This window comes from Danio rerio, chromosome 5 (assembly GCF_049306965.1).
Source record: "Danio rerio strain Tuebingen ecotype United States chromosome 5, GRCz12tu, whole genome shotgun sequence".
Lineage (NCBI taxonomy): Eukaryota > Metazoa > Chordata > Actinopteri > Cypriniformes > Danionidae > Danio > Danio rerio.
The window spans coordinates 35,010,608-35,298,965 of NC_133180.1; the positions used below are offsets into that span (position 1 = coordinate 35,010,608).

Here is a 288,358-nt window from a genome sequence, read left to right on the forward strand (position 1 = left end):
GATTAGTTCCCATTTCCAATTATCATAATAGAGATCCTAATTATTAGAGCCATTTAATCTAAATGTCACTGTGGTTTGTAAGATTTTTTAAGCATGTTTTGAGCAAACATCACAAAACATGTCAATTCTTTAGGCATTTTCCTGAATGTCAGTGACAAGAAATTGACATACATTTGCCCTTCAATAGGACGTCAGTAGTAAACTCCAAAAAAAAGAATAAATAAATAAATAAAAAAAACTCTAAATGATTTGCTTACTAAATCATTTAATAAACTATTAACTAATTAATTTGTGAAACAGACATCACAGCTCACACTTTGCATCGCCTCTGCTAAAATAAATGCAGACAATTTATTCTATTTAGTCAGGAAACCTCAATGTACCATATTTTCCAAAATATAAGTGTATGTTGTTGTTGTTATCTGAAATATGATGCTTCTTTTATTCCAAAATGACCTACACTGCCCAAAACCTTTAAAGTCTTGATTAAAGTCATTTCTGGAGTGTGCTTCACACAGGTGTGTGGCTTGACAAACCACCTGTTAGACGCTCTACATTCTATATCAGGGGTGTCAAACTCAATTCCTGGAGGGCCGAAGCCCTGCACAGTTTAGTTCCAACCCTGCTCCAACACACTTACCTGTAGGTTTCAAACAAGCCTGAAAGACTCAATTAGTTTGATCAGGTGTGTTTAGGTTGGAACTGAACTGTGCAGATCTGCGGCCCTTTTGGAACTGAGTTTGACACCTGTGTTCTATATGCAACATTCACTTTACTTGTGAATTTTAACATTAGAAAATTGCTTGTTTTTGCATTTTTTTTTCTTATAGCTGCGAGACATGACATTTCCTTCTACTTTATATCCACATATGTAATGGAATGGCAAAAAAGCTCAACTTGACTTGACATTAAAAATTTTTTTATTAAAATATAGCTCTCCCCCTTTTTAGCACTTAAGTCTCTGAGAACTAACTGTTTCTTTGTAAAGTTAGCACTTCTTGTTTCTATTGCCATTTTTTTGTTGAATCATTAAAGCATTGTCTCCTCAATTGTAAGTCACTTTGGACAAAAGCATTGGCTAAATGACTAAATGTAAAGTCAAGCATGCAGTTAACACACTTATCCAAAACATTGCCCTATATACACTTCTGGAGATTGTGGATTATGTAGTCAGAAGAACGTATGGCTGCATTTTATCCTTAAAACGAAAACTATGGTGGTATGGCACCATTCCTACTCTCGCTTAACGGCTGACCACTTACCTCCATACGGATGACTTTCCAGCTGTTACCAGTTTGTCCAGTAGCTCGACATGTAAGTCAGCGGATTTGTGACACAGAATGGAGTTACTGTGACAGTGAGGTTCAAGTCCTGTGAAGAATGGTTCCAGAAAGCAAGTAAGACAAAAACAAAAGCTAAAAAAATAAACTAAATGTGTAAATAACAGGGTGTGTGGTAAAATCTGAAAACGTGGTAAAAATCAAAAGGCTCTTCTTTTTCTGGATTGCTTTTTAAAACATCGCTATTGGGTTTGGAGAAGTGGTGGGCTGGTGAATCTTTGCTTTTTAAAACACTATTGGTTGGGTTTAGAGAAGAGGGAGGGTGGGAGTCATTGGTCGGTTGGTCAGTCAGTCAGTCGCCATCAGCCTCTGTGGGATTTTCTGTGAGAATAGCAGGCGTGAATAGCACTTGTGAGAAAAGTTTTGAGATCTCAAAAAGTGTATACAGTGGTCTCTGGCGGATTCCCGAAAACAAAAATTGCTAAAAAAAAAAAAAAAGTAACTCCTGGGACATGTTTTAATGTCTCCAGAAATCAGAGTCTGGGTTGAAAACATCTGGTTGTTTAAGTTTTAATATGTTGTTTAAAGATTGATTGATTGATTGATTGATTGATTGATTTTTTGATTGATTGATTTTTTGATTGATTGATTGATTGATTACTGTTAATTTACATAATTTGTGTTAGGGGAACTATATGTGTGATTGATATATATATATATATATATATATATATATATATATATATATATATATATATATATATATATATATATATTAGTGCTGTCAAAATTAGTGCGTTAACGCATGCAATTAATTTGAAATAATTAACATGTTAAAAAAAATTAACGCAGTTGCAGTTTTTTTTTCTTCTTGTTTTGGGCAGGGGCGGACTCGCCATCTAGCAGACCGGGCAGTTTCCCGCTGGCCCGACGTACTTTTTGGGCTGGGCTGATCATCTACTTATGATCTGATTGGTCTATAAAACACGCTTTGAAAGTAAGATGTTTCTTTTCCGGACAGAGCGGCCCATGTGACAATCTGTGACATGTGACAAAATCTGCAGCCCATTGGTTCTTTTATTTATTGGCATTGGGCTAACCCAATCACAAACTTCTATGTTGGGCTCTGTGTAACGTAGGTGTGTATTTGTCAAAATAGTCGAGAGTCATGCCTGTTTCTCACGCGTGGGAGAGCAGAAACGGCGAGCAGACATTTGCCTTTTGCGTCTGCACTCTGCAGCGTGCAGCGGAGCACAGATCAATATATTCCTGTCTATTCTAGTTACATATCTGTCCATATAAATATACTTTTTTTTTTTTTTACTTTTAATCTGCATCATGGCCCGCGGCAACTTCATCCTATGCTGTTTTCCTAACCTGCAAGTCTTTGTTTTACAAGAATGTCTGCTTCTCAAGCTGTATGAGGAGTGTCATTCATGTATTTTAAGATACACTCGCATGAGATATCATGACATTGTGCTTTTGATCGTCAGCATGATGTAGGCTTATAGTGACAATAATATTTATACAATATGGTTATAATGATATTTATACATGACAAAACTAGTGTGCAACTTAAGCAACTTTTTTTTTTTTTAAATTAGTTGTGTAGTTCAGGCCCAAACAAATATTTGTTGCATTTTTCAATTGTTTAAGTTCATTTGATTGACAATGTAAAATCTTTTAGCTACGTTTGATGTTTCATTGTTGAGTTAAACATTTATTTAAGGGTCTCTAATACATGCTTTTATTATTCATCTTTATTTTATTGATCAACATTAACTGTGTGCGTCAGCAGGTTGTTTTTATGTTTATTATTTATTAGGCTCCCTCAAAACACACAAGCACACACAAGATGGACTTCCAGTGTGGATTATAATTTTATTATTACAATAAATAAAAAAGTTTAAGTTTTTAATTTGTCAACTCTCGTTATTTCCTATATATTGCTTTTGTGCTTTTAAAGAATGGGAGTTGGTAAACATTTTCAAGGGCGTGCACAGATGGGGAGCATTTTGATTGATGTAGTGGGCCGCTCTAGCCCAAAGTGCCAGGGCCGATTTTTTTTGTCCCAGTCCAGCCCTGCAATGAGTACAATTCTTTGTATTCAATACTTTATTATTTTTGTTATAATTTTCCATATTTGCAATGCCTGTTTTTTGGCATTTTTTTACAGTCCACTTAGAATCCAACATGGAAATCAATGTTTTCTTTATTGGCATTGATTGTTTTAAAATTCAAATGGCCCGTGTTTTAATTTCTGTAATAAATATGGCTGTCAAGCAGGATCTTGATGGTTTATTGTGTGTATGTTGTTTACATGAAGAAATCTGTGTTACAAGTTAAACAAAAATTCTAATAAACAATTATATTTTGAATTATAATAGTTTTTGTCTTGCGTTTACATTTATTTTACATTCGAATAGCCAAAATTTCAAGTTTTTAAAATGTGATTAATCGCGATTAATTAAAAAAAGTGAATAATTTGTTATTTTTTTTAGCAATTGACAGCACTTTTCATTTTAATGGACTTTCAGTGTAACTGTTCCTTGCTGGTGGAATTGCTTTTTTCCTAAATATGCCCAAGCAGCTAAATCTTTAAGCATTTTCCAAAAAAAAAGCTAAATAAAAGACTAAATCTCTACCTTAATTGTGGATGGTTAGACAATGATTCATGTTTTATGTATAAAACAAGAACATTTTTGACCCCAGAAACAATTGCCCTGCTTCACTTAAAGCCCCCACTTCAAGGTCTGTGTGTTTTGGAATGATTTTTACATGAGAATGTCCACTTCTCTTGACTTTGAGGAATTTATCCTCAAAGTCAAGAGTGACTAGTTTTTCCCAAAACTAAAAAATAAGTAACTGTCTACAGAAAGTGTGAGCATGTCTTGAGACGTGTCATTTTTGGTGGCTGGTGACTTGCTAAAGTTAATTGTCTCATTAGGCTATGAAGGACTTTTGTGATGACTGTGTAAATGTATACATTTAGACTCTGCTGCATCCTCGTGCAAGTGGTTACTGGACTTAGTCTCAGGGGTGGCCCAGCAAAGCATGAAAAATGCACATTGCTGTGGTGATTTAAATATTTGAAATAGTCAGACATTTCATTAGCATGTATTGTGCATAACCACTGAACTGCATGCCAAAATATGGGACAGGGCCCAGTTTGGTCTCTTGAGGAATGTGAAAAATCAGATTGAGAATTAAGGATGACGGCTAGAGCAAGTTTTGCTGGAGTTGTGCATGTTTGTAATATTAGAAAAATCAAATCAGTGAAATTCAAGTCTCTTTTAACCTCTCACTAACTTTGTAGTCCAGATCTGTCATTCATTGTGTGTGTTATTTTTTGGCCTGTGATTCCACACCCTTTACCATTTTTTCTTCTTTTTTTTCACTCTTTCATCTGTGGGGTACAGGGTTGATGCTGTGGCTTCCTGCTGGGCCTTTCACTTTGTTTGAAAAAACAGACCTTTACAGAAAAAAGAAAGATGAAGAGAAAGAGGTGGATGATGGTCCACACCTCTCACTCCACTTCTCTTAAGTTTAGTTTACACCCTACTGAGACTGGCTGGTCAAGAAGAACAATAATGAACTTTTGGATCTTGTAAAGGTCACATGCACACACTCTAGGTCCCACAGACTGTAGCATGGATGTATACATAAAAGTAAGGAAACAAGAACAGAGTTATATATTCTGGCTGTACTTGCATTATACCAAATATGTAAAGGAATGCTAAAATTGAGAGTAATAAGCCATTTTAAATGGTAACACAGCCTGTTACCATGCTAAGAATCCCATACACCCTCCAATTCCAGTTGGGTATTATATACACCAGTTACACATGCTTTAATACACTAGAAAAAATCATTTTTGCCGCTTGTTCACTTATTTAAAATTATTTTTTTGGGACAACTTAATCGTTTTATGCTCAATCCAGTTAAATTTGTAAAAATAATTAAGTTAACTTAATTGATCTGTGTTTGGACAACATGAAGGAATTGAGTGGCCCTCAGCATTTTTTTAAGTTGATGTTGTGTGTTTTCTTTATTAGACTGCACAGAGCAGCATTATAACAGAAAATGCATTTCGTATAATAAAACAGCACTGTCTCTTCTCCACAGGATGACCAGAAGCAGTCAATTGTGGCATGATAAAATCTTCATGCTGTGTCGCACTTGTGTCTCATCAGCAACTGTTTCAACAGTCTTGTTTCCCTTCAACACCTTTCAACCTTACCCTGTTCGTACTGTACTACCATGACAGTAGGTTTTGAATACTTTAGCTTATGAACATGCATTTGTCCAGGTGTCTTGTAGGATTTAATGAAGAGCACAACTTCCATGATTCCACACTTAGTCACTGCATCATCAGATCATGCCGATATTTGTTGTGAAGGTGCAAATTGGTTATCAAATGGTTTATTTTGATTGGCTGAAGAACATTCACAGGTGTATAGTTATTTTCGAATAAATGGATCTGGCCATATCCTGAGTTGACGCTGTGGCGGTCATGGAGGATCAGAGAGCTTAAGACAGATTCCTAAAAGACCACAGGGACAGACAAGTCTTCACATTGATCCTGTGGGCTGGCACTTATCAGCCGCCGGTTACCTAATAACATCTGGTGTTTTATGAGATGGTGCGTTCTCCAGCCTCCGGCACCTAGACTGCAGGTTTGAACAAGAAGTTTGGCCAGAGGAGAAATGGTCGTGGCCAAATGAGCCTGGTTTCTCTTAAGGCTTTTTTTTTCCTTCACTTTTGTCAATTGGTGAAGTTTGTTCCCCGCTACTATCGCTACTGGCTTGCTTGGTTTGGGACTTGTGAAGCTGCACATCGATGAATTAGCTCTTCAGTGTTTGGACTTTGAGTGAAATTTAAACCACACTAAACTGAACTAAACTGAACTTCAACACTGATTCTCTATGAGCAATCAGTTCGAGATGTAGCCATTAAAATATTAGCAGACACCTTGGACAGCTTATTTTTTGAGTATGAGTTACTGCCTTCTCGTCGACGAGACAGGTTGCCCGTGTGCAGATCGTTTTAAGAAATCTTTTTTATTTACATGAAGATTTTTAAATATGTAATATTTGTGTTCATTGATTGAATGTTTGTGTTGATTCCTATTTTTTTTTTCACTGTATGCAAATGTGGATCTAGAGTCCAAGACAGATTCCCTATTGAGGACAATTAAGTGTAAACAAACAAACAAAACAAATATTAGTTATTTCACAAATGCAAGCAAAAAGGTTTGAAAGCGTTGCGTCAGAAACTACTACACACTATTAGTTTGTCTGTCTGTGTGTGATTACATAATTTACCATTTATTGGTCAGGACACATCCAATGAGAACATAGACATTGGATATCTTCGCTTACACTCACCCAAATCCCCCTCACGTGCAGGCGTTCATGCAAATGTTTGTCTTTGAGATTTTTGAAAGAGACATGAACATTTTTCCCACTGAGAGCAGACACTCAGCTCAGCAAGCCTTTTTTGAAAGCCTGTGAACTGAAAACCCAGCTGTGAAATCCCACCTCACAGAAAGAAAAATAAAAAATAAAACAGAAATTAGTGTGAATGTTTAATGTGTATGAGCGTCTGTCTTAAGGATTCATTAAATATATGGTTAGTTTAGGACAAGTTCATTAATTAACTGAATGAATCATCTTTTAGATGATTTATGGCAACTGGTGCCTCGAGCCAGAGTCAGTTTTTTTTTTTTTTTTTTTTTTTTTTAATTGGTCTGTGAGGACAGAAGAGAGAACAAGACAGTAATGTTACTAGGAAGCCATGAGCTTCTCCATGAAAAAAATATTCAAATAAATATATAATGAATGAATGGGTTAAATGGCGTATATTTGACATTTATTTGACTAGTTCCCTGTTTGCATCATTGGCCATACATATGTATTGTACACATGTATGAATATCTTTTATGTCTTCAACAGAAAAAAAAAACTTTGAATCAAGAAAAAAAAAAGTTTGAATCAAGTGAGGAGAAAGTATTTAATGAAGAAATGATAAAGCATGCGATTGTGTGCTTTTTAAGAGAGTTTAAAGGGGTGGTCCATTCTGATTTCATAGTTTAAAATTTTGATTTTGTGTGTAATGTAACTGGACGACACAGTGGTGCAGTAGGTAGTGCTGTCACCTCACAGCAAGAAGGTTGCTGGTTCGAGCCTCGGCTGGGTCAGTTGGCATTTCTGTGTTCTCCCCGCATTTGTGTGGGTTTCCTCCGGGTGCTTCAGTTTCCCCCACAGTTCAAAGACATGTGATACAGGTGAATTGAGTAAGCTAAATTGTCTGTAGTGTATGATCGTGAATGAGTGTGTATGGATGTTTCCAAGAGATGGGTTGCAGATGGAAGGGCATCCGCTGCATAAAACATATGCTGGATAAGTCGATGGTTCATTCTGCTGTGGCGACCCCAGATTAATAAAGGGACTAGGCCGAAAAGAAAATGAATGAATGAATGTAATGTAGCTGTGTGAACATAAACAATATCTCTGAATGTAATTCTCTCAAAGTTCAATGCAAAGGGAGACATTAGCTTGTAGAGAGTTAGCTAAGCAAAGCCTACAGCGAACAAAGTTTTGGGACTACAAAAAAATACATCTAGGTTAGTAAGATCACAAATGCTTCAAGTTGTGCTCATTCGCCACGCGCATACAGCTTCCAGAATCTCTCCCAGTTTAGTGCTCTAAAAACTGCAACCATAATAGACAATTATAAATAGATCATAATTGATCACATAATCAAAATAAAATATATATTTAAAAAAAAATAAAAAAAAAATTGCATCTTTAAAACACAACCAAACCTTAAAAATACACTCTGGAACACCCCTTTAAAGCATTTAGCAACAAGACATTGTACCCTTTGTAACTTTAATAAAGATACATTTTATTGCATAACGTATATAATAGAGACTATTGGCCCTATCATACACCTAGTGCAATAAGACATTGTTTAAATAGCAAATCCATTTGCTTTGTATACTCATGGGTGTTCCGGTTTAGAATGAAGGTGTGTTAAGGCGCATTGTTTTAGGAACTAAAACAGACTGCGCAATTGACCAGCTGAAAGCAGGTCTAAAGTTCAGTGCAGAGCGAGTTAGTTGTGTACCTTAAATGCGTACACATTGCTTAATACACATAGGATGTGCAGCAATACTGAAATATTTTAACAAATGAAAAAGAATTAAAGGATTAAAATATTACAAAAAATATTATTTTCAACATAATAATAATAAAAACCACTGCCTCCTACTATATGCCTTCTTGACCTCGGGGCTTTTTTCCGTTTATTCATGATAACTTGCATTTGTATAATGTTATTATTAGTAGCAGTGTTATTTATTACATCCATATTTATATTTGTTTTAATAAAAACAAGTTTAGATTTGTCCTCCTGTCAGGGTTTGGAGACGTATGCATCACCATATAGTGATAGATGGTCTGTCCTACTGTTTTCTTGCTAGTGAAGCATTTAGTTCCGTGGCGCGATACAATGTGATAAGACTCTGATTGGTTTAATGCACATTATGCTCAAAACACACCCATAACTCATTAGGAGAATAAGCACAACCCTGTTAGGCTATGCGCCACTGCGCAAACCATATTTTCAGTCCTTAAAATTGTAAAAGTGGATTTGGAATCACCCTTAATGCTTTTGCACCATGCGCTTTAGACTTTGCACCTAGATCATTAAAGTCGAGCCCTATACAGTGTTATTTTACAATTGCTCATTCAATTTCTGTACCTGAATACTCTCAGAAAACTTCAAAGCACAATTTTTTTTTACTTTTATTGTATTTATCTGCTTTTAATTTGTTTATTATTTTATACAGAATCACCCTAAATTATAAATGAATTAATACTTCCCTAATAGAGCTATTTAAGCCATCTGACAAAATTGTGTTATCACAATAGATATTGCTTTAAAAAATTTATATTTCAATGACCTATCACATAAAAATATATATTTTCCATTCATTCATTAAACATACATATCGTTTCATGCACCTGAAAGGATTAACTGCTTTAAGGGCCTGTGGTGATAGTTATTTATTAATGTATTTAAATATATACTGTACACACACTCATACTACAATATGTCACCTAAATATTAAATTTATGAAGATGAGCTGCATGAAAGTTCAATCTTTTTCCTTCAAGGTACTGGAATTTGTTTTGCACCAGACATGAAATAAGTTCCTTCTCTGGAGTGAATAGATAGTTTTGAAAATGAATTTGCAAGTCATTCTCGTGTGTATTATCCTTTGAATGACTCCATAGTATTGAGTATGCATTTTAAGATAATGAAGTCATTGGTCTTTGAAGAGGCTGGCTAAAATGGGAATCCTACAACATGCCAAACAGCCCTTTTTCCCAGGCGCTGTGAAGATAAGCCAGAGGGAAAGTAAAAGCACTCCTGTTTTATTGGTGCCACTGCTCTTAATTCTGGGTCTAATGGCGAAGCAGCCATGCCATTTATTTCCAACAGCATTCTCAATTTGACCTTTACAGATGCTTATCACTGACCGCAATCGGTTCTGCTCCCTCTGTCTTCCCAAGTCTCTTCGCTGCCTCTGTTTCTCTTAATCGGTTTCTCTTTCTCTGTTGGCTCTATTTTTCTTTCTTTCTCTCTTACCTTTTTAGTTCAGTTTTGCTCTGCTTTATTGGTATGACAGATGTACAGTAGTCAACACACTATATTTATCTCTTTATAAGTGTGTTTATCTGCTATCATATCTTGTCTTTTATCATTTTAGCATTAAGTATTTATATAAATTGACTGATAATGATTGATAGACAGACTTGCTATTTATCTATGTATCTGTTCTCATCTATCTGTCTGTCTTTCTCTGTTTTTGCATATCTTTCTATCTGCTATCATTTGTCTGTGTCTATTTATCTATCTGTCTTTCTGGTTTCATCTATCTGTCTGTTTACCCATCTGTCTGTCTGCAGACAAACAGAAAACAGACTCACTTTAAATTTATCTGTCTCTCTGCTATCATCTGTTGTCTCTCTATCTATTGTTTTGCTGGCTGCGTTTGTCTATATGTCTAAATGACAAACTCACTATTAATCTATCTGTACCTCTGCCCTCATCTGTCTGTCTCTCTCTATTTGCATTCTCATATTTTATCTGCTATTGTTTGCCTGCCTGTCTATTTATTTATCTATAATTTATTAACTATTTATCTCCTCTCTCCTCTCATCTGTCTCTATATTTATCTTTATTTATATCTCTTTATTTATCTACACTGATTTTTTTTTTTTTTTTTTTTTTACAAAACTGTTGCTAACAATTTATATGGGCTGAATCAAAAAAAGAAACGTATTATTGTTCACTTTAATTTGTTTGTTTAAATTCAGCCCATATCATTTTTTGCAACAATATTCCCATAAAAAAGAAGGGGGGGTGGGGGTTGTGGACAAAAGATTGGGGGTTGGGGGTGGCGGTGTGTCGCGGATGACAGTAAAGATAAAGTGTGTTCCGGCACAAATTAAGCCCTGTATTTAACCCTTCTGATGTTTCTTTAAGGTTACATTTCGTTTACACCAGTTCAGTGGTAATCTGGAGGTGTTACTTGCCATCCTTTTGTGATGTGAAGAACTCCCTCTGTTGAGCGTTGGTTCCCACGTGGTTAGCTGGTAATCGGCCTTTGTCCTGTGAGGCTTGGAGTTGTGTGGAGTCTGTTGTTTCAAGTTTTTGAGGCTGAAAAAGGACTAGTCATGTTGACTTCTGGTTTCGCGGCGTTTTAAACTCAACTAGACTCTAAGGAAAAGTATTGGAGATGGGAATGTCTGAGCTGTGCGGTTAACTAATTTTTGCCAGAGTCCAAGTCTCTTCACTGGACCTGAAGAAAAGCTGTCCAGAGCTGGAACGAAACAACTTGCTCTCACGTTCATGGTATCTGGGTGTTCTCTGTGGTTCTCGTGGGGTGCAGCCTTAGTCAAAAGCTTTTATAATGATAGTCTTCTTCCCACCCTCTGGAGCAGAGTTGACCAATGAGAAGTTAACTCTCCCGAGGCACTTTCTATACTCTTTTGTTCTGTAGCATGGTGATTTGCATATGCATTCTGAGTGTAAGCTGATGCAAAAATGTTTAAAGTTTCTTAAAATGTTAATATTGTCACATCATGTCTTCCTTGTGTGTTTGTTTTCATTATGTGACCTTTCCTTATGTGCTCCTTTGCTCCAGTTCCCGCCATGTGTTAATGTTCATCACCTTCACCTGTGTTCATCCCTGTGTGTAATCAGTTCAATCATCCCCTGTGTATTAATAGTCCCTGTATGTCATTCAGTCTTCGTCTGGCATTCTTCTTGATCTCTCAGTTGATGTCTGTTTTCAACCCATGTCCTTCCTGTCTTCATCCATGTAAGTGTTGGTAATTAAACCTATGTTTTTGATAATCCTGTGATCCTGTGCCTTCCTGTAGTTAACCGAGGTGTGACAAATATGTTGCATGCATATTGACATAAAATGTAAACAATCGTTTAGTACACCAAATTAGTTTTGCAAGGACATCAAACATGAACCATCTATGATCTGGTTTGGCTGTGATTGAGTTAAAACACTGATTGCAGGAGTATTAAAACCATAATTTTAATATATGAGCAAGAGACTTGTTGCAAAACACCTGATTACACATAAAGAGAGAATAACGGTTTACATTAAAAGCATCAGTCTTAAGCAGGGAGCTTATAAAAGCTTGACCATATCTGTGTGTCCATTTCTTCATGTTGTAAATACCTTGGAATCATATTACACACTGACCATCCAATCTTTCTGGCTAGGAGAGGTTGAAGGTGTATTATTTGTTATGGTGCATTATATTGTTGATGGTGTTTTATTTAAAGCAAAATAATGATGTGTTTGATCGGCCACCTTCGTTACACAGTACCAACTATTGTTTGGTAACTGTTGCAATAATCGTCACAAATGCAATGCATGCACTTTGTTTCTGATTTAAAAACCATGTCAGTTAAATCTAATCTCATTTAATTGCTGTTTGTTTTAGCTGAAAACACACATTTTGCTCTTCATCTGTGTGTAAATGCATTTTAATGTGTGTCCATTTGTGAGCTGGGCCTCATTTGAGTTGATTCTCTTTTCTCTCTGCTGATTGAAGGCCACAGTTCATTTACTCTTTGAAATGTGCTCAAAACACAGGTGAGAATAAAACCATCTTTGGGTTTAAATAGAGCTGCGCAATGGAGTGGGTTTTAATGGAGTGTTGCAGGATCCTTCAGGTGGTCTATTGCAAGCTGTCTCTATCTGAATTCTCATCAAGCTTTCAGCCGACTCGCCGTACACTCAAGATTCATTGGGGTTCTTGAAGTCTTTTTCTGTCTTAGCGTCTAAATGCACAGCTTGATGGATTGGATTCATCTTGTCTGAATCTGTTCCTCTCAACCACCCCCATACTTCCATTTATTGTCTTTTTTTTCAGCTTCATGTAACATTAGCTCACCTTCTATGCATCCACCCACCTTTCCTTCTTCCAGCACCTAATTGTCCTCCTCTCATCATCTCTTCGCACTCTTTTCTTCTCATGTCAAATGTCTCTTTGCTCTCGTTATCAATCTCATTTGCCAGAAACTTCCTTTATAGCCTTGTTTGAACCTGTCTTTACAGTATGTGACAGTCCACTGTACAATTAAAGTCCCCTACTGCTCTGTCACACACGTCCTTCATCTAGATTAGGTCTTTTTCTGTTCACCCTCTGTAATTCTCAAATTGGCAGAAAAAAATCATTCATAAATCACAGACTTTGGATCTTGATCTCATTGTGTGTCTAACTGAGCGCCATGTTGAGGTGCTCATGGCTCATTTCCTCTTAATAATGGCAATTCATTTTTAAAACTCACACATTTAGGTTGGTCATTCATCTAAAAGCAAATTACCTCCAAGAAGATCAGATATACTTGTCCTTTTTCAACTATAGGCGTTGCAACTATAGGGTTGCATATACTGTATGAGCATCTTTGTGTGTTGATTTGCATGCATTGTGAATGTGTGTGCAAAATGTGTGGCCATTATACATTAATTAGGTGTGACAGAAAGGAAGGACTGGTGAGGACATATTCATGTTTTAATTTAATTTGAACCGGAAAACAACAGATGTAGAGTTGTGCTTTCTAAATACACTCACCGGCCACTTTATTAGGTACACCTTACTGGTACTGGGTTGCACCTCCTTTTGCCTTCAGACAGCCTTAATTCTTCTTGGCATAGATTCAACAAAGTACTGGTAATATTCCTCAGAGATTTTGGTCCATACTAACATGAAAGCATCGCGCAGTTGCTGCAGCTTTGTCGACTGCCCATCCATGATGCGAATCTCCCATTCCACCACATGCCAAAGGTGCTCTATTGGATTGAGCTCTGGTGACTGTGGAGGCCATTTGAGTACATTGATCTCAATGTCATGTTAAAAAAACAAGTGTTATCCTGCTAGAAGTTGCCATCAGAACATGGGTTCTCTGTGGTCATAAAGGGATGAATGTGGTGGTCAGCAACAATACTGTGCAATAGCCTGTGGTGTCAACACAATGCTCAATTTTTATTAATGGGCCCAAAGTATGCCAAGAAAATATCCCTCCCACCATTACACCACCAGCCTAATCCATTGATAAAAGGCAGGATGGATCCATGCTTTTATGTTGTAGACATCAAATTCAGACTTGCTGTCGCAGTACAAATCGAGGCTCATCAGATCAGGCAACGTTTTTCCAATCTTCTATTGCCAGTTTTGGTTAGCCTGTACAAATTGTAGGCTCAGTTTCTTGTTCTTAGCTTACAGGAGTGGCACCCGGTGTGGTTTTCTGCTGCTGTAGCCCATCCGCCTCACGGTTCGACGTGTTGTGCATTCAGAGATGCTCTTCTGCATATCTTGGTTGTAATAAATGGTAGTTACTGTTGGCCTCAACAAAACATTTGCGTTCACAGAACTGCCACTCACTGGATATTCTCTCTTTTTCAGGCCATTCTCTGTAAATCCTAGAGATGGTTGTGCATGAAAAACCCAGTAGATCAGCAGTTTCTGAAGTACTCAGACCAACCCGTCTTGCACCAACATCCATGCCATGTTCAAAGTTACTTAAATCACCTTTTCTCCCCATTCTGATGCTCTGTTTAAACTCCAGCAGGTTTTCTCTACCATGTCAACATGCCCAAATGCATTGAGTTGCTGCCATGTGATTGGCTGATCTTGCTTTAACAAGAGGTTGGACAGGTTTACCTAATAAAGTGTCTGATGAGTGTAGATTGTTATACTGAAGTTTATCTGTTAGAATGTGATATTATATTGATTGATTGATTGATTGAATATTGACTTGAACATAGACAAAGGTAAGAATTAAACCATGTATATTTTGTCAGTGTACAATTTTGCTTGACTATTTGATTGACGTTAACAAGAACGCCAGTCTGTTTTAATCATATCTTAACTGAAAACAATCAAATACTACTAACTGGTAATTATCTTAAATGTAATATCTTGAGAGAAGCAATTAAATTTCACAAAATTACATTGAAACAGAAATCAAGTGAAAAATATACTGTGACACAAATGTCACATCAATGTGCCTAATTTATTGAACATTCAACGCATCACAAGCAAGCACTCAGCTCTCTGAAGCACTTTAGACTGACTAATCAAAGCCACTGCGGAGCAGCTCAGTGAAAATGTGAAAACTGCAGTGCTAGTCCAGCACAGAGCATTGAAAGAGAGGAACATCCTAATGAAGGTTTATATAATGACTGTTCCTGACTTCTTTAACCATCAGCTAATTAGATGGAGACAACACAGGCTGTAGAGACAAAGAATAGAGAAAGAGGAAAGGTGCAGGTCTAGTATCCTGGACAGTCTTACCTAATCAATTCTCAAGCCTCACAAGTGTCTTCTTAATGAATAAATGTGAATGTAGGTACAAGCCTGCATTCAATACAGGTTTGACCATTACAATAGCTTGTAAGGTTTTGGTTTGCTTACAAAGGTAGGACGGCATTTTGTGCAGCAAATGATAAATGAATATCTGGTCCCCTACCCCTGCACTTTACTTTCCCCTGAATGTTTAGTGGGTCCTCCGAGTGAAGTGTGCTCATTCATCTTGATAAAATAATGATGGGCCATTTTTACAGCAGTTGTGGCTCTAAGGAGCTGCCCGGTGGCACAATGCTATAAAGCCACTAGATTGCACCCTGCATACCCAGAAACAAAGCTGATTAGATGCGAGCTTACCAGTGCAACTTCAAACGTAGACATACATTTATGGGGGAGTTTTTCTGAATTATGCCGGCTTGGACCAACATAGTAATCTATTATGATCTGCATCTTCATGTCAAATGTCTTTTGAGAGCATTAAAGCTTCAGAGTGATTATCAAGCTGAACTGAATATATTATATAGTATATTTGCTACATATTTTAACTGCTTATATTTCAATTTTTCATGAAACAGATTATCACAACTATGACAATCTTGTAGACTTTCACTGAGACTGTCAAAACTCATTAAATTTGCTACCTAAAATATCTTCCAAAGCATAAATCCACCTAGCTCATGATTTTCAGAGCTGCATCACTAGCATATACAGTATGCTAGCAACATTTTAAAACATGATAGGAACATATTGGAACATTTATCATCCATGAAACATTTTAGAGCAACACGGTGGCGCAGTGGGTAGCGCTGAAGCCTCACAGCAAGATGGTCACAAGAAGAGCCCCGGCTGGGTCAGTTGGCATTTTGTGTGGGGATTTTGCATGTTCTCCCCATGTTCGCAGGTTTCCTCCTGGCAGGGGCATTACTAGACCCAATTTACTGGGGCACGTCCTCCAGTAAAAATCACCAGTGCCCCAGTAAATGCTTTGAGATTTGATTTACTTCATATGCAAGTTTATTTATTAAGAGTGGTAATCCCTCAATAAAGATGTTATTGTCTGTGTGCAACCGAACCTATGCTGATGAAAGCAATGTGGTTTAATCAAAAAGCAAATTGACGCATCTCTGCATGTGCGCAGAAAAAAACATTGGTAATTCGTCTAGTTCAATCAAATTAAATCTTATTTAAAGTTTTGGTTTTTAAACTAGTTTTGCAGAACTAATCTGCAGAATGTACCTTGCAGATCTTGGTTCATGCAACACCGTCATTAAAGAGAATCAAACTCGATACAATCATGACACTTGTTAGTTTTCTGTTGTAACCTGCCTATTGTGCCACAGTGAGAAGCAAAACTCATGATGTATCTTTACTGCTGCTCATCTCTTCATTAAAATGTATGGTGATTTGCTTATTAAAAAGTAAACTGTAGAAATGTCTTTCTTGTTAATATGAAATGAAAAGCATTCACAGCCTGAAATATAATCCACTTATCCAACTATATCGCAAATGTGACGCTTTACATTTTGCAGATTAAATATGAGACACGTTATTGCATATGCCTGAATAATGTTGTCTTTGGCATTGCAGTCTAAACAGAGAGGAAATTGTGCCGCGGCGAAATTGAATTACTGTCCAATCACAGTCCTGTCAATGAAAAGCAATGCCATGAGTGTGTTGCGTTTATTCCTCATGTTCCTCTGTAATGATTGCATTTCCGTGTGGCTCGAATTCTCTTTCATATAAAAGGTTTCCAGAAAGGAAAATCAATCACTCCGTTCTCTTTACTCTTTACCGCGTCTGTTAAACAAATGATTATGTTGTTGCTTGAGATTACCTTGTCTTAATGAGTGCACACAATCAAATTACACTCAACTCAACTGAAATGAATAGTTACACTGTCATTTACCACAAACACTGTAAGACTGTCAATTTGTTTGCTGAAGGAAAAAGTCAAGCGCCAGTGATTGCCTCAAATATTTATGTGTACATAGAAAACTTCAGGTTATTTGCGTGTGTAAATATTAATTTACTGTTGTGTGAAAAAAAGTGCTCCCACAATTTTTGCCATCACTGGTTATGTCCAAATATATTTGTAATCGCTTTTACTCAGTTGGCACAAGATCTTCTGAAAGTTTTGCAAAAGAGGTTGCAAATTACTTGACTATAAGAAGTTGGGAAATTGTGCCTCCAAGTTTAAATATGACTTTAGCATGTACATGATATGTGATAATGAATAACCATCCAGTATTAGGCCAAAAAACACTGGCAGACTCTTGTATATCACAAAATTCAACTTTATTAAAAGGGTCCAAGTATTTTTGGGCTTTTTGACTGTCAAATGTATTAATGATTATATTTTGGAATATAAAAAGTACTTTATAAAAACCGAAAATTAATTCAATGTAAATTAAGGATTTTTTACCATTTTAATTTGTTGATTGGTTATTCACTTCAGTAACTGAAATGACTGATGTATGTGGACATTATTTACATACAGGCCTAGATTTTGAGCTCAACTTCTAATAGTACTTTTAGTACTACTATGTAATATTACTTAAGTATAGTACTACTCATGTATAATTACATAACATTTAGTATATTGTGACAGGTAAATCATTAAAAAAATTACTTTTTGTTGATGTTATTTAAATAGTTTTATTTGTCTAGTTTAATATGGACACAGTATATTTAAAATAGTCTGTTTTCAATGGTTTTCTCAACGATTCGATGTTCTTGAATGAACTGGTAGCTTGACTGATTTCTTTACTCATTTGTTAACAAAATGTTGAAACCTCGTTCTATCTAGGCCATATGAAGAAGAAGTAATTGCTTTGCAACCATTAAATAAATGTTATCAAATGAATGTTTGTAGAATGGATGAAATTTGACTATATTTACCATGTTAATCATATGATTTAACGTGATCAGTGGCTAAATTTTGCTGCCATTCACAGATTCTCTCATGTGGCCTTCAGTGGTGTAATGTAACTAATTATAATTAGGCTGATTAGCTGATTTTAGCTGGTTGACCAGGCTGGTTTTAGAGGGGTTTTGGCCATTTCCAGGCTGGTTTCCAGCCATTTCCAGCCTGGAAAATGACCAGCTAAATTCAACTAAAACCAGCTTGACCAGCCTGGTTTAAGCTGGACATGGCTGGTTTGGGCTGGGCTCCCAGCCTGGCTAGGCTGGTCAAGCTGGTGTTAGCTGGTCATTTCCCAGCCTGACCAGCTAAGACCAGGCTGGAAATGTGTACTTTTACTTTCCCTTGAGTACATTTTTAGTGCAGTATCGGTATTTTTACTCCACTACTTTCCTTAAATCTGCAATCACTACTTTATTTTTTCATGTCTATGGGGATTTACAGACTTTTAGGAGATTTTGAGATATTGAAGTTTTTGCATTCCACACAGCAACAGTTTGTGTGTAACAGTTGCTTTTTAAATAAAAATTATTGGTGTAAACAACTTATAAAAACATCACATAATGTAAATAAGTTGTCATTTAATAAGAATATGTCAATAACTTAATGTTGACAAAAATGCCAGATAGAACCTTATAATTCTAAGATGACGATTTGCTACAATTTTATAGATATCAATGTGTCTTATGGGTCAGACAGACTTCAACTAATACGTATGCAAATGTCAGACAGCCATAATACAAGTTTTTATTTTATACATTCATTTTACTGTACTTTTGTGTTGAATTTCTGTTTTTAAGATCAATTCATTCATCTTGTCAAGGACTATTCATTTATTTTAAGCAACCCTATAATTTATGCAATTGTTACTAGAGTGTAATTGCGTTATTGTAATCTCTGAGCAGCATTAAATAGCCTGTTTGAATACCTCCTCAAGTACATCGGTGTAGATGACACATTTGATGTAAATTGTGCCAAAGTTTGTTTTTCCCATTTAGTCTTATTTATTTATTCTAATTTGCATGTATTGATTGAATATTAGACATTATGTGATTGACCCATACACTCAATAAAGTTAGAAAATCTACCCTTTTAAATGTGTGTGTGTGTGGGGTGTGTGTGGGGTGTGTGTGTGTGTGGAGGGGGGGGGGGGGGGGGGGAGGGGTAATTTACTGCATAGTTCATGATGTCTTGCTTTTCAGCTAATCCATACCTCTCACTGAAGAACATATCAGTGATTCCTATCTCCCGCCTTAAAATAGAGGGCACCACTATAGCCCCCTTTTTCAAAATCATTTCCTCATGTAGTGCCTCCCTCTATTTATCTAATTATTGGTCAACTCCAGTGACTCCCCTCCACCCTTTTCTCCTCCCTCTGCTCTGTCTGTCTGTAAATCTGTATGAGAGAGCAAGAGACTTGGTGTCCCAGTTACAGAGGAAACACATGCTGTTAGAAAGAAAAATGCACTGAGGGAAAAGACTGAAGATGAAGGAATATTCCAGTTTCTGTAAACCTCTCCTGCTTATCTGAGCTGCATCTCTTCCACATTTTGTGAAACTTTACTGCTGCATGCAAACTCAGAGAATTGTTTTTTTCCTACACAAAATGTGTGTATCTGCATGTGTGTTCGCTGTATCACATACTTTATTATGCTTGCCTTTGAACACTGAACTACTGAACTTCCCTTGAAGTTTTTTCCCTGTAGCATGTGGCTCTGATTTGGATTATTTGCTAGACTTGTTTTCGAGCACTCGGCTCTTTTGAAGTTGTTTCTGTTGTAGGCCATTGTGGAAGGATGGATTCCTCTGCACTTCACTCTCTTTTACTTCTGCTTTTTGCCAGCGTCTACTTTGTTTTTGCTGGAATGGACTCTTGTTATGATGAAAATGGTGTCCCGAGCTTGTGTTTACCTAAATTTGAAAATGCGGCCTTCAATCATTCCGTGATGGTTTCAAATATGTGCGGGATCCCACCTGAGGACTACTGCATGCAGACTGGGTCCACGCGCTCTTGTCATCACTGTGACGCCTTCGACTCTGAGCTAAATCGTAACGCCACTTACCTGACAGACTTCCACACGGATGAAGAGCCCACCTGGTGGCAGAGCCAGTCCATGTTCTATGGAGTTCAGTACCCGAATTCAGTCAACATCACTCTGCATCTTGGTAAGACTCCCTACTGGGCTTTGATATTGATGAAATGGAGAGAAAATACAGCACTGAATGTGCTAAAATCTAAAATATTTATAGCATGCCTGATTTTATTTCTTGTTTACATTGTGTTTATATGTGCAGAAGAAATGTGAACTAGAATTTGTAGAGCAGTGCTGGTATTGCTTACGAGAACTATTCAGAAATGTTCTTATCAATTAAAATTAAGCTAATTATTAAAAATGTAAAAATAATATTAAAATAATTTAGAAATAATTTTAAAATGTAACAATAATAAAAAATAAATACCTGGCATTTATGTGAAACAAATACATTTCAGAAGAAATGAAAAAGTGAAGTTGAAGTCAATTTAATTTACATAGAATATATTTTAAAAAATGATTAAAAAAAGCAAATAACAAGGACACTAGTAAAATACTGAAAATACAGAAATAAAAACTATTATTATATTATCTTATTTAAAACTGCTGTTTTCAGATATGTTTCTTCAAGTGACTTATTTGAGACGTACTGTCCAGATGTAAATGGGTCAGAGAAATTTAACAGTCCTAAAAATATTATTTTGTATATATAAAGATGTAAAAAAAAAATAATAATTGTAAATAAGCAAACTGGCTAAAAATATTAGTATATTTAGATTTATATCATAATTAATATTTATAATATTTAACATTGATGCAATTCAGTGTTAGCTGTATACTTATTTAGCCCAAATTTGAACAGTTGTTACCGTGTTGTAAAGCATCTAGGCTTATCTGCATATCGTGAGCCATCTAAGTGAACTCAGTACATGTAGCGTTTTGTTTTTAAAGTCATCTGCTTGTTAAGTGTTAAGTCACGTGAAGCGGCTTCCGGTTCCAAGCGCTTAATTAAACTGTATGGGGAGACTCATCAAATGGTAATAATAAACATTTACAAAGGGCTGTAATACTTCCGAAAAACACAATCACAATGTATATATCCATGTCTAATATCCAATGGCCAGAAAGTGATTAATGTTTTATAAAAAATTAGAAATAAAAAAGTTAAAATTTGGCTTTTTGTGATGCAGCAAGTCCAGAGATGTGTACACCATGATTTCATGAAAAATTAACTTTAATGTGTGATATGACAAAAAAGTGGCCATAAACAAACATTTTCTCAATTTAAATAAGTAGCGGCTTGGACCCGGAAACAGCATTCTATACGTCACAAATTACCAAGCGGATAGTTCACCCAAAAGTAGTAATTCTGTCATCATTTTCTCTCCCTCAAATTGTTCCAAACATACATGACTTTATATATATTTTTTTACAAATGTAACTACACTGTTAATGGTCCCCATTGACTTCTACTGTATGAAAAAAATGCAGTGGAAGTCAGTGGGGGACCTGCAACTATTTGTGTATTCATATTCTTGAAAATATCAGATTTTATGTTCAACAGAGAAAATTTCCTGAAAAAAAAATACATCTGAATTTTCAATATACTTTCAGACATTTTTAATGTATTTTATATATATTTTTAAATATGGCAATGCGGTGGCGCAGTGGGTAGCACCTTCGCCTCACAGCAAGAAGGTCGCTGGTTCGAGCCTTGGCTGGGTCAGTTGACATTTCTGTGCAGAGTTTGCATGTTCTCCCTGTGTTGGTGTGGATTTCCTCCGGGTGCTCCGGTTTCCCCCACAAGTCCAAAGGCATGTGATACAGGTGAATTGAGTATGCTAAAATTGACCATAATGTATGAGTGTGTATGGATGTTTCCCAGTAATGGGTTGCGGCTGGAAAGGCATCTGCGGCGTAAAACATATGCTGTATGAGCTGGCGGTTCATCCCGCTGTGGTGACCCCAGATTAATAAAGGGACTAAGCCAAAAAGAAAATGGATGAATGAATATTTTTATATATAAAATATATTTTAATATATTTTTTAATTTTAATAAAATGCTAATTAATTTTAAAATTATTTACTAAACATTCAACCCAGCATTCTTTTCTTAGTAAATCGAATGCAAACTAAACTACAACTACTGTAATAAACTGCAGTCTTGTCCCAGTCCCAGTTGTGAATTGGATGCTGTATGTAAATGTGACAGAAATCTGTTGGCCTATCATTTTAGATGACTGAAATCTCAGCTGTATTCTAGTTCTATTACATTATTGCCCTTCAGGCTTTATGCTACATTGTTTTCAATCATAAGCACTCCCAATTGTCTTATATAATATTTTTGAAATAAAAAAAAAACTTATTTGTATTCTGTGAGATTTCGCTCTTATTTTTCATCTTTAATCCTCAGAGAGACAGAGTAACAGAACAACACAGTTAGTATGAAGCAATTTAAAAAAAAAAAAATTTTTACTAAACTTGTGTTAAAGCTACACTTCGACGTAGGCGACAGTCAGGTGACACAACCGTAGTTTTGGTTATTAGCACATTACTGCAACAGCCTGCTGAAGTCAAACAACACCAACAAATTGATACAATCTTTAACACTCTTGCTAAAAATTGAATTAGAGTGTCTGACATGTAGGCCTTTTTTGTCCATTAATGTGGAAAGGCATACACTCACTGATATGTGATATGTTATACTTCAAAAGTTTTTTTTTTATATGTATAAAAATTAAATACAGTTTATCTTTATGTCCAAAACTTTTAGTTTCTTATATAAAGGGCACCTATGGTAAGAATCAACTTTTGTAAGCTGTTTGCACAGAACTGTGTATATGTATAGTGTGTCCACTGTCGTATTGGGGTGATTTAAACCCAACAAGTCTTAAAAATTTCCTGAGGTTAAAATAGGGCCAAAACATAGAGATTTTGAGGCCCACCACGTGACAGGGGTGCAGTTTTCCTCACCCACCAAATTGATTGACAGGTGCCATGTTTCTATAATAACATGTATACACATGTCCACAGACATGTGTATACATGTTTTAAAACAGAGCATGTTTGTAATGAAGAGAGTAAAATTGCTATCTAATTCTTAACCACTATAATCACTACAGTCGCATGGTGTCAGTAAATCCAAACGTGTGTGTGTGTGTGTGTGTGTGTGTGTGTGTGTGTGTGTGTGTGTGTGTGTGTGTGTGTGTGTGTGTGCACTGCAAAAGGCATTTATGTGAGACTCATCATTTCAGAAAGGCTTGGATAACTCCACCACAAAAACATGAAATAAACTTACTTGGTATGTTTGAGTAAAACTGGTCTATGTCACCGACTGCTGTCTATTTGATGTGGGCGGTGGGAAGCAACTCGTTTGCATTTAAAGCTACAGGCTACAAAAACAGATAAGATGTATTTAGACACCAAAACGGGCAAAATCTGAGGGCTATAATAAATTATCTGATGGGTATGTGAGCTGAAACTTTACAGACACATTTTTGAGACACCAAATGCTTATCTTACATCTTATAAATGGGGTAAAATCGGTGCTATTTAATGTAAAATTTGTGAAAACTATTTTAAAATACTATATTTGTTGTATTATAAAGTAATGCAGTGACATTTTTGCTTAAATCCTTCACTTACTACAGTACATCAAGTAATAGTGATGACATTTTGGAACAATAAGTGCCAGGAATTAGTATACACTGATGAAAATCTTGCCTAAACCATTATTATTATTTGTAATAAATAATAGCCTTTGAAAGCATGTTTAAGAATGAAATTAGAGGGTTATGGGTTCAATCCTCTGGTAATGCGACAACTGAAAAAACATATAAAGTTATAAAATCAGTGTGGAAAAAACAGCTCAAACTGTGAAGGTGTCTTTAGGCTATAGATTTTTTTGCTTTCCTGTCTCGGTGGGCACCTCCAAGCTCAAATGTGAACCAGACTTAGTTTTTACAGTCAAAAAGAGCAAAACTATTGATTCATAGTGTAAATAACTATGTGTCACTCTGATTTTCTTCTCATTAAACTAGCTGCTAGCTGAGGTTAATGTATTTGGTGCTTCTTCTTAAAGCTTTTAGTTTCTCCACATCAAAACTGTAGAAGTGACTTAGTGATTCTGTTGGAAGCACATTTTGTGAAAGTAAGAGAACAGAAAACAAAGCGAGATGAAAGGGCTGTAAAATTGTTTCTTGAGAGGCTAATCAGGCTAAAAACAAAGTTAAAATGGTGTACGCTCTCTGATTCAAAGATGCCTTGCAGTTGGGTGTCTATGAAAGGCCTTCTCAAATTTCCAAACCAAACAGAATACATCCTAGGGAGGCCTATACAGACAGACAGACACACACACACAGACACACACACACACACACACACACACACACACACACACACACACACACACACATAGTGATGGGGGTGGTACAAAAACACTACAAAGAATAAGACAAACACAGAAAACAGCAGAGGTCCAGTTGCAGGTCAGGTATTTCCCATACACACATGTAAATATACACAAACACACACATGCAGACTTCTAAGGAATGTTTCCACATCTGGTTTCTATTGTGGGTTTCATTCAGTGAAGTTCAAAGGGCCAATATGAGATACAGATGTTTGCTGCAAAATACTTGTATGGAACATTAAAAATAAACGTGTGCAAATCTACAGTTTTAGCAAAGTGTTTAGACTGAGTACAAAAAAAAATTGCAGATGCCGAACAACTTAACACCAAGTCATCTACAAAGTGCCCTGCAAATAGCAAATGTTAACAGGATTTTGTTGTGCATTCCCTTGTAGTGTGTACTTTCTTATTTTACTCCCAAATCATTAAAAGCTAAAAGTCATTCCTGTTTTTACCATACACAGACATGATTACGCACAGCTTTAAAGTTTATGTGTAAATATTGAGTCTGGTCAGGTTCAGTCGAGTTCAGACACAAACACACCCACTTATATATACAGATAAGTTTAGTCTGCTCTTTCTTCAAGGAGAACAGCTGTGGCACTACATCCCGGTGGCTTTCTATATGACACAGTGGTTGACATGTACATGTACATATTCCAATTCAAGTCCAGCTGAGTTTTGTGTAATCATCATGATTAGAGACGGAGACCAACCTTTGTCCTCTTTTTTTTATTTTTCCCCCGCATGTTTTTTCTCCATTTCTTTCCTTCTTATCTCCAGCCAAGATAATCTTCTCACATGCTGAGATTAAATTATGCCTAAATGATTTCAACATGGCAACGCCATGCTGTGGGTGAGCATGTCGGTGTACATGACAGAAAGTCATGAAAAAAAACAAGAGTGAGATTTTTTTTTTTTTATTATTTTGAATTTAGCCTCTGATTTATCTAAAGAACAAATTTTGTTCAAAATGGATTCATTCAACCAAAATAATTAAGTTACTTCAATCTTTCACTTTCACACTTGTACTTAGTAATTCTAATGAAAACCTCAGATACTGTTGGTTTGGTAATGGGTAAAACAAAGATCATGGGGGTCAGGTAGCTCAAACGCTAGGCTACAAATTATTAATTTGTTATAAATTATTTATTCATAAATAATCAATTCAACCCTGATTGACATACTATTTGGTTTGATTCTGAAGTGTGCTTACAACACCTATTACTGCCCATAAGGCTACAGCAGAGGATGTATTATTACTGTTGCACTAAGACATCCTAACAGACACTATATTTTAGGTTTTGTTGCAGTAAAAATTGCTAACTTTTACTATGTCCGCCTGGCTACATTCATGTTGCACATATTCATACTACAGTATATAGAACAAACAGTTTTGGGTGACAGAAAATACTTATTTAAAATAAGAACCCATTCAAGTTCATATGCATTTTTTTTTAAAGCAAAGTCTTTCATTCAGCCAGTTTTTTTTTTTTTTAAATAAATACAATTGTTGTGTAATAATGCTTGTAGGGATACAAAAATATCCTCACATGGCCTTCGAGCATGCAAATATTACTATGCTACAAGAATTGTTAAATTAATGTCCACACATTTATTCCTGTGGATAAATGTTTGCATGTTCTTCCCGTGTTGGCGTGTGTTTCCTCCGGGTGCTCCGGTTTCCCTCAAAAGTCCAAAGACATGCACTATAGGTGAATTGGGTAAACTAAAAGTGTCCGTAGTGTATGTGTGTGAATGAGTGTGTATGGATGTTTCCCAGTGATGGATTGCAGCTGGAAGGGCATCCGCTGCGTAAAACATATGCTGGATAAGTTGGTGGTTCATTCCACTGTGGCAGCCCCTGAATAATAAGGGACTAAGCAAAAAGAAAATGAATGAATGAAGTCATTCCAATTTTACCTGTGCAAGAAGTAGGATTTTTAACTCAGATATTTCCACCTCTAACTCGGTACGGAACACTGATTGACTGAAGATGAGTTTAATGCTTATGACAATTTTAGTCTTCAATTAGCAGAAGGACTGTACAAGGAAGGAAATGCCCTTATTAGGATGCAGCCTTCTGTTTGAAAAGCACCCATCATCCTAACATGTCAGAAATTGTAAGAGTTTGTTAAAATGATATTCAAAACACAGATTCAGATGCCTTAAAATGATAGTTCACCCAAAATGAAAATGCTACCTTCCATTTGTTCCAAACCTGTTCTGGTTTCTTTCTTCTTCAAACACACACCACACACACACGCACAAAACAGCCATATTGACTTTATCTTATGCTCTGTTTCTACTATCAATAACTGTTTTTTTCCCCCAACATTCTTCAGAATATTTTATTTTCAGATCAACAGAAAAAACAAAAGTTTAGAATCACTTGAGTGTGAGCAAATGGGATGGATAGTTTAATTATTGGGTGAACTATCCCTTTAGGTTTCAGTGATTATCAGAGAGACAGTTGTTCAAATGACTTGGACTTCACCTGAGCATATATTAATTCTTGGAACAAAAGTAGACAATATAACTGATAATGCTGTGTCTGAAAAGCAAAAGTTGCTCAATGTTAACTTTGTGCTGATTGGATTGTTGTGTACAAGTAATATCCTGCTGGCAGTGGAGCTTTTTGTTTGTGTATAAGTACGGTCATGTGATTATTGCTTACTTAGACCTCACACAGACAGTTGCCAGCTGTGGGCTTTATTGGTGGATGACGAAGCAGTCATCCGGCAGAAACACTGGCAATAAGTAGCTTATATTAATTTTACAGGGATGATACTGTAGCAAATCTCAAAACACAGCAGTATAACAAGTTGCTGGCTAAATATAAATGGATTTAAACAAAGAAACTGTGAGTCATTTGTCACAGTTCTATCTGTTCCAGTGCTCTGGCTGCCGGAACAGTCCCTCTGGAGAAACCTAAGGTTAAAGACTTCTCAGCAACTCTCCGGTTCATTTGGACAATTAGATTCAAGCGGCAATTAAACTGACAAAGTACCACCAAGTATGCCAATTTCTCAAGACACAAACACCACGTATTCTCTACAGAGCCACAAGAAAACTGCTTTCCGCTCTAAATTGGATGAAGTGTTTTCATCTTCTTTTATTTTTTTTCTCTTTTTCATCCTTAATTTTCTTCTAGCTTGATCTTCTACCTTCTTTGCCTCATCATAATTGAAGAGATGGATTTGTAAATCTTACATGAGCTCAATTCATATTTCACTTTAATAATGACTTGGATTTTTATTACCTAATTACCTCCATTCGTTTTATTGACGTGGGTTTCCTCCGGGTGCTCCGGTATCCCCACAAGTCCAAAAACCTGCGGTACAAGTGAATTGGGTTAGCTAAAATTGTCCGTAGCGTATGTGTGAATGAGTGTCTATGGATGTTTCCCAGTGATGAGTTGCAGCTGGAAGGGCATCCGCTGCATAAAACAAATGCTGGATAAGTTAGCGGTTCATTCCGCTGTGGCGACCCCTGATTAATAAAGGGACTTAGCTGAAAAGAAAATGAATGAATTATATTGACATTAACTGTTTTTGTCTCATTTTTTTCCGCAGGGAAGGCTTTTGAGATCACCTATGTCCGTTTAAAGTTCTACACCAGTCGACCAGAGAGCTTCGCCATCTACAAGCGTACAGATGAGAATGGACCGTGGCAGCCGTACCAATATTACAGCGCTTCCTGTCGTAAGACGTACGGAAGAGACAACAAGGGCTTCATACGTCCAGGTGATAACGAAAGGACGCCACTTTGCACGGATGAGTTTAGTGACATCTCTCCGCTGACAGGCGGAAATGTGGCCTTCTCCACATTAGAGGGACGACCAAGTGCCTACAACTTTGACCAGAGTCTTGTGTTGCAGGTATGTCCGGTTATGGCCTGAGAGTTTGGTTGTGTGTGTTGATGTTTATGTGCCATGCTTTTATATTCATCCCATCTGGATATGTCTAGTAGCATCCCAGATCTAAACACTAGCACATTCTAATGTAAACCTGAGGCATTTACAGTGTGTATACGCATGCAGACTATTTATTTTCATGGTTTGTTGACAATAACTTGCAGTTTTTGTTAGCCTCTCATGTCCTTGGCCTTTAGATATGTAGATATGTGAACTTTGTTGTTTCTACAGAATAGCTTTAAGGGAAATATACAGTACCTCACTGTCAAGCTTCTCCAACTTTCAGACTTTCACTGCAGAATCTTGCGGCTAAACATGAGTGTGCTCAGCATGCCGTGCTACTAAATAAAGCCCACAACATCCTCTAAAGATTTCTTGTGAGCTTCTTGTACAATGAGATACAGTCACAGCCGCCAGATGAAGTTCAGAGAATTATAGGTGACAGGCATCTGCTAGAGTTCACACAGTTGTTTCATACAGTGTATGAATCCACACATACTGTATATGGCTGTTTCTGCAACTTTGGGCATTTTAATGTTGCAGAACTTGGAAAACATCACAATCTGGTTAGTTTTTTGTATACTAACAGGTTTAAATGGTAAATATAAATGTCTCAACATTTTAGATGGGTAATTGTTGCAAATTTGCATTTTATATTTGGTGCATGAAATCATCAAAAAAGTGCATGAAATTATCAAAGATTAGAAGATATATTATTTTTTAAAAATATGAATTTTAAAATATTTTTCACCCCTTGTTAGCTAATCATTTCTATAAATTATGACATGCTTTTTTAGTCTTATTAAATCAATACAAAGTATACATCATTTTTTTCAAAATCCTATAAATTTAAACATTAAAGGAATGTCAACAGCATAGTTCTCCAAAAATGAAAATTCTGTCATTGTTTACACACCCTGATCATCCTCTCATTCGGTATTCACCTGCTTTCTTTTGCTTGCGCGAACACAGTTATTTTTGGCAGTTGTGCTGCTTCTCGATTCTAATATCACATTTGCATGCATATAGGCCGATCTTTATTGTCGAACCCTGCTTTTAAGAAAGCTACAATTTTAAAATGATTTACTGTCTTTGGACTGTGGGGGAAACCAGAGCACCTGGAGGAAACCCACGCGAACACGGGGAGAACATGTAAACTCCACACAGAAATGCCAACTGACCCAGCCAAGGCTCAAACCAGCGACCGTCTTGCTGTAAAGCGAGCGTGCTTCCCACTGCGCCACCGCGTCGCCCTAGATCTGCCATTTTTAACCTAAACAAAATCATGGCTTTACATTGTACAAAGTTGAGGAAGTGTTCACATATTGTTGTAGGAACTGCATATTTTAAACCACATTTGACATGATATTAGATGATCAGCACTTGCTAAAAGAGCACTCAGAATGGGAGCTCACCACCTCCACATCTATTTTTGCTTCAAGAAAATGAATGTAAGGCAAAGAAAAGCATTTTAGCTAACAGAAGGCAAGTAAAATGTGCAAGTGCCCTCTCAGGTTCTTGAGCCAAGTGGAGTTTGAATGCAGCTCAGAGTATCTTTAATAATTCATCTGCATGATTTTTGTTGGTAACACTGAAAACAAAACACACTGCAGGAAAGCAGGAAGGAAAGTAAATAAAAATGACAATAAATGGATGACACTAAGTATGTTTACATGGACACCAATAATCTGATTTTAATATGATTAAAACAATACTCTGATTTTGAGTCTACCATGTAAACAGCGATTTTTGATTAATTCAATCAGATTAAGGTCATAATCGAACTAAACAAAGTTGAATTAAGACATGTGGCGTATGCCAATTTTATTAGCATTATTGAAGTGCTGTAAAGACATGTAAACATCTTAATTAAACTATTGCCGTCATGTAGGACTTTTGCTGCATTTTGTGAGAGAATATTTCACACACATGGCTGTTTGACACTATTCTCTGCACTTACCGAGTCAGTGAAAGACCACAGACACCTGCATCACGAAATATTGAGTTTTTTTTTCCCCATAAAAACAACACTCTTGCAGTGGTTTACACTCACATCCAATACTTATCATTTGTCACGGAGGCATGCATGAAATGTTCCTGAATGAAAGTGAAAATGCCAAACTGCAGTTTTAAAAATGAAACACCTGAAATTACATGAAACTCTGGTGAAAACGTGGTTAGCGAGGTGACGCAATGACGTTAATCGAATTTAGTGCTATAACATGTAAAACGGGATCATGAAAAGAACATTCAAAAAGCAACTTGTGTAAACACCTTAACCATATTATTGTCTTATTCAGATTAAGGAAAATAATTCACTTACTGATATCCATGTAAACATAGACAGTAAAATGATAATAAATGATAGGATGAGGACAAATTTGTCCTTAAAATGTGTGTTTTTATAATACAGCATTATTCAAATCATGGGCAGTTAATATCTGATCACAAATATGGGTTTGAGGTCCCATTTACACTTGCATTTATCACACAAACACGATAGGAATATTTCATAATTAAATTGATATGTATACTGTACAAACTCAATATTTTGTCCTCCTACCTCTAAACCTAACTCTCAAAGAAAGCAATGGGCTCTGTGCACAGTTAGAGTTTTAAAACCAACAATAAATGTCCGGTGAAAGCTTAATTTGACTATTTTCAATTTCACAAGGTTGTTTTTACAGCATCGTTGTTGTAATGTAATTACAATGCGTTCAGTTAAATAGACTTAAGCGTTCATTTAGTTTTTCAAGCGTAAAACAAGATGAAAGACCGTTGTAACCACTAGCGCCGTAAGTAGCAACAGGCTAGCGCAGAAATTCCATTGAAAATACTGGGGGGAAAAAATTGTCATATTTTAAAGACATGGCGGGGGGAAATGGAATTTAATGCAGTGTTTCTTGTCCGATCTGACTCACTTCTTGACCCACTTCATATCGTATATCTATCAGGCAATGAAGATTGCTGATTTAAAAAAAACTCAGATGTAAAATTGCTTAAACATGACAATTTTGCAATGGAAAGACCCTTGGGCTGCCTGGCTGAAAATTAAAGGTCTGTGTGCATAAAGCCCATTTGCATTTTTACATGTTCAAAATAATTAATTCATTGTGATTTAAGAGCCTATTTCTTCATGGAGATCAAAAAATGTCTTCACAAGATCAAAATTTACTGGTATTGCTATACATGAGGGGACATTTTGTTGCCCACAATGTAAGAAATACAAGGTGTAAACAGACAAACACACAAAACTGCATGTTATTTGCTAAACAGGTTGTTTGACATGCATGACTTGAACAGGAATAAATTTGTTTCCACCAACTGCATTTTTATTTTTTGGTGTGTGTGTGTGTGTGTGTGTGTGTGTGTGTGTGTGTGTGTGTGTGTGTGGGGAGATGTAACAGGCCCATTTTTGGTAAAAGCTTTTTCACTTTCAATATTTTCATCATCCTCTTTTCTCTCACTGTTTGAAAGAAAAACAGCTAACCCATCTGTTTACAAAGGTGAGAGCCACTAGAGGAGAACGAGAGAGCGAGCGACAGAAAAGAAGAGATGTCATTTTATTTAAGAGCAGAGATAACAGTTTGGCTTCTTGTGATTGAGGCTTGTGGCCGGATGTGTGAAATAGAATCTCCCTATCAGACAGGTGGGAGATGAATTGGGGGGTTTAAAATGGCTATGTAAGGGGACTCTAGTGACCCTGCAGAAAAGAGAGGGAACTGGAAAAGAGTGCTTGAGATGTAGTCCAGCTGCTGGGAGCATAGTAATCAACATGTGTGTTGTGGACCAAATCAACACAACAGCATGTCTTCAACTAGTGGCCTGGATACTGATGGCTGAAAAAATAAGCACTTTATTCAGAGATGCTTGTTTTTATTTGACCTCTTTATCATGACTTATAGCTCAGAGTTCATTTTTCACACATGTATCTGGATAGCTTATCATAATGGGCTCTCTGCACGCGGAAATGAATCCTGTTTAGATAGCAGGAGAACTATGGTTCTGCAATTACCCAAATGTCACCCTGTTGCTAGCCTATTTATTTGAATTAACTTACTTGATTTCCTGTAATTGGTACTAGGGTGTGCAGAGAACATGAAATATGAGACTAAATGAGATGAGTGCTAAAAATAAAGACATCAGAATGTTTTATGGTTTTATTAAAGCAGCCATACTGGTCTATGTCAAGTACATACCATTACCAAATGCATTAAGCAAATCCTAAACAATGTTGTTTTAGTAGCATTGTGATACTAATATTTATTTTTTGTTATTGTTTACTTATTTATTTATTTTTATGTTGTTTGTCTGTTAATGCTGTTAAATTGTAGTCTTTTTGTCAGGTCATTTGTATAAATTTTTATGTCTACAGTATATATTTCTTATTCATTTAATTTCACTTTAATTTTATTAGCGCAAATATATATTTATATGGTTTACAGTCATTTTAACTAAATACCTCATAACAATGTAAAATTACTTTACTTTCTGTGCATGTAATTGCAGCTCAAAATTTAAAGGTGAATGGATGTTGATCGGCTGCCAGTGTTTTTTTTTTTTTTTTTATAATTCTGCTGATGGTCCAGAAATACATAAAATACACTGTTAGCCGATCAACAGGCAATCAAAATATATATATTTACACAACAATTCTGTCTGGTGGGTTGGTTCGGTGGCACAGTGTGTAGCGGTGTCGCCTCACAGCAAGAAGGTCACTGGTTTAAACCTCGGCTGGGTCAGTTGCCGTTTCAGTGTGGAGTTTGCATGTGTTCTTCAGGTGGATTCCTCCTGGTGCTCCGGTTTTATCCATCGTCTAAAGACATGTGCTATAGGTGAATTGGGTAAGCTTAAAATGGCCGTATGCGAGAATGAGAGTGTATGGGTTTTTCCCAGTAATGGGTTGGAAGGGCATCCGCTGTATAAAACATATACTGGATAAGTTGGTGGTTTATTGTGGCGACCCGAGATTAATAAAGGGACTAAGCCGAAAAGAAAATGAATGAATGAAGGAATGAGTTCTGTCTGGTTCTCGAATCTGATTGGCTGATAGCCGTGCGATATTCTGTAATATAGAACTTGTAGAGCCTCCTCACCCTTTTGTATTACTCCGCCCATATAAAGTACTTTTCAAGCTATTTTAGGCGAGATTGCATCTATGCAGTTTATTACATCCATCAGCATGTAATCGAGCTGAGCAAAGACTGCATAATAAGCCCTTAGAGGAAAAAAGATTGGCGTATTTTCAAACTACAGCTGTGTGACATTCTAAGTCACTTGCTTTTGTATGTTGCAGTGCTGTATTTATACCATGGTAATTGTAGTGTATTGAGTGTGAGATGAAGCTCACATATATCAGGTATGTATTTTGTGTTGGCCACTCTTTGTATAACTCTTGAGTAACCTTTGAGTAACCTTGAGTAACCTTTTGGTTGACCATCTGTTTGTATCTAATGAGTCTCCTATTTTCATTACTGCAGACTAGTTTAGTAAAAAGAAAGTAAGGATGAAGAAATGCCCGCATGTGTTTTAGTGTTTTTCCTTATCGAAAACACAACAGTAATTTGGTAGTGTTTGCGCTGCTTTGGCTTTTTTTGATCTCCCGGTTCCAACAGAGAAATACCGGGAAATGTCTCCAGACTGATGGCGATGGGGAATGGGTAGCGATGTGTAAGGGGTGTGTGTGTGTGTTTGTGTGTGGTGGGTGGGGGGGGGGGTTGGAGGGGGGGGGGGGGGGGGGGAGTATGGTGTTAGGAGAGTTGGGGTGGGAGCGACAACGCAGGGCCCCCTAATGACGCGGGTCCGCTATGCCACTGGCTGTTTTGACGGCATCTACAGATGCGAGTGATTGGTGGAAGAAAGTAGATCCTCATACAAATGAATTTTTAGACTCTTGTGTTTGATTTTCTTTTTTATGTACACGATTATGCCCATCGAACTGTTGTATAAATGCAATGTCACATTCCAACACACGCCTCCCAGCAGTGCTAATATACAGCAATATCGCAGTGCTACTCGTGTGATATTGCATTTTAAAACCAGTGTCTTTTATGTCAACATATGGAATTCGAGTGGAATTGGTATCAGTCATTAATAAGTTGAAATGGAATTATAGGAAGTAGAGGTTACCAAAGACTATATAGTACAGGGACTTTGAAGTTACTGAGTTAGTATTGAGAGAGATTTCGCTAACAATGCTTTCAGTGCAGTGTGTTCTTCTATTCTGGTCCACAATTTTTAAAAGATATATATGTTGAAGTCAGATGTATGAGCCCCCCTGAATTATTAGCCCCCATTTATTTTTTCCCCCAATTTCTGTTTAACAGAGAGATTTTTTTCAACACATTTCTAAACAAAATAGTTTTAATAACTAATTTCTAGCAACTTATTGATTTTATATTTGTCATGATGACAGTAAATAATATTTGACAAAATTTTTTTCAAGACACTTCTATACAGCTTAAAGTGACTTAACCAGGTTAATAAGATTAACAAGGCAGGTTCGGGTGATTAGGCAAGTTATTGTAACGATGGTTTGTTCTGTAGACTATCAAAAAATATAGCTTAAAGAGGCTAACAATTTTGACCTTAAAATGGCTTTTAAAAATTTTAAAACTGCTTTTTTTCTAGGCAAAATAAAACAAATCAAACTTTCTCCAGAAGAAAAAATATTTTTAGATATACTGTGAAAATTCCCTTGCTCTGTAAACTTCATTAGGGAAATACTTAAAAAATAAAAAAAATAAAAATAAAAGGGGTGCTAATAGTTCTGACTTCTGACTTCATTCAAGACATTTTCTGGTTAGAAATGACAGTTATTGCATTGTCTTTGAATTTAAGTTTTAATTTACCTACAGTATGTTCATTAACTTTGCACAATTTAAAAGTAAAATGGTTTGATTCTAAAAACTCATAAGCATGTCATACATTATAACAATGCTTAATAAATAACAAATACTTTATAGTATTCGTCTGTAAATGTGACGTAATTTACATGCTACTTTGAAATATTGGATGAAAAGTTTGCATATGTTGACACTTGCATAGTATTTATATTATTTACCATTTATTTTCTGCCTTGCACAAACACACACACATGAACTCCTGCACCATTTGTCTCCTTTTGCACTCATTACTTTAATCACTAATTCCTTCACTCTGTAATTAGAGAAAGGAAGTAGTGATTTAGCCACTCAGTAAAACAGAAGAGAAGTCAAGTGCCTTTCATTATCTTTTCTCCCCTCTTTTTTAATGCCTGAACCCCTGAACCTTTCTCTGCCACCAGGTTTCTTTTACAGTACTGTTTTATTTATAGCAGCACCATTCTGCCAAGATGCTTCTTAGAGAATAATCTCCTGCATCCCCACATGAAAGCCTCAGCTTACCTTGATCCAAAAACTTGCCACATTTTTCGCTGTTGATATTTAGGAAGTATCTCAGTCACTATTTACTTTGTGTTGGGGGAGAGGTTGACGTGTGGTTTGTAGAAAGGTTGTGTAAATGAGATAACTAATTTAAATATTTTGGAAAGGGGAGAACGGGAATTTCCTAATCAAATGCACATGGAAAAGGTTAAGTATTTCAGCTGACTGAGCTCTATTGTTATTTCTTTGGGCCATATCATAAAGCTGGTGCAATGGGGAATGTTTTTTTTTTTTTTTTTTTTTTGCTAGTTTCAGCCCAGCACAGAAATCATTTTCATGTTCTTTGCCATGTTCAAATATTAAATACATTCATGCCTATTTGTGCATCCATGAGCTTGATCTGAAGGTATGTTAGGTAGGAAGGTATGAACAATGTTCATTGTTGGCGCATCTCTATATTGAAGCAACTGAATTAAACTGCACCATTGATCAACTGAGACAAGGTGTAAATAAGTCAAAGGTACGGGGTTATTTATTTATTTATTTGCTTGCTTATTTAAAGAGCATGTTGGTGATAGGTGGATCCAAAATGTGCATACACATTGCTTATTACACACAAAGAAATTTGAAGCAGCACAGAAATATCTTTAAACATAAAAAATGTAAAAGATTATTATTTTCAGGAATAGTATAGTAATAGTAAATATATTAATCACTACCTCCACTCTGCCTTCTTCACCTCAGGAGGCTTTTGTAGAACTCGGCTCATTTTGTAGATCGTCTGCTCACTTGCTTTAACCTTTTATATGAGCTGATCCTGACTATAGACCATTTTAATGTGGCTGGTTAATTTACAGAAATTTACTGTAAAATAACAGCCGTTAAATTACAGAAATTTACTGTAAAATAATGGTCATTAAATTAAAGAAATTTATTGTAAAATAATGGTCGTTAATTTAAAGACATTTATCGTAAAATAATGTTTGTTAAATTACAGAAATTTCCTTAAATTTTAATTTCTCGTAAATTTCTGTAATTTAATGTCTGTTATTTTATGGCAAATTTCTGTAGTTAAATGACTAATTTTTTTCCATTTTATTTTTTACGGCGAATTACTGTAATTTGACGTCTATAATTTTATGGCAAATATCTGTAATTTAGCGTCTGTTATTTTCTGGCAAATTTCAGTAATTTAACGACTGTTATTGTACGGCAAATTTCAGTAATTTAACGTCTGTTATTTTATGGCAAATTTCAGTAATTTAACGGCTGTTATTGTACGGCAAATTTCTGTAATTTGACGTCCATTATTTTACCGCAAATTTCAGTAATTTAACGTCTGTTATTTTATGGCAAATTTCAGTAATTTAACACCTGTTATTGTATGGCAAATTTCTGTAATATAATGTCTGTTATTTTATGGCAAATTTCTGTAATTTAACACCTGTTATTTTACGGCAAATTTCTGTAATTCAACGTCTGTTATTTTACGGCAAATTTCTGTAATTCAACGTCTGTTATTTTACAGCAATTTCTGTAATTTAACGTCTGTTATTTTTCAGTAAATGTGTGTAATTTAACGGCCATTATTTTATGGTAAATTTCTGTAATTTAACATTTGTTATTTTACTGCAGATTTCTGTGCTTCAACGTCTATTATTTTATGGCAAATTTCTGTAATTTAATGTTCGTTATTTTTCAGTAAATGTCTGTAATTTAACGGCCATTATTTTATGGTAAATTTATGTAATTTAACGGCTGTTATTTTATGACAAATTTCTGCAATTTAACGTCTGTTATTTTTCAGTAAATGTCTGTAATTTAACGGCCATTATTTTACGGTAAATTTCTGTAATTTAACAGCCGTTATTTTACATTTTTTCCAGCACCCCAGCTGCTAGAAAAAAGAACGTGAAATTACGGATCTTTTCATGGTGTACTGTAGATATTATAATTAAAGGAAAGGTTTGTGTTAGGACTACATTGCTGAATAAGAATGTTAAAAAGATGTTGAGCCAGCAACATGTCTTACTTGGCAAATATAAAGATGTTTTCATAAATAAGTCTCATCACACCATGGGATATTAGTTTTCATTACTGCATGACAGTCAAGACCCACTAGAAAAATCGGCTGGGGTTTTTACATCATTTGATCTATGACATGCTCCGCGAAGGTCAATAAAGCCACGTTGACATGCTGGATTAAAATGCCAGTTAGCAAAAAAAAAAAAAAAAAAAACCTTGTGAGCATTGATTGTACTGAAATGAAAAGTAAAAAAAAATTATTAGGACGAATTTAAGTTTGTTGTAATTTCATCATTAAGTTATGGGTTCTTTGTTGTTATTAATCTGAAATTCATTGTAGAAGAAGCATCAATGCAGGAATGTGCTTCAAAACTGATGACTCGATTGTGGCCAGAATTGTGTAGTTGTGTACTGTACAATGCTTAAATCATCCGCCACTGACACAGATATTACCTGCAATCATATCCTGGAAAGCATCTGAGAAGTAAATGTAAATATGTTTTGGCTGTCTCTCCAGATTCAGATTCAACTATTATGTTCTGTTACCACCCAAGCTTTTATAACTCCTCTGAAGGTTTTGTGGCTCTGTAGTTCTGCATTTCTTTTATCGTTAGCAAGAATGATGGCACAGCACGCTTCCCATTTCCCCCTCTGTCACTTTGATGATTGATCGTTTTTAGCTTTCAAAACCTCTGTCAGATTTTTTTAATAGCTGAGCTTTCTCTAATGGCCCAGTTGCCCATAGATTTCTGCTCGGTGAGGCATTCATCGACGTGCTGATTATAAAGCAACCCCTGATCAATACACAAGCCAGTTTACATAGAGGTGGTGACAAATCTTAGAGAGAAAACAGAATGTTTTTTTGTTTGTTTCTTTCACTCAATCTTCTTGAGGTGCTCTGTCTTTTTTCTCATTCTCTCATTCTTTGTATTTCTCCTCTGCTTATTTTAACGAGAAAATGAGTGCACATTCACTTCTAATCTGAATAAAAGGAAAATCAATGCAGTCAAATCCTTAACCGCACGCACACAAATACGCACACACACACCTCCCTCACTGACATATTGTTAAATTAAAATGTGAAAGGGAAAATGACTCATTTGATTGCTCGTTTACGACTCCTTGAATTTTCAAGGAGATGAGCTGAATTCTGTGGATGTTATGAAGATGAGCTGACCTTTGTAAATGTGGCAGACATGACTTATGAAGCATGTTCTTCATTATGGCAACTTGCCTTTTTCAGTCTAGACAGATACTATTTAAAAGGCCCTTCAGGTCAACTCCTCAGGCCAAGGAAAAGCTACCACTGTGAGCCTGCAAATACATCAGACAGTGCACCAGTTTTATTAATTCCCAAGTAGTTTAAACTTTAGCCTGAAAAAAAAGAATTACTTTTGATTTATTAAATTTTTTCTGCATAGAAATTGTTAAGATTGATTTATGATTTGCAGTAACCCTGTGGCTTAGCAAACTGTGACATTCAGCATGTCTTCTTTTATTTTGTTTAAATTCTTAGGTGTCTGTTGAAGTTTTTACATTTAGTCCTTTAGCAGGTGCTTCTATCCAAAACAGCATACAAAAGAAGAATATCGAGAGTGTTTTATCACAAAAGAGACGACAATGGTTAAATAGTGCTATTTTAAGTTTCAAGTGTAAACTGGGGTAGCATAGAAGTTAGAGCAGAATATAAAAAGTAGAAGAATATATAGGGAAAGAAGAAAGGTATGGAGTGAGCTAGACCCACATGCAGATTTTTAGCTCATCGTCATGTCTATTTATTTACTTGTGTAAATATGTGTAAAATTAAATTTATTCAGTTTTAAAATTAATTTCACTAAAATTATTGTGATTATAATAATTGTATTATTAAAATGTTCATATGATTTATTAACAATACTGTTTGTAAAGTAATATGTCTTTCTGTCTGATATATTATACAAGAGATGTGCTTTGTTTACCAAATAAGTTGATCTAATTGTATTTGTACTGTATATTATTGAATAAAAGGTAAAAATTATGATTTTATTTATTTCATATATTAAGTTTTTAGCTATGATATTTCTCAAAATCATTCCGCATAAATCCGCAATTTTTTTTTTACAAAATTGTCTGCAGAAATAGCAAAAAAAAATATCTGCAGATTCTGTCTGGCCCTAGCTCTAACAAAACCTATTTCTTTCGACTATTGTGTTGATTAGGTTTCGGCTATGCCAAAAGAATGATAAACACTTTCAGATATTACTGTATGTCTTAAAAATATTTATTTTTAAAAATGCATCAGTAAAAAGTATATGGTAGATCCGCATACTCTCATCTCTCTGACTCTTGCACCAGGTTACACGTTTGTCACTATAGACACTTACTAAATCACTGCATGTCTCTTGGAAACATTGTGCATTTCAAATTGTGCTTCATGCAAGTGAGTGGGCTTGACAAACCACCTGTAGAAACACTCTTCTCTCTTACGCACCTCACACTTTATCTAAACTCTATCATGAACTCAATGAGGAAAACAATGTTTACTATAAATGTACCAAGATCATGTTGCACTGCTTGCTTCAGCCTTAAATATCTCTTGCACAATATTAAACCTTAAATACCTCTTTTGCACAGTATTCACCTTTAATACCTCTCTCGCACAATATCCTTCACAACATTGTTCAGTCTCACTTAAAAGTACTTGTATAGCCTGTCTTATGTGTATAGTAAAGTATCTTATAGTATATGTCATGCATAGGTTTAATAGCTCTTATGTTTAGTGTTGTGTTTGTATTTATGATTAATTTATGTAGCACCGTTGTCCTGCGATACACAACATTTCAATCCTCGGTATGTCCACTTGACTTGACTTGATACTATGTACAAATGTATTAGTATGTGCATTATGTTTTCCATATATAGTAGAGACTGGAGCATAAAAATACATCATTATTACTATTTTATTTATTTATTTATTTTATTCATTTATTTTATAAATTTAACATAAAAGTAAAGTTTAAAAATTAATCATTAATATATGTTCATAGTACAATCTAAAATGACTTTAGTAAACATTTGCTGTATATTTATCTATTTTCTACTCATTGTTTGGTTTTGTTTGGTTTGCTGTTGGTGTTTTTTTCGTGTTATTATTGTGCTGGGGTGGATATTTTAGAGTTAATCAGTGTTTCTTCCCGCACTGAAAATATTTTGGCCACTTCCAAAATGAATCTTTGTCTCTTCAAAGCTACATTTTATGATTTAATGTGCTGTCTGGGGATGTAGATGACTGCTGCTGTCCTTGTGATGGCGGTATGGTGCATATGATGACTGTGAAAGAGCATATCCTTTCTATTCACACTTTTTAAAAAGGACCTATTATGTCTAGAAGTCTCAGGTGTTGCCAAATTGTGTCTGTGAAGTTTCAGCTTAAAATATCCCAGGGAGCATTATTATACCATGCCGTATATGGTCCTTGGATTGATTTTATTTTTGCTTTAATGTTCTGTTTCAAAATGCAAATGAGCTGCTTCTCCCACTGCATTCTCTGAAAAGGGAAGGGCATATACAGTAGGTGCGTCTGTTACTCCAGTAACAACAAACAACATATCTGTATGGATTTTTAAGCCTTGTCAGTTTAAACTCATATACCTTGTGGTCTTCTGAGGGCATAGACACATACACACAAACATAAAGAAACACACAATACACAACATTTCCAGGTAACACAACACATGATTATTAATGTTCTCTGTCCACTTACTCATAAGATTACAAATGCACATCAAATACACGTAAAGCTATAACAGTCCAATTACATGCACACAAAAATTACTTAATGTTGGTTAATATGCCTATTGATGTCAACTGAATTACCAGGTTTATTATTAGTTTGTTTGATTTGTGAAACTATTAACAATAACTAGTAAAACTGTTATCAAAATTAACACAATCAGTCCTCGTCCCCTTGGGCAGGACTTATTAAAATTTAAAGTTGACTTGTACATTTTTGGAAGAAATCTCTTCTTGTGTGTGAGCTAGAAACCGCTTATGCAGGGAATAGCTCACTTTGGAGTGGATTTTGTGCTTTATAAGTTGCAGCTGTTTAAACAGCAATGTTGCACACAAAAAAATCAAAAGTGCAAAGAGCATAAAAAGTATCAATTTAAAACTTCATTTCTGGGATTGAACACATTTTACTTTCTCTTTTTAAAAAATATTTTTTGTTTTATGTAATTTTTAATAACATTCTGTTTCTTTAATTCGTTTCAGAACTGAATATTAAAGGGGACCAAGTAGGCAAAAATCACTCTTATAAGGGGTTTAAATTTAATTTTCAAGGTGTGGCAGCAGTCTGTGAATATAACCAGCTTCTGGTGGTAAAAATGTATCAATCATTTATTCATTCTTTTTCCTGTCGGCTTAGTCTTTTTATTAGTCCGGGGTCGCCACAGTGGAATGAACTGCCAAATTATCCAGCAGGTTTTTACACAGCAGATGCCCTTCCAGCCGCAACCCATCTCTAGGAAACATTCACTCACACTCATACACGATGGACAATTTAGCCTACCCAATTCACCTGTACCGCATGTCTTTGGACTGTGGGGGAAACCGGAGCACCCGGAGGAAACCCACGTGAATGCAGGAAGAACATGCAAACTCCACACAGAAACGCCAACTGAGCCAAGGTTCAACCAGCGACCCAGTGACCTTCTTGCTGTGAGGCGACAGCACTACCAAATGCACAACTACATTGCCAAAAATGTATTAATTTATTTTTTTATAATCACATTTCATGAACATAAAACACTGCAGAACCACTTTGATTGACATTCTCCCTTTGTACATGTCATCAGAATAGAAAAGTCCTGCCCATTAGGGACAATCTCTCCCTCATTGTCATAGGACATTAACCTTGTTTTGAATCTGCTGCTGTGCTGACACATAGGCATTTGTAGCCCCGTCCTCTTTTGAAAATAACACAATCTCATTTGAATTTATAGCGACTGAGTTATTTTTATTATTAGGGTATTTTGAGCTAAAACATCTCATACATACTCTAGGGATGCATCAGAGTACACATTGTAAAAAGAGGCCTAATAGGTCCTCTTTAAAAATTGTTAAATAATCTGTATAAAAGTTTGAGCATTTTAATTACTTGCACTTGCCTCCTTTGCCATAGTAAGCTACCGCAATATAGCATTAAATGACATCAGTGCTTAATAACAGCACTCAAAAAAATGATATGTTGGCGTTAATTAACTTTTTTTTGTCCACTGGTTCCACGTAACTGAGTTAAGTTACCTTTAAGAAAGAATATTAATTTTAGTGAACTTAAGTTAGTTACATAAAGGTAATGTAATGTTGTTTAGTTCAATCAACGTAACATTTATAATTTAGCTTTAATCAATGTAGTTATTAAAGTTCAATTATTCTAAAATTGATATTGTTATGTTTAACCAAATAAAAAAACAGTTTTCGTTTCATTGAGTTTATTCAAAAGCATTTTTACAGTTTTACACATTTTCCAGCAATAAAATGATTATCAAAATCCAAATACTGTCTTTATCTGTATCTTCACTTATTACAATAAGTTAAAATATTAATACTAGTAAAAATAATAGTAATACAAGTATGAAGCAAATTGAAAACAATAAATGATTTAAAAAATATGCTTACAAAAACATCATAAAATACACTTTTCATAATAATACTTTTCATATATTACAAAAAACATTCAAAAATAATATTCTGCCTTCAAATGATATATCAAAAATATACATAGAAAAATTAAGTCTTCTTTTGTAAACTATACTGTACCTTCTTTACACTGAAAAAGCAGATAACACTTCAGTTGTTCAAAGAAAGATTAACATTTTAAAGCAAAGTAACACGAAAAGCACTAAACCATAAATTAGACCAACCATCACAGAACATGCATTAGCTACACACATTCATCTCTCTGACACTTGCACCATTTATGCACATTTGCACCAGACACTTTCTTACAAGCACTCCCTATATCTAAAAAACAAAACATTGTGCATGAAGTCTGCTTCACACAGGTGTGTGGGCTTGACAAACCACATGTAGAAGCATTCTTAATTCTTAAAAGTTTTTGTATAATTAGCACATCTTGGGTGTATCGCCTCTTCCTGTTGATTTGCTGAATGTCTCCTCAATTGTAAGTCACTTTAGATAAAAAAAAGTCTGCTAAATGTTAATGTAACTACTGTAGATTCATAAGGTGGTGTTGCACATCAAGGTTTGCGCTTCATCATGCCCAGCATCCTAAAAAAAAGTCAGGTAAAAAAAATAAAACATTTACCAACAGATCAAAGGTGAAAGGAGGAATTGGTTTAAGAGGAAAATACAAAATGTTTAAAAAAAATAAATAAATAGCTTACCATGTACTCCCTCACTTAGGGGCTTTGAGGATGCATTCACACCTTTTTTCCACTGGTGATGTTGAAATGACATGAAATGACAATTAGTAATTTACTAAATAATTAGTAGTTAAAATTACTAGTAATTTTTACTGTACATCATTTTAATGTGTGTATAGGCATCTAAAGACATAGTACCTGGATGATCCACAGTCTCCTCAGCCAGATATGGGACTTTAGAGGTTGAGCTGTAAACCTGTGAAGGAGAAAATAGATGTGAGTGAGCAAAGATTTAAAATAATAAAATATAATAATACAAATAGCAAACTACTAAACTTAAAAATTTAAACGTGTTAGATGACCAAACAAATAAGCTTACATTAAATATGTCATCATGCTAGATGTCATGCTATTTAAGTTTCACATATGCTTGTCAAGATTTTTTTTTTTAAGTTAACAGGCTTGAATACAATTAGATAATAAATAACAATGTGCCAACACCACATTTTAATTAATATTATGTAAGTTATCAAAATTGGCATTCAAACTTGACAAACTGCTTGACACTCATTTAAAATAAAGACTATCAAATCAAATAAAAAATCAAATCACTTTTATTGTCACATTATCAGCAGCACGTGTGCTATGATGAGTGAAAAGCTTAGACTAAGTTATTCTAACATGACTATTCCTTACTACCAACGTTTGCAACTTTATTTTGGGGGAGTTAATATATACCAAGTATAAAATTTCACAGGAATGCAAAACAAACTATACATTTATCTGTCTATAATGTGGAAAAGACACAGGGAACATGGCAATTTCATAGCAATACTATACACAAACACAACATAGTATTACAAGAGAGTACATTTATGATTCAAATGTTGTCACAGCCTCAGTATAAATACATAAAAAGTAAAAAAAAATCTCACCTGTGTGTCCACATTGGGGAAAGCTTTGTGCACGTTCTCAATTTGTACTGTAATCTTCATCTTTTGATTCCCATAATATGGCGCCGAGCTGAGAGTGATCGTTGTGGTTTGAATCTTCTAACTTCCTGTGTTGTTTTGAAACTGCGCATGTGCAGATATTACTCCACCTATTGACCAAAATGCAGTACTGCAGAAGCAACACAACTCCCTTTCATTCATGTTACATAAGTGAGCTGTTTAAATGTGAAAACTTACTTTTTCTCATTTTTTCCAACACAACACTTTTATTTTTAATACACAAACATAAGCAAATTGTTTAATTTAAACATAGTTACATTCTTTGGACCAACTAAAGCCATAATTCATTTTTTTGAGTGAGGTTAGAATCTATTACTGAACTGATACAGAACAGTCTGCAATTAAACAATTAATTTTGACACCCCTAATGAATATTAAGCAGTTTCCAGTGTGGCTATTTTATCAATATATGCAAAAGTGTTATATTAATAAAACACTTTACTCGCTTTGCTTCAGCTTAGTCCCTGATTTATCAGCGGTCACCTCGGCGGGATGAACCGCTAAATACTCTAGCATATGTTTTACTGGCCCATCCTTCCCCAACCCACACATTCTCCCATTCATACATTACAGCCAGGTCAGTTTTTCCAATTCACCTATGTCTTTGGACTGTGGGTAAAACTTCAGCACCCAGAGAAAACCCATGCAAACACAACATACACAGAAATGTATCCTCCTGGTCCAGCTGTGACTCCAACTAGTGATTACGCATTCTTATGCATTCACTGAGACTTAAAAATATAAAGGATTTTTGCCCAAAATGGGTTGATTTGAGTATCATGTAGCAAAGTACTCTAAAAGTAATGTTCTATACTATTTATTTTTGATTATAGTGAATAGCTCACAAGCAGTTCACATGAATAATGTGCATTGTACGGTGTTTTACTGTACATTTTTGACCCAAGAAAAAACCCTAAAGTTTTTCAGCCTTGAAAATAGATATGAACTGCAAATAGCTGACACTAAATGATTGAATGCAGAGCACTAGTTTCATTGCTTGCCTAAGGCTGTTTATTCATTGCTTAAGGTATCGATCTAATATTTAGCTTTAAGGTACCACTTTAAGGCAGGTACCAAAGTGAAAAGGTTTCTGCTGATCCTCAACTATAAGTCAGGCAAATTAAGCAACTGCAACTCCTTTCTCATGAAACGTCATTCCTTGTGCCAATTAATTGTGAAATGGATTAAAGAATATGTAATCAACAATAGCAACTCTTTCAACTTGAAAAGCACTTGCTGATCTTAAAGTCAGTGCTTTGTTTTTGTATTAGGATGGACACCAGTAATGTTTTTTTCCAAGGTATACATCGATACAAAATCAGAAATTTCCTAATTAAACAATGCCTTGATCATTGTTTAGTCTATTGTTTGGGTTGCTAATTTCAATTTCTGCAATAGTAATACACAAATAAGAGGTGTATCCTGACACGTGGTCGACCCTGTCTGTCTTTTCTCTGAAACCATCCATATTTCATCAGCTTTAATACCAGCAGACAGCATCCTGCCTTTAATATTAGCATTTAATCCTAGTATGTCTCCTACTGTGCTTTCACAGAAGAAGAAAAAAACAGACACAGACACCCTTTTCCACTCTTAAACCTCTGATGGAGAAAAAAAAATGGAAAAAAAAAGGAAGGAAGTTTGAACTCCAAATCAGATGACAGAAATGAGAGGCCCCGTGGGTTATATTTCCATTCTGAGAATAATTTGACAGAAGGGGGAAAAAAAGGTCAAAAAGGGAAAGAATAACGCTCAAATAAACTGCGGGATGCTCTTTACTGTCATGTCTGCTATACGAAACCTTTTTAAAAAGGTTGAAGAACATCTATAAATTTTCATTTAGGGTTTTTTGAACATGGTATAATACAATATTTAGACATGATTTTCAAATAGATGTTTGTTATGTTTATTTTTATAGACTATGTTCAAATGTTTGGATAAAACACTTATCTTTTTTTGTTTGTTTTAAAAGTATGACTTATATCTAAAATGAAACAAAGTGTCCAGTTTAGCTTAAATAATGTGTCGGTGCTCTTTAGGTAAGGGATTCATCAGAATAAACAGCAAAAATCAGTCCAAGACACTCAAAAAATGTGAAAAAAAAATCTTAAAACGTTTTATTCACATGGCTAATCCTTAAAAAAACCTACGTGTTTCAGTAAAGAACTGCCTTAAATAGGGTAACGATATACAGGGTAAGGGTACCCTGATGAAGGCAGTTCTTTGCCGAAATGCGTACACTGTAAAACTCTAAAATTTAAGGTAAGTCAAACTGTTTGAGAAAACCGATTTCAACAAAGCATTTAATTTCAAAAACGAATCCTAATGAGTACTGTGTCCATTTGAGTAAATAAAAATCCATTTGAGTACTGTAATCCGTTTGAGTAAATGAAGAAATTTGAGCACAGTAAAACCCGATAAACGAAGAGAACTAAAACCAACTGAGTACTGTAAAACCCAATAAGTTAAGGCTACTCAAACCGTTTAAGGAAAACTGATTGCAACAAACCATTTGAGTTTAAAAAAAAATCTGTATGAGTTCTGTAAACTTACTCCATTTAAGTTGAAATAATGAGGGATTTAATGAACTCTTTACCTTCAACACTGAATTCAAAACTCTTTTCAAATTAGTAGAATTAACTTTCAGTAAATTTAGAGTTAACTACAATCATTACATTTGATAAAGTTGACTGTTGGTTTTTTTTTTTTTTTAGGATTTGCCATGTGAACAAAGGTTTTAAATTTCTTTCCACATTTTTTGATTTAGACTTTTGTTTTTTATGCCTTATATCTATGTAATTTAGCTCATATATAATATAAATCTATATAAATGCAGTTATTTTGCATATTCTGTTTCTATTTTTTTTCCAATCCTGATATAAAAATCATGGTTCACGGACATCATTTGACATTTATCAACAAAAACTTCACCCAAATGTTCACTGAATGCCAACATATTAGAACGACTGAAAGCTCATTTGACTTTGAAGACTTTTTTCTTTAGTTTTAAAGAACTCCTCTGACACAACATTTACAACCAGCCTCAGCTCCACAGGTATCAGCCTAATCATCGGATCAGATTAGCATCTAATTCATTGTAGTTTATTTCAAAGTGTGTTGTTGTAAATTACTTCACACGCCTGATGTTGATCAGTTAAAATATGCATACTTTACCTTTTTCATCATTGCTAAACAAATTGGCTGGGATAAAAAACACTCACCTTGTAACCGGATACTTGATGGTTTCCTGCAAAGTAATGGATTACTTCAAAGGGAGATATTTGTATGTATTTTTTTTAGTCTGAACGCTATTATTATATTTTTCCCCACCAACAAAATCCACGCTGAAGATGAAAGTTGTCCTGTGAATTCAAATTTAATTTGTTCAGTCATCCATTAAATCGGCATGCATGCTCTCTCTCTCTCTCTTTCTCTCTCTCACACTCACACACAAACACACATACATACACACACACACACACACACACACACACACACTCTCTCTCTCTCTTTTTCTCTCTCTCTCTCTCTCTCTCCCTCTCCGGTTGAGGCTGGAGAGCTGGGTGTTAAATTGGAACACCAGCTTTGAATGAGAATGAGAGATAGAGCGCATAAAGCGAGCAGCACACAGTGAACTTAAGCAATCAAATTAAAAACAGTTATTCAGTTTGAAATGAGGGACAAGCCTCTTCCTGATGCATTCTAATCATAAAGACCCTCCTGGCTGAGACCCACGTAAGAGGGGAAGAGAGGAAGATGGCAGAAGGATGGAGAGAATGTATAAAATGGTGCACTTCATGATGAAAAAAAAACAGAAAATGCAATTGAGAGGCGAATGGCTGTGGGGCGGGGGTGAATAATTCACAGAAGTGCAGTACAAAAAAAGTCTGGCTCTAAACTCTTCAAAGAAGAAAAAGAAATTAAAACAGAAGATTGAAGACAGAGACTATTTCTTCATTTTCACTGTCATTAGTCAGCAGTTTTTTTATGAACTCATCAGACAAACCGGTAGAAGCAAATGAAGACTAATTAAGTGCTTGCTGCCGTTTGCACGATGAACCGCCAATAAATGATCTAATAATTAACCTTTCAAAGCATACTTCCATCCTGCCATGTAAATAATATCTCAAAGATTAACTCGCTTGAGACAATTAGCCAGGGTTCAGCTGGCATTAATCAAGAAAATATGACAGGCCAAAAAATTATTTATTTTTTTATTATGATCTGCTTTCCCTTTGAATGTCACTGCCATGGAGAAGAGAATTATTTTGATTATAGTTGCAACCCTTTTTAATGGAATATTGAACGCTTATATTTGACACTTCAATATGAAGGTGTTTTGTTTTTGAATGAACACTAAGGTACATTTAGTGAGATTTTACCAGAGCGTGCCCATCATAGAAGAAAATGGTAGCATGTTCATTTTAATTGTTGGATAGAGCTGGGTAATAAAAATGGTTAAAGCTACTTCATGTGGATGTTACAAGATGTGATGTAGCAAAGATGTAGTTATCGTAGTTATTCATGAGTCTGGATGATTATCCTTTGAGAAAACTCTTTGCTTAATTATTCATGATGACACCATGTATTGCTGTGCATGCATTGACCAGCTTTGTGTGGTAGATTGTGTGCAGTAAATGAGAATTGTGGATTGCAAATACAATATTTGTGTTTCCACATGTCATCAATTGTCACTCATGACAAAAATGTCAAAAACCTTTGACAAAATAATTGGAGTTCACTTAACTGGTCTTTTCATCTCTTTGATATAACCGTGGAAATGTTTATATTAAAAAAGAATTCATATTCTAAATGTGCCTTAAAGGAATAGTTCACCGAGAACCAAAAAAAAATTGTCATCATTGCTCGAATACTATAGTACTCCACCTTGTCACAAACCTGTTTGTATTACTTTCCTCTGTTGAACACAAAAGTAATTAGTTTAAAAAATGTAAAAACTGATAATCACTGACTTCCATAGTATTTGTTTTTTCTACTATGAAAGGCATTCATTCTTTTGCGGCTTAGTCCCTTTATTAATCAGGGGTCACCACAGCTGAATGAACCGCCAACTTATCCAGCACATGTTTTACGCAGCGGATCCCCTTCCAGTCGTAACCCAACACTGGGAAACACCCACACACTCACATACACTACGGCCAATTTAGTTTATTTAATTCACTGTACTGCAGGTCTTTGGACTGTGGTGGAAACAGGAGCACCTGGAGGAAACCAACACAAACATGGGGCGAACATGCAAACTCCACACAGAAATCCCAGCTGACACAGCCGGGGCTTGAATCAGTGACCTTCTTGCTGTGAGGCGATTTTGCTACCCACTGCGCCACTGTGCTGCCCACAATGGAGGTCAATGGTTACCAATTTCTAACATTCTCTATAATAGTGTCTTTTGTGTTCAACACAAAAAAGTCTGTTAAAAGTTCAGAGCCACTTGAGAGTGAGTAAAGGGTGTAAAAACATTATTTTTGGAGGGGTAATCGATTCCTTTATAAGTTTAATAACTTTTTCATTTATTTGAACATAAAATGATAGCAGTTTTGGAGTGTACTGTGTGTGTTTGTCTAATGCACATTGAGCTAACAAATCTCTTTAAATACACATTGATTTTGTTACATGCAATGGTACATTGTAGTGTGCATTTGTGGTAAGCTTTAATACAGTGAGAATGAAATAAAACTGGCGACACTGTGGCGCAGTGGGTAGCGCTATCGCCTCACAGTAAGAAGGTTGCTAGTTCAAGCCTGGACTGGGTCAGGTGGCATTTCTGTGTGGAGTTTGCATGTTCTCACTGTGTTGGCATAGGTTTACTCAGAGTGATCCGGTTTCCCCCATAAGTCCAAAGATATGCACTATAGGTGAATTGAATAAGTTAAATTGGCTGTAGTGTATGAGTGTGAATGCAGCAGTGTATGGGTGTTTCCCAGTGATGTGTTGCGGCTGAAAGGGCATCGGCTACATAAAAGATGTGCTGGACAAGTTGGTGGTTCCTTCCGCTGTGGCGACCCCAGATTAGTAAGGAGACTAAGCCGAAAAAGTGAATGAATGAATGAAATAAAACTGACTAAACTAAAATGTTGCTGTTTTATATGTCTTCCCTGTTTTCTCCACAGTTAAGCACAGCTAATTTGACACCATTTTTTCACATCAGTAGTGAGAACTAACCAGTGTAAAATGTAAAAAACAACAACATATTTTTGCCTCTAATTTTTGGGACAGTAGACACCAGACAGGAACAAAGAACATGGAACAGTCAACAAAGGAATTGAGTCATGAACAGTCATTTTAGTTTTAGCAAGTAAATTTTGGGGAATTAAATTAGCTCCTACTTTAGAGCAGGGTTTAATTCATCAATTCATCGGCATGTGCTCAGTACAAAACACATTCACAATATTTTGAACTGTTATGGGGAATTCACACAGAACATGTTATTCCATTCAAATGCAATACTTTTTCTTTTTTTCTAAGCCAACACACTCTTGACGGAAGCACATTACCTTTACATCGTTTAAGATGCCATATCTGTTCATTTCGAGGAAAAAGAAAAAGGCACTTTAAAACATTTCTGAACGTTGCCGCTTACATTTTTAAACACAAAAACACTTTCTGTGTAATTGATCCCTTTTAAAACACCCATGTAGAAAGCTAATGTTAGTAGCATTTACCTCCTGACTTTGTCTGCCGTGTTGTGCTCTTTTCTCAGCCTTGATGAGACTCTATGTAGTACTAAAGGTTATATTTAGATCTCCTATTTGCTAATTCAGTCACATAACTTCATACATCTTTGTTTAATCCGCATTACAGTTAAAACACAGCTTTGATCATGGTGTCCTCCATCCTCAGTTGTTAATTTTGTTAAAAGTTTTTATGTCAGTTGTAGGCCAGATTATGTCACCTCAGAGTTTCCACTGATGGCACAAATACAAGCAGGAAAATGGTCCAGGGGGAACTTAGTTCTCAGGAAAATTGGACTAGTTCCTATAACAGAGTTCCTGTAATTAACTGATAAAAAAGCTTTATATTTAAATATAGCTACATAAGAAGCAATTGCATGTTGACATGCTGACAATGAACCTGTTGCCAAAGCTATTTATTTCCTAATCAGACTTAATGAATATGCTTTTTGACATTCTTTTGCATACATGTACAATTATGGATTAGCAACATCTCTTAATAGTCTCCTCGTGGCTTATGAAGTCAAACAAGTGCTGTTAATACCAACCCAGGGCACTATCTTTCATGGCACAGGGTTTGTGCCAGTAAGCTCAGCTGTGAAGTGGCAATATGATTAATCATGGTACTGTAAAATGCGGTGAGATGACAGAACAGTTGCTAACACAGTCCTGACAGAGGCAGATAAAACGTGTAGAGAAAGACATGCATGTCTTTTCTGTTCTGTTGGCTCAAAACGGCCCACCTGGTAACTAATATTTATCCGCCTTAAATTAGTTCCCAGATTGTTTAAATAAGTCAATCTAGTGCACTGAGTAGACATTTTTTAGGCAAGTGTTCAATGTAATTGTATTACAGTTCTAAATAAGAACTGTTCTGTTCCTAATAAGATGCGTTTAGGTGGACTGGATCACAGATAGATGAATGAGATACATCTGCTGGAATAAAATCCTTTTTTTCACTTTTAACTCCTTTGCTGATTTACTTTTAAATGTGCTTTATGTAAGACTGTATGTATAGGCTTTTTTTGCTTTTTCAATCTAAAATGACTAAATAAGCTCAAGCTCGTTACATGTAAAAGTGAAAGAAGACAACAGAAAATGATACAGAGAGCACCAGCTTTGAATTTCACTCCAATTGCGAACAAACTTTGCAAAATGTTGTGGTTTGTGTTAGGATCAAGGTAAAATGCGTGTTTTTTTTTCTTGTTATTTATTTGCTATTTTGTTATAAATGTGTTATATACCTTTTTTAGCATCATAAGAAACTTACAATTACAGACAGCAAAGTGTAAACCCAGCCTTTCCAACATGCTTCAAACACATTGCAAATATGTTTTATAATTTTGCCCCATATGATATAATTCTGATATTGTTATGAATAATATTTAAAAATCATCAGAAAACTGCCATAATCGCCCACAATGCATGTCTGTATAAAAGTCTGAAAAGGGAATTTGCCAAACCTTCTCCTATAAAACTATTTATTTGTATTGATTTAATTTCTAAAATGTCATATAATGTTTACCTTTTATTTGTATTTAAACTTCATACAAATAAGAAATGCAAAATAAACATAAATAAATCAAATAAACATAAATCTCTGAATAGCCGAATTACTATCTTCACCTTCAAACTATAACATAGATGGATTATCCTTATACTGTACATTGATATAAGAGACTGCTTCAGCCAGGATTAGAATAAAATAGTTTTGATTTGATCTGATTTGATAAAGTAAAATAAAAATAAAGATTAAACTATAACAAAAACATGTTGTATATACTTATTTTCTGACAGAGCTGGTGTTGGGGATGGTGTTAATGCAGACCATTTTGCTAATGTAGACTGCAGCTCTTCACAAGAAGTTTGGCCAGAGGAGAAATTGTCTTTTCCAACTGAGCCTTTTACTTTTGTCAACTGATGAAGTTTTGTTTCTCGTCACTGTTGCCACTGCTTGCATGGTTTGAGACTTTGTATCAATGGATTTGCTCTTCAGTGTGCTGCAATTCAGCAGTGAAATTAAACCACACTTGACTGAACTAAACTGAACTTGAACTCTGAAAACTGGACTGACATAGTTACAATGTAGTAGTACTTTTATGTGAAGCTGCTTTGACACAGTTTACATTGTAAAAGCACTAGAGAAATAAACATGAATTGAAATTGAATAAAGAAAAAAAATGCCCCATCTTTTCTAGTTCAGTGTTTCTCAACCATGTTCCCAGCTCTGCACATATTCCATGTCTCTTTAACAAAACACTCCTGATTCAGATTATCAGCTCATTAGATAAAGACTGAAAGACCTGAAATGGGTGTGACAGACAAAGGAGACATCTGAAACATGGATTGTTGGTGGTCCTACAGGAACGTGGTTGAGAAACACTACTGTGAGGGTCAAAAAGACAAATATCAGCATTTCCCACTTGCTAGTTAACTAGCTAGTGCTGCTAAGTGTCATAAACTCCTCTGATTGGCCATGATGCTGTATCTATATCGAAATGTAAATACATATTAAAAAATATATATATACTATGTTTAAACATGCCCTAAAACACTATGCCATTACACAATAGTAGTAGTAGTAGTAATAATAATAATAATGAAAAAATTAATAATAATAATAATAATAACATAATAATTAAATGGTTATTTACTATTACTTATGTCAGATGTCTGAGCTGGCTTCTAGAGCCTGGATGAATAAATGAGTGAAATGATTCTAAATGACAGTTGAGGACCAGTTTGACACCTGTACTTAAATACAGCCCTGCAAGCTGAGTTTTAAAGATCAGCAGACACTGAGGATCAGTGGAGCTTACTAGCAGAGCCCTCTACAGTGTACAGTGCATTAGTAAAGGGTCAAAGCAAATCAACTAACCTTTCTGCTGTTCTGCTCCAAAACCCATAAGCAAACCCTGCCTCCATATGCAGATGATTTACTGAAGTGTAACCTCATAATTTGGCTGACCCGGAGCACTCTATGCACACAAATGGTCAAACGTTTGGGTCATTAAGATTTTATTAACGTTTAAATCATCATGTGTTCTTCTCATATATATTTTACATTTCATCTGAATAAACCAGTAAATTTGTAAAATGATATTGCTTTTTTTAATATAATTTGTTCTTGGCAGAGCTGAATTTCCAGCCTCCATTGGAAAGTGTAGGAATTAATGAACTGTATGTAAGCAATAAATTATTTATGCACTCCATGCACATTGGTTTTAAATGTTATTTTAATACTTTTACAATATTGTCATTGTTGGATGCAATTGTATATTTAAACATTCAGTTATTTTTATTTACAGTATTACCACATTCATTATTATTCATTATTTACAGTTCATTACATCGAAATAAATAACTTGAAGCATTGTTAAAAAATATTGCAAAATGTGCAATGTTTATATTTTAATTAAGTGGCAAGAGGAGTGGAATACATTGTACATTGTAAAATAATAAATTATATATACAACCTGAAATCTCAAACAGAATTTTAAGACATTTTGAGACTAAATTTAATTTTTGAAAAAAAAAAAAAAAAGTGATTTTTACCAGATGTCGTATTGGTATGGTTCTAAATTCTAAAGCCCATGGTTTTTTGCTTTGTGTTTTGAACTGTCCTGCTTTTATTGTGTTCAGAAGACTTTTTTTATTAAATGAACTCTCTTAAGGACATTTTTAGCAAAGTGACACTAGGAAAAATTTTAGAATTTTTATCATGTATTAGTGCTGAAAAATATAAAATAAAAAATAATATAAAAATATTATTTTATTTTTGTATTCATTTGTTGGTTTTTAATTTTATATTTATTATTGAAATGTTCTTGCCATGAAAATAGCCTTGGTTGCTGACTTGGCATTAAAGGGCCATGGAACCCCTCTCTTTTGGTTTCATGTGTACCTCAGAAAATGCTCTGAGATGGGGGTGAAGTGCTGCGAGCAGAGGGAGGAGTGGGCATGGCCGGCAGAGCAGGGGAAAAAAAGGAGAGTGAACAACTGTTGCCAGTTAGCTCACGAAATGAGATACAAAAGGTGATGCATGATTTTATAGTTCACAAAGTTAAAATGCAGTAATTTAATGCCCTGCTACATATTTTATTCATAATTTCATATACACATAATCATAATTTGTTATATCATTATAAAGAAGATCATGTTTATATAAACACTATAAATGAGAAGGACTTCTCTCCTCCTCAATCCCCGGGTCTGAATGCTGCAGTGCAGCAGGTCTCTTGCCGTGTCTATTCCAACTATTAACCCTGCTGGTAATCTGGAGGATTTTAAACATAGGCGAACACAGCAGCATTGATATAGGAGATGTGTCTGAATAGTAATGAACTGAACTGATAAAAGAATTGCCTTTCTCCAATTCTCGTACAGCTCTCCCGACAAAAATGCTTGCTGCAAACCAACAGCTTTGCTGTATCGGCCCTGACAGAATTGTGGGGGAAACATGCAACAAACCCTGTGGATCATGGAAACAAACACATATGACACAGTCATTGGGTCACATCTTGTCAGGTCTACCTTGCTTTCGGAAGGCACGTGCTCTCATAAATAATTAAGAAGCAGGGTCTTCTCATAGGATAAGAACACTCTGCTATAAATAATAATGAGAAACCGACAAGTCATCACTCCACTAGCGGATTCACGATACGTCACCGATTTTGATCCTGCCCAAAAATTATTTTAAACCCGTAAGATGCAATTAGCTGACAAAAGCTTAAAATTATCCAGTTTTTCCCATATTTTAAGCTGACAGCTACTAATGTTGTTTTAACTGATGCTCAACACTTACAAATCGATACTGGATCACTTACAAAAACAGGGAAGACATTTTAGTTTAGTCAGTTTTATTTCATTCATTCATTCACTTTTTCGGCTTAGTCTCCTTACTAATCTGGGGTCGCCACAGCGGAAGGAACCGCCAACTTATCCAGCACATCTTTTATGTAGCCGATGCCCTTTCAGCCGGGAAACACCCATACACTGCTGCATTCACACTCATACACTACAGCAAATTTAACTTAATCAATTCACCTATAGTGCATATCTTTGAACTTATGGGGGAAATCGGATCACTCTGAGTAAACCTATGCCAACACAGTGAGAACATGCAATATTTTTAAAATATTTTAAAAAGTACACAAGGTTATCTTGAACCTTAATTTTCAATAAAAAAAATACATCAATGTTGCAAAATGTCACCTTATTTTTATTTAAAAAATCAATGTTTTGAAGTTTTTTTTTTCTGTAGAGTGTAAATGCAGCATTGCTAATCATTTTTGCAAAAAATCTAAAAATTTAAAAGGAAATATGCAGTATAACTTAGTTAAGTAAGAAACACTAAAAGATGGCATTAAATTGCTTACTCTCAGCCACTGGTTTCACAGCTGTAGCGTGACAATGATGTCTTAAAACATTGCCTACAGAGGCAGCTCATTAGACTGTAGAATGGCACTCGTATTTCTCTCACTCTGCACTACTGGAGCTGTTATTGCTTATGATTCATAGCACATTGTTTCCCCCCAAAATAAGTCCTTTTCTACATGATGCACAAGTACTGCACAAACAAAAACAAGAGAGGTAGATGGGAGTGTGAGTTGAAAAAGGAAAGCCGGCATAAAAAAAACTGAGCAGAACAGTAGATGAGCGAGAGAAACGAGAGAGTAAGACGCCGGGGGGAAGATAAAGAATATTGTATACAGAAAGCGAGAGAGAGGTGGAAGAAACAGAAGAACAGAGCGACATATATAATAAAAAACAGAAGCCGAGTCAGAGGAGCGTCGTTAAAGAGACAAAGAGACATGGAGGGATTATTTGTTTCATTCTTTTGTTTACTCAACTGCTCTGAATAGGAATGGACTTTACCGTCCCGTCGAGAGGGGCCTTGGATGTGCTTCCAGCTCTGCTCCTTCTTTTATCTTGTTCCTCCAGAATGAGAGATGTGTGCACCGTCACACTGGGCTTAAAACCCATTAACACGGACAGAACAGGGGTCAACAGGCCAGCCACTGATAAGGATGACCAAACTCTATTGCTTTCACACGGACACGTGACTAAACTAAAACACACTTGTGAAAATGCGCAACTGCGTGGTAAAAAATGAGGAAGGCTCTCTTTGTGTCTGCCGCCTCATTATTTCTGCTTATGTCAGGTTCATTAATACACAGAGGTTCTAGAGCTTTTTTTTTTTCTTGACGTACACATGAATTATGGGGATAAGTTATGGTTCTGCTGTGATCTTGAAAAAACTTCTAACCTTAGCTGTATCTGATTTAGTGTTCTGTCAGAGTATGAAGTGAATTTGATGATAGACTGATAATGCCAATGCTATCTCACGCTTATTCATAACTTTTTGATTTATAGTGGCTAATTTGTGTCAATTTGTATGATCTCATTCATACATTTTAGTATGATTTTTAAATTCCTTGATGGTTGGAAGGGAGGGGTTTGGTGCCATTTCTCCTTTTAAAAATCGTAGGGAAGAGCAGGGCACAAAGTAACACTTTTTGATTTTGGCCAAATAATGAACAAAGTACTGGGGTTAGACAAACCATATTTTTTAACCAACAACACACACAAGCCTCTCCTACAAATGAGCACTGAAAGTATGATCGACATATGGTTTCTGTGCAGTATTGCCAAAAGTGGCAGGAGTAAAAATGTTACTATTTACCCCACCTGCAGGGCAGGTTGTTACTGTCAGATGGTTCGTTGTAACACATGCTTAAAGCCAGATTTCACACAATTAATTCAAAGTTTACTTTAAATAGTAGCTATCGTTCCTGAGTACTAGGCAAATTTTTTTTTACTTCTACATAGCACAGTATGTTTATTTATTTGTTTAACACATTTGGATTTATTTGCATTATTATCCATTATTATACAATTAGTTAATTATACAATTAGAAAAAAAAATTATATTAAAAAGTATTTTCTATTAAAAAACATTTTTTATTTAAAAGGTTCCCAACATTACACTCAAAATTCTAAAATTATTTTGTTTGTTTAATTGGTGTCCAGTAATGTGTGGCTAATTGTAACACCCTTTCACAACTAACCCCGCTGTGTCATGATTTCCATAAATCTGAAACAACATCTTTTAAAATGGTTGCAAATTTTAGCCTAGAAGACAGTCATCACAACAATATAAGATTTTACATACATACTTTTACAGATTTTTTACAATAAAAATATTGACTTAAATAAAAAATACCTTTATGCTGCAAAAATGGTTTCTCCTGTGTTTCTTATCCAAATTTTGCCAAACTTATTTAATAATTGGCTGGAAGACCAACTGTCTGCCAACTGTGTGGTGAAATCTCGGAAGCATGCCATGGTTAACCCTGAGGAAATATCTTAAAACTCTTTGTTATATTTTACCCAGCGTTACTTCGTGGCACGCGCTCCCCTACGTTTTCATATGACAGACCTTGTATGAAATTGTACAAATTAGTACAAATTTTATCTATTAGAATTTATTTTCATTTGTTTACAGCTCTGAATTTAATCTGACCTCATTTTCAAGTGATTATTAAATTTCAAACGTGGTCCTAATGAGAAACTGGTCACATTCATAAATTAGTAATGAATTTAGATATTTAACTATATTGTAAATGTCTCGTCTTTTTATTTAATGGTTTATTGTTTACCCGAAGTCTCTTAGAGTCAGTATGCTGGCCAGTTACATCTGCTCACAGACACAACCTTACCAGTTCCGGTTCATAGATAGAGGATATAACTGATTTCCGTTAAGTAATTTTAGGCCACCCCAAGCTTACTCATACATTAAGAAATTTTAAGTCAACCTCTAGATTATATCATACTAAATTAGTGATTGTCAGAAATCAACAGGTCTCTAATGCTGTGTCTATGGTCCATCCATTCAGCCTGAATGTATGAGCAAGTCATAGGCTGTGAAAACATCAGCCTAAACAATCTAATAGGTTTAAATGATTTTAGTAGAACATAAAACATATCAAATATAACATTTTATTTTCAGGTAAAGATTTTCCTTGCCAGTTGGCATAATTAAACAAAAATAAGCCAGTTCAGAAATGTACAACATAAATCACCCAAAGATGCACTGTAAAAAAATCTATTGGGGTGCGTAAAACAAAACGTAAAATAACTGCCATTAAATTAAAGAAATTTACCTTAAAATAACTGATTATTAATTGCAAAAACTTACCAGATTAATACCTGACCGTGTCGAAGTACGTTGCAGCATATAAATCTTGATGAGCTGAGAGAACAGGGTATCCTGGCCACAGAATCCCACAGACACTTTTGCACCTTTCCCTTAAATGACACAACAAATAACCATTAATTCATGTTCATGATAATAAAAGCATCATAAAGACCCTTGTCTGGTCATGAGTTAATGTAATGACCATTTTCCCTGGAAAGGAGCGTCTGGCAAAGATCTTATCAAAGCCAAAACTCAGATCTGCATATACAAGTAAAATTGTGAAATATTAAAGTGAAGTTGACACCACTTTACCAATCACACAGAGACATTTAAAATGCACCAAAGATCCACAAGATGCACCATATTAAAAACTTGGACTTTCTGTGTGGAATGAGTATGATCTGCTCTGATGGAGAAGGTAAAGTCAGGGGCAGAGAGGGTGGCTTAAGCTGTATAATTGAGTCATTGAATAACTGGTTTCTTAGCTGATCTTCTTCTTAGCTTAGAAAATGTATTGTTTTATTGCACAACAATTCTCCTGGTCTTGCCTCATAGCAGATCTTGGGGTTTGTTATTATGGAGAGATTTAGCCATCCTTACACTAATCATAATTATTTTATACAACCCTTGTTTTGATAAGTGCATTTTTAACTAAATATGACAAAATATTTTTAATAGCGTTACTACATTTGTAACTCAAAACAACCATTTAATTTTGAAAATATTTTTATAATACACCTTTGCAAATCACAGTGCAAGACTCCACTGTAGAAATGAATTAAATGCAAAAGTTGAATCAAATTTACTTGGCAAGTAATTTTATCTTGCATTACATTAGACGCAAAGCATCAAGTTTAATCTCAGTTAACTTAAAAATCAAGTTGAAACCCTTTAAGTAAGTTAAATTAGCATGAGTTTTGTCATACCTTTTTTATCATATACATGTTTACTGTGTCACTTTCGGAAATCAATTTTGCTGATTTGTGTTCAAGATGTATTATCATTTGTGTTGAAAGCATCTGCCTAATATTTCAAAAGAACTGTAATACCATATTAAACTAAAATATATATATATATATATATATATATATATATATATATATATATATATATATATATATATATATATATATATATATATATATATATACATATATATACATACATATATATATATATATATATATATATATATATATATATATATATATATATATATATATATATATATATATATATATATATATATATATATATATATATATAGTATACAGTTAAAGTCAGAATTATTAGCCCCCTTTTGATTTTTTTTTCTTTTTTATATATTTCCCAAATGATGTTTAACAGAGCAAGGAAATTTTCAATGTATGTCTGCTAATATTTTTTCTTCTGGAGAAAGTCTTTGTTTTATTTCGGCTAGAATAAAAGCAGTTTAAATTTTTTTTAAAAACAGTTTTGGGACAAAATTATTAGCCCCTTTAAGCTATTTTTTTTATAGTCTACAGAACAAATCATCATTATACAATAACTTGCCTAATTACCCTAACCTGCCTAATAGTTAACCTTATTAACCGAGTGAAGCCTTTAAATGTCACTTTAAGCTGTATAGAAGTGTCTTGAAAAATATCAAGTAAAATATTATTTACCGTCATCATGACAAAGATAAAATAAATCATTTATTAGAAATAGGTTTCTAAAGCTATTATGCTTAGAAATGTGCTAAAACAATCTTCCCTCCATTAAACAGAAATTTGGGGAAAAAATAAACAGGGGCACTAATAAGTCAGGGGGGCTAATAATTCTGACTTCAACTGTGTGTGTGTGTGTGTGTGTGTGTGTATATATATATTTATGTATAATTTGTGTATAACATGCATTTTCTCTTTTATTTTTTCTCTGGTTTTTTCTCTTTAGGACTGGGTGACAGCTACGGATATCCTCATCTCTCTGGACAGACTGAACACTTTTGGAGATGAGTTCTTCAAGGATGCCAAAGTGCTTCGCTCATATTTTTATGCCATTTCTGATTTCTCTGTGGGGGGCAGGTAAGAAAATAACACACTGCTATGTTTTATGTGCTTTAGCTGCATTTTAACTATTTCACCAGTGTTTGTATATACTAACAAATAGAAAATGGATGCAAGTAGAGGAAAGAAAAGCAACAGACAAAGTGATTAATAAGAGGATTAGAAAGAGAAAAAAAACTCTAAATATCAAGAGGAACTGGGCTTCTGTTGAGGAGAGAGTTTTTTCTAGACGTGTGATCTACTTTCTCCTTCGTCAGTCAGTGTATTTGTAGTATAAACAGGATGTGGAAGAGACGGTGTTTGTGTCTTTGCCACCATCTGTATTTTGTTTGTGTCTGTGTTTGAGTTTGTAAATGTCTGATTTTTTTTTTATTCCATTAGCTCATACATCACAGTGTTGTATCTCTGATTCGGTTGTTTTCTTTGTAATCAGTTTGGCTAGGATTTTGCAGGAAATTTTTAATATTTGCTGCCTTAAGTAACAAATTTGTTAAGGTTTTTTTTTTCAAAATGCATGGCATTATTTTGGCATCCGCTGTGTTGGAATAGTTGGTGGGTCATTTTGCTTTGGCGACTCCTGATAAATAAGGAACTAAGTTGAAGGAAAATGAATGAACGAACAAACTAATCAAAGAAAACAACAAAACAATGAACAAATGAACAAACGAATGAATGAATTGCATTATTTGCTTTGATTGGGTTTGACTGTGAACAATACACAAAAATCTTGTAACATTTTTTTTTTCATCTCAAGAGCTATTGGACTTGCAAAATCCAGGAGGGTCTGGTTAAAAATCATGACAAAGGGGTTGTTTACACAAAAATAAAAAATTGTGTAAATTACTCATCCTATATTTGTTCCAAATCTATTTGCGTTTCTTTCTTCCGATAAGAAATTTTGAACAATGTAAAAGGAAAACAATAGCCTTTGACATTATTTTTGTCTTCTACTTTTGCAAGTCAGCCAGTTTCCAACATTCTTTTCAAAATTATTTTGTATTCAAGAAATAAAGAAGCTCAAAAATGTAAACCACTTTTAAATATGTAAATGTCGAGTAAATTTTGGGTGAACTATCCTTTATGCTGGTCATCATTGCTATTTAAGAAAACACACAAGGCTTGTTATGCTAATTTCCCATATAATGATTGCAACATCGTCATTGATCAGAATATGCTCTACTTTTCTGACAGTGTTTATCAACTTTACCAACTCATTTTCTCTACCGCCTGTAAAATAAAGTAATTTGCATTGTGTTTTGGTGTCATTTGGTTTTAAATTCAGCCATCTGGCTCATTTGTTCCTCTCGCTTCAGTTGCCACATCCTGAGCTTATTTTTTAAGGCTGTTCTGTGTCCACAGAAAACAATGAGGCTTGAAAGTAGACTAATAATGACATCTCTTAACTGTCTTGCAGGTGCAAGTGTAATGGCCATGCAAGCGAATGTGTGGTCAATGAGGAAGGCCGTTCGGTGTGTGTTTGTGAGCACAACACCGCAGGGGTCGACTGTCAGCTCTGTGCTCCCTTCTACCAAGACAGACCTTGGGCACGAGCGACTGCTCATTCTGCCAACGAGTGTGTGAGTGAGTACGGCCTCATTTTGTGACTTTTTGGTAATACCTTGTTGTTTTTGACTCTGACGGCTGTTAAGTGAAATGATTACATTTCATAAATAAAATAAAGCAAATTAATAAAATGACATACAAATATGGAATCAAATCTTCCAATAAACTGTTGTCAAGTTCTGTTTCATAAAAAAAAAAAAGGTGTCACGTTTTATATGGTGTATCTTCGATATATTTTTGTAGCAATAAACTCATGACTAATATTTGTTGCAATTGTAATGTTTACGAAATGCTGACAAGGGAGGTGTGGATCTAAACACAGGTTTATTGAGAATAGTCAGGCAAGCAACGGTCACAAATTAGGAGTAAACAGTATGCAGCCAAATCCAGAGTTATAGTCAAAAACACAGGTAATAGGCCAGTACAGGCAGGCTGCAGACAACATAAACAAACAAACAAATAAGACGAGGGTCAAAAACACAGCAAGGCAAGGAAAACGTGTCATAATGTCACAAAACTGTAAAACAAGACTCAGCAATGTATGGGTGTTTTTTAGAGGTGTATGTGTGGTCTGTGTAATTAGTCCTGAACAGCTTCAGCTGTGTCTGTTTGCAATCATGGGGATCTAGGTCAGGTGTGTGAGTGGTGCATGACTGCATATGTAGTTCTTTTGCTGGCAGATTTGTAGTTCTCCACCGATCTGCATGGGCTAGACCGCTGGTGACTGTGACAGCAATCGATGTTTAGATGAATATGTAAATATTCACTCACAATAACAAAATAAACACAAGACAAATAACTGTGGCATCTGATCTTAGTAATATGGAATGTTTGTACTAAGTCTGTAATTCACTTACATTGTGTTAATAAATTAGGTCATTAAAATGACACTATTATGATTATGAATTATGTAACTTTCATTTTTATTTGTTTAAAATGTCCAATGTCCACAAAATAATAAACTTTTTTTTTTAAATAATTCTACAGGCATTACAGTCATATTTTTTATTTTTATCTAATACAGGCTGTTAATACACTGGAAATGAAAATGTGATTATTACTTGAGAATCCTTACAATTAGAAATACATAGAAACTAACTTATTTGTTGATCAATGTATTTGAATTATTAAGGCTTTGATTATTTTACACAATTAGCCTGATGAAACCCGAAGATTTTAAATCGTCTGTTGTTATTACTTACATTATAACTTATTAATACTTGTTGTTTTTTCAGCCTAGCTAAAATAAATAAGATGTATAAATAATAAGATAACTAAAAATAATAGACAAATACTGTAAATAAATTACTAAAACTAATTGAAATAAAAGGATTGATATTCAGATTGAGTAACTACATTAAAAATATGTTAATTGTATCAAAATTTAAAAGTCTCTCCTTTCAGTTTTATCATCTGGTACGTACATTTTATGAAACAAAAAATGTATCGGGAACCAAGTACATGTTACATTTATATGATTAATATTAACAGTGTTTTTTATTTTACTAACTAACAATCTGTGCTGTGGAATTTAAATCAGCCAAATGTTTTAACTGAGGATACAGTGCTCAGCATATATAAGTACACCCCTTTACAAATCTAGCTTTTAAATTCATATTTTTAATATGAAGCTGTACAATATTATAATTGTGCATATACAATAGATTTGTCAGTACTGAAGCAATATCTGGAGCTTATCTAACAAAAGAACTTTCCAAAACCTAATACACACAAATTTATATGTTATAGAAAAATATTAAATATACATTAAAAAAAGAAAAAGGAAAAATCTACAGAAGCTACTTTTTTTTTTTTTTTGAAAATTTTTATTAAATTTATTTGTATTATATTTTAATTTCTAAATATGTTTGGTGACTAAAATATGATTATAATAAATATATCTGTTTAATAAATCTGTTTTGTTTAAATGCTGCAAAATACATTGCCTATTCACTGAGAAATGGAGGAAAATATTAGTTTTCAAAATGGAGTGTACTCAGGTATGCTGAGCACTGTACATCTATAAAAACATTTGCTGATAAATGCCAGCATTTACTAAAAGTGCATTGCATTTATACTAATTAATGTCAACTTCAGCATGAAATTCCGGATATAATAATCTAAAGATTGCATATAAATATCTTTGAAAGATCTTGCTTCTTTCACTTAGCTGATTTCGAAATGCAATCTTAAATTCAGATGCTCACACCAGTCATTAATTCAATCAAGCACATCATTTAGACTTTTAACACACTAACTAAGGAAGTTTCACTCATGTAATGCTGTTTGTGTGTGTGTGTGTGTGTTGTCATGCGTCACTGGTAAATACTTTAAGGGGATGCTATAATTGGCAATTTTGATAAACCCGTGAGGAGAAAAAAGCCATGTTAATTATTTTCATTCGGTATTCCACTAAGCTCCACGTTCTTTTAATTAACTCTCTGTTTCAGTGGTCAGCAGATGGGTTTTCGTTGGTAATTGTTGCGCCTTCTCATCAAAGTGGATTTAATGAATAAACAAGTTTTTGGTGGTCTCAAAAGCAGCACTATGTGTCGGTAAGGAAGTGAAATAAACCAATGATGCATTGCCTGCATGGCCGCTCCTCACAGTTCTTCGTCACAGACTCTGCCAATTTTAGGATTTGCATGTCAGACTCTGAGTGATGCTGCCATATGTCTCTCTCATAATGCTTCAAACAGATACATCAATTGAGGAAGGATGTCTTCTTTAGCCTCCGTTATAGAAGAGAAAAACAGTAAAGGACTTGCTTGGGATAAAAAGCCTTGATTCCATCTTGCGTTTGTTCTACTCTCTGTGTTGTCATCTACAAAAAAGTAATAGAGCAATTAAAACAACCTGGAATTGTTTTGCACACCCCAGCCACCCTTAAATAGGCTCATTTATTAAAACACTGAAACTACATAATACTGTATGAATGAAGTACACTCAAAAGAATAACTCATTGGATAAACTCAATTTGTATATATATATATATATTCCCATAAAAATAATATATATATTCCAGATGGGTCCCACCTAGGCTGGCACGCGTGGGGCCGGCTTGGCTGGCCCGCATGGGGCCCACCTGGGCTGGCCCGCGTGGGGCCCACCTGGGATGGTCCGCGTGGGGCCCAACTGGGATGGCCCGCGTGGGGCCCCACTGGGCTGGCTCCATGTATTTCAATACCAATCTTTATAGTGGTAGTTGAAGAAACAATTTTTTCTGAGGTGGTACTTGGTGAAAAAAGTTTGAGAACCACTGGATTAAATTAATTTATATCCTCAAAATTCTACACACAATTTCTGCTGCTCTGAAAGTTCCAATGAGCACAGTGGCCGCCATCATTCGTAAGTGGAAGATGTTTAAAACCTCCTGTACTCTTTCTAGAGCTGGCCAGCCATTTAAGTGGAGTGATCGGGGGAGAAGGGTCTTAGTCAGGGAGGTAATCAATAAACCATTGGTCACTCTATCTGAGCTCCAGCATTCTTCTGTAGAGAGAGGAGAACCTTACAGAAGGGCAACCATCTGTACAGCAGTCCACCAATCAGGCCTGTATGGTAGAGTGGCCAGACAGAAGCCACTCCCCGCCTGGAATTTGCCAAAAGGCATCTGAAAGGTCTATGGTTGGTACGGTTACGCCATCCATCCACACTAAGCCAGAGTTTTCGAGCGCCGAAAACGGAGGGTTTTGGAAATGCTGAAGAGGCCGTTTTCATTCTAACGCTGCTGCTCTGTCTCAGTGTAGATTGGGAAAACGGAGACATCTGAAAACGGAGGCAGGGCTGCCAACATTCGCCTTTCCGATTTGGGCTTTTCCTCAATATTAAGTAGCCACACAGTTCAGTCCTCCATCCTCTCCTTGTAAGTTCAGACTTTTCAAGTTTGATATGGAAAACAGACTCCCAAGGACATGTCGGTAAATCTTCAAAGCGAACAGTGTACTTTATCACCTTATTTACATCATCCTGGATATGTTATTTAACTATACCTTAACAATAAAATGAAAACATAATATAAGGAACTGCTATTTTCCTTTTGATATTAACAACTTAACAGGCAGCAGAAATGTTGAGGCGTTGCGCTGTATAAATGGGCGTCATCTTCACTGTATGTCAGGCACGTGCACACTTAGGGCTCAACCTGTGCAGTGCACATGCCCTTTTTAGTCTTGGATAGAAAGTGCCCTTCCAAAATGATCAAAAGTGCCCCTGCGACGCAACACACCCTCCGTTCCGCCCTTCAGTAGGCGCGCAACAACACCGCTCTTGAGTATGCGCGCAAAACACCCCCTCCCCCGCTTTACAGTACGCGCACGACAACACAGCTGATCAGAACACGCGCGAAAACACCGCTCTTCAGTACGCGTGCGAAAACACCACTCTTCAGTACGCGTGCGACAACAACACCCCCCCACCCCCGCTCTTACAAAAATTTATCCTGCACATGCCCTTTGGACGGTCTCTGCACGGGCCTGCTGTATGTGTATTCATAACAAAATGAAGCCTATAACATTACTGCCTCCTTTCATTTTCATTGAAAACACGAAACATACCCTCTCTTTTGCTGAATATCAGTTTTAATAATCAATAAAGGCCATTATAAAAGTATAACATAAAATAAGTTTATACATTATAGGAAATAAAGGCAAGCACTCAGTCAATATGCAGAATGTACGTGGTCACATTAATTATTAGCTTATCTTTGCTCTCAGCCAAAACACGTTACCCCAGAACAAGTAATAGATTCAAAAAAACAAAATAGGGGAATATGTTGTTGGATATAGAAAACAAGATGAATTAAATATCACGTTTAGCAAATATGGTGGGATTAGATCCAGCGGTAGATCTTTGGGGAAAACTCTGACTAGCACAGCTCTCATCTGGCTAGATAGGCTGCAACGCATGCCAGAGAGTATGTGTGTGGTCACGTGATGAGCGTTTTCAATGTTTTGGTGTTGACGGAGAGCTGTTCAGAAATGCTGGGTTAAACGATAGTGTGGACACAGATTGTTTTCATTTTAAAATGCAGTTTTAAAACTAAAACGCACTAGTGTAAACGGGGCCTAAAATTTAACTCTTTGGAGTGAATGATGATGATGAGGAGTGAGTGGATGTTTTTTAGCAGCAGGAACTGAAAGACTAGTTTGGACAGAGGGAAAGATAAAAGCAGCAATGTACAGAGACATCCTGAATGAAAACCTGCTTCAGAGAGCTCTTGACCTCAGACAGGGGTGACACTTCATCTTCCAGCAGGACATTGACCCAAACCACAACGCCAACATATCAATGGAGTGGCTTCACAACAACTCGGTGAATGTCATTAAGTGACCCAGCCAGAGTCCAAACCTAAATCCTATAGAACATCTCTGGAGAGATCTGAAAATGGCTGTACATCGTCGCTTCCCATCCAACCTGATAGAGCTTGAGAGGTACTGCAAAGAGGAATGGGCAAAAATTCCAAAAGACAGGTGTGCCAAGCTTGTGGCGTCATATTCAAAAAGACTTGAGGCTGTAATTGCTGCCCAAGGTGCATCAACAAAGTATTAAGCAAAGGCTGTAAATACTTCTGTACATGTGATTTTCATTATGGGTTATTGTGCGTAGAATTTTGAAAAAAAAAAGAATTTAATCCATTTTGGAATAAGGCTGTAACATAAAAAATGTGGGAAAAGTGAAGCACTATTAATACTTTCTGGATGCACTGTCTGTGTGTTTGTGTGTGTGCATTTCCAAGTGTGTATTTTTTTTTTCAGGAATAATATTAAAATCACAGTTTTTTGTCTTTATTAAAAAGTATCTTAACTCTGAAAAGCACATTGTCTTTGATAAGCACTCCTCCCTTTCTCTTGTACGTATCTTCTAGTGCAATAGTGTGAAATTCTTTCTTCAGCGGCAAGCTCAAGAAACTGTGTCCCATTAGAGAGTGATAATGTGATGGTTATTGCGGAGTCAATAGGCTGACGGAACTGTAATAAAACGAATAATGTCCCACAATGCCCCCCTAGGTGACGGGTGCATAAAAAAGCTGACTTTGTGCGTTCTGGTTCGATGATATGTTGAGGAGAAGCGGCCTGTGGCAGGGGAGCTTATTAGGTAGTGCGTGTGTGATCTAAAGCCTATTGGAACTGAACAAGCTTTTGACCTAAAAGTTTAAATGAATGCCCATTGCTGTTTCTCATCAGTTGCTCTTTCTGTTTCTCCTCTGCTTCATCTGTGTTTTTCTCAGGGTGTAACTGCAGTGGTCTTGCCGATGAATGTGTGTTCGATGTGGAACAGTACCGCAGCACAGGACAAGGGGGGCGCTGTCTCGGCTGTAGGGAAAACACTGCTGGTCCTCATTGTGAGCAGTGCAGAGAAAACTACTTCAGATCATCAGCACTGCAGCCCTGCCAAAACTGTAACTGCAATGCATTAGGTGAGTTATATATGCATACTCAAGGAACCAATAGTGCAAAAGTAACACCTGTAGAAATATTTTGCAGTATTTTAGGACTCGAAATCAATTTGTTGAGTTGGTAGCACCACAACCATTATATATGTATATATATATATATATATATATATATATATATATACATATATAATGGTTGTGGTAATAATATAATATAATATAATATAATGTTTTTTTTCTGTTTTTTCCCTTAATTTCTGTTTAACAAAGAGAAAATTGTTTCAACACATTTGTTAATATAATAATTTTAATAACTCATTTCTAATAACTGATTTATTTTCTCTTTGTCATGATGACAGTACATAACATTTGACTAGATATTTTTCAAGACACTTCTATGCAGCTTAAAGTGATATTTAAAGATATCTAAAGATATTTAAAGATTAATATATTGATTCATTCAATCATTTTCCTTCAGCATAGTTTCTATTTCAGAGGTCGCCACAGCAGAATGTGCTGCTAACTAATCCAGCATATGTTTAACACAGCGGATGCCCTTTCAGCCGCCACCCAGTATTGGGAAACAACCATACACACCCATTCACAAACATACATTACGGACAATTTGGTTTATTCAATTCACCTGTACCGCACCCGAAACTGGAGCACCCAAAGAAAACCCACACCAACAAGGGGAGAACATGCAAAATCCACACAGAAATGCCAACTGGCCCAGCTGAGACTCGAACCAGCAACCTTCTTGCTCTTAGGCGAGTGCTAATAACTGAGCCAAGGTGTTGCCCAAATAATATAATACACATAAATATACTTTTACAGTAATAGTTTTGTCCTGCCTAGAAATGTTATCTTTGTTCTTTATTTAAACATATTAATGTAGATTTTCTGAACATTTTGCTGTGATGCACAGCTGTGATTAGAGACAGCTAAAAGTTTTGAATTTGCTTTGTCTTTCATTTGCGATAACAATACCTTAATCAAGTTTAGTGATTTCTAGTTTAAAATAGCATGCTCTACATTAGAGCTGGACATTTTGCGGGCCACTGGACTTCTTTGGTCAAAGTATTTATTTAATTTAAATTTAACTACAAACAGGGCCTTGTAATGTGCAGGGAAATAGGAAGAGATGCACATGCGGTATGTCATGCTCGCGTTTCAGGACCCACGAGTTGAAAAAAATCTAAACATTTCAGAGTGCCGCAAGCGAACCACGAGTCATGTGACAGGAAGCAACCAGGCAGCTTCACACTTTGCAGTAATAAAGGTAGACTAATTATCTCAGATTAACTATTTAACAAATCCAGATCCTCTCAGTGATGATGATTCTCAGATCACATATCCACCTCACAATCAACCTGACTTCAGTGCACTTGTTCAGCCCAACACAGGCTAGAATTCTCTCGCTGGACATAAGAAATAATAAATGAATCAAAGAACAAATGAAAACTAACTAAAATAAAGCAGTCAAACAAACCTAACCATGTGGCAATTATATGAAGTTGGTATTGTAATGCTGGTCTTTAAAATATATATTTTTTTAATGTAAAATTGATCCTTTGTTGGGCATCACGGTGGCGCAGTGGGTAGCACGATGGCCTCACAGCAAGAAAGTTGCTGGTTTGAGCCCCAGCTGGGTCAGTTGTCATTTCTGTGTGGAGTTTGCATGTTTTCCCTGTGTTTGTGTGGGTTTTTTCTGGTACTCTGGTTTCCCCCACAAGTCCAAAGATATGTGTTATAGATTAATTGGGTAAGCTAAAATTGGTTGTAGTGTATGCATATAAATGAGTCTGTATAGATGTTTCCCAATGATGAGTTGCAGCTGGAAGGGCATCCGCTGTAAAAAACATATGCTGAATAAGTTCCATTTCATTCCGCTGTGGCGACCCTAGATTAGTAAAGGGACTAAGCTGAAAAGAAAATGAATGAATGAATGAATGAATGAATGATCCTTTGTTAATCTTTAGAGTTTTAATGAATGTTTATTATATAGTTTCACAGATTATTTATTAAAAACATATTAACTGTATTGGTCTGGCCCTCTAAGAGTCTAATGTGGCCTCTTGGAAAAATAAATTGGGCAACCCTGCCCTACATTGTTTAAATAAACTTGTAGGTTTCTAAAAAGCAAAAATGTTGTGTTACTGTCTTTTCTAGGTTTCACTTTTGACCTGTGCTTTTTTATATTCAAATATACAGCTCTGAGGAACATTGGAGAAAATAAGTCACACACACAAAGTCAAAATATGGATATTCTTTCTTTTAAATATTAATCAGCATTCAGAAAGTGCAGTATTAATGAATCTAAATTCCTAGAATTCTTTGAAAAAGTAAAAAAAAGTAGTCTTTTAAATGTATTGGAAGCTGTTTAATAACACGCTAATTGTGTTCGTCTTGTATCTGAAATATCTGATTTAGCTTCAGGTGACAAAATGTGTGCATAAGATAACATTTTTTTGCCTTTATTGGCTGTATTTTTAGAGGAGGAAATGATTCTTTAATGCGACTGAAACGATCAATGCGTTCATTAAAAAAACCCTGAAGGCTTTGAAAGTGTGTGAAAAGCCGTCTTCCCTCATGTGTGTGTCTCCAGGCTCTGTGAGTTTGCAGTGTGATGCGGATGGAGTGTGTGTTTGCTGGCCAAGTGTGTCTGGTGTGAAGTGTGACATTTGCAAGTCTGGCTTCCATTCTCTTGGCCCTGGTGGATGCAGGTAATGAGAGCAAGAGTATCACCCAAGAATTCATCAAATGAGGAAGAAAAAAAGAAACATTTGCTTCTTGCAAGCAGAAATATCTGACTACTACAGTGGGAAATTGTGACTCATTCTGAGCAGATTAATAATACACAACAACAACAAACAAACAAAATAATAATAATAAATACGATATTTTAAACTTTAGTTCATGTGTAATGTAGATGTATAAACAAACAACTTCTCTGAATGTAATACGCTCATCTTTCAATGCAAAGGAAGATTTTACAGATTTAGCTTAGCATACAGCGAACAAAGTTCGGGGACTACAAAAAAATACATCCAGATTAGTGAGATCACAAACTCTTCATGTTATGCACATTCACCATGCACATACACCCCGCGCAGCAAAAGGAAGTGGCACTGCTCTTTCCACAGAGCTTGTTCTGTTTCTGTATCTGGGCTTCCAAAGGACACAACACAAAGAGAGAAGTGCTTACAGTTTAATTTTAATTATGTTCCAGAAAATTCTAAAGAAATATATAGCTAGCATTTGACAAAGGACAGCTTCCAGAATCTCTCCCAGTTCAGTGCTGGATTTGGCCGAAAACTCCTTAAAGAAGGAGCAGCTTCAACCATATAGACGAAGCTGTGGATTGTGAGCCACAACCTATACATATTTTTATTTGTTAAAATAGCAAGAACAAAAACAAGGATGTGAACAAAGCATTCCATGCTCTTTGGCACCGCTGTTAATTAAGCTACAAATTCATATTTATCTGTCAAACGTCGATTTCCCTGCATTCAACATCTCAAATAACATACTCGCAAACAATATGTGATAGTTTCTTATTACTTACACATTCTTATTCCAAATATATGTGAAAGACACTTGTCAGGTTTTATTTTAGAGAGCAGGCATGAGGTTCAACTGTGTCCTTTTCATTTTCTGTCTGATTCAGGCTCAAACTGCTGCAGCTAAAAGCTATTTTTACTGACAGTGTTTACACAGCACAAAAACGAATGCTTGTAAGAGTGTGGCGAATTGACTCCACGTCACCAGGAAAATCACCAATCACAGCAAATTATGTTAGCTGGCCAATCAGAGCCTTTCGAGAACAAGCCTTTCGGAGGAACTAGAAAATATGACAGTCATTTTCTTATTAGCTGAGTAGCTGTATATAATCATAGTAAGATACTTGAAAAAAATAATGCATATTTTGTACAAATGAAGCATGAGCAGACATTGCTTTGCATCTTATACTGTAAACACAACCAAGCCTTAAAAGTACACTCTGGACCACTTCTTTATCTTTCAGTGTCCTTGTTGATTTGGACCTTAGGCATTTCTTATTATTTTCAGTAGTGCTGCTAAACATTTTAGTCGAAATTTTTTTTTATTTTTTAAGGATTATTTGACAATTATTTTACCTGTAATACAAATATTTTGTTACAATAAAACTGTAAATGTCTCTATTTTTACTTTCACTTTTGACTCTTATTTCAGTTTGTTATTACAGTTTGCATTTGTTATTGTAATTTCATGTTGTTATGACTCATTTTGCATTTGTGAAAGAAAGAAAGAAAGAAAGAAAGAAAGAAAAAAAGAAAGAAAGAAAGAAAGAAAGAAAGAAAGAAAGAAAGAAAGAAAGAAAGAAAGAAAGAAAGAAAGAAAGAAAAAGAGCAGGTTCTTCTCAGGGTCTTAAAAAGTATTAAAAGTTGATACAGCAATGTAGAGAAATTTAAGGCTCTTAAAAAGTATTAAAGTCTTAAATGCTATTTTGCAAGGTGTTCAATTTTTTATCATTTTTGATTATGCAATGTATGGTTGTATGCCGGCGAAGCCGTGTTGCAGTAGGTAGTGCTGTTGCCTCACAGCAAGAAGGTCGCTGAGTCGCTGGTTAGATCCTCGGCTCAGTTGGCCTTTCTGTGTGGAGTTTGAATGTTCTCCCTGCATTCGCGTGGGTTTCCTCCGGGTGCTCCAGTTTTCCCCACAGTGCAAAGACATGCGGTTCAGATGAATTGGGTAGGCTAAATTGTCCATAGTGTATGAGTGTGTGAGTGAGTGTTTGTGAATGTTTCCCAGAGATGGGTTGCGGCTGGAAGGGAATCCACTGCGTAAAAACAAGCTGGATAAGTTGGCGATTCTTTGCGCTGTGGCGACCCCAGATTAATAAAGGGACTAAGCCCCTGAATGAATGGTTGTATGCTAAAGTTTGGAGAGGGGTCTGGATGCAGACCTGGTGCAGTGCAATCTGGGCTGCATACAATGCTTTTTAATGGGCTCACCTAACCCCACCCCTAACCCTACCCATCACTATGACGTCACTCGCTCCATTTGAGTGCATTGTGTCTGACATTGCATCGCTGAGTGATGCAATCTCAGCTTGCATCATAAAGGCTCCATCCAGATACTATTGAAAGTTTGCCTGAATTAAATCTGAGAATATCAGGATGCTGTGTAGTTTATGAAATCAATGAAATCCTACTAGATTTTACATCATGCTGCTTTGTTTACTGCAATAACCAAGGCAACACCATTATTTCTGCAGTTCCATTAGCTATGTTCAATAGATTTGTATACAGTATATAAATAATGTTTTAGTTTTGGATTTTTTTTATATTTATAAATATACTGTAAGTTCTAAGTGCCAGTGTTTTTGGTTGGAAAGTGGTCATAAGGTCTTAAAATGTATGGGAAAAGTCTTTAAAAGGGTCTTAAAAGGTATTAAATTTCACTCTTTGATACACTCTAAAGAAAGAAAGATCCAAAGAAACAAAGAAAGAAAGAAAAGAAAAGAAAAAAAAAGAAAAGAAAAGAAAAGAAAAGAAATAACATACGGTATTGAGTTGCGTACAGATTTATGCACCTGAGGAAATGCATATGCGTACTCAATGACGCAAATAATGGCGTATTTTAGAAGAAAACACAAGAGAGAGGCAAACGTCAAACAAAAATTTTATACACGACTACACTTGCATGTGGCCCATGTGGGTCAGTGTTTTTGGGTGCAAATTAGTTGGTTCACTGGAGCAAAACCTGAATGAAAACAGATGAAAACAGAAAAAAAGAGAGGAGGGAGGTTACTTGTCAGGTAGGAGAATTATGGGTAATGGCAAGCCAAGTAAAACTGTGGTTTCAGGCCATGTAGCAGATCATGGAAAGATTAAAAAAAAACAAGTTTCCACCAGATAGAGCAGCTTTGACCCGAGGCTATAGCCAACTGACCGCCACAATTCAGGCACATCAGCTGTGGCTCTCTCATCTGTGAATATCTGTGCATGTGTGTGTCTTCAATCAGGTTGTGTGACTGTGATGAGAGGGGCAGTGTAGGAGTGTGTTCAGCTGAAGACGGACGCTGCCACTGCAAAGCGAATGTGGAGGGACAGTCCTGCAACAGGTGATCTCCTGCACCTTCACCTTCCTGTCTCTTTCTGTCTGTGTCAAATCTGCTCTTGTTTTTGTTTTTCCATAATATGATAATACGATACATTATTATATTTAGCACAGAGTGAATCTGTAACTGCAAAAGTCCAAATAATTCATAAATCAACCATTTACATATTTTATGTAGAAATTTGTATCAACACAAAATAAGTTGTGCCACATGCAAAATTGAATTATTGACAGAGATAAAATAAATAAATGCTTTGTTGCTTTGGTGTAGTCACATTTTACATTTACAAATATTAGAAACATAATCTCATCCTACAACTAATGATTTGATATAATAATACAGATGAAGTCAGAATTATTAGACCCCCTTTGAATTTGTTTTTCTTTTTTAAAAATTTCCCTTATGATATTTAACAGAGCAAGGACATTTTCACAGTATGTCTGATTATATTTTTTTCTTCTGGAGAAAGTCTTATTTGTTTTATTGTGGCTAGAATAAAAGCAGTTTTTATTTTTTTTTAAAACCAATTTAAAATCAATATTATTAGCCCCTTAAAGCTGTTTATTTTTTTAAGTCTACAGAACAAACCATCGTTATACAATAACTGGCATATTTACCCTAACCTGAATAGTTAACCTAATTTACCTAGTTAAGCCTTTAAATGTTACTTTAAGCTTTATAGAAGTGTCTTACAAATATCTAGTCAAATGGCAAGGATAAAATAAATCAGTTATTAGAAATTGGTTATTAAAACTATTATGTTTAGAAATGTGTTGAAAAAAATCTTCTCACAGTTAAACAGAAATTGGGGAAAAAATAAACAGGGCGCTAATAATTCAGGGGATTAATAATTCTGACTTCAATAATATAATATAATATAATATGATATAATATAATATAATATAATATAATATAATATAATATAATATAATATAATATAATATAATATAATATAGTATAGTATAATATAATATAATATAATAAAATATAATACAATATAATATAATATAGTATAATATAATATAATATAATAAAATATAACATAATATAATATAATATAATATAATATAATATAATATAATATAATATAATATAATATAATATAATATTGGGCAAGGCAGTGGCGCAATAGGTAGTGCTGTCGCCTCACAGCAAGAAGGTCGCTGGGTTGCTGGTTAGAACCTCGGCTCAGTTGGCATTTTTGTGTGGAGTTTGCATGTTCTCCCTGCCTTCGCGTGGGTTTCCTCCGGGTGCTCCGGTTTCTCCTACAGTCTAAAGACAAGCGGTACAGGTGAATGGAGTAGGCTAAATTGTCCGTAGTGTATGAGTGTGTGTGTATATGCGTGTATAGATGTTTCCCATAGATGGGTTGCGGCTGGAAGGGCATCCACTGCGTAAAAACTTGCTGGATAAGTTGGTTGTTCTTTCCGCTGTGGAGACCCTGGAGTAATAAAGGGACTAAGCCGACAAGAAAATGAATGAATATAATATAATATAATATAATATAATATAATATAATATAATATAATATAATATAATATAATATAATATAATATAATATAATGTAGTATACAGGAAGTAAATAAATAGAAAAATAAAAATACATATACATAAGACCAACTAGTTATTTACATTTTTTTTACTCATATCGTCTCCTAACTCTGCCAAATGATGTAATGTTAAAGTAATTTAATGTTGTTTTTTTTGTCCTTTGTTTATTATAGGTGTAAGCCAGGATCCTTCAACCTCCAGCTGGAGAATCCAGACGGCTGTAATAAATGCTTTTGCTTTGGTCACTCCCTCGCCTGTTTCTCCTCCAATCAGTACACGCCAATTTATATCACTTCAGACTTTCTAGAAGGTAATTGCTCCAATATTAATGCTGGTTTGCCACGATTTACATACTGAATAACAGCAATGTTCACAAAGCTCTCACCCCCTGTTGCAGTCACACATTTCTTTTTTCACTCAATTAACACATTTATATTGAAATAATTGTTTTAAATAACTGGTGGTTAATTTTAGGTAATTTCTGACAAGTAATTTTAACAATTAACAAGTGTTTTACAGTTTATTAAAAGTCCCTTAAAACTATTTGATGCACTTGAGCTTAACCAATCTCACTGGCAGAGCTGTGATAAAAACAAAAGGCTTTTTAAAGGAGAGGAGCTATTCTATGCCTCACCCTCTCTTCATTTTTCAGTTGAAATTTTGTCAAACATCAAATAAAAACTGCACATTTCTAAGCACTTCACAGGACCTTTAAGTGTATATACAGGGAGTCCAAAAAACAGGCATCACATTGACAGTCATTTTTAACAAAAGTTTAGTTTTTTGACAAATTCTGGATTTAAATGAATGATGCTAAATAATTTATATATATATTATTATATTCACCTAAAAATATTCACCTAGGTGGAGAAACAGAAGGTTTACTGAACATTTAACTTGTAATGAACAATTTGTATTGAATAAATGAAAGAACGCGAAGTGAAAGCTGTATTCACTAATGATCTGAGACTTGTGTGTTTACTGTGTTTAGATCCAGATGGCTGGAAGGGTGTTTTCTCCAGAGCCCATGAACAATCTCTGATCTGGAAGGAGGGAGAAGTCTATCTGTTGCCCTACCGAGAGGAGAACGGCTTCTACAAAGCACCTGGTAGGAAAGCACACTTCTCAGTTGCCTGCTTTAAAACTACCTTTCACTGGTTACCGGATTTACAATCTCTGTCGCAATGGTCAACGTGTTAAAAAGTATATGCTTTTAAAAAATTATATCAGACAAAAAACTGCTATGTAAAATTAATTCACATAATTTGTGTAAATTGTTCAAACCTACATTTAATAAATATTTAGGCCTAACAAATAAGATTTATGTATTTTGATTGTATATAAAAATTTTAACACTAATAATAACTTATTTATTTGAGGGGGGGGGGGGGGTTTGAATAGATTATTTGTTCACCTATTCATTTTATTTATTTTTTGAAGAGAGTGTTTTGTATGTCTTTGTTTTGTGTCTTTATGTCGTTTTATTGTTTTCACTATGTGATTTTTTTATGAACTGAGGACTCTTTACTGCTAACCAAATCTACTGTTGGGTATAAATAAAGTAACCTAACCTAACCTAACCTAGCCTAATGCTTTTAACATAATTGAACTAATTTTTGTAATAGATATTTGTTAGTTATACATAAATTAGACCAATAAGAACAAGATTTATGTAATAACATCAATATCCAATGACATTTAAATGCTTCTTAACAATTCATCTTTTGTTATGAGTGTGGAGCTGTGTCAATTTTGTCCCTGAATAATAGGGAAACCAATCTGATAGAATTTAACTAATTGGATCTGGCTTTGTCTACAGTAGGGATGCACCAATACCTTTTTTTAAAACCGATTCAATCTCAATACCAAAATTCAGAGTATCAACTGACACAGATCCAAGCCCGATACTGTGCCTTATTTTAAAGCATAATACAGTTTTCATAGTTCTGGTAAAAAAAAAACTCAAATTACATATATTATATATAATATATATTGGAATTATACGGTTCTATCTACATTCTGAATGATTTTGAGATAATGAGCTTTAAAGTTTTTGCATTCCATAGCAAACAGTATATGTGCAACATTTGTTTTTTAAATAAAAAGTCTTAAAATGTAAACAACGTATTTAAAAAAATCCCATAATGTAAATAAGTTGTCATTTAATAATAATCTGTCAATAATTCAATTTTGAAAAAAATGTCAGATAGAACCTTCTTCTTTAGTAAAAATAGATCTATAGGTCTACTGTATGTCAGATGACACAATCTAACTAAACACATGAGGCTTGCTGTAAACTATCCTACATTATATGAGCATTCGTTATGACATTGATCTGTTATGCCCCAGCTTATGTTTCCTTTTTTAATAAAACGATTTTTTTTTTATCTGTTATAGGCTACCACTATTGACCCTAATCAAAACACAAACTGGTTTGTTAAATAAAATATTGCTAGAAATAAAATTACAGTGAAATGTTCATAGTTTCAGAGTAGCCTATATAAGGCAAAATCATTTTTTGTTAATGACAATCCATATTGCGCCCACCAGTTTCATTTTTATTAGCCTAATTTAATCAACTTCTTTGACCACAATGAGCCAGGCTTTACAAATTATTTGCGACACTGAAAGTATTACCCTTAGAAGAATAAACTCTGTCGGAAGGATGAAGGAACTTTTAATATTACAGAATAATTTTGTGTCTGCGCAGCCGGTGCATAAATGAATCGCTTTATGCATCACTGAGACACAACACACAGCCCTCTGCTATCTGTGGACACCTTCAAAACTTAGCAGCACAAAGGGACGAAAATCAGTGCATTGAGGATCTGTCCAATATATTATTGAGCCTTTTTTCATTTAAGGTTCAGGTGGGCCTACTTTGTGTGTGAAGAGCAGGTAATAATCCTCTACTCCAGTGTTGCGAATCGGATCTGCTGATCTAACAGACACAGCACAACATGATTTAGAAACAGCAATGAACTCTATGCTGCAGGTCAAAATGAACCCATTTAATGCTAAACTAAATCCATTTCTCCATTGTAGGAACAAATAGTCTTGGAGAGACTTTCGAGTTGTCATGAACCCGACACGCAGTATGATTTGTGAATGAATGGAGAATGACTAACAGGCACAGCGGAGGAAAGTGCGTAATTGAACATGAATTTACCCACTTGAATATTCATCTATACTTCATATTAAGCTTTAGAATGGCTTCAGAACATTTGGGATACAGTAGGCTTACATGAAAACATTCTAGGCCCTTATAATAGGCTACCTTCAGGGCTTTTGCTGGCTTATAAATTAAACAGAATGTAGGGCATGCACAAGATCGAATTTGGATCAGTACCAGCTGGCCGATACCCGATCCAGCAAAAATATGCAGTATAGAACCAATATCCGATCCAAGTATCAGGATTGGGGCATCCCTAGTCTACAGCTAGATATATGTATACTATATCCATATCTTTTAACAATTTAAATCTTATAGAATTCAATTTTAACAGATTTAGATGGATTCTAAGGAATCTGAAAACAAACATTTAAAAAAAACTGACAACTTAAAATCAAAAGGTTACAGTTAATGATAAACTTCATCATGATTCATTTTTGATTGTACTATAAACTGTAAAAATATCTGTTCATTAACTGTTTCTGTCAGTGCTTAATTTGTAAAAGGATAATTTCCAGAACAAAACCAGGGAATTAAAGTTACTGTGGCCGACGTCCGTCACAAAATTTCAGTTTTGTCGGAACATGACATTACGAGGCAGTTGTATCGGTTGAAGCAAACAAACATGTAGCTACAAATATAAACTGTATGACACATCACTTTTTATTTTGGTAACACCACTGACATTCAGTTCACTTTACTATTATGTGCCATATAAAAAAAGACTCACACTGTCTAGTCTTCAAGAAGAGCCCACAGTTACCTCTTCCCTCATGTTTTCTGGCTGAATTGAGATCACTTTGCTTCTGTCTTGCACTATTCTGATCCAGGGGATCTACTTCTCTTGATTAGGCTCATTATCAGACTTACTCATGGTTTAAAAAATATATGCTTGACTGCCTGTGGCATTTTGAAAGTACAAATATTATTTCGGTAGGCCACTATGCCATAATTTATTTTTGTTGCTTACTGCATGCAAAACACGAATATCTGACACTTCTCAGAAAAGCATCTGGCAAGATCCGGCTCAAATTAAGCACTTTTTCTGTATTTTGTGTTTCACAAGTGTTTGCCATGGTTGTGAGTTGCATTGTGGGACCTTGATCTCTGATCTGTTGATTTTTGACATTGAAAGTCCTATTTAACAAAGTGAGTTTTAGTAGTTTGAAATAATATAATATATAAGACATAATATAGAGAGAAATAAGTTTGTAAAATAACAGAAAATGTACTGACAACTTATTACCATATATACAGCAATAAACCAGACAATATATCAATTTAAACTATTAAAAATGTCAACCAAAGTCAAACCTTTCAAGGTTAAAAGTTGTTGGAAGAAAGATCAAGGTCCCATAATGCATTTCAAAATCAAAAATAAGCAGACAAAAATAAATAAATAAAAACGTGAATCACACAATACAGAAAACTGCTAATATACGGATATTTTTTACAGTGTAGCTTGGTTGGATTGTGTGAGGTAGTTTAATTTATTATAAGCTTTCTTTTTAATGCAAATAAGCTAGCAGATGACAAACAGTGCACTAGAATTAGCATGCTTGGCCATAAATAGAATCTCATAGAGCATCCTCTAAAGATAAAGTAGCTGTTCAGGCCAGTCCAGAGGCTAGTTTTACTCCAGGTCCCTTGAGTCTAGTGGACAGACTGAGGGGATTTGCTCTTGTCTACACGGCAATTTAGCGCCACGGGGAGACACTTAGCCAGAACAACTTGGCTGCGCACACTGGGAGAAATCCTGTTAACATCACATCTTCATGTCTCACACGTTTTCTGATAGATTACCGGCGGCACATTCACAAATATACAAAAAACAATGTCTTTGGATCAAATACTCCTAAAATCTATAAAGGTGCTTTTTGTGGTGCATACGGAGAACGCTAATGTTTTTTATTTGGCCTATAATGGTATGCTTTTGTGGTTCATGTTTTCAGTTTTCCACCTGTGACTGTTTGTTCATGTGATTTATGGGTTGCACTTCAAGTTTGGAGAGCATCCTTTAAAAATGAACTGAAAATAAATGATTTTAAATAATAAGGCTTTGTTAAAAACAATATGTTTACATGTACATGGTGAAATGGAGAGATATGTTTGGCTTTGTGCTTTTTTATCTGTCATGAATATAACATTGGGCTTTGTATTTAACACGACATTAATATCACAGGCATGAGTATTTTATTCCTCCAGATTATTTTCTCGTACTTCCTAAAGAACAATTTAGTTCAATCCACAACAGCAATTTTGCTGTGGAAAGATTTGATTACAGTTTTTGGGGTTATTCATGGTCTGCTGAAAGGTATTAGTTCTTTCAATTTTAATATTCAATGGCTCTTTCTTTTGATAAAAACTCACTAATCAATTATTATTTTTTTTTTTACCATTTAAGATAAGGTTCTCTGATAAATTGTGCAAAGCATCATAAAAATAGTTTAGAATGCACAAATTATGTACTTAGTCATTACATAAACTGGATAATAACAAGTTACATTCTTAACCCAAATAGTTACAAATGTACTAGAAGATTTAATTTAAACCACTTCAGTTTTTAGGCAAGATGAAACTAAACAACCCTATAATTAAAGGTACAGTAGGTGATCTTCCACAGTGCTAACAGCTTAGTGTAAATCTCTGAATCACAGTCCCTCCCCTGCCGTCCAGAGCCACGCCTCCTGAGAAAGGAGCATTCGCACCTTAAAGATGACAGCAAAAGAACCCTCTCTTATGTGTTAAAAGCGACTAGTGCTTGTCCGGCGGTGTGCAGGAATTACAGTTATTACTAAGCCAAACTGACATGCTATTTCAGAGCGAATATGTGAAGTTGCATGGTAAACAATAAAGGAAGAGACTAGGTGGAATAGCGGTATTTACTTGTGTTTTATTGTTAAACTAAATAAAATCTACAATATCGATGCTGTAAAAGGTCCCTTATGAAACTGAAAATAGTCTTATCAATCTATTCGTAAGATTTTAGTGGCTGAACAACACTTCTGTAAAGATATAACCCATTTGTAACAACAACATCTAATGTTACATCAGCTTTGCATGAAGCTAAAATAGTTTTAAAATAAAATATTACCTGTCTAAGAGAAATCCTTCCATGGTGTCGTCCTTTCTCCAGCGTGCAATTGTAACTCCATTATTGATTCAGGTTTTCAAAAAGTTTGATTTAGCATGTTTTTGCCAATTGAGCACATGCGCACGTGCTCTCTCTCTCGTGACCGCCCAGCACATCTATGCACAAACAGCGGTCGGCGGAGCTGCGTACAAACGGCTGCACAGTTGTTCAAATCTGCATTTGCTGGCAGACAGTTTGACCTACTTATTGGAATTATGGGAGATGTTTGCCCAACTCTGTTTAATTGGATGAACTTTTTTAGTTTTATGCTTTACCCAAGATATAAAATACATATCAATACATTTAGATTATTTACTTTAATCATTAATATTTGAATGTGAAAAGACTTTTAACCAGCACAACAAAACATGTTTCTGACTATACTACAGTAAGAACTTTCCCAATGATTATTTGTTGAATTTATTGTGGTGTTAATTCAAGCCTTTCTGCAACGATGAGTCAAAACAATATCTTTTACAAAGTTCACACACACAGTGGACACACACAAACACTGCGCACACGTTTAACTTTGCACTTTTTTTGCATGGATAATGATAGAACACACGTTAATATCCATGGACATCTGTTATGTTCCTGTACAAAATAAACCTGATCTAACGTCCACAAACTGGGATTAAAGCATCTTTTTTTATAATTGTACTGACATACATCTGTGGTGATAAAGTGAAGACGGCAAAATCTCTGTAATTCATTACAAACATGCACTGTTTTGTAAATGTTTTAAACTTTAAAAACTCATTCTTGATCACATTTGATGATGATTAATGATTACAGCGAGCTAAACAGAACTTTTAATCTCGGTTGCTTTGTGCACATCCTTTCTTGTTGATATTGTTATGTATGTTATTACAGAGACATGTTAATACGCAGCTGGTAATCTATTTGGTGGGTGGTTAAACCACACTCCTACGTCACGTTGCATTGGGCCTCACAATGGGAGGAATTTGGATCTTATTTAAACTTCAGGAATTTAAAAAAAAGAGACTAATTGTCTTTATATCACCCCAGTATGACTGTGGACATGCTATATCTACACACAGTTCTGTCCAAAAGATGCTTTTCATCATAGATGCCCTCCAATATCTTTATAATAATAGGCAGGTAGTAAACCAGTAGTTAATAGCATGAATTATGACTTGACCTAAAGGGTTACAGATTCAAACTTTGAGTGGTTTAAGGCAACAAGTGTCCATTATTTTCTTTTTCTAGTATAGTGAACTATTTGGGTTAAGTGTATATCAGAAAACCTATAGCCCTGAACCAATGTAGTTACCATATAAGTCAGAATTATTAGCCCCCTTTTGAATTTATTTTTTCTTTTTTAAATGTTTCGCAAATGATGTTTAAAAGAGCAAGGAAATTTTCACAGTATGTCTGATAATATTTTTTCTTCTGGAGAAAGTCCTATTTTTTTTTATTTCAGCTAGAATAAATACAGTTTTTATTTTTTTTAACCATTTTAAACCCACAAAATGATTAGCCCCTTTAAGCTATAATTTTTTCGATAGTCTACAAAACAAACCATTGTTATACAATAACTTGCCTAATTACCCTAACCTGAATAGTTAACCTAATTAACCTAGTTAAGCCTTTAAATGTCACTTTAAGCTGTATAGAAGTGTCTTGAAAAATATCTAGTAACATATTATTTACTGTCATCATGGCAAAGATAAAATAAATCAGTTATTAGAAATTAGTTTTTAGACCTACTATGTTTAGAAATCTGTTAAAAATATCTTCTCTCCGTTAAAGAGTATTTGGGGAAAAAAATTTAACAGGGGGGCTCATAATTCTGACTTCAACTGTATATCCCAGTGCCACGTACATATAAAATGAGCAACCACAATTTCTATAGTAAACTGCTGCATAATAAAAAAACATGCAATTTTATATTCAGTTTTCCCCCTGCTTTACCAAAATCTGACTGAACTGTGACTTCAAAACTGCGAATACTGTTACACTCTTATTTCTTATGTATCCACAAAGTCCTAATATTCATGTTTACTCTCATCCATCTTTGTTTTCACACCATCAACTGGCTGCAGAGCTGCAGAGTTGCCCTTTTTTGCAGCTCTTTGCAGCACTTGGTGCCGTTTCTCTTATCGCTTCAATGCAGGGCTTGTTTGTGCCGTTCTGACCGCTCTGCTAAAATGCACAGAGATCTATTGCTCCCTCGATGCGGTTAACGATCTCATTTGCTCTCCTCCCCTCCCTCAGTTTTCTCATTTGCTCACGTCTCCTCGTTCATGTGCTTTTGCTTTAGACTACACAGCCACCCCGACTACTGCGACGGCACCCAAGGACTTTTTAGATCATCCTTTTCATAAACGTCACTTTCTAAATCACGCCGCACACTTTATTTGGATCTTTAATGCTTTTTTCACACATGACCGGCCTCAGCAGAGAAGAAATTCAATGGGAAGGAGGAACGCTTCCCTGATTAAAGTCTGTCTTGAGTATTGGAAGGAGTTGCATAGATAATGTGTGTGCGCGTGTGTGTGTTTCTTCACTTGAATAGCTCATCTAGCTGGGCACAGCTTTAGGCTTTTGACACCACTGAGGCTGCCATGTCAACAGAGGGGTGACAAGATACCAAAGCCAAGCATCCAAGCCAAGAGTTTAGCTGGCTGACTGCGCCAGACTGTGTGTGCGCATGTATGTGTGTGTGTGTGTGCGTTTGTTGTGCCATCTCCCCAGAGGTACATCTGCTCCATGGTGAGAGGACAGAGTGGAACATTTATCATAGCTTTGAGGAGAAAACAACATGTCACACACACACACACATGCACACACAAACACATATACACACCCCCCAAAAGCTGGTCGCAAGCTGTCTCAGAGTCACAAACACAGATGGAGAGAGACGGAGGTCGCCGTGAGATTAGAGTTAAAGAAGGATGGGGGCTGGAGGGAGAGCTAAAACGCCCCCTGTCCGCAGAAAGATGCGTCCAGGTATACCACAGTGTGTCCGTGAACAACTTGGCCGGTGCTCCCTGACAGCCAAACATATGCCTGGAATAAATCTCTCCGGCAATCAGGACTCGCTGGCAAGACGTATCAAATGTGATCAACTGAGACAAGTGGCACAAATTATGCTCAATCCTTTAATCACAGAGATTGATGTTTAAAGCCTGGGTTTAATCGTAATATCCCTCCCAACTTCTCCTCCCGTATGTGAGATTGTGCTGATTGTAAAACGGAGAAATATCAATAGAACTGCAGCAATAAGGCCAATTACATTCATGAACAGACACCTCTATTAAAATGCGTGATGCCTGCCGCAGTAATGCTGCTACGCCATGTTACAGTACAGTGGGTGGCTTGGGATGATACTGGGAGAAAAGTGCAAGCACACCTCACTGTGGTTGCATTGAGGTAAATACTGTATAAACACCTGCTACGTAAGCCTCTCTACCATCACTGGCTGATTTGTTGGAGGATCTTCGCTGTGTTGTGTTTTTAAAGGGACAGCACACCTAAAAATGAAAATTTTGCTATTTAATTACTGTAGTTGAAGACATTTTTCTTTAGAAGCCACTGATTGATCAACTGTGCTCATATGAATTGGTATGATTTTGGGAAAGAAATAGAATTGCATTATATAGACACAGGGATGGATTGCTTTGTAAATATTGCTATAAGTAGTCATCTGAAGAAATGAAATCATTTTGCAATATTTGTACATCTGGAATGCTAAGTAAATTATATATATATATATATATGTATATATAATTTTTTTTTATTAAGAAAGGTTTATTTTTTAGTGCAAAAGATCACACTCAACAATAATTTTTAAACGTGCAGTAGGTGATCTGCCTAAATGCTAAAAGATTAGCATAATACTGTATCTTTGAAACAAAATCCCTCCCCTGCCGTCCAAAGCCATGCTTCTTGACACCACAAACATGCACATTAAAGAATCCCTATATAAATATATACACATATAATGTTTATTATCTGCTACTTTAAAAATAGTCTAGCTGTTACCTTTAAAGACACCTTGATAAGTGTAGACCCAAACCCCCAGAAAGATGCAGAAAATGCATTTCAGCTGGTTTCTGCCAATAAAAACGTCCCAGATGCTCAATCCATCGCCTCAGAGGGATTGTTTGTGTGAAGCTGAGGAAATTTAATTGAGGCTCAGTGGGTTTAATTGAGTCAGGGAAAAGTTAAAGCCCGGATTGATTGTTAAGTTTGATGACGGCTCACTAAATGTCACCAGGCTTTGTTGTGGTGGTGACGATTAATTTGTTTGTCTGAGAGAGGGTTAACACCTCCATTTAATCAAACCTGATCTTGAGGAGATGGGAGTTAAATGGGTAGTGCCGGAAACTATGAGGAAAAATGTTTTCTTCTGAGCATGATCGGCTATATTTTTACACCTTTATACACCTTCTTCAGCACGTCTGTGTTTTCTCTTGGGTTGCTTTATGGTTTGTGGAATTTCCATTTAAAAGATCTGAAACAAATAGATAAATGCTAATATTGCAATACAAATAATCTAAGAAAACTATGTGCTATATTTTTATACATTCTGATGATAATTTTATGCGTAGTGTTTTGATTTGACATTAGTCTCAGTTGAGACAATTGAGAGTTTTGTTTCTCTAGATTTTTTTCTCTCTTTGTATACCTTAGAGTACAGAATTGTTTATTCTGTAATATTGATTTAGGCTGTCAGGTGTCTCCAAAAACAATCTGTTTCAGGTAAAGAAAGGTGTTGGAAGAATAACTCAGACTGTACATTTTTTTTAAACTCTCTGAGTTAAAGTTTGCTTCAGCATCTCTACGGGTGTGGTTGTTGAAAACAACAGGAATCCAGCAGATATAGAACATTTTAGCCTCCTTTTGTTGAAGTTGACTCATACTTGTCTGTGTGTGTGGAACCGCAGGGGGGTGGAGAAGAAAACACACTCCCGCTAAGTATCTAACAAGCTTTCAGGTTGTCAGGGCTTAGAATGTTTTACAGCTCTTTGTTTCAGGTGAAGCATGTGGTGCTGTGCATGTATTTCAGGCTCAGTTCGATGGTGAAGAGATGATGGAGACGAGAAACTCTTTGGGGTGCCAGATAATGGTCCAGTTAGAGACTTGAGTCCACAGAGTGGCCAGTGCTTTAGTTTTGTAATTTTGCTATAATTTTAAGGACGTGTCACAGTATGCAAAAATGATGTGCTTTCACTTATTCCTATATGAATACACAATCCAAATTAGACAAATTAATTAATTGAATACCTTTACTGTAAGGCAGAGAACCAACAAACGTTAAATAATTGTAATAAGGAAATAACTGTAAAACTACCATTGAACTGAAAGCAAATAAACAAAGTGTTCAGGCCTGGCTCTTTATCTTCCACTGATGTCTCTCCTCCTAAAGCTGCGGTCACACTGCACTTTTCTCCACATAGATTTCCATTCATATGCATGTGAATGCGTCAGACCGGAAACGAAAGGTCGTGTGGCAAGTTTCGCATTTTGCTTTGTTGGAAAGTTCAAACTTGGTGAACTTTTACCTGCGAAATCATATCACATGATTGCGTAAGACCAACCGAGGATCTAAACATGACTTCTCAAGACAAAAATTTAAAACCTGAACCAATCGCTCGCTTTTATAAATGTCTAATCATCCTGTTTAATTCCACCCCATTTCGCAGTGCCGTATGACAGAATTTTGCACGCACAAACTCTATTGTGATCGCAGCTTTATATGCTCCTCCATGAGACTCGAGAAAGGTGTCGCACACAGGTGATGATCGTTAACACTCCCGCCACTGGCCTCGTTCTGTTCCCACAGTTCTCTGCCCAGGCAAACTCACTACAGTGTGCTTTATACAAATATTTTCTAATGTTTTGATAAAAGCAGCTAATAACAGATGAGAAATTATAAGTAAAAGGCTGTTCCTACAAAACACTTAATGTAAATATATGCACAAATTGATAAAATAAAAACGTCCTTTCCCATATATCATGTACAAGATGCTGCAAAAGATGTGTTATGGTCAAACATGTTCTTGTTTACAGCGTGTCGGGGCTCTTCCATTAAAGCAGGAGGTATGGTTAGCAAGCAAATTATATCTTTTTAATCTTCAAATGAGGAAAAAACAAAAACTTGGCTATACAAAACTAAGTAAACCAATAGATAAATGAAACTTCAAAAACAAAACCAGGCTCTTAAATGAATGGAACCACACCACTTTCATTCACAGAGGGTCATTCACACACAAATATAAACAAACAAAAAGACATAAATTCACAAATCATTAAAAACCAATCCATAAAATAGTATACATGCATCATATTCACATTTACCAAAGTCTGTGCTTTACCAAATGCCTCTTGGGCAGTATGCTATAAATGGGGAACACCAAATTCTCCAAAACTGTTAGCCAGGCTTACAATTACGTTATATATTTGGAATCACCAATAAAATTAAACAACAACCAACTCATAAGGTTTCTAAACGTTCAAATCGTGCACTCGAAAGCGATTACGGCACCAACGTCATTTAAGGCTGTTCTACACATTATCATCCTCTGAATAATGATCACCTGATCCCGCTGCTCCTCTGAAGTAATCCACAACCTGTTCTTGATTGCGACTCTCCTCCAGAAATGAAAGTGACACTTTGTTTACCAGTTTGTTGTGAATAGCTGCTGCTGTCATGTGATGTGCGTTTGACAGGACAGACAGTACCTCGCAGTCATTTCATACAAATTACAAAACCAGAAAACTTTTGTTTTCAAGTGTAGTGTAGTTCATTTAAAAGTAGAGATTTCAAGCTTTATGCGGATATATTTCGTATGTCTGTAAAGCAAGTATTCACAGAAATTTCAGTGCGTTTGTTGACCACATAAAGTGTCGTAAAGGCACACATCTGATCTGAGCCTCTCCCCCGGAGGATCGTCAGTTTATATCAATCGATTATTGTACTAGTAGGTAGGGCTTCTTTCACCGTATTTACTGTTACACATTTCCCCATTTAAAACTATACGAGTGACATGTCTTGTGTATTCGTTAGTCTTTGCATTTACATCAATCTTGAAAAATAAACAATTATTTCTTATACTTATTGTTATACACCATTCACCAACATGTGCTGTAGTTAATAAAATGTGTAGGAGCTAACTGCCTTTCTCTTGCATCCTAAGAGCGACAACATAAACTTCCTAACTTAGACCATATGTGCACAAATTAAAAAAATCAAATATACATTTACAAGAGGAAAAATAAACAAGTAAAAACACAATACACACATTAAAACAAGTAAATCTTTCAAATACACATTTAACCATTAACCCTTTAAAATGTTATGTAATAATTAATTACAGTAATAAGTATTTACATTTGCTTGTGACTTCTGTTCTCTTAGAGAATAATAGAAAACCGTGCAGTGAAATGAAGAAAAAAGAGTGTTTAAGAGAGAAAGTCAGACATCATTGAATCCCTGTCACAGAAAGCACTGCTATCCATAAGCAGAGCCTCTAATCACTACCTGCAGGCACATCTCTCAAAGTCCCAACACAATGAAACTATTTTACTATAACCACTGGCTATTCTAGTGTCTGAGCAAACTTTTTACTGTCTGTCTTTCCCTTAGCACACTCTTTCCATCCTAGACGAATCATATTTTTTCACAGGTATTGCTTTTGCTTTATGAATGTAACTCATCACTGGGAAATATTCTTGAACTCAAGCGAGTATTAAATTCTGGGAGGAGTGACGATTAACTGCCCAGATATCCACTGGCTCCAAGGAAAAATTATAGCAAGACCTCTAGGCACCTACTGCTCGGAAATGCCCCATCAAAAACAAATAGATAAACACACCTTGTTTTGTGTACAATAGCCAAGGATACAGGTGCGCATATTTGGGCATGTGTACATCATCAAAATAAGACAGTTCTTATGACATTGTACAACAATAATTGCTATTTTTACATTATTCTGAGGTGTAGGTTTTGGGGTTAGGGTAGACGTTGTTAAAACACAATGTAATGGGTAATTTATTATATAATGTAAATAATTGCCATCAATTTCAGACTAGCTGTATCCCTTCTAGCAACCATGTACAACCTTTTTAAAAAGGTGTTTGGTAAAATGTAAATGGGTTTTATTTTTGCAGTTGGAATTTGTAATTTTATTTATATTTTATTTGGTACACTTTGCTAGCACTGGTTTGGACACCATGTTGGCCTCAGAGCTGCCATAGTTCTTCAGGGCTCAGATTCAACAAGGTGCAACAAGGAATCATTTCCCAGAGAGTTTTTTTCTATGACAATTTATTTCAAATATGCTATGACAATACATTCCATTTACATTCAGTCGAAGTCAGAATTATTTGCCCCCTGAATTATTAGCCCCCCTGATTATTTTTTCTGCGTTTTCTGTTTAACAGAGAGAAGATTTTTTCAATACATTATTAAACATAATAGTTTTAATAACTTATCTCTAATAACTGATTTATTTTATCTTTGCCATGATGACAGTAAATATTATTTGACTAGATGTTTTTCAAGACACTTCTATACAGCTTAAAGTGACATTTAAAGACTTAACTAGGTTAATTAGGTTAACTAGGCAGGTTAGGATAATTAGGCAAGTTATTGTATAACAATGGTTTGTCTTTGTTCTGTAAACTATCGAAAAAAAAAAATTACCTAAAGGGGCTAATAATTATGTCCTTAAAATGGTGTTTAAAAAATTTAAAACTTTTTTATTCTAACCGAAATAAAACAATAAGACTTTCTCCAGAAGAAAAAATATAATTCTTCGTCTTCCAAAATTAATTTTCTTCATCATCTGGAAAATATTTTAAAAAGAGAAAAAAATTCAACAAGGGGCTAATAATTCTGACTCTTAAGATCATATTTTTATCTCACATAAATAAAATATATGCAACATTTTAAAATATTGCAAAAATGTCTGTTTGCACATATATTTGCACATATATTTCAACCATTGGAATACATATAGCTAAAATATATTAGCCATAATTTTATACTCTACATGTGTTCATATATGGCCATATATGAACATATGGACATAAACTGTATATTTAAATATAATAATATCTAATAAATTTATACATTTTTTTTTTTTTTACATATTTGAAATCCAAATATAGCATACGTCATATGTAGGTAATTTCCAAATATTTGTATGCTTCCAATTTTTCTCTATGGGATAAGTCTCTTTTTCCATCACATCTAAATTGTATGCAATTGGATTGAGACACTGAGACTATGGAGGCCATTTGAGTAATAGTGAACTCGCTGTCATGTTCTAGAAATGAGTTTGAGATTATCTGAGCTGTGTGACATGTTGCTTTATCTTGCTGAAAATAGCTATTTCAACACGGTCATATAGAGATGGGCATGGAGAGCAACAAAACTCAGGAATTCAAAGTGTCCAAAGAAAAAAAATCCCCAACATCATTCCATCAGTATGCTTGAAATGTTCATACAAAGCAAGATTGATCTATGTTTGTGATCAAGTCAAATTCTGACTCAACAATCCGATTTGCTTCAATGTCATATGTGTATTAAGAGATATTATCCTGCACACCTCGATTGTAATGAGTGTATTATGAAGTTAAAGGCATGCCTTACCCCAAAATTACAATTCTGTTATCGTTTAGTCAGCCTTTACTTGTTTCAAAAAACAGTTTGATGTTTTTTGTTCTCTTGAACACAAACAAAGATATTTTGAAGAATGTTCAACACAGGCTTATATATTTCTGGAGTTCGCGGATTATTTAGCCAGAAGTATGTATGGCTGCATTTCATCCTTGAAACAAACGCTATGTGGCAGTATGATGTCGTTCCTTTTCACACTTACCAGCTGACCGATTACCGTCATATGGATGTTATTCAGTCAGTCAGTCAACAGTGGCCTCTGGTGGATTAATGCGAGAGAAAAAAGCAAAAAAAAAAGCCTGTGGTGCATTCACGAAAGCAAAAACTGTAGAAAGAAAATGTACCTCCTGGAACATATTTTGCGCTCTCCGGAAATGTATATAGCGGTACGTTTTCAGAACGAGAATGTTGGAAACCTGTAACCATTACCACCCATAGTAGGAAAAATAAATACCATGTAAACCATTGGTTACAGGCTTCTATCATTTTTATTTTCTTTGTGTTTAACAGAACGAAAAAAAACTCAAACTCGTTTTGGAACAAGTCAAGATTGAGTAAATAATGACAGAATAATTTTTTTTTGGTTGAAATATGTCTTTAATATTGCTGCTTTATCCACAAAATTATAATTAAAAAAACTAGCCTGGTAACTATACACTGACAACTTGCCACAAGCCATTTTGGCCCACAGAATTAAAACTGTTTATACTTTTTTTTCTGACCATTCTCTATAAATCCCTGAGATGCTCATCCAAAAATATCTTAGTTTCAGCACTTTCTAAAATACTCAAAAATGACCAGCCTGTCTGGCACCAGATTCAGAGTCCATTAAATAACCTTCTTTCTCATTCTAATTCTCTTATATTGTAAATACTGCCGCCTGCTTCTGAAAAAGCAGTGTGGCAGAGCTGATTTCAAACTTGACTTCTGCTGCTATTTAAAATGTGCCAACTACTTAACAGCCACTCTAGCCTTTTCTATACTAAATACTTAATCAAACAGATTAATCTAAGACTTTGTGTTCTTTATTGATTTAACAACAGTAGGTTTATAAAAGCACACAGTTCTGTATGTGCCTCAGCATGTGTGTGTGTATATATATATATATATATGTGTGTGTGAATACTAGCTTGTGTCCACGCATGCATGTGAGTTTTTATGTGTGTGTAGAAGCTCAGCTTGGAATCTTTGAAGTCTTATTAAAGCTCTTTAATGAGGCAGGATGAGATGAGTGGCAATTAGGGTCGTCCTCTTACACTCTCTTGCATATAAAGATGTACAAACACAACGAGATCAGAGAGATCCAACCTTCATACTTTCTCCAAACCAGAAAATTCCACTTCCTTCAGTGAACTGAACATTTTGGTCTCCTGATATATTTTTACAGTTGTTATCTGTCATGGTCACACACTCTTCATTGTGCTGGTGTTTATCTTTGGTAATCGGGTCGCTGCAGCTCAGCGGCTGGTGTAATGTGCTGGTAATCTGCAGGTTGTGGGTTTGTGTTCCAGAACATTCTGAGCTGCCCTTGAGCAAACCACTTAACTCAATTCACAGCCCAGCTGTTGCTACCTGATAGATGTTACTCTCACGTGTGGCTAATCACACCATGGTCAAATACCAATCAGAATATGCTGGCTAATTTTTTAAACATAATTTCTTTTTAATCTTTTTTGCAGATAAATATCTTGGAAACATGTTGCTAAGTTACGGACGGACCCTTAGCATGTCATTTACAGCCGAGCTGGAGGAGCTGTTGCCCAGAAGTGTGACTGTGAGGCTGGAGGGCTCTGGGATGTCAGTTTCTGCTGATTTACACACTCAACAGGAGCCTTATTCACAGCTGGAAAAGACACCCATTAACTCCTTTTCTCTCAGGTGTGTGTGAAAAAGTGATTGTTATGAGTGTTGTTTGCTCATACAGGACAGATTATTAGTGTACAAGGTAAAATTACATATTTATTTTCATACATCAACCCTCATGTTTTGTTCTGACCTGGAATGGATTGTATAGATACATACTGCAGCACCATTGTTCATCTATCACAGTAAACAATTTTGTGTTTAATAGACGTCTAATACACATTTAAACGCACACAGCTTGGAAAAGACAGGGCTAAACTTGGGCTGTCAGTGAAAATTTTAAAGAAACATATTGCAAACGTCAGAAATTTGAGTCTAATAGATGTTTTGCAGATAAACAAATGCAAAACAATTTGATCCCAGCTGTTATTAATCAATCCATTCTTGTTTAAATAGAATTTATGAGGAGCTCTTTTTTTGTTGTTGACAGAAATGACAGATATAACTTTATAATAAGGTAAATTAACTTATTGTCCTTGATTTTGTTATCAATAAATTTGATTAGAGTTTATTCCATATTGTGTGTATATACCCAGCAAACAATTTTGTGTTTAATAGACATCTAATAGACATCTAATAGACATATAAACACAGCTCGGCTGATACAAGGCTGAACTTGGGTTGCCAGTGGGAAAAAAAAAAAAAAAAAATATATATATATATATATATATATATATATATATATATATATATATATATATATATATATATATATATATATATATATATATATATATATATATATATATATATATATATACACACACAGTTGAAGTCTGAGAATTATTATCCCCCTTGAATTATTAGCCCCACTGTTTATTTTTTACCTTAATTTCTGTTTAATGGAGTCAAAACATTTTCAACACATTTCTGTCAAAAGTTGGAGGTCAGGAAAGGTTTTTTAAATCTTTGTGAAATGTTATTGCACTATGAAATAGCTGTTCAAAAGTAGAATATAATTTATTTTAATAATTTATTCCAGTGATTTTAATGATGAGTAATCAGCTTCAGTACTCCAGTCTTCAAAGTCATATGGTCCGTCAAAAATTTGTCTAATAATAATAATAATAATAATTATTATTATTATTATTGTTGTTGTTTTGTTGTTGTTATCATTATTATTATTATTATTATTATTATTATTATTATTATTATTATTATTATTATTAAAAACAATAATGACTGGAGTAATAATTTTATTTAAAACTAAATACAATAAGAAAGCAGTTATTTACAATTTTAATAAATATTAAGTATAATGCTGCTTATCTTGCTTATTGGTTAAGTCCACCCTTGATGTGTTGTCATTCATTTCAGTTTATGTGATGACTAGTCTAGTTCTGGCCTATTCTTAGAAGTCTATTAGATTTTTACTGATAACCTAAATTTTGCCTTGTTTTAGCCAGGAGGACTATGTTTAGATGTCTGTTAGACATCTCTTAGACACCTTTTAAAAACAAACAAACAAAAAATGCTTGCTGGTATCATGCCTATTTAAAATGAACCGCCTTGTTGTTTTCCTTATTTGTAAGTCTGTGTCTTCTAAATTATTAATTGTAATTGCTAAAAACATTTCACACAAATCAGAGAAGTATACAAGTATAATTAAAAGTGGAAAAAAAAGAAACTGACAAGCAAGTAACAAATTATTCCAAAAAAGCACACCCTCCAAAGCAAAGAAACTCAAACTTTAGATAAAGCATAGAATAGAGTGTAAAATTTACACAGTGGTCATTGCAAACTGTTTGTGTTGTTGGTTAAGATCTTCATTATGTTTCAGAATAAATATACAAGCTTTCATTAGTGAAAAGGCCAGATTTATAGCAGGACTGAGCTTTATGCTTAAAGTATATTAGTTGTTCCCATGAAAGTGCAAGAGTTGTTATTTTCTTCTTGCAGTGCTGCTAAAAGCTGGATATTACAGCAATTACTACACCGTTTCCAACTGTATTTACCTCTGACAGCTTGTGAATTGATCACCACAACAGTTTCTTAATATGAGGTGGAAGCAGGTTATGTTATAGGCTGAATTGCTTTAAATGGGATTTCTTTTGTGCTTACATAAGAAGGTTTTACAGCAATAACTGACTATTGAGACCCTATTGAGGGTTGTGTGAACAACATGAAAAAGATTACAAAACAATGATGGAGTCACGACACTTGTGTACATGTGACATTATGCACAAGCCACTTTATTTGACAATGTTTTCCGCTAAGCTGAAGCCTTTTATTTTCATAGAAGTTTTTTACTTTTGCACTGATTGTTTTGACGGGTAGGCTACTTTCTTGCCAGAGTGACAAGTAAATGCATGTATTTTCTCGTGACTCATTCATACAGAGGAACATTCTTTATTTGGTTTATCTTAAATTGACTAGGCCTAGCAGACCTTAATGAAGAGCTTGGCATAAATAAACAAGTCTGATGTGTGTGCTGTTTTCTCTAGAAAAACACCAGCTTTGTATTATAGCAGAAAATGACAGTTTTCACTATTATTTCTCTGCTTTCTGCTCTCCAGGTTAACAGAGAAGCACGTTAATCCATCTGTATCATCATTTGAGTTTCTCCGCATGCTTTACAATCTGACAGCTCTACATATCAGTAATGCAGGAGGCCAGAACTGTAAGTCAATGTTCATATACAGCATTTTCCTACTCTGCCTGAAGCTTTGTGTGAATTTTAGTATTAACTTTCTTTAAACTTGAACAATCTGTGAAGTAAAAAAAAAAAAAAAAAAACTGGTGTCATTATTCTCCTCAAAGTTCAGCAGTGGCATTTTAAGTAACTTAAACTAGTAAAGTTATTAGAATTAACAAATTACATTCAACAGACCATGAATTACCCCCAATAACTATAAATAAGTCTTTTCATAGCAAATGTATTGTTTTAAAGTTGTATAATAATTCAATTTCTGTACTGAAAAATCACAAAGAGAAATCAATGTGGACCAATACAAACAGCGTGAACTCAAAAAAGCTTTTTGCACAAATATGATTGTGATAATTAGTACACATAAAAGGGGACCTTTTTTATAAAAACAAATTTTAAAATGGGTTTAAACATATCTGTGTGTCAACAGTGTGTGAAGAGTCTGCACCAATAGCCTAGTGGTTAAGTGCGTTTACATATAGCACCGTGGTGCTCACGGCAACCCGAGTTTGATTCCCGGCTTGAGGTCCTTTGCTGACCCTTTGCCTCTCTCTGCACCCAATACTTTCCTGTCTGTAACCGTCAGGGCTCTATTTTGACGGTCCATGCGCAGAGCGCAAAACGCAGGGCGCAAACGCTTTCAGGGCGTGTCAGGACGCGTTTTTTGCTAATTTAAGGATGGGAAATCTGCCTTGCGCCGCGGCGCATGTTCTAAAAGGGTTGAGTTTATTTTCTTAATGAGTTATAGGTGTGTTTTGAGAATAAACCAATTAAAATCTCATCTCCCATTCCCTTTAAGAGTCAGCTGCGTCGTGCCAAGACGGCATTCGCTTTTTACATGACGCAAAGTAAGTCTAAGTGGAAATAATGAGCATTTCACAAGCAAACAGTTAACAGTTAACATTTTTTAACAGAAAACTGTTAAACAGAGCATCTACTGCGTGAGAATGAGAGATAATGGATCACTTTCACTTTCGCTCTTGGATAGGGAAACCTTTACGCACAGACATCAATTAGTCTATAAATAAATACTTTTGTTTGTTAAGCGCAAATATTTGTTTTAAAACTATTTCTAAATTCAGTTCTAATTTCCAGCAAACGAATAAATGAATAATAATAGCAAAATGTGCTCAAAAACCTGAGTTATATCCTAAAACACATGCTGTGCCCCATATGGTCTAAAACCTGACAGGTGGGCAAATCTAAGCTTGTTTTAATAAAACAAATATAAATATGGATATAATAAATAATACTGCTAATAATTATAACATTATACAAAAGCAAATTGTTATGAATGAACTGAAAAAGCCTCCCGAGATGAAGAAGACATAAAAGCAGTGATTTTTCATATTTATGTAGGCTAGAAAATAATGTTTTGTAATATTTTAATCCTTTATATTTATATCCTATATCTATTCTTATTATATACTATATATATATCCTTAATATTTACATTTTTCATATGTAAAGATATTTGCCTATTGCTTTCTTGTGTGTATTAAGCAGTGCGTAAGCGAGGCGCAACTCTGCGCCGGAGTTTAGACCGGGTTAGTTTTGGTCTAATGAAAAATCTATTATAGTTTCTCAAAATAGCAACGCACCAGCGGTCCGCCTCAGAACTCCTTCCTTTTTAGACCAGAACGCCTATCGGCGCAAAAATGAGTGCTAATGCATTTGCTATTTAAAAAGCGTAGCGCAACGCCTCAAAACGACTCAAGCTGAAACTACCAAAAGACTACTGCGCCACGCATTGCGCCACACTGCGCCGGGTGTATGATAGGGCCCTTACTTTCCTTTCAAAATAAAGGTGAAAAACCCCTAAAAAATTATTATAAAAAAAAAACAGTGTGCGAATATAGCCAGACTCTAATGTTAAGATTGATTAATTCTATTTATAATTACACTTAAGAAAAACAGTCTAAAGAAACACTGACATTGACATTTTCCTCTTGTACATGTCATCATGTCATCAGGTCTAAAGTCCAGCACAGAGCAGATAGTTGTGCGCCTCGCTTACACATTGCTAAAACAAGCAGGATTTACAGCAATTTGCAAATTTTTTTTACAAATGAAAATAATTTAAATATTAATTATTACAAAAGTTATTACTTTCCACATAAACATAAAAACCAATGCCTCCATGCCCCTGTTACTTATGACAACTTGCTTTTGTATAATGTTATATTATTATTATTATTATTATTATTATTTATATGCATATTTATATTTGCTTTATTAAAAACAAGCTTAGATTTGTCCGCTTGTCAGGTTTTGGACCATATGAGCCACAGCACGTGTGTTTATATATAACTCTGAAATTAAAACTGAATTTCGAGTTTTAAAACAAATTTTTGCACTTAACAAACAAAATTATTTATGTAGGCTAATGGATGTCTTCAATGAAGTGCGTTCAACACGTTTCCTTATCCAGGAAATTGAGAAAAAGAAAGTAAAAGTAAAGGTCGATTGGAGGAGGCTTATTCTTTAACCTCGCTGCAGACGGTCTGTTTAACTGTTTTCTGGCTAGTGAAGCTTTCAGTTTTTTCACTTACAAAGTCTGCCATGTAATAGCAAATGTGCCATGGCATGACGCAACTGACTCTTAAAGGGGATGGGAGATGAGACTATAATTGGTTTGTTCTTAAAACACACCAATAACTCATTAAGAGAATAAGCACAATTGTTAGACCACCTGTTAGACCATGCGCCAAGGCTCAAAGCGTATTTTTCGGTCCTTGAAACAGCAAAAGCCCTTAATGCTTTTTAACTACGTCATACAGTACATATACAGTAGGTGTTTTAACCTCATTGGTTAAAACACATATAGACTATGAACATTTCCATATGTATGTGTGCTTACAAATTTGAACAATATCTCAATATCTTAAGCATGCAAACATCAGGTAGCCACTAGGCTGTTTCTGAGCTGACCCCAGACCAGTGAAATGGTCCACAAAGAAATAGAACATACACACTCAAGTTTCCTACCCAAGGCTCAGCAACTCAAAATCAAGGCTCAGCTCAAATCCAACTCTCAGCAGTCTTATCAAAACTGGTTAAAAACTGGTACAATCTACATCCAAACTGGCAGCTTACATACAAAAGAATTAACTTTAATAGATTAACACATAAAATGGCACGTAACTCAGGTAACAGTTTCTAATTCTTCAAGAGTCCAGGTCTACTCAAGAGGTCTCCATGACCTCTGACCTGGCTGGGTATCCTTATGAAAACAAATCAACTGGTATACAGAAAAAGCAATGACACTGCAGTGGGATGACACTAAGGTCATCCTATAGTCTTAAACATTCAGCTTTATTTATAAGCATAAAGGCATAAGAATTTATATGTGTTACTCCATCCTGGAGCGCATATCCATCAGAAAACCCACACCATCAAAACTTACCCCACACTAAAATCTCACAACACACAATATGTTTGTAAGGCAATCTTATTCTTAGTATTCCTAATTTAAGTTAAAAGAGGTGATATTGTGTGTGTGTTTGCGCAGAGATTGGCACAGAAATTAGACTAAAATTCAATCATTGCAAACTAAAAGAAATGGATTAAGCCTGCCGATAGGAACATGCATCTCAGAGTTGGCAAAATGGACTGTACTGTAATCAGTGATCGATTAGAAGTCTAGAGGAGCCTGCAAGTTTTGTCGAACCCCTCAATGCTTTCCTGGCTTGTTATTCTTGTAGTGATTGTTTTTTATTTTTCAATGATTTCCATGCTCTTTAGACAGAATTGCAAAATAACATCATTGAGACACGTGCAGCGATGGGCCTAATCAACATGCCAAGTGGAAAGCATCACCCACTGGAGAACAATATTGCTGAGTGTTTTTCATTCTGGCATTATTTTGGCTGCTTACTGGTTTAAATGTGAATTACCATAGGCTGTTTCCTCTTTAATACATTAATCATTTTTTAAAAAAAAAGTTTTCATTTTCATCCTGGAAAGTATAGAGGTTGTAAATGAAAAACATTGGCATGAGTAAATTTTATGTTTATTATATTATTTTTTATAATATTTATTTATTTATTTATTTATTTATTTATTTATTTATTTATTTATTTATTTATTTATTTATTTATCTATTTATTTATTTATTTATGTATTGTTTTTTTATTAACATATTATTGACTCCTGATAAATGGTTGCTTTTCATAGTAGCATGTTTAATTTTTTGCAGTTTTCTATAGGATTTTTTTATTAATTTGTATAATAATAATGATAATAATAACAATAATAATTGTTATTTATTTATTTTTTAACAATAGATTTAGAGACAGAAGAAATTAACATATATTAATTGTTGTTGCTTGTATTATTGTTTTTTGCTATTATCTTTATTATTTATAGAAACATTGTAGTACGAATTAACAAAAACTTATAAACAATACATTAATTATTCATTCATTCATTCATTTTCTTGTCGGCTTAGTCCCTTTATTATTAATCCGGGGTCGCCACAGCGGAATGAACCTCCAACTTATCCAGCCAGTTTTTATGCAGTGGATGCCCTTCCAGCTGCAACCCATCTCTGGGAAACATCCACACACATCCACCATTAATTTGTCTACACCAATAGCCTAGTGGTTAAATGCGCTGATATATAGGCCCAATTCCAATTCTACCCCTTAGCCCTTCCCCTTGTCCCAATTCTCTTTAGCTTTAAGGCTAAGGGGAAGGGGTAGATACCCTTCGAATGAAAATTTTTCAGGACCACACTCGAAACCAGAGGGTAAGAAACTTTCCCAGAATACACCAGCCACAACGGCAGGATAGTTGCACCCGGAAGTAATGAGATCCACAAATTACTATTTTTTGTCATTATTATGTATTTTTACTACAAACAAACAAGCACATGTTTAATATATTCATAAATGCATTTGTGTTTCACCATTATGTTTACCGTTACCATGAAAAAACACTAAAATAAAAGCCGCTAAATTTCCCGATCTATAATCCATAATAACAACTCCTGTATAGTAGTCCCACAACATTCTAACACTCGATGACACTCAAATCCTGTGAGAAAAGTCTAGTGGCTGGGAATGAGCTTTTACAGTGTCTGCTACAATGTTAATGTTGTTTTTGGTGCGTTTACATAGATGAATATGGCCACTGTGTAAATGTGCAGTATAGTTACGATCTTAGTGCCACATTAGATCAGAATCATAACATGATATATGCCTTTAGTGATTCCTGAAGATAAATACAAGAAAATAACACAACTGGAATAACTACAGCAGTCGCCATTGTCCGATCTCAAATTAAGCATCTGCTCCTTATGCTTGTCTGCTTGTCCTTCACTATTCCATCACAATAAAAGATGAAACCCATAAAAAATTATAGTTGTTTATATTATTATTTATTCATTAATTTCTGTTTAAAGTATTTGGTTTTGTTCAAAGAAAGAAAGGGTGTCACGGTGGTGCAGAGGGCCATTTTTTTTATTTTTGTGTGGAGTTTGCATGTTCTCCCTGTGTGTTGGCATGGGTTTCCTCTGGAAACTCCAGTTCCCCCTACAGTTCAAAAAGATGTGCTCTAAGTGAATTGAATAAACTAAATTGGCCATAGTGTATGTATGTGAATGCAAGAGTGTATGGGTGTTTCCCAGTGTTGGGTTGTGGCTGAAAGGGCATCCACTGTGTAAAACATGTACTGGAAAATAATAATTATAAAAATTAATAAAGGGCCTAAACTGAAAAGAGAAAGAAAGAAAGAAAGAAAGAAGGAAAGAAAGAAAGAAAAAAGAAAGAAAGAAAGAAAGAAAGAAAGAAAGAAAGATGTGCATAATTGCCATAGAAAAAAGTAAAACTCAATAAGTTCAACTTTAATCAGGAGCAAAATCAAAGCACTGAACATCATTACTCAGCAGACTGTAGTTGTAGAAAAAGAGAAAACTAGTATAAGAGAAACCTAAACTATTTTCATACCTGCCAAACTGCACTTATTAACACATGCAGTTTGAATTCAGCAGCGTGTGTGAGTGTGAAACAAACAGCTTGATTCGGTGTGATTGAGTAGAGGAACCCCATTGTGAATACATTTTCACTCTGTGTCTCTCTGTGGTCTGTTTTCTTCATCAAAGGAAGTAAATTACAGCTTACCAAAGAGCATAATTATTCCTCCACCGCATCCTGTGCTGACAGGTACTCTTATTGATTCTGCTGCACTAAAATACGTGCATGAGTTTTAACTGCTCTCCTGGGGCCTCATGTACGAAGACTTGCGTTGAAATCATACTAAAACAATGCATACAGTACGCACAAAACTGTAATGTGTGTACGCAGTAAAAAATTCAGATGTATGAAACACTTCGTACGCCGAATCCCACGCATATCCTCTTTGTACATCCGAATTAACTTGAAACTGAGCGCACGTAAACAAGCGCAAAACCCCTCCCTGCCTCCTCCCTCGTATGAATATGCTAATGACTCTACTTTGGCAAAACCAAACGAAGAAGCAATGGCAAAATCAAGCAAAAGGAGAAAGGTGTTATTTAAAAGTTTGTCCTCCGCAATTAATAAAAAAAGAAAAAAAAATCGAGTGAGAGAGCTGACGCTGGTAGTGGGGTCTCGTTGGACACCTTGTTGGAATAAGGTAATTAAGTGATAGTCGAGCGATTATCAGCAGCACGAGTGGCGTAGCTCTTGAAACGCATGGCGACATGTTTTGACTATCATTCATGAATCCGGTTCGAATCCAGCATTTGCCCAACTTATTTTTCATTTTTCCCCATTACATATCAGTGTGTACGCAGCACTGATACATGAGGTCCCTGCTCTGCTATAATGTACACATTATAATCAGTATGTACTGTATATGAACACACACACATGCAAAAGGCATCTCACATAAGAATAAATATAATTTTGTAACAAAACATAACAAAATGTAACATAACAAAATGGGCACAAAAAAATATTAGCTAACAAATATACAGTTTTTAAATGGCACCTGTTTTAGCCCTTTTTTTACAAGATGTAAGATATGCCTTTGGTGTCTCCAGAATGTGTCTATAAAGTTTCAGCTCAAAATACCCATTAGACTATATATTATAGCCTCCGGAATCTGCCCATTTTGGTGTCTGAGTATACTGTAGTTGTTTTTGTAGCCTGTGGCTTTAAATGCAAATGAGCTGCTTTTCCCCGCTCACTATTGAAATGGTAATATGTTTACACAGTATATACACAGTGATACCAAAAGTATTCAGACCCCCATACATTTTTTACTCTTTGTTTTATTGCAGCCATTTGATGAAATCATTTAAGTTCATATTTCTTCTCTTTAGTGTACACACAGCACCAGGGGCCCCTGCAGGATTTTATTAAATTCAGCACCGCCCCGTCCCCTTCCGATGGCTGTTATTTCAGTATTCAAACATTAAATCATGAATGCATCAAGTAAAATAAAAACAAATATTTTTTTATAATTTAGCAAAATTCTGCTCTTCTTATCTTTGTATTTTTATCATTTTATTTTTGTTATTTTTTTTATTTTATTGTCTTCATCATTTAAGCTTTAGACAAATTTTTGCTTGACATTTTAGAAAATATTTTGCGTAGCTACCCAGTATGTATTAAAGATCACCGAGAACAAAACAAAAAAAAACACACAGAAACATGTTAAATGGCCCCATTAATGTCCAACTTATATTTAACTGAATCATAAAAAGAAATGGAGAAAATTGCTCATTTTATTTTTTATAAAACATTTTAATTATTTATTTTTATTTTATTTATTTATTTTTGGTAAAAACAATACTTACATTTAAGAATCCATATTTATTTTATTTATGTATTAATTTGACTTGTTTATCGGTTCATATATAGGCTATAATTTAACTCATACAACAGTACCTTGGACAGCTACAGTGCCACTAAAGCTTTCAAACAAAAGTCCAAAAAAAAAAAAAAGTTTAGCACGTACGGTTGTCTCCATGTAGAGAATTCCAGGCAGAGAACGGTTTGTAATCGTGACATTCCAGGCTCAGTGGAGAAACAACCGTAACCGTACCGAAGAGTTCTTAGAATGATTTGGCACCATAGTGAAAATAATAATCAATTTAAATTATGTCACAAATAAATAATAAATAAAAATCAGCAGTTCCTAAGTATTCCTTTGCTGTGACACTCATATAATTAACTCAGGTGCTTGGGGAAACTTCTACTTAACTACCACTGTAACAAAAAAACTAGACAAATAACAGCTATGTCTGTATTGCGGAACATAATTTTGTACATAATATTTCTGTACAGTTTTCGAATGCGACTCTTTAAAATATATTTATATATATATTTTTTTAAATGTATACACCCTGAAATAAATTTTTAAATGTATTTTGTTATTTAAAGATTGCAATTTAATGTACAGAATTTCTTTACCACATATTTAACATTTTAGACAGAAAGAAAAAAGACAGTTTTTTTTTCCTTCATTTTTTTCCTGCATGAGCTGTTCAAAGCACACATAAACATTAGTCATCCGGGCCATGTCCTGATCTGAAAGTTGAGAAGTTGAGATGTGAGGACTTCAAGACCCCGGGGAAAGAATGAGTCGAAGTGAGAGAAATTTGATCTGTGTACAGTCTCCCTCTATCACTATTTATGAGGCAATGTGGATCTCTGGGAGAAACAAAGATCCACTCACCTTCACCGTGTTCCACCTCTCACCGCTCAGTCCTTATTGATTAATTCATTCCTTGTTCATTTATTCATATGGTGATCAAAGATTCTATGTGCTTGCGCCCAGTGGTCCTGATGTCTGTCTGTATGTAAGCAAAGGTGAGAGAGGGGAGCTTTAGCAAGCAGGCTAGCAAAGCTACATCGTGAGGGCAATTACAAGTGGAAGGGACGCCCCGATTTCACATTCAGCGGAGCTCCAAAATCCATCACAACAGCTGAATCACTCTCTGCTTTCAAAAACATACACACAACTCTTTCACGAGAACTCGGATTGGTTATTACGCATGATGTTTCTTACTCTTTAAAAAAATCTATTTTCAGTACTGTTTAGCAGCTTTGGATTGGTAAAACTTTAGAAAGAAGTTTAAGGTAACATAAAAAGTTTTAATTATTTACGTAAAATATGTAAAATTGTAAAATATGTTTTTTAATATATATCATGTTTTTTAATATATAATCATATATTTTAAAACACTTTGTTAGTAAGGTGAACTTTTATTCATTCTATCTTCAGTGCCAGTAGCAACTCAATGTAATAACTGCATGTAATATAAAAACTGTCATATGACCAGTGGTGGAGAGAGTACTGAAAAATCATACTCAAGTAAAAGTACCATTACTTGCTCAAAAAATGTAGTGCAAACAAAGTAAACCTTCCTTCATTAGGTCCTTTGTTCATTAATTTATTTGTTCATTTATTAGTTCCTTCCTTTCTTCCTTAGTTTGTTCAGTCCTTCCTTGAAACCTTCATTTATTTGATCCTTCCTTTATTCCTCCCTTTATTCGTTGACTCATTCATTTGTTCGGTCCCTCTATCCTTCCTTCCTTCCTTGCTTAGTTTGTTCAGTCCTATTTTGAATCCTTCCTTTATTTATTTGATCCTTCATTCATCCCTTAATTCGTTTGCTCATTCATTTGTTTGTTTGTTCTTATTTTCTTTCTTTTTTTCATTAGGTCCTTTGTTCATTCATTCATTTGTTTATTTTTCTGTTACTTCCTTCCTTCTTTCCTTAGTTTGTTTAGTCCTTCCTTGAAACCTTCCTTCATTTATTTGGTCCTTCCTTCATTCCTCTCTTCAATTTTTCACTCACTCACTCATTCGTTTGTTCATTCAGATTTTTGTTCCTTCCTTCAATAGGTCTTTTGTTCATTCATTTATTTGTTCTTTTCTTCTTCTTCCCTTATTCCTTCCTTCCTTGCTTAGTTTGTTCAGTCCTTTCTTGAATCCTTCCTTCGTTTTTGATCCTTTTTTTCCTCCCTTCATTTGTTCGCTCATTCATTTGTTCGGTCGTTAAGATTTTTGTTCCTTCCTTCATTAGGTCTTTTGTTCATTCATTCATTCGTTCATTTGTTCCTTCCTTTCTTCCTTCCTTCCTTCCTTCCTTCCATCCTTAGTTTGTTTAGTCTTTCCTTAAATCCTTTCTTTATTTATTTGGTCCTTCCGTCATTCCTCCCTTCATTCGTTCACTCATTCATTCTTTCAGATTTTTGTTTCTTCCTTCATTAGGTCTTTTGTTCATTCATTCGTTCGTTCATTTGTTTAGCCCTTCCTTGAATCCTTCCTTCATTTACTTGGTCCTTCCTTTGTTCCTCCCTTTATTCGTTCGCTCATTCATTTGTTTGTTCGTTCATATTTTGTTCCTTCCTTCATTAGGTCTTTTGTTCATTCATTCGTTCATTCATTTAGTTCTTCCATTCCTTGTTCAGTCCTTCCTTTATTCTGTCCTTCCTTCCATTCTTTATTTGTTCCATTTAGGGATTGTTTAAGGCTGTTTAGTGATTTCACTCATCATACAGTCGACATCCTTCATCTTCTCATCAGTGACGGTCAATGCGTGTAAAGATTTTGGACTTCTTGCAGATTTTTAATGCTTTCAAAAGGTTTGCTGCATTTATAAAGAGCCCATGTCTTGAGGGAGTTCAATATGATGTAATTTACTTTCTATGTGATTTGATTGGACAGGAATCACAGGACTGATTTTTCTACTCAGCCAATCATAGACAAGAAAAAATAAAGTAGTGACTGCAGGCTTTTGGAAAGTAATGGAGTAAAAGTACCGATACAGCACTAAAAATGTACTCAAGAAAAAGTAAAAGTACACAATAATAAATCTACTTAGTAAATTACAATTCCTGAAAAAAACTACTCAATTACAGTAATCTGAGTATATGTAATTTGTTACTTTACACTACTGCATATGACCCTTCAAAGGTTTTTTCTAAGAAGCTGATTTTGAATCTTATTGTGCACTAGTGTGGATGTTATTATGCATTGTTGTTATTTCTGTTATTGTCATTGTTTTTGTGTGTGAACAACAATCAACCATTATGAATAGTAGTGTATTTATGTATTGTATTATTTATAAGTAGGTTCTACAGATATTGTTGTATTTTTATTTTCTTGCTTGCAGACACATCTCAACTCTCCAGAGTAAGCCTGGAATCTGCAGTCCAGAAGGCCTATCATCCAGATGTGCTCCCTCATGCTCTGTGGGTGGAGGTGTGCTCCTGTCCCGCAGGATTCGCAGGCCAGTTCTGTCAACTCTGTGCTCCCGGATTCACCAGGGAGACCCCTGATGGTGGACCCTTCTCCCCTTGTGTACCTTGCAATTGCAATCAGCATGGGACCTGCCACCCGGAGACAGGTTGGGAGTGTGTTTATTTGTTTGTTTGCATGCAGTCAGTCTAGGCAACGGCTGTGTGTGATCTATGCCAAGGAAATGTCATTCTATCACAGTATGATACACACTAGGAATTTTCAGAAGTGGCTACCGCATTTAAATATAAATGTGTATTCTGTAAATAATAGTTTTTTCTGTCAAGTGTATGAAGCACAGATTGCTCCCAAAATTTCATCAATTGACAATTTTGTATCTCCAGCCATGTCTAAAAGTAATGTTGCTGACCAAAAGCTTGTTATAGTCAACTATAAGTGAACTGCTATCGACAGCCGTGTTGCTTTTTGTTTTGTTTGGATGGCGGCTTCTCTCCACTTATCATAAGCATCACTGAAACTTCTTTCCAATTGATCAGCTTTATGCTGTAAATATTTTAGTATGAGAGTTTATAGGGCCCCCACTATGGATATTATCAATCTTATTATTATATTTATAGTATTGTTTATTTTGATTTATTTAAATTACCTGTCATACCATTAGTAACACAGCTGTAAGTAAATGAAAACATTTGAGCTGAATTTTAAATCTGCAAGTGCACCATATGTAAAGCTTTTGTCTCTCAAAATGAAAGAGTTGACTCAGAGTCGTTAAAAAGAGTTATATTCCAAATGGATCTTAAGCCATTTTGTTCTGGCGTCTGAATAAAACATTGCCCGCCCACAAGGAAACCTTATTAATAATGAGTGTTCTTAACTAATAATGGGTGTTCCATGGGCATTGAGACATGAGACACAGGAAGAGGACCAATCATAAAACATTAGGGTCCCTATCAGACAACCGGCGCAATAAGGCGCAACACACGTTTGGTGCGATGTTGTTGACCAACACAATTCAAACTTTTTTACATTTTTATGCCACATTGTTTAATTAGCAAATCCATTTTCACCACCTTTTGGACTCATGGGTGTGCTGGTCTAAAATGGAGGTGTGTTAAGGCGCATTGGTGCGTCGCTATTTTGAGGAACTGAAATAGACTGCGCCATTGACCATCAAAAAGCTAGTCTAAAGTCCAGCGCAGAGCACTTTAGTTATGTGCCCATGCGGGTCCAAACATTTACACATTGCTTAATATACAGATGATGTACAACAATACACAAATATTTTTACATATGGGAAAAATAATAAAGGATAAAAATGTTACAAAAATTATGATTTTCCACATAAATATAAAAACCACTACCTCTATGCCTTCTTCTTCTAGGGGCTTTTTCAATTTATTCTTGACAATTTGCATTGTATAATATTATTATTATTAGCAGTATTATTTATTATATGTATATTTATATTTGTTTTAATAAAAACAAATTTAGATTTATCCACCTGTCAGGTTTTAGAGATATGCATGTATGCATATACATGTATTCATGTATACATTTCCTCCATTTGCTTTGTCTACGAAAGTAAAGTGGTAAAGTAAAGAGTAAAAGTAAAGTAAAGTAAAGAGAAAGTAAAAAAGCTGAATGGAGGAGGCGCGTTCTTTATCCCCGAGCTACAGATGGTAATTGTTTTCTCGCTAGTGAAGCGTTCAACTAGAGATGTAACTCTTACTGGTTTTGCTTAAAACACACTCATAACTGGATTCAGACATGTCCTTGTGTTTTTGCACCATACACTTTAGACTTTGCGCCCAGATTGTTAAAACAGAGCCCTAGGTCATCAGAACTGTCACTTCAAATTTGTGTAATGCAATGGAAAAGTTTGGAGAAATGTGACTCTTTTTTTAAGTCACTAAGCATACAGGGTAAAAATAAAGGCATATTAAAATGCAACAAAGGTGTTTTTTGACCTTGCATGTAAATCCGTCTGTTGTTGAGGACTCTCACACCCAAAATATGAACACTTGATCATTCCTAATAGGGACACTTTAAGTTTATTATGAGCTTGCAATTATTTGCTGTGTTTTCATGCAACAGTGAGTCAAGATACACTTCATGTCCTGTCATTTTTTTACAATACATATAGAAGAGAGAAACAACTGGCATATGCTTTTAAATCTTTGTTTCTGCTCCATTTTATCTGTATAACTATGCACATCTGAATGTAAGACATTTTTCACTTCCAGCCTTAAAGAAAGATACATCACTTATATTCAAAATTAAAAGTAGTTTTTCAGGTTATTGTGGTTTGGCATAGGTGAAATGCCAATGGGGGAGGGGGATAAGATCAGAATATACAATTTCACATATTCCCATAATTATTATGCCTGCAGTGTATGCATTACTGTTTACATTGTTTACTGTTTGTTTTCTTTACTATAAATATAAAAAAAATAACCTGGTTTACAGTATTAATTCATATTAATTACCAATACTTAACTTGCACTAATTAATATCAATGTTAAAGTGTTACAGTTCAATGTTCAATGTTACAGTTCCAAAAGAGATTTATTATTAGTCTTGTTGTTGTTGTTTTATGAATTGCAGTTTGTTTCACAAATTGAAATTAAATTCCTTACTTCTTATTAGGTGGGCCACAGAATGGGCCCACCTGCAGCTTCACCACTGGTTTCCTCTTCATAGAAATGTTCCTTGTGGGAAATTCAGTTGAAATGTCTTTTTTATGTAGATACACCAACTTGGAAATGTTTGGAAACACTAAAAGTTTTTTTCCCCCTTCTGTTTTCAAAAGTGACACTTTTTCATCCAGGATTCACTTCATCCATTTCTAATACTGTTTTTGATCATTTTATCATGCAAGTGTCAGATGTGGCTTTTCCTTTGAGCTCTTTCTGGAGGCCAGCAGCATCTCAGCGTCTTCTCTTGACTGCTGTAGATGAAGCTGCTGTTCAGTGTGTGCAGTTCAGCGAGGCTTCAAGCTGAGCACCAGCGAGGGGTCTTTGCTCAAACTTCATTCTCATGTACTTCTTAGTTTTTTTTTCATCTAGGATGTCCATCTCACTCCCTCATCTGCTTCCCAGTTCATCTTTTCTCAGAGTAGCTTTAATATCTTAAAAGAACAATACAATGAATTAAAGAGAATCTGTTTGTGTTGGGTCGTTTATAAAAAATAAATTTCACTTGAAAATATACAATGAGGTGAAGGAAATGCCAGTGTATTCACTACTTTAACAAGCAAGAAAAGACACTGCACTGCCGTTTCCACAGTTCATTAAGCAGCACAACCATTTTCAGATGTCTAATAATAAGGTCTCTTGAATACCAAATCAGCACGTTAAAAGGATTTCTCAAGGATTATATAACACTAGGTTTTCTTAGTAGATCCAAGTAGTGGCAGCTGAAAATATATTTTAAAATGTAACTTAGGCCCAATCCCAATTCTACCCCATAGCCCTTCCCCTTACCATGAACGAGCAAAACGAGGGGTAGGGGTGTCCCAATTCTCTTCAGCTTAAAGGCAAAGGGCTAAAGGGAAGGGCTAGATAGCCCTTGAGACTGAGATTTTTCAGGACCACACTCAAAACCAAGGGGTAAGAAAATTTCCCAGAAAACACCAGCTCAGGAGATCCACAAATTTGTATTTTTTTGTCATTATTACACATTTTTACAACAAACAAGCATGTGTTTTGATACGTTCATAACTGTGTTAATGTTTTACCCTCCATTTTTTAAGAAAATTCTAAAATAAAACCCACTAAATTTTGCTATTTAAAATCCATAATATTAACTCATGTACAGTAGTCCCACAACATACTTTCACATCTGACACTGGAAACCCCTGTCAGAAAGGTCTTGTGGCTGGGAATTACCTTTTTACAGTGTCTGGTATAACGCTAATGTTGTTTTTCTGTGTTTACATAGATGAATAGGGCCACAGTGTAAATGCACAGTACAGTTATTATCTTATTTCAACATTATATCATTATGATAACATGATATTCTTGACTTTGGTGATTTCCTGATTATAAATGCTAAAAAATATGCAACTGAAATAACTGCAGCAGTCGCCATCGTCGATCTCATATGAAGTAAGAGTTGGAGATGACATATGATGACCTGTGCAGGTGCTGTAGTGGTGTCCCATTCCTTATGGGTAAAATTTGAAGTCCTTTCCTTCACACTGTTTTAAGGGCCAAGGGGAAAGGGTAGAGGAAAGGGTAGCGGTAAAAAAAATTTCATTGGGATTGGACCTTATTCCTAACATGGCAAACAGCTGTCTTTGTCACGGCATCCTTCAGAAATTGTTTGAATATTGTTATGTGCCAACATTACCTATTTGTCATTGCTATTATTTGAAGAGTTCAGATGCAAAAATCTAACATTTTCTTCTAATATTAGCTTTTCTCTCAGGCTCCTATGTCTTGATTCAGTAATTTCTTTTTTTATGGCAAAGAATAGTGTATTTGTAGAAGAATAGTTGATTGTAGAAGAAAATTCCAGATGGCATCTGAACTCTTCAATTTTGAAAACAATTTTATATAAAATTAAACGTTCCTGCTCTCTTTTCATCTATTCGTCAATCTTCATTTATTTTTTAGCAACATCCATCTTCCAACAATCCAATCATTCTCCAAAGAACGAAATCATGCACTGTCCTACACCTTGTTTTCTCATTTTAGCACCATTTCAAGTGGATATACTTCACGATAGAAAAACAAAAACTTAACTGATCTTAACTTTAAACAAACAGTGTAAAAAATCTACTTATGAATCCCAGAGATTTAATATTAACCCCTGGTGAGTATAAAACGTCAAGGATTGTCAGATTTAGATTGTGTTTATCAGGGGTTTAGAACGACCCAAGATTGACTCTTTCAAATATGAAAGCCCTTCAGGCTCTGAAGTGCTTCAAAACATTTGAATGGCGGTGTAACAGACATAAAAGTACCACTCCTATCACTGCCAATTGAAAAATAAAATACAACCAATCCCTTTATCAAAAAGACTATTCGCTCTGTTATCTGAAAGCTAGATCTTCTATTTCTGAAGCCACCATATTGCCCGCTGCAGTTTCTCCCATTCATTTATCCACAAGTGGTCTGCTTATAGCATTTCTGAATATATAGGTTTCCAAATACATTTTTACACCTCCAGCACGATCACTCAGATGTTCCTCTCACAATCCTCTTCTTGTTTCTGTCATTTTCCATCCTGCTTCCTCTTGTTCCTCTCTCACTTCTTCATTCTTCCTCTTGTTCTTCCCGTGACCCCATTAGCAGCCTGAATGGCGGCCTGTCTTTCTGTCGAGTGTAGATAGAGTTCACGCCTGCTACTCTCTTCTCTATTAGACCTGCGAGACAGTCAACCCACTAATTAATTGTAATGTCGATTGCACAACAAAGAGTGTTTATTTGTGTCTGCTTTCTTTCAGTGTGGATTTGAGCTTAGTCCTTCCATCTTTCTTTCTCTATCTATCGCTCTCCTGCTCTGTCTTTCTTTCCCACTGATGAGTAATTTCACTCTCTTAATATGCGGCAAATTAAACCTCCATCGCTCTTATTATGAGCGTAATGTGTGATTAGTTTGGTACAAGTCTTTAACATTACAAATTAATGTCAGACATGACTTTATCTACCACTCGGGGTTGGGAAAAGGACGAATGGGAGCGAGCGATTCGGAGAAAGGGAGGGAATGAAAGCAAGACGGAATGAGGGAATCAAAGCAAGAGGAGCTCGAGGGGGTGAAAGATCGAACGAAAGTATGCATAGGAAATCTCCACCTCCCAGGAGAAAAGGAGGAGCCTGCTGCTTTTATTTATTTATGAACCTGTTTAACTTCAAAGCAGATTTCGCCCCAGTCACAGCGGGGGGCTGCTCATTGCCATTTAGCTGCTTAAATATTTTCCAGCTTCATAAATAGAACAAGGCCCACAAGGTCCCTGCTGAAAACCAGCACGCTTACCATTAGCATATGCATACGTCACTCTTTATTTCTCTGCTCACCAGAAACCGAGTGTGTTTTTGTCTCGTTTATATACGTGAGCCTAATTATCTTTTGATGAGTGTTAATTGGATCTCTTCGCTGACAGGCCACGCCCCTTTGATTTACTATTTCCGAGTGAGTGGGTGTTGCAAGGTGCTTATAATTGGCTGTTAATTGGTTATTAGTCTTGTCACTCAGCACAGGTGTTGTTTGTTTGGTCGCAGATAAGAGAGGAGAGAAGCGCACTTCTTTGGGGCTGGATGGTAGTAGTGCTTGATAATTGTGATTTATTTAGAATCTGCCTGTTTGTGTCATTTCTATTTTCCCGCGAGCGATACAACAAATTGGAAAATGTTAATATTTGCGGCGGGAAAATGTTACTGTGGTGCTGGAGGGCTAATGAAGTCAAGCATATGTCCTTCGGATGCACATATATTTTGCGAGTGTGTGTGGATTTTTTTTTTCCTGATTTATTTCTTGAGTTCTTTTTCCGAGCGTGTTAATTTAAGTGATCCCATCCATAAAATTAGTCCGAGTGGGTCTTAAATTTGTCTTGGAAATATGCAGAAAGAATAGGAGGAAGAAGTGTTTTGCTGAGACTGAGGGTTTCCATATGAATGTACATACACATTATCTGTGGCAGTCACAGAGAGTGTGAGAGCATTCATATCTCACCCTGGTCCAGTGTTACTTTTTATTCTCTCACTCTTTTTTATGCAAAGTTGATTTGCATTGTATTTGGGTTAGCAAATATAGCAAAAAAAAAAACAAAAAAAAAAAACGATGAATTAATTAAAACTGCATAAAATATCACATAACAATAACATCTTTACAAGTTAAGAATGTGTGAATATTTTCTTGTTTTATTAAAATATACTGTAGCAAGGAGAAAAACTGTCCCCAAAAAAAGACCACTTCTGTGGTAAATGTATTCTTACATCCTGTTACATGAGGTTCAGACTTTAAAATGTGTTTTATAAGGGTGAGTCATGCTTTTAAAAGGCTGCTTTTTTCTTTTGCATGTTCCACTCTGATTTTTTCCCACTCTGAACCTACTGTCATGATTGTTCCTACAGTGAAGCAGACTTTTAGAAAAAAGAGGTGAAAAAAGATAATGAATGGAGAAGAGAAAATAACTGAAAGATATTCTGCTGTAAGAAAAGACAACTCTGTCACTGAAGATCAGCGTTTTATTTTTTAGAGTCCTGAGCATACATTTTCAAGTCAAAGATTGAATCAAAATACTTCTTAGATTCTGGTTCACAAATGCCTCCATACACTGATAGCATAAGTGAGTCTAAGGGTATCTGTGAGTACTTTATCCTATTCTGGTGCTATTTGCAAGTACTTTTTGCAAGATATACAAAACAATTACTTTTTTAAATATTATATTTTATTTCTAGACTGTTTAGTTTTTCTTTGGTTTCTTTAGTTTTAGTATGTTACACTAACATTCATACCTTCTTTTATTTTTGTTTAATAGTTTTATTTATTTATTTTTTTTTTAGAAATCTCTTATGCATATCCAGCTACTCAGCTCACATGAAAACGACTGCCATTTTTCCTAGTTCCTCAAAAAAGGCCCACCATCAAGAAGCTCTGATTGGTTAGATAACATAATGTACTGTGATTTGCAGATCCATGTCACCAGGATAAGGGTCACACCCCTACAAGCACATGCTTTTTCGCTCTGTAAATATTGTCAGTCAAAGTAGCTATTAGTCGTATTAGTTTGAGCCTGAATCAGACAAAAATGACACTGAGGACACAGCTGAACCTCATGCCTGCTCTCTAAAGTAAAATTTGACTAGTGTCTTTAATTTATATATTCAGGTTATAAGCATGTGTAAGTAGAATGAAACCTTCACATATCTTTTGCAAGTTCATTATTTGAAATGCATAATGCAGAGAAAGCGCTCACATAGAGAGACAAGAAGCTCTGTGGAAATATCAGCACTCCTCTGCGCAGGGTATATGTGTGTAACTTGAAGCATTTGTGATCTTACTAACATGGATGTATTTTTTTTAGTAGTACCCACTTTGTTTGCTGTAGGCTTTGCTAAGCTAACTCTGTAAAAAAAAAAAAAAAAACATGTCTCCCTTTGCATTGAACTTTGAGCATATTAGATTCAAAGTGTTGTTTATGTTCACACAGCTACATTACACAGAATTTTAATATTTTTTGTGGAAACCAACAGTGTTTATTTGAAATTGAATCTTTTATTTTATTAATATTAATTAATATCAATATGTCTTGTGATTGGTAAAAAATATTGCAGACCACATTAGTACACTGTAAAAATATCTTTTAATTCACAAGTGTTTTCCATTTATTTACGGTTGTAAATTGCAGTGTGAGGCCTTGATCTCGGCTCTGTAGTTTAACAAAGTGAATTTTATTGACATTTTAGTAGCTTGACAATGTATAATATAAAAAAATAATAATAATAAACTGATAAATAAGTCTGTAAAATAACAGAAAATGTACTGGCAGTTTATTACAAAGTTTTTGTAGCATTAAACCAACCCGGACAATATATCACTTTAAGCTATTAAAAATGTTAATGAAATCACGATTTCGAACTTTTCAAGGTTAAAAGTTTTCAGAAGAAAGAAAATTATCCCATAATGCAATTCAAAAGCATAAAAACAAAACATGAATTACAAATTACAAAAAACTATTATATTTACAGTTTAGTCTATGCTGAGAAAAGCTGTGTGAGAAGCAACGCATAATATATCAAATTTTTACATATTTTTTACACATAATTTTATCTCACTCCATTGTCACCTTAATTGAAAATCTAAGGTTCTACAGTATCTTCATTTAAAAATAACATTGAGATAAGGATTTCTAAATAAATAAGTCCCAAAATGTTCCCAATAAAGAAAAAACATCACCTCAAAGTAAATATATTGCCACAGAGTACGAGAATATGTGAATAACATATGTGGGTAAAAACATCACAAAGTAAATATTGCCACAGAGTACGTGAATATATAAATGTTTTGAGAAATAAAATTTGAAATAGAACCTTTTTGATCTGCTCAACCATCTGGAGCCTCATAAATGAAAATGCTACAGTCTAATTAGCTCTTTCATGTAGACCAAACTGTAATGAATATTCTAACGAGTTTGACCGCGTTATGACGGATACAGTCTGACGGGTTCCGGGGGTCAAGAGCGCCCTTTTCCCAAAGGACAGGAGTAGGAAAAGGTCTCTGTTTTTGGAAAGAGAGAGCCGTCTTTATTTTTGCTCTCATTCTTTCACCCCTCTCAAAGAGTCAGGAAAGGCCCATGCGGAGGTGCTGACATTTAGCCACCCTAAAGCAGTGAATAATTCAGAACGAGGAGAGGTACAAATGTCAGACGCTGGGAATAAACTTGCCCGAAGAGATGCAAGATCTCAAATAAAGACATTGATATGATAATCCCAGCAGACCTCTGGCCATGGATATCGTACTGTTTTGCATAGCACAGATGAGCCTGTGAATATTTAGGATTTCTATTTGAATATAAAATGAGCCTGGCCTTCTTGTGACCATTAGTTGGATATCATGTAAGATTAACTTGATTATTCTTGATTGATTAAGCATTAAATATGAATCAGGCTCTCTGTAGGAGAATGTGAATCGGATTTCTCTCAGCCGTGTAGCAATCTGAGGGAATAAGGAGACTTTTGTTTCAGAATGCAAATGAATGCAACTTCCAAGACAGCGGCTTTTGATCTGCACACAGGGAAGGGCTTGTTTCTGAGTGTGTATGTGTGTGTGTGTGGCATCTGCCCATCAATAGCTGCCACATCTGTCTCACATTACCATAAGGGCAGCTTTAACATCCGCTGAGGCCGACAGACAGATGGTAGCCAGCATTTCCTTTACGCTCAAACAGAATTAAATGTAACCTCTTTCACCTTCCCATTTTCCTGCCTGTCTCTCTCTTTCTACCTTTGTGGCCAGGTGTAACCGGCTCTTAGTTGCTAAAAAAACGTCCTGTGATTAATCATTTCAGCTGTATTGCACACATTCTCGTCACCGTTTGCAATGCTGACAAAAATGTCACCCATCACCTTGCAGCTCTCACTTATGATTTGAATGAATCTAGTCCAATTTTCTACCTGTTGCCTTTGGATTGCAACATGACTGCGGCTCTGAATGGAAATTGGTCTTTTAAAAAAGCTGTAATGTCTTGTTAATATTCACAAACTTGAGCTAGGTGTTTGAATACTCCACAATTTGTTCTGCTTGAAAATGAAGGTCTTGTCATTTCTCACTCTTATGTTCTGTCTTCCATAAAAATATAAAACCCCAAAGTATTTTATAAACTACAATGTTAACAGCTTCCTGTAGAATCTACAGTAACTTACTGCTGGCAGTTTGCCAGTAACTCACTGTGAATCAATTACAGCAAAAACAATGTATTTATAGCACCATTTATATTGCTGTATATGTATTTAAAGTATTTTATATCTTTACTATAAAATATACAGTCATTTTAAAAGTGCAACTTTGAATTACAGTAACATACTGCATAACTGTCCTATAGTGCAATTCTGTTATAGACTGTAAGAAATGTGGATGTTGTATCCATGACATCACCCATTGGTTTCTGAATTCCTCAACATTTTGTTTGCATGTCATTACGCCGAGTGGGGGTAACCAAAAATGGGCGAACAGGTGGGGCGTGAGGGGAGCTACAGATGCCTGCTAGCATTTTGCTTGGATTTCTTTGTGAGAAAGGCTTAATACTTCATTACCTGTGATTCGTTTGTGTTTTGTCCCCATATGCTTGGTTTACTACTATATTAATAAATTCTCTTTGTTTTTAAAAACCCTGCATGAGCCACTAGAGATTGTCCTTATCACGTTTTCCTACAGGAGAAAAACACAAATTACGTCCAATATAGTCTGTATTAGTAAATGCAAGGCTATTCATGACATCCATGGCATACCACTGTGCGACAGCCTTTCAGAGGACTGTTCAAAAATAAGAATTTCACTCACAGCATGCCATGTGATCTGCTAATTGTAAGAAATAATCACAAAAGGCAATTGACTGTGTAAAGATACATCAAAAATGAATTTGGTTTATATGCCGAGCTCAGCAGCTAATCAACCAAAATCATTTGAAGTGACGTCACGGTGACGGTGAGACTTAACTGTTACTCAAGCAGCCATGCTCTTAATTATGCAGACTTAATGTAAATGAACCAAAGTATTAAAAAAAACTCCCTCATAGTTGTCATGAAGGGTAATATTAGCTATATGCACCAAAACCATCTTTTGTACCAGGCTGTAAACATCTTTTTATCAGCTGTAAATATGGCCAATTTAGCATAGCAGTCAGTGAACATCTGGAGTGTCTGAAGCCAGCTCCCAAAGGCCAGTCGATGAACTGCAGTTTCAGTTATCTCCGTATCGGCTTCATGAGGGAGAGCGGGATGTTTCTGCGTGAATTCTGTTTGTATCAGTTCAGTTCACCAGTAACTTCCTGTAAATCCATTACAGAAAAAACACTATTTACATTTACAGCATCATTTACCTTGTTGTGTATGTATATACAGTATTGTATATATTCACTGTAAAATAAAGTCATTTTCACAATGCAACTTTAAAATAGAGTAACATACTGCATAACTGCATAAAACATGCTGGATAAGTTGGCGGTTCATTCCTCTGTGGTGACCCATGATAAATAAAGGTACTCAGCCAAAGGAAAATGAATAAATAAATGTATTTCTTACTTATATAGAACCACATTTACTTAGACCATTTAGGTTGACACACTGTAACTGAACCTGTAATCTGAGTTAGTATAACTTGGCATTTTTTACTTTTACAGAAACATCTGTAAATCCGAACATAGCACAACATTAAAGACTAATTAATATCTTTCTGTATTTTTGTGCAAAAACAAACAATAACACTTGATATTTTACATTCATTTTCCTTTTATAGTCTGACAAAAAGCATGCTGGGAACTAAAAATCTGCAATGTGTGTGTTTTTCCTCTATTAAACGACCTTAAAATAAGAAGGAAAATTCAAAGTGCTTTTAAAGACGGATTCAAAGCCTATAAGAGTGCTCCATAAGAGTGCCTTTTTCTTGCCATCATACACCATAAAAACACCAAAACTGACTTTGTTTTTTGGCATTTTTTTCAAGGTGTAGCAGAGTGTACAAAACCATTTTTGCTCTGTGAAGTGTTCTGCTTCTCTGAGGCCTCTGTTTTGTTGTGTAAGAGAGTGGTATTGATCTTTGTGAGAGTTCAGGTTTGTCTTTTTGAAGTGATATATGGGGTGGTGGTTCTTTTAGTAAGACTTTTAGAGTTAATTTTGTTCCTCCAGGTCAGACCGACACAGACACATATGCCTACGCACACACACTGTGTTCCCAGACCTCCCAAAGCCTGAAAATAAAATGCCTCCTAAATCTAATTCAGCAGAAAAAATAAACAGAGGACGAGGAACATGGCCCAACACAGCTGCTTATAAAAAAAAAACCCAGACACCCCTACAGTCCAAATGCTCCAGACTTCTTTATGAACTAAGGTGCTTTTCATTGAAGTTATCACATTGGTTCCAGTTATTGATCTCTCTGCCCATCTTTCTGTTCCTCTCCGTCTCTTGCTTTCTTTGGCTTTCATTCTCTGCCTCTGATTTGGATCTGTTAATGGTGGTCAAAATCTCTAAAATCACAATCTCTGCAACACCAGTGAGATGGCACACTGGCTTATAAGTTGACATGTGGAAACTCTATAATATTAGGGCTTAGTTCATTCCTGTGATTTGATGATAAAATTATTTTATTGTTTTTTTTCTTTCTTACATCGTTTAATAATCCTGAGGCTATGTGTCCACTAAAGCATTTCAAATGACAGCATTCTGTATCTTTCTGTTGCTGTACTTGTTAATGTTGTTGACCAACCTGTAACAAGACTGTTATGATAGTTGGTTTGTGTGATATATTTGCCCCAATTGATTGGACAGCTGACTGAAAATGGACAGTGATAAGCAGTCTGTTTTATCCAGTGCTGAACACTCCAGCTCTCTACAACTAAAAATAAAATGCTCAGTGTGCAATGCTCTCTGTCAAATAGATGCCCAGTGCCTGCTGCCATTTAAAAATAATGTGTAGGTCCCACTGAATACAGAGGGGAAAATAATATTTTGGTCTCTTGAAAAAAATAACAATTTGGCAGACACACAGTCTTACACCTAAAATGCACACTGAAGGTGCTTCTCAAACAATTCAGTAATTCTTGTCTGAGCTGTTTTCATCACATTACAAAGCTTCCAAATATAAACATTCTACATTTGTTTATGCGATAGATACTGACCTAGAGAATCTAAACAACTGCACTGGTGTGGTTTTGCCAAGGCTGAGCGAAACCTAGTAACTGCAAAAGTTTTTAAAATAATTGTCAACATACTGTATGTAAGCCACTCTGTGAAACCCAGGCTAAAGTCACATAATCTATTTTTGAGGGGGGGGGGGACTTTGAATCCATGAATTGACACAAATATGCAATATAATGCAATATAATAATGCCCAAACTTTTTCTTATGAAGGGCCAAAAACCAAACTTGATTGAGGCTATAGTGGGTCGAAGGTAAATATAGATGTCATGGGTAATTTTTTTATTTATTTAATACTTTTCAAAAATAACTAAAAGACATTGCTTTATATTAACTCATAAAGTATAATCTTTTTACAGTTTTATAATGAACTTATTACAGTAAAAACAAAAACAATCTCATTTATAACAGAAAGGAGTTACACTAGTTTTTGCCTTGATTTGCTCGCTAATGTCTTCTGCATAGTTGAGTGACAGCATTTACATTTTATAAAATCAGATACATTTACAACATCTAATTGAAACATTTCATTTCAGTTTGCTTTTTTTTTTTTTGTAGCTCAGCAATAAAACAAACAAATAAAAAGGTCACGTCAAATTTAAAATGAAAATCTCTGATAAAGGCATTTGCCCCAACCCTCTCCGTCATTCTCACTCTTTTCTCAGATAGGATGGTGGGCCAAATCAAAGGTTACAGTGGGCCAACTTTGGCCTGTAGGCTCTACTTTGGGCATCTCTGAGTTAGAGAGTACATTGATGCTATACTTTAACGAATTCTCAGGTCATAACAGGTCAGTTGTTATGAAGCATGAGGAACAAAAGGCAGATTATTTAAAAGCTCATTTGATGGAAATCTCTGTGAAATTGTCCCAAATTATGACATAACGGCCTATAGAGAACCAGCAAGAATCATTCTGTGTCAAAGCTGAGGATGAATTTGAAGAAAGGTTTATCTCATATAGGCTTGTTTTTTTCTTTTTGCTAAATATGTGGTTAACCTGATTGTATAGAGTTAGTGTAATGTTAGTACATGAAAAATGCTATTATAATTTATATTTTATATTTCTATTTAATATGTTAAGCAATATGAGTGTTACTGTGGTGCAGTGTGTAGCACAATCGCCTCATAGCAAGAAGGTCGCTTGTTTGAGCCCCGGCTGGGTCAGTTGGCATTTCTGTGTGGAGTTTTCCACGTGTTCGCGTGGGTTTCCTCCGGGTGCTCCGGTTTCACCCACAGTCCAAAGACATGCAGTACAGGTGAATTGGGTAAACTAAATAGGCCGTAATGTATGTCAGTGTGTGAATGCAAGAGTGTATGGGTGTTTCCCAGTGTTGGGTTGCAGCTGGCAGGGTAGCCGCTGCAAAAAACTTATGCTGGATAAGTTGGCCGCTTATTCCACTGTGGTGACCCCTGAATAATAAAGGGACTAAGCCAAAAAGAAAATGAATATTAAGCAATATTGCATTCATAACATATTACATTAATATACTTATTATTATTTTCTACTAATATTTGATTTTACTAATAAAGCTACTTTACTACGCTGAAGAGTTTTTAGTTATTTTATTTATTTGTTTATTATGCTTTTTGGACCACCACATCATAAAATTTAGACCAGTTTTACAAAACTTTTCATGTGTCATATGTGTCAATTTTCATATTTATCATATATCACTATAAAATGAGAAAATCTCTTTTTGAATTTGGCATGTGGTACATAATACCAAATACCAGTCAGAATAATTATGCTTCAGATGTGTTGCAGTTTTAAATACAAGCTTTTCTTTAAATTGGATATTCTCAAAAATATCATTTTCTGAGTCTAAAATGAAGCACATTTTTGACATTGCCTATCGCAGTAAATAATAAATATATCACGGTCATCATAAAAAATGACTTCAGCTGGGTTGGACAACGAAGATGAAACAATGGCCAATTTAGTGTTACAAACTGTGGAACTGTGTTCAATTTGAGCTCCACAGGGTCAATATACATGGCCAGGCTGCTGTAGCCAAACCACTGGTCACTCATGTGAATGCCAAAGATCAGTTACAGTAATGCCTGATGTGAAAATCTTGGGCTTTTTACAATGCGAAACATGTATTTTTCTCTGATGGGTTCACCTTTACTGTCTTTTCCGCATCCGGGAGAGTTAAGGTGTGGAGAAGCCCCAAAAAAGCATGCCACCTAAACTGTTGCATGCCCAAAGTGAAGCATGGAGGTGGATCAGTGATGGCTTGAGCTGCAATATCATGGCATTCCCTATGCCCAATAGTTGTGCTTAATGGGTGCGTCACTGCCAAGGACTACCGAACCATACTAGAGGACCATGTACACCTAATAGTTCACACATTATACCTAAAAGTGGTGCCATGTATCAATATGATAATGCACCAATAAATACAGCAAGACTGGTGACAGAGTGGTTTGATGAACATAAAAAGGAACATCTCCCATGGTCTGCAGTCACCAGATCAAAATATTATTAAGCCAGTTTGGGATGTTTGGAGGAGCGAGTCAGGAAATGTTTTCCTCCAACAGCATCATATAGTGACTTGGCCACAGCTCTGCAAGAAGAATGGCTCAAAATCCTTCTGGTCACTGTGCAGGACTTGTATCTGTCATTTCCAAGACAAATTGATGCTGTATTGGCTGCAAAAGGAGTCCTTACACTGTGAGGAGTCCCTATACTGATGAATTATTGTAGTCTAAAACCAGATGTTTCAAGGTACAATTTTTTACATGCTTGAAAAATGTTATGGCACCCCCAGTGGCTGATTTCTTTTTTTTTTTTTTTTCAGAGATCTTTAGGACCATTAGTCATACATGCCCAGGGACTTTCTTTAGATTGATCTCCAAAATATGTGCACAAAGTTTATTGTTCATTTTTCGAGATATGCCGATGCCCCCATTGATTCGACTGTCACTTTAGACTAACTCAATGTCTGCAAAGTTTGAAGTCAGCTTTACTAGTCACATAGTTATACAGATACTTTATGTGTGTTAAGTTATAATGACAGCACTAACTAGCCAAATGGTCTAAATCTTTGTGTTTTTGTGAGTTTTTGAATTATGAGTATAGTTCTGTGCTTTGATTTTGACAGCAGGGCAAGCCTCAGTTATGTGGAACTGCTTAACAAACCAACTTTAATTGACATTTTGTATAATGTATAAGCAATAATATGCTGTGCAAAGATAATTTAAGTGAGTAAACTGACTTAATAAACTTGGAACTGTTAAGCAACTTATTTTTTTAAATTATGCCTACAATATTTTTAAGCCGTGTCTACTAGTTTCTACAGTGTGAGTCCAGCTTTTTAATGAATTCTGAAATCTGAAAATCGGGAAAACTACTGGCAGCTCATTACCTGCTTTTAGGAGTGTAATTTACATGACCAGCCCTAACAATATACTGTTTCAAGCTACTAAATATGTCAATGAAAGTCATTTTGTTAAACTGTTCATCATCAAATGTTGATCAAGCTCCCATAATGCAATTCAAAAGCATAAATGGAAAACACTCATGAATCACAAACTAGAGGAAATTGTTAATTAACAGTGAATGCAATTTCCATATCAGCGCACCCTACTAAATTTGTTTGCTCTCTCTATCTGAAGTTGCTCTAAAGCACCCAGCTATCTCAGCGAACCCTTATTAAATCTATTACTCTTAACCTTGCAAATTCTCTCAGTGGCATTTAGCGCATTTAAGGGACAGCAGGAGACTGAAGTCTTTGTTCTGAAATGTTAGTGATGTGATTGCCTGATTGACATGTGTGAATGATCCTTCACACTGAGAGCTTCAGTTTCTCCACACAACCTGACTGATCTGCAAACTGAGTTGTTTTTTCACCATCATCATTGGTTGTTTTAAGGGCAGCATTTCTTTAACTCCAGCTTTTTTATTATTGATTTCTTTCTGTGTTTGTTATGCCGGTGGTATTTGTCTCTGAACTGTTTCAATAGAGAACAGCAGAACTAAGGCTAATATACAATTCAGAAGTTTTAGAGGGTTTTCAATGCATGTTCAAGTGTTTGAGTGTGTGTTATTGATGGTGTTATTTTCTTTGATCTTTCTAGATAGTTGCCCTTCATGAAGCTGCTGCACTATTTATCTGATGGCCTCATATTTCTACATATTTTATAAACACAGGTCATGGATAAGGTTCTTACATATACACAAATATATATATATATATATATATATATATATACACTCATCGGCCACTTTATCAGGTACACTTGTCGAACTGCTTGTTAATGCAATTTTCTAATCAGCCAATCACATGGCAGCAACTCAATGCATTTTGGCATGTAGACATGGTCAAGAAGATCTGTTGCAATTCAAACGGCATGGTTGTTGGTGCCAGGCGGGCTGGTCTGAGTATTTCAGAAACTGCTGATCTACTGGGAACCAGGTGAAGTATGAAGTAGGTGGCAGTTCTGTGGGCCCAATACCTTGTTAATGCCAGAGTTCAGAAGAGAATGGCCAGGTTGGTTTTAACTGATAGAAAGGCAACAGTAACCCAAATAACCATTAGTTACAACCAAGTTATGCAGAATAGCATCTCGAAACGCACAACACATCCAACCTTGAGGCGGATGGACTACAGCAGAAGACCCCACTGGGTGCCACTCCTGGCAGCTGAGAACATGAAACTGAGGCTACAATTCGCACAGGTTCACCAAAACCTTTTCAATAGAAGATTGGAAAAACGTTGCCTGGTCTGATGAGTCTTGATTTCTGCTGTGACATTTGGATGCTAGGGTCAGAATTTGACGTCAACAACATGAAAGCATGGATCCATCCTGCCTTATATCAGCGGTTCAGGTTGGGGGTGGTGGTGTAATGGTGTGAGGGATTTTTTCTTGGCACACTTTGGTCCCATTTGTACCAATTGAGCGTTTTGTTAAAACAGACTACTTGAGTATTGTTGCTGACCATGTCCATTATGACAGCAGTGTACCCATCTTCTGATGGCTACTTCCAGCAAGATAATGCACCATGTCATAAAGCTCGATTCATCACAGACTGTTTTCTTGAACATGACAATGAGTTCACTGTACTCAAATGGCCTCCACAGTCACCAAATCTCAACCCAATAGAGCACCTTTGGGGTGAGGTGGAACGGGAGATTTGCATCATGGATGTGCAGCCAACAAATCAGCAGCAACTGCATGATGCTATCATGTCATCATAGATCAAAATCTCTAAGGAATATTTCCAGTACCTTGTTGAAGCTATGAAGGATTTGGGCAGTTTTGAAGGCAAAAGAGGGTCTATCCCAGTACTAAGGTGTACCTAATAAAGTGGCCTGTGTGTGTGTGTATATATATATATATATATATATATATATATATATATATATATATATATATATATATATATATATATATATATATATATATATATATATATATATATTTAAGTTAAGATGCAAACACTTTTATAGCAAAGACTAGGTCAATTTCAATATATTTAACATAAAATAACAACAAAGATAGGAGGCTGATGAAAATATGATGATTTTAGTAGAAATTTTCAGATGGCATGTAAAGGTTTTTGCATCTGAATTCCTCATATAGGCTTTATTTATATCTGCACATTTTATTTTCCTATTTTTAAAAGAAACAGAGTACCTTTTCAACTGAGTCCTTAAATAAATGAGAATGAATAAATACGCTATTAAAGAAACATACAGGTTGTGATTACAGACGTGATTTTGGAGCAAATTTTGGAGCTCACTCTTTTCTTTCTATTTTCTCTCTTTCTCTCACACACTTCGTGTATGACGGTATATTGCCATCTGCTGTTTGAGATGAGAACTGCATACTTTTCCCCCGTACTCATGTTTGTTTCTCCTTCATTTTGTTGTTGTTGCTGCTGCTGTGTTCAAGAAATGAGATTGAGATTATTTGAGCTTTGTTCCATGACTCATATCCTGCTGGAAGTAGCACAAGATTAGCACACTTTGGTGATAAAGGGATGGAAATGGTCAGCAACAATACTCAGGTAGGCTGTTTTGAGTTGGTTCTAAGGAGCCCAAAGTGTGATAATACAATGTCCTCCACACTATTTCACCAGCATCAGCCTGAACAATTGATACAAGGCTGGATCTTTTAGTGCTTTTATGATGTTTACAACCAATTCTGACCCTGTACCATCTGAATGTCACAGTAGAGATTGAGACCAGGCAACCTTTTCCCATTTTATATTGTCCATTTTTGCTAAGCCTGTGTTTATTGTGGTTTGCTGTTTTCAGCTCACAGGAGTGTTACTGGTTTGCTCATCTGCTTCAAGGTTCAGAAAAGCTCTTCCACAGATCTTGTTGTAACAAGTGGTTTATTTGATTTACAGTTGCCGTTCTATCAATTTTAGCCATTCTTCTCTGACCTTTGGCACCAACTGAAGTGCCATTCACTGGATATTTCCTTTTTTTTCTATCCCATACCATTCTCTGTAAGCCATAGAGATGGTTGTGTGTGGAAATCCCTGTTGAGTGAAATACTGCAAGATCATAGAACAATATGTTTTATCTTCTTTTTATCCTATTTATAAGACATTTATGTAGTCTTAACTATATGTAGTTAATGTTATACTATAAGCATTTTTATATATATTTTATTATTTATATAAAATGTATTCTTTATTTTGTGTGTGTGTGTGTGTGTGTGTGTGTGTGTGTGTGTGTGTGTGTGTGTGTGTGTGTGTGTGTGTGTGTGTGTGTGTGTGTTTATAGTATATCTCCACTTGTTAATCTCTGCAGACTGTCAGGGCATGTGGGCTGAATCCAAATGGAGACCAGCGCATTGCCCTGTGGCATATTTAAGGCTGTTTTTTATGCTGACTTTGGCAGCGTTGAACTGCTTGTCTGAGCCGATGAGCTGATATGTGATGGCTTACACCCTGGTGTTTCTGCAGTGTACCAGAAAGCCATTTAAGTTTGTTTGCTTTTGTAGAAATTCATTATGTATTCACAGAGCCCTAATACCGAGGTTCTGTGTGTGAGTTTTGATAAATCAAATGATTGTTTGCTTTAATTAAAAAAAATTATTGTTACAACCACTTCAAAATTCTTAGTTTATCTTCTAATTGATATATGTTTGTATAGGTAATTTTTTTTTTTTCTGTGTATTATGAAATTTCTAATCAATTTAAAATAAAGAGTAACTCCAGTGTTATGGTTGTGACATTCGCAGTAAAAATATCACAGTTTGACGTATTGTGCTCACTGCTCTAAAATATGTTATTTTTAACACAAAATATTCTATTTTAAGAAACATTTAAAGTATTTTAGAGCCATAAACATGGCAGACAATATAATTCAAATGAATCATTGACTTCATTAGTTTCTAAAACACAGATTTCTTTACAATTTAAAACTGCATCTTTCGATATTTTTTTGCTGGAGATACTGTTGTCCTAAAAAAAAAGTAAATAAAAAAATCCTACACATACCTTAGGAACGGCATAGCAGAAAAATTGGGGTATTTAAAACCTTGACTTTTCCAAACCGCGGTATACCTTAAACTGTTGTCGTCCATCCCTAATCTGTAAACATGTTTTGTACTTTAAATTAGAGAAATAAACATGTGTTATGAATGTGACCAAAAAAAGTTTACAGTGTACAACTTGCTTTGTAGAAATTCTGTAAATTAAACTGCACAATCAAAAAGAAATAATGATAATCAAAAGGACGAGTTGGCTCTCCACAGAACAAAAATGATTGATTTATTTTATTTTATATTTTTGCATTTATGAGAAAAAAGTGTCGTTATGGATGTGACTAATTTGAAATTGGTACTTGTGTGACTTTGGTAAATCAAATATAATAGTTTGAAACATTGACAGAGACATTTTTGAGTATTTCTAAAGTACGGTAAAACACTTTCTTACCCCAAATAAACTTAGAAAGTGTTTCTGTATATTGGTGTAAACTTAATTTTTTCATGGCAAGGTTGACATTTGCATAGAATTGCTTAAAGTTTTGGGGGGCACAATAGCGAAAAAGGCACCCTGTTTATGGACATGTTTCTATTAATATCTTTTAGACAATATTATAACAAAGATTTAACTTCAGAAGTGTTAAGAAAGCAATTTTTGATTAATAAACCTGATGATCATTTGCAACATATGAAAGCATTTTTTATTCTGACCAGTTGTCAATTTTAGAAAAAAAATGACTGACTGACAATATTTTTGTTTTAATTATTTAGAAAAATCTCACCTTTACAGAATAAAACGCAAATACAACCTTAAATGTTTTATTTAAACCCTTAATAATTAAATACAGTAAATCCAGAGGCATTTTAAACTTCGGATTTGATTAGAATTGATTTGTTTTCATAGAACAATGTAATGTGGTATAAATTGTTGAAGATCTTTTCATTTCTGTTGAGTTTATAAATGTTGTCTTTGTGTGTGTTTTTCTGCAGGTGTGTGTGCCTGCACAGACTTTACCACCGGCCGTCATTGTGAACGTTGTGAAGATGGTTACTATGGGAACGCACTGACTGGCAGCCCAGGCGACTGCTTACCTTGTCCTTGTCCAGATCGCACCACCTGCGCCCAGGTGCCAGAGACAGGGGACGTTATTTGTACCAACTGTCCGACAGGCCAAAGGGGTCCGTTCCAGTGACTTTATGTGCTATTTACATTATTTTGTCACAGAAATGCTCAATTTACCAATAATACATATAAACATTAGTAGATAAAATACATTATGCATTCACTGTTAATAAATGTAGATTTAACCATTTTAGCTGATGCTTGAATGCGAAGCACAAGCACAGAGAGCAGTAATAAGTATGTAAATGCTGTTAATGGATTTTAATGGATCCCCAGGTGTACGATGTGAATTGTGTGAAGACGGTTTCTATGGCAACCCTCTGGGCTGGGGTGGCACAGTGCAACCCTGTGTGAAGTGCCAGTGTAATGGGAATGTGGATGCCAATGCAGTGGGTGTGTGTGATCACATGACTGGACGCTGTCTGAAATGTCTGGGCCATACGACTGGGGACCATTGTGAAAAATGCAGATTGGGTTACTACGGCAACGCACTGGCCAACCAACTCAATCCGGAGCGAAAGTGCAAACGTGAGTGTCATTTAAAGCATGAATGGGCCACAAAGTGGAGGCATCTGATTGTTGAGTTGTGGTGAAATGGGTTTAGAGTTAGAAAATATAGATGCAAATCAACAGATTTTCCCTGCATTTGGCCTTATAATAAGACAGTACGTTTTGGAATCATATACATTGTAGAAACTTGCCATTAAAAAATTTGATAATGCAGACGAATATTGACAGAAAAAAACACTTTATTATAATGCACAATTCATGCGATTAAAGGGCCTTTCGGTTCAAGTCTACCTCAGAATTTTTAAAAGAATGCTTCATAATAGGCGTGGAGCTCCTTGAGCGAAGGAAGGATTAGGCAAGGCCAGCACAGCAGGGAAAAAAGAGGGAAGCGAGCAACTGTTGTCTGTTGGCTCACAATATTGGAAACAAACCGTGTGGAGACCCTTGATTTTATAGTTTACAAAGTTAAAATGCAAATAAATAAACAGTAATTTAATGCACTGCTTTATATGTTATTCGTAATTTCATATACAAATAACCACAATTGTTATATCATTGTAAAGATAATTATGTTTATATAAACACTATATATAAAGAGGACTTCTCTCCTCCCCAATCCACGGGTCTGAATACAGACACAGTGGAGCAGTGCAGCTGGTCTCTTGCCCTGTCTATTTCCACCATTAACCCTGCTGGTAATCTGGAGGATTTTAAACATAGGCGAACACAGCAGCACAGAAAGGAGATGTGTCTCAATGGTAATGAACTTAACTGATAAAAGGCCGCCATTCTCCAATTCTCATACAACTCTCCTGACAAAAATGCTTGCTGCAAACCAACAGCTTTGCTGTTTCGGTAGCCCTAACAGCATCGCCTGGAACATGCAATGAACCCTGTGGATCATGGAAACAAACACATATAAGCCTTCATAAACGGCTAATTAATGAGTGCTGTGCGCTGCCGCAGTCTCACAGCTTGGCAGGTCTGCCTTGTTTTCGGCAAGCACATGCAGCATGAATAATCAAGAAGCAGGGTCTTCTGATAAGAAAACTCAGCTCTGAATAATAATGAGAAATCGACACATCATCACTGGACAGGCAGATCGGCGCTATGCCATCGATTTTGATCCCGCTCCAAAAATGATTTTAAACCCGGAAGATGAAATTACCTGACGAAAGCTCTAAATTATCCAGTTTTCCCCACAATTAAAGCTGACAGGAGGTAACGTTGTCTTAACTGATGCTCAACACACACAAATTCGTAAAAAATTTTAAAAAGTACTCAAGGGTTTCTTAAACCTTTAAAAAATCATTAACTGAGACTTTAAGCTCAACAAACTACTAATTATGTGCTTATTAACAGTTATTAAAATAGTAGATGGGTTTAGGTATCGTGTAAGATTGGAGATATAAAATAAGATCATACTTTTTAAGTTCTAATAAACATTTAATATCTTAATAATAGGCAGGTGATAACCACTATGGTGTGAACTGTTACTTAAACTTAACTCTACTTAAGTGTTAAAATTTTTTTGTCAGTAACTTTAGGAAAACATTCCAAGTGGTATACCTCATCCATTTATTTTTAGTAACAATTGAAATTATTTGTCTACTCATATTGTAAGGTCATTTTCTCAAAATTAGTTTTTTATCCTGCACTGAGCCATAAATCAACATTTCTATATAGTAAACACCAGACTATACAGTTTATTTCATGAATCTATCATAAAGGTTTTAACAGAGGGATTTGTTCATGCATAAATTTCTTGATTAAACAAATTTAATTCTACAAAAATGTGAAAATGTCATTTTTCTTGGCATTTTGCAACATTTTTTTAATTGTGCAGTGATGAAATGACATACTCATACATATACATTTCTTCTGTAAAAAATCTAATCAAAATGTGTTGAAATGTAAATGTTTTATTGTGCATTATTCATAATCAATTGCATGTTTTATTATATAATAAATTGCATAATAAATATTATATTTTAGAAAAAAAATATTTTTTTTAAAAGTTTGCAATTCTTAATTAATGAAACAACTACTAGGGAAGTATGATAATAGCTGTTATTTTATTTACCTTATTCACCTGCAGTGTCTTGCCTTAATAAATATGCTGCAGACGTAAATAAAAGTTAAATGCAAAGCGTAGGAGAAAAATCTCAGTATAAAAGCAACAGAAGTCAACCGAAAGTCAGTGGTGTGCTTTGAGACTTCAAAAGTGAGATTAAGTTGTTTTTTTAGATGCTTAGCAACATCCTTGTTCTTTGTTGCATGCCTCATTAGAATGTAGACATTAAAAAAACATTTTGTGCTTGAGCTATACATCATTTATCAGCATGTGGGTGAGAAGATTGGTGTGGAATTCTTTGAAGAAAACTTTGAAAGAAAATTGTTTGTGTAACTTTTTTTTCATAACTGGTTACTTTGAATTGTGCTTGTGCATTTCTTGCTTCTCAGCTTGTGCCTGCAACGTGGCTGGGACATCAGGGTCTCCGAATGACTGCCATCCAAATACAGGAAACTGTGTTTGCCTGGGTCATGTGACAGGACGAGACTGTGGACAATGCGAGGCTGGATACTTCAATCTGCAGCCTGGATTGGGCTGTGAGATGTAAGATTTAGAATGTGTCGGTTTGTCCTTTCAAATAATATCATATAGGATTACACGGTGACTCAATGGTTAGCACTGACGCCACAGCAAAAAGGGAACTGGTTTGAGTCCCGGCTGGGTCAGTTGGCATGTGTGGAGTTTGCATGTTCTTCCCATGTTCACGTGGGCTTTTTTATCAGTGCTCTGGTTTGCCCCACAATTCAAAGACAACCACTTTAGGTGGATTGACTTAACTAAATTGGCCATAGTGTATGTGTGTGAATGAGTGTGTTTGGATGTTTTGCAGTACTGGGTTGCAGCTGAAAAAGTATCCTCTGTATAAAACATATGCTGAATAAGTTGGTGGTTCATTCCGCGGTGGCAACCTCTGATGAATCAGGACTAATCCAAATGAAAAGGAATGAATAATATCATCTAAATTGTGCTCTTTTGTTGTTATTGTTGTTGTTTTTTTACAGGTGTAACTGCAATCCCATTGGCTCATTGTCTTCAGCATGTCATCCAATCACAGGACAGTGCATGTGTCGAACAGGTGTCGAAGGGATGTCATGTGACACTTGCCGAATGGGATTCTTTGGTTTCTCCTCAAGAGGCTGCAGAGGTATTATATATCTTTAATGAACAATCTAAGGTGTGCGTTATTTTCAGGGTGCAACCATGTTGGTCTTGACCGTTAGAGTTTTATATCAAAGCACCAATCCTTGCGGTTATTTCAAAGGAAATAAACATATAAAGTGCTCTCAGTCCCATATTGAAACACACACAGGCACACACTTGCACACAAAAACTGCAACAAAAGCATGTTGTCACTGCTACACTGCGTATTAGTTTCATGCAACTTTTTCAGTTGCAAAACTGATATTTTTCAATGACAAGGTAGTAATATTGCTGTTCTCGAAGCAATTCATATTCATTTTCACTTAGTTTTGAACTATTTAATTATTAGAGAAAATGACCCATATCATCACCATAGCAGGTATGCAGTATTTTTTATTTTAACCCATGGCTGTTGATTGCTTGATTCTTATTAGATGGTTAACATTATAAGACATGCAATTATTTTAAGGAACCGCACAGCAAAAATCGTTCCAGGCATTATTTGTGCATTATTTGTAAATAATTCAACTTATTTCACACTAACACTAACACACACATTTTTGTAAAAAACTGAAAATATGAAATTAATTAAAATGTACATGCCAAACAAGTATTTCTGTGCTAAATTAATGAAATGATTGGTTTGTTGCTTTTAGTTGCCCTTTTTTTTTATATGTTTTAATTTTTTTTCCCTAAATTAGATATAATTACTCACAATTTTTGACACTGACATTTTTGACACTGAATTTTACTGTGTGTTACCATAAAAACAATGTTTTGCCCTGAGCTCATATATTGATTTAAATTTTTTTGTTTCAAATGCAGCTCCTGGAGGGCCACAGCCCTTCACAGTTTAGTACCAACCCTGCTTCAACACACTTACGCCGTGGTAACTCTGCAGTTTTCGCCCCATAGACTTCCATTCATACACAAGCGAATGTGTCAGACTGAAAACACAAGCTCCTGCAACAAGTTTAGCAGTTTTCTGCGTTGCAAAGTTAAAGCTTGGTGAACTCTGACCTGCAAAATCGCATCACTTGATTTGCATGAGACCAATCGCAGATCAAAACATGACCTCTCTGGACACAAATTTAAAATATGGACAATCACTCGCTTTTTATGTTTAATCATCTTGTTTAATCCCACCACCTTTTCTCAGCCAGGTACAACAGAATTTTGCATGCTTGAACACTAGTGTGACCGCGTCATTACCTGTAGGTTTCAAACATGCCTAAAAGACTCAATAAGTTTGATCAGGTGTGTTTAATTAGGGTTGAAATTACACTGCCGAGCTGTGGCCCTCCAGGAACTGAAGCTGCGTTCCTAATAATAATAATAATAAAAATAATAATAATAATACATTTTATTTGTAATGCGCTTTTCTTAAGCTTAAAGCGCTATAAAAAAAAAACTATGAAACTGTAAAAATAATTAGTAGGAAAGTATAACAATAAGTAAGATAACAGTAGATCACAAATCAAAAACACTACTAAAGAGGTGAGTCTTAAGAAACTTCTTAAAACAGTCCAGATACATGGCATTCCGAATAGTAATGGGTAATGCATTCCATAATCTTGACGCACGATATGAAAAAGCCCTACCACCCATGGTGTCAAGTCTGCCGTATTTGACACACTATGCACTTATGCACTATGTACTTATGCACTTAAACACTCAACAGCATATTATATGTATGTAGTGTCCTCTCTAATTGAACACTAACGTTTTATTTACTAAGCGGAAATTCAAACCATTTCTCGGATGACGTTTAACGGTTGCTAAGCTACTGAAATTAATAACCAAACTACCAAATAATACCTGCCATGATTATAACCACATTCACCATCGGGAGGCAGTATGATCACTCTCATACGAGAATATTGCTTTCACAATCCAAAATAAATACAGAGTAATCAAACATCAGTGCCCGAAAGCTCCGCCCCTTCCAAAACATGGGCAAGGCACCAGCTGTTAAGTGCGTGAAGTGTTCAACAATCCACACTTTATTTTAATAGTTGAATTGAGTTGAATTTTACATTTTTTCAGTGAGAATGTACTACTTACACTATTTATACTACAAAATGGCGAAGTATAGTGCATAAGTATGTCATTTGCGATGCACCTTGAGTTTGACAAGGTGAGGAACCTAAATTTTGAAATATTCCGCTCAGCTTGATTGGACCTATGAATTTAGATTATAAATAAATTTATTAGTTCATCTTTAGTATACCAAATTTCTAATATTAAAAAGTATTAAAATACTTTTTCAAAATGCCAAGTGACTTTAAAAGATCTTAGGTCTGTATTACAAACTATAATCTAAATATTTTCAATACATCTCAGAAGTATTAAAACACATGGTGTGATATTTAAAAAATGTACAGAATGAACACATATTTAATGCACAGTGTAGTTTTGTCCACTGTTTCTTTCAAATACTTTTTTAAAGTGTTGTAAAGATACTGTTTTCCTCATCTGTAGCTTGTAATTGTGACCCCATGGGCTCGACCTCAATGCAGTGCCACAACAACGGGACGTGTTCTTGTCGCAACGGGTTTGTTGGTTATAAGTGTGACAAGTGTGAACAGAACTACTACCAGAACCGCCTGAGCCACCAATGCGAGGAGTGTCCTGTGTGCTACAGCATCATTAGAGACCAGGTGGGTGAAACAGAGACCATGATGAAAGGATCTTTTAGTGTAATAGTTACCCAGAAAATTAAACGATTCACAGTTATGTTTTATCTCTTCTTCTTGCTAAGTTCTTGACCTACATCCTTCTTTTCTGGTCATAATCAGCATGGGTGGGTGGCAATACAAGGCTGATTTCAGCTCTGCCTTTTAAATGATGAAGCTCAGTGAGGTTTAATAATAATGTGTGATTTGATAGTTTTATTAATTAAACCTATGTCTGCTTCCGTGATTGAGTGCTTTGATTCTATTTTTCGTCTAAGACTACTTTTATACATGGGTCTCATTCACTAAACATGTATTTTTGTGTGAAATACGCGTATGGTTATTTTTTATAAATATTTATACAAAAATGTATTCTAAATATCCCCAAAAAAAATTTAAAAACAACTTATTACACATGTACGCAATAATCATGTACATCCAGGGCCCTATATATGTGTACAGTATGTATACAGTAGTCAACATTTAAAGTAAATCAAAAAACTTTTAGAAAATTGTCCTAAGACAAGAATGGGAGTTCAATAGTTTAAGGGCGTTCTCACATTAGGTACAGTTGCCTTAAACCGTGCCAAAGCGTCATTGTCCCCCATCCCCTCTTCCCCTCAGCACTGCACTCACACTGCATTTTTTACCTACCTGACCTGAGCACGCTTACATCATCGATGATGCGACTGTTCAGTTTAACAGGAAGAGAAGCTCTCTCACTCAGCACAGTGGAGATTGCTTTAATTATATCGTTTTGTATTATTTTTGTCGTTTGGGATGCAGTGATATGCAGTCAAACACTTTGCAGAACAGATTCACCACTTTTGACGCTCATACATTATCATAAAAGTCATCATGTTGCAGGTATTAGGAGGTTTGCTGAAGGTGCAGTGAGGGGTTTAAGTCTTTAATAAACTACAACAGTTTGCATTCATTAAAAATTAAGAATGAAACAAGTGATGTTGTATCTTCAGATTTGGGCTCAGACGCACTTTGCACTCATGCTACAAGTGTACCGCGCCAAAGCTCAAGTGAACGCACTCAGACACACCACTTCCAACCAGGCCAGGGCCGGCCAACTGAACCTTGCCTGAGTCCAATTCAGAGCACTCACACTTCTCAAATGAATTGGGAAAAGCACCTGGGCATGGTTCGTATAGAATAGTGTGAGTGAAAAAAGTCAGGAAAGTGGGTGAGTCCAGCTGTGTTTAGGTGGGAGTGTTGGGGGAGGGAAAGAGGGAAGGGTTTCCATATAAATGCGAGTTTTTAGTTCGAGCGTACACTGATTTTTACAGAGGCAAAACAACACACAGACGCCACAGTTTGGTACTTTCACTTTCATTTAGGAACATGTCATGCATGCCCCCCATGACAAACAAGATATTGGATGCGAGGAACTGCTTGAAGAATGTAGATTTAATGAAATGTTTGATACTGCACGTCATTTGGGAGAAAAAAACTTGGATGCACTGGGTAGGTAGTGTCTGTGTGTGTACAGACTATACTGTAACAAAATGCAGCGGAATTTCTACATGACAGTAATAGTTTGATTGTGGTGCTAACATATTTACATTCAGAGAGCAGCATTTACAGCAGATCTTTCAGTCTCTAATATTGTATATATTACGTCTCTCTGCTGTTTGAACACTGTAACAGATATAAACAGTCTTTGAAGCTATCATGCATATTAATGAAGTTACACCTCATACACAATAGAGCACGCTGATTGGCTATCTGGAAAGACTTGGAAGTCTTACTCATGAATAATGCTGAAAGCTCAAAGACATCACGTTGTACCTGCCGGTACAGACATCCAGTCTAAAGCTGGAATTCACACAAGGATTTAATCGGCGTGACGTAGCTTATTATCCTTTTAAACCAAAAGATTGAATTTGCTCTAAATAATGCAAAAACCACCAATTTTCACTTTTTTTTAAATATATGTGTCCTAATAGTGTTTTTAGCAACGTGGAACACATTTAAGACCGTCAACATCTCAAAAAAATGTGTTTTGTGACCCTTTAGCTGGTTTGGGCTTGTATTATGCAAAATATTAACCTTGTGCTTGCAGGCTATAGAAGACTCCAAATTCATTATTGAATGAGTTTGAATAAGAACGATAATAGATAAGAATGTGTTTAAAGGTAACATGAAATTAAAGTAAGTCTTTTTACATGTTAGTATAATTTTTTTAATGATATCTATAAGCTAGTGCACTCCAATACAGTGACAAAATTTTAGTTAGGAAGGTATTAAACTATAACCCTGATATTAACATCCACAACTTGCAGTTTGTCACGTCCACCTAAAAGGATAATTTTTTTACATCATTCATGCTTCAATTTCTCATCTAATCTTGACAAATCAAATGCTTTATAGTATGTGACATGCTTCACCCCCTTCATGGTTTATAAACAACACACAATTATTAATAAATTAGACCCATTGTTTCTACATCTTCATCTTGTGTATTTTGGTAGTGAATTTCTTTTTGTTATATGAACAGGCCAGTAAACTGAAAGCTAGACTGCAGGAGTTGGAGTTGCTGCTCAGTAGTTATGACTGCAATAGATACAGCCGGCAGTATCGTGGGCACCAGCAGCACAGACACCAACATAATGACCTGGATAATCACATACAGAAGGACCAGGTTGAAGACTACCTGCCCAATGCTCTTGAGGATCTCCTTGCTATTCAAGGTGAAAATCTCTTAATGGTTTAAACTGCTTATGTCATAAAAGAAGATGATTCACAAACGGTCATCATGAAAATATTCACATGTTTTGAGAAAGATGCGTTACTGATAATTAATTTAATTAATTCAATTTAAGTTTGGTTACTGTTGCTGTTACCAATTGTTTTACTGTTAAAAACGTGTATTGTAGACCCCTCATGCCAAAACAAACTATAGAAATGTATTAGTAGGTTCATCAGATTTATCATTTAGTAATTACAATACAAAAATAAAAATGAATCCATTATTTAAGTTGTTTTGGAATATTAGCCGCAGCATGTTTCAGATCATTAAAAAAAACTTGACACATTCTGAAAATTCCATATTTTGTTATTTGAAATGTGCTCTGACTAATATTTAAATTAGTCTTTTTCAAACTAGTTTGCATGTTCTCCCTGTTTTGTGTGGGTTTCTTCCGGGTGCTCCGGTTTCCCCCTCAGTCCAAAGATGTGGTATAGGTGAATTTGATAAACTGAATTGTCCATAGTGTATGAATGTGTGTGGAAAGAGAGAGTGTATAGGTGTTTCCCAGGACTGGGTTGCGGCTGGAAAGGCATCCGCTGCGTGAAACATATGCCAGAATAGTTAGCGACCCCTGTGGCAACCTCTGAAATAGAGCCAAAGGAAAATAAATTAATTAATTAACTTGTATGTGTCCAATTTTAAAATGCTCTGTTTTTCTGTAAGGGCTTACTAGCTGATAATATTCAATAACATTACATTATATATAATATTACAATCTCCCCGTGTTCGTGTGGGTTTTCTCTGGGTGCTCTGGATTCCCCCACAGTCCTAAGACATGTGGTACAGGTGAGTTAAATAAGCTAAATTGGCTGTAGTGTATGTGAGTGTTTTTAAGAGTGTTTGGGTGTTTTCCAGTGATTTATTTCGCTGTGGCGACCCCTGATTAATAAAGGGACTAAGCCAAAAAGAAAATTAATGAATGAGTGAATGATAATATTACAATAAGTATTAGCATTTTATAATTGTCAATGCACATGATGCCACTTGAAGTCACTACAACATAAATAAATCATATTTTAAAATACATTTAAAACAAAATTAATGTTTAAGAAAGAATTACAATTTCACAGGAGGATAATTTTGCCTTCAACTGTCTATAATTGACCAAACACATGCTATTTTTATAAAGCGACAAGAGTACTAACTATAAAAATCAAAAACATTATCCTTTTTGTGAGTAAATCTCATATAAACATAACTGAAAATTTTAAACAAATTTGTTCAACTTATTACGGACAGTCATTTGACTGTTTGTCATGTTTTAAGTCTAAAATGGAATAACCGCTGTTCCTTCTTTGCTGCAGAGGCTCGTGAAGCCTTCATAAAGCAGTTCTCACAGCTGGAAACATCTGCCCAGACCTTACAGCTGCAGCTGCGAAACATTGCAACAGCCCTGAACTGCAACCTTACCAACTTTGCGAAGCATCCAGAGGAAGGAAAGACTCAAAAGGTTGAAAATGAGTGTCGAGAGCTTGTTGACACTTTATCGACCGCTCTGAATATGCAGGATCAGCTTCAAAAGATGACTGTTGAACTTAACAGCATGGTGAGTCTGAATGGATCAAATAAATGAACTTCTGATTCATCTGGCCAGAAAACATGTCTTAATGGAGGCTCTTCAAACATCTTATTCTCAGGCCATCCCAGCTGTAATCCCTAAAGAACCCAACAAATGGAATGCCATAGTGAATGAATCTGAGGTTCTGGTGAAAAGGTTAGCAGACTGACTTCATGTAGATTCAAATTTTAGATGTAATTTTTGCAAACATGCTTTATAATTCTTTTGCTTTTAACAGTCACACGGATATGGCGGCTCATATAGAGCAGGTAGCAGAAGATGTCTTTAAAATGGCTAACAGAACCTATTTGCAGCTGGTAACTCTTCTAGAGGACAACTCCACAGAGTCTCACATACAGGATCTCACAGAGAAGTCAGTTACTTTGTTTGGTTGTGTGTGTGTTTGTTTGTTTGTCAGTCCATTTTAACATGTATCTATGATATTTATTAGATATGTAAAGTACCTACCAATGGTACATACACAAAATACTTTAAAATACCTTTTAAAAACAAACTAAACTGCAATTTACTATTAACTTTTGTTTGTTTACAAGTTTTTATCAAATCATATATTTATTTGGTTTAAACCTTAAATGTGAGCCTGGGGTCTGTTCTTCGGTTCTTGCTTAACTGATCTAAAATGATTTGGCAGATCCTGGATCTTTTAATCTTGATAACTGATCTGTGGCTAATTTGTTCTTCAAACAAGTTCATGAAGCAGATTAAAATGTCTGGATAAGCTGATCTGAGATCGCTGCGTGTGTTGTGAAGGAAATCTATTGATCCTCAAAATCATGATCAGCAATGCAACGATTGACTGACGGCACGGCAGCGTAATGACATCATCTGATTAATATTCAATTATCCATGTGAGCAAACTTACATAAAATTCATGGTAAACGCTTTGTTAATTTATAATACACGATAACTTTCCACATTTGTTGTGGGCTGCATGCTTTACACATTTACGTGTCGAGAGTATTGAACAATTTATTTAGTTTTACATTTAGAGCGGGTTTTCTTTTCCAGTAGATTATTTAAGTTTCTTAATCAGTGTAAGGAATAACTGGCTATTTAAATTAATTTTGCATCAAAAAAAGAATCTTGTTAGTAAAAGTGTCTGCAACTTTAGCAGAGCATCAAATTACCAGCGTATTAGCTGTCAAAACATGAATGTTGACTGCATAATCATACATTTTTCCTTAAAAAAACAAAAACCTTAAAATATTGTGCATGTCTGTTATTATACATAACTTGTACTAAAGCTGATACCTTAAAATGGTATACGTTTGTTAATATATATTATACAATTATTACTAAGAAAATATCAGCATATTATATTATATAATTATTATTATGAAAATATTAGCATTTGGTACATACTTTCAGTATTACCTTTGCTTTAATGACCCGATCTAGTCCAGTTTTGAGTTACCAGACCAGTTGCTATGACAACAACTCTTGGATGAGTTTTGAGGAATAAACCAATCCTGGATTGTGTCAAATCATAAATAACCAAATACAGCTAATTAAATAATCCACGTATAAGGAAGGGATCCCTGGACCACAAAATATTTTGGTAAATATTCAAAAATAAATTGTATGGTTCAAATGTATTGATTTTTTTATCCTAAAAGTAAAGATCGTTTTCCATGAAGATATTTTCCTACTGTAAATGTATTAACACTCAATTTTTATTTAGTGATGCACTTTACTAAAAAAGTGCTTCAAAATAGATTTTTCAGTATTTAGATTTTTCTTAAACCCTCAGAGTCAAGATGTTCAAACACATGTATCTTGACCAAATATTGTCCAATCCCAAGAAAATATATATCAATAGAAAGCCTATTTATTCAAATTAGGTTAAGGTTAGGGTTATTTTTAGATGATGTATAAATCTTTATTTTGTGTTTTAAATTACATTTATGACTGGTTTTGTTTTGCAGAGTCATAAATTTTGATTGAATATTAATCACAAATGTTTATTTCCACACCCAATCCAGAATCAGTCAAAAAAAAACAGGCGAATGGTCTGTACAGGCAGCGAAAAAAATGGAAACAACAAAAAAAAGATAGAAAAAGGATTAAAACACGGCTAAACAAAACAAGACAAGAAGAAGCTTATACAGGTTAACAAGACTAAGCAAAGTGTGTGTGCAAGAGTGGTATATAAACATATAAAATCTGTTTAATGAGTCCTTGATCAGCTTCCAGCTGTGTGTGTAATTCTCAGAGAACCAAAACAGGTGTGTGTGAGTTGCATGACAGGATTTGTAGTTCATAAGGTGACAGAATTGTAGTCCGGGTGATGGTGCATGTTAATCTGCGAGCCTGGATTGCTGGTAAACATGATATCATCATTTAATCATATACATCAGTTCCACCTAAATTATTTAATCAACACAACATAATTTGTTCAACTGCTATTACATTTACACTTAACAATAAACAAATATTATCAATTGAATAAGTGCTACTGAATGGGGATCAATATCTAGTAAATAAGAACTAAATAAACAAATACTTACATCTTATGAATTAATACTAGTATCTATTAGAAATACAGTAGTACCTATGAATAATCACAAGTAGCTGAGACTACTAGTACATACTCGAATAGAGAGAAGAAACAAAAAACACAGGTGTGAATGTACATTTTTTAAGGATTAAATGTTAAAATGGCTTGCCATGTTGTTTCTGTTCATCAATCTGATATGATGGTTTTGAGGTGACCCTTAATAACAAATTTTAAATGTCACTATATTTGTGTGTAAAAGGCTGGAGGAGATGCAGCAGCTGAAGGAGAATCTGACTCTTGAGGTTAATGAGACATTAGTGACACACCTGTCACTTCAGAAACACAACGCAGAGATAGCGGACATTTTACACAACATCACTGCTTCACTGTCAGAACTACGCAGAACGGATGGCAATTTCACCCTTGTTGTGGAGGAGACCAACATGACCTCTTTCTCACAGACGTTTAATCAAACCAATGTCACAGCAGCTCAGAATCCTCAACTTACAGAGGTTTGTCCTGCAGGTTAATATTGTTGTGAAAAGAGGCAATGATGCTAATGATATGGCTATAGAAGAATTAATAAAATGGTCACACTGTATTATAAAGTAACATTAATACTTTTAACTTTAAAAAAAGTACTAATTTGCTGCTTATTAATAGTTTAGTTTATACTTTAGGTCACAATTCACAGTATGAGCAAACCATTAACTTACACTACTAGATTAATAAACTAACAATTGGCTGTTTATTTATAGTTAGTAAGTTAAAAGTTGATTTTAAATTTTGGGTAGGATTAGGGAAGCAGAATAAGATCATACTTTGTAACTACTGATGAACAGTTAATATATATATATATATTTTTTTAAGTGGATAGGAAAGTATTTCAGACAGGAAGCAAAGTGGGAGAGAGAGGGGAGCAGGGATGGGAAATGTCCTCGAGCTAGGATTCGAACTTGGGAAACTCTGATGTGCTACTGCACCCTATGTCAGCGCGCTTACCGCTAGGCTATTACGCCGACAACAGTTAATATCGTAATAATAAGCCAGTAGTTAATAGCATGAATTGTAACCTAAACTAACGTGTTAGCAGTAGATTGTAATGTAATAGTTGGGCTTAGGTATTGGGTAGATATAGTGATGCAAAATAAGATCATGTAGATTATGTGCTTTACACATTTGATGGCAAAAGATTTTGTTCTCCTGTGAAATAATTAAATAATTATTTTAAGAAATTATATTTCCAGAACCAGGACATTTTTACTTGTTTTTTTTTTTCTTCAGGCAAACAACTTATTTCTTTTGTTTCAGTGTGAATAAAAGCAGTTTTTTATTTGTGCTGTCAATCGATGTAACAAATTAACTAATTAATCGCACTTTTTTCGCGATTAATCACATTTAAAAGACTGAAACTTGTAATTTTGGCTATTCAAATGTAAAATTAGTGTAAAAGCAAGACAAAAACTATTCAAATTGTTTATTAGAATTTTTGTTTAAGTTGCATTTTTTAGAATCATTTCTGATTTCTGATTTCTTTCTGATTTTTTTCTTTTTTAAACATTTCCCGAATGATGTTTAACAGAGCGAGGAAATTTTCACAGTATGTCTGATAATATTTTTTTCTTGTAGAGAAAGTCTTATTTGTTTTATTTCAGCTTGAATAAAAACAGTTTTAAATTTTTTAAAAACCCATTTTAAGGTCCAAATTATTAGGCCCTTTAAGCTATATAGTTTTTCGATAGTCTACAGAACAAACCATTGTTGTACTGTAACTTGACTAATTACCCTAACCTGAATAGTTAACCTAATTAACCTAGTCAAGTCTTTAAATGTTACTTTAAGCTGTATAGAGGTGTCTTAAAAAATATCTAGTAAAAATAATATTTACTGTCATCATGGCAAAGAAAAAAATTAATCCGTTATTAGAAATGAGTTATTAAACTATTATGTTTAGAAATTTGTTGAAAAAGTCTGTTAAACAGAAATTGGGGGAAAAACAAACAAGGGGGCTATTAATTCTGACTTCAACTTTGTTTAAAAATGTGTCTAAAGAATCTTCTGTCCTGTAAACACCACTCAACAAATATTTGAAAAAAAAATTACATTTACAAAAGGGCTAATTATTTTCCCTCATCTGTAAGTAATAATAAACAGCCAATATCTTAATAATAAGTATACTAAGAAACTGTTCAAAAGTGAAAATTAGTCTCCATACTAAAGTGTATAAATAAAACATATGATTTTAAATCTTAGTCTGAAAGTCAGAGTGAATATATATTCTAAAACAAATGTATCTGCATTTCAGAGTGAAGACCTGATGAACAGAACAACCAATTTAGACATTTCTGTTCAGTCCAAGGAGCATTTGGTAAATAAGACCAGAGAAGAAATCCAGCCGGATATGGACAGTGCCAAAAATAACCTGAAAACTGTTCAAGAGCTGAAGCAGGTAAATCTGGCAAACTTAAAAGGGACATGTCATGAAAATATGTCTTTCTCATGATTAAGTGCTTTAATCGGGTCCTCTGTGAATCTACCAACTGTGAGAAAGGATAACTCATTAACATTGTTTTGGTAAGACTTTTTCTACAAGCATGTCGTTAAACTAACTGCTCATATTTTACCTACTCTTGTGACATAGTGAAGTAGATTCTGACTTACCGATGGTGTCTAATGAGGCATAAAAAACAAAAGTGCACATGTGAGACAATGTATTGAACAGACTAAATTTTTAGTAAAGCAAAGCAGGAACTAGACCAGAGCTACAAACAACTGGCAGGCGGCAGCAGAGAAGAAACACATACTCAGCCGCTGCAACACTAGCCATTTCTGATTACTTGCTGTATTAGCTGTAGATTTACAATTTCTGCATTAGCATAATTTGTAAGAGTCATTTGTTTTGTTGTTTCTGGAGAATAGCATGTTAAGGCTCTTCCTTCTTCTGGAAAACGGCTTATTTGCATTTAAAGGGACAAGCACAAAGGCTGTGCATTATTTTCTTTTTTGTATTTTACATTTTTACATTTTACTTCAAGACACATTCTGGGGACACCAGACTTTATTTTACATCTTGTGAAAAGGGGCATAATGTGTCTGCTTTAAAAAGAATTTTTAAAAAGTCCTTGTAATTAGAGGTCTGGCAATTCTTTCATCCTGTGAGTTTTAGCACCCCCTGACAGTCAGTCTGAAGGGAAATGTTACAGCTTGAGAGAGAGAGAAAAAACAATAGGGATGTATTCCCAGCTCAAAGCAAACTCAAATGTGACAATTTTCTGCCAAAAGACAGTGTAATGAGATGCATCTTTTGTGTTTTTATCTGCAGTTGACGGCTGCGGTGGAGGGATTGAAGGTGTCAGCCGTCTCCTCTGTGGTGACTGGGAAAGAGGTGGAGGCGGAGATTCTGTCTCTGCAAAAGAGTCTGCAAGGTAACTGTTCCTTTCATACTTACACTGTTGAAACATGGGATGCTTTTTCAAATTATGATACGTTTGAACATAAATCAGGTAAAGATGAAAGGGAATTTGTGCTAACTACAGCTAAACATTTTTAAAGTCACCATGAAACTTAAGATTGTCATTTTTTCCCATTTTATGATTACCTGAATCAGTCCTGAAATGAGAAAAAAATGTAGGGCAGTATTTAATCTCATTCTTTGGGAACCAGTTGGATCACTGGAAAATCCAAAAAGATGTTGAGAAGGTGTTGCTAACAAAATGAAGAAAGATTGATAAATGAACAAAAGTAGGGCAGAAACGAGAGCCCCTCCTGAAAGGCTTTTTATATGACCAGAAGTGAAGTCATTTCAAGTGTGAGGCAGGGAAGGTTACGGTATCTGACAGTGCTTAATTTGTAAATAAATAATTCCCGGAACAAAACCAGGAAATAAAAGTCACAGTGACTGAAGTCCACCAAATATTTTTAGTTTTTCCAGAACATGATGTCATTAAACAGTGATAGCGCAAAAAAAGAGCATCACATTTCTAAACGGTCTTTAATTTTTTTTGTATCATATAATGTTATAGGTCAGTCATGGGTAATAAAAATGTGTAGCTACAAACATAAATTGTATGAATCATCACTTTTCAGTTCACTTCACTATTATGTTCAAGAAGAGACCACAGTTATCTGTTCTGTCATGACTTGAGATGGTTTTGCTTCTGTCTCCCACTATCCTGATCCATTTACACAGTTTCATCTTCTTGAGATCTCTTTTGATCAGGCTCATTATCAGATTTACTCGTGGTTTTAAATAATGAAAATCTGCTTGACTGACTCTTTGCCATTTATAAAATACAAATTTTATTTAGGTTTGCCACTATGCTATTATTTATTTTTGCTGCCTACTGTTCACGAAACAATCACCAAACAATGAGAGTTATTGTGAACATAAGAGGGCAAATTGGCTAAAAATATTGTTGAGGGCCAATAGTTAAACATGACTTTTGCTTTAACTTGCACATGGTGACTACCGTCATGTGTGTGTGCGTGGATATCTGACATTTTCCAAAACAGAATCTGGCAAGATCCAGCTCAAATTAAGCACTGGTATCTGATAAAAGATTGTGAGGGCAAATGAACACTAAATCAGCTTAGATTTATTATTTTTAAAGGATGTAACATAAAAGATGTGACACTGGAGTAATGACTAATCTGCTTAAATAGACTAGATAAAATAGAGAAAACAAAACAACATTTAGTATTCTATTTATTCATCCAATAAAGCAAAAAAAAAAATTACAAATTTTTTTGTCTCCTAAAATAATGTAAAAGCTAAATAAACATAAATAAAATAAAGCAATTTTTTAATAAAAATCTGCCAACACAGGAAAAATCTTTTTTTTTTTAAATATTTAAATGGATACATTTTTTCCCTGTAACAATGTTTCATTCATTCATTCATTCATTTTCTTTTTGGCTTAGTCCCTTAATTTATTTTTAATCAGGGATCACCACAGCGGAATGAACCGCCAACTTATCCAGCATATGTTTTACCCAGCAGATGCCCTTCCAGCAGCAACCCAACACCGGGAAAATAATGTCTCACAGTGTTAACTATTTAATCAAATAATACCATCCAGTACATTAAAATAATGTTCTCTGCTGTAGACATGGAGCAGGACTGGCCTCAACTGCCCACGCTCAGCAAAAGCTTTCTGAAGAGAGAGAAGATGCTGAACGAGAAGACACTGGTGGAGGTGAAAAAAAGAGTGAAGCAGACAGAGAAGATGATCAAGCCCTCAGTGGAGAATGCGACAGATGCAGACAGTACAGCTAAACAGGCCGAGGCGTCGGCAGACACGGTGGCTAAAGTAATACACATGCATTCAACATTTCATTTGAATATACATTCAGCCCGTGGGCTATTTTCACACCTGTTGATCATTTGCTTTATACTGAAACAGGGATTAAGATAATTTAGGGCCCTTCAGAGTGTGCTCTGATAAAATGAAGTGAATCACAGATAAACTGTGTTTTCATACCAAACTTGAAACAATTGACACCTACAGCAAATCCATGTCTGAATAAAAAGTGACCTAGATCGTTTGGGCAGCCTGTCCACTATGACATTTATCCTAATCTTGTTTTTTCGTATGTATCTTGTCATTTTTATCTATTTGGCTTTAACCTCATCCACTGCACAATATACAGCAGTAAATTAAGATAAAGCTTGGCACTACACCAGAAACACAAACTAATTATCCTGCTTACGGCTGTAATAAATTATTAAACTTACCATCCAGACCCATTTTCATTGCAACTGTTTGCCACAGAACTTTTTTTGTCGGTGGCTGCAACACACTTGTCATTTTGTGCATTTTTTAAGAACAAATATATACAACAGCAGCTGACTGAAGTGCTGTACATCCTTGTTCAAACTACTTATTTAAAACGAGCTGAACAACACAATTATTTAGATTTTGTTGGGACAACGTAACTTTTTATGTTCAATCCACTCAAAAAAAATTAAGTTAACTGAATAGATTTGTGTTGGGACAATATGAATGAATTGTGTGGAATCCTGCATTTTTTACAGTGAAGAAAAAGAAGGGGTAACTTTAATAAAATCCAGAACAGTCATTTGACAGTTAAAACTTAAACCGATGTAAGAAAAAAGATTTAAACTTTTAAACTAGTTTTAAACAAGTTTTAAACTCAAAGACAGTAATTAAAGCTTTATTCCATAACCTTGATTCAACTATTGCAAATGCACGATCAGCTCTTGTCTTTAGTCTTGAACTAGACAAAGAGTAGTTTGTTGATGATCGCAGACATTTTATTGGCTTGTTTAGTTTGTCAGACAGATAGGAGTGTGCTAGGTTGTTCAAACATTTTAAAACAATTACCAAATTTATTAAAATCTATTTTATAATGCTGGTAACTAGTTCAGTGTATGTTGAACCATCTGGAGTTGTGATATAAAAGACTGGAGTAAACCAACATATAAAGAATTACAATAATCCAAGTGCAATAAAACTAGCTGTGACTCTCTCAATACCTTTAAATGGTTGCAAAGACTTAACTATAGAAACACTTTCCTTTTAATTACAATCTTCAGTTGTTTGAGAATTGAAGAAAATGAATTGTTAAAGTTGATAAGGCAAATTATTTGCCCAAACTGGCTTGATACCAGGCTACTCAACAATCCATGGTAATGATGCGCCCTATACATTATAGTAGGAGACAGATCTGCAGGCTAGTGAAGCAGATTCCCTTCATACCTATGAAACCATGCTGTTGTCTTTCCATGCAATTTGGCATCTTGATGGCCATATACACATTATAAAAAATTATTTAACAAAAGGTCATGACAAGTAATATTTTTTGTACTTTAGCTTAAAATTTTGTAATTTTGTTAACCAAGTTTCTTTTGCTTTTATGTTTTTAAGATTTTTAACTTAAAGATGCAGTATGTAGGATTAAACTTAATATATTTGTCCAATATCAAAATATCAGCGAGGGGTGTCGAAATATAATTGGCTAAACTGGCAGATTTTAAAGACCAAAACAAAAACAAACATTCTGACTGGAACACGTTTTCAAAGGAGAATGACTGACTTGAGCATTGTTTTTCATTTTTTGATGTTCGCTTATCATGTTTCTTAAATATCTGCAAACATATTATTTTATTTTTTTATGCTTTAGAAGAGTTAAACACCTACATACAGCACATTTAATATTTTAAGTCAATTATCTAAGTTGAGATTACTAGAAAAGTCAATTTGATTCAACTAAAAAATAAGACAGCAATATTTTTTACACTGACTGGAGCTTGTGTCTGTACAAAAACAATATATGCCTCCATGTCAATAGTACCTTTACAAAAATGCTAGCCACCAGCGTCATCTGCTCTGCTGACTTTCAGCTCGCATTTCACTGGTTAACCCAAGATTCATTCTGAGAGACATTAGCAAAACAAACTCTTCGTTCAACACAGTGTACATAATGACTAATCATTTGTTGTAATAAAGCCTGGTTTGTTGGTCTGCTGGGTCGCATTTCCACAGTTTGTTTTCAATTGAGACAAGACAACCTCATTCAGGCAGACTCGATTGATTGAATTGGTGTGGATCCGAGCACAATTGCCATGTTCATATATGCCTAAACTAACCAAAATTGGAGAAAACATGACTGATTCCAAAACCAACTATCCCGACAAGCCTTGTTGAAAACACCTTTATTTATCAGTCATGTTTAGCTAAGCTTCTTCCAAAACAACACAAACAAGAATTAATTGCCTCACTAAATCAAATCATTAAAGTATTAGTAACAATTTTATGCTATTGTTCAATCCATCACATTGTGTTATGAGAAGAAGTGTATATTAAAATCTAATTTAAAAAAGCTATTTAATTAAATGAAGTCCCAAGATGTGTAAAAACACATTCTGCCTAGAGGAGACTAGATTGCAACAAGAACTGATGGGAACTAAAAGGCTTGTTTTGATGTTATCCATGACAGGATGCCAAAGCCTCCTTCACGCAGGGGAAACGGATAAAACATGCATCTGGACAGTTGCGTTCAGCTCTAGACGTCACCCTGGAGCAGTTGTCTGAGCTGGAGAGCCAAACCGCACTGAAACAGGCAACATTGGAAGCAGAGGAGGTAAACAATCTGGCATTTATTTTGACAGAGCTGCCAGTGTTTGTCCAGTTGGAAAGAACCTCAATGTCATTATTATTAGAACACAGACTTCTGCAGGACATTCAGTACCGCAGGCATATCCAATTCTGATCCTGGGGGGACAATCTTGCAAATTTGAGTTTCAACACACTTGTGAGATAGTCCCTATTGAATCTGAACACCTTAATCAGCTTCATGTTTGGTTGTGTTTAAACTTCAAACTAAACTCTGCAGGACAGTAGGCCTCCAAGAGCAGATTTGGACACCCATGTTTTGGGCGGTTTGAGGCATTACAGTTCATGTTGAAGTGAAATACATGAATTAGACTTGATCTCATCTATAATGTTCAGATTATGTGGCCAACGGGGGTTGTTTTTGCATCGTCATGATACTGATGTGCTGTTTGTCCTCAGGACATGGTTTCTTCAAGCAGTGTGATAGACAGCATGGAGACGGCCAAGAATCAGCTGGAGTCCTTCACAGACATGCTCACTCTGCTTCTCAGTCAAATGGGTAAAGTCACAATTCTTTATTTTATAATATTTTTTATTTTATTTGAGTTTTTATTCATTATGTTTATTCCTATTATACTAGTTGTTTCTAGTTGTTGGTATTAAAATTATTAGCCGTCCGGTATTTATTTTCTCTTTTTCAAATATTTACCAATTTGTTTTGTTTATTTGCTTTATTTCGGCTAAAATAAAAGTATTACATTTTTAAAAAACATTTTAAGGTTTATATTATTAGTATTTTTAGCCCCCTTAAGCATTTTTTTATTGGCTAAGTCAGGATTATCAAATTCGTTTCTGTCCTACTTAATAGCAGAATAATGAAATGAGTTTTTTTTTTTTTTCTGGAGAAATTGTTATAACTTTTCTAAAAAGTCAAGTTTACAAACAATAAGTTTATTATGCCTCTGAAAAAGCTCAGATGATGGTGTCAAGGTTTTGGAAGTTTCCAATTGGCTAATTGACAACATTTGAGTTAATTGGACGCACAACTGCAGAATAGTCCTAGAAAACCTCAATCACACTGCTTCCTTGTGACAACATGGTAAAATCAACAAACTAGAATCAACAAAAAAAGCCAGATTAAAATATGCTAAATTACACTGGGAAAAAGACTAATTTTTGGAGACATGTCCTGTGGTCTGATGGCCCTAAGATTGAACTGTTTAGCCATAATGGCCAGTGTTACATTTGGAGGACAAAGGGGAAAGCTTACAAGCCGAGGAACACCAATGTTCATGTTGTGGGGCTGTTTTGCTGCAGGAGTGACTGGTCCACTTCACAGCATAGATGGCATCATGAATAAAGAACATTCTGTAGAAATACTGAAGCAACATCTCAAGACATCAGCCAGGAAATTAAAACTTGGCCACAAATGAGTCTTCCAAACAGACCATGACCCTAAGTGTACTGCCAAATTAGTTAAAATGTGCTTTAAAGACAACGGAGTGAATGTTTTGGAGTGGCCATCACAAAGCCCTGAACTCAATCTTTGTGGGCAGAATTTGTGGGCAGAGTTAAAAAAGCGTGTGCGAGAAAGACAGCCAACAAATCTGACTCAGTTACACCAATTTTGTCTGGCCAAAATTCCTAATAAAACTACTGTGAAAGACTTGGGGAAAGATACCCAAAACACTTGACCAAAGTTATACAGTTATACAAAAGCAAAACTAAAATATACCAAGGAAATGTTTATAAACTTTTGACTGTCACGAAATAAAAAAATTTGTCTGTCTGTCTATATTGTTTATTTGTTATTTGTTATTATTCTTATTTTATTATTCTAACATTTTTAAATAAATTATTAACCTCAAAGTCCTCCTCTTCTCCCATTAACATGAACAGAAGCTGATGTGGTTCTGGAGAACTACGATCGCATCCTAAATGAGACAGCAGTGCGTCTTCGTGTCCTCCAGGGGGCCGTGGAGAGTCCGTCTCTCACCGGGAAGATCCAGAGGCTTCGCAACGCCGCGTCTGATCAAGAGAAGCAGATGCAAAATCTTGAAGAGAGCCTGCAGGACATACGAAAGGAAAGAGACAGTCTAACAGACATCGCCCAGAACCTGCCCAAAACATGCCCACAAAAAGGCCACTGAGACAGTGAGAAGGGGGGGGTAACAAAAACAGATTCCAATCAATAAAATACACAAAGAAAAAAAACAGGTGAACAAACATCTGAAACCCCCCACTGCATTCCTGTTTTAGAAAAGCAGCACTGAACATATAAATGACACATTAAAATGGAAATTCTTTATAAGTATTCATGCGTTTGTAAATTCAGACTGGCTTTATTTACTTATTTACTCCAACTGGTTAAAAAACCCTAATGCAGATGATGGCATTTATACACTATAGCACTTTGAACTTAAAGGGACAGTTAGCCCAAAACTAAAAATTCTATCATCATATTCTCACCCTTTACTTGTTGCAAACCTGTTTGAGTTTATTTGTTTTGGTGAAGATATAAAAAGCTGAAAAGCTGTTACCATTGATTACTGGTTTTTCCCTATATGGAAGTTAATGGTTTCATGTTTTTATCATTCTTCAAAATATCTTCTTTTGTGTTCAACAAAACAAAGAAACATAAATATTTGACGGTGAGTAAATTTAAATCTTTGGGTGAACTATCCTTTTAGATTAATATTCAAACATAATGTCATGGCGATCATTACAGAGCTTCCATAGATAATCACGTTGACATTATATTTGATTATTGATGTTTTGCAGACTTTAAAGAATGACATAATGACGTTGTAATGATTGATGATATTATTATGCAATTTTATTCTGTACATTAACTCTAACTAATAAGGAGTTTCTGACCAGATATGGCACGTTTTGACCACTTGGGGGAGCCATCTTCACAGATTAATCTTGTACACAATGTACTTTGAATACTGAGAATGTGGTGAATAAATGTGAGTTCATAAGAAAACAAAACATATTGTGTGTGTCATGCTGTCTTTGCTGTGTGTTCATACATTTTGAGTATCCATATGTGTTTACTTACTGCTGACATGCAACTTATTATATATTTAATATCTAACATGGCCTATTAAAAATTAATTCATGTGCAAGTAATCCATCTGTTCATATGATATTGTCACAAAAAGGAACTGGCTGTGAATAGCTGTAATTTTCCATTATTTGGATTTCATGGGTGGCTGTGGTGGAGTCTTGTTAGCTTGTTTACAGTTTTGATCTATCATGTTTTATTGTTTTTATTGTATCTTCTTTCTTTGCAGATAGTATTTAATCTTTTATCTGAACTGCTGCCTGTGCTGATAAACGTAACCCCATTGAACTGAGTACTACAGACCAATTGCACAACTCTTATTTCAAAACTTTTCTCTTAAAAACATGTAAGTACACTCTCAGAAAAAAAGGTACAAAATTGTACCTTTTAGGGTACAAATGGCCCGTCACTGGGGTGGTACCCTTAAGGGTACAAATTTGTACCTCTATTTAAAGGTACAAAATTGTACCTTCTACATTTGTACCCTTTAAGGGACAATTTTGTACCCTAGAAACTGAAGGTACAAAAATGTACCTTTTTATATTATATAGTATTTTCAGGGTACTGCAGGCATTTTGATCTTTTGGTGACTGCATGCACAAATAAATAAATAAAATATTTTGGTTCACAGATGTCCATTTTTATTTACTAATGTAGAAATATTTCATTACAACTCACAACTGAATGTGTTAAGAAATAAAATTACACAGTAAGTATAAAGCAGACATGTAAAACAGTAAAAAGAACAATTTAGATAAGAATAAAAACTAAATAATCTACACTTAATACAAAGACCACAAGAATACTGTTTAAGATTTATAAACACATTACACAGGCTACATCAAGTACTTCACTTTATAAAGTCCAAAGTGTTTGTCTTTAGTCAGAACACTCGGTCATAATAAATAATTTGTCATCAACTTTTTCTCTGAATTTCAGAATGAAGGCAATGTTTCTCTATAAATTGCTTCAACAGCGCAAACAATCAAATACATCAGTAGCCTCTTCCTCAACATCAGTAGATTACTCATCATCCTCAAGTGGAGTTGTAATTTGTTGTAACACAATATGTGTTTATGCTTTTGGTAAACATGACATGTAAAGCACTCATATCTGGAAAATGTTCTTTGATAGTCATTAGGACCACAAGTTATTTAAAAATTAGCTTTATGCTTGAATGATAGCAGTGTGCTGGATTAACTTGATGATTGTGATTATCCCCAGAGCATGTAGAGAAACAAAAAACAAGGTTGATCACTTTGGTAACTGTAGTAGATCGAGGCTTGTCACCGTCCACCGTTCATTCAAAACATTCCACTGCAGAAACATCAAGGTGTTCTTCTAATAAGATGGATATGTCAAAAATGTATATTCGTCCACATCATTAGCCCGGCCAATCGCAATCCCATCAACTCTGAAGACTGCCGTAACTCGTCTTGTTAACAGTTGTCCAGTCGGTGGCCTCCTCCTGTACTTGAACTGTAGGATGTGGTAAAGATGATTCACTGTAAATGACAAAGCAATAATTACATTAATATCAGTCACTCTATCACTGATGAAGAGAAAATCAAAATGCATAGAAAGTAAAATAATTAATATTTATTGATTAAAAAAAAAAAGTATCACAGATTAAAAGACTAATATAAATTTCATTCATTCATTCAATTTCTTTTCGGCTTAGTCCCTTTATTAATCTGGGGTCGTCACAGTGGAATGAACCACCAACTTATCCAGCATATGTTTTACGCAGCGGATGCCCTTCCAGCTGCAACCCAGTATTACGAAACATCCAGACACACTTATTCACACACACATTTATACACTACAGACAAATAAGCTTACCAAATTCAGCTATAGCGCATGTCTTTATACTTGTGGGGAAACCGGAGCACTTGGAGGAAACCCTCATGAACACTGGAAACATATTCAAACTGCTCACACAAATGCCAACTGACCCAGCCGAACCAGCGACCTTCTTGCTGTAAGGTGACAGCACTACCCACTGCGTCATCCTAATATAAAGAATATCAAGCATTATAAAATGCATTTATCACAGCATATACTCAACAGAAAACAACATACGCACCGGAGCACAACGAAATGTTGAAGTGTCTCGCTTAACAAGGCTGGCAACATGAGAAGTGCTGCTGTAAAATCAATTCCTGGAACATAAGATGTGGCATACAAACAAATATGAATGAATCCATCCAAAGCTAGAATTTAATAATATTAATCAAGTGGAGAAAGTTTAGAAAGAGTACCTTAAAGTCAGGTCCATAGCATTCTTCAGTTGATCTCTCATCTTTCGATGAATACCTAGAAAATAATTTTAAACATGTGGGTGTACATTTATTGTTGTTTGTAAGTAAAAACCTACAAATTTAAAATAGTATGTAAGCCATTAAAACCATGGTATAGATAATGAGACATACTTACATCTTGTAACTTAGCCATGCTTTCATATGACATGCCTTCACTGCTCTGATGCTGTTAGGCTGCATTCTGTTGTTCAATCTTGTCCTGAAAGACAATTGGAAACTTCAAAAACTTCTGGAAAGCAATAAGATAAAGCAATAACTATTTACTTATTTTGAGATATTAATAAAATAGGTAAAATAGCTCAAGGTACCAGTTTCAGAACAGATGAGACAAATTATTACATTAAAGAACAAAGTATAACTTAAAACGTCGATTTATACAACATGGTATGTTAATAATTCTACATTAACATAAGTATAACGTTAAACGATAGTAAAGCACCAACAATTCTGGGCATGAGAGTTTGTGGACACTCCTCAACATTAATGTAACTTAGACACTGAAACGAAGATATGTACAAGCATACACACGCCACGTTTGTAACTAGCCACGTTTACATAATCAGTCGCTTTGCCGGTGACAAAATTGTGATTTTTCTTAACAAAATGGCGGTGTAACTTATATAACCGTCTAAAATTACATTTCAGCGGTCAACCGTGGCTAGAAAAATGGCCTCAAAATATAAAACATTATCGATAATTACAAATTTCCAGTATTAATAATAACAAAAGGTTTTATATCAAGGTATATGAAGACTTTAGTCGCGCGAGCTCCGGGCCACACCGGACATTACTCACGGGTCACGGCTTGATTCCGGTGCACGGATACGGCAGCGTCGGCTCTCTTCTGCCGCCGCAACTGGCCCGAGTGTATTTTGCTATTTGGGTTGCGATTATATTCCGCCGTGGCAACACTTATTAATAAAGCAGTAACGTAACGTAACATATAAGGCGCGAATACGTAACGTAGGCGATAAAGGGAACTTTTACACCGAGAAAACTAACAGCATATAGTACTCACCGTCTATAACGTTATGTCCCTCGGTGACTTCGATATCACATTGTATTAACTTCTTTAATAAGCTGCAGACATCTTAGCAAACACCATCCTGCAGGCCAGCCCGGAGCACTTAAAGCGGGGGAAAGCCGAGACCCAAGAGTCAGACAAAATCAACAGAACACAGCTTCACATGTAAAAATGAGACTGAAAATATATCTTTAATACATTCTTACCTGAAAAGTGTGGACTCCAAAATAGACTTTTCTTTGAAAAGCGTGCGAAGTTCTGTGTAAACAGCAAGCATACTCGACGGACCGCCTCAGTAACAAACACTACTATAACGTCTCAACAAGCCAAATTCTTAAAGAGACAGCAACATCACCACCTGTGTGAAGATGCTGTTACTCTGCATGATTCTTATTCTACATCCCATAAACTATAGGGTCTTAAACAGTAAGCAAAGACCAGTATTTACGTTTTTAATGATTAAAATTACATTCAATTATAAATTAAATTATTAACATTTTTGAGAAAATTTTTTATTTAAATACATGATTTTTTTTATTATTAAAATATTTAATTCAATCAATTTATTTATTTATTATATTTTTAAATTATGTATTTTAGTATTAATGTTTAGTATTAATACATTTAAATTAGTGTTATATAGTGTCTTGATCTTATCATGAGCTGAGGGTACAATTTTGTTCCTATAGGCAAACAAAATATATAATTGTACCTTTAAAGGTGCCAAATTGGTCCTTTACGGTACAATTTTGTATCCAAATGTGCTATAAAAGGTACAAAAATGTACCTTTCAAACCTAAATCTGGACATTTGTACCTTTATAGCCCATTTGGGTACAAAATTGTACCCTAAGGACCAATATGGGACCTTTAAAGGTACAATTTTATATTTTGTTCCCTCTAGGAACAAAATTGTACCCTCATTGTACCTTTTTTTCTGAGAGTGTATATTAAACAGATCACACTAAAAATGGATGCATGCATTACAAAACCAAACAGTCATATTTATGGGAATAATTATCAATTATAGTGAGCTGAATACTGTATGTTTAATGTTTATAAATCGATTAATCTATGCAGACACTAGGTTTTGAATTCAAATTATAATACCTAAAGTCATTGAGAACAGCTGTTGAAAGAACAGCAAAAGGCACATACATTTAAGTAACATTATTAAAAACTTGCTCTTAATCCCACCCAGGTGACGTCAAAGTTTATCAACTGCACAACAATAAAGCATGCAACAATAATTGCAGGAAATGAAGGAAGTGAAATGTTGCAGAGATAATATCACACTTTTAAATTTAGAGTTAAAAATTAAATGTTGCCGTGGAAGATAAGATATGTCAAAAGAAAAACAAACCATAAATTGGTGTTTTGGAAGCATAAAAGTTATATGTGGTGCAATATTTGCAGCTGTGAAAATTGTTATGCCCTGTGCAATACATTATGAGATGCACACAACTGACTAAATAAGTGCATTATTAATTACTGTATGATGGAGATGAGCAAGGCTGAAATGCTAAAGAAGTAGAGCCAGCTTTCTATATATATATATATATATATATATATATATATATATATATAAGGTATTTTAAATTATTAGCCCCCTTTGAATTTTATTTATTTATTTTCTCTTTTTTAAATATTTCCCAAATAATGTTTGACAGAGCAAGGAAAATTTTACAGTGTGTCTGTTAATATTTTTCCTATGGAGAAAGTCTTAGTTTTATTTTGGCTATAGAACGAAAGCAGTTTTTAATTTTTAAGAACCATTTTAAGGTTAATATTTTTTGGTCCTTTAAGCTAAAATTTATATGAAGTTTTTTACCCATGCTTTTACTCAGGACTGCCTGATGGCCCGGGGTCAATGTTAGAGATGCTCGGGACAGTAAACAGGATCGTTAGCAGCATCAGTTTAGCAAAGCACCCATCTTTTTTAAATCAATAAAGAACCTGCCCATTTTTCATACTGCTCTTTTTGTTTCCATAACACTTGAAATGTATTAATACGTTAAAATACATTTATTAACATATTTAAAAAGGCTATTTCAGTTCTAAATTTACAGATGTTATTTTTGACACATTAATAAAATATTGGCTAATGAATAACTATTAACTTTCTTTTTCTTTTTTCTTTTTTTTCTTTTTTGGTGGGGCCAGAAAAAAATTTGGCAGGGCAGACCAGTTGAAATAATCCTTAGCGTTGAACCCTTGTGTACAATGGAAGTCAGAATTATTTGCCCCTCTGAATTATTAGCCCTTGTTTATTTTTTTTCCCAATTTTTTTTTAGCAGAGATTTTCAACACATTTCTCAACATAATACACATTTCTAATAACTGATATATTTTATCTTTGCTATGATGACAGAAAATTATATTTGACTTAGATATTTTTCAAGACACTTTCAAACAGCTTAAAGTGACATTTAAAGGCTTCACTAGGTTAACTAGGCAGGTTAGGGTAATTATGCAAGTTATTGTATAATAATGGTTTGTTCTGTAGACTATCGAAAAAATATATAACTTAAAAGGGCTAATAATATTGAATAAAAAAACAAAAACGGGGCTTTCCTGTTCAGCTCGTACGGTCTGCATTCCCTCTCTTCACCGCGCGATGGCGCTTACAGCTGCATTCCTGGCGGCCAGTGAGCGCATCACAGGGAGACCTGCGCCTCTAAATAACAGCGTGAGATTCATTCCCTCTCTCTGTCTCTCTCCCGCATAACCGACGCAAGCGGCCAGCAGACGCCAGCGTCTCTCCTCTCTCCACCACCGCCTCTCGACCTTCCCAGCATGCCTTCCAACATGGACTTACAAGGTATGTTGTTGTTTCCAGTCTGTGTTTTGGGAATGATGCTTTAGCCACCGTTAAACGCGCGAAGGCTGTTTTTGTTCTGTTGGCGCGCTTGTTTGCCGTTAGCGGCCGACCGTCCTTATCTCATGCCTGCAAGTGCACCAGACAGCCTGGGTGAAGCCTCCAGACCGCTGAATAATTGCTCCCATGTCTCATTTTTCTAGGCGGAAAAGCCTTCGGGTTGCTCAAAGCTCAGCAGAGGGACAAGCTGGAGGAAATCAATAAGGTAAATGAGCGACCGCTGATGGATTATTATTGTCTCGATCTGGAGGCGAGTTTGTCACGTTGGTCTGTTCACTCTCGTGGTGCTGCTAGACGCATTGTCTGGAAATATGAGTGAGGTAAAAGGTGGTCTCTTTGGCTGATATATGTTATTTTGGACTGCAGCGCAATTGTTAAGCTCGATTTTACAGCAGCATGACCTAATTTAGTTAGACAGCTCGACCACATTAAGCCGCAGTTCATTTCACAATCCAGAGCAGGGCTGCGTCTCGGTCTCTATTGAGCTGTAGGATTTTCACCTTATATTGCTGATTCACGAGACTGGAGCGTTTAAAAATCGCTGTGTCGATTGGCAGCTTGGCTGAGTTTTTTGACCCGACCATGAGTCATTCACAGCTGCTTTGTAAAGTCCCCATGAAGTCACACTTTTGTTTTTAGGTATCAAGTTAACGTTAGACTTAAAAGTAGCGTTCAGGTTAAAAACAAAAAGCTAAATTCCTATTTAGAATATGTAAGCATTCATAATTAGCATTTCTATCTATATGGACAAACATTTTTAGGACATTGCAGAGAACTTCAGCTTCTTATCTGACCGGTCACTATTTATTCATGTTACCGATGTAATAAAATGTGTATTTACAAGCACATTTCTTGTGTATGGCCATACACCCAAAGCGCTTCACAATCATGAGGGGTGTCTCTCTACACCACCTCCAGTGTGCAGCATCCACTTGGAAGATGCGATGGCAGCCACAGGACAACGGCGCCAGCTAAGATATTTGTGGAGTGGAGAGACAGCAGCCCCTTTCACACAGTGATACCGGTAAATATCCGGAAAATTTCTGGATTGACTTTACCAGTAAATTCAAAAAGTGCTGTTCACACAGGCGAGGAAGTTACAGGATTTTCCCAGAAAAGAGCATTTATACATCTATTCCAAAATACCGGAAAATTCTGACATCAACCAGAAATGAGCTCTAATCGGCTGTGCTTGTATTCGTAAACATTTGATTACATTACAAACTCTGTGGATGGATGAGTATTGTGAACAACTTCAATGAAAACATAACATGAAACGCTTTCGTTTGTCGAGATGTTCATAATATGTGTGTGTGCTGTCTGACTAACATCTAGCAGCTAAATGTGTCTGGAAATATATTCACAGCCTTTTATTTTCATTAACCGCGCGGTTATGAGAATACGTCTGAGTGTTCTGATTGGCTAAAGTAGACCTCTCGCGTTAGAGCACGTTCACGCCCAGAACGCACTTTCCGGCAATCTTCCTTCTGTGTTCACACAGCGCAGCATAACGGCAAAATAGCCAGAATGAATTTACCGGTATTTTCAAAAAGGGATTTTTCACACATACAGGCCTTTCCTGTTAATTGCCGGTAATTTTTCTGGAAAGGTCTGCATGTGTGAAAGGGGCTAAAGATAGAGCCAATTCAGTGAATGGGGATGATTGGGTGGCCAAGATGGTTGAGGACCAATGGAGGGAAATTAGGCCAGGACACCAAGGTTACACCCCTACTCTTTACAAGAAGTGCCATTACATTTTGAATGACCACAGAGCGTCAGGACCTCAGTTTAACGACTCATCTGAAAGACCAACCAAATGTTCACCTAGGCCTTTGCAAATATAAGAAGGTAATAAAGAACAGGCATAATGTTTATCTGAACTCATTCAAATGTATTAGTTGTAACAATGAGAGGGTGGAACCCCAAAACTCCTCTGTCCTCAGCTGAAATGACATCATATGAAACACAAGGCATGTTCAGTTGCTGAAGGTTTCACTCAAACACAATCCATCAGCCATTGCTTGGACAAACAGATAGCCCCACCCAACACTGACTCAGTCAGCACCATTGGTTAGTAGACCCTAGTTGGGTGGGGCTAGTAAACCTAAAAGATAGTTTCTTTTTGTCGATTTACACCAGGGGTCACTAACCTTGTTGCTGGAGGGCTGATGTCCTGCAGTTTCTCCATTTAAACACCTTTGAACCAGCTTATCAAGCTCTTACTTGAAACTTCCAGGATGGTGTGCTGAGTTAAGTTGAAGCTAAACTCTGCAGGGACACCGGCCCTCCAGGACTGAGATTGATGACCATTGGTTTACAGTATCCACGAGTATAAAGTTTCAAATTAGTACTGTGAATATATTAAAGGGATCATTCATATTAATTTAATCCCTTTTAGTTGCTAATTTATTGGACATCTTGCAACACTACTTCAAATGAACGAGATGGTGAGACCTTCCCGGACTTCTAAGGTTGTCTATGAAAACAGATTTTTATGTGAAGCACTCGGGACTCATTTTTGCCAGGAAAAACAAACGGATGTGACGTTTACATGCACCCCAGAGAGTCTCTCTTTTGTTCTATGCCACATGAAACGAATGCTTATGTAGTGAAGAAAATAATGCCAAAACAGCGGTTCTGTGCTGTATTTGTTAGTGGCCTGCAAAGAAAGAAGATTATTACGAACTTTCCAATTCAGCCCTGCATATATTGAAATGGCGCTCTCAGCAGTATGGATGGGGATTGGATATTTAACATTTTATATTGCTGCAAAAGTAATATTTAATCAGATCAGAGCGCATAAAAAACTGTAGTGTATGAGTGTGAGCACAAGCAGTAAGTTACTTGCTACAGCTCACTTTGTCCACCATTGTGAAATGGGGGGCTGTTGACACAACAATGTTTTCGACTTAAAAACAGGAATCTTTTAAACCATTTTGCCCTTTTAAATTACAAGCCATTTGAATGGCCAATCATAGACATTTCTAAATGTGTGTGAACTACGGCCAGTCAACCCTTGACTTGCTCTCTTATTGGCTGTAGCTCATCGCTACTTTTAACTTCACTTGGGGTTGATTTGGCAGACTAGTCCAGAATATTTAGGATCCTAGATATTGGGTTTTTGTCTGCAAGGTGTCGGCGAGCCTCTTTGGTGTGTCGTTCAGTAGTTCACACAAAGACTGCTGAGCGCAATCACCCACTGATTTTCTGTCGGTGAGCTTCTTAACTTGCAAATTGTACTTAAAATCCTGTAGTGTGAACTAGGCATAACGATCCTTCACTAATGTGTGGATTAACTGTGCATTAAAACCAAAAGCTGAGACATGAACATACGGCAAATTCTACATGCATAACAGTGCACTACGTACAAATCTTAAATATACTGCTTATTAATGTCTTATTCACACTACAAACGTCAATCAGTGACACGATCATTCATTTCAATGGCGAGCAAGCCACTTCTGGCAATCTTCGTTACATGAGCTACTTTGACCATTGGTCACCAGATGTGGGCGTGTCAAGCGACACGACAAAGTTGGGAATCCTACTTTATGCAAATGAAGAGCGACCTTTGTAAGCGACAGCCAATACAAGCATCAGTAGAGTTCACGTGATCCTTCCTCAGCTCCTGCAGAAGCCGGTTGTATTCTCCATACTGTAGACCTACACTGCAGATAAATAGCCACAAAGTCTATTTTCAGCGGCACGTAAACTCATGCTCTCAGTGATTATCATCATAAACTTTACCCAAGCAACCTTCAAGGTTGTAAAATATTAAATATTTAATATTAAAATATTAAATCCCACCCCTATCAGCTGATCAGATTCCTACGGATACTTGGCTAATCTCAAACGAGGGCCTTACTTGGGGTGCACTCACACTATGCTATTCGAACCTTGCCCATACACGTTTTCTCGGTTCGACTGACAAGTGTGAGTGCTCCGAATCAGGCTCAGGTGTTTTTCAGTTGGCTGGCCCTTGCCCGGTTGGAAGAGGTGTGCCAGAGAGTGGTTCAGTTGGGCTTTGGCAAGGTATGCTTGTGGTGTGAGTGCAAAGCTTGCCTGAGCCCAAAACTGAAGACACAACATCACTTTTTGGGGGCTGCTTCATATGGATTTATTAATCATTCTTGTCAATGAACGCTAACTGTTGTAGTTCATTAAAGTTACAAACCCCTCGCTGCATGTCAGCTGCACCTTCAACAAACCTCCTAATACCTGCAGCACAAGGGCTTTATGATAATTTATGAGCGTCGAAAGTTGTGGATCTGTTCAGCAAAATATTTTACCGCGTTGCTGTATCCCGAATGACTAAAATGATATAATCAAAGCAGTCGCCACTGCACAGAGACTGTTAAACTCAACAGTCGCATCATAATTTATGCAAGCGTGCTTCGATTTGGAAGACAAGCGGCAGTATGAGTGCAGGCCCTCATTGTCACTTACTCTGTTCTGGGGATTTATGTGCTACTCTCCTATTCTTAAAATAGTCGAGATAGACCTGAAACTGCTGATATTTCTCTGTCAAGGCTTTTCAAGGAGCTCTTGAGATGGACTGGGGAATTTGAAACAGTCATACCACCAAATGCAATTTGAAACATTTTAATAAATTTAAAGGTAAGCTGAAGCTTGTTTGTTTTGAGGGCCTGATTGCAGGGTTTTTAGCCGTTTGTATAAACGTGAATCATATTGGAAACATTGTCATTCACAGACAAGGGCTACATCATTGTTGTAAATGTAGCCTAAAATTAAAGGTTTCTGAATTCTACATATAGCTCTCTTCAGCAGAAACGCTTTAACAAAGCAAATAAAAATACATCCTTAACCTTTTGAGTAATCTTGGTGTTTCAAGCAAAATCTGACCTTTCACCAAAATCCCCAGAGGCTTATTTTTTGACCCGTGTTATTCTAAAGCTAATGTTTAAGATCAGCTTTCTTTGAAGTGATAAGAAGCAGTGTGTCCCTCCGCAGCCGGCTGTCTCTGTGCTCTCAGACGGGAAACAGGTGTCTGTGATTCGGCATGAATGGGTCCATTATGTGGGAGAGAGATGGAGGAGTGGGCAGCAGTGGCATTTGAGCGGCTGTTCTCTCCCCCGTCTCATGTGGACTGTGGCTGGCAGGAGGGACAGCTTTATCTGGTCACATGAACACTTAGAAATAATGGGGAAATCAGGTCATGTAGTGACATCTGGTGCGTTTACCTGCACATAGTTTAGAGATTGATCTCAGGAAGCTGTTACATTTCACAAAATAGAAAATGTGTACTTGATGAATTTGAAGTCAGTTTTTACACCATTTAAGTGGAGATATTTTAATCGAAATGGTAAAACTTGATCTGAAACCTCAGACAGAGAATGAACTTTTTAATTTTAATCCACTAAATCCTTGCCCTTTTACTTATTGGCTGAGGCCCCATTCACACAGAGATCCATTTTGCTGTATACACAATTTTTGTATCGTATTTGTAGGTGTTTTGCTCAGACAAATCCAGTGTTTTGGGGGAGTTTTGAGTGTCCCAGAGTGTTTTCATGTGAACACCTGATCTGCAAATTTTGTGAAACTGTCATTATTTCATGTCTTGACCCTAGTCAGGCACTACTACATCATGTAACCTTACACAAAAATGGTAATTGTGGACTACATGCTTGTTTGTGCTACTGAGCTTAACAGCTTTTACAGAAGTATTCACCATGTTTATCTTGTCTTGTGTTAGTTTAAATACAGTTCACAGGTTTTATTTCCGTATTCTACATCACTTTTGTTGGTTTCAGTGGTTTTGTATTTACGCTGATATTTTTTGAGACTAGGCAAAAAAAAAAAGATCTGATAGTGAAAGCTCATTGTGTGAATGTAGCCTCAAGGTCACACTGTGACTTGTGTGTAGGAATTTATGGTACTGACTGCAAATTTTACAAGATAAATAAAATGGTTGTCTTATGTCTACTTAATACTTGGACTCTGAGCTGAGCAGATGTTTTTAGTTTAAAATTGTAGCATCTGTTGTTTGAAACTTAATTGGTTCATTATTTCTATCCGCTTGTTAAGTGTGATGTCATGCGAAGCAGCTTCAAGCTCCAATCACTCTATCAAACTGTATAGAGAGACTCATCAAATGGTAATAATAAATGTTTAAAAAGCGATGTAAGGCTTTCAAAAATCTGATGGTGAGTAATTTAATTGTTCCTTTTTTATAACTAGGCATGGGCTGGTATAAGATTCTGAGGGTATGATAACCTTGGAAGAAAATGTCAGGTATCACGGTATTGTGATTACTACTCTAAAATATAATTAAATGTATGAGTAAAAAAACAAAACTTTTTTTTTTCCCCCTTTGAAAACAATATATTTTATTTTTTGAAAGATTTATAATATTTTGGAACAGTAAATGTCAGGCTAAATAATTCAAATCAATCAATCGGCTGTCTTTATTAGTTTCAAAAACACTGATTTCTTTACCATTTAAAGCTGCATCTTTTTATCTTTTTTATGCTGAAGATAATATTGTCCTATAAAAAAAATGTAAATAAAAAATTTTACACATACCCTAGCTATGGTAAAGCAGAACCTTTTGGCTGTTTTAAAACCTTGTGGTATACCTTGAAAAGGATTATAGTCCCATGCCTAATTATAACAAAAATCAAGTTAAATGTACTTAAATAGACTTTTTCTTCCAATACAATAAGCATCTTTGTCTTTATACTTTCATGTCCGATATATAGAACCACAAAACATTGGAAAAAGTGTCAGTCAGATGTGTTGTTGCCTTATTTAAATAAGAGCACTTAGTGGTGATTGAAGAAATAATGCAGACCAATGAAAAGCAACCCTTGGTGCTTATCAGTTGAAGCAAACCCTCAGTACTGCTAACCGATGTGAAGGAATGTTGATGTGTAGTGAGGTTCAGCGGTTTGAGGTTCTGTAGAATTGGCAGTCGTGCTCTTGATCTCAGCATGACTCACATTCACACAGCATACTATTCATCATACTTTATCATCAATTTTTGGTTTACTCTCATGACTTAATCACAGTTTGCCATGCTACGTGTTTTCTTACTCCCTCTCTCTGTGTGTGAGGGTTAAATAGAAAAACGCAGAGGCAAGCTAGCGTCCTGATGAGTCACTCTTAACTGAGTGTTCAAGGTTATTTCATTCTCCTCAGGCTCATATGTGTGTGTGTATATATATATATATATATATATATATATATATATATATATATATATATATATATATATATATATATATATATATATATATATATATATATATATATAGATAGATAGATAGATAGATAGATAGATAGATAGATAGATAGATCCACGCAAACATGCTTTTTGCCTCTATCACACATTCTTTCACTTCATCAGCAGCTTCTCATACCAGCCGAAATTAAAATCCACTGACCAAACACACCCACCCACTATACTTTTTTTTTTTTCATACAGACTCTTAATGCTTTACTGATGGTGTCATTTCGTATGTGGATCTTTGATTTGGGAGTTACAGTCAATGTTTTGCAATTTCATTGGTCATTTAAGATGTTACATTTTTTAAAAAATCCTTTCTTTTTAGTTTTTTTAATTAAATAATGGGAAAACTTTTGAATCTCTTTTGTGGATTTTTAATGTCTTGTGGATGTCATTAGCTAACAGACTGATTTATGAAACATGCGTATCCTCTAACAAGCATAAATTGATTTGTTTGCATAGTTTTACAGTAAAATTAGTAATTTACCCAGAAATACAGCTCCGCAATCAGTTATTCACTCTGGTGTAGTTCCAATGCCATATCATCTTTCTTTTTGGACCACACAAATTTTTAAAAATGTTCTACTTTCACTCATTCTATAATACAAAAAGATCGATGGATATTTCTAAGATTCTCACAACATTAGTATTTCCAAAGAGTACTACACAGGGATATTATACTGAGAATACATTGGATGTTTTTTTATATCTTTCTAGGAAGAAGTTTTTATTTTTCATATTGAAGTAAAAAGTATTTAATTTTTTTTTATATTGTCTGTTGTTTATGTATAAATAATCATGCAATTATTATGCAATGTTTTATTATTATTATTATTATTATTATTATTATTATTATTATCTGTATTAACCATGACATGAAAGCTATGAGTTGCTGATGTGGCAATAAACAAACACAAATTTGTTGTATTATTTTTAGTGAGTCAGCATCCATTGTTGCTCTAATAGTCTCATGAGGATTTAATAGTAATGGTCAAGGTCAGAACTTTCATTAAATTTATACTCTGATTTTTGTCTTCTCTTTGAATACACACAAGCTTAGGTTGTTATACGGACTGAAAAGTAAAACAATCAAACACAATTATTTGGAAAAGAATGTAAGAAGTAAATTGTTGTTGATCGGTTTTCATTGGAGCCACAGACTCTTTACTGTACATGACAACATGTAGCTGTTTTGTTGTATTAGTGCAGGGGTGCCCAAACATTTTCTTTTGTTAAGGGTCAAAAACCAAACTTGATTGAGGCTAGTGGGCCAAAGGTACATATAGTTAATATAGTTGCCATGAGTAATTTTGCTAATTTATTTAATAATATTCAAAAACTAGAAAACACTGCTTTATATCAACTAATACTGTATTTTTGCATTTTATAATGAACACATTAAAGTAAAAACAAAAACAATCTATGTTTTCTGTAGTCCACAATCAAATGTTTTCTGTAGTCCTCTATCCATCGATAGAGATTTACATTTTTGAAAAATCAGATTCATTTACAACATTTGATTTGAAACATGCTTTTTTTGATAACTCTGCAATAAAACAACACAAAAAAAGGTTATAGAAAATTATAAATGACAATCTTTTTTTAAAGGCATTTAATGAGACATCGTTCTCATTCTTCTCAAACGGTATGGTGGGCCAAATCAAAGATTACAATGGGCATCTTTGGCCCACGGGCCCTACTTTGGGCATCTCTGTATTAGGGCAGCCTGGTTTTTAGAAGTTTTTGCATAAAAAAAAGTCTAGAATATTGCACCATGGAGAATCAGCACTTCAAAATGCTTTACACAGGCCTGTGGATCATGAACACATGCTCAATCTCTGAGTTTCTGCCATGTGAAAGAAAAATCAAACAGAGCAATATCAATCATCCACCCATTTTCTTGTAGTTCATGATCATGATTTCCTTCTCTGATTGCAGGAGTTCATGGAAGATCAGAAGTACAGAGACGAAGAGGACTTGCCTGAAAAGCTGGATTCTTTTAAAAGTAAGAGTTGCATTCTAAAGTATAGTTGAAATATTTAAAACTGACAAACAGTCCAGTGTTTATATGTGCACGTGTTTGTGGCGTGAATGCTAAGAGAGATTGTGTGGGTGTTTGCGCATATGTGATTGACTTGCTTTCTCCATATGGTCTTGCAGGAATGTGCTGGTCTTGCCCCCTTGTTGTTGTTTTAGCACTAAGGGTTTTGGACATGTGCTTCTTGTGGGAGAGGGAAATAACGGTTTGTGTGTGTGTGGGAAAGGACAACTGGAATGTAAACTAACAGTTTTCTGAGCTTTTTGGTTAAAGCTTAAGTGTGGTTTTGCTTTTCTCTCTGAAAATCTTTGTGTAGGCTTCAGCCACCTGAATTCTGAAGTCATCTTATCTTATCTAATGTAAAATGGTATATTTATATGCATTTACTTGTATTATGACCCTACAACTATTATTAAACCAAAGAAACCCTATTAATGTCTTAGGAATACGTTAAATTTGGAAGAGGAAAAATGGTTACTGACAATATTATTTGGTTAACAGGGCAAACTGCAGCGCATGAGCAAATATGGGTTTTATTGTGCAATAGAAAGGCAAAACTTAACAATTCACCTCACTCACGATTCATTATGGTGATGATTTTGCTAAATAATACATTTTACGTCATAACTAAATAGCTATTTTTAAAAATTCCACAAAAAGTAATAATACAAACTAAAGAAGACTCATTAATATAAACTGTGTCTGTGCTGGGATTTTACATATTTTAAAAGAAGAAATATCAGCATATTTCTTTTTTTCTGACATTTTTGTACGTTTACAATGTCCCCTGCTGAAAAAAGCTTTCAATGGGGACTGAGATGGGTGGTGTGGGGAGGAAAGCCTTTCCTAAATCAGAGAAAGTAGTGTGTACAGAGGAGGTCAACAGGCCCATAGGATTATAAATTACTTATTATATAATAGGATAGAGACTAGGCATAACTGGTTTCAAGGTTTACAGCGGTTTGGAAAAGTCAAGGTTTTAAAACTGCCAAAATTGTCTGTTATACTGTTCCTACAGTATATTAAAGTTTTTATGTGTTTTATAATATTTTATTGAGGGCAACCATATCTCCACATCAAACACTGTTAGTCAGGCCATAATTCAGCAAACATCTGAAAAAACAAATTGCTTTTAAACAAGTATGCTATAGAGCTGATTGCTGAGCAGTGCACAGGCTTTACTTTAAATAGACACAAAAGAAAGATATCTAAAGATGTAAAGAAATCTGTGTTTTTGAAACTAATGAAGACAGCAGAAGTCAATAATTCATTTGAATTATTTAGCCTGACATGTTTAATATGTCCAAAAATATATATATTTTTTAATAAAATAAAATGTATAGTATTTAATGGGGAAACAACTTGTTTTTTTAACCCTACATTTAAAAATAGAACATGTTTTAGGACAGTAATCACAATACCGTCATATCGGGAAACCGTGATATTTTTATCTAAGGTTATCATATCATCAGAATCTTACACTGGCCCATGCCTAATAGAGACAGTAGTTAAACATGATTATGAAGGTAAATAATTAATATTACTTTATAATTAATTAGTATTAATATCAGTGGGATACTTTCGAAGAGAATCTTTAACATTTTAAAAATGTAATAATAATAATAAGCAAATTATTAAAATATGCATAAACTAATAAAAAAATAAGAGAGAAGGTAAAAATAATCTAATACCTGGTTCTGTAACAGAACAACTTTCTCTTTCGGTCTGAAAAACATCTTCACATTTTTGCTATAAAAACACTGATGCACCGCATGATCATCATGGCACTCGTCGGAACAAGCGAAGCTGCAAATCATCTGGTTCGCGTGATTTGACTTATTAAAAGATTTTTTGCATATAGACATCTGTGACGGTAGTTTTTCAGTGTGCTGCATCATATACATTGTTCTAAACGTCTTTTTGCAGTATTTGCACAGACTTTGTGTTTTGTCTGGCACACTTCACCGCTATGATTTTACTCTGCCACCACACCTCTTGCTTGCCGCTGATGTGCAGTTAAAGCAAGATTGTGCCTGTAAACAGCATTTTCAACATTTCTACTAATTTGAATCGTCACATATTTTATTCTACTTTCCACCAGGTCACAGTGAATCGCTACATCCCTATTTGTAGTAAAAATAGATTTTTGTACTGTATTTATATAGACAAAGTTTTTAATTTCACTTGTTATGAGACAAAACACCTGCTTCTCATTATTGGAGGAAAGATTTAATATCAGTGTATATTTATCTGAAGTATCACAGATTTCTCCTCGCATTCAACCACCTGTCCTATCCAAATATCCGCTTTTCACAGTCTTACCAAGTCTAGTCTGAAATGCAACAGATTACTGGCTTAAGACCCAAGTGCCTCCTATAACTCTGAATTATTTAATAGCAACTGTCCTCTGTGTATACATTTGGGTTTGTGGGTCATTACTGAGACTGAGTGATCTGGTTAAAGGGGTTAAGTGGCTCTGAATGTTACAATGATTTCTTGTTAAACAGAGTGAGAGAATGGAAGGAAGGAAGTAAAGGACAAGTCAGAACAAGGGACAAGTGGAGCATGGAACCTTCAAGATTGTTCTTGACACTGTTGAAATAAAGGGACGCCCTCACAAGTTGCATACAGTCTAAGCACTTGCTGCAGTGTTCAACCCACTAATGTCAGTAAACGTGTATGCGACTGCTCTGAAACCAGAAATGAAATGAGAGAGTAGTGAGTAAATGAATGCAGTTGGGAATAAGAGGGTACACCATCCAAAAACAGAAAATTGTTTAGAGATACAGTGACTCAGCCAGTGAAAATTGTGAGTTACGTTATGGCATCACTGCATTTTTATCTCTCGATGGCTCTGATTCACATGGACTCATTTAGCTTGGGGTGAACAGGCTGCGTTTGTGTTCTTAGGGGTCCATTGTAACCCTCTCCTTTCCATCAGCCTCCTCTCACGGTGACTCTGTTACACTTTCAATGCATCCTCTCCAACAGAAGCCTCATTGTGAGATTAGAAACAACACAGAATGGAGAGGGAGGAAATTCTCTGAATGCGGAATAATCCAGTAAAATCAAATAGGATCAGGATTCAAATCTGGCTCTAGCTGTCCTCATTTACAGATATAGCAAGCCATCTTTAAGAAACAAGCCTCATTTTTTTTTTTTGTTTAAGAAAAAAAAAAGTGTTGAGAGATGAAGGGTTTTCCAGATGTCCTCTGTTTTTTTTCTCTCTCTAAATCGCAGCTGTCACATGCCTGACCTCTACATACTGCCACTGTCAGATGGTGCTGGTAGTTTGGTGTTTGTGTGTGATATTGGTTTGGTAAATTTCAATTGTGCTTGTTGGATTATTAAAATGTTGCTTTTTTTTTTTACTTTAATCCACAGATAAATATGCAGAGTTTGACCTGAACGATCAAGGGGAAATCGGTAAGTGCATGTGTAGTTAAGACTGTGAGTGTTAATAGGGAAGTGCTCTTTTGTCATGCTCGCTGTGTAGGTGATACCATGCTTGACAGATGGGAAACATGAGAACTTACCTGTAACCAACTTAAGGGTCACTGTCATGTGCTGTAGAGGGAGTAGGAGAGGCTCATGGCAGATGGGGATATATAAAAAGAATGATAATGACAATATTTTGATCATATTAAATATATGACAGTTCCATATTAAGCTTTTATTTTAAATTTCTGGTTAAAGGTAACCTATAAAGAAAATCTGGGTATACCTAGGCATAGTCGAATTATAAGAGTTCTGTACATAGAAATGGCCAAACTGTGACGCTCGGACACCATTGTTTCCTCATTCTCATGTAAATTCTACAAATATAAAACCCTGGGGAAAACAGGTTTATCAGAGAATCATACAGACTGTTGCATTGCTTGCGGGTCTATTCAATAGCATGCCCTCAACATTTCCATGTATATTAGGTCATATTCCATGTCGTCAAGATCTACTGAGCAGCTGTGTCATCAGAAGATCAGCAGACAAAACACAGACTGTGATCTATTACACATTGGATCATTAATATTCACGCCCCAGGTTGTGTTTTGAATAACCACAAAGTTTCCGGCTGAGATTCAAGGGATGATAATTTTCCTCCTTTTTTGTTTGTTGATATTAAACTTATTTTTGTACGTGGGGCTTTTGTCAGATTGTTTTCTATGCATTGCTAAGCAATGACTTAATCCATCTGTTCACATGCACATCATAATGTAAAATGTGGGATAAACAGATTATACATTTATTCAGCTATACCTCGAAGAGGCATAAGGCATGTTTAATTGTATCTTAAGCTATTGTGTTTGTAAAATTTGCTGTTTATGTTTCAACAAAAGCCTGTGTATCGAAGAACAATTTAACTTATTGAATCAATGCCGTATATGGCACCTTTAATCGAAAAAAAAAAAACTAAATTAAAATTCATCAACTTTGAGGCCACAAACGTGGCAAATTTCACAATATACACAATTTATTAAATTAACAAAAGATACATTAAAACAGACCTTCTGCATCTTCAGTATGGCATTGAATAAAAGTATAATCCGTGTATGCTGCATTTTGTTTTGTTTTTTACCTGCGGCCTGCTTCACAGGACTGCTTTTAAACCTGCCCTGTTTCCAAAATAAGAGTCCCATATACATGACGTATACTTCAACTTTAATTAAAAATAAGGAAAAATAGTCAATTGTTGTGATCTTACTGGAAAACGCTGTGGTCAGTCAAACACTGCCTAGGGTATGCATCTTAATGATCCTATGTGGACTGTCAGAGTCAGTGTTTTGTTTAGATTGTCCTGTTTTTCACTGGAATTTTACACTTGTGTGTTTTGCATGTGCACAAGGAAACCATGGTGTTTGAGGCTTACAGTATATCATTTCCATGCACTGAAATCCTATTATTTGGCCATGCCTAGGTATATCCTTACAGATGTAATTACATTTTTATTTTTTTTATTTTTAATAGTAGAACTGTTTGTGTTCGCTTAGACATTCCTCCATTGTAGAAAAATACAGATGCTGATCAGTGATGTAGTTGCAATTTCATTTTTTTCATTTGGTCTCAAACACATGGCTAATGCCATGATTGCAAATAGCTTGTCAAGATTAATATTTCATCCAGTCAGAAAATTAACACAGACAGGTAATCCATCCCCCTTAACAGAACTTAACAAAAGCATTGTACTCCCATAGCTTTTGCTTTCCTAATCTTTTTTTTTTTAAGTAAATTTTTATATATTTAGCCTACATACACAAAATGATATTATCAAGACTAACTTTTAAATAAAAACCTGCCAAAGCTTGAAACACTTATATATTATTATTGTTGTTGTTGTTGTTTTTTTTTTTCGTCTGGCAACAACACTGTTCTTATTATAAAAAGTACTGTTTGTCTATGGAAGAACTATATATTTTTTTATTATATTTTGATTTTCAGTGTGGTTTTATACGTTTTGTGTTTTTTTTTTTTTATTTTTTTTTTTATGAATTTATAACTAATTTCTATGCAAATGACAGGCTTGCCCACATCAGATGTTGGAAGAAAGCAGTATGAGCTCTCATTCCTATTAGTAAATGCAAACATCTGATGTGTGTGCACTTTAGAGAATAATTCATGGATATTGTAAAAATGAGTGGTTTGTGATAGAATGTGAGAGATGCTTACTGTGGACACCAAAATGAGTATACAAGGAGGATAAAGTAATTCTTTGAAATCTTTCCACGAATGCAAATAATGTGGTTTACTGAACAGTGACCGTTCTGTGTAGCTCTACTCTCTCTGGTGTCAAATTTGGTGTTGTCGTTTCAGCCCTGCAGGGTGTTAATATTCACACTACTTGAGGATATTATCATGATATGTGGTGTGATATTATTTTGATGTTTGTAGCATTTACTAAAGTATAAATACATTTCTGCGTATTATGGGTGGACTAAATTATAGAATTAGTCCCGCTTGTTTAAAAAGACCTGAATCTGAAAGAATTTTTTTATATATAATTTTTTTAAACATGCACACAATTTATTTGTTTTTTTTACTGGTTGGATTTTTACGAGACTCTTAACTATTTATGATTTGGAAAAATAAATATTACTTTGTAATCGGTGTCAATGAAGTTACGATATATGGTCTTTCACCTGATAAATCCAGAGGTGGGACCAAGTCATTGTTTGGCAAGTCACAAGTAAGTCTCAATTCATTGCCCTCAAGTCCCGAGTCAAGACAGGCAAGTCCCGAGTCAAGTCCCGAGTCAAAGGCAACAAGTCTCAAGTCAAGTCCAAAGTCCTGCAGTTTGATTTTCGAGTCTTTTCGAGTCTTTTTAACAGAAAAATAAAATATATACAGATTAGGTATGGTTGTAAGATCTGTATTAATTAAACAAACCTTTTTTATGAAAGAACATTGCTCAGATATATAAAAATACAAATGCAATTTTCTGAAAAAGTACTGAACAGTGCTGCATCTCGTCTCCACAGCATAATGCACAAGAACGAGTTCCACCAAAAAAAAGAGTCCATTTTGCCTCACATCACACAGAAATTGCAGGTCCCTGCTGTCTAATTCATTAAGTTTAGTTGTGCTATGTTATGTCTTCGGTGATCAACTTGTGATTAACCAAAATTACATAACCTCAATGTGGTAGCAGTAGACCAACTCCTGTATATGCTGCAAAGTTAAATTGAGTGAAATTGGAATTTTGTCAATTGAATCTCGTGTGTGCTGAAGAGATGGAGTTGCAAATCCGTCTGGCAGCAATGTAAAATGGTAGCACATATTGTTAATGAAGTAGGCTACTTCATACAAACAGTAACGTTGTTTTCTTCACATAACGTTGAAGAGCTTTGCTCTCTACCTTGTGTGATGCTCGTGCACGGATTTCCTCTGTTTGTGGACAAAACTGATTGCGACTTCTCAAATATACGCTGCTCACGCGCAAATTTTCTCTCGCTCTCAAATATGCACTGCTCACACACAAATTTTCTTGAGCGCTCTCAGAGATTATATGCAGACTCACAATTTGTGTCGTGTTCCCTCTTCCTTTCATGCTTTTTGATATGATTCATATTGCTGCACTGTTTAATAACAATACCCAAAATACTAAAATAGACTTACATATTAAATGTTTAATCTAATAAACCATAACATTTTTGGTTGTTTTATATGATGAGATATTTTCAGTTTCAAACGCTTAAAGACAGAGAATAGACCAGTGGTGCCCCCCTGAAAATTTGCTTAGGGGTGGCCAGAAGAGGCCAGCTACGTCAGTGGCACCAATCAATCCACAATAATTTAGTGGCTGCTATTTATTTATTGAAATATTGCATTGTATTGCATTTATGTAAGTAGATTTAAATAAATAATGTCAACAGCAAAATCATATCGGGGTGGCTAGAGTTTACACAGGGGAAACACCCCTTGTAAAGGGGTTTACACCACTATAAGGCACCCCTGGAAAAGATGTTGGTTGTAAAGAATACATTTCATTTTAAAAGCATTTAAACAAAAACTAATGCAAGCGGAAATGTAACTGTGATAAAATAAGGAAACACTTATTTTAAGGTATTAAGGTATTATAGCCTACTGTATTATTCACTCTTCAAATAAATCTCACTATCAATCTCATTTTATCATGGCAGCTAAAATAAAGTAAACTAGTGTCTGCTGGCTTCCACTTTGCTGATGAGATTGTGGAGGACATTTTCCATGTCATCCTCTTCATTTTGAGGAAAGCTGTGCCACAGGGCCCCTGAACACGTATATTGGCATGTACTGTGTTTTGAACAGTAGCCTACTACAGTAAAGAACTTCAATTGATCAGTTGTGGTAATACTATAGTTGCTATGGTAACACAAGTGTAATATAAACAAATTACCCAGTGCTGTATTATTTTACAATATAGGGTATTTTATACTACAAATCACTACACTTTACTGTAGTAAAACTACACTTTGTATTTTATCTGTTCACTATTGTTAATACTACTATAATAAGTATAATACAAGTATACAACAAGTATAATACTCAAAAACACTAGAATTTATTAAAGAATTTACCTTAACCTTTTAGTTTTTTGTGTATTGTTAATAAATAGTAAAGCAAGAATGAAACCATATCAACATTCTTGGTATAACCCTTCGCTAAGCCTCGCCCTCCTTAGTTACTGTTGCTACGCCTGTCAAGCTTTCATGCCTGGCACATCTATTACAGTGTGTATGCGCTGGTGTCAGACATTCCCAAGGATTTAATTAGTCATTTTTGACAAACAGGTGAGATATCTGAGAAAGCCAGACAAAAGAAGACTGCAGTATACATTACAGGGGTATATTCACAACATAATAGCAACTGATTAGAGAATAATATTATCAAAATTGAAGCAAGGTTAGCCTAGCAACCTCATACGCTGAACATTCAACAGCATAGTTCATGCACAGCAGGAGAGGTGAAATTATAAAATAATCTAATAACCTAAGAAACTGATGGATTTGTGCCGAATATTAGCATCATTGACCCATAACAGTGTACAGTACCTATTACTGTCAGCATGTTTGTGTGCTCTTTATCCAGTTTTTATTCAAATTTGCAGTTAAGTGGAAGAAAAAAAATTGAAATGCAAATCAAAGTATAAATAACAGAAGTGAACAAATAGATTTTTCCTACCAGCAAATATTAGTGTATGTATTTATATGCGTTACAATGGCGAGGGTTTAAACTAAGCAGTGCTCATAATATCGAGTGGAAAAAAAGAAAAAGACCGCTGGTAAACATAACCTGCTTTTTTTTTTAATTTTTATAAGAACACAGTTTAGATCTGTTTAGGATAAGAGGAGTGTGAGTTATTGCCACCTATCACTGAATGTGAATATCGAAAACAAAATCAACTTAGCTGTTAACTCCTTTACCGCCCCTCACACAGCTTGATCCACGCTGGCATTTCTCCTCTTGGGCTTTAGGTTTTGAAAAGGGAAAAATCCCACCACCCAGTCCAAACTTTTAGGATAGCGGGTGTCAGATTTGCACAATCCAATAATTGCGCAACGATTTGGCTTGTTTCCCTCGCTCGAAAGCTTGACAGAGCCCCTGTCCGTAGCCACGATCGGTAAGCCGCGATTGGTGGGTGGCGGTTTTTGGGCGTGGCTTAGCGAAGGGTCAGTTTAAAAGGAGGATCCCGTGAGAGCAAAAGCACTAAAGGTATGAGACGCCATAGTAAACAAAAGTCAAGCGAACGCAAAGAGACTGAATGCACGAGCGAGAGAGAGAGAGAGAGGTGTATGTTGTATGTGAGAGAGAGAGAGAGAGACAGAGTATTGGCACGCGAGTATTGGCTCGATCTCGAATTCAAATTCTCTCTGCGTTCGCTTGACTTTTGTCCACTCCGGCGCCTCATAGTAGTCACGTTGGATACTGACGAATCAAAACAATCTACCGTGCTTTGATTGGATGTCATGCCGAAAGCGCGCATGCTGTCACACACACACGCGCGCGCATGCTGTCTCACACACACACACACACACACACACATAAACGGGGAGAGAGAGAGAGCGGTCCATGTCAACATACTTTTTTTATCTTTGGGCTTTTCATGGGAAGCAGCAAGTCTTTACAAGTCAATAGGGGCAAGTCCTAGTCAAAGTCCGAGTCATTTATGTTCAAGTCCAAGTCGAGTTGCAAGTCTTTTTATATTTTGTCAAGTCGAGTCTAAAGTCATCAAATTCATGACTCGAGTCTGACTCGAGTCCAAGTCACATGACTCGAGTGCACACCTCTGGGTTAGGTTACCTGTGTAGATTTATCTAGCTCTTTAAAATGCAAAAACTGTAAATACACATACTGTGCAAAAGGGTTGATGTCAAGTAATTAAAAATTGTGGACCAGTAAAGTGACTTGCTGGACAACTAGTCAGCCATCTCATCTTTGAGATCCATAATCAAGTTGTTTGTGTAATTGTGATGGTTTTCTTTGCAGACATGATGGGCTTGAAGCGAATGATGGAGAAGTTGGGTGTGCCAAAAACTCATCTGCAGATGAAGAAAATGATCTCTGAGGTGACAGGAGGCTGCAGTGACACCATCAACTACAGGGATTTTGTGAAAATGATGCTCGGCAAGCGATCAGCTGTTCTCAAACTGTAAGTGTGCGTGCGTGCGCATGTTTATCTGATTCTTCATGCATGTCCCTCCCATATTGTTTCTGATATCATCAAATGCCAATATGCAGAATTGTCAGGCTGTTTCCTGCTGGCGTGTGCTTTGAGTCCAGCTATTTTTAGATGTCTCTTCGTGTGCGTTTAATCTTGTCAGCGCATCCAGCGCAGGATCAGCATATCTGTGCCATTATCTCTCAGTAGGATCAGCTGTGGCACGTGATGATGATGATGATGATGATGTCATCATCATGAGACACTAGTGGTTTGATCAATACCAGACATTTGGCTTTGGCACATTTAAATACCAGTATAAATACAAAATCAATGAATAAGCTCTCTCCTGTGACTGATAAAATGAAGCTGGCACTATCAGCTAATTGATATTGTTTATTAAATGATGGCATTTAACTTCTGCTTGGCGCCTTTAAACTTAAAAAAAAATACTATATACATGGTTTTTCTAATGTTATTATTTTCTCTATGCATGTTATATGGCCAAATCACACTATGCTATCCGAACCGTGCACAGGCCCGTTTCCCAGATCTTTTCAGAAGTGTGAGTGTACTGAATCGGTCTCAGGCACGGTTAACTTGGCCGGCCCTGGCCCGGTTGGAAGAGGTGTGCCTGAGCGCGGTTCACTTGGGCTTTGGTGCGGTATGCTTGTGTATGAGTGCAAAACGCGCCAAAGCCCGAAACTGAAAGCGAGACGTGACTTTTAAGGGACTGTTTCGTTTGGATTTATTAATCATTTTTACTGTTCAATGAACGCAAACTGCCGTAGTTTATTAAAGACGCAAACCCCTCACTGCATGACAGCTTTGCACCTTCAGCAAATCTTATTCCTGCAGCACGATGATTTTATGGTTGTTTGAGCGTCAACAGTGGCTGATCTGTTCTGCGAAATATTTGACTGCGTGTCACTGCATATCAAACGACTTAAACAATATAACTAAAGCAATCTCCACTATGCTGAGCGAGAGCGCTTACTGAACAGTGTATCATCGATGACGTAATCATGCCCAGGCCCAAATGTAATGTGAGTGCGGGACGTCGGGTAAGACGGGAGGGCCAGGTTTAAGGCAACTGTACATGTGCGAGTATACCCATAGACACTCACAACTTATCGTATAGGTTTAGGGATATAGCTATGGCCTAATTATGGCTGCCACTGACACAAGTGTTAAAGGGGTGATAGAGAGTGTATTTTTAAGGCTTGGTTGTTTATGGGGTGCAAAGCAATGTGTGCTCATGCTTCATTTGTTAAAAATCACATGTATTTTTTCATATATCTTTAATTATGTACTGCTACTCGGCTAACATGAAAAGGACTATCATATTTCCTAGTTTCTCCAAAGGCTCGCTCTCAAGAGACTCTGATGGGTCAGCTAACATAATGTGATATGATTCGCAGATCGCCTCCATGTCACCAGGAGCATGTCAGTCAGTGTTAACTGTTAACAGCATTAGTTTGAGCCTAAATCAGACAGAAAATGAAGAGGACACAGCTGAACCTCATGCCTGCTCTCTAAAATAAAATCTGACAATTGTCTTTCATATATATTCGGATTATAAGCATGTGTAAGTAATCTGAAACGTTCACATATCTTTTGCAAGTTCTTTATTTAAAATGTATAATGCAGGGAAAGCGGCTGCATAGAGAGACACTGCAGCGCTGCTGAAGATTGTGGGTGTTGCAGCAGTTTGATGGATAAATGGGAATTTATAGCTAAATTATTAACTGTGGCAAACAGTATTTCTTGTTGTTTACATTCTGTGTAAGTGTTACAACGTTTCATTAATGCTAAAAACTGTGCATGTAATTTTTTTTAATTTTGACTAATACAAATATAGTTTGTGGCTCACAATCCACAGCTTCTGCTATTATTGTTGGAGCTGCTCCTTCTTTGAGTAGTTTGATCCAGCACTGAACTGGAACTAACTGAACTAACTCTGTAAAAGCCAATGTCCCCCTTTGCATTGAACTTTGAGCATAATATACTGTATTCAGAGATGTTGTTTATGTTCACACATCTACATTACACATGAAGTAAAGTTAAAAATATGATATTGTAGTTGACCACACCTTTAATGTGGTCCAAGTTGTCATGGGTAAACCCCTCCCTAGTCTCAATGCTGCCCATTTAATCAAACCCTTCAACTTTTTTTTTTTCCTTTTACTTTTTTCCCTTTGTCAAAAACATGATTGTGTTAAATGTCTGTGACCAAACTAGTGCCAAGTTTCATGATTCATCGAAACCACTTTAAGCCATTTTTATCTCGAAGCTTGACTGGACACGCAGACAGGTGTTGTGAAGTCTTGCACACAAAATTCTGCTGTTCCAAAATTTACCTCTTACAAAATCACTGTAAACTTTGTAGTTGAACAAATTTTGAAGTTGTCATTTTAGATATTGACTCATTCTGTAATGGCACTGAAACAGAAAATGACTTTTACATTTGTAAATTGTATGCTTTGCTAAATATAAGCACTGTGTCTAAATGTGCAGTTCTTGGCTGTCATAATGCAGATGGGGATTGATTAATTTTGGGCTGTGCTGGATGGATTTAATAACTGGAGCAGAATCATGGCACAAATACATATAAATATATTTAGAAATGTATAAATTTTAAACAATGTGCGCACATCTTTTTTTTTTTTTTTTTTTTTTTTTGAAATTCTACAAGTTGTGAATAGGTGATTTGTGACTAGCAGCTAGTTGACTCTTATGAGCGATTTGTTAAGATTTACCTGAAACCTAGTCACATGCTCTGAAGAGATCAGTCAGCAGTTCTTTACCATCATCCACCATTTTCTCTATCTCATATCTTTAAAACAGCAAGGTTTTGTCTGATAACAGCCTTTTCAATTCCACAAGCTTTTCCGAAGTCTTTTTACTTTCCTCTTCCAGTGTGTCTCTCTCTACTTGATTTGCTCTGTGGGGGGCTCGTATTGCTTGTATCCAGTGCTGGACTCTGAGTGGACATCATAATGGCTTTAGCCCTGTGTGTGTGTGTGGTGTTCTTAAATAGCTGTAGCTGGACATATAAAGGCTTATTTTCTGAAGCTCAGGACTCTTGTTTATGGGTGACCTTTGTAATATACACTGTACGACTGTTTAAAAAAAAACAAAAAAAGAAAGAAAAAGAAAAACAACTGTGACTAATACAGCTTGTTTCTTGTTTGGCAACAGTTCCTTTTTCGATTAGAGGTGCGAAGTTTTACTTGCCATACAATGAAATGACTTATTCTGAGGGCACCAATTTCAATTTATAACCATTCTCAGCACATCACTGTGCTGTTTTACTTCAATGATTTTATTATTAATAATAGTTGCAATAATTATTTGTCATATAAGCTTTAAAATAATTCAATTTTTAGACTTATTCAAGACATATTCTGAGAATAATTCTGTGCAGAATTGAGTTTATACACACACACACACACACACACACACACACTTTCTTATACATGTTTTTGCTGAAAAACATTAAATTCATTTGGTTTACTTCCAAAGGGCATAAAATGTTGCAATTATTAACCATTTCCTTTGAACAGGGGTCTCAAACTTAAGTTGACAGGGGGCCATTTCAGTGACTGACAATTCATAGGAGGGTCATTTTTAACTTTCAATTACAAGAAAAAATGGAAACCTGACATAATTAATGCATCTTAGCACAACAGACATGTTTATATTTCAAGCTTTACCCGTCACCAGTGATGATGCAAATTAGCATGTTTATCGTGTCACACATTTGCTGTTGAAATGTATCTGTGGTTGTTGTGTGTATGGCCGAGCATTAGACAAACTCCGAGTATATGCAGTCAGAACTCTAGCTTTTTGTTTCTTGTTGTACATATTAAAGAGGATACTACAAATAATAGGCATGATAATTATTATTCTGTCCCAACCAAATGTATTGTCCCAATAGCATAAGAACAGCAGAAAGCCATTTGGGTAACTTACTGTAAGTGATTTTACTGGCAAGTGTTCTTCTCAATACCTTTCTTTTGTAAACAAAGAGGGGGAAAAGTATGTACACATTCACATTTGCTTTACTAAATTCAATTTAACTAGCAGTGGAATTTTACTAATGTACATAGTTTTTATGCAAATCTTAATAAACGTATGAGTAAAATCTACAAAATGAGACCATTTTAATTGAACAGTAGCAAAATTATCATGTTACACCACCAGCATAACATGTAAGCCGTAAAGCTTATGCGTTTGTACAACAAATCAAGTGGTACAAAGCTGATAATAATAAAATGTAAAAAAAAAGTGATCAAAGGTTTAGTAAAAAATAGAGCGCTTATGGACCTATTTTAATGTTTCAAATCAGCCACAGAATTAAAATGCATGTGTGTTACTCTCGACCACACACTAAGAGAAATTGAAAGTAAAACTAATCTGAATGCATTACTTTAAATGTCGACTAGGTGGCGGGTCAAAACTACAAGTGGCTAAACGTGACTGCACAATAATGGTAGAGGTTTTAAAAATATGTTTTGGCGGGCCAAAACTTGTTATACTTTTGACATCAGTTGTGGGCTGGAGGAAAGAAGAGGGTGGGCCGCAAATGTTAAAGCAGTTTGAGACCCCTGCCTTAGACGTAAAGCACTTTCATTTGATGTTTCAGTGTTAGACCATTGTATATAAGGATACTTTCTTTACAATAAGCCATAGAGAAAGTGTAGTATCAGCCTATACTGACACCTTTGTAGCGAAATATCGTAGACCCATTTGACGTTTGAAATGAAATGACCTTTAAATACTTTCATACTAACAACTGATTTTCTTTCTCTTGTACAGGGTTATGATGTTTGAAGACAAAGCTAATGGGTCCAGCTGTAAGCCTGATGGGCCTCCACCCAAACGTGACATCACCAGCCTACCATAGACCAGTGGAGATGAATATGGTCGACGTCCCTACATTCGCAAATCCCGTCCATTTAACATTAGGGACTAGGTTTCTATAGCCTTACCTAGAAACTTTTTTTGCCAAGATCCAGGGAAAATCTTAGTTCATAGATGGTCAAACTGAAGAAAAAAAAAAAAGTGAAAGATGTTTATATATTTGCTGTGAAAAAGTCGAAGCGCAGAGTAGCTTTTTATAAGTAAACAAATGTATATATTTATATGAGAAGTGTTTTTGAATAGTGTTTGCAAGCACAAATCTTGTGAGTGAAGTACTAGTGAAGTTTAGTGTACTAAGTTTAAGGTTTATGGGATGACAATTAGCTTGCAAGAGATTTTGCGAATTAAGTTTGCGAAGTAAGATTTTTCATCTTTCCCCAAAGTGTGTGCTTAATTCATTCCAGTACATTAGTGTTTTCCGTATTCGCTTAAAGCGTGTTGCTAATTCTGCTCACTGTGTCTCGTAGTGTGACGTCGTAGATGTACATGAGGCTCTTTTAAAAAATTCAGTCAGTGCTCTGCTTTTCATTTAGGCTGTTCTGCTTCTGAATCCAGGATTTCTTTTGTATCGGTTCTGTACCGGAAGGTTCAAACCGAGAACGCTGGGATTTGAGTGAGTGAAGACAAAAAGGGAGAAGCGTTTGTTCCTCAAACTTTGTTCATTCTGTCTGTACCTCTTTCACTCACTCTTCACTCTTATTTTCTTGTTGATCTGTTTGTGTGCTCAAATGATTATAAGCTGTAACATTACTGTACTGTATAAGCACATTAACAGTTAAGTACATGCGTACTGTGCAGATACGCTTTGAACCACACTTTTAGGACTTGCTTTTATAAATTTACCTGCTTAAATTAGGGAGGATGTCGCTGGTCTCAGCTTTTAGTTCTGCGGGAGGGCAGGTTTTAGTCGCTAGAGGCGATTCGTTTGAAGCCACTCTTTTCAAGTGCCTCACTCAGTTTAATGTAGCCCAGGTTTTGACTGAAGATTGAGTGAAGCATCTTTGAAATGGATTTTATGTTTGTGTGTGCGCGCGAATGTGTGCTAGAAGTTTTTATTCTGTCGAGTTGTCTTTTGAGACATTCCAAGAATGTCGTCATGTGGTGGAGTCCTTGGAAATGTTGTCATGTTTTAATCCAAGCGAACTTCAATGTTCAGCTCTGATGCAAATATTCCAGTAGTGCTTTTGTCCTCTGTTTTTTACTTTTTTTTCCCACTGGCCTCATCAGCTTTTCTTTCAATAACATGTGCTTTGTAAGGAAAACAATGTGATCTCATTTTTTATATACAGAAATAAGGACATGAGTCAAAAGTAGCAGGTGTGGCTTTCACTTCCATTTCATACTTTATCTGTAATGAAATTGACTTGTTTACTTTACATATTCTGTTTTATGAGTTTTATTTCTGTGCCTCTTTTCAAGTTTATCTCTTTAATGTTTTTTTTTTCTTAAATCATGTACATGTGAGTTAATGGCTGCACTGTATTGCTGTTTATTAGACTTGCCCTTTTAAAGGGTTATTAAACATCATGAATAATTTTCAGCTTATTAGTTAGCAGAGGCATTTGTATTTTTTTTCTGGAAACACCAAAGGAAGTAAATACCCTGCTGTTACACCTGAGCTATTAGTGGTGCTCCTTTCTGTGTGTGTGTGTGTGTGTGTGTGTGTGTGTGTGTGTGTGTGTGTGTGTGTGTGTGTGTGTGTGTGTGTGTGTGTGTGTGTGTGTGTGCATACAATTTTTTCACAGTGTAAAAATGAACATTCAGCCACCATGTTTATAAATCATTAAATTATTTTTTAAATGTTCCAAATTTGATGAATTTGTTCCAAATGATATTTAAATAGTGAGTGAAATACAAACTTCATATCTGTGTGACAGTTTTCCTATATTGTGCAAAAGATGACAGTCTTATTTCGAGAAATTCAGAAATGTCCTCTTTTTGAGGTTGGCTCTTTCATAAGGTTGGAGTCTGTGTTTGCTGCCATTCAAATGTGTGGGTCAAGAACTTTCTCAAGTTTAAGAAATGAATGATCTTCTTCAGGAGGATGAAATGCGTATCTCAATGTTCAGCAACCATATTAGTGACACGAGCAGATGAAAAACCACAAACTCAGTCACATAAATAACTCGTGTCTTAACCTGTAGCCTGTTAAATTTATATGTGTGATCATTTCCAGCATATGAAACCAGTAAAAATATGCTGTAACTGGTATTGTCATAGTAACATCGAGTAGAAAAAAATATCATAATATATTCCTGTTTATGTAGGTTAGGGAGGAAGATTTAAGTTTAGAATGGGGAAAAAACATGACATTTCAGAACTAAAAGAAAGGAACAATGTTGCTCTGAAAATGATTTATTAAATCACTTCACTATTTGTTAACACATTTTGAAAACAGAAGTTATTTGGAGGTAATTTCCAGAATAATGACAATGAAGAGGGCCCTTTGAACACTTCCTCGTAAGACTTCTGCATTACAAAGCCACATAAAAGTGGCCTTGTTCTCATCCACTATTCACTTCTTTATTCAGCTTACCAGTACATGTGAAACAATTTAAAGATGAAGTTATTTTACCACCTCCTGCTTCTCCTCCATGCCGATAAACAGAAGGTCTACAACAATTTCTGTCAAATTTCTTTCCCAGTTTGCTTCAGAGGAAATAGTCACACGAGTTATAGACTTGCTACACCTTTCTTTTGTACCTTAACCTTAAATCTGCCTCAACAAATATATGAAATCTTTTAAGCTGATCAGTTACGAGCGATTTTTATGTGACGTTACTCATTTTACTATAATCGTGTTGTCCTGTCATTTGATAGGCTATCTTTTGTTTGTATTACGTGATTATGAACTTTGTTTCCCCATGCTGGGATGAAATGGTGTAACCCAGGGGTGTCAAACTCAGTTCTTGGAGAGCCGCAGCCCTGCAGTTTAGTTTGAACCTATAGTTTCTACTCTTCAACACACCTGTAGGTTTCAAACAAGCCTGAAGGACGCAATTAGTTTGATCAGGGTGTTTATTGGAGGGCAGCAGCTCAGCTTCCAACCCAAAATAACTGAGTTTGACACCTGTGGTATAGCTCATTTAATAAAACAAATATACTAGTACCTATTTTTGCTATATTTATACTTTTCAGAAATTGGTTACTTTTCCATGAAGTATAGGCTATACAGTATATCACCAATTAGTCAGTCAGTCAGTCAGTATTCATTTCCCAAAGACATTTTTTTCCAGCATACAAACATAATTCACAAAAACACTCTACAATACAAATCTACCCTAAATTTAAAACCTTTACAGCTGAGAGGATAAATGCAAGTTTGAACTGATTTGTTTAACTAATAGGAGTTCTGTATCGAATACTAGAATGGTGAAGATAAAACTAGGCCAAATAGGATGGGAATCATCTGACAAAATACTCAGAACTCAACTTGAACTATAGTCATCTGTTTTCTTGTTATTATTTCCTCCTGGGTTCACAATTTTCTCAAAACAACTCTTATTAATTAAATAGTACTTATGTATTAGATAATAATTCATTGTATTGCTGCAAATAATAGAATTTCATATTTCAGAAAATCATACATAACTATCATTGATGTCAACTATTCCGTTTTTACTATGCATTTAGTTTGTGTCTTGTACATATTTTTAAATGTTAGTGATTCTTCATTGGGCACAAGTAGCCTGTTATAAATGTATATACATAGGTTTCTAATTCATATTCATAGACACTTGTACCTATTAAATAGCCAATGATATACATAGAAGGACAGATAACAAGAAAATATACACCCAGGACGTTTCTTTATAGATTAAATGTTATGGTTCTACTTTTTCAGTGATTGTCTGTTTGTCATTTAAGAAGTTGCTTATGTTTGTTTATTTATTATTATTATTATTTGCTTTATCTTTTTAATATCTACCAATTTTGTAGTGACAAAATTAATGAATTTGTTTGTTTGTTTGTTTGTTTGTTTGTTTGTTTATTCAAGCTGGCTGAATGTAGAAAGCAGGTATTTAACCAAAATAAATACAATTTCTTTGACTTCTGCATTAATTTGATTTCTCATCGATACTAAACCTTTCTATAATTAAATATAATTTCTATATCATTCTGCTGTAATCACTTGTGAAAACTACTAGCCATAAATATTTTACTAATGCTGCTATATTTGATATTTCATTAAAAGCAGTTTCAACAATTCGGGAAAAAAGCATCTAATTGCATTTTATCGTTTATTTGTGTGTTTGTTTGTTAAAAACTGAATTAATGAAGATAACGCTGTAAAAATACTGAATGTCAAACCATAATTATTATTATCTGTGGTTTATAGCTATCACTAAACAAACATTAAAACGTATGTAGCTTATTTTGTAATAAAACGAAAGAAAATCTATTTGAAACGCATGTAAACAACAATAAAAATATATAATGCTATTTCACAAGTACTTGCTCTGCACGGACTGTTATGCTCGCCAACGCTGCTGCCATCTGGTGTTTGATTTGAGACCCTGCTTGTTTTCAAGCCCCGGAACGTCTTACAGTTCCGTCATTTCTTTGCGAACGGACTTATTTACAGATGCACCGAACAGTGTGCAGTCGATAAGTGTCACCGACTGAACGAAGGCGTTTTATAACCACAAGTCATCCGTTTTCTACATGCTGTTTGTGGAAAATGTCAATAAATTAGTTTATTTTTGAGACAGCGCTTCAACCGTCATGTTTTATAGCAAACATAGCAAATTCTCAACGTGACTTTGAAGCACATCAGTCAGTCATGTGTCATAGAGTACAACAGCATCTTTGACTCAACAAGACATTCTTTTGCAAAATGCTTTTAAGTCTGACGTTCCCCGTCCTCCGAGGGGTAAGTGTGTCCTGTTTGACAAACGTTAGCTTGAATGCCTAAAATGTGGAGCCATTTGATACTGACAGTCGTTAGCTTGATAATTACATTTTCCAAGAGAGTAAACCCTTGTTTACAGTGTGTGTGTGTGTGTACAAGGATAGTAAAACCTTACATTCTGACACTGTAAAAATTAACATTCAGCCGCCTCTTTTGTAATTCTTTAGACGTTGAAGTCAGTGTTTGTTAGGTGTACACTTAGGCATTCAAAGATGTGGGTAGGATTGATTGAGGTAAAGTTGGTTTTATATTCCCACATTCTTAGTCAGCCAAAGACTTTCAAAGTACAATATTGTTCACAGTCAATTCAATAGTGCTAATGTTTTTTCAAGTCCAACTTTCATGGCATTCTGATCAATTATTTAAAGTAGCATGGTAAACATAATAGGGACCATGTCACAAGTTGTCACTGAACGAATGTGAGAAAATAAATCCAACTTTATTTTAATGTAAGATTGGTGAATACTAAAGCGGTGTTGAGCCATCTCATAAGCCTGTATTGTACATTTTTTAAATGATTAACCAGTCATATTCAATCATATTACATGATAGAAGAAAAGTCATTCATTGTTATCATCGGTTCCTTACTTTCAGTGCACTGGACACCTGGTAAACAGATCCTTACAGGCTCCAAGATGGAGAGTGACATGGAAAAGAAGTTACAGCTTGTTACAAGGTAAAGTGATTTGATAGTTACCCAGTTACAGAATGTTCTGCAGACTCAGACTGGTGAATCACAGCATTTCTTTTGTTCTGCAGATGAGGTAAAGTCACTTAGAACGGTGGTCAACCCTGACATCTCAAAGTAAGACTTGACATACTTCACAAAACATGTTGTTGCAAGTGTGCATTTGATAGTAATGAACTTGTAATCAAAAGAAAACCAGTTGACTATATATATATATAGAGATAGATATAGATATAGATAGATAGATAGATAGATAGATAAGTGTTTTTATATTGATATACTTAATCTAGATTAAGCAGATTTTAAACTGTTTATCATTTGAATGAAAATGTGGAAATGTATTGTATTGAAAGCATAATGGTTTATTCACACCACACTTATTATAATGCTTTTGATCAGAATTCGCAACATAGGCATCATGGCGCATATAGATGCAGGGAAAACCACCACCACTGAGAGGATGCTCTACTACTCTGGCTACACACGGGCTCTTGGAGGTGAGGCCATGTTTAGAAAAAGTAGATGAAGAATAGGATCAATTTTTTTTTGGTATTTGAATTAATTGAAGACCCACCCCCCACTGATAAAAGGTCCAGAACTTGTCCCATACATGAGCTCATTCGCCTTATTTTGACTGCTATGCCAACATAAATTGCGAAGGCATCAAAGAAGGCTTCCAATAAATGCAAACAATTGTAGTCAACGTCTAGTTGTACAAAAAAAAAAAAAAAACTTGAAGTAACTTTTATTTAGAATTTTGGACCTTATTCTTAAAAGAAAACTAAATAACTATTAAAAAGGTTTAAAGCACCAAAAGCAGCTCATATTAAAGTACGTTTTTATACCAGTTAGGCTATTATTGTTATCCATGAACTTTCAAATTGTACTTTTTTTTCTTTTTTTTTTTTTTTTTTTACAAAAAAGATAAGGAAAATCAGGAAGCTCTACATTATTAATATTACTGTTTATTTTATTTTAGTTTTTATTATTATTCAGATTATTATTTTATTATTATTTTATTATACTTTAACACTCTAATTTTTCCCTAAATGATTTATGATGTAATAAATTTGCATTAAAAAAGACATTTCATATTTCTTTATTCTAAATATTTAGCTAACCTTTATGGTACCTCAAAAAGTGTGGTTATGATGACCAAGCAATGATGACAAGCTTGTCCAGCTAAAAGCTAGAAAATAGTGTGAATAACTACAAAAAGGTACTCTTTTTCAGGAGAAAAGAACCATCCTTTTACCAGGCTGGCTATGGGCCTGAAATGAAGTCTAGTTTACAGATGAAAAGAATTATTTGTTGTACTAACATTATTAAAACTAAATGCAAATAATTAAAAAGCTTTCAAAATACTTTATTCAAAAGAAAAGAAGAACATCTTACATAAGTTCATTTAAAGTAGCTATTTAATTAGTTTTTCTGCTGTAATGCTTGGTTAAAGAAGTGCTGTGCGCCTTAGTTTTGTATGACTGGTCATCTGCTATTTTTAGATGTGGATGATGGAGACACAGTAACTGATTACATGGCCCAGGAGAGGGAGAGAGGTATCACCATCCAGTCAGCTGCTGTTACCTTTGACTGGAAGGATTACAGGATTAACCTCATAGACACACCAGGTACACAATGGCCATCACATGTGTCCATACACTCATTCAGGCACCTTTTAAAGTAAAAAAAAAAAGATCTCTGGCATTATTTTATGGATGAAAAAATATGTTAGGTTTTTGTAAGATCATGATCACAAGGACTACATTTTTCGCAATTTGTAAAATGTAATTTTAGTTGCCATTACTCCAGTCCTCAGTGGCACATTATCACGCAAAATGCCATTTAGTATGCTAATCTAGTACGAAAGAAATGTTTATTATTATTTATGTAAAACTCAGTTATGCTGCTGCTTTTTTATATTAATGAATTTAGGATTATATTAGTCATATTAGAAAGTTCAAAAGTACAACATTTGTTTGGGGAAATAAAACATACGGGCCCCAAACTTGGACAATACATAATTGACAGTCATGATAGGTTGTCTTTTTTGTTTTTTATAGGTCATGTTGATTTTACTCTGGAGGTTGAGAGAGCTTTACGAGTGCTCGATGGAGCTGTCGCTGTGTTTGATGCTTCTGCTGGAGTAGAGGTTTGACAGAATTTTTTTAATAATATGACTAATCATTGCATTAATATCTTAATATTATGATGATTGGTAGCTTTTAGCCAAAGCTGATGTAAAACAATGTACCTTGTACTTAAACGGCACCTATGGTGAAAAATCTACATTTAAAGCTGTTTGGACAGGCATGTGTGTTGGTATAGTGTTTAGACCATCATATTGGGGTGATATAAACACACCCAGTCCTTTTTTTTTTTTCAAATTTAACAACATAAAAACGGTGGACCAGTTAGAGCAGTTTTCAGATCGACCGCAACTTGACGTAGGAGCGCGGTCCCCCCGCCCACTAATATTGATTGACAGGCGCACATTAACATGTCTCCATAGTAACGCATATAGTCATATCAACAAGACAGAACGTGCGCAAAGCAACCGGGAATAACAGGTCTGTTCAGTTTGCTAGGATTATCAATCATCATAAAATGTGATCAAAAGTGAATTTTACAGGTTTAAAATGTTTTTAAAACAGTGCACATGTAATGAATTACAGCGATTTACCTCAGCTTTAACATGCCTAATCTGCACAGCTGTGTGTCAGAACAAAGAAGATGCTTAAATCGCGGTCTGTGGACATTAAACCAGGTTTATTTTTGTACATTAACATAACAGATATCCATACAGCAGTGGATATTGACCTGTATCCTGTCACATATGCGTGCAGAAAGAGTGCAAAGCTAAACGCGCATGCTGTGTGCTGTGTGCTGTGTGCTGTGTGTGTGTGTGTGTGTGTGTGTGTGTGTGTGTGTGTGTCTGTGTGCGTGTGTGAACTTTGTAACCACATTGTGTGTTACTCATGGTTGCAAACTTGCAACTCCACAAAAAAGTGCATCAAATACTCATTGGTAAAGTTCTTACTGTAGTATTTCTCACAAACGCTACGTGAAATCTGTTTCCTGAGGCAGCCGAGGGCAGCGATTGAGGCGTGCTGCTGACAGGCACGTGGGAACGGTGGGCGGGGAGTACTAGCCTTAAAGACGCTGTACAAAAAAACAGCAACCAGGTTTTACCAGCAATAAAACAGAAACTTCAGACAGCTTTAATAAATAATCTGATGGGTGTTTTGAGCTGAAACTTTACAGACACATTCTGGAGACACAAAAGACTTATCTTAAATCTGGAAAAAGGGTAAAATAGGTGCCCATTAAAGTCCCAATGAACCGGAAGCTGCAATTATTATTTCTTTTGTATTGTGACGCAGTTCCTAGAGAAATGGAATTTTAAATGAGCATTGTTTTTTCTACTGCGAGCTGAATGGATGTAGTGAAGTAGGCATTACATTCAGAAATATAGGGAAAGGGGTTTTAGGAGAGTTATTACAGTCTAACCGACTCCTCCTGCTCACCATTTCTGTTTGTTGTCATAGCTGACAGTTGCAGCAGCCTTAGTTACACCCATCACCTCAAAATCACATAATCTGACAATTTAACTTAAAACAAACAGGAAGTGCACTTTTAGATTTTATTTAAAGATTAGAAGGGTTAACAAATTTTCTTTCTTAATTGCATGTACAGAGGAATTGTTCACTACAAAACTGGCAATATGAGCTAACAAAATTGTATGGTTAGTTTTGATGTTATGCTTTATTTTTTAGGCCAGATGGAATCTGCAGACATTTATTGCTATTTCTGCACAGAATTTTGTTAAAAATCTACGGAATTTCTACGGAATGGTTTTGGGAGTATCATAACTAAAACCTTAATATATGAACTAAAAAGTAATGCCTTTTTAACTTGTATTTAATGTTTACAATGTAAATCCAATTAGATCCTCTTTATTTGGTAAACAAATCAAGTCTTCTATATAATATCTCTACTAACAGACAGAACATATTACTTTACAAACTGTATTGTACAAAAATCATAACATTTTTATATTAGCCAATAATTAAACTGGGCGACGCAGTGGCGCAGTAGATGGTGCTGTCGACTTACAGCAAAAAGGTTGCTGGTTCGAGCCTAGGCTGGGTCAGTTGGCGTTTCTGTGTGGAGTTTGCATGTTCTCCCTGCGTTTGCGTGGGTTTCCTCCGGGTGCTCCGGTTTCTCCCACAGTCCAAAGACATGTGGTACAGGTGAATTGGGTAAGCTAAATTGTCCGTAGTGGATGAGTGTGTGTGAATGTTTTCTTAGAGATGGGTTGCAGCTGGAAGGGCATCCACTGCGTTAAACTGTGCTGGATAAGTTGGCGGTTATTCCGCTGGGGCGACCCCAGGTTAATAAAGTAACTGAATATGAATCAATGAATAATTAAACTGAAAATAATTTTAAAACTGAATAAATATAAATTCACTCAAATAAATAAACAGAATCAATGATTGCCTAAAAATCTGCACACGCAGAATTGGTATGGGCCTATTATATGCAAATAACAACACATTCTAACCCTAACCATATAGTACAAGCTGCTATTACTTTAAACTTAAATGTATAGTTACAATGTAACAAGAACACTAAAGTGTAGTCAAAAAGTCTATTCATTTGTAAATGGTTGTGGGGTTTTTGACCTATATTTCAGGCTCAAACCATGACTGTGTGGCGGCAGGCAGAAAAACATCAAATTCCTTGTGTGTGCTTCCTAAACAAGATGGACAAACCTGCAGCTAGGTGATGCACACAAATATTTCATTTCTTCAATTGTTTGAATATCACTCTTTAATTAGTTCAATCCTTTAAAACATTGTCAGAAAAGTAATACATGTTATTGATCTGAATGAACAACTGCTGATCACTAGGGTTTAATCTCTCTCTCATCTTTCCTAGCCTGAGGTATTCTTTAGACAGCATAAAGGCCAAATTAAAAGCCAACCCTGTTCTCCTTCAGGTACTCTTTTTGAGCAACCCTTATTAAGCAACCACACTTACAAATGCAAGGATTCAATCTGAACACTTGGTGTCATTTGCAGATTCCCATTGGCTCTGGGAAGAGCTTTACCGGATTGGTGGACTTGATCACTAGGCAGAAAATGATGTGGCAAGGAAACGCACTCACAAACGATGGTCGTTCCTTTGAGATCAACAGCCTTCAGCCCTCGGATGACCCAAATGTGCTGCTGGCTGTCAGTGAGGCCAGAGCGGCTTTGATAGAACAGGTGAAACACAAAAAACTATTTAAAAACAAAATACATTATGGTCAATTTAGTTAGTCTCTAAATACAGTTTTATCATGCATTATTTTCCTCCTTGCATAACTTACCACCTATTTTTGGTGGAATGAAATGGTTATTTTGAATAATGCTTGTGTTCAAACAACAACAGAACTCTTATTGTCTTTCATTGGTTTAACAAAAACATTTTGGAAAATGTCAAAGTATCAAAACAACATTAAAAATGTTTTATAGATGAGTTTTTACTTTAAAAGTAATTGTGCTCTTTGATATTTTGCAACACTTCAAGTCTGACACCCACCCGTCCACTCAGAGCAGGGCTCGAATTGATGATTCTAGCATGGGAGACGGTCCTGCTGGAATCTCTAGTTTGAGCCACGCTCTCAGTGGGTGGATGGATGTTGAACAAGAGGGGTAACATTTGTTTCCATAAGCCTGATGGGAGTAAAGGCTGAATTATACTTCTTCGTTGAGTGTTGATCACCATAACCCACCCACGTCGTGTATTTATACTTTCAATGGGCTCACAGTTCTCAGGACCACCCACAATCATCATTGCTACCAAGCTAACCAATCACAGGGCTTACTCTGTGTCGTTGCGATGTGTAGTTAATTTTTTTGTTTGGTGCACATCAGCGCCAGCCATGGCAAAAGGTTTGCAACTGTGCAAAGGCATAAATCAGTATAAATCAGCTTTAAAGTCCCAATGAACCAGAAGCTGCAATTATTTTTCCATATTGTGACGCAGTTCCTAGAGAAACAGAATTTTAAAAGAGCAAACATTGTGCGTGGCTTGTTTTTTCTACTGCGAGCTAAATGGATGTACTAAAGTAGGCATTTCTTTCATAAAGATGGAGAAATTGGTTTTGGGAGAGTTATTGCAACCTAACAGACTCCTCCTCCTCACCATTTCTATTTGTTGTCATAGCTGACAATTGGAGCCGCATGGTTAAATGTTTTAACCAAACCCAAATTTTAAAGTTTCTTAATTTTAAAGTAAATTTAATCTGTCAAATTAACAGAAAAAAGTGCTTTTTCAGATTCCTGGTAAAGATTAAAGCTCGTTTTGATGACATGCACAGATGAATCGGTCACCACAAAACTGGCAATGTGAGTTACAAACTGATATGGTTTGATTGATGTCTCGGGGACTTTAAGTTTTGGGGGGTGAGTGTAATGGAGGCCAGCTGGTGAGGGCTGTGTGACCTGCCCTAGTGGCAGACATTAGAGATTTGGATCTTTAGCCTAATTGTTAGAGCAGATCAGAGGGGTTTCGTTATTTTTGCAATTAAATTTCTTAGAAAACGAATTGGGTATATAAATTAAAAATAATTGTTGCATGATCTGTGTGGACAGGTAGCAGATCTAGATGATGATTTTGCAGAGCTGCTGCTGGGAGAGTATGGTGAAAACTTTGATGCAGTTCCTGCAGTGAAGGTAAGAGTATACTATACTGTGGTCTATGCAAAAGCTGCATCTGACTATTAGACACACAGTGTCAATTTGATGGTGAAGAGTAAAAAACACATATTAGGTTAATTGGTGTATAAATCACATTTTATAATTCAATAAATATAAACATAATGCTATTTTTTTAAATAAAATATTTATTTCCCCTTAATCCACAACAAATCCTTCAAAATAAACATTAATTAGGATGAAATCTATCATTTAAAAGAATCAGAAATTATTGTGGCATTCAGATGTCTAGCACAGGGGAGTCCAAACTCGGTCCTGGAAGGCCGGTGTCCTGCAGATTTTAGCTCCAACTTGCCTCAACACACCTGCAAGGATGTTTCTAGAAAGCCTAGTAAGAGCTTAATTAGCTAGCCAGGTGTGTCTGATTGGGGTTGGAACTAAACTTTGCAGGACACCGGCCTTCTAGAATCGAGCTTGGGCACCCCTGGTCTAGCAAAACTAAATTTGTTGAAGGTGAAACTGAAACCAGCAGCCTCTGGGCAAATTCTCTTTATGAATCAAGTTGCAGGAGGCGGTGAGGAGAGTGACTTTAGCTCGTAAGGGTGTACCTGTGTTGTGTGGAAGCTCTCTAAAAAATAAAGGCGTTCAACCTCTGCTGGATGCCATCACTGCTTACCTTCCTGCTCCCAATGAGAGGAACCATGACCTGGTGTGAGTACACCATCCTTTAAACTTCATAGTAAGATTGTGTTTTTTTTATTGCCATTTAAAAATGCATGTACATTTGTCTGCACAGGCGCTGGTATAAAAATGATCTGTGTGCCTTGGCATTCAAAGTGGTCCATGACAAACAGAGGGGTCCGCTTGTGTTTGTTCGAATCTATTCAGGAAGCATGAAAGCTCAGTCATCAGTGCACAACATCAACAGGAATGAAACGTAGGTTTAGTGAACATCAAATCGCATGCAGTTACTTGACAGTAAATAAGACCCTATAAATCAAGTAACAGTTTTACATTAATTTCACTATAAAAGCTGATATTTTACTTTAAATAACTGAAAGACAAGTACTTTGGTGTTTTTACAACTAATTCTTAGATTTTTTCATGCTTTCTCAAGAGTGAAGATTTGTTTTATTTAAGGTCTACCCTGAAGAACAGTATTTTGTGTGTTGTCCTCTAGGGAGAAAATGAGTCGACTTCTCTTACCTTTTGCCGATCAACAAATCGAAATCCCATCGTTGTCTGCAGGAAACATTGCACTCACTGTTGGACTCAAACAGGTAATTTAACTTCAATGGTACATAGTATAGCTGCACGATATTGGAAAATTCTAACATTGCAATATTTCTTTATTCTATATTATAAATTTAGAATTTTAGATTGATTGGGATGATTCTGTAGGGTAGTGCATATGCATATAATATAATAAACCATCTACAAGCATAGATAAATTCAATAAAGAAAAGATGCAAATTTAATAAACAGCGTTTTATTGTTTTCAGAGAAGTCGGACTGTGTGCAGGCATACAGTAACTGAATAATCAAATGTAAAATAATGCTGCATAGTCTTCATTTTCTAAACAATTCAATAAAACGAAGTGGTATTAGTTTGTCAAATCCCTATTACATAGAATGCACACCTTTACTAAGCTTGTTTTAGCTGCTTTATAATAATGTAACAGATTTGATTGTAGATAAATAAGTCATAACTTTTCCAAAGTATTTTTCAAGTAGTCATGTGTTAAAAAAATTGTTTTTTTATTAGGAGTGATAACCATATGATGTACAGTAAACAATATTTTTGTCATTCAGTTCAATAAATTTTTATTTCTATAGTGCTATAGATGATGAAAAGAGAGTAAAAGCCATAATATTTCAAGCTATGAAACATTCCAACAACTCAGTTACAAGAAGTCACAAGTAGTATAGAATGCTGGTGTGCATACATTCAATCCTTTTTTTTTTTTTGACTTAGTCCCTTTATTAACCACCAACTTATCCCGAATATGTTTTACGCAGCAGATGCCCTTCCAGCTGCAACATAACACTGGGAAATCCATACACGCATACAGTACGGACAATGTAGCTTAGTCAATTCACCTATAGCTAGGCCCACACGGAATCTGCGCAGGCAGAATTTTGCAGATTTTCTGCTGATATTCCGCAGAATGCCACAGACTTTTAGCATACATTAATTATGTTTATTTACTTGAGTGAATGTGTGTTAATCTATATTTATTCCGTTTGTAAAGTAATTGTAGTATTATTGACTAATATGAAAATGTTCATCTGATTTATCTACAATACAGTTTGTAAAGTAATATTTTCTGTCTTTTAGTAGAGATATTATATGAGAGACTTGCTTTGTTTACAAAATAAAGTTAATTTAATTAGATTTGCCTTTGAAACATTAAATAAGTTTTATGTTAAAAAGATAATGTTTTTCATTTCACATATTAAGGTTTAAGTTATGATACTCCCAAAATAATTCCGCTGAAATATGCATATTTTTACCAAAATCCCAGATAAAACCCACGCGATCTCGGGGAGAACATGTAAACTTTACACAGAAATGCCAACTGACCTAGCCGAGGCTCGAACAAACAGCTTTCTTGCTGTGAGGCGAGAGTTCTAGTGAATTGAAACTAGTTCAGTTCAGTAAAAATGTCACTGTTTAGGTCAGTGTAATGCATTGTACACCTTGTTATGGTCGCATTTTCTGTAATGTTTCATGTTTTGAGTCAGACAGTAACCGGTGACACCATCGTGTCCTCCAAAGCATCTGCAGCAGCGGCAATCCGACGGGCTCAGGCTGAAGCAGAGAGCAGGAGCAACTCACATAGTGCGGCTCTTGCAGGAGTGGAGGTCCCTGAGCCAGTGTTCTTCTGCTCCATTGAACCTCCTACTATGGCCAAACAAGCAGGTAATGACATTATAATTTTTTTTCCAAGCAAGCTTAGTGCCAGAATTGAGATCTCTCTGTGGTTTGTAAAACAGATCTGGAGCACGCACTCAACTGCCTGCAGAGGGAAGACCCCAGTCTGAAAGTTAGAATAGATCCTGATTCTGGACAGGTAAATGAAACAGTAACACAGGATTTCAAGTGCTTTGTCTGGTAAATTGTGCCATTTGCAGTTTACAGTACTAATTAGCATTGTTCAAACATAACCCTTATTGCATCGACCCTTTAACTTAATCATTTTTGAATTGGATTTCTGAACTGAACGTGGATGTCGCCTTACACACTCAATGCATTTTTTTCAACACATCCCATAATTTCTAAAATATCAACCTCTACCAAATGGTAGATATGTCGGTTTATGGTAAAAGTACTTGACTTAATACATATACTATAAAAATCAGAACAAAAAATGAAGTGTAAGACCAATTTATTTAAAAACATAATCAAAATAAAATAAAACATTTTTGAATACTAAGTCATCTTTATTTTTTGAAGTATGCCATAAAATATTGCAGATACTCATTTAATATCATGTTTTCTTTTTTTTTTTTTCTTTTTTTTTTTCTTTTTTTTTGACAATAAAACCTAAATCAAGTGTAGTAGTGCAACAGGATGTTTATTTGATAATTTTTTTTTTTTGTAAACCAACAAAGCTGTGTGTGTAAACCATTAATTAATACTTTAACGGTCATTATTTAAAACATTTGGTAGAGCAGGCAGTTAAAGGGCTGATCTTTTTATAGTATTTTATAATTAACAGTATTAACCCATTTAGAATGAATGGGATTTAATTAGTTGTTAAATGCAAATTTAAGGGAGTTAACATAATAACTTTAATAACTTATTTATTTTGTCATGATGACAGTAAAGGATTTTTGTTTCTAGTTGTTTTGCCGGATACTAGTATTCAGCTTAAAGTGCCATTTATAGGATTAACTAGGTTATTAGGTTCACTTATCAAGTTAGGTTAATTGGGTAAGTCACCAGATAACAGTGGTTTGTTATGTAGCCAATCAAAAGAACAATCTTAAGGTAGCTTATAATATTAACCTTAAAACTGTTTCCAGCTCTTAATTTGTTTGTTATCTGACATTAAAAACATTCTACATTGAAGGAATTGTCTTCATTAAATATAGTATAATTACAATATAACCAGAAGATAATAGCTGTGCTATCTTTGTCAATCCATTGCTCTACAATTGATTTATTCTTTTATTGTTCACACTTTGCAATAAAGTTTCATTAGTTAGTGCATTCAGTAACATAAACCAATTATGAACAATACAACACAGCATTTATAAATCATAGTTCAATTTTTACTGATACATTATTAGCATCAGAATTCATGCTTGTTAACATTAAAGCACTGAACTAACAATGAACAACTCTATTTTTATTAACTAACATGAACAAATACTGTAATAAATGTAATGTTCATGTTAGTAAATGCATAGTAACTAATATAAACCTGTTGTAAAATGTTACCATTTTATGTATACACACTTACAGACAGTACTGTGTGGAATGGGAGAGCTGCACATTGAGATCATCCATGATCGCATTAAGAGAGAGTACAAAATCGAAACTCATCTTGGACCCCTGCAAGTGGCCTACAGAGAGACCATCCTGCAGTCAGCAACAGCCAAAGGTAACGCCAATGTAAACATTGTCTTCATATTTTGACTAACATATCACCTTGCTGTGGTAAAACACTAGTCAGTTCATCTGATTTGTTTGTTGCATTCACTCATTTATTGTTCAGTCTAACAGATAGTTATGTATAGTTAATATATATATGTACATATATATATATATATGTGTGTGTGTGTGTGTGTGTGTGTATATGTGTGTGTGTGTGTGTGTGTGTGTATATATATATATATATATATATATATATATATATATATATATATATATATATATATATATATACACGTATGCATGTATGTATGTATGTATGTATGTATGTATGTATATATATATATATATATATATGTATATATATATACACAGTATATGATCACAATCATGAGCAGTTTAATTTCTACTCAAAAGCTTGAAGTATATATATTTTATTGTAATGCAATATTGAATAAAAGTAATTAATTTCTTTAAATTAGTGCTGGACAAAGACTAATCACATCTAAAATAAAAGCTTGTTTTGACATAATATGTGTGTGTACGTGTGTGTCTTATATATTTATTATGTATAGTTGAATTCAGAATTATTTGCCCCCTTTGATTTTTCTTTTCTTTTTAAAATATTTCCCAAATGATGTTTAACAGAGCAAGGAAATGTTAACAGTATGTCTGATAATATTTTTTCTACTGGAGAAAGTCTTATTTGTTTTATTTAGGCTAGAATAAAAGCAGTTTTTAATTTAAGCACCATTTTAAGGACAATTATTAGCCCCTTTAAGCTATATTTTTTTACGATGGTCTACAGAACAAACCATCATTATACAATAACTTGCCTAATTACCCTAACCTGCCTAGTTAACCTAATTAACCTAGTTAAGCCTTTAAATGTCACTTTAAGCTGTATAGAAGTGTCTTGAAAAATATGTAGTCAAGTATTATTTACTGTCATCATGGCAAAGATAAAATAAATCAGTTATTATAAATGGGTTATTAAACTATTATGTGTAGAAATGTGTTGAGAAAAAATAAACAGGGGGCTAATAATTCTGACTTCAGCTGTATATGTCATACATGCACAGAAACTATATACATATAAGTGTGCGTGCGTGCGTACACACTTAAATTGTTAAAATGACTTTACTTTAAAGTCTTACTGACCTCAAACATTTAAATGGTACTGTATATCAGCAATGCTTATCAATCCTGCAATTTATTTCACAACATCCTTGAATTTTGATTATAACTTAATGGCAATAAGGAACTGACATGCCTGGGGTTTTACACACAACAAACTAAACATTGACAGGGTTTCCACAGGTCATGGAGTGTCTAAAAAATCATTCAATTTTTTAAAGGTCTATTCAAGACATTGAAAGTCATTTTTGAAATTTTACTTCCCATTTATCAGAATGTGTTTTTCTATAATGTGTTTTTTTAACATATTATAATTGTAACGGTCAGGCTGTACCTGTTTTTTTTTTTTTTTTTGTACTGTGCTGTTTTTTTGTCTGCTCAGTGCTCAATCAGTCCTTATATTTTGTGGGACAACTTTTAAATGATTGTGGCCTAAATTGACTGATTTTGTGACTTTTGTGTCACTATTTGCTGAATTTATTGTGTTGTTTTGCTTAAAATATAGTTATTTGCACACAGCATAGTTATTACTTTTTGTCTTTACTTTTTTGACCTCAAGAACCTTTGCTCTCCTTTATTTCTATGAAGTGTACACATGGTGCATCTAAAGTGGGTCACACACCTAGTAAAAAGTGCAGCACAGTGCTGTGTCTATGATAACTCAAAATTTAAAGGAGAAATTTGAACATGCAGTAGAACATTTGAACATACAGTATGTAGAACAATTGTCACAGAGCAGCCAAAATATGAAGGAAATCTGAGGCAATTAAAAAACTGTCAGCTCTTTTCAATTGTGTGTTATTTCTGTGTTAAATTGGCTCTGCTAGTTTTAGGACAGTTATCGTAAGTTATTTAGTTAGATAAACTCCAGATTTGGCTTCAGTACTGACTAATTAAAAACAGGAATTTAAAAGATAGATTTGTGAAGGGTGTATTTATATATGCAAGAGCACTGTAGCTCATGGAAATTCGGTCAGTGAAAGTCAGAAAATTTAACATTTGGCTTTGAGTGGGAACCCTGCATGAAATTGCTTTATAATATTGATACCAAATATTACAGTGTTTTTGTTTTATTTAAAGGGCAAAACTGAAAATTTACTCGCACTCATGATTTTATTTATTTAGTTGAATACAGAACAAGGTATCAATGAATATTGCAAACAATTGATATCCATAGTAGGAACAAAAATACTATGGAAGTCAATGGCTGCTGCTTTCCAACATTCTTCAAGACATCTTTCTTTGTGTTCAACAGAACTTTTATTTTTCTCTGAACTATCTCTTTACGTAGTAAAGTAAAAATAATATATGATTTGAATGATCGTTTCAGACCTGTTAGATCGTATTCTGGGAGAAAAGAGGCATGTTGTATCTGTGGAGCTCACCGTTCATCCTCTGAAGGAGAACTCTAGTGCTTCCTGTGACATCACTTTTGAAGAGGACGTAAAAGCGATGCTTCCTGCTGATGTCAGAGAGGCTGTGGAAAACGGAGTTCAGAGTGCCTACCTCCAAGGTGATAGAAATTGTTGATTCTAAACCTGGAACATTTAGATATACATGTGCAGTATTGCAGTGCAGTTGTGACTTTAATTCTCGGTGCAGGTCCTGTGCTGGGTTTTCCTGTTCAAGGAGTACAGACTGTCATCCAGAATGTACGTTTGGAATCAGGCACATCTGCAGCCATGGTGTCGGCTTGTGTGTCCCGCTGCATGCTCAAGGTGCTCAAACTTTAACCTTTCCCACAATCCTTTTCAAATAACACCACACATGAGTTTATACCCACAATCACACATCAGCAGATTAAGGTTGACAGTGTAGTGTCTCAGTTCTTAATATGGTCCTATTCACATAAAGTAGACAATTTACAAGAGTGACGCAACGATTTATTAACCAAACTCTGACTTTTTTTTTAGCACTCAAGTTTTTTTTTCCCTTGTAAAAATAGGGCTGGGCGATAATTTAATAATGATAATTATCACAATAGATATTTTTTCAATAAAATGATAATGACAGTTTGATAAGTGTTAGATAATGTTTATGCATTATGCGTAACACTGCATAGGCATTTTGCAGCCTGCATTTCCGGATTCCGCACGCAGTACAAGTTTACAGCCATACTGTGTTAGTTGCACTTGGAGGAGTAAGAAAAAATAAGTTAAAAAACATAAAGTCACAGTCACAGACATTGTTATCAAGAAACTTCACTTAACTTCAGCAGTCTGAAGCTACATAGTTTTTTGCAATCTGGCACAAAATAGAACAACGTGCACAGCAAACTACACAGACACGACTAGTGCCATCCAAAACAGGCCTCACCAAAAACTTGTTTCATCATTTAAAATACTGCCACCCTTATGAAGATGCTAAGAAATTATAGACCAAAACAAGTGTTGGTAAACGGGGACCATCTACAAGCATTAGCGCAACTACCCAGCAGAGTCTCATGTCATCATTTTCAAAAGCCGTGCGAAAAGACATAGGTGACAGACGACACAATCTCAATAAACACTTGATGCTTGCTGTAAACTGCAGGCTGCATTATTTAAGGGCATTTGTTATAACATTGATCGGATCTTTTGTTGTCAAGCTTATGTTTCCTTTTTAATAGTAACAGGATGTCTTAAAGTATTAAAAGTTGATGAATCAATTACGAGAAAATTAAGGCCCTTAAAAGATATTAAAATGTCTTAATCACATTTTTGCGAGGTCTTGAATATTGATCAAGCGTTGTCCTAAGTGTTTGACTCCAAAAAAAGCATGAACATTTATTTTGCTTCTAATATTACCAACTGCGTGCTCGATCCACGCTACTGGTTCAGGCAGGGGCAGGTCCGGCCAAGCTCCTCTGTCTGGGTGATGTGATGTAATTTGCAACAAACACGGGAAAGGGATGTGACACTTTACACGTGAAGTAAAACCATATAGCGAAACAGACGGTAAAAAGGGAAAATTTAAGTTGCCTACTCCTGGTAGGAGGAAGACGAGTTTAAACAGTGGCTGAAAACAACCGCGTGATTTATTCTTTCAAACTTTGTTTCTTTAAATATTCTGAGAAGGTCTTAAAGTCTTTAAACGGTATTGAAATTATTAAGATATTTTCTTTGAAATCTCTTATACCATATTCCCTCATCAACGATAAAATAACCAGCCATTATGCAATATTAAACACTCCCTCACCTGAACAAATAACATCTGAGTTGAAAAGCTTCAAAACAAGTCTGCGCTATGCTTCAGCGCGAAAGCAATCCATTAAACCGCTTTCAATGTACTGTTTTCAATTACTGATTGAATTTAATTTGTTTAATCAAGTGGTCTGTGAGAGCAGCACAGTCTTTACAAACTTGTCGCAGCACTGAAAGTACTCTTTAGTGACCTTGGAGGAACGAACTTGGTCGGAAGGATGCACTCACAACATGTTGTGTAAAGGGAGAGGCTCCCCTCATGTCTCGCCATGATGCACTATTTTTAAAATGAAAGTCTGCATAGGCTTATTCGTGCCAGTCTGTCAAATAAAATTGTTTAAAACACTCGCGGATATAACCAAGATCTGCGCATCACAGGGTTTTATGCAACACTGCAATATGCAATTTCAAGAGGGTGACTTCATAAGGTACCGTAAACTGCCCGCACTTGATTATGTAATGCACGATTGCATCTTAAAGCGTAAAACATAACTTAACCTTTAAATGTCCATGCTTAATCAGTCATCGATAAGGGTTATTAACAATCAATAGATCATCAAGGAATCATTGGCATCCCTAAATAAAATATATTAAAGGTTATTTTACCCTAAATTCACCATACTCACCATTAAAAGCACTTTGTGTATTATTTTTTACTTATATTGTCAGACAGCTAAAACATTTGACAAAATGTGCTAAATCAGCTGCACAAAGGGATTGTCATGCTGAAAAGCCTTAAAAATTGATAGATATAAAGATTTGACGTTTATCGTGATAATTATCGATACCGACTAATATGAAAAAAATATTGTGATTAAAAAAAAAAATATATATATATATATATATATATATATATATATGTATGTATGTATGTATGTATGTATGTATGTATGTATGTATGTATGTATGTATGTATGTATGTATGTATGTATGTATATATATGTATGTATGTATATGTATATATATATATATGTGTGTGTGTGTGTGTGTGTGTGTGTGTGTGTGTATATATATATATATATATATATATATATATATATATATATATATATATATATGTGTGTATATATGTATATATATATATGTGTGTGTGTATATATATATATATATATATATATATATATATATATATATATATATATATATATATATATATATATATATATATATTTTTTTTTTTTTTTTTTTTTTTTTTTTGCCATTTCACCCAGCCCTAAAACCTTGGTTCAGAACCAGATTGGTCAACAATAGTCACGTAACACATCAAATAATTTTAGTGAGACATTTTATAATGTATATATCTATTATGTAAATTCATTCGTTGATCCCAAACTCTGATCCAGGCCTATGTCTTTTGGTATGTTTGCATGTAGGCTCTGAAGCAGGCTGGAGGGCAGGTTTTGGAGCCGGTAATGGCTCTGGAAGTGACTGTAGGAGAGGAGCATCTGAGTTCTGTGCTTGCAGATCTCTCCCAGCGACGTGGTACCATATGCGACATCCAAAGTCGACAGGACAACAAGATTTTGCTGGCTGATGTTCCTTTGGCTGAGATGATGGTGAGTGTGCAGTGCTGTCTGCTACTAAAAACATTACCATGACCTACCGAATCATATCAAACTTATAAAATGTGAGGGCTTATGGAATCAACTTAAAGGTGAGGAATGGATTGTCTTTAACAGCTTGTGACATCATCTGGCACATTATCTGAGAACGTTTACATGGACACCAATACTCTGATTTTAATATGATTAAGACAATACTCTGATCACGAGAGTACCACGTAAACAGTGATTTTTGATTATCTTAAAGGACCACACACTCAAACTGCGGAGGAATCATTTATAGACTGGGTGTGTGCTATAACATGTAATTGGAAATCATGAATGTAACATTCAAAAAGCAGCTCATGTAAACACCTGAATCATATGTCTTATTCACATTATAGCAAATCATTAGATCAGGGGTCTCAAACTCGCGGCCCGCGGGCCAGTTGCGGCCCTCAGTGCAATATTTTGTGGCCCGCGCCGACCGCTGTACACTGACAGAATCAGCGGAGCGGGGAGAGAGAGCGCTCCCCGCTCCGCTGATTCTATCCGTACACAGCGGTCACTGGCATTCCCTGCCCGCCGTGTAAACAAAGGGGCGGGGATGCCGGTGACGTCACCACGCACCCCGCCCCTTTGTTAGACGCTGTGACGGGCGGGAAATGTTAACTCGCGCCGGCCAGAACCAAGGTAAGCTGTTCCCGCCCCTGCCTGCCACTTAGCTACAGCCTGCATCTTACAGGGCTCGAAATTGCGACCATTTTGGTCGCATATGCGCCCGAATATTAATCTATGTGACCTCATAATATATTTGGGCGCATTAGTGCGACTGCAGATAATGGTTGTAGTGCGACCTCTTTTGATTTTTTGTAAAAACGTGCTGAATCGCTCTTCCCTGCCGCTATATTGGTTCATATTAGCTGTCAATCCAACAAGGTATTCCGCTGTCAGATGACAGGGAAGGAGCTTTTATGACCACGGGAAATACAAACGGCTAAAGAGTAAAAACTTAAAGCACACAGGTTTGCAAACCCCACCTAAAGTTGAGGCGCAGATGAAAGCGATCATGACACGTCACGTGGTGAATAATGATCCACCAGCTGAGATCAATCAAGTACGCGCTTCTTGGAGAAGGTGCCCGAATCTCCATGCGTTGCATTCACTGCGTGTTCAGCGCAAATGTCCGCTAAAAGTCAAATCTAATACTGTACATATCATCGCCAAAGAAGCTCGCCTTTTCTAAGTTTACACTGAAACTGCGTCTCATAACAAACAGCGGTATTGCGCCGGTGGTCATCGCAAGAATCTTGTGCTGCCTGCTCATAAATTGGGTCGCCAGCTTTTCCACTAACACAGAAACATGAAAATCAGCTCAGACTGAACCTTTAAATTGACACAAACTGAAACCAAAACTTTTAAAGAGTGATAGAAGTGAGACTTTACTTTCTTTTGTCTATTCTTGTTTGAGGTGTATATTATTTTTTTATTTATTTACTGATGACTGCTTTGCAGCTTTCATCATTGAATTGAATGATTTATTATAATCTTTTGTTTGTTTTGTAGCAGAAATATTATTTATTAAATTGACATGCATATATAAACAGTAGTACAAAATAAATATTTCTTACTGCAATGCTTCATTTTTGTTTGATGCAAACTATACAATTATTTTTCATAAAGTAACAGACTTTTTATAGCAGATAACCTACATTCATGTACATTCATGCAGTATCATAATGAGAAATGTAATTCATTGTTACTATTATTGTCATTTTTTATCATCATTAATATTCTATGGCCTAATTATTAGACATTCATTTTGGAATTATTGCACACAAATATCAATGTCTTCACAGCATTAGTTAGATAGTTGTTTCTGGTTTTTGTCAGTCCTATTGATGTTGTTTTAAAATACAATAAATCCCTTAAAAAGTAATTTGCAGCGGTGCTCAATCATTTTTGGTGGGTGCTCCTAAATTTTTTCTGGTGCTCCTAAATTTATTTTGGTGCTCCTAAATATTTGAAGTTGGGAGCACCGGTGCTACCAAGTAAAAAAGTTAATTTCGAGCCCTGTCTTATATATATTATAGGTAGATACAGACTGGTACAGACTGATGTGACTGGAGTGGGGTGGGGGTGTTTTATTTATACATATATACGCCTTTTTTACGTGAGGGAATGGAAGTTTTGAGTGAGTTCCCCCACTTTTTTCCCTAGGACTTCAATAAGTCAAAGTACAGGTCTAGACTTAATGATGATCATCTTCAAGCCATACTGAGGGTCTCAACTGCTTCCGCTCTAAAGCCAAATGTGGTTCACATTTGTGAGAAGAAGCGCTGTCAAGTCTCTGGCAGTAAGGAGTAGGCAAAAGATGCCATGTTCAGAAGAACTGTTCATAATCTTCACTCAATGTTCTATTACTGTTCAGGACACTTCATGTTCAGAAGAAATAATTAAAACTGTTAATAATGACATTTGAGGACTTTTTTTTTGTGAAATCCCTTATGCGGCCCAGCCTCACCCAGACTTTGCCTCCTGCGGCCCCCAGGTAAATTGAGTTTGAGACCCCTGCATTAGATCATTGATGTCCATGTAAAAGTCACAAGCCCCAAACCCAGAAAAAAGGTGTTCCCTGATTTTGATGACAGCCTTTCCACAGGTTAGTAGTAAGCTAATGTAATATTAATAGCATAATGCAAGTCTTGCATTCATGCTAACAAACAAATGATCAAAAGAAATATATTAATGCAATTCAAATGTATAAAATATGAACTGATGTTTACTTTAAACATATTATAAATATATAATTATATTGTTCAATTATAATGATTAAAAAAAAAAAAAAAATATATATATATATATATATATATATATATATATATATATATATATATATATATATATATATATATATACTTTTTTGTCAATTAATTTTGTGGCAAATTTTTGGCACCGGTACCGTTTTAAAAGTATCAATTTAGCACCAGTATCGAAAAAAAAAAAAACAATACCCAACCCTACAAAATACAGGTGGCATAAAATAGTAATCAATATAATTGATTTTGATGATAATCAATTGACCCTTGAATATTTACAAAAATAGAGCTTTAGTATAAATAGAGCACTTTTGCCAATTAATTTCAACGTTTAAATCAGACACATAAATAATATGCATGTGCATTACTCTCGACCACACGCTTAGGAAAAAACGAAAGTAAAACTGAAATACTGTATAATATAGTGCAGTACTTTAAACATCCAATAGGTGGTGGGTCAAAACCATAAGTGGCTATACACAACAGCACAATAATGAAAGTGATTCAAAACATGTTTTGGGGGGTCGAATCTCGTTATGTTTTTGATGTCAGTTGCGGACCGGAGGGAGGAGTAAAATGTATTCAGCCGTAAATGGCCTGCGGCCTGGGAGTTTTAGACCCCTTGATTAGTGCATATTAACAATTCCTTCTGAATGGGACACCAAACAACTTCCCTCAGCCAAAAGGATAATGGGGGCCCAAAGTCTCAAGCAGTTGTACCTTTTGAAATCCTTCAAAAGGTAAAATGACACCTCTGACTAGCATACATGGAATATAACTAAGCATACTTTGGGCCCAACTCTTAATACGATTGCTACAGAATGTACATTTATTAGAAATATATACTATATAATATACACTATATTACAAATTATTGTATAAAAACTTTTTTTTTTCTTCCTCAAGGGATACTCAACCGTTCTGCGCACTCTTACCTCTGGAAATGCCACCTTTTCTTTGGAGCTGTCCAGCTATGAGCCCATGAACTCTCAGGACCAGAACATACTGCTCAACAAGATGGCTGGGCTCACTTGACCCTGTCACCAACTGATTATTTATACAGACAATTTCATATTGCTCTGTAGATTGCTGCTTGCATATGGTCTAGAAGATGATCTTGGAGCCCACATCTACAGACAACCCTTGCACTATTTTTTCTCAAGTGAAGAAAACACACCAAGAACCTATTAGTGTGAGTATGCATATGTATGTATGTATGTGTGTAAATATACAATAATTTTACAACAACTATGCTTTCAGAAATCGTATTTATTTAAATATATAAATTTAGTGCAGTGTTACAATCATGTAAACCCTCAGAATACACCTAGCATTCATTATAAAACACATTCCATAAAATGTTTTCACAGGAATATTACTTACCATTTAATAAACCTGAAACCTAAGTATTGTAGTAAAACTTTGTATAGGTAAAAATCACAAACATCAAGTCTTAGATAACTGGCTCAGTGCATATAACAGCAAATCATAGTTCTCCAAATGGCTAACATGGTTTAATCTGTAAAAATAAAAACTGTTTTGTCCTTCCCTTTAGTCGTCTACTGTGAACTAAATCATGGCATTCACAGACCCTTGTACTCATGACGGCAGTGGCCAACAAATAGAGGTTCTGCAGGTATGCCTCTCCTGAGGAGGAAAAGGGAAACATAAATCTATACCAGTGAAACATACAAAAATATGCATATACAATATATCTTAAGAATGTTTGTATACATGGATTAATGGATCCATGTAAACTGATTAATACCTTATGTAATACTTCCATACATTTAATTAAACATTTTAGCCCTAAACATACTGCCTCAGAAGACTTTTAGTCTTTTAGTTACTTAATCTCGATGATTAAGTACAAAAACTTATTAGGATTCTAAAATGAATAATCTTGTAATAAAGAAATCCTTTTCTACCACATGTCATAGTTTAACTCACCTGACCATGCGGCAGCGATGCTGGGCCAGGCGAGTATAAGCATTTCCGACATCGGTCACGCTTGCATCACTCCATAACCTCTCAGCGACGGCACTGGCTCTTGGCCTGCAAGAACAAAAATAAAACCACACTATATTAATAAATAGATTTATTTATTACAAGATATGAGATATACAGCTAGTTTGCTGTTGTTTGTAATTTTACACCTATAACGTGTATGCAGGATCCAGACCTTGGTTTACTTTAAAATTAAGGACCTGTTTACAAGTCAGATAAATTCAAGGACAATAATGTGTTTTTGTTTAGTTTTTTCATAGATCTGATATATCTACAGTTTGTTTGGACATCGACACAATTCTAACATTTTTGGCTCTATACACAAACACATTGGATTTGAAATGAAACTAACAAGATGTGCTTTAACAGCACACTGTCAGCTTTAATTTGAGGGTATTCACATCCAAATCAGGTGAATGCTGTAGGAATTACAACAGTTTGCATATGTGCCTCCCACTTGACAATTGGCTTCTAAGCTGTTCCATGTTATTCCCTCATTATCCCAATCACAATGAGTAGATAAAAGGTCCAGAGTTCATTTCTTTTTAAATCCATTGTGTCGGTGTATAAAGCCAAAAATGTTAGAATTGCGTGGCTGTACAAATATTTATGGACCTAACTGTTATAAAATGTAGCCCTGGACCACAAAACCAGTCTAAAGATATATATTTTTGGGAATAGCCAACAACACATTGTATTAGTCAAAATGATCTTTCTTTCATGCCAAAAATCATTAGAATATTACGTAACAATCATGTTCTAAGAAGATATTTAGTACATTTACTACTGTAAATATATTAAAACTTAATTTTGTTTAGTAATGTACATTGCCAAGCACATTATACAGAAAACTCTAAAAGCAATTTTTCTGAGCATTTAGGTTTTTTAAACCCTGAGATTCCAGATTTTAAATCATCTTTTCTCTGCCAAATAGTGTCCCATCCTAAACAACAAAATATCAATGCTTTGCTTATATATTCAGGTTTCATGTGATTGTATTTTTTACACACATAACTGGTTTTGATGTCCAGGGTCACAACTGGTTTGATATGAACTTTTTAGATACATTTTTGTGCCTGTAAAACATTGAGGTACCATCATCTGAGTTTTGTGGGTAAACATCAAGGCAACACGCAAACTCCCTCACGCAGGAAACACTAAATGTGGTGCGTGAATAGGCCATGCAGTGTTGTTGAAATAACACATCAGTAGACTGGAGGGAAATATGGATTATTTTTCTAAAAAACTTCTAGGATCTCTATAGATTTGTTTAAAAAAAAAATCAGGCCCTAAAAATTTGATTCACAAACTTTCGAGGCTTTAAAAGGGCCCATGCAGACCCTATGGTTTGTCTGAAATTTATAGAGAGGTTGGTCTATATTTTAGCTTAAGGTTTACAGTCATACCAGAGTCGAGGAGTGAGGTTGGTGGCGTCCACATACTCTCCCCAAAGACAAGCCTCTCCACCAATCACCAGCTTCTTCTGTGCATCTGTGCCTGTGGTCAAAATGTCACAAGTTAAAGCAACAACCACAAACGAATGTGTAAAACGAAGTTATTCAAGATCATTTAAAGAGCTAGAGGTTGACACTAGGCATCTCATTAGGGGGTACATAAATGAAAAACAGGTGTAAAGAAGTGATCCCATTTGAGTCTGAAAATTTAAACAGTTATACTATTGTAACTTTATGTCAAACACCTGAATACCTGCAGACAAAGCAAACCATTAAATCAGGGTGGCTGAATCGACGTATATCAATCAGCTTGTACAAATACTCAGTCACATGACATGCACGTTTGTTTGCACACCTACTAAAGGAAACCACCTTTGCTATTGCACAGTTCTGAATTTGAACTGATGTTTATTAATTTAAGGATATGAAAATATCTACTGCAAATATTCTCTACAATCACATGCCACCTTTGTTATTCACCCCATTAACCTTTAAAACCATTTAAACCAATCACAGTTTCTACAGTATAAACAATAGAAAATTCATCCCTTATCAACTTTGTTAAACTAGTCGACTCCAACAGTTCATATATTAACCCTATTAACATTGTTTAAATGTATTAAACAGCCTAATTTAATTAACAGTCCATTTTTTACTCTTGAAACCTTCATGTTGTGCTATTTTGCAAACAATGCGCTGAACATAAACGGAGGCCAAAATGAATCCACAATCTTGATTTGCGGTTGACACACACCGTTGAAGTTTTGGGGGTCAGCTTTGTAAATATCCACCCAGTCCTGGCCGTAGCTGACTCGGTTGAGGTACCAGGGTGTGGAGAGCAGAGCGCTGAAACCAGCCGCCGTTACCTTCGCCATCTCATCCTGGTATTGCGGCCTGCCTTTCCACACATGGATCTGTGTGTCGGCTTTCAGCTACATGCGTACACATACACACGCATGTATAACATAAAAACTGCCATACATCAACAGATAGATGCATCCCTCTGGACTCCATTTAAGCTGAGGCTTTTCAAACTTGGTATCAGATTTATTTTGATATCAAGCTTTTCCAAGACTAATGACTTATAGATCTAAGAAGAACTGAGCTTTAAAAGCGACAAATCCATATAAATGTGGATTATGTGGCTTTAAATGAGTTGTTTAGCTATTAGACATAAAACTATTGGTTATTTTATCTTAAATGCAGTCCAGAGAAATACACCAATTGTGTCGTCTTTTCCTGGAAGGAACGCTGAATCAATTTGCATGCCTGCTAATTAGATCAATAATTTATGGCCTCTGAAAAGCAGCATGCAAGGTGAAATAAAGGTTTAAGTGGTGATAGCGGATTTTAATCAGGCTCAAGGAATAATAAAGGAAGAGTGAAGGCAAAGCATACACCATTCAAATTTAGAGTCAGTAAGATTTGTTTTATGTCTTATTATTATTAAGCAAGTTTAAAATAAATAGCTCAATGGCATTAATTGGTGTTAGAAAACTTTCGGTAACACTTTATTTTGATGGTCCATATGAGTATTAGTAGACCGTTTGGTTAATATCTGTTGATACTGCTTTTTCAACAGACATTAAACTGACTATAAGAAATTATCAAGAACATGTCCAGGGTATATGCAGGAATTTTTAAGGTAATTTCAATACCTTTTTAAGATTTTTTAAATACATTCTCTGAATATTTTAAGACCTCATCGCCACTTTAAGTTCTAATCACTTTTCACTTAATAAACAACAGTTGCCGTTAAATAAATAGAACAGAACTCAGATAAGCTTGGAAGAAACAAAGATCGAAATAATAAGTTACGTGGTTGTTTTCAGCAACAAGCTTCAGCCACTGTTTAAACTCGTCTTTCTCCAACTAGGAGTACGCAAACTTACATTTTTGTATTTTGCCGTCTGTTTCGCTCTATGGTTTTGCTACATGTGGAGAGCGTCACATCACCTTCCTGCGTTTGTCGCCAATTACATGACATCATCTGTACTGAGGAGCTTGGCCGGACGCTCCCCGACCCGAAGCAGTTGTGTAGATCAAGCACGTCGTTGTTAATATTAGGAGGAAAATAAATGTATTTATGCTTTTCGGAGTCAAACACTTTGGACAACGCTTGAACAAAAATTGAGACCTCGTAAAAACGCAATTAAGACTTTTTAATACCTTTTAAGGGCCTTTATTTTCTCATAATTGATTTATCAACTTTAATAGCTGTTGAGACCCCGCGGACACCCTGATGTCAACTTACACTAACCCTAACCCTAACCCCAACCTAACAGTCTACTTATCTAATGAGAATTATTTGTCATGTAGATGCAATGTAATTTAAATTCAACAATCGGACCATCAAAATAAAGTGACCAAACTTTCTTTTAATTAAAGACCTCAGCAGGATCAAATGACATGAGAGCTGCTGAAACATTAGAATAATTAGCTTATATTGAAAATACTAAAATACACAATTATCTTGTTATAACATTACTGGTTTCACTGCATTTTTGCTAACAAATTTAACCATGAATTCATTAAAACAACTATCTTACTGACTTTTGGATGGCACTATATTTAGTTTGGCACTTTGTGGACCGTGTGCTTTCCAAACTGTGCTGGAGAAAGTGGTTTCAATATCTATTGAAGATGTGTGAGGAGCTCAGAGGTGAACAGAGGTGGTTAAACACTATACTTTTAGACAAGCCTAGACAAAACAAAAACAGTGAAAAGTAAAAGCAAAAGCTATAGCTAGACTAACAACAGCACAAACCTGCAATCTCTACTCAAACTATATCCTCAACCCCCAAATCCTTTGAACATCATGCCAACATCCATGCCAATTTTTAGGCCAAAAAAAAAAAGTTAAAGTGATCAAGAACCTATTGAAGGATCTTTATTTGATTAAAACTGTAGAGTCTAAACCGATATTCTTAACCCCCAAGTTAAGAATAAGCCAACAACACATCATATCCATCACACAAAACTGCTAAATTCAATAAACGAGTGATTTTGACATCACTGGATTACTAAACACTATGCTAGTGGTGCTAAAAGAAATCAAAAAGAGTTTGACTGAAGAAACTGACCAGTGAAATCAAGTGGCTCAACTTTGTAGTAGCGTTGCCAGTCCTGTCCATAGCTAATGTAGTCCAGGTACCAAGGGGCAGAAAGAATGGTTGTAAATCCTGCCCCAGTCACATTCTGGAGCTCCTCCTTCATATCGTTCCCTTTCCACACCTCCACAACAGTGTCATCCTTTAGCTGGAACATGCATAAAGCACATTATGTGCCCCAATCAATTTCTGTTTGACTGTTAATAAATTGTTATGGGCAAGCAAATAACATCCTAATGCGAGCAAGCACAGGCAAAAACAGTAAATTAGTCGCATGTTAGCAGTGGCTTGTGAAAATGTGATCACGCAAGTCTTGCTATTTGTGATTAAGAAGGTTAAGGAAAAATAGATTAGGCTTTGATTTGGAGTCTTTTAAAGTCACAAAGCATTCAGCAGCAATACAATTCACCCAAATTACAACTTAATTTAATAGACAGATCGGAAAGAAGACCTGAATGTGACTTCCCAAAAGCACAAACCTATCCACAGAAATAAGAAGAGATAAGCCTTACCTTGACCCCGTTATCAAACACCTCCTGCCACACCATGTAACCTTTTTTGGTAGCAGCCACAATATCAAGTAACCTGTTTGTCAAAGATGAGAATGGCTATATTCAATAATGACTTTGTCAGATTGTATTCAGATTTTTTTTTAAATACAAACACAATTACATACAATTAGGGGAACCAAAAGGCAAGCTATCATACCCATCTTGTTATTTACACAATGCAGACAATAGTGTGGCAATAATCTGCATTCACTTTTTGTAGCAGCACTTGTTCTATAAGTATTTTCCCATATTAATTGTAAACCGTTTTTGTTGTGGTTGAACATTTCGTGCTGCAGCTCTCTGATTAGTAGAATTGTCAAAATCCACTATCAAACTACATACACCATTAATCAAGGGTGCCCAAACTCGGCCCTGGAGGGCCAATGTCCTGCAGAGTTTAGTTCCAACTTGCCTCAACACACCTGTCAGGATGTTTCTAGCAAGCCCAGTAAGAGCTTGATTACCTGGCTCAGATGTGTCTGATTGGGGTTAGAGGTAAATTATGAAGGACTCCAGGTCCTCCAGGACCTAGTTTGGGCATCCCTGCCATTAATGATTCTCTTAACAGCAGTTCTGTCGTTAAAGATTTACAACGGGGAAAATAAATATTAAACACGTCACCATTTCTTTCACAAAACTTATTTTTAAGGCTGCATTTACACTGCACTGTTCAAGTGACTTAATTCTGATTTATTTCTCCCATGTGGAACAGATTGGATATGGCGCTTGTGCATGTAAGCAGGAAAAAAATCACATGGATTCCGATTTACTCAAATCAGATTCAGGCCTAGTTCGTATGTGGAAATTTATCCGGCATGAATCGGATATGTGCTCTTGTGTCTGCAGTGTAGACCGGATTTACACCTGTCAATGCGAGTCACATGTCATTAAAAACCACAGCAAATGACGTCAACTCTGACGTTTTCATTTCAGTATAGACATCAGGAGAGTCCCAAACCATTAATCTCATACTACAAGGACTAAAAAGGAGAGAGAGAAAGATCAACATCCACCACGTAACCAATATAAATAATATAAGACTGTTGCATAAATCATGCCGTGGAAATTACGATTAAGATGCCTATTGTCTTGTATTAAAAGGTTTAGGTTTAAAAATGTCTAGATTAAAAGATGGCAAAATGAGAACTTTTCTGTTATAAACTATAGTAAAACAACTTGTCAAAAAGATTTTTTTAAATTAAACCCTGCGAACACATTAAATACAGGAATGGAGAAAAAAATGTTTTCAGTCAACGCCCACTCTTTTTTTCATGTCATTGCACCTTTGCTGTGTAATGCAGACAATACGATACAAGTCACTTTTAAAAGATGATGTAAGCTGGTCATCAAAAACATCGAATACAGTCACAAAATCGGGATTGACCCTCAAAATCTGCAGTGTAAATGCAGCATAAAGATGTCGTTGACTTGAAATTTTTCCCCGGATGCTGGTAAAAACCAAAGAAGTCCATATGCAAAGAAAACTAATCTAATTAGTTTACAAATTAAGTGTTGTGTGAAAAAATGAAATGCTGCAGGAAAAAAGTATTAAACACATAAAGAAAGGAGGGTGTAGAAAGACAGTGAAAGCCCTGACAGCAGCTGAAACATCTCTGTAGTTTTTCAGCAACTCTCTGCCCTTCATCATTGTAAATTAATATGTAATATAGCTGCTTCAGTCCAGCATTTACATTAGCAGGATGACATTTCAGCAAGACAACGATCCAAAACACAAGGAAACTCTCAACTTCTTTCAGAGTAAGAAAATTAAACTGTAGAATGGCCCAGCCAATCACCTGTCTTGAATCCAATATAAAATACAAAATAAAGATCAGATTTGACAGACAAAATCATGAACTTCGTTCTCCATATAGAGGCTGCCATCACCAAAAGAGCCTTTTATATCAATTATTAAATGTTTCAGTAGTTCAGTACTTTCTCCTCGTGTCATTTCATTATTACACACAACACAGTTTCAGTTTTTTTATTATTATTTTTTTTATGTTTGTATAGTCCAATTTACCAAAATTTGGTTCAATTCCATGTCAACAGCTCTTTAAAAATATTAATCCTAGAAAAAAAACATGACATGCTCAATACTTATTTTCCCCACTATATTATCGGTTATTGCATATACGTTTTGTTTTTACTATTGTGCTCCGTAATACATGGACTTCCTCACTGTACTGAAACTCTGACCTTTGAATGTAGAAGGACTCCAGTTTGCTGTAGTCTGTGCCAAAGCCTTGCTGATTCATAAACTTCTGAATATCAGGATTGGACTTCCTACAGGAACAGTAAGTGGAATGCAAGCATGAACTTTAACCGTAAAAACAGTTTATTGTGTCATTACTGGCTCTGGGTTCTTTTTCTGGGCAAGGATGAAGGCAATAATAAGCTTCTCCTCCTCACCAACAAGAAAAGTCGACCTCATCTCCCCCTAGGTGAATGTAAGCGTCAGGAAAGACGGTGCTGATCTCTTTGAAAAGCTGTGCCATGAACTCATAAGAGGAGTTTAAGATGGGGTTCACGGGCCCAAATGATCCTGAAGGACTAGAGCCACTGTAACAAGGTGTTAGCAGATCCTTTATGCCTGAAGGAGGAAAACACAGATAAACAGTTGTTGTCATGTTTCATTTAAGAGACTTAACAAACATCTATAAAGCAGTTATGTATGATGTCCACTGACTAACCATTGCCCCATGACTGCGTGTGCCCTGGGGTGTCGAACTCCGCAACGACCCTGATCCCCCTCATGCGAGCAAATTCAATGACCATCTTCACATCAGATGGAGTGTACACATGTGTAAATGGGTGATAGGCTCCCTGTTAACCACAAAAAATAGGAAAAAACATGATCAGAAAGAAAAACACTCGTCCAGTCAGTTTTCAGCTAATAACAGTGGCAGTTGAGTTCTACAGCCCCAAAACTTGAAAACATTCAAGCTAATGCTTTGTATATGAGGTGAAATTTCTACATTGTTTAAATCTCTATTTAATTTCTACTATATGCCCATCCCTTACCTTTCGCTTCCAATGCAGCAAAAACAAAACAGTAGATGAGAAACTATTTTAAAAGCATGGCTTTATATATAATTCTTTCAATAAATCAGTGAACTTATGACAAGCTGTTTTAATATTTAATCAATAGCCTGTACTAATATCTATTTTCATGTTACTAGTACTTATTTTTTAAATAGTAGTATTTTTTCCATTATTACTAGTACTTATTCATTAGATACTAGTGCTTTTTAAAATATACTAGTGCATACTCATTAGACACTATTTTTTTTTGGTTACTAGTATTTGTTCATTCGTTACTAGTACCTATGAAATAGATAATAGTACTTCTTTATTACTGGTAATAAAGTACTGGTATCTATTAAAACAATACTAGAATCTAATGAATAAGTACTGGTATATAATAAACAAATACTAGTGTTTATTTTATAGGTACTAGTATATATTAAGTACTAGTATCTAATAAATATGTACTAGTATGTAGTTAATAAGTACTAGTATCTAATGATTAACTAGTACATGAAAATTATGTACTAGTCCCAACTGGAATACATACTAGTCAAAACTGAATAGTTCACATCTCAATGACAGATCCCCAAAGAAATCAATGGAGTTTTTAAATGTGTTACTAGTAAGAACAGAATAGTTACTAGTCACTGCTAAAAATAAGTACTAGTATCTAATGAATAAGAACTAGTCTATTTAATAGGTAGGAGTATCTAATGAATAAGTACTAGTACCTATTAAATACATACTAGTATCTAACGCAGGGGTGCCCAAACTTTTCCATATGAAGGGCCAAAAACCAAATATCACTGAGAGCTGTGGGCCGAAGGTAAATATACCAAACTATATTACGTTAAAGTTGCCATGGGTAATTTTCCAGTTTATTTCATAATAATTGAAATCTTTACTTTAAATTGTATTAGCTAATGCAGTATAACATTTTAAGTGATAACTTGTTGCTATGAAAACAATAACAATCACAATTATACCACAGTGGGGATGAAGACTGAATACTCTAGTAAAGCAGAATCTTCCTTGGACTTGATTTGCTCACCAAAGTCTCTGCATTGTTGGGTAACGGTATCAGGCTTTCTGCAGGCTTCATTAAGTTCAATTTAAGACTTTTTAAGACCATTATGAATGAAACTTTAGACTTAAACGGGGCTAAACACTAATGTTTATTTAATGGTTTATGCTTGCCGCAAAAAAAAAAAAAAAAATTTCTTAGAGACATAGTTTAATGTGTAAAAACGAGAAAAATTGTTGTATATACTTTTTTTCAACATTTTGAAAAAAATTGAAAATTGTGTAAGTTTTTAGTTTTCTTTCCCTGATTTTAGCCAGATTTGGTAGCTTTAATTGGAAAAAAGGAAAATCAAGGTCTGTTTAAAATGATTTAAGATATACAACACAATATTTAAATGATTTTAAGACATTTAAAAACTTTTTAAGACCCCGCGGACACCCGGAGTATGTATATTTAAAAAATCTGATTAAATAATTTCATATAATTAAAACATTTAATTTTAGTTAGCTTTTAACAATAAAACAAACAAAGGGTTACATTAAATTTGAATTGACAATCTCAAAACCATCCCCATCATTCTTCCTTTCTTCTCAGAGGGATGGAGGGAGAAATCAAAGGTTACCACAGGCCAACTTTGGCCCGCAGGCCGTACTTCGGGCATCTCTGATCTAATGATTAGGTACTAGTACCTAATGAATGACTACTAGTATCTAATAAAAAAATAACTAGTGTCTAATGAGTCAGCACTAATATATTTTAAATAAACACCATGGCGATAAATGAGCTCTAAGAATAGGCACTAGTATCTAACGAAAAAGCACTAGTATCTAATGAATAAGTACAAGTACTTAATGTAGTATCTAAAAAATAAGTACTAGTAACATGAAAATAGATCCTAGTTCAGGATACTGATTAAATGTCGTGAATTTGCATTGGTGATTTAAGTGTTTTTGTAACACAATGGGAACGCCTGACATTATTTCATTGGCCAGATGATAAATAATGAAATCATAATAATGCTGTAGATTATTAACATGGCATCCAATGCCACCTTTGCTGTTTTTGTGCTTTATTGTGAGGTTTCATGGTTCTGCCATGGTACTATAGCATAAACACTCATGGACGCTCTTAAACAACTGCTCTTTAGTTCAATCAAAATGAAGACATTGCATGACATTTGTGCGTGCATGGAATAAAACAATATACTGTAGCTTTATAGAAATGTCATATGACAAAAAAAAACCTATTCTTCTAACCAAAGGTCAAGAGCTGTGGTTCCAAAATGTGGTAGTTCATTGGAACTATGTATACAGGAAAGGCAAAAAAGCTGAAGTATGTTGGTATGAAGGAACTATAATTTGGCAAACAATGCTATTTTGGATATGCACCTATCTAATCAGTGAGGCAGTCAAGCATAAATCCAAAAATAGCCATGTCTGAATTCATCACATACTGACCTTTTGGCTCAACTCTGGGAAAGTACGGCTCATAAAAGGAAACGACGGATCATCCACAATGTGCCAGTGGAAGACGTTAAACTTGTTCATGGCCATAGCTTCCTGTAAAAAAAAAAAAAAAAAACATTTCATTGTTGAATATTGAAAAACATTTTATAGGCAACAAAACACCATCCTCACACCTATCATTACACATACTCCACCCACCCGAACAATTTAAATACCTGTTTTGACCCCGCCCAATTTATATGATTTTTAGCTGCACGCCGTCAGCACCACAGACTACAGAGAGTTTGAATGCATTTATGTGCGCATCTGTGTTCAATAACGTCTGCGTGCTTGCTCTAAAAATAATTCTGTTATGGGTCTAATGAGCAGTATTGCGGTTAAAATGATCATTTCAGACAGCTATGTAATGCCAAGCAGCAACAGATGACTTCAATGTTAGCTTAGGAAGAAAAACAATGCTACTGTATGTGACTTGGTTGATCCAGTAGCCTATATAAGCTCAGGTTAAAAAAAATCTAATTTTCAGTTAGACAGAATTTCTACACCTGCTAATGTTATTGTAGCTTTTAGGAATTTATGCTGCACAAAAACAATTAGCACCAGGAATGTAAATCTATTTTTTGTGCCATTACATGTGTTATGCATGAAAATAAAGAATAATGATCAATATTTTCATATAATTTGCCTGCATATTAATTTTGTCGATCTGTTATTGATATGACAAATAGTGATTCAATACTAGGCATGGGACAATAATCCTGTTCAGGATATACCACGGTTTGGAAAAGTCAAGGTTTTAAAACCGTTAAAATGTTCTGCTATACCGTTCCTAAGGTGTAAGATTTTTTTATTTACTTTTTTTTGTTTTTAGGACAGCATTATCTCCAGCAGAAAAGATATTTAAAGCTGCCGTTTTAAATTGTTAAAAAAGTTTGAGTCTTTGAAACAAATGAAGACAGCAGAAGTCAATAATTAATTAGAATTATTTAGCCTGACATGTTCAGCTACTGTATCAAAATAATTTAAATGTTTCCCAAATTAAAATATATTGTGTTTAAAGGGGAAAAGGTTTTGTTTTTTACCCAGACATTTAAAACTAATATGTTTTAGAGCGGTAATTGCAATTCCGTGAAACCGTAATATTTATATCCAAGGTTATTATAGCGTCAAAAATTTATTATGGTTACATGCCTATTCAGTACACACAGTTAATTTAGTATCATTTATTTATTTTTTAGGTTAGTTTGAAATAAATTTGTTTAATCAGCCTATTTTTTCTTGATTGTGTATCATTATACTGTAGTACCTAATATATATATATATATATATATATATATATATATATATATATATATATATATATATATATATATATATATATATATATATGTAAATGCAGGAAATGGGGTTTAAATAGATTTTGTGAGATTGGTACCCCTTGGTATGAATATGTGACAAATTTAATGAAAGATCAAATGACAGAACCTCAGTCAAACGTTTACCCTACTGTGCACAAGTTGCAAATGTTCTAGATAATTGATGTGATTAACACCTTAACTGTCTTGTGATTTCTGTCATGTGTAAATCTAAAAAATCCCTTGACTTTCCAGTCTCATAAGTTAAATAACTTCCTTCAGTTGTTTAGGTGACGTTAGTCTTTTAATGAGGAAGTCAAGTTTATTACCATAAGCTCAATCGGCAATTATTGGTGCAGCATAAAATCTATAAACATCACACAATACAAAACAAGTAACAACACACAAATAAAATCTTACAGATTTATAAGTCTTACAGCAGTGGGAATAAAAGAACGTCTATATCTATTTCTTATACCGAGCATTCATGAAACTCCACAATTAATCTGAGCCAATATGGCCAAAGTGCCTCTCTAGACCCTTTATCATGAAGCAAAAGACTCACCAAGTTGGCCAAAATGACTTTGAGTGGCAGAAAATGGCGAGACGAGTCCAGAAGGATTCCTCGGTGGGCAAACCGTGGAAAATCTGATATGTCGGTCTTATTAATATTTCTCTATTGGGATAAAAAAAACTTATTTGAGAAGTGTTTACATATATGCATTGATTAGATTCATTAATATATGCAGCAAAAATACATTACTACAATCCAATAAATAAGGTTTTGCTTTAAACTTACAACTCCATAGTCATCCTCATAGACCAACTGGCTGAATGTTTCCAGTCCTTAAACAAAAAAGAAAGGACTTTACACACCAATTTAGTTATAAATTTACATAAAATGTATGGACAAGATAATGACTGCAATCCCTTTCTCTCATAATCTCTCATTTAGGGATTGCTGGCAGTATAATACCAATCCTTAGAAACAACAAATCTATTTTAGAAGATTGAAGTGCAGCTCATTAGAAAGGAAATAAGCCGCAATCTTGAAGTCTTTGTGGTTGCTAAATGTGATAAGCTGTTACATATTACACCCTGTTAAGCATTTCCTTTCATGCAGACACTATTAAATGTCATTAAGAAAAATATTTCAAGGCTTGTCAGTATGTTAGGAGTTTGTACAATGTATTTTTGTACTTTTTTCAGATTTTCAAAGATATACTCAGCAAAGCTGTATTTTTAATAAGTCAAGCTAACACATTATTGTATTCAAATAATGTATTTTCTTTGCTCTGCCATACCATTCCCAATGTTTTTTTTAAATACATTGGATTTGAATTTTGACCTTAAAGCAACACAGAGCAATAAAAAGCAACAATTATTAAGTCAGAAAAGAAATGCAAACAAAACAAACAAAAAAAGATTTTGAAAACCATTACTACTTCAGTTCCTCCAGCATTATTCATGGGTTAACAATGTTACACATACATTTCTAGGCCAGTGGGCACAAGCAATAAGGTGATCTTGCAGACGAGGACAGGGTTATACCTTTAAACTGTTATCCTTGACATTTGACAGGAAATTAAAAAAGGTTTTCAGGTGGCTTCGAATCCAGCATTGTCATCAGATAGATTGCGTCTCTCTAAATGTAAAGTGCTAGAAAATTCTGAAAGCCAGTATTTAAAAATGGGGTTTTGATGCTTTTTTTCATTGACAAAGAATTATTGTTTTAGCTATCATCATACCATATTGGACATGTAAAGTTTTTTTATGCATTTTTCGTGTTGTTAAGAAATTTGTATTTTTGAGACTAATGAAGAGTGCAGAAGTCAATGATTTATTTTCACTATGTAGCCTGACATGTTTACTGCACCAAAATATTAGAAATATTTCTTAAAAATAAAATATAATGTGTTCAATGGGGGAAAAGTTATTATTTTTTACCCATTTGAAATAACTTATTTTAGAGCAGTAATTACGACACCATGGTAAAAATGTTATCCTACCGCCAGAAACTTAAATGAATTATACATTTATTAATTTTATTTTTTGCAATAAAATCACTTATGATTAATTTAATACATCCTTTTTAATGTTGTGCATGTCCAAGCGAGTGCTTGTTTGTGGTATTTACTGTACAGCTCCATTTCATTGTGAAGTTTTGCTTACCTCGCAAAGCTCCCCATACATTAGCAGCTTTGAGCACAGCTGAGGTTTCATCAACCGACAGCGAATCTACAAAGAGAAAGCATATCTTTACACAACTAAAACACTGACTGGTTTATACCAACACTGTTTAAAGTTGATATCCTGATGCAGCTTCTCTGATAACATCCCAAGAAAAGTGTTTACATTAAACTTGGGTCAAGTGTTACTACATCTAAAAAGAGCTTCTATATTACGGTAATTCGTTAACCGGATTAGACCTCCGACAGTCTGTTAGTGGATTTGGCCATCTTCTTTCGGATTACAGATCATTGAGGATCACGGAGGCGGAAGAGAAAAGAGCTCACATGACTCGTCGGTTCGAAGACTCGGGTAACCGTCGCACTCCGGATCAGCTGATGTGATCCATACCTGCAGCTCCGAGAGATCTGAATCAAACGCTTTCTTTCGGCTTTTCTCCTGCCTTTTCAGCTCTCCAAACATGTATTCAAAATATCTGCAAGGCAAAGCAGTCAGTTCATGACTCTGCTTACTGTATATATTGACAGGGAGCTCACATGAATCACGTGCTAATACTTCCTGTTAAGGCAAAACCGCAGCGCCATTCATAACACAATATCGGCGTAAATGCGATCGAGAAATATTATACAGTAACAATTACCTGCGAAATGCATTCTCGAGTAGACTGCAGCTCGGTCCGGCGGTGGACTGTTTGGCGTGGACGATTTGAAAGCTGGCGGCGCTGAGTTTAAAAGCGACCGCGGACGACTGGTATTTCTGCGGTAGAGGCCATAGAGAGATTTCATCCAGCTCTTTCTGTTTTTCAAAAAGATCTCCAAAAAGCCAGCCGTGACATACGGCTACCACCAAAAACAGAGGGGTAAACTTGAGCAGACAGAGCATGGTTGTGTTGAGCGGTCAGCTGACTGACTCTGCTTCCAGTCTGAGCGGAGGACTGTTCGTGTGTGTGTGGATGTGCTGTGCGAAGCTCAAAGCCAAAGGCGGTGTTTACCTCGACTCAACCCAAGTCATGGGACCTTCCAAACCGTCACACCTTCCCCTCCTAAAGAACATTTGACCTGCACAGATTACCAAACCTCAGCGTTTTATCTCTCGAGCAAAATAGTTAAATGTAGGCTACACAAATGAAAAAAATCTGTATGCGGTAATACTTGTGTTTCTGAACCATGTATGGTAAATTGATGTGGTAATTATATATTATATGGCTTTGGTAATACAACAACTATAGTAATAATATAGAAATATATGACCCATTTTAGTTTTGTGCAGTTTACTGTAGTGAAGACTAAAGTATGCTAAACGGCGAAATACAGTTTACTATAGTCAATATTACAGCATAATTACAGTAATACTTATGGCAAACCTTAGCTGAAGTAGCAATTACTGGCTTATTATATCATTATTAAGATATTGGCAGTTTATTAAAGTAAGATCACTTTCTACATCCAAAAACACAACTACTACCTTACTAACTTAAAAAGCTACATATAGTGCTTTATTGAGCTAACTGTTTGTTAATGGTTTGTTAATAGTGACAAATGTACCCTATGGTTAGCAGTGTCGCCTCACAGCAAGAAGGTTGCTGGTTTGAGTCCAAGCTGGACCACGAGGCATTTCTGTGTAGAGTTAGCATGTTTTCACCGTGTCTGCCTGGGTTTCCTCTTGGTGCTCCGGTTTCTCCCACAGTCCAAAGATATGTGGTGTTGGTTAATTGAATAAATTAAATTGGTCATAATGTGTGAATGGCAGAGTGTGAGTGTTTGCCAGCACTAATGGTTACACCTTCTCTGTGTAAAACATATGAGTAATTGGTGGTTTTATTCCACTGTTGTGACCTTTGATTAAGCAGGGATATTGAAAGTGACACTACTATACTAAACTACTAAAGTTTGTACACTACTATAATTTTTACGACAAATCACTATAGTATTTTATCATGTGGGTAACTTGCAAAACTGGATAGTGAAACAAGAAAAATGGCTGAGGGGAAAATACAATCGTTCTACAATTGCCACAGCTAAAACAGCTAAATCCTTTTTACAGTTTGCAAGATGAGTCAATTAAAACAGAGGTGACAGACTTCAAACATGTTTCAAAATAAGTCATTAAAATGGTAACGCTCTCAGCAAAATGTGTATTTCCATAGCACAATAATTGCTAAATGTCTGATATCATGGTATTTAAATCAAAAAGAGGGACAAATTGAAATGCTCTTTTGTAAAACTAGTTGCTTTAATTATCTTCCACTCCTGGTTACTGTATTACTGCAAACTTACTCTGGCTTTATGTGTACACTACACTCTCTTAGTTTTGGACAGTTTCAGTCTTTAGTTTTTCTTCAGATTAGTCCCTTTATTTATCTGGTGTCGCCACAGCAGAATGAACTGCCAACTTATCCAGCATATGTTTTACACAGCAGAGGCCAAGCAGCTGCAACCCAGTACTAGGACACATCCATACACACTCATTCACACACATACACTACGGCCAAATTTGTTTATTTAATTCACCTGTACGCCATGTCTTTGGACTTTAGTGGAAACCGGAGCACCCAGATCAATATGCAAACTCCACAAAGAAATGCCAATTGACCCAGTTGGTTTTCAAATCAGCAACCTTCCTGCTGTGAGGCGACAGTGCTAACCACTGAGCCATCGTGTTGCCTGTCTTTGACAGTATAACGCTCTGAATACTTTTATTTCTATCAACACTTCAGTTTTTATCTTCAGAAAAACACAAACACCTAACTCTCATATGTCATCATTCACTGAAGGCGTCCAAATTTAGTGGCATTGAGGATCAATAATTAAAATACTTAATCTGATTCATTTTATATGGCAAGTTATAAATCTGCCACATACAGTTGAAATCAGAAATAATAGCCCAACTTTGAATTTTGTTTTTCTCTTTAAAATATTTTTCCAATGCTGGGAGCAAGGAAATTTTCACAGTATGTCTGATAATATTTTTTCTTCTGGAGACAGTCGTTTTATTTCACCTAGAATAAAAGCAGTTTTAAATTTTTAAACACCATTTTAAGGACAAAATGATTTTCCCCTTTAAGCAATTTTTTTTTCGATAGTCTACAGAACAAACCATCGTAATACAATAACTTGCCTAATTAACCTAACCTGAATAGTTAACCTAATTAATCTAGTTAAGCCATTAAATGTCACTTTAAGCTGTATAGAAGTGTCTTGAAAAACATCTAGTCAAAAATTTATTTACTGTCATCATGGCAAAGATAAAATAAATCAGTTATTAGAAATGAGTTATTATGTTTAGAAATGTGTTGAAAAAAAATCATCTCTCCGTTAAACAGAAATAGGGGTAAAAAAATAAACAGGGGTGCTAATAACTCAGGGGGGCTAATATTTCTGACTTCAACTGTATATTAAACTGCAAACTTCACTAGTAAAGCTAATCACACTCTTTCAGAAAAAACTCACAAGTATGCATACTACTTATTCTGGACAAATACTTCAGTACACAAGTCCCTGGTTATTTTTGTACTGGTTTTACCACGTCTGGGCCCTTCATGTTCTTGTTCAGTTGTATTAACAATGTTATGCCTTGTATTATATTTATTACATTATTACATTTTTGCAATGTTTACACATAATATTAATTTTAATTTTGTTGCAAAATGACTATAAAGATATTAATATTCTTATTTCAGATATACTTTTTACATAACACAGCCAACACTTGAACATACCAAGAAAACAAATATTTTACATATGCTTATTAATGAGACACTTTAACTTTGCCCCAAATAATGACATGAGATGCAAATGATGAAACCTAAAAATAAGATATCAGAAGCCTAAATAAGAGGGTCACTGTCCTGCAGAGTTTGTCTACAATCAGCTTCAGCATATTTTCCTGGAAGTTTCTCGTTAGTCTAAAAACCTTGATTAGTTAGTTTAAAAGTGTTTAAGGGTTGAAGCTAAAGAGTGGCACTACAGCATAGGTCTCAAACTCAATTCCTGGAGGGCCGCAGCTCTGTACAGTTTTGCTCAAACCCTACTCATTCACAGCTGATCCAACTAATCAAGGTGTTCAAAACAAGAGACTATTAATCAGGTGGAAGTTAGTGGTGGTTGGAGCCAAGATATGCAGAGCTTCGGCCCTCCAGGGATTGAGATTGAGAACATTGTCCTACAACAGGGGTGTGCAAACTCAGTCCTGGAGGGCCGGTGTCCTGCATAATTTAGTTCCTGCAACTTCCTGCAACACGCCTGCCTGAAAGTTTCTAGTATAGTTTCTAGGAAAGTTTCTAGGAGCGCGGGGCACAAAGTACGCAGGGTTTTAAGGTATTTCCCCAGGGTTTACCATGGCATGCTTCCGAGGTTTTCACCACAATGTTGGCAGACGTCTTCCTGCCAATTATTGAAAAATTTTGGCAAAATTTGGAAGAGAAACACAGCAGAAACCATTTTTCAGCAATAAAGTATTTTTAATATACTCTATATTTTTTATTTTTAAAAAATCTGTGAAAGTATATTAGTAAAATCTCATATTCTTGTGATCGCCATCTTCTAGGCTAAAAGATGAAACCATTTTAAAAGATGTAAGAAACACAGTAACTGCTAGCCAATTTGGAGGAAAACATGACAGCAGGGTTAGTTGTAACAGGGTGTTACAATTAAGCCACACACTGTTAAACACCACTTAAACAAAATATTTTTGTACGCAGCGGATGCCCTTAAAACCGCAACCCGTCTCTGGGAAACATCCACACACACACACACACACACACACACATATACACTACGGCAAATTTAGCCCAATTCACCTGTACATGTCTTTGTACTGTGGGGGAAACTGGAGCACCTGGAGGAAACCCACGCGAATGCAGGGAGAACATGCAAACTCCACAAAGAAACGTCAACTGAGCCGAGGTTCGACCCAGTGACCTTTTTGCTGTGAGGCGACAGCACTACCTACTGCACCACTGTGTCACCATGTTGAGAACTTTTTAAATAAAAATGTTTTTTAATAGAAAATATTGTTTTAATAAAAAAATAATAATAATAATAATAGCATATATATATATTATTGCTAATACTGCAAATAAAAGCATTGTATAATAATGGATAATAATGCAAATAGATTCAAATGTGTTTATCCAATAAACAAATAAATATATAAACATACTGTGCTATGTAGAATAAAAAAAGAAATGAGCCAATTACTGAGGAAATATAGCTAATATTTTAAATATAATATAAAAACTGAATTTAAATTAATTGTGTGAAATCTGCCTGTAAATTCATGTGTTACAACTATCCCTCTGTCTGTTACAACTTGCCCCGCAGGTAAGGTAAATAGTAACATTTTTACTCCTGGCATTTTTGGCAATACTGCACAGAAACCATTGGTCCGGGGATCATAATTCCAGTGCTCATTTGTAGAGGCTTGTGTGTTGTTGATAAAAAAATATGGTTTGTCTAACCCCATTACTTTGTTCATTATTGACCAAAACCAAAAAGTGTTACTTTATGCCCCACTTTCCCCATACCTAGAAAGAGCTTGATAAGCTGGTTCAGCTGTGTTTAATTGGGGTTGGAACTAAAATTTGCAGGACACTGGCCCTTCAGGACTGAGTTTGGACAACCCTGCCCTACAGGAACAGGTTCGGACCCCTGGCCTAAATAGATCATCTGCCAATAGTTTCCACAAGTCCGTGTTGTCCGCCAGATGGCGCTTCTTTGTGTTCCAAAAATGAAAAATGACTGTAGAACCAAACAGAATGTATTCGGAAGGATGTTGGAAACTGTTGGAAATCCATAGCAGGAAAATGAACAGTAAGTCAATGTTCACAGGTTTCCAACCTTTCCCAAAATATCTTCATTCGTGTTCATCAGGAAAGAAAATTAACAGGTTGACAGAATTTTCAAATTAGGGTGGACTATTTTTTATTTATTTATTTTTTTATTTTATTTATTAATCTTGTCATTAAGTATTCTTATTGTTATTATTATAATTATTGTTGTTTTTGTTTGTACAAACAGCCCTATAACTGTCAGTATTTGCACATATTTTGGATCAGCCACATATTTAGAGAAGGAGGTTCACGAGAGCCTCATTATTTAGTCCACCACATTACTACCCTAGACCCACAATGTACATTTTCCATTCAAACGTTCCATAAATCAATGGGGCATTTACAAGTATAATCAGACAATGCAAATGCACCTTTTGTTCAGTCGGGGGCGACATTGCGCTGTGAATTAAAATTCATAATCAATTCTGAAGCTCTGAACCAACAACCAACGTGTAAATGGCAGTGCATCCCAAAGCAATGAATAAACGAAGTTTAGGTTGGACTCTACGTGTATTTATTGTTTAAAAACCTTTACTTATTATTTTTTATATTACTATTATAATTATAATTATAATACCGTTCACTAGATAATGCAACGCAGAAATATGTGAATATATCCTTGATTCATTAATGCAATGATTTCTTACCCACATCTTCCCTGGAGCAGCCTAATAAAATTCCTTTATTTTATTAATGAGGCACACCAACGGCGTCCTTATCTGTTTTCTCGTCGGTTCATCAGTCGTTCTCCTCCCACATTCTCTTGAAGAGCAGCGGCGCTCCGCCCCCCTCTCTTTCTTTCTTCCTCCTCTAAAAGCTGTTCACACCCGTCAGCTGTTCACTATCCAGACCTGCACGCGCAGCGCCGGAGCTGCACGCTGACGAGACGAGTCAGTATATTTCTGCACGTCGGTAACAAAAATAGAGGAAGTCGTGCAGCTTTCCGTGTAACTCCGCAACAGTATACTAAACGTCATTTATAGGCTCGTTACTTACGTTAAACCTAGGTGGAATAAGTCACACTTTATTTGTTTATTCTGTGGTTTATCCACGCGACATCGCACGCTGTTGCCAGAGCTCCCAGCGCCGCCAGTGTTGTGACTCTGTCCGCGTCGCGTTGTGGCATGTTCGGCGACCAAAGCAGACGAAACTGAAATCCTCATTGCTCCTGAACAGGTAAGATTTCCATGTTCATGAATAGATATCTATTATATGATAATAAAGATATGTTCGGTGGGAGTTATTTCTAATATATATTTATATTATTATTACTAGTAGTAGTAGTAATAGTAATATAATTACTGTTTATTATAGATAATACACTAGTGTGCAATATTGTAGTGAATTTTTAACAATGGAAAGTTATTAAACCGTATTAAAATTAATAGTCCTTTTGCAATTGATATAATTGTGTGACTATAAATATGTCATGCAAATACACTAATATTATTTAGCATTTCTGTTTATGTCATAAGTTAAAATTAGATGTCTGTTAAATCTGATGATACAAACATAACTTGAACTTGAAAAGCAGTTAATTGTGTTTTTACAGTGCCAACATTTTAGAAATGTTTATGAAATTGTCATTACCCTTTGTTTCATTGTAAGTTACAAGCTGAATGTTTATTCTTCATGCATACAATCATGCATGTTACATTGCAGTTTTTCGTGGTTTGCTTCAAAATAATTAATGGTCAATGTCAGCACATGGGTTCTGGCTCTTGTCCTTCACAGCTGTGACCAATTTGAATGGATTACTGGACTGTATCAGGTGTGATACATCACATTTGCTTCTGTGTCATTAATGTATTTAGCTCAGTTTGGAACTACATTTTGCCTCTGCACAACATTAGCGGAAACACAATTAAATTCTCCCTGGAGAGATGTTGACAGCCGGCAGGGACCAGGGGGCGTGTATCGCTTACATGGAAATTCAGACTGATTGGATTTGAATGTGCACCATATAGGCGACCAGATGGCAGTCGGTGACATTGACACACTTTGTGTTGACTCTGTGCCTAGTGCTCAACTCTTTGTTCGTTTTTTCCACAGTAAATTTCAGGCAGGAGTGTTTACTTCTGAAAGTTTTTTCCCTTCCTTCAGTTTCCCCCTCCTTATCCGTCCGTCTTTGAACACCTGGTAATGATTAGACTCCCTCGCATTTGTTCACATTCCAGTCGGCTAGACATCAGAGAGGTTTCCAGTGGGTTTTTATGTTGTGTTTGCAGAATTACATCATCTTTCTCTGCCTTCATATTGAGGTTTGGCATGCTCTTTGTGTATTTTGCTGATATTGATCATATCACTGTTCAAAACAATGTCAGTCAACTTCTGCAACTGACAACTGAGGCTGTTTAAACCCCAGCAGGATGCCAGTTCCTACTAGAATTCAAAAGTGCTCCTGAGAATCTTTCCCTCCTCATATTCAGGAGTGATTTACAATAGTCTCAAAACGTTAGCATATATTACATGTTAAAAACAGTGCATTTATGATTTGTTTTTATTTCTGCATCTTACGTTTTTGTCAACAGATTTTTTTTCTCTCTCTCTTTTTTTTAGGATTCAATGAAAATGTCTGTCTGTGTCCACGAGAACCGCAAGTCTCGTGCCAGTACAGGGTCAATGAACATCTTCCTGTTCCACAAGTCTTCGTACGCTGACAGTGTGCTAATGCACCTGAATGCCCTTCGTCAGCAGAGACTGTTCACCGATGTCCTGCTCCATGCGGGAAGCCGCTCTTTCCCCTGCCACAGGGCTGTGCTGGCCGCCTGCAGCCGCTACTTTGAAGCAATGTTTAGCGGAGGCCTGAGAGAGAGTCAGGACAGTGAGGTGGACTTCAGAGACTCCATTCATCCTGAGGTATTGTTTTAGCACTCAAAAAAAGTAAATTTTTTTGTACCATGTTGTGGTTTTAGGTCGGTATGTCCTTTTTTCTTTTCTAAAATGAAAGACAGTGGATTTTAGTCCATTGTTGTTATAATAAATGTCAGTGGGCTTGAAAGACATAGCTTAAAAACACTCCCTCAAATATAATCTTTTGTGTGAAAGGTTCAAAATGGTATGAAAGTGAGTAACCTATGACAAATTGGGTACAAAACATAATTGATTGAAGATTACTAAGCATGTCAAGAGGTAATAATAAGGTTTGCTTTTGAAAAACAATAGTTCTGTGGTTTTCAAATGATCTTAAATTAGAGGTTGCCACTTGTTGGTTAACTTTGTGTTTATGCCCCATTGTCTAGGTTTTGGAGCTACTTCTGGACTATGCCTACTCGTCAAGAGTGATAATAAATGAGGAGAATGCAGAGTCTCTGCTTGAGGCCGGTGACATGCTGGAGTTTCAGGACATCCGCGATGCCTGTGCCGAGTTCCTAGAGAAGAACCTTCACCCATCTAACTGCCTGGGCATGCTGCTGCTCTCAGATGCTCACCAGTGCACCCAGTTGTTCCAGCTGTCCTGGAGCATGTGCCTCAGCAACTTCCCTGCTATCTGCAAAACTGAGGAGTTTCTCCAGCTGCCCAAGGACATGCTGGTGCAACTTCTGGCACATGAAGAACTCGAAACAGAGGACGAGCGGCTAGTCTACGAGTCGGCGCTCAATTGGGTGAACTACGACCTTGAGAGGAGGCACTGTCACCTTCCGGAGTTGCTCCGTACTGTGCGTTTGGCGCTCCTGCCTGCCATCTTCCTCATGGAAAATGTCTCAACGGAAGAGCTCATCATCGCACAGGCTAAAAGCAAAGAGCTGGTGGACGAGGCCATCCGATGCAAACTGCGCATCTTGCAAAATGACGGTGTTGTCAACAGTCCTTGTGCCCGGCCCCGCAAGACCAGTCATGCCCTTTTCCTGCTGGGCGGCCCCACATTTATGTGTGACAAGCTCTACCTGGTGGACCAGAAGGCCAAAGAGATCATTCCAAAGGCTGACATCCCCAGCCCACGCAAAGAGTTCAGCGCCTGCGCCATTGGCTGCAAAGTATACGTGACAGGTGGCCGAGGCTCTGAGAACGGTGTGTCCAAGGACGTTTGGGTGTACGATACATTACACGAGGAATGGTCCAAGGCAGCTCCGATGTTGATAGCTCGTTTCGGTCATGGCTCGGCAGAATTACGCCACTGCCTGTATGTCGTCGGAGGTCATACAGCTGCCACTGGCTGTCTGCCTGCATCACCATCTGTGTCCTTGAAGCAGGTAGAGCAGTTTGACCCAGTTGCTAACAAGTGGAGCATGGTGGCACCCTTGCGAGAAGGAGTCAGTAATGCAGCTGTCGTCAGCGTAAAGCTCAAGTTGTTTGCGTTTGGAGGGACAAGTGTGGCCCATGACAAGCTGCCCAAAGTTCAGTGCTATGATCCCTCAGAAAATCGCTGGACGGTCCCAGCGTCCTGTCCGCAGCCGTGGCGATACACTGCAGCAGCTGTTCTAGGCAACCAGATCTTTGTAATGGGTGGTGACACCGAATTCTCAGCTTGTTCTGCCTACAAATTCAGCAGTGAGACTTATCAGTGGACTAAAGTCGGAGATGTTACAGCGAAACGAATGAGCTGCCAGGCTGTGGCCTCTGGAAACAAACTTTATGTGGTGGGTGGCTACTTTGGTACACAGCGCTGCAAAACCCTGGACTGTTACGATCCCACGCTGGATGCATGGAACAGCATCACTACGGTACCTTATTCCTTAATTCCTACTGCCTTCGTCAGCACCTGGAAGCACCTCCCAGCCTGAAGCACGCCTGTACTCCCATGTGTGACCCTACTGTTCCTGCAAGGTACGTTGTTCAACTGAAAAACAGAATTACCTGACTTTTTTGTGCGTTTGAATTAAAAAAGGATGCAATTTATACACTTATTAATCAAGCAATATTTTTTCATACTCTACATCTCAAATCCATGATGACAAAATTAATTCAAATTAATTTGACACTTTTATACTCATTTAAAAATTGCATAAATTTGGTATTTATAGGTGAAATATGTGAAGTGCTAGATTTTAAGATGTGCTTAACATGTAGCCAGATTTATTTTATGGTGGATTTTTTCAGTCATAGATGAACTGAAATACATTTTTGAGAACCCGAGGGATTCTAGAGGAACCGTTTGAGATGCACCATGCCCTTGTCAGTTAAGGTCATGAACTTAAGGATACAAAAATACATTATCTAATTATATGTTTTACATTACTTTATATAATTAAACAAAATATCAATGTTGTGGTTAACTTTCATGTCTTCTTTTCACCTATGTCCATCATGTAATATTGTACAGTTTCTTTGTTCATCTACACACTGTATTTGGATATAGTGATTTCAGTTATCCATCATGATTTGGCTTGAATATATATTGACATTGACAGAACTTATTAAAATCAGCAGCAAATTGAGTATTGACAGAATTAGATTGCTTTAAGAATCAAAGAGGAAAAGAATGGCAAGGCAGCATTGCTATGAATACCAACCAGGTCAACTCAGCTCATATGCACAAAAAGATATTTCTTTTTCTATATATCAGTTTCTTTTCAGTCTATCAGTTCCCCAGTGCTTTCTTTACTCTTCCAGTTGCTGATGAACTTTTTCCAGTTTTCCTTCTTTGTTTCTGTAATGAGACTTTCTGTTGTGCGTGTGTGTGTGTGTAGGTGCACTAATCTCAGCATTTCACTTTAATCGATAACTTTTTAAAGCCGGGACATTAATGGATTTATAATAGGATGCTACAGATGTCCTCTCTCTTGAGAGACCATAAAAATACTTGCTATTAGGCACTGAGTCTTGCTCAGTCTCCAGGAAATCAGGCTTTGGTCACAGCAGGACTGCTTCGGAAAAGGGCATCAGGCTTTCCAGTATCTACCTCTCAGCAGTGATATGCCCAGTGATGTGTGTGTGTGTGTGTGTGTATGTGCGCTATGTCTGGCCTGGCTGATACAGAGACTCTGCGGTATCAGATCAGTCCCCAGACTGAGAGAAAAAAAAGAGCGATGATCCTTGCTGGAGAAAATTCAGAGCCTTAGTCTTTAAGATATTCAAGCTCCACACACCTAGCAGGCAGAGATGCTAGGCTCCACCTGAATTTTAATGTGCTTGTGGGCACATGCAAATCTTTAAATGTAAAATTTAGATCCAGAATAAAATCGAGCATTTGTGTGCCTCTGTTGTGAGGAGACGGCTTGCGGTAGGGCTGAATGAGTTATGAGTGTGCAGTGAGGGGCGTTGCACCGAGGGTAATTGAAGCAGAATAGAAGACTTTTATTGTTCCTGAGGGGGAAATTTGTCTAAGGAAGGAGGGAAGAGCATGGCAAACGTGGGAGGGTTTGGGGGGAAAACACTGAAAGGAATGGTGAGGTTTGATGTATTTGGATGAGCTATTTTGGATGATAACATGAAACATGCTAGCATGAAGTCTGATCACCAGCTCAGTCCTTCTGAGCTTGTTTAAAGTGGGGTTTTGGGTTGTTGAGCTGCAGTCTTTATCTGCCTGTCTAAGAAACCATGCCACAAAGCATAATCAAATATTTGAATAATTAAATGCAACTCATGCATCACCGCTGTCTTTGTGATTAAAGGTGCGGTCACATATACCATTGTTTGGTGAATTTTCACAGACTTTTCAATAGACTGGAATTTTACATGAGGCCAAAATATTTCCCTACACAGATTTTACAATGTTTAGTCATGTACATTTTACTTCGCCAACAGAAATTCATATATATACATTACCGGTCAAAGGTTTGGAGTCAGCATTATTTTTAAGTGTTTTACAGTAAAAAAAATACAGTACAAATTGTGAAATGTTATTGCACTATAAAATAAGTGTTAAAAAGTAGATTATAATTTAATAAAAAAAAAAATTATGCCAGTGATTTTAAAGATGAACTTTCAGTTTCATTACTCCAGTCTTCAGTCACATGATCTTTCAGAAATCACTCTAATATTAATTATTATTATTATTATTATTATTATTAATTCATTAGTATTATTAGTTCAGTTTCTTAATTGATTTATTAAATGACTGATGCCTTTTATGTAAGACTACATTGCTTTCGTAAATTTAAAAAGTAAATTATAAATTATTGCTGTAACCTGACTGATATCAAGTAAAATAGACATATGCTTTAAGGATTTCAGTCATTTATAGATGCATGAAGAGCGTACTATTCACGCTGTTGCTGATTCAGATGATCTTGGTTTGAAAACCTTTGGCCTGACTCAGAGTAAAATACATTAGGTCAGATAAGGTAATTCAGATGAGTCATAGCTTTTGTTCTTCATAAACCATTTCAGTACTGTCAATCACCACGTTTTACAGTATGCTGAAATCCTTGTGATTCCGACTGTGACTTGAGTGAAAAGCACAAATCTAGCTGGCTATCCAGTGACTGTAACTATATAGAAAATAAAAAGAGAACACCTAGACAATATTTGTATTATCTGACAATTATAATGTGGACAAAACGCAGCTAGTCAGCATTTAAAGAGAAGGAAATAGAGAGTGATTAATATAAAGCCTAACGTAATTCAGATGAGTCATAGCTTTTGTTTTTCATAAACCATTTCAGTACTGTCAATCGCCATGTTTTAGTATGCAGAAATCTTTGTAATTCCGTCTGTGACTTGAGTGAAAAGCAAAAATCTATCTGGATATTCTGTGACTGTAACTATATAGAAAGTAAAAAGCGGACACCTAGACAATATTTGTATTATTTGATATGCATATCGTGGACAAACGTAGCATTCAAAGAGAAGGAAATAGGGAGTGATTATATAAAGCCTAACAATAGAAAGATTTATCTCCGCCTGGTAGAGTGAAATGAATATTTTATACATAAATTTCTCCTCTCCCTTCATGGCAGGTAATCAGTCTGGCTGCAGCGAGAGCAGAATAACCCGTAAATACTGATAGAGTGAACCAAACTCAGTAGACTAAACAAGATATATAGCCACTTTAACTTCCTCCTAAAAAACAAAAACGGAGGCAGTCATTCCATTCCTGACCCTTTGGCGCTGGTCATTTAGCTTCACTTTTAAGGTCTCAGTGACTCTCTGTATGTGTGTGTGAAATGCCGCCCACCTTGACAGGGCAGTTAATTTCAAAGTGGTGGTCCTTCCTTTGTTCGCTGAGCCATTCCTGGCCATTTAAAAGAGCATGAAGTGTTTTAAGCAAGCTTCCTCCCCACTAACAATGAAAAGCCTCACTGCTGGCCAGAGGAGTGGGAGGAGAGAGAAGACACAGATGAGGAGAGAGGGGGAGGACGGGATAAGGCAGGGTAAACAAAGATTTTCAGTCTTGCTCTTTCTTTCTCTCCAACTCGCTGTGTTTTCTCACACTCAAACTCCTGCTATCGCTCTCCCATGAGAATGCATCTGGTTACAGAGATCCCCCTTTCCTACATACAGACACACTGCTCCCTTTATCTCTTATCTTTTCCGTCTCTCTGTGAAACTGTTTTTGGACTCTGGAAGGTTCAAGGATGCTTTTTGCAGAAATGCTGAATTTAACCAGGACAAAATGGAATGATAAAGAACATACTTGTATGTTTTTAGGTAGTAGTTTAAAGGGCACCTATGATAAAAATTATCTTTTGTAAGCTGTTTGGACAGAACTCTATGTAGGTATAGTGTGTCTACAGTCATATTGGAGTAATATAATAAAAAATAAAAAAATAAATTCCTGACGTTAAAATAGGATCCAAATGCCTCCCATTTTGAAGCCCACCGCAACGTGATGGAGTGTGGTTTCAGCAATTTTACGTACATGAACTTTGTAATGACACTGTGTGTGACTCATCATTGCAGAAAGGCTTTAATTAACTCTTGAACTCTTAACTTAAAATAACATTATGTAAGATCTGCTTTCTTCATTTCTGTCACTGTGCTGTTTATCTGACGAAACCGAGGCAGAGAGCCATACCTGCCAACAGGCCCGCTTTTCCTGTCTCTCGTATTTCAGACCCATCTGCCGTCACCCTCCTGTTTTGTTATCTCTTCTGGAAAACTCCCTGAATTTCATCGGCGCCTCAGTCCTCTGCTTTTTGGTACAGTCTATAACACCCTCGGATTGCTGATTTTGGTATAGTATCTGATTGCAGCGGGTGATCGATTCCCCTTGCAGAGTACAGTTAGGGCCTACTCACACTATGGTATCCGAACCGTTTCCTGGATCGTTTGAGAAGTGTGAGTGCGCTTAATCGGGTTCAGGCACGTTTCTCTTGGCCGGCCCTGGCCAGTTGGAAGAGGTGTGACTGAGCGCGGTTCACTTGGGCTTTCTTGTGGGTACGCTTGTGTGGGAGTGCAAAACCTGCCAAAGCCCGAAACTGAAAGCAAGACGTGACTTTTAAGGGACCGTTTGATATGGATTTATTAATCATTCTTACTGTTCATTGAACGCAAACTGCCATAGTTTATTAAATACGCAAACCCCTCACTGCATGACCGATGTGCACCTGCATCAAACCTCCTAATTCCTGCAGCACGAGGACTTTGATTGTTTATGTGCGTCAAAAGTGGCTACTACAGACTTTGTTAGTTATGATAGCTTAAACCTTAAAAAATACAAATTTATTCCACTGATTGCAAGGCTGATTTTTCAGTTTTACATAATAATTCAGAAATAATATAAAAATTATAAAAATATACTGTATTGTGCTCAATATCCAACATTTATTATTTTTTATCAATATTGAAAACATTTGTGCCGGTTAATATTTTATGGCGGCTGCGATACAGTAGTTTTGTGGTAGTTCCAAGTATTATTTAATAAGTAGTTAAATTGATCGGTATTCATCTGAAATTGAATACATTTATGATTGTTTATATCAATTCATGAAAATTTGAAATTTCCTTTAAATATATATATATATATATATATATATATATATATATATATATATATATATATATATATATATATATATATATATTGTTGTTGTTTTTAATCTCAAGGGAAGAACTTTGAACTTGTTCTTTAATGGCCAGGGATATGTTCTGGACAGAAAATCTCTACCATGCTAAGCTTGTGTTGCTGCGCGTGTGCTGAAGTGTGAACCGCACATACGCGTGTGTATGTGTTTATGCCAGGCTTGTGTTTGGCGGGTGTGGGAGTGGAGGGAGGTCATTAGTCTAAGCTGTGTTCATTCACCGTCAGCTCCACGCTTAGATCAAGTGTCATGGTTCACTGAACATGTAGTCTTCTAAAGCAGCTCTGTAGATTCTACACCCAACTGGCTTGGGATCGATGGAGGCATGGATTTAGCTTTGCCCCCTTCCAGTTTCTTTGGGCTTCTGTTTGAGTGGGTTTTAATTGGCAAGCGATTCTTCTGTAACTGCAGGCTTCAGCTGCCCTTTACTGTCATTTATACGAACTGTATGCACAACTTAAAAGATGAAAGTGGGGGTTGGGAGGCACATAAGAAATAGAATGTGTTCTAATGGCTTGATTTGGACACTCTAGGGGACTTCAGCTTTCAAGTGATCACCTACACTTAATTTCTATCCTCCTTTCCAAGCTAGAGAGAGAATACAACAATTCAGAATAGATTTTAGCCATTGCGGAAAAGCTGTAAAATAATAGTAGAATCGAAGCCAAAAAGGCAAATCACACTGTATTGATTTTGGTGCAACAACGATAGATAGAAAATAAAGCTTTTGTTGTTGTACATTCGGTTGTGCTCTTGGTTCCTATTGCTTTTTTGTTAATTGAATTTACACAGCCAATAATCTGACTGAATGCCATGTTTAAGAGTCCAAGCCTCTAGGTTTGTATTATCTTTTGGCTTGTATTTCTTGTTAAACGGGTGTGGGAGCCTGACCTTATATGTCCTCTCTTCTTGTTTTTACTTTAAGTGGATTAAAAAAAAAAACATCAGGTACAAATGGTCTGAGTCAATGACCGAAGTGTATTTTTTATTCAAGTGCATAGATGAAAGTAAGGGCATCAATGAGTACGTTTACATGGACTCCAATAATCCAATTTTAATACGTTTAAGACATTATTCTGAATAAAAGTCTACATTGTTAACAGCGATTTTTGATTACCTTAATCCGACTAAAGTCATAATCGAAATAAACAGAAATTAAATTAAGACGTGGAGTATTTTATTAATTAAGTGCAGTATAGACATCAAAACATCTTAATCAAACTATTACAGTTGTGTAGGATTTTCGCCGCATTTTAAGAATTTCCTCTTAGATATGATTGGCGTTAATAGCAGGTTTGGCATGCTGGCCCAGGAGAGAACCTTGAGCTCGGAGATACTTGAGCCTAAGGCTCCCGCTTGGTCAATAAGCTTATAAGGGGATCCGAGATCAGGCAGGTCTTGAGAGCTCCCCATAGAAAAGGGAGAAAAAGGTGAAGATGGGTGGAAGGGGGGATTCTTCTGTATTGAAGATAGAGCAGTAGGGAATAAATTATCCACTTATTGTAAGCTTGGATCACTCTGATTGGTTTATTACTGATTACAGATGAGCAGCCAGTCGTGCTCAGTAATATTACATGCTCTTCTCGAAATTAGTTTATGAAACTTCACTTTGCGATTAGTATAGTCAATTCACACACGGCAGTTTGACACTATTCTCTGCACCAACTGAGTCAGTGAAAGGCCATAAACACCTGCATCACATGAGTTTTTTTTCTCTCATGGTGTGCAGTATCAAGTTTCATTAAAACTACACTCTTCCAGCAGTTCATATTCTCATCCAATATCTCATTTGTAATGGGGCCATGAATGAAATGTTCCTGAATGAAAGTGAACGTGCCAAACTGCAGTTAAAATCAACAAATTAACAATGAAACACCCAGAATTACATGAAACTCTGGAGGAAATGTGGGTAGCGTGGTGACGTAATGACTTCGATAGAATTATGTGCTACAACATGTTAAACGGGATCATGAAGGCAACATTTAAAAAGAAACTCATGTAAACACATTAATCATATTATTGTCTTATTCAGATTGAGGCATATCATTTGATTACTGATGTCTATGTAAACACAGTCACTGTGAAGTTCAAATGTGGGATCTTATCTAGCTTTCAAAGAAGTATAATGGTGGAAAGGAAACCTAAATTGAAAATATTTCTAATGTTGGTTTTCTTGTTTTTTGTTTTTTTCCCACAGAGTTCCTTGTGTCCATTTGTCGTTATTGTCTACTGGATTCCAACTGTGAAGAAACGCTATAACCCTCCTGTGCAATTTTATGAAGAGACTTTCTCCATTAAGAGCTAAGTATTGTCCACAAAGTCCAGTTGCAAAGCTTTAAAAAAAGCTTTTTTTCCAGCTGCAAGTACGCCAAAAACTTTTAATGTCTTGCTTGGAAGTTACTTTGTGATGTCTTCTTGTACATTTTGTGAAGTATCAAAATGTGGGCTTCACAGTGAAAACCAAAAGAACTGAGATGCATCCTGAAAGTCCAGTCTGCTTCCATCACAACCAGCATAATCATCAGCTTCGTTGCCCAGGTTTGTGACCGTTTTTGTACAAAGCTGATGCCATGCAAGCTGAAATAGACCCGTATGCCTGTCTTAATTTGTATACTGCATGAAGGATGAGTGGAGGCTTTTGATTGGGAGATCAACAGGAGTCTCAACGCATGATTGGAGATGTTTAAGATACTCCAGGAAAAGTACCTCACATCCTGATAGGTATCTTCCTTTTCTTCTCCCATGGTGATGTTTTGAAAAAAAGACTTTGCTCAGTAGGAGAGATACTGATGTGGACTCTTTATGGACTGATAAACATCATATTTTGCTGGTTTGAAGAATAAAAGGACCGAAGAACATTTGTTTTGTTTAACAAATTTGTCCTTCACACATCTGCACAATGAGGATAGACTGATGCTGAACTGGTCCTGTTGAACAGACCTTAGCAGCTTGGTGTGAAAATGGACACGGGCACAGTGTGTCCCAAGGTACACGTGCCAGCTGTGCGTATGCGACTAAGTGAGTGCAGGAGAGGCATGTCCTAGCATGTTCGTCTGATCGAGAGTCCATCTGCCCACTCAACACCCGATCATGCTCCCACCCCCTCAAAATAAACACCCGACAAACTGAGTGAGCATGTCCTCTGAGAAAGCACCAACAAACACTGTCCTGATCACTCACCGGCTCAACTCTTTCTTGCACAAGGCTTGAACTGTGCGAGACACTTCTGCCGTTTTTGCCTGTACTATTCTAAGCACATACAGTCACGGTAAACGTGAACGACAGAAGGAGAGAGAAAGGAGGTGAGAGCCGTTTCGTCACCCTGCGAGGGAATTCAGTCGTTATGGCAACGACAACGAAACTGTAAATTTAAAAAAAAAAAGTGCAAGAAACTGGCTGCCTGGCTTAAAATATTTCATTGCCTATTAATAGTCTTAATTTATGATGTTTATGAAGCTTTTTGTTTCGTTTGATTCATTGTGTATTAACAACATTTCTTTTTATTTATTGGTCATTTTTTTCTGCTTGCCTAATGTTTGGATGTATAGACGCTGACAGGTTTTTGTACTACGCATGGCCCAAAACGCTCTGTGTTCCTGCTGCTCTTTTGCACATTTATATAAGGGTCATTTTGACAGAGCAGGTGGAATTTGTAGTGGTCAGCGATCAGATCAAAAACTGGGAGGTTTTGGGGGTCAAAGGTCATAAGCGGAATAAGAATGGGCTGAATGATGTCATGGACTCAGATTACCCAGGGTGCAAGTGGGCAGGTCAGCAGACTGGGGAGTTGGGAAGAGGTTTTGAGAGTTGAGGCGGCTACAAGGAAAATACTTCAAATTGCAGGGGCTGCTTATCAAAAAAATGGAAATTCTGCCATCGAAGTTATTTACCCTCATACGTCATAGTTGGGTAAACTTAGAGTGCAGTGAATCGGAGAGTACAGCAAATATTTTTTTAACAATCTTATTTGCTGAAATAATAAAAGAAAAACTCTATGATGGTGTTATTAAGACTTTCAGAAAAAGGGAAAAAAAAAAGTGAGACTGATGACGGCATCCAGAAGAGAGAATAACGTCAAATTTTCTCTCAGCCCCATAGACACTGCATTTGAAACACCTCACATAAGCGGTAATTCGTTTTTGTAATTTGACGCAAAGATGATTTAATACATTCATGAATGCATATAAATGTTAGTACGTTTTTTTACAAGGATTTAAGATGCTGATGACCGTTTAAAGAGTCAAAGTAGTCCTGTGATAAGGATACACTAGGGGCCGATCACACCGAATGTGCTTTTTGTGTTGAGAGGCACTTTTTTTTTTAATTATTTACTAATAACCATGAGCGTTGTGCACACTGCTTATGCACCCTGCCTGCCTCACATTTTAGGGGTAGATCACACCAAATCCATATTTTTTTAATTGCCTTTTTGCCTTTTTTTTTTTTTGCCCCTTTTGCCTTTATTAGATGTTACATTACTTGCCTTTACAGTAATGAGACAGGAAGGGAAGTGGAGGAGAGAGGGGAGTAGGGTCGGGAAATGTATCCGAGCTGTGATTCGAACTCGGGACACCCTGAAGTGCTACCATACCATTTGTCTGCATGTAAACCACTAGGCTATAGCACAGACAGAGGTGCCTTTTTTTGAAAGATTTACTAACGGCGTGAGTGTTGTGCATGCTGCTTTTGCGCCCTGCACGCCTCACGTTTTTACCACTTGCTGCATTTGACATTTTTACCGTTGCGCGCCGTGCACTCGCAGTTGGAAAAAAAAGTCACTCCGAGTGGAAAATGGACGTTACGTCAGTCATGTCTCTTTCATTTTTGTTGAGGTGACTGCAGTGTTTGTGATGTCAAGACGACTACAGGGACTTTTGTTATCTGGAATGTGAAAATTGTGTTCAGTGTGATCGGCCCCAAAAAACGCATTGCGGTGCGCCTCACATTTTTGGAACGTAAAGCGGGTTCGGTGTGATTGACCCCTTGTTGGGCAAACTGATCTTTTTAACCATTATTAGAATTTCTTTAAGTTAGGCAACTAAATTAAAACCTATGTCTTTTAAGCACAGACCAATCCACTTAGTTCGGATGTTGCATTAACATGCATAAACTGTTAGTGATCTTAAAGCATATAATATGACCTCAAACCTCCATTCAAAAGGCATTAGGTTTCACGTAATGGAGCATTAGCGTAGTTTATCAAGTGATTTTGACCAGTGGCAAGTGACCTCATGCCAAACTCGCTTCAGTGTTCTGCCTCTGTAACCCTGCCATGCATCTATCACTGTCAGTACTGAAACTCACGCTGACCCAGGGTCTCTGTGGGTTGTAAGGATCCTGTAGAGCTATCTGAAGAATGTGACATTCGCAGCTGCTCTGAGAACAGCTGGAACCGTCACCAGCGTGTTGTAACTTTGACCTGTCCCTCACAGTTCACTGGTGCTGTTAACGTTATGATTGGATTAGGAATACGTCACAGGCACATTCCTGGACCCCTCTTAAAAATAAATTTGATGTGCTAGTTGTACAGAAGAACCATTATTCCCAAGTTCCTAGAGGACACTTTCATTGGTGCTTTTACATCTGTGGTTCGGTTCATTCGTTCTAGACCAAGGGCAAAGAAATTATACATTGTAGCATTTTTGACGTTTTTGGGTCCTTTTCACACCACACTGATAGCTTTTATGTGCAGTCATGTGACAAAATTCACATCTTGGACAGATGTTCTTTCCTAAACTGCTTTTCAATTGGTCAGAATTAACGTGCAGGAAAATGCCAATGGAACTCCCTCAAGTAAACAAACTGGCAGACACAAAATGTCGCTTTTTCCAATGGAGGGACGATTGCGCTGGCTGATTATATCCCTGGTATACTTAATAGTTTGGATACATCACTTTAGACAGACTATACATTTCGAGAATGTATAGGAGGTTTTGGTACGCTTTTAGTGCACACTTGAGTGCGATTGCTACATTCACACCTGCCTAAACAAACCGCACCAAGAGGGAAAACGAAATCTAGTGCGATTCAACCGAACTAAATAATGCAGGTGTGAAAACACCCATACACCATGTCTAAACTGTGAATGTAAGTGGTGTGATTGAGCGAATTGAGACTATTATAAGAATGTTCAAAAGTGATACAGACAGTAAACTAATACCTATTTCTGAAATATTTCACTACTTCCACTACAAATGGATTCAGAATGTTGCACTGAGATTGTCTAGACATTATAGAAGCTTAACTGTCAAAAATAACCTTTATTTTTAAGACTGGATGCTAGTGGAAACAGCCTGTAGCGTAAAACACAACCTGTGACAAATTTAATGATGTTAACCACAATGGGGTTAATTATGATAAAGCTAAATCCCAAAGTTCTCAACATAACTAAAAGCGATGTCTACATAAGGGCAAAGACCAGGGTGCTTTCATGTGACTGCCAAACGCACCGCCTGTAGAAACGATGTGTCTGTTTGAATTTTGACTGCGGAGCGACACTGTGACAACAGTTTTCGGGTAGGATGAATAGCACCACTGGCATATTGACACACAATAGCTGTGGTGACAACACCACAAATAAATGATATGGCTTTATTTGAACGGAATATATAATAATTTCTGTGCTGTTAAACTGCACAGTCACTGCAAAGTACAAGGAAAGCTCTCCTCCTCAAACCCTCTCATCTCCACCAGGAAATTCTTGCTTACAATGTTCCCTCTGGCCTTTAGGGTCTTTGACCCCCCTTTCAGAATACCTTTTCACAGAGCACTGCACACGCTGACCTCCGTCCAATCAGAACACCCCGTCCTGCCCCCTCGCATAGCACAGTTGCCACAGCAATGGTCAACAATCATGGCTCCCTCTCCATTGGAACTGGTAATAGTCAAGTGTTTTGTTTTTCTCTTTTCTCTCCCTCTTACTCCTTTGCCCTCCCAACTTCCCTCTCTCCTTCTGCTCAAGTGAAAGATTGATTCGGAGGTGGCTCTTAAAGAACTCTTAAACGCTGTATGCCTTCACAAACAGACGCATTGCTAAAACACTGTCAATGTTGGGCTGTACTGTTTGTTTGTTTTTGTGAGTGTCATTTTTCTTTTCATTTCTATATGTGTTGTATTATATAATTGTATTGTTATTTTATCTCAACCACTGCGGTTAACATTATTTTGTACAAGTGATTTTTTCACAATGTGAAATTCATGGCTAAATAAAGATAAGAGTTTTTCCTCTTGATAGATATAAACGTGTGTTGCATTTTTCAGCTTTTCCTGATTGACTGTGACTGACTTTTTAAGATTCTGAAGCAAGTTTTCGTGCCTTTTTAATGCAGAGAAATGAAGCTTTTCGTTCCAGCTTATTGGGTGCTCATTAAAACATTTCTCACATATCTGGCCAGATTTATATGGCAGGCAGCACTTGTCTGTACAAAGTATTAAATGGGTGTGTGTTTATTAGGGGCCCCTATAAATGCACAAAAAAGGGGCTGAGATCATCTCGTCGTGTCTGCGAGACAGGAAGTAACAGCCATACGTGACCCGTAAGATTCTTTTCCTTTTATTCCAGTGTTTCCCTGGCAACCCTGACCATTATCTGCAAACTCTGGCAGCTGATGTGAAACATGAAAATTTAAAAGACCTCCAGCACCACAGGCCTCCTTTTCTTGTCCTCTTGCCATTTTTTAGTTCCTCCTACGTTTGTTTTCATCCTGTTACCTTAATTCCTTAATGAATATCAGATAACTGTGTGATCTATTTTTAAACATTTGAAATGGTTTGCATTCTCAATAACATGCAGTGCTCTTCACTAATATTGGCACTTAGTAAATATGAGCAAAGATGGTGCAATGTATAAAAACAGTGTTGTTTAACAGTGTTTCTCAACCACATTCCTGGAGGCCCACCAGCTCTGCACATTTATATATCTCCTTAACCAAACACACCTGATTTAGATCATCAGCTCATTAGCAGAAACTGAAAGACCTGAAATGGCGTGACAAAGGAGACATCCAAAACATGCAGTGCTGGTTGGAATGTGGTTTAGAAACACCAGTTTAACATATAAAAAAAAATTTAAATAACAAAAATGTGTTACCATAAAATATCATCGTCACCTTGGAATTATAAGGTTTTATCTGACATTTGTCATTTTGAGTTTATATTCTTATTAAATGACAATTGTTTACATTATGTGAAATTGTTTTCTAAGTTATTTACATTTTATTTAAATAAATTAAACAAAAACAAAGGTTTTATCTGGAACTCCTGCTTGCCTCTAGGTCTTTTCTGTGAGCCAATCAGCATTTCGAAAGCAAGCATGAGGACCAATCAGGTTCAGTTTTCTTTGTCATTCCGACAGATTGCTCCGTTGACAGCGGGAAAGAAACACAAAATCAAAATCGACTAAATAATGTCGCACCACAAAAAAATTGAGAAGAAATGTTTTTATATTACATAAAATGAACAGCTGCACTGGACAAAATAATTAGCACATCCTTGTATGTTTAATTTCAACAAGGGGGATATTATAATTTTAAAACATTAAATAAATGTTAAAGAAAGCAAAACATTCTACTTTCTAAAACATCAACACATTGTTACAACACCAATTTAAAAAATAATTAAATTAATAACTGATTGTATTTGTGGAAAGTGGAAATAGATTGTAGAATTAGAATATTCTATTTGCCCTGTTTATTTTACCCCAATTTACAAATGTTAGAGACTTTTGATAATTTACATTTAGAGTACATTTAGGGTCTCTGTCATCTTTTGGGTTTTACAGTGTACAGAAAAAAAAACATTTATTGCACTATAAAACCCAAGAGTCAACTTTATCAAATGAAATGAGTGTAGTTAACTCAAAATGTAATGAAAGTTAATTCTACTCATTTGAAGAAAGTTTTAAACTCAGTGTTGAAGGTAATGAGTTAATTAAATACCTCATTAATTTAACTTAAATGAAGTAAGTTCGCAATACTCATATAGATTTGTTTTTAACTCAAATGATTTGTAGCAATCGGTTTTCTCAAACGGTTTGAGTTGCCTTAACTTATTGGGTTTTACAGTACTCGGTTGGTTTAAGTTCTCTTCATTTTTTGGGTTTTACTGTGCTCAAATTTCTTCGTTTACTTAAATTGATTAAGTTCACAGTACTCAGGATTAGTTTTTGAACTTAAATGGTTTGTTGCAATCGGTTCCCTTAAATGGTTTGAGTTACCTTAACATTTTGGGTTTTACAGTGTGGGGTTCAGAAAGTCTCAAAATGACAATCTGAAATCACCACAAACTGTTAGAAATGGTCACTCTCTTAAGTGTTAACAGTATTTTGTTAATATATTTTAAGCAGAACATCACATTGTTAAAAAAATACTGAATATTTTTGACAGTCTTTTTTTTTTTTGGCTTGTATTTACCAAGGGTGCCAATATTAGCGGAGGACTCTGTATATACCACGTGTGCAACGAGTAAACAGACACGCAGTGACACATGATGTTGCAAACCTGCTCTTCGTGAGGACAGGAGTGTTTACATTCCTGTGATAAAGCGACTCCCTTTCAGTAAAGCTAAAGAAAGACTAGTTTTACAGGCTCCCAGCACACCAATGCAAGATTGTGTTTGAAAGCCATAAAGTTCACACTTCTCACTGACTCATGTAAGCCAAGCAATTACAGTATATCTAGATGATAATATCACGACAACTTCTAATAGTAAATAATGTTTTACTGGTTGTGTAATCTGCTCCAGTTAGCATAGTATAAACCCCTACATGCACAAATATACACTCGATAGTCATGTGATATGATGTTCCTCAATTTCCTGTTGCCAGGCAACATGTCTGTCAGTTCCAGTAAGCTGGCACATGCTCAGTGTTTTCTGCCGTAGTAAGAGCCTCCTTGAGATGTCACACAGATCTTGGCCAATTATAGGTCACACTGTGTGAAATCTGACCTGTACTCCTCAATCAGGTGCAGTCCTACTTTAGAAATAATGGCAAAACAAGTGTGCCAGTCTCTCATAGCACTCTAAAACTCATAACCTGTCTTACGGCCCTTATCATTCAGTGTGGTTTCTGTAGTTTTCTGAGCTGGACAATATAAGGGACATAAACAGAAGCCATGTACTTTATAAACAAAACAAAACATATAATGTATTTAGATATTCTGTCATAACCTCAGTAATATATTCATGAACATTTTTAACTCTAATGGCATTTTCAGAACTTTTGTAAGCTCCATCATTTTAATAGCCTGGAAAGCAAAGCATCCTCCTAACAATGTTAATGCATGTCTTTCTTTAACAGCATTTTAAAACAGTACTTAACCAAAACCAACGCTTTTAAATTTTTAAACTTTTTTTATTTCTTTCAATTAACAACAGCAAGATCTAAACAACAACGAACACTGTTAAATATAATATAATATAATATAATATAATATAATATAATATAATATAATATAATATAATATAATATAATATAATATAATATAATATAATATAATATAATATAATATAATATAATAAATAAATACATTCACAATTGAAGTCAGAACTATTAGCCCCCTTTTGAATTTTATTTATTTAAAAAAATATTTTCCAAATGATGTTTAACAGAGTAAGGAATTAAATTATTAAATTTCACATTTAGTTTGAACATTTTAAGTACTTTTGAGTATTTGATATGATAATGTGAATGTTTTGGCATTATATATATAAGGAATACAATACCTATATATGACAAAAAACATTATGACAGAATAATAAATAATGTGAAGTTAATGACACATTTAGCTTGTAAAGCAAAAAAAAAAAAGTATCATGTAAAAATGTAAAACCTTTAAATGCTTTTCTGTAATTTTTGGGGGCGATGCAGAATTTTTAAGTCATGCCTTTTCCAATTTAAAATAATAATAATAATAACTTCCCCTACGGAGGATTTCTATTTTTTTCTAGATTTTTTTTTTTTTTAGAAATGATCTTCAGTCATGATGTCTTAATAAGAATAGACCATCCCTTCTCAATCCAACATATCACAATTTAATATAATTTTCTTGTGCCAGTGCTTAAAGAATTTAGTTTTAGCTAATTAATTGTAATATAGTTCCAGATGTAGCAGACACATTGTTGACACAGTTTCCATGTTAATGGTGCCTGTTTGTGTTTATTTATATCATGTACTATGGTAGCCAGGAGAGCTCAAACACGCTGCAAGTTGTGAAAACATATGCAAATAAAAAACATTAACAAATTGAGAAGACATCTTCATCAATTTGATAAAATACACACATGCAAATTCTCACAACACATGCAAATACAGAAATGCATTGCAAATAGTGCACACCGCAATGTAATTATGTCAGTGGACCCCCCTAAAATGATGAACCCAGCTGTTTTCTGTTTACAGTCAGTGCTGTGTTTTGTAAATAACAAGAAACATAAAATAAAATAAAAAATAAAAAATAAAAATATAAAACTTACTTCTCACATCTCCGACCGATTCACACGGGGCTTTAGCGTCAACTCTTAATAGAGAATTTGGGGCTGACGCGATTGTCATAGCAGTGTCAGCCAATGAAATTTGTCCACAATTGGCTACTGTCTGAGCTGGGGTATTTGCATAAAGCGATCATATTGGCTGACACTTTCGTTGGTGCTTTAAAAGTGGAGAAATTCCCAATTTCCAAGTGCCGGCAACAAATCCACAATTTAGTTTGGCAAGTTTGGCAACGCTTGTCATCACCCATTCAAAGTGAACGGGAACTGTTGATGCTGACACCCCGTTTGAATGGGCATGACACCACCATTGGCTCTAAACTTTTTGTGGTATGTTTACAGTTGAAGAAATGTGTCGGCAAATTGATAAAGATGTTTTCTCACTTTGCTAGTGTTCTTATATGCCTGTATTTCTACTTGCTGGGTGTTTCTGCATTTACACATAAGAATTTGTGTATGTGTGTGTATTGTCATACTGATTAATTTTTTTTTTATTTGTTTAGTGTTTTCTGTTTTGCATGTTTGTTTTTACTTGGAGCGCATTTGAGCTATCTTGGCCACCGTAGATATTGCTCCGAGTAGCTCAGCACACTTCAAACCGATCCCTGCGTAACCACGTGATTAACATCAAACTATGAAGGATGTTCGTTTATATAACTTTAGGATTGGATATTTTGGGGTGACAATTACAAATTACACAATGGAATACAAAGCGGGATGGCCCGTGGAGAGATTCGGCAGACACGAGGATGCTGCTGCATGGTAAGTGTTTTAATATTTACACTGCTGTAGTGCGTTATGAGTTCTGATTGGCTGATTATATTTTGGTGACACAATAAATCACTTGCCATATCGAGGTTGGTTAAGACGCCGTGTTTATATGATACAGCAACATTTTTCGAATAGTAGCAAAATATATTTTTAATATACTGGCATATGATTAAAACACACATCATGTGGGCTACACAGACTTCTGGGTGATGCCATTTCACAGTATTTATAAGGTCCTTCGGAACATTTCTCAGAAATGAAAGTGTCAATTGTGCACATAAGCAAATTCTTAATGCTTTAGCAAATTGCGAATGCTATGGTACATTCCTTTAGACAGTTGATGAATTTGTACAACAACCTGCTTGCTGCATTATTAAATGTTTGTCAAAATATATTGTGGTTATATTGAATATTCTACTCCACAAAATGTGCAGTCATTATTAAACAAGTAATTAAACGAAAAATGTAGGTCTAGTTATCATAATCTGTGTGACTGTAATGCTTCATATTTCTCTTGTCTACTTCCATTTACATCAGGTCTCTGTGTAATTATTATAATTTGTGCTGTAATGATTTATATTGCACTTGTCCACTTCTATTAACACTAACCTTATACAGCAAATATACTTGATGCATACATACCAAATCTCTCATAGTATGTGTATATATATATATATATATATATATATATATATATATATATATATATATATATATATATATATATATATATATATATATATATACTCACCGGCCACTTTATTAGGTACACCTTACTAGTACCTGATTGGACCCCATTTTGCCTTTAGAAATGTCTTAATCCGTCATGGCATAAATTCAACAAGGTGCTGGAAATATTCCTCAGAGATTTTGGTCCATATTGACATGATGGCATCACACAGTTGCAGCAGATTAGTCGGCTGCACATCCATGATGCAAATATCCCATTCAACCACATCCCAAAGGTGCTCTATTGGATTGAGTTCTGGTGACTGTGGAGGCCATTTGAGTACAGTGAAGTCATTGTCATGTTCAAGAAACCAGTCTGAGATGATTCACACTTTATGACATGGTGTGTAATCCTGCTGGAAGTAGCCATCAGAAGATGAGTACACTGTGGTCATAAAAGGATGGACATGGTCAGCAACAATACTCAGGTAGGCTGTGGTGTTGACACGATGCTCAATTAGTACTAATGAGCCCAAAGTGTGCCAAGAAAATATCCCCCACACCATTACACCATTACCATCAGCCTGAACTGTTGATACAAGGCAGGATGGATCCATACTTATTGTTGACGCTAAATTCAGACCCTACCATCCGAATGTCGCAGCAGAAAATGAGACTCATCAGACCAGGAAACATTTTTTTTTCAATCTTCTATTGTCCAATTTTGGTGAGCCTGCCTGTGTGAATTGTAGCCTCAGTTTACTGTTCTTAGCTGACAGCAGTGTTACCTGGTGTGGTCTTTTGCTGCTGTAGCCCATTCCCCTCAAGGTTGGACGTGTTGTGCGTTTAGAGATGCTCTTCTGCATACCTCGGTTGTAACAAGGTTTTTTTCTTGAGTTACTGTTGCCTTTCCGTCAACTTCAACCAGTCTGGCCATTCTCCTCTAACCTCTGATATGTTTATTGACAAAAATTATTTGCAAAGATGAACTATGGATTATGAGAAAGTTGCAGGTAGCACTGTGTGGTGCTTTGTACTCTGTTTTGAGAAATGCACTGGTTTGCAAACAAATAAAAATAAACTGAGAAAAAAACTTTAAAATGCACAAAATGCATGTTCAAAAAGGTGAAAACAAAATGTGAGTGAATCCTTTCAGAAAACTGATATCAAAAAGCTTCTATGAACTTGCAATAGTCTGCCATGTGCTTGATTTCAGTCCCAGCCTTAAAAGCACAATATTCCCAAAAGGCCGACATAAACTCTGAGACCACACACAAAAATATACACGCATGCAATGGCCCCTGTGTTGACCTCTGAGAAGGTTAGCTGCCCTCAGTTGTGTCTGCCCACCTGTGGTGCATTAAAAAAAAAGAGGAAAGGAGGGAAGAGAAAGTGAGCGCGTAAACAGAGAGATGGATGGAGAGAGAGAAGGCAGCAGAGGAGGGGTGGTTCTCAAGGGGCTTGCGATTGAGACCACACACAAAAGCCTGGAATCGTCTGAGTCTGTTCCCTCCTCCAGAGCCTGGCTGTGCTCTTTCACTAAGAGCTCTTTGGATCAGTATTACGAGGCCTGGCAGAGTTGAATATCCGCTCAATAGCTTTCCCTCTCTCTTTTGCATATCTCCATTATTTGGTTAAGATTACCTACCAAGTGCTGTCATTATTATCCTGCAGCTCTAGCACAATTTGGAGAGTTGAGCTGAATTTTGAAAGCATTTTTGAGTGTTCATTTCATTCAAATCACATTTTAATTGTTAAATACACATGTGTAATCAAATAACTTCCTGTCTTTTTTTGCAATTCAACTTTTTCTGTGCGCATTTTTCTTTTGGGAACCCCTGTTGTGCTTGCCGTCTCATTTCAGCCTCTGGTAACAGCTCATTACATATCAAAACACACTATCACCCTCTCTATTAACTCCAGCACCTGTGTGATAAAGGTCTGCCATGATTTTCTGATTGCGGAAAATGAAGGAAAACCGTTTTTTAAATGTCATTAGTTCATTCATGAATACATTTGCTAGTCATCAGCTTAACCCCCGCCCCCTTCACCAAACCAAACAGATTTGATGCTGTATTTCAGGCCCAAAAAAAAGCTGTTAAGCTGTAAATCTTTCTTCTTATTTTTTTTTTGGTGGGGGGAGGAGAGTTAGCGCAGTCTCACTAAACGCGTCCTCTCATTAATCCAAGAGCTGTTGGAAATACTGGAGACCCTCAGAGACAGACAAGCTGTCATAACAGGAAAGCTCATTTAAAACAACAGACTCGAGGAGTTTGATCAATGTGATCCAGTGACGGACGCCCAGCTGTGAACTAGTGAATCTCCACATAAAGACAAGAGAAATTCATCAGGTTTACTGTCCTTTAATTAAAAGCGAGAATGCTCATGCTTCAGCTGGCAGGAGTCGAGTGCCTTCAGTCTTATCAGGCTCTGCCATTCTCGTTAAAGACGCTGGTCTTTAACGAACTGGAAAAGTAATTACTGAGGGAGGGATGTTGTCAATATCAGCCTGCCCTGACCCAGACACATATTGACTGCTTGCTCCGTTTCTTTGATGAATTTAACATTAAATGGCCTAATGCTTGCTTAAGAATGAAGGCTGTGTGCTTTACATGACACAATCGCTAAAACTGTCAATTTATGACTTTTAAGTGCCAAAGCCATTGATTTTCATCTACTTTTTACATTTTTAATAGCAGCCTTTAATGTTTGTGCTAATCAGTTCGTGCAGTAAAGAATTTATACAGAGATAAAGCTACAGGACAGGTTAGAAAATACAGTAATTCAGTTTTAGAATAAATACAGTATTATTACAATTACAAAAATAACTATTTTAGTGCAAGCGTAAATTAAACATAATCATGTCGTTCTTCATTTTTACATGTTAATTTGCCTAAGACATCTTTATCATCAGTGGTAAAAGCAGTTGTACTGTATCATTGTTAGGGTTGGGCGATATCCACCAATTTGGCATCGTACATTGTCTAATGTGAAACATCGCGATGGGTGATAGCATCATCATCGTAGGCGCCGGTGAATTATTTGTAGCCTACTGTTTCAACTACCTGACCCGAAGGTCTTTGTTTTACCTATAACCAAATCATAAATAAATAAAGATAAGTTACACACAAGTTACCACCTCTCAGTCACTTTTTCTGCAGGACTCTGGCATGAATAGACAGAGTGATCTTTGTCGTTATAATAGCATTGACAAACTTGTTTGGTAAAAAACCACAACCAACAGGAACCAACCAACAGTATCTGAGGTTTTTATCGGTATAGTGTGGACAGAGGGATTTTTAGAAACGCTAGGTGAAACACCAGTGTAAACGTGGATTGTTTTCGTTCTAAAATGCCATTTTAAAACTAAGACGTATTTGTGTAAACGGGGCCTAATTGTGTATTTTTCACAAGTGGGTTGCAGCTGCAATTGGGGTGGGGCTGAGGATCGTTATGCGGGCTCAGCATTGTAATGTCTATCGACCATCGGTGATGGATGATGCCATTGTCCATCGACCCAACCCGAATCATGGTTTTTACAAAATATTTCTTTAATTCTATAAAATTTTTCTATAGAATTCTATAGAATTTTTTCTAAAAAAAACTTTTTGCAAAATAAGGTTTTAAATATATATATATATATATATATATATATATATATATATATATATATATATATATATATATATATATATATATATATATATATATATATATATATATAAAATATGTGTCATCACAATCATGTGATGTCTCTAAAAATTCACTATTTGGCTATTTTGTTTTAAAAAAAAATGCTAAAGTGAGTATCACTAAAATTTAAACCTTCATTATATGGCTGCACCACAAGATGCAAATGAGTAACATTTGCAATAAATGTGTTGCAAGAACAGAAAGACCAAATCAACATTTTTTTGCAACACCCCACATAAAAAAAATCAGTAATAAGAGACAGAGTCCTTAATCATACAGGGTCGATTCGGTCAATGGCGGATAAAGGTAGAATACCCACAGTTAACGAGGCAGCATAAGAACGCACACATTCCTCCAGAGGCAGCCTCCGAGGCACCAGTTTGTGTTGTTAATAGGCTGAAACACCAGAGGCTTTGGATTCTTCACTGGGACTGCGGTCTGACGTTCAGAGGCCGCCTTTCCTTTCATCACTTAAATGAGCTGCTCCCTAATTAGACAGCACGCGAGCAGATGGAGTGTGTGTGAGCGTGTGTTTGAGTGGGAGGAGGAACCCGGAGAGTTTGTAATTAGTAAAGTATCATAGGAAATCCAGTAGCTGTTTAGAATTGTTACATGTGTGTGTGTGAAGAGTTCCACTCTGTGACATTTTACCTGGTAGCCTTTCCACACGCCAGACTTTTTATTATTCTCCTCCACAATGCACGAAGAAAGACTAGTGGGGGTCTTTTTTATTATGTTTTGCTCTTTTGGTTGTGTGTGAGTCTATGAGTGAGTGCATGAGTCCTGTATCTCCCACGGTGGCTTATTAACTGTAGGCTGTGGAGACAGTCTGCCAACTCTCTCCAGTGAACGTTTCTTTGAATGTCTCCCTTTTCCATTCTCTCTTTCAGTTTGTTTCTCTGTTTCCCCCATCTCTTTAAGGTTTCGGTGTCTCTTTCTCCTTTATTCTCTCTTCATTGTTTTTTTTCAGCCTGGCCTACCTGTGTGTGGCTAAATAAGATCCAGAATCTCTTTTTTTCTCTTTGTAATCGAGCAAAGCCTGCTTTGTAAGTTGTAAAACAGAGGAATTTATAGGTGTAACACACAAACATAAATTCTGAGCAAAAACTGTTCTGAACAGATTTGCTTGAGACCACACACGCACACCCCTGGCAAAATGTCATATGGCAAACATGTAACTGGCAACTGGTTTCTAAGAGCCATGTATGCATTCACATTCACTGCCATTGTGCATGCATAAACACACCTGACGGACACATTTTTTTAAAATTGAAGATTAAAGGATACTGCACCCAAAATGAAATTTCTGTCATCCATACACTTGCATGTTGTTCCAAATGATTATGCCATTTAGAGTTGTGGAGATTGAAAAAAGAGATTTAGAAGTAATCCGGTAGTTTCAACAGCACTAGCTTTCTGTTCATGGACAAAAACAGTTCCTCGTTTTTATCCCTCTGTAGAAAGTCTGGCCCGAGTTTCTAAATCTCCTAAAATGTCTGGGATTCTGCTTTTGGTTTCACTTTTGTTTGTCATTTATTTCTCATTTGCTGTATATTTTTGTAATTTGATGATGCTGATATAGCACATATTTTATAGATATCTAACATGCTTTGGCAATGCTGTTCAAAATGTCAGCTGCAGATTTTACAAATCAGTGGGTGCACATGGCTCCTCCTGAATTAGGGCTGCAACTAACAATTATTTTGATAATTGATTAATCTGTCGATTATTTTTTTGATTGATTAATGAATCGGATAAAAAAATAGAAAAGCAATTATTTCCAACCTTTTTTTAAAACCAAAACTAAAATCTTTAAAAAGTGCACACACATGTTGTCCTTGTAATGTGTACTTTTGTAATGTAATTTAATGTAGTGTGTATTTATATAGCGCATTTATTGTGCATGGCCATACACCCAAAGCGCTTCACAATCATGAGGGGGGGTCTCTCCACACCACTACCAGTGTGCAGCATCCACTTGGATGATGCGAGGGCAGCCACAGGACAACAGCGCCAGTGCGCTCACCACACACCAGTTATTGGTGGAGAGGAGAGACAGAGATAGAGCCAATTCAGTGGATGGGAGGCCATGATCGTAAGGGCCGATAGAGGGACTTTGGCCAATACACCGGGGTTACACCCCTGCTCTTTCACGAGAAGTGCAATGGGATTTTTAATGACCACAGAGAGTCAGGACCTCGGTTTAACGTCTCATCCGAAAGACGGCACCCACTGACAATGTAGTGTCCCCTTCACTTTTACTGGGGCATTAGGACTCACACAGACCACAGGTTGAGTGCCCCCTGCTGGCCTCACTAACACCACTTCCAACAGCAACCTAGTGTTCCCTAGTGGCCTCCCATCCAGGTATTGACCAGGCTCAGCCCTGCTTAGCTTCAGTGAGTAACCGGTCTTGTGCTGCAGGGTGACATGGCTGTGGATATGGCTTTTTTTAAATTTTATTATTATTATAATGAATATTATATTAATTATAATTAAATATTATAATTATTATATGTCCTTGAACATCCCTGAGCTGTTATAATAATATTTCATTCATTCATTCAATTTTTTTTGGCTTAGTCCCTTTATTAATCCGCGGTCACCACAGCGGAATGAACCGCCAACTTATCCAGCATATGTTTTACACAGCGGATGCCCTTGCAGCTGCAACCTAGTACTGGGAAATGTTATAATAATAATAAAATAAAATAAAAACTAACTTCGTAGTTTTGTCCTGTTTTCAATCCAAATATCTAAAAGTTAATCAAGATACATACTAGACACATGCAATAGCATAAGAAATTATGTCTTGTTTTCTGAAAAAAGCGCCTCAAAATTAAGTGATTGTTTGCTTAAAACATGCAAAATTATTTACCAATGCGGTAAGAAAAATAATCTTAATGAGATATAATCTCAAACAGAAGTTTTAAGCATCACTTAATTTTCTCATTCCATTTTTTGCTCTTTATTGAAGATTTTTTAAATATTTGGACTGGAAACGAGACAAAATAAGTAAGAGAAGCTTTTTTTGCAGTGTAGCAATACATGACAACAGATTGAAAAATTATTGATCCAAAATAGGCGAGTAAATAAAAACGTGTCTTTAGTCTTGCAAAGGGACCGTCGGAAAACTGCTTATTTTTTTTAACCCCGCTGAGAAAGACGTGTCATATTATCACAATTATGCAGCGTTTTAATCGCCTATTGCTTAATTTATGTTTTAGACATGTAAATGCACTCAAGTACTAGTAAAACAAAACATTTCTATAAGTTTGTAAAACACACAAGAGAGTCTAACAATCCATTAAAATATAGTTTGCCGATGTGTTTTATTCATATCAGGTACACATAGTGAAAATAAGTAAAGTTGAATCTATTCTTCTCTAAGTTCACCAGCCCCTACTTGCATGTATTTGGGGAGTAACTAGTGAATTTACCTGCTGAGTCCTGCGTGTTCTGCTTTTTATGAATGAGGCAAACACTTCTTTTTTTATCTGATTCACAGATTAATCGATTAATAAAATAATAGTTAGTTGCAGCCCTAATTTCAGTCTTTAAAAAAAAAAACTTTTACTTTTAAAACTTTTAATAAAATAATGTTTAAATTCACTTTTTTGTTGCATGTTAGTAACCATGTGCCATGGGTCCAGCTACCACATGCAATGGCCACACTAAGACAGTGAAAAGTGTGTGTGTGTGTGTGTGTGTGTGTGTGTGTGTGTGTGTGTGTGTGTGTGTGTGTGTGTGTGTGTGTGTGTGTGTGTGTGTTCTCGCAGACAGCACCTTCCATTTAAGGGCTTGAAGATCTTGAAGTTTACTAACATGACTTGACAAATAGGTGGACAGCTGCAAAAAAACAACATGTCTTTGGATGCTGGATGGACATCACTTACTTATTTGTTTAGTAAACAACGGGGTTATTTAACAAGGGTTAATGATGATGTGCGTTTACACAAACCAATGTCTGCTGGATGAGTCACTTCATTTGAGTGAGACAAAAAAACAAAGTGTACCAACAATAGCTCCAATCTGACACTATGTCTGGTCCATCAGGACGCCATGTAAACATGCCACACTCTTGAAAAATATTTCAATGCTGAAGTGCAATACTAAGGACAAAGTAACCACTAAACAAATAAGTTTTTTTTTGGTTCATATTTTGCAGTTTTTGGTAAAGTGACAGCTGCTCTCTCGGATGGATGGATTGATTCATGGGATCTTTAAATATTGCATGGTTGAGTTGTTGAATTAATTGTGTTTATGTTAGATTGTAATTGGCAGAAACAATTACTCCACAGATGGTTTTATCCTAATCTTAGGCTAATCCCTTTGTGTACTGATATTAGCTGAGCAAGCGGCTTGATGTAGGTCAACGTTTCTGACGCATGTGTTAAATGTGCTCAGACACAACAACAGAGATTTGGACATGATGATGGAGAGAAACAAAAGACTTTTTAAAATCATAAACATTTTTCAGTGAATGTATTTGATGTTGCTCACTTTTATAGTTAGTATTTGGAAGTTTAGGCTATTATGAAAAATTTTTGAATTGGGTGTTGTTAATAATGATTCGTTTATCATTTGTACATATTGGTTTAAAATGTTTAAAAGATGAACATATACAGGAAGCTTTCTAATTTTATTTGATTATTCACAACAGCTGACAATTAATACACAGAATTCAAGTTTAATTTTGCCTTGTTTCATAATATTTTTGAATTAATCAGTGATGCCCAATGAAGGCATGACACAGAGCACAGACAGCTTGACTAGGGCTGCACGATATTGGAAAAATTTGAGGTTTGTGATATTTTGTTTATCTGTGATTTTATATATATATATATATATATATATATATATATATATATATATATATATATATATATATATATATATATATATATATATGTGTGACATGTATACAGTTTTATCAGATGTCTTAAATAGCTTTAAATTTTCTGAAAACGTAGTCCAGCGGACGTTTCTGGAGATTGCGAAATACGTCCTGGGAGGTACGTATTTGTGCAGTTTTTGTTTTCGCGAATCCGCGAGAGGCCGCTGTGTGCACTTTTTCTTATCTCGAACGTCTCTCGCGAGTGCCGTTCGCGCCCCCGCTTTTCTCGCGTCAACCCACCAGAGGCCGCTGTCTGACTGATCGAATGATTGACTGCGCGACCGGGCAATCGGCTGACCCACCCTCCTCCTTCCCTGAACCCAACCAGTTTTACGGATTGACCCGCCCGCCCGCTCACTTGCCTAAACCCGAGCAACAATTTAGAAAAGCCGTCTTAAAAAAAAGAAAAACCCTCATCTGATTTTTTTTTTTTACCACGTTTTCGGATTTCACCACGTTCTCACCCTGTCATGAACTCGTTCGCTTTATTTTTTGGATTCTGTTTTTGTCTTACCTGGTTTCTGGAACCGCTCTTCCCCGGACTCGAACCCGGACACTTGTCAACTCCTCCTCTCTGCGTCTGAAGTCCGCCGACACACACGATGAGCTGACCGGACAAACTGATTGCAGCGGGAAAGCCCTCCACACGGAGGTAAGCGGTCAGCCGAAAAGCGCAAAAGGGAATGGCGTCACACCGCCCCGTAGCGTTCGCTTAAAAAAATGAAATGCAGCCATACGTACCTCCCGGGACGTATTTTGCGGTCTCCAGAAACGTCCGCTGGACTACGTTTTCAGAATGAGCCTGGGTTGGATAAACCCTGGATTTATTATTTATTTATTTATTCATTTATTTATTTATTTATTTATTTATTTATTTATTTATTTATTTATTTATTTGTTATGGAAACATAGCTATTGTTTAAAAAAAAATAATATTTTTGTGTTGCTATTTTTAGGGATCCTTTTTATATTTTCATATTCATTAGCTGGCTGCTGAACAAAATTAATAATTTCTTTTTTGAATCATCGTACAAGCTCAAAGCACTTTTTGAACAGTTCACATTTTTTGAACATTGATTAATAAAAACAAGTTGTAATGGATGAAAATGCATCATACTTTTAGCCTGAGTAAAAGCTTCAATTTCATCTTGATTAAATCTGATAATATAAGAATAATACAATCATGATATATTCAAGATGGATTAAATCCTACATATTAAATCATACTTAATCACACAAAGCAGTGACTAGGGGTTATTTCCGCCAGCTCCACACTAGAGCACACTTCAGCTTCCTTTGCTTAAAGCTTCTCATTTTGAGACTAATTCCTTTTAAATCACAAGTGGACTCTCCGGCAAGACTGCAGACTTTAAGAGTCTCTCCTTTTTCAAGTATTGATATAATAAATGAGGAATGCTTCAGACGTAATGTAATTGATTGTATTTGTTTGTGCTCCAGACTGATGTGAATCCGTCACAGAAATGACTTCAGTCTGACACTGATGCGATGAGTCTACATTATTGTGTAGTTTGAGTGATGATAGTGTCACTGTGAGTTTCCTCCTACAGTTCACCTCCTCCCATTCACACACACACAAACACTGTGCGCTTCAATACTACACACTTCTGAGTAAACATTAACTTTTCAGTTATCAGTTGCACTCTGTTTTATGAGCCATATCTGCTTCAGCTTTGAAGTTATCTCAAAGTTAGTTTTCTATATATGTTTAAAGGCTTTATCATCAACAGCAGATTTGACTGCACTGATGGAAATAGTGTCAGTGAGCAATAACGGTGTGTGAGTTTCAATCCGGTGTTTTACTACTTTCATTATAAAGATTAATGGGATAAAAAAGATCAAAACAGAATCTCTCCTTTTCTCTTTCCTTTTATAACCGTCTCCCTGAAGGAAGCAATAACCGAAGGTCAATGGTGTGAACATCTAATATTGCAGTGCTGATATTTTTATATGGTAATTTTTTGCTTTATCCACTTTCTGGAACACTAATTTTATGTCTTTTGACATTTATAACCAAAGCGATCTGAGCGGAAAAACAGACATTGACCTGAGCTAATTAAGCATGTTTGAAGGAAGAGAGACGGAGAAAGAGAGAGAAGTGCATTGTGTCAGAGAGCCAATTGAATCCGTTTCCTCTTTCAAATGGTCCAATCACAGCAGGAGCGGAGGACCTAAATGGAGCTTTTGTCTCTGACCAGAAAAGCAAGCCCTCTCTCATGCTGGAGGTCACATACCTGCTGTTCAGACATCTTTTTACTATTTTAATTGTGTTTAACAACACCGTGTGTGTGTGCACATCAAATATTTACAATGTACTCTAAAGAAAATTGTTCTAAGGAGTACCAGGTGAGGAATCTTTGGCTTGTCACAACAGCCAAACATCAGCAGAATGCTTTTTGTTGGGACTGTAGATTAGAGCTGTGCGGTTTGAGAATTTTTATTTTTTTTACAAATTGCGATTTCTATTTGATTTGCGATTTAATTTTGTAGTCAAGCTTCAGCTCAAGAATCTCAATCATAGCTTCTTTCTGCTAAAATGCAGTGAGTGATAGTTAAAAAAGGAATTGAAAAGATATTAACTTACTTACACATTTATTCAAATTTGTTTATAAATATTCAGAAATAAAACACTCATTTTTCTAGAGCAAACAGTAAACACGTAAAATGACCTTACCTTTCTGTAAACAAGTTGAACTCAAATTAGGAAGATAGTGCAGCTTATTATACAAACAAAATTATAATAATTATAAAAATACAGAACACTCAGCAAACTAACATGGCTGAAACAACTCTGAAATTGTTTTTGTCTGTTGCTTGCTACTATATTGAGTGTGACTGGCAATACTTTAAGTTGACTTTTTAGCAAGACACTCCTCATATAGCTGCCTGTCTTGTTTTTAGGTGCTGGTTGTTGTATTTCCTCGTGCTGTGGCAACAATTCTATAAAATGAACTGTTTTTGTTCAGTGTCTGTGAGTTTGAAACGGAAATATTCCCATATTACTGATGTCCTGTTTTTTTTTTTTGTTTTTTTAATTATTAATCTAATAATGCTTCTGAATCGACAGACGCCATCATCCCACTCGTCTGCGCTTTCCTGTTTGTTTGTTTTTATGGCCATTCTGCATAGATCAGTTGTGCAATTCTGATTGGGCAGAACAAAAGTGTGCTCACTTAATTGGCTAGTAAGACTTTCTTACACAAATAGCAGTCACGCATTTGCTCTGGGCGAGGGGAAAAAAAGTTTTATATATATATATATATATATATATATATATATATATATATATATATATATATCATATTGCAGCAACTTGTGCTTAACTAATCATAATTACATTTCAAATTGCAATTGCGATTTGATTTTGATTAATAGTACAGTCCTGTAGATAGAAGCCTGTTAAAACGCAAATGTAGTTATAATAGTAAAGAACTTTCACATGATGACGACATGAAATGGCAGCGTTTTATGTGGTCAAGGTGATAAGATTTTCATTTTGTGTGTAAATATTCTCAGCTTAATGGACATGTCTGTTTATGTTTTGACAGTAAAGGGCATTGCACACAGCATGCCCGGAACTTTCGTTTTTTTTTTGTTTTTTTTTTTATATGCGAAAGATTCGTCATGTAAACAAACCTTCCACACCAAGTCCGATGTGCATTAATTAATCCATTATGAAAAATCACAAAACAGTTCAGAGTCAGTTCAAGCAGTTATACGCTGTTCTCCTACATATTGTGTTCATCCAATACCGCATAGAGAGGAAGGAGAGTTGAGCTCATTATCAAAAAGCTGTGCTGGATTATCCCAAAATGCAAAGTTTATTTCAGGAAATCAGTGGAATTTTAACTGGAATATTGCATAAAAGACTTGCAAGTAAAGCACTGTTTCCATCCAAATGCCCATAGGATGATAGATGAGTGGAAACATAGCTAGTGTCTGAATCCAGTCACGGGTTCTCAACTGTTCACCACTTTCTGTCTTTATTTTATGCTCTGTGTTTGTCATAAAGTTAGCTGTAGCTCAAATGCCCTCGAAGCGTTTTTTTTTTTTTTTTCGGATGCGAAAACAAAAAAACCAAACTCGGTTCAAATTATTATTATTTTTTATGACGGCAAAATTTCAAAGGCATTGTGTCAATATGATTCACGCAACGTGAGGTCAAACTTATTTTTTAACGTGGGAAAATTCTGTATTCCTTCAGATTGGAGCAAAACCTGATTCCCCTAATTTCTTTTTTTAATAAATATTTTTGTCTTAAGTCTTCTTGTCTTAAGTCCTCTTAAAGTTATAGTTCACCCAAAAATTAACATTTCGCTTTACTCTCACTCGGGGAGTTATATGGTTTCATTTGTTTCTTTCTTCTGTTGAACGTAAAGAAGATATTCTGATGAATGCTGGAAAGATGACATTAACATCCACACCAGGAACAAAACATTCTATGAATTTCTATGGCTGTTTTTTTCCCCCAACATTCTTTAGAATGGAGTGTTTTGTGTTGAACAGAAAAAAAAAGTAACTCAAAAAGGTTCAGAATAAACAGAATTAGAATTTTGGGGTTAAGTATCTCTTGTATATCCCTGGCAAGCACCTTGTATACAGTCTTTGGTTACACTTTATTTTAAGGTGTCCATGTTACATATAATTGAACAGTAATTAGAATTAAGTATGCATTATGCATAACCTTAAACCTAACCCGCATTTTAACCTTAATTATATAGTAATTATACTTGTAATTTATACTGTAACAATACACCTGAAAATAAAGTGTAACCTAGTCTTGCTTTTTAAGTAATAATTAAAGCTCATTTCATTTTTTATTAACATTTTTTTCCCCTATTATACATTTAGATTTGTATCCATTTCACACTGAATATGAAATATATTGCTGCAGTTTTACCAAACATTTATATTAAGTAATATAAGAGTGTGATCACCTGATGTGTTTAGTAAAAAAGAGTAATGCATTGAAATTCAAATGAGCTACTGAAAATATAGGTTATACCCTATGACAAAAAATACAACCTGCTAAATTTATGGGCTGCTCTCATTTTTGCACCATAATCTTCAATTATGATCTTAAATTGTTTTGTTGCCTTTGAGTATGACTACTCTTATATAAATCCAAAAGACTAGACCAGAGCTCTGGAAAAAGTGTGTTTTTTATTCTTCAAAGCTGTACAGCTATTGGTAGCCTTTTCTACCCTTGCTTGAAATGTTCTCATTTGTTTGTTTGTTTGTTTGAAAAGCTCTTGGCTTATTTCTTGAGAATAAGGGCAGACAATCACAAATGTTGAGTCATACACAAACACAAACTATTTTTTGCTTTGCTTTAGTCTCAACAGCCGTATTACTAAAACTGCTTTTAACCTCTACACTTGCATGCACACACACACACACACACACACACACACACACACATATGAATCGTGGAACATTCTATAGGCTTCCATTGCTTTCTTTTATGCTGTACAAACTGTATTTTATATTGCCCCGACCCTTGCCCAGCCCTATACCCTAAATTACCCCTTACCAGAAATGGTGCAGTTTTACTTTCTGAATAAAAAGTGTGATTTATAAGCCTTTCTAAAAATGAGTACATCAGCTATGTCCTTATAATTCACCATCTCTATGTAATACCTGTGTTATTATACACATTTCTCTCCTGGTATGTTACAAAACACACAAGGGTTGTCTATCGTTTCATATCATGCTCTATGGTTTATTTTGTGGTGTCACAAAATACAGTAAGACACAAACACGAATAAACCTTGAAAGTACAGAGTTTATATGTTGCATTTTAATTAGCGATATCTATTATTTTCATGTTGGACCTGCAATCATTCGCTTTTTTGAACATTGTTTTATATTTTAGTAATATTAATTTTATATTTCTACCTTTTTAATCAAACATTTGCTCTAAAATTCTACATAAAATGAGAAGTATTATTTACATTTATAATTTACAGAAATGGCATATCGTGATATATCAGGATATGATATGACTTATGTCGTGATATGAGACTTTTTAACATTACCCAGCCCTAACACACACACATGTGCACACACATTTCATCATCTCCCTGCCCATTACAAGACATGAAGCCTATTTTTCTAAGATAAGGTTCTTTTTTAGAGGAATTCCTCTAGATCAGGTCTGGTCTCTTCCCATGATGCTGTCTGTTGGGAATCTGCTTTATCTGTTAGCCTGCAGCTTCTCCCCTGCCTCACCGCTTACTCATATCTCTCAGACGCTCAAATCCGACTAATCGGCACTTTGTCTCCAATACCTCCTTTCTTTTGTCCCAGTCTCGATCTCTCTCTCTCTCTCTCACTCTCTCTCTCTCTCTCTCTCTCTCTCTCAATCTCTTTCTCTCTCTCTCATTCTATATCTGTATAGCTTTGTTTTCTTTCTCCCTCCCTCTTTCCTCTGCGTCTTAGATGTTCCTTCTGGGAGTTCAGGTTTGGTCTCTCTGGCCCAGTATCAGGAAGGTTATTCAAAGGTCAGGCCTTGGGCTGCAGGAAATGTGGAGAATCAGGAGGATCATGTGTGTTAGCTCTCATGACTCTTGTAATTTTAGTATGTATCAGTCCTTGTTCTATTACAACAGGCCTGTTGTTTGACTTGTAGTTCTCTCAGTACAGAGGTCAAAAGTCGGAGGTTAAAACAAGGGCCTCTACATCCTCACCACTGCCATCCTGTGTCCTCTAATGGCTGAGACCATATGGATTTTGGATTGCTAATTGTTTTTCATCATGCATTGTTGTTAGAGCTGCACGATTCTGGGTAAAATGAGAATCACAATTTTTTTTTTTGTCTAAAATAAAGATCACGATTTTCTCACGATTCTGTAGATGGAAAGTTTAATTTGAGTTGGTTATTATTATTATTGTTATTCTCAAACATATGGTAAAACAGCAATCTGTCATTTTCTGCTTAAAATCTGTCACTGACGTGTTTTTCGTGAATACAGAAGACTGGGCGGGTATTTTTGTATTTCGGTGGGTTTAGGATACTTTTTGGGCTGGAATCAGTCAGCTAGGTCTGGCTGTGTGCGCTTTCGGTTTCATTTTCACTGCTAAGAGCAGTTCACTTCCCGCACGGCTCCCAAACGATCACTCTGTGCCTCAAACTGAATGTTATTTAAAACTTTATTACCTGTTATTCACAGCTTATTCAGGTTCTGTTCACTAAAGTAGACTTCATTCAGCACGTGTGCCCGCCCTCTCTCTGGCGACTGCTGACAGTCAGCTCACGTTGCGTGTGATTTTGCGGTCGCAAATACAGCATTACATGAAGACAGAAATTACAATTTTGTGGTGAATTATATCTTATAAATAGAGCATGTGACTCTTTCAACACCATTTGGAGGTGTCCACGTTGCTGAACAACGTATGTAAAACAATGTGAAGACTTGTGCGGCCACTTTTGCTTCTTTCCTGAACTTGAAAATATGATTGACAGAATCGTTGAAATGCTGGATTAGGATCGTCTAGGGGGTCGAATAGAGATTGCGGTCTTTTTACGATTAATTGTGCAGCTCTGATTGTTGTTTATGTTTTGGATTTTTAGCAGATATCTCATCACTATCAGATAAATTATCTCTATATTTTTTCATGAGATAAAAAGTAACAGTTGGATTCTTTGTCTGCTATTCACAACTTGTTGAAACCTTGCATAGCTTCGAGCTACATATTATTCATTAACTCTAAACAGTAGTAGGGATGTGTTGCTATCTAACCGGCGATTACAAATTAACCATTCAACAACAGAGCTATTCACATCTACCTCAACTGTGTTTATATTCCCACCTTACTTGTGCTATTATAAGTCAATGAATCAACCAAACTATCAATTAAGGCTATATGCTTTTAAAGACTGTGTGTGATAAGAGTTTGAATGCTATCCAAATCTCTCGCGTGTTTATTTGTGTAATTGATTCGATCCGTTTTTCTATTTTTCTCTCTAACATTTTCTCAATAAGCTCCTATCATATTCTGATGTTTTCCAGGTCTAATCGGCTGAGTAGCTAATAGATGAGTGTGATGATATAGTCATCTTTTATGGATGAAAATGGATTACATCATGTATACATGATGAATCTATGTGGGAAGGCTGCTTTCACTTAATTCTCAGACAACCTATTGTGCTTTAAATTGAGATACTTGTTGAAAAGTTTGTAAAAATTTGCAAGTTCAACTTTTTGAAGGAATATGGAGGTGGATGAAACTTTTTGTTTGCTACATTTGATTTTTCTCCTGTTTATGAGTATTTTTATTTTTGGAGCCTACAATTACTATTTGTTATTTGTTAATCTTTAAATAAATGTACTTTTTTTGTACATTGCAACTGATGTGATTGTTGGAGTGCTGGGACAGGAGAAGGGTGAGACAGGTGAGGGCGATGATTGCCTGCCCTTTAGTTTTTTTTAATTATTTGGGAAAATTATTTTCTGGCGATGCAGTGGCGCAGTAGGTAGTGCTGTCGCCTCAAGCAAAAAGGTCACTGGCTGGGTCAGGTGGCATTTCTGTGTGGAGTTTGCATGTTCCCCCTGCGTTCGCGTGGGTTTCCTCCAGGTGCTCAGGTTTCCCCCACAGTCCAAAGGCATGTGGTACAGGTGAATTGGGTAAGCTAAATTGTCCGTAGTGTATGAGATTGAATGAGTGTGTGAATGTTTCCCAGAGATGGGTTGCAGCTGGAAGGGTATCCGCTAAGTGAACATGCTGGATACGTTTTCGGTTCATTTCACGGTGGCAACCCCAGGATTAACAAAGAGACTAAGCCGAAAAGAAAATGAATGAATGAATTCATTATTTTCTATTATCATAATTGGCCTCTATTTTTTTTATTGGACTAAATTAAATTATTTTTTAAATTAATTTTCCACTAGGCGATGCAGTGGCGCAGTAGGTAGTGCTGTTGCCTCATAGCAAGAAGGTTGCTGGTTCGAGCCTCGGCTGTTGAACAACAATATACAATGACTTGTAAGGTAATGTCTTTGAATGTTGAAACTCTAAACAATAAATGTTGAAAAAAATTATTGACTGTTCTTTTGTTTATTATTATTTTTTTATTGTCAGACAACTAAAACATTTTTAAAAAAAATGTTTAATCATCTGCACAAAGATATTGTCATGCTAAAAAGCCTTTACATTTGCTAGATATAAAATTTGACATTTACTGTGATAATTATTGATAATGACTGATATGAAAAAAAATATTGTGCTAATTTTTTTTGTTTTCCATATTGCCCAGCCATTACTTCATTAGTTTCAAAAACACAGATTTTTTACAACTTGAAAAGGCATCTTAGAATATATTTTTTATTTGGATATAAAATAAGCCTGGATGTTTGGATGTTGGTTTTTAAGCAATTTGTTTTTCAAATGTTTGCTTAATCTTGGGCTGACCAGTAGCTTTTGACGTGGATGCTCTTTTGCTCCTGGAATTACTGTTGCCCTAAAAAAAAGTACAAATAGTCTTTGACAACACGTTAAAAAACCGTCAAAAAAACTCATATACCATAGAAACGGTAAAACTAAAAGCTAGTTTTAAAACCTTGACTATTGCAAACCATGGTGTACCTTGAGACCGGATATTGTCTCATACCTTAGTCCAAAAATGAACTTAAATATTTTTTAATGAATACACAGCCAATGTGTTCACGTGCACACAAACACGCAAAGTAACCATTAATTCAAAGTCCCCCTCACCCCTTTAAATCTCTAACATGTGTTTTAAAAAGGGCCCCAGGCCAGACATTTTAAAGGCACCCAGACAAACCAGCTTCAGAGAGTCATCGACCGCAGACTGGAAACCTTTAGCCCAGGATCCTTCTGATGTGACAACAGCTGATTCCATAAACCTCACAGTACTGAAGTCCTCCAGACCAGACTGCACATGTAATCTGTGAATCATGATGTATATGCTGGGTCAGACCAAGACTCTGCAGGGGCTTCATGTGTTTAACTTCATCCTAATCTTAAAAACATTGAACTTACAGTGAGGAATCGTCACACATAAACTGACTAAGTATAAGTCAACTCCAGGAAACTGGTGCTTTGTGAATGAGTGTATAAACCCACAAACAGAACCAGCGATTCTGCTGCATGCCTCCTTAACAAGCAAATTAGTCACAGAACTCAAAACCAAAGATCTTAAAATCATTTTAAGTATGAAGTGCAAAATTAAGTGAACAGCGAAGGTATTCAAATGTTTTTTCTTTTTACTTGCCTTGTTTTTAGTCCAAATATCTAAAACTTCTTAAACAAGAAGCATTTTCTTCCATTATAGATCAAAGATCAGTAGATGGAAATGGGCATCAGAAGACAAAACAAACTGTGAAGAGACCATGCCCTCCGCATTTGCATGTATGCCTAATTTAGGTTGTTCAGCCAGACCTGACAAGCAGCTGATGTCATCAAGCTCTGAGATCTCAAAAAAGCTCTGAGATCATTAATATGCACGCCCCAGGATGCGTTTGATTAGCAACAATGCTTTCTAGTGAGACAACCGTGATCATTTCCCTCTCTTAGTTATTTTATGCATATATTTAATTTACTATGTATGTGGGACTTTTATTTTAAAAACGTGAGCTAATTTGTTACTGGGCAATGGCAGCATGAGGCAGGTTCAAACTGACCTCAGGATGCAAAAATGCAAGATTTACAGATTGTACATTTATTCATCTCGTGCGTGCATGCGTGCGTGCGTGCTCTTGCGCGTGTGTGTGTGTGTGTGTCTGTAAGGGCGGCATATCAGAGCAGAGCTCATTAATGACACAAGTCATATATGGTTAATCATAGACTTTAAAATAATTAAAGGAAACACACACTATCTACTATCTAGTAGGCTTGGGCGGTATCCAAATTTTGATACCGTCAAACCGCCTCCATATTTTACCCCGGTTTCCGGTATTACCGACGTAATAAAAAAATTATGACGTAAGGCTCAGAAAGCGTCACCAAGCTGTTGGCTTGAGCCTAAACCATTCAGAAACTGAATACCTTCTATGCGACCTTAGGCTCGCGGTCTCTATCTCTCTCTCCCTCTCTCTCTCTCTCACACACGCACACATACACACACGCACATCTCTCCCGCGATTTATTCGGAAATTTACTCCCACACCATAAGAAATCTGGCCGGCTCCCGCGGTAGCGGAAATGCAGAGCTGTAATCGGGCCATAAAAATTATACCCGATAGGTCCCGAGTCCGACAGGTACAGTTTGATTGACAGCTTTATAAAGCCCAAACCCATTTACAGCCCGACATTATTCAAATGTGCTCATGCACACAGATCTATTGCATTTTTTCAAGAATGAGTCATTTATATGTTTTAACATCATTTATTCGTAACAAACGTAGACTAGGCTATATGCCACTTGAAAGTTGGAACAAAGAAATAAAGTAAGTCCTCTGTAACATCGTAACATATCAGCACTTTATAGGTCTAGGTACATGCACTTAGTCTTTAAATTAGCCTACACACAAATGAAAAAAAATCTTTCTTAACAAATCAAATTAAAATAAACTAAATGATGACGGGTATTTTGGCAATAACGAAATTAAGATAAAGGCTGTGCAAGGTTTGTTTCACCACTTCTCTTCACAATCTGGCATTAAGGCGGCGGTGAAGCTGAATATTAAAAGAATAATGCAACCATTAGCCTGTATACTCTGTCTACATTATGATTATATGGTTTAATTAATATTTATTTATAATTGAAAAACCCTTTACTCACCAAGATTAGGCTACGTGTGTTTGTGGAGGAACATTTAAATCCACAGGCTTCAGCGCAGTCTCTCACTCATGGTGCATCCAGCAGCTGAACACCCTTAATTTCCTGCTGCTACAGGTCGAGATGCAGAGTTCTGATCTGGCTGATTTTGCAAGTTTTGGGTTGGATTGTTTGTTCATCTTCTACCAGTCAGGAACATCCATTTATTTTTCCATGACAGCAGTTTTACTGTAGCGAGAGGCCTCGTCTTTTTACCTGTCAGCTTGCGGGTTAGGGCTCTACCGTAATACGCAGTGTATGAGCGACCGCGAAATACCTGCGGCTGGAATGCGCTCTTTCTGAGCTAGTGACTGACTTGACCGCTGTAATAATTCGCTTTTTTTACTACTTCATCATCATTTGTTTCACCTTTGCAGGGATGGATTTTAATGCAGGGATTTGGATTTTTTTTTTTCGAGTCTCGCCGGGTTCGGGCAAAGATCTTCAGCTCTAATGCAGACCTCTCGTTCATATTAACCACGTCTCCCTTCTGTTCAGTCGAAACTCCCAAACTGCAGGACACTTTGAAGCGCGACACGTCACGTCACCTCTCCCCCTCCCTCTCCCTCTCCCTCTTCCTCTTCCTCTCTCTCTCTCCTCCACACTGTCCCGTGATGACAACCACACATACGTTTTTGTAGGCATTAAATAAAGGATATTTAATATTTTATGACGGTATAACGGTATTGAAACTGACACCGTTGCTATTTTTAGATCCCGCGGTTTACCATAATACCGAAATACCGCCCAAGCCTACTATCTAGGTTTATTTACTGAATATCAAAATGCAAACTTTCAGATATTTGGACTGAAACAAGTCAAAAAAATCTAATTAAAGAAAGCATCTTTTGCAGTGGGTGTTTTTTGTTTGTTTGTTTGTTTATTTATGTTTCAAATTACATTGGTGGTCTATCATCACCGCTCTTATCTTTTAATGTTGACACCTTTAACAAAGTAACCTTTACTTGTATTTTTAGTAGTTACATTTTAGTAGATTACCCAAAAGGTGCATCAGTAACACTCATCCTTGTCTTTTTTAAATGTTTTTTCAAGAGTTCACACTTAGCTGATGATTGGTAATAAGCTAGTTTGGCATGCTGTCCCGGGAGAGAGCCCCGAGCTCGACAGATCCTCGAGCCCGGAGCTCCCTCCCGTTGCAGGGCGAGAGGGGAGTTTGGCACGGGTAGATCTCGAGAAGCCCCCCCTCCTGCTGCGTAAGGATTGCTAAGGTGATGTGTTGCTGACAGAATTGAATTTGGTGCTAATTTGGTTTAAAATTTGATTTTTACTTAGTCTCATGTTTTTAAGAGTGTGGGAGGAAACCGGAGGACCCGGGGAAAACCAACGCAAGCACGGGGAGAACATGAACTCCACACAAAAATGCTGACCGGTTGGGTGGATACCCGAGTCTGAGGCATTTTTTGCTGTGAGGCCGCAGTGCTAGCCACTGGGCCGCCGTGCTGCCCTGTAGAAAAGAGGAGGAGAAGGGGTGGAAGGGGGGATTCTTCAAAACGAAGATGACTAAAAGTAAGATGTTTGGTTATTTATACTGGGTTAGGAATAGCCTGATTGGTGGTTCGTACATTAGCTTGACTCGGGGCCAGCCGTGTCAATCATAAGCACGTGATCCTCTCGAAATTAGTTTATGAATAAACTTCACTAAAAAATGTCTCTGTATTTACAGTATACTGTATATGATAGAGTTGTAGACATATTTTAATTACTTTAAGCATGCACTCATCAACAAGAGTTGTTGTCTTTGCCATCAAAAGTACTTTGTTGTTCTTCTTCTATCTGCTCTGATTCATTTTTGATGGTCATTCTGCAGTAATCTCTTTGTTTGTAAGTTAATTTTGGAATCAATTAGATTTTGTACCTGGAGCTTGTGTGAGACTGTTTGTGAGTCTTTAATAAGTGCACCCCTGGGTGCATTTCTGAGTTATTGGTTTACTGGCCACCTAAACTTTAATGAATTGTGAAGTATCGGTGGACTGCTGCAGATTGGGGTCAGTCGAGGTTGCACAAGTTGATGTTTTGAAGGTTGCCTAGGGGTCTGAAGTGATCACTTGAGCTCTAGAGGGGGTGGTTAGTAATTTGGAGGGATTGCTGGTTAGAGCGGGATGGGGTGATGGTACTCACTCTTAAATTCAGCAGGGTGCGTGCCTGAAGGCCTCTCTGTTGGAATTTATTCTTTCAGGCTGAGGTAGATATGAATGGCAAGCGTCCTCTGCCATTATTCTGCTAATAGGAAAGGTCAGAGGGCACATTTAAACCCCGTTTCTTTTATCCTGTAGAGCTTCTAGCTTATCCACATTGTCATTTGCACATTAGGTTCAAAAATGAGAAACTAGTTTTCTCAAACTGACATGCAAACATGGAACGAGCAGAAACATGTTGTTTGGTAACAGAGCTCAAACCATTTAGCTAATTTACAGTCTTTTCTTCAGTTTGTTCAAAGTAAAGCAATTGCCAGCAGCACAGACAGTTTAACAGTTCAATAACTCATTTTCTTGTGTAGTTTTGGCATCAAACATTGTTTAGCTTTACAAAAAGATATAGATTTCATTAATTAAAAAATATGTAAAGCTTTAGAAATCGTATTAACCTTTGTGTTGGGAATGTTTTCATTCACTCTGGGGTGATTTTGAGTCTTAATTTGGCCATAACCTTTTCTGTGTTTCAGCTAGCAGAATGATTTTTATGACAAATCTTATTCTGACACATATTTTGAGAGAATGCTTTGAAAAACTCAACCATACACTCTGGGCAAGTTTACTATCTTTTTTATGTTAGGTATGAAAACATCCACTGAATTAAACTGCTGTAAACCGCAGTCCTGATCAAAAGTATTAAATTGTTAATAAAATTAAAGGATTTTAACTCTTTGTGTGCCAAAATCATAAATGATTTCACGTATTTGGTGAAAAAAAAACACATAAAACAAAGTATTTTTAATATAAAAAGGCATGGGCCAGTATTTAATTCTGACTGTATGATAACCTTGGATAAAAATATCATGGTTTCATGGTAGTTATTACTGCTCTAAAATATATTCTTCCTGCATGTCTGGGTAAAAAAACAAAAACCTTTTCCCCCATTTAATACAATATACTTTATTTAAAAAAAAGTTGAAAAATATTTTGGAGCAGTAAACATGTCAGGCTAAATAATTCAAATGAATTAATATTAATTATTGTTTTAAAAACACAGATTCCTTTACAATTCAAAATAGCATTTTAAGATATCTTTTGTGCTGGAGATACTGTTGTCCTAAAAAACAAAACAAAAAATGTTAACAAACAATCTTACATATACCGTGAGGGTGGTATAGCAGAAAATGTTGGCGGTTTTAAAAGCTTGACTTTTTCAAACTGCGGTATACCTCGAAAATGGTTATCATCCCATGCCTATTCTCGACTGGATGTTTTTTTTTTTTTATCTTTTATCACAGTCTTAGACATGTGAAACAACATTGCCTTTGATGCATTGTTTTTGAATAATTTTCATTTTTTCTCCCTAATTTGTTGTTGGTAGCAGTTTTTGCCCCATTGACTTCCATTATAACCACATTTTTTATTACAAAACCATGACAGCATATAATCATGCAATTTTGATTGTTGGTGGTTTTCCCTGTTGGGAAGAAGTAAAATTTGTCATTCTTACTGTTGATCAACAATTGGCTCTTCAGATAGCCCTGTTCAACAAATAGTTTCTGGTTTTTATATGCAGTGTAACAGCAAATGAATGTGTGTGTGTGTGTGTCTGTGAGTGTGTGAGAGTGACCTTTACGCACTTACCTTAATGTGTCTGAGAAAATCCAAATATGCATCACGGCTCTCAGAACTACATAGAGTAAATAAAAACAAACACTGTATTTATGCACCATCAAATGTGGCTATAATGTAAGTCAATGGGGCAAAAACAGCCACTAACAGTAAATTAGGGAGAAAAAATAAAAATCTAACAATGCATCAAAGCCAATGTTGTTACTAAACGTTCACATGTCCAAGACTTTGATGAAAGTTTAAAAAAAAAATCCAGTCCACAATTACTTTTTATTTTCAAAATACGTAATTTTGTTTTTTCACCAAATCAGTGGCATCATTTACAATTTTGGCAATTAAAGAGTAAAAATCCTGTAACTTCCTAAATAATTTAGTAGTTTTGACCAGAACTGAGGTTAATTAACAGATTTCTGCAAAAATTATAAAAAAAATGATCTGATATATTTGATTAATAAAATTTGGTACACAGAAGTATGGATGGACGATTCCTTTTTAAAGATTGTAAACAAATGTTTTTCTTTACTGTACTCAAATGGTCTCTTTGAGCTGCACAGTCTTTAGTTTGCCTGTTTACCTAATTTGTGTTTAATGGAAATGTCCTGTTTAGTAGAGCTAGAGAGGGAAAATTTGAATATGCAGACTGAGTCAGTCATGTGTCTCATGTTCTCTTTGTGTTTCTATGAGCCTTTGACTGCCCTGTCTAATTACTTATTCTTTTCCTGAGAGAAGAGGCAGAGAAAATAAAACACAGTCAGGGGCCTCGTGTCTCTTTTTTTTTTTTTTTTTTTTTTGAGGAGTCACATGTAGTGGTGGGTGAGATAAAGACTAAAGCATTCATTTGTGTAAGTGGAAGATGTGTGATCATTTAGTGATGCAATTAGTTTCTGGAAGAAATGTATCGTATTCTTCCAATTGATGTTTTAAATCGATGTAAATAAATGAAGTTGTTTTGTGTCTTGAGCAGAAAATCTATATGTTAAAATGATTTCTGAGATATTGTGTGAGATGGAAGAAGAATTTAGTAATGAAGCTTTGCCATTACAAAAATAACAGCATTTAAAAATCTAATATAAAAAAAATTTAAATCATGCGTCCTTGTTTTAACATAAGAAGTGAAAAAATGTTCTGTGTATTCTTTGTAAGAATATTTTACAATATTTCTGTTGAATTTATGGCTTTTTTGATTAAATCAGTTTGGCCTTGATGAGCATAAGAGGTTTCTAAAAGCAACAACAACAACAAAAAGCTGTAGTGTTAGCAGTGTGAATTTGATGTGAGCAGATGATGACTGCAGATGGAGTGTTTATTAAATTGTTGTTCAGCATATGTGGGCGTCACGGTGGTGTAGTGGGTAGCACGATCGCCTCACTGCAAGAAGGTTGCTGGTTCGAGCTGCGGCTGGGTCAGTTGGCATTTTTGAGTAGAGTTTGCATGTTCTCCCTGTGTTTGCTCCAGTTTCCCCCTCAGCCCAAAGACGTGATAATGAATAAGCTAAATTGTCCGTTGTGTGTATGGATGTTTCTCAGTGTTGGGTTGCGGCTGGAAGGGTATCCACTACGTAAAGCATATGCTGGATAAGTTGGTGGTTCATTAAACTTCATTTTTCTGTGGCGACCCCACATTAATAAAGGGACTAAGCTGAAAAGAAAATTAATAAATGTTCACCATATTTCTGTGGATATACTGTATATTAAAATGAAAAAATGATCCTTTAGAAATTATTAGAATGTGCTAAAACCTTTGTTATATAGATTTATTAATTTAGCGCATGCTTTTATTCGAAGCGACTTACAAGAAGATAAAAGATGCACTTCAAATCATCAGAGACTAGAAGTATATAAATGCTATGACAACTCTAATTAATTCATTGATTTAAAACTTATTTATTTTCCCGGAGATGGCTTGCAGCTGGAAGGGCATCTGCTGTGTAAAACATATGATGGAAAAGATGGTGATTCATTCTGCTGTGGCGACCCCTGATGAATAAAGAGACTAAGCCAAAGGAAAATATGAATGAAAACTTATTTATTTAAAAAGAAAAGTTTTTTGTTTTTTTTTCCCGTTTGAGAATACAGAAAAGGAGAGTGTTCTACAAGTGGTTTGTTAAGCCCACTCACCTAAGCACACTAATAATTGTGCAATGTTTTTTTTTTTTCCAGAAACATGGAAGGTTGATAAGAAAGTGTCTGGCGCTGCCTTCCTCCAAAAACATTAAAAAAATCTTCATGATATCAGTAGTTTATGTCTTCCTTTGTGTTGTGTAATGTGAGAAGTCACAGAAATCTTGTGTAAGCGTTTAAAATCTTCAAATCTGTTGGCGTGTTAAAGCGTATTCAACATATATGACAGGGAAATTCCCACAACATTAACAAGGATGTATAAACAGAATTTGTGGGACACACACTGTACAGTATACATAATCACACAAGGAAACATGATGTCATATATGATGCAAATTGTTCCATGTAATCTAAGTCTGTCCACAAGTGTGTGTGTGTAAACATCTGTTTCTTTAGTAAAAGTAATGAGCCCTATTTTGTCTCCCCAGACTCCACTTGCTCACTTTTTAGAACATTTAACAGTGACGACAAAGAAAATGTAGCACATAACAGCTGTTGACTTTGCTAAAACAACTTCAGCACCTCCTGCTTTTAGTTTTTATGAGCCACATCAAGTGTTCAGCACCTGACGCAGCATCAGCACACAAATTTAGATTTAAAAAAAAAAGGATTTTTTTTTTTTTTAAATTAAAAAAAGTAGATTTCTACGTAATATGAAAATACATGAGATTTATATCTATTTTGTGTGGGACTGTGTAGTTTTTGTGTGTGTGCCAGTGATATGCACGTGTGTAGGAGTGTGATTTCCCCTATAAATTAAAGCAGTAGAGTGTTTGTGTACATATACGAGTGTGTGAGAGATGAATGAGCACTGAGGTCAGTGTGTCGTGGGATACGGTACCTACCAAACGGTAGTGGGTGGTCTATACAGTCTCTTTTAAGGCTGCACGTTTCCCTAAGCTGGTTTAACAGCCACGCTAATTAACTCGAATAATTCTAATCTCTTATACAGTTTTGGCTTTTTATCTGTTTAATCTTGGCGTCACAAACAATCGGGTCAGTTGGATAAAACCAGGGTCCCGAAAGCTTAATGCTCAGCGCTATGCTCTGTGTCAAAAACACTCGCCCCAGCTGACCCGGTCCAGTCTGAGCCGAGCTCGATGCTCACGTCCTGATGCAGGATTGAGTTCCCGCTAAGCCGGGGGTCTTGTTTTGACAGATGATAAGATTACATTTCTCTGGGTTTTTCAAAAACACATTTGTCCAGTCGCAATGAGAGCAGTGTTAGCCAAGCAGGAGTGAGAGGGAAAATAAACAGAGCAATAACAAAGAATGACAGGCTAGGGAAAAATATGAGTAGAGAAACAGAGGGAGGGATGAAAAGGAAAAACTAATGCTGGGTTCAGACTACACAATGTTTTTGTTTGTTAAGTTAGGATTATTCAGTTTTGACTTTTCATGGATTAGAATTGTGTTGCTACCTGATAATTTAATGTTTGCTGTCTTTAATGGCTAGCATGATGTCATCAAGAAGGCGGGAAACATTTCCCTTTGGAAAACAATAGCTGTGTACTATTTTTGCTTCTGTTGCTCATGTCGCAAATGTGATGGAACCTGTCTTGAAGGTCCAGGAAAAAAAAATTAAACATTTATAGCCTTTCTCTCAGGACATTGTGAAGCACCCCAGATGTGTCCCCGCTGGTTTTCGTCCATTTAATGTAAGAGATTAAATGATAAAATCTAGCTTCCCAACAGCCATTGTTGTTTATGGATTACAACAATACCCTTGAGAGATGCCTTTTTTGATTAATCTTTTTTTTTTTTTTGATAAAAATAATTGCGATAAGTAATATTATTGTCATTTTAAAGAGCCCCTATTATGAGTTTTTGAAAATGACCTTTTATGCAGTGTGTAAAAGCACTAAGTGAATGAAAACATTCAGCTGAGGTTTAAATCTATAAGTGTCCCATGTTTAAAACTATTCATTCTTTAATAAAATAGTCAACTATTTTAGTCGACTAAATAAGTCGTTTTGGGTTTAAATCTCTTGCTTAAACACATCAATGTTGACACAGTACATCACCAAATACTGTATGAGGTACCAGATCCAGTAAAATGTAAACGCACCTTTCCCTTCAGACACAAGAACAACTTGGGGGATCACAAGACTAATCATGATACAAAGATGACTATCATTGTCAGATGGAAATTCGGCTGCGGGGAATAAAAAGCTAAAGTTCATTTTTACAACAATACCACAAGTATCATTGTACCACAGCTCATTGTTCCTGTCCTTTTTCTGATTTACGAGACAATAAGCTACAATGTAATGCAGGATTCGTCTGCACTTTGCTATAACAGCAAGGAGCAGCAGAGACTACTATACTGCATGGGACTTTGTCAGACATTGACAGGGACTTTGTCAGTAGCTTTTAAAGTTCATATGGACCAGTTTGTTTTGCTTCCAGATCATAACATGTAAGTGTCATCAAAATCTACTTGGCATATGTGTTTAATTGTGTGTTGTAACTTGTAATCGCTCTACACGGCTTTTAATCACTTATCTCAGAAATCAGTGCTTGTACTGGTTAAATTTTTAGGTTCTATTTACATATTGTGTCCAAAACCACATTGGATATGTAATTCTTGCTTCTTCCTTTACTGATTTAAATGCGTTTCTGAACTTGAGAAATCTCTGCTGTTTGTCATTGCTTTGGCCCCCATCAGCTGTTCCTCACACGCACAGCACGGTCAATTTCCAAAGTAGCTTTACTTTTGCCACTGTGTAGATTAATACTGCATGTGTGTTGTAGAGTCGAGTAATATGCTGGTGTTTAACTGCATTGCTTTAGTGTATTCCTGCATTGGGCTCTCACTTACTCTCTGCTACTTCATAGCCATGGCGGGCATTTCTCCTTGTCTCTCGCTGTACTCATTCGACCAGTCACAACAGACTAGGTCATCAGACCAATCCCAGCAGATTAGCTTCATGGGAAAGGAACGTTTTGGACCTAATGAATCCCTGAACAAATCATATGGGAGTTGTTGGGATAATTAGGTAAAAATAAATGCATATTATAAGAAACATAGTGGCTCTTTAAGACCATTTTATGCCACTGATTATATAATGATTTTACAACAGCATAAAAATACTAATAGCATAAACACTTTTAAAAGACAAAAAATGTATGAGTTAAGCTTATTTAGATGAAATTGATGTTATAATAAGTAAATGTCCTAATACAAGCTTTGATATCAGCAATTTAGAATGAAAATGAACTTAAAAAAATAACATTATTTGTGATTGTGTACCATTTTGCAATTGTTGACTGCAGCTTTGAAACAGAAAAATATATAAATATAAGACTTTCTTTACCCATCAGTAAACAGTGTTTCTAATGGCTTTAACTGAGTATTGCGTGATAAGTCAATATATTGATTATTGAAACAGGTCAAGATCATGCCAAAATTGTGTAAACTGATCACAACTTTAGGAAGAAAATAATAACTTTGTTAACTTGTTTGTCTGTTGAGTAAACAACTACAGGAAGTGATTTTTTTTTAAGTTATCCTCTGATAATCTTTGCAAACTATCTGATCTCTCAGCCATGTGTTCAGACATTATCTTGTATTTGAAATATCATATTTGTCTTAAAATATCAGATATGCCTTTTTAAATCACAAAAACATTACAAGCGTAAATTATAAAAAACACTCTGCTGACACAGCCATCATTTCTTACAAACATATTCGCAATCAAAATACACCAGAAACATGTTTTTCTTTCAATATCAACATTATTATTTATTCTGGAATTTAAAACAGAAGCTTTTAAAAAAAAAATTATCAGATATTTTCAATGTCATTTCTATTTAATTATGTTTTGATTAGTAAACATTTCTGTACATTTTAGTTTTCAGGGCTTGTTGTAAAGATCATCTAGTGAACCACTGACCTAAACTCAATCAATAGTGTTTTCAAAAACAAACGTAAGAGTAAAGTGCACTGTGATCACATAATTTTATCATGATTTTACATAGACTTAATCTTTGTGAAACGGTGAATCACCAGACTCAAACCCAAACACATTGCATCACAAAAACAACACTGAGCTATGAGCAAACTGACCATGCAAGAAAAGTTGTTTATATGGAAATAAAAACAGTAGTTAACATTTGAACATCTGGATATTGTTCAATAATTTTAGGACAATTTTGATGAAAGGTTATGATCTACTTTAAATGTTGACCACTGTAGGTGAGGCAAACATATGTGATTACAAATCATAGACACTGGTTGTTTTGCTGTATTTGTTTAGTTTAATAATAATTTATTCAGCAGTACTATGTGCCTGTAAATGTCATTAAAAGGAACAAAAGTTGTTGACATCATACTATCCTGCAGCGTTCATTTTACATGGAAACTGCAGTCAAGTGTACTGTATGTTTAAGTACATTTTTGTGGTTTTACAAAATGTAGGCTGAAGCATGTATTTCCGATGAACCTGTGTCATTGTCTTTTTGACCTTCACGCTGTTGTGAACTTAGTATTTGGCTTTTAAAGTCTGTAATGTTTTGGCAGTTGACAAACCAGCTGCATTTATTCTGATAGTAACTTTATTTTTGTTCAGACTAGGGTTGGGCCGATAGACGATGCCATCGTCAAACTTCATGCTGAGCCGGCATTGCGATCCATCGCCCTGCCCCACATTTATATTGATATATAACTTATTATTTGCATGTCATCTTAATAGCAATTACAGTCTTTTCATGAGCTGTGTTAAATTTTACATATAGCTGCCGCTTGCACAGCTGACAGCATTGTGAGGATTAAATGAAGGATTATACAGTACCTCTCGCGCTTAATGTGTAGATTCAGTGGCAAATGCTGTTACCTGCAAAGCCTGTTTCATAGACTTTACAGTAAATGGCTTTAGTTATTTTCATAGCGGACTTGAAGCCACTGGAAGTCTTCTATCCACTCTTGGAAAAGTGTAAATGGTGGATTAACATTCAGCACATGATCACTAATAAGATAAGCCATCATTAGTAACTGTTGGTGTTTTCTAAAACAAAATCTGTCAGTGTTATTTTTATTCTCTCATCTTCCGCGCTTCACATTTTCGCGGTTGTAGCTCCTGTCATCTGAAGGCAGAAGGCATTGACTGAGTGATTGACAGCTGATATCAACCAATAATTCGTGTTCAGTTCTAGAGCAGTGAGCCAATAAGAAGAGCACAAAGGCGGGGCAAGAACTGTTTTAATCTGTTCCTGAGCGATGCGTTTAGTGTTTTTAGGTGCAAAGATGCATTCTGCATGAATGTCTCCTACATCCGCGCACAGGGTGAGGATTTTTGCAGTGAAAACAGTGAAAATGTATGCACTTGCCCAAATGCTTCCA

The 288,358-nt window shown here is 35.8% G+C and overlaps 5 protein-coding genes and 2 long non-coding RNA genes across 11 annotated transcripts; 4 read left to right on the plus strand and 3 right to left on the minus strand.

Moving 5' to 3' along the window:
• Positions 1-19,521: 19,521 nt before the first annotated feature.
• On the plus strand, positions 19,522-155,659 carry lamc3 (laminin, gamma 3). Its single transcript, XM_682251.11, has 28 exons — positions 19,522-20,273; positions 28,127-28,431; positions 62,041-62,171; positions 63,568-63,734; positions 69,943-70,131; positions 72,716-72,833; positions 76,118-76,216; positions 77,938-78,074; positions 78,756-78,872; positions 95,401-95,599; positions 98,101-98,204; positions 109,342-109,575; positions 131,222-131,410; positions 131,631-131,882; positions 134,328-134,481; positions 134,940-135,082; positions 137,560-137,738; positions 140,263-140,455; positions 141,819-142,060; positions 142,152-142,228; positions 142,311-142,445; positions 144,850-145,102; positions 146,896-147,039; positions 147,913-148,015; positions 149,697-149,899; positions 152,550-152,693; positions 153,125-153,224; positions 154,565-155,659. The coding sequence occupies exons 1-28, from the start codon at positions 19,904-19,906 to the stop codon at positions 154,813-154,815; spliced, it is 4,932 nt and encodes a 1,643-aa protein (XP_687343.5). The 5' UTR covers positions 19,522-19,903; the 3' UTR covers positions 154,816-155,659.
• LOC141385841 (uncharacterized) lies at positions 43,311-48,752 on the minus strand. The gene is made up of 5 exons (XR_012406930.1): positions 48,565-48,752; positions 45,157-48,481; positions 44,420-44,477; positions 44,243-44,294; positions 43,311-44,126 (listed from the first exon to the last, which is right to left on the minus strand). It is a non-coding gene; the product is annotated as an uncharacterized lncRNA (long non-coding RNA).
• A 694-nt stretch (positions 155,660-156,353) lies between the features above and the next one.
• On the minus strand, positions 156,354-159,400 carry LOC137495607 (uncharacterized). Its single transcript, XR_011015530.2, has 7 exons — positions 159,287-159,400; positions 159,075-159,182; positions 158,172-158,255; positions 157,997-158,051; positions 157,822-157,897; positions 157,578-157,747; positions 156,354-157,240 (listed from the first exon to the last, which is right to left on the minus strand). It is a non-coding gene; the product is annotated as an uncharacterized lncRNA (long non-coding RNA).
• Positions 159,401-161,761: 2,361 nt separating this feature from the next.
• aif1l (allograft inflammatory factor 1-like) lies at positions 161,762-187,914 on the plus strand. The gene is given in 6 exon segments (NM_198870.1): positions 161,762-161,900; positions 162,101-162,162; positions 171,142-171,208; positions 174,626-174,667; positions 181,199-181,361; positions 186,192-187,914. Coding segments are annotated over 6 exon segments (447 nt in total). The 5' UTR covers positions 161,762-161,875; the 3' UTR covers positions 186,280-187,914.
• Positions 187,915-190,899: 2,985 nt separating this feature from the next.
• On the plus strand, positions 190,900-213,124 carry gfm2 (GTP dependent ribosome recycling factor mitochondrial 2). Of its 2 annotated transcripts, NM_001077545.1 has the most exon segments (20): positions 190,986-191,169; positions 191,803-191,884; positions 191,968-192,013; positions 192,296-192,393; positions 193,399-193,524; positions 193,957-194,045; positions 196,590-196,678; positions 196,835-196,895; positions 196,978-197,163; positions 198,535-198,615; positions 199,160-199,308; positions 199,394-199,534; positions 199,778-199,877; positions 201,343-201,520; positions 201,595-201,671; positions 203,069-203,207; positions 205,665-205,847; positions 205,937-206,052; positions 208,890-209,072; positions 212,783-213,124. In NM_001077545.1, coding segments are annotated over 20 exon segments (2,289 nt in total). In that variant the 5' UTR covers positions 190,986-191,133; the 3' UTR covers positions 212,912-213,124.
• Positions 213,125-213,127: 3 nt separating this feature from the next.
• hexb (hexosaminidase B (beta polypeptide)) lies at positions 213,128-229,037 on the minus strand. Of its 4 annotated transcripts, none has more exons than XR_012405757.1 (14): positions 228,704-229,009; positions 228,390-228,538; positions 228,046-228,111; positions 226,673-226,719; positions 226,439-226,549; positions 224,510-224,611; positions 221,692-221,824; positions 221,411-221,591; positions 221,198-221,284; positions 218,960-219,032; positions 216,092-218,595; positions 215,290-215,380; positions 213,827-213,931; positions 213,128-213,523 (listed from the first exon to the last, which is right to left on the minus strand). XR_012405757.1 is itself a non-coding variant. In NM_001114845.2 (14 exons), exons 1-14 carry the CDS (start codon positions 228,943-228,945, stop codon positions 213,460-213,462), a joined length of 1,626 nt encoding a protein of 541 aa, NP_001108317.1. In that variant the 5' UTR covers positions 228,946-229,037; the 3' UTR covers positions 213,128-213,459. The 4 variants fall into 4 exon arrangements, 3 of the variants coding, with proteins under 3 accessions (NP_001108317.1, XP_005171848.1, NP_001296792.1); NM_001114845.2 differs by having other exon boundaries at positions 218,421-218,595; positions 228,704-229,037; XM_005171791.5 differs by having other exon boundaries at positions 216,092-216,269.
• Positions 229,038-234,733: 5,696 nt separating this feature from the next.
• Positions 234,734-251,039, plus strand: enc1 (ectodermal-neural cortex 1). Its single transcript, XM_682408.8, has 4 exons — positions 234,734-235,069; positions 236,453-236,752; positions 237,136-238,660; positions 245,996-251,039. The coding sequence occupies exons 2-3, from the start codon at positions 236,459-236,461 to the stop codon at positions 238,615-238,617; spliced, it is 1,776 nt and encodes a 591-aa protein (XP_687500.2). The 5' UTR covers positions 234,734-235,069; positions 236,453-236,458; the 3' UTR covers positions 238,618-238,660; positions 245,996-251,039.
• The last annotated feature ends 37,319 nt before the right edge of the window (positions 251,040-288,358 follow it).

Excerpts from the sequence above, each read along its gene's own strand:
- lamc3 (XM_682251.11), top strand. The coding sequence starts at position 19,904 with ATGGATTCCTCTGCACTTCACTCTCTTTTACTTCTGCTTTTTGCCAGC. Across the intron at positions 149,900-152,549 it reads CGGCAGACACGGTGGCTAAA|GATGCCAAAGCCTCCTTCAC; the intron begins GTAATACACATG and ends TATCCATGACAG. Across the intron at positions 153,225-154,564 it reads TCTGCTTCTCAGTCAAATGG|AAGCTGATGTGGTTCTGGAG; the intron begins GTAAAGTCACAA and ends TAACATGAACAG.
- gfm2 (XM_073950475.1), top strand. The coding sequence starts at position 197,038 with ATGATGTGGCAAGGAAACGCACTCACAAACGATGGTCGTTCCTTTGAG. Across the intron at positions 201,672-203,068 it reads TAGATCCTGATTCTGGACAG|ACAGTACTGTGTGGAATGGG; the intron begins GTAAATGAAACA and ends ACACACTTACAG. Across the intron at positions 206,053-208,889 it reads TGTCCCGCTGCATGCTCAAG|GCTCTGAAGCAGGCTGGAGG; the intron begins GTGCTCAAACTT and ends GTTTGCATGTAG.
- hexb (XM_005171791.5), bottom strand. The coding sequence starts at position 228,945 with ATGCTCTGTCTGCTCAAGTTTACCCCTCTGTTTTTGGTGGTAGCCGTA. Across the intron at positions 228,112-228,389 it reads TCTTCGAACCGACGAGTCAT|ATTCGCTGTCGGTTGATGAA; the intron begins GTGAGCTCTTTT and ends TTCTCTTTGTAG. Across the intron at positions 226,720-228,045 it reads TGTATGGGGAGCTTTGCGAG|GACTGGAAACATTCAGCCAG; the intron begins GTAAGCAAAACT and ends TTTTTGTTTAAG.
- enc1 (XM_682408.8), top strand. The coding sequence starts at position 236,459 with ATGAAAATGTCTGTCTGTGTCCACGAGAACCGCAAGTCTCGTGCCAGT. Across the intron at positions 236,753-237,135 it reads GAGACTCCATTCATCCTGAG|GTTTTGGAGCTACTTCTGGA; the intron begins GTATTGTTTTAG and ends CCCATTGTCTAG.